Source organism: Coregonus clupeaformis, chromosome 29, assembly GCF_020615455.1.
Source record: "Coregonus clupeaformis isolate EN_2021a chromosome 29, ASM2061545v1, whole genome shotgun sequence".
Lineage (NCBI taxonomy): Eukaryota > Metazoa > Chordata > Actinopteri > Salmoniformes > Salmonidae > Coregonus > Coregonus clupeaformis.
The window spans coordinates 28,525,789-28,814,146 of NC_059220.1; the positions used below are offsets into that span (position 1 = coordinate 28,525,789).

The 288,358-nt window shown below is 43.1% G+C and overlaps 7 protein-coding genes and 1 pseudogene across 15 annotated transcripts; 2 read left to right on the forward strand and 6 right to left on the reverse strand.

Moving 5' to 3' along the window:
- Positions 1 to 5,438: 5,438 nt before the first annotated feature.
- On the reverse strand, positions 5,439 to 25,817 carry LOC121544995. Of its 2 annotated transcripts, none has more exons than XM_041855303.2 (6): positions 25,731 to 25,817; positions 16,202 to 17,699; positions 15,571 to 15,962; positions 14,565 to 14,665; positions 7,010 to 7,109; positions 5,439 to 6,902 (listed from the first exon to the last, which is right to left on the reverse strand). In XM_041855303.2, the coding sequence occupies exons 2-6, from the start codon at positions 17,636 to 17,638 to the stop codon at positions 6,773 to 6,775; spliced, it is 2,160 nt and encodes a 719-aa protein (XP_041711237.2). In that variant the 5' UTR covers positions 17,639 to 17,699; positions 25,731 to 25,817; the 3' UTR covers positions 5,439 to 6,772. The 2 variants fall into 2 exon arrangements, with proteins under 2 accessions (XP_041711237.2, XP_041711238.2); XM_041855304.2 differs by lacking the exon at positions 25,731 to 25,817 and adding an exon at positions 24,950 to 25,109.
- A 6,996-nt stretch (positions 25,818 to 32,813) lies between these two features.
- Positions 32,814 to 98,816, reverse strand: ldlrap1b (low density lipoprotein receptor adaptor protein 1b). 2 transcript variants are annotated; one of them, XM_041855306.1, is made up of 10 exons: positions 98,489 to 98,816; positions 61,997 to 62,139; positions 59,511 to 59,623; positions 57,843 to 57,957; positions 57,260 to 57,332; positions 46,165 to 46,260; positions 37,802 to 37,935; positions 36,968 to 37,002; positions 35,234 to 35,265; positions 32,814 to 34,271 (listed from the first exon to the last, which is right to left on the reverse strand). In XM_041855306.1, exons 1-10 carry the CDS (start codon positions 98,571 to 98,573, stop codon positions 34,225 to 34,227), a joined length of 873 nt encoding a protein of 290 aa, XP_041711240.1. In that variant the 5' UTR covers positions 98,574 to 98,816; the 3' UTR covers positions 32,814 to 34,224. The 2 variants fall into 2 exon arrangements, with proteins under 2 accessions (XP_041711240.1, XP_041711239.1); XM_041855305.1 differs by lacking the exon at positions 35,234 to 35,265.
- A 3,695-nt stretch (positions 98,817 to 102,511) lies between these two features.
- Positions 102,512 to 136,450, reverse strand: LOC121544997 (macoilin-2). 2 transcript variants are annotated; one of them, XM_041855307.2, is made up of 13 exons: positions 136,056 to 136,450; positions 135,519 to 135,687; positions 118,162 to 118,303; positions 117,667 to 117,793; positions 116,423 to 116,509; positions 113,308 to 113,431; positions 112,490 to 112,668; positions 111,816 to 112,347; positions 106,827 to 106,985; positions 105,443 to 105,625; positions 105,200 to 105,320; positions 104,865 to 105,039; positions 102,512 to 104,723 (listed from the first exon to the last, which is right to left on the reverse strand). In XM_041855307.2, the coding sequence occupies exons 2-13, from the start codon at positions 135,596 to 135,598 to the stop codon at positions 104,521 to 104,523; spliced, it is 2,112 nt and encodes a 703-aa protein (XP_041711241.1). In that variant the 5' UTR covers positions 135,599 to 135,687; positions 136,056 to 136,450; the 3' UTR covers positions 102,512 to 104,520. The 2 variants fall into 2 exon arrangements, with proteins under 2 accessions (XP_041711241.1, XP_041711242.1); XM_041855308.2 differs by lacking the exons at positions 116,423 to 116,509; positions 136,056 to 136,450 and having other exon boundaries at positions 135,519 to 135,812.
- An 11,730-nt stretch (positions 136,451 to 148,180) lies between these two features.
- On the forward strand, positions 148,181 to 155,914 carry LOC121544478 (annotated as a pseudogene).
- On the reverse strand, positions 155,589 to 161,734 carry LOC121544998 (transmembrane protein 50A). 2 transcript variants are annotated; one of them, XM_041855310.2, is made up of 7 exons: positions 161,620 to 161,734; positions 158,191 to 158,301; positions 157,981 to 158,093; positions 157,804 to 157,871; positions 156,733 to 156,825; positions 156,547 to 156,607; positions 155,589 to 156,429 (listed from the first exon to the last, which is right to left on the reverse strand). In XM_041855310.2, exons 2-7 carry the CDS (start codon positions 158,290 to 158,292, stop codon positions 156,384 to 156,386), a joined length of 483 nt encoding a protein of 160 aa, XP_041711244.1. In that variant the 5' UTR covers positions 158,293 to 158,301; positions 161,620 to 161,734; the 3' UTR covers positions 155,589 to 156,383. The 2 variants fall into 2 exon arrangements, with proteins under 2 accessions (XP_041711244.1, XP_041711243.1); XM_041855309.2 differs by lacking the exon at positions 161,620 to 161,734 and adding an exon at positions 160,044 to 160,221.
- A 753-nt stretch (positions 161,735 to 162,487) lies between these two features.
- On the reverse strand, positions 162,488 to 165,931 carry LOC121544385 (microsomal glutathione S-transferase 3). Its single transcript, XM_041854325.2, has 4 exons — positions 165,686 to 165,931; positions 164,956 to 165,078; positions 163,320 to 163,392; positions 162,488 to 162,936 (listed from the first exon to the last, which is right to left on the reverse strand). Exons 1-4 carry the CDS (start codon positions 165,809 to 165,811, stop codon positions 162,818 to 162,820), a joined length of 441 nt encoding a protein of 146 aa, XP_041710259.1. The 5' UTR covers positions 165,812 to 165,931; the 3' UTR covers positions 162,488 to 162,817.
- A 2,031-nt stretch (positions 165,932 to 167,962) lies between these two features.
- rsrp1 (arginine/serine-rich protein 1) lies at positions 167,963 to 171,277 on the forward strand. 5 transcript variants are annotated; one of them, XM_041855313.2, is made up of 5 exons: positions 167,963 to 168,231; positions 168,681 to 169,275; positions 169,385 to 170,026; positions 170,221 to 170,767; positions 170,900 to 171,277. In XM_041855313.2, exons 2-3 carry the CDS (start codon positions 168,681 to 168,683, stop codon positions 169,639 to 169,641), a joined length of 852 nt encoding a protein of 283 aa, XP_041711247.1. In that variant the 5' UTR covers positions 167,963 to 168,231; the 3' UTR covers positions 169,642 to 170,026; positions 170,221 to 170,767; positions 170,900 to 171,277. The 5 variants fall into 5 exon arrangements, with proteins under 5 accessions (XP_041711247.1, XP_041711246.1, XP_041711248.1 ...); XM_041855312.2 differs by having other exon boundaries at positions 170,246 to 170,767; XM_041855314.2 differs by having other exon boundaries at positions 170,249 to 170,767.
- Positions 171,278 to 179,394: 8,117 nt separating this feature from the next.
- On the reverse strand, positions 179,395 to 189,450 carry syf2 (SYF2 pre-mRNA-splicing factor). Its single transcript, XM_041855317.2, has 7 exons — positions 189,331 to 189,450; positions 188,837 to 188,932; positions 187,555 to 187,680; positions 186,626 to 186,743; positions 183,774 to 183,864; positions 183,160 to 183,258; positions 179,395 to 179,905 (listed from the first exon to the last, which is right to left on the reverse strand). The coding sequence occupies exons 1-7, from the start codon at positions 189,346 to 189,348 to the stop codon at positions 179,740 to 179,742; spliced, it is 714 nt and encodes a 237-aa protein (XP_041711251.1). The 5' UTR covers positions 189,349 to 189,450; the 3' UTR covers positions 179,395 to 179,739.
- Positions 189,451 to 288,358: the final 98,908 nt, after the last annotated feature.

A 288,358-nucleotide genomic window follows, 5' to 3' on the forward strand; every position in this document is an offset into this window, starting at 1 on the left:
GATAGAACATAGGCTTTCACCAAATTTACACTGGTTTCATGATTTTTTTTTTTCCTGCCGGTGGATTATCTCTTTTAGTAAAAAATATTTTGCTGATTAGTAGATTTGTCAACAAAAATGTTACTTTTAAAATATTTTAAGTGTATCCTTTCTCTTATCACCTAATTTTCTTAGTGAGCATTCAAGAGAGGAAAAAATGCATATAGCTTTTGTCAAGTCCTGTTTAGTTTATAGATTCACCTTTAAGAGGGGCCTGACTCATGGGCATGGACTGGCTAAACAGGCCTCTCCCATGTCAGCAATAACAGCCCTGAGTGGAGCAGTGGAGCGTCTCACACACCGGCAGGCCATGTAGCACCTGTCCACCTACACTCAACTTCCCAGCCACACTTAATGCAGGGTGACTTTAAAAGGTGATATATACACTACCAGTCAGAAGTTCTGACACACCTACTCATTCAAGGGTTTTTCTTTATTTTTACTATTTTCTACATTGTAGAATAATAGTGAAGACATCAAAACTATGAAATAACACAAATGGAATCATGTAGTAACCAAAAAAGTGTTATACAAATATATTTGAGATTTGAGATTCTTCAAATAGCCACCCTTTGCCTTGATGACAGCTTTGAACACCCTTGGCATTCTGTCAACCAGCTTCACCTGGAATGCTTTTCCAACAGTCTTGAAGGAGTTCCCACATATGCTGAGCATGATACTTTGGTGCTGATATGATATGTATTGCCATTATCACGATTCTATATGTATTGAGATTCGACTGTGATTTTATTGCGATTCGTTGTTTCAGACATATTGCTCACCATATGTCTGTTGCAGAGGGACAAAAGACAGCCATGAGTTTTGATCAGTCATGGAAATAAAAGTACTGAAAACAAATTGGCTCCATATTTGTTGCAGGTACAGCCAACTAGCGCAAATATAATATTGCGATAGTGAAAACGATACATCGTCAAAGATTATATCTCGATATGTAACTGTATTGATTTTTTCCCTCATCACTAATGAGCTCCATATGTTGGTTCTAAACTTTGACCCCTTTGATTCAGTCCCATATGACATCATCATTAGTTGTCAGCTTGACAGAAGGGCTTCTACTGACTCATCTTCAGCATGAGAGTCCATCCTCCCCACCCCATGTACAGTATCACAGACAGGTGTTGACATGCTGTATGAAGAGACTATGCTGTGGAGATTCTCAAATGGGTCAAACAACCTCCTCCACATCCCCATGAAGGGGACATTGCTGTGGTGAATTAGGTAATGTGTTTTAGGGCTGATTTTAAAAAAGCACTGTCTTTCCATTTAGTTTGATAGGATGGAATGGTAAAGGCCCAATTTGTTCCACGTTTTCCATTTAGTCTTTCCCTGCCACTTGGCTCATGGAGGCTGCAGTATGTTATGGTAAACATCTGTGGTCTGTCTGTAACCATTATGAGATGGTATAGGGGAAACATGCTAAGAGGAAAACTAGAATTTGATTTCAGATAACTTTTCTAAGGGATGGGCGAACGTAATGCTAAATAAAGAGCATGACAGATAAATGTGTACATACGTTTTCTCATCAGTTATGTGGTTTCTAGAAATGCTACATTCAAGTATTATTATTTGAGAAATGTGACAACCTTTTCACATTCTGTAAGAGTGTGGGGGTGGTATTGGTAACAGAAATGTGTCTTCAGGCAAAGGTTTGGAAGTCTCACGGGCAATGTAAATGACACTTTATTGGAGAGACTGAACATTTGTTCATGACACTTTGGTTTCAATGTATTTCTAACATTCCATGGTTGTCCTATTTAGTCTATATCCAATGTAAAACAATATTGTTAAATGTGAATATAGAGGAATAGAGAAAGGTAAATACTTGTCACATGCTACCTGCCCAATATGCACCGATCAACCGGATATTACCAAATGAATAAAACAATTCTCACAATAGCCATAAACACAGCCAATGGAGGAGGCAGGAAGGTAAAATATTTGTACAGTATTGACATTCTGTATTCTACTCTCATTAATTACTCCAGTTCTGTTATGACACTTCACATTGTGTCAGACTAGCCGTTACTGAACTGTCACTGTAAAACACATCAAACAGCCTTCCGCTACTCTCCACCTTCCTATCGCACCCAAGCACACACACACACACACACGTGTTGTGGACTTTGTCTTGCATTTCAAAGATAATGGAACAAAAAATAAATAGAAAACGCATGCTTTTTTGTTTGTATAATTTTTTACCAGATCTAATGTGTTATATTCTCCTACATTAATTTCACATTTCCACAAACTTCAAAGTGTTTCCTTTCATATGGTATCAAGAATATGCATATCCTTGCTTCAGGTCCTGAGCTACAGGCAGTTAGATTTGGGTATGTCATTTTAGGCGGAAATTGGAAAAAAAGGGTCAGATCCTTAAGAGGTTAATGAGAAAGGGTAGTAGAACTCGGCTTCCATTTCTCCAATAAGCAGTGATTCGTGCCAGGGACAAGAGCAGGCTTTAAGCAGAGATGGAGGAAAGAGAAAAAAAATGAGGGAGGGAGGGAGGGAGGGATAAAGGAGAAGGCCCACCTGATTGATTAATACAGACATATTGATGTTCGGAGGACAAACTTGCTGGCGAGGTCTCCAAACCTTGTTCTGCTGCATTACCCCATCAGCACTTCTCACAAAAGTTTCTGTGCTGAAGGTTGAAACCAGCTGTCCTTAAGATTGCCAGAACTGGTAGCTCATTGCAATCGATAGAAATCCGTTAACTCAGTAACGGATAATGATGATCATCTCCCTGGATGATTTCTTTGAACTGGGGCCTTGTCTGTCTGCAGTGTGCCAGCACCAAATCTCTCAATGGAACCCAAGCATTGCTTATTTCTCATTCACCTACCTCCTTGCAGTTCTTAAAATTTGCATTTTACTGTCCACATTAGATTGGGCAACTCTAAACTTTCTGTTACGCTGAGATTCATAGTCAGGGCCAAACATAATCAATACAGTGCTAAAGTCTTATTAAAAATTGCTTAAAGTTTTTCAATTAAGCGTACCATAACTTTTCATTATGGCAGACCATTTACCCTATGTTGCCAATATAAATACTTTTTTTTTTCCGGTTTCAATGATATTAATGCATTTAGGGCTAATGTACTGTAAAGCAAGTTGTTTTGTTGTGGTCCAACCATGCTTTGAAGAGCCTACGGTTGCAGTTCTGCATTGATGCATTATCATCTGCTTGACTAGCTAAGAGCAGCTCCCTGCAGTCGGAGGCTGGCTGTAAACATGACTGTTGCTGTGTTATTTTAATAAACATCAGAGGCTGTGTCCTAGACACATCAAAAGCTAACAGCCTTTTACTGTCACAGACAGGAGGGGGGCTTTGTGGAGGAGCTTAGCCTGACACTTGGCTCTCCGTCTCGAGTCTCAACATGCCCTCATGTCATAGGAGGGATACAGTAGGATTGATCAGTCATCCATGCAAGGAGGCCAACAGCATTCCATATAATTATATTTATATGGCCAACAGTTCTCTGTAACCTTGCCATATCTGAATTGGTTTCTTTGGATCAAAGTCCCTTGGGAGATAGAGGCTCTTTAAAGTTGTAAATAACTACTGTCAGAGATTTCCATACCCAGGCAGCCCAATACTGATATTTTTTTCACTAATTGGTCTTTTGACCAATCAGATCAGCTCTGAAAAAAATCTGATGTGAAAAGATCAGTATCAGATGGGCCTAATAGAGCCCAGCTAGAACTACTGAGGGGGAAACTTGCTTTTTCTTTATACTGTAAGAACATAACATTCCACTTAGGCCATGTAGTGGGAACCCACACTTTTTAGAATGCTGAATAATGATGTTTGCTTGCTTGGGAAGGTTGATTTGTTCTCCTCATAGGACGAAAAGCAGGGGATGGAACTTATGAGGTTTACTCTAATGATAATATCAGGCAACGAAAAAGAGAAAAACAATGTTATACTAAATGGTAGTTTTTTTCAGTCCATTTAGTTTTACTTTGGTTCTTTGTAATACAGCAAATGCATGTACAAAGAAGCATGGTTAAGAAAATATGAAATGCTTTATCAATGCCATCATATATATATATTCCATGTTTAATGTATACAAGTCATTGATTAAAGAGCAACTGCCCCTAAAAAAACAACTTCTCCTTTAGAAAACAGCCTATGATGCATCGATAAAAAAACATTTATTCTACTGTCAAAATTGACTAAAGTGTAAATAAGACAATTTTGGTCATAAAGTCAGTCTCGTCCAAAACAGAGTTTTGTGAGACTTGAGGTCGTGACTGCATCACAACGTAAATGAAGGTTGGGTTTGTTTCAATCCTGCCCACATGCCCACAGCTGGCAGCACACAATTAATCATCAATTCGGAGTGCAGCTGCATGCAACCCAATCGTATTGTCCGTGGTAAATTTGGGTTGACTTGGGATATAGCTATGGGGATAGTTAGGGACCATCAGTAAATTACACAATGTACATGGAACAATGTTAAAATTACAATAGCTCCAAATGTAAATTACTCAAACCAACTATAAATTGTATACATTTATATACAAATATTGAAAGCATTTGAGAAAACTAAAAAGGTGTGCAACATTAAAATATTGTATAATTTACATTGTGTAATTAATTGACGGTCTCTCACTAGCCCCGGAAATAGGTTATCCAAAGTCAAACCAATTTTGCCACAGTTGCACACCAGCCAGTTGAAGCTAATTGGCTAAATAATTTGGCTAACTCTTCCCACCTGCGAACACACGAGACACCCACATCAAACCGCACCCAGAAACCAACTCACGTTTGAATTCAGTCACGGCCGCTAGCATTTCTTAATTAATCAAATCTAAAACAAGGCCAAATCAGAAAGGGCAGTTTCCCTTTAATGAGGGATAGCATGGTTCTACGATTATGCACAAGGTTACACAATTTCTAAAATGCGGAATATGGTGTATGCTTACTTGTGTACGGTTAATAAATAAATAAAAAGTTCAATAATTGTTATTTTTTAGTTTGCTCCTTTTCTCACAGTTGGAGTCTAAATACTACAGTACCAATAGACCATGTCAAATATATTTATTTCACGATTCCAACAATGGTAATTGAGAGGGATGAACTTGAGCTTAGTATTCATATCCACATATACAGTAGGTAATTAAATCATATGCTATTTAAAGCCGTTAGCAATAAGCTTAAATCAGAGGTTGAATAGCGTATTATGATTATGAGAATCTAAAAGATAAAGTAAATTAGTAAGCGAGGTAGTTCATATTCAAATGGTCATAGGTAGGCTGCACTGCAATTCCGTTGTCTTTATTGTAAACTGCCAAAGTGCTCCATTTATTTTTTTTATTATAAATGAAACCTATCTATTCTATTAGCACCAGTGAGCCACATGCAATATCTCCTCAGTCACTGACTGCACTCATATGGTATTCTGACTGGGCTAGACATTCATCCTTGTAAAAAATTCACTCAACAGAGTTTCAGGCAACTGCTTTTAATGTGGAATCAGCAACCTGTGCGAAAAATGTGGAGAGACTCACAATGTCACAAAAAATCAATAGCCCACACATAACAGAACCCTACAAATCGGGTTTCTCACTCAATTCCCACACTAGATTATGTTTACCGATGTCTCTCCAACACAAGCATCAATACAGGGCCAATCCCAATCCGTATCGCTTCGCTGCACAGAACATAGATTATAAAGTAGAGAATTTTAAGAGTTTACCTAATCCATCTGACAAACTCTAACTCCCTTACTTCAGTTAGATTTCTTGTCTAACAAAGAAGGAACAAAAACTTCAATCAACCATAACATGACCTCAAATACTCAGGCATATGCTAATAAACAAATGACAGGCCATCAAAGGCAGCAAGTGAAGAGCATATGGAACTATACATATGGCATCACACTTTAGAAATGGGGTAGATCAGTAATGATTTGATTGTCCCTTCAAACTGTTCCAACTGAACCAAGGGGCTAATCAGAACAAAGTACTAACAACAAAGTGTTGGATGATTTGTTTGTACTTCAACAGTAAGAATGCAAAATGCATTAGGAAAGAAATTCAACTGCACAAATAAGTACTTAGGCAGGGAAATGTGCACAGCATTCAAAAAGCAGTTTTTTTAAACATCTATAAAAAAAGAAAAAAGAAGACTGTGCAAACAAGGTGCCTAGCACAAACTAAGAGCGACGGTACAAAAAGGAATAAGTGCAGCAATGGACCCATTAAATTAGGAAATGGTGATCAGAGACCTCCACATATGCAACTTCCTAAAAGGCAAGCAAAACGACTGGCTGTTATGTTATTTATTTTCCTTTTCTGTCATCAATGTTATGTTTATACTGGATGGTAAACTGAAAGGAACATAATTTAAATTCAAGTATAACAAAAAAATTGAATAATAACACAAAATCCACAATATTATTGTATCAGACAGAGCAAATTGAAAAACAAACAAATCTCTGGGCTTCAAGACACTTTAGCAATAAGCATATACAATCCTTAGCGAGGACAAATTAATGAATTTCACACAAACAAAAAACAATACGTTCAAAACATTGTTAAAAGATGAGCAGAAGTTTAGGATTAATTCAAGAGTTAACCGTTGTTCCAGGCTTACAATATAAGAGCTCAAATCTCAGACACCTAATGACCTGAGTGATGTAATTTGCCAAATTTAAAAGTGTACTGCCCTATACGTTCCTCTGGTAAGATGCTTTGTTGCTTGGGTTTAAAGAACTTGACTTCTCTCAAAGATCTGTGGGACCTTGGCAAAGCGGCGGTGGTTCCTGTAGTTCTGGTTCTGCCATTGGTCCAGAGTGTATTTCACTGAGTCATTTCCAAACCGTCTTTGGTAATTTCTGATAAACAAAAATTGGAGAGAAAAAAAAACTGAATTCTCCAATTAAGACTGAAATGTCCACTACAGAGGGCAGCAGTAGATAAACACACATGGAGATGCCTGTACCTGCGGGTGAGATCCGAGGGGTGCTGCCACTGCCTTCTGTTGGTGCCTGGTACCTGGTCGGCAACATGGTTCATCAGTTTCAGCAGCTCAGTCATCACCCCTGGAGACAAACCCATACAGGTAACACACACACACACACACCAAGCTGAACAAGTACTATGAAGAAGAAGAGGATACAGGACAGCAAGAATATACATCAATGGCACAAAAAATCAGGGAACTATCATGCCATTTGAGGGTCATTACGAGCGTCATTCAGAAATCTAGAACAAGTGGCTTCAGATAAAAGTGTCTACTAAATTACCATTATTACCACAAAATAGACAATTAAGAAAAAACCTAACCAGTCAGTGAGCAACTCCTAATAATTGTATTTCTGCAGTAAAAAAGTAAAACTATCAATTTAGAAAAAATCATACATCTGAAACTACAAGTCTGCTGTAACACGTGAAACTCACTTTATTGAACAATGTAATGTCATAGCTTGCTGAAAAACGGAAATCCAAGACAACTTCCTATTGAAGGTGATTCTCCTAGCCCCGACAGCTCTTACGTTGTGTTACGTGTGGTATACAGTGAGGGAAAAAAGTATTTGATCCCCTGCTGATCTTGTACATTTGCCCACTGACAAAGACATGATCAGTCTATAATTTTAATGGTAGGTTTACTTCAACAGTGAGAGACAGAATAACAACAAAAAAATCCAGAAAAACCCATGTCAAAAATTTTATAAATTGATTTGCATTTTAATGAGGGAAATAAGTATTTGACCCCTCTGCAAAACATTACTTAGTACTTGGTGGCAAAACCCTTGTTGGCAATCACAGAGGTCAGACGTTTCTTGTAGTTGGCCACCAGGTTTGCACACATCTCAGGAGGGATTTTGTCCCACTCCTCTTTGCAGATATTCTCCAAGTCATTAAGGTTTCGAGGCTGACGTTTGGCAACTCGAACCTTCAGCTCCCTCCACAGATTTTCTATGGGATTAAGGTCTGGAGACTGGCTAGGCCACTCCAGGACCTTAATGTGCTTCTTCTTGAGCCACTCCTTTGTTGCCTTGGCCGTGTGTTTTGGGTCATTGTCATGCTGGAATACCCATCCACGACCCATTTTCAATGCCCTGGCTGAGGGAAGGAGGTTCTCACCCAAGATTTGAAGGTACATGGCCCCGTACATTGTCCCTTTGATGCGGTGAAGTTGTCCTGTCCCCTTAGCAGAAAAACACCCCCAAAGCATAATGTTTCCACCTCCATGTTTGACGGTGGGGATGGTGTTCTTAGGGCCATAGGTAGCATTCCTCCTCCTCCAAACATGGCGAGTTGAGTTGATGCCAAAGAGCTCAATTTTGGTCTCATCTGACCACAACACTTTCACCCAGTTCTCCTCTGAATCATTCAGATGTTCATTGGCAAACTTCAGACGGGCATGTATATGTGCTTTCTTGAGCAGGGGGACCTTGTGGGCGCTGCAGGATTTCAGTCCTTCACGGCGTAGTGTGTTACCAATTGTTTTCTTGGTGACTATGGTCCCAGCTGCCTTGAGATCATTGACAAGATCCTCCCGTGTAGTTCTGGGCTGATTCCTCACCGTTCTCATGATCATTGCAACTCCACGAGGTGAGATCTTGCATGGAGCCCCAGGCCGAGGGAGATTGACAGTTCTTTTGTGTTTCTTCTATTTGTGAATAATCGCACCAACTGTTGTCACCTTCTCACCAAGCTGCTTGGCGATGGTCTTGTAGCCCATTCTAGCCTTGTGTAGGTCTACAGTCTTGTCCCTGACATCCTTGGAGAGCTCTTTGGTCTTGGCCATGGTGGAGAATTTGGAATCTGATTGATTGATTGCTTCTGTGGACAGGTGTCTTTTATACAGGTAACAAACTGAGATTAGGAGCACTCCCTTTAAGAGTGTGCTTCTAATCTCAGCTCGTTACCTGTCTAAAAAGACACCTGGGAGCCAGAAATCTTTCTGATTGAGAGGGGGTCAAATACTTATTTCCCTCATTAAAATGCAAATCAATTTATAACATTTTCGACATGCGTTTTTCTGAATTTTTTTGTTGTTATTCTGTCTCTCACTGTTCAAATAAACCTACCATTAAAATTATAGACTGATCATTTCTTTGTCAGTGGGCAAACGTACAAAATCAGCAGGGGATCAAATACTTTTTTCCCCTCACTGTATGGCGATGGCTAAAACACCTACACCAGCGAAAATATATTTTTTTCAGCTGGAAGATAATGCCCAGAGCTTACCCCATGATGTTGCACAACAATTTAAGTCAATAGGTTATAATATGATATACAGTGCCTTCGGAAAGTATTCAGAACCCTTGACTTTTTCCACATTTTGTTACGTTACAGCCTTATTCTAAAATGTATTAAATAAAACATTTTGCTCAGCAATCTACACACAATACCCCATAACACCCCATGACAACGTGAAATCAGGATTTTAGAAATGTTAGCAAATTTATAAAAGCTAAAAAACAGAAATACCTTATTTACATAAGTATTCAGACACTTTGCTATGAGACTCGAAATTGAGCTCAGGTGCATCCTGTTTCCATTGATCATCCTTGAGAGGTTTCTACAACTTGATTGGAGTCCACCTGTGGTAAATTCAATTGATTGGACATGATTTGGAAAGGCACACAACTGTCTATAAAAACGTCCCACAAGTGACAGTGCCAGTCAAAGCAAAAACCAAGACATTAGGTCGAAGGAATTGTCTGTAGAGCTCCAAGACAGGATTGTGTCGAGGCACAGATCTGGGGAAGAGTACCAAAAAATGTCTGCAGCATTGAAGGTCCCCAAGAACACAGTGGCCTCCATCATTCTTAAATGGGAGAAGTTTGGAACCAGCAAGACTCTTCCGAGAGCTGGCCGCCCGGCAAAACTGAGCAATCGGGGGAGAAAGGCCTTGGTCAGGGAGGTGACCAAGAACCTGATGGACACTGACAGAGCTCTACAGTTCCTCTGTAGAGATAGGAGAACCTTCCAGAAGGACAAACATCTCTGCAGCACTCCACCAATCAGGCCTTTATGGTAGAGTGGCCAGACGGAAGCCACTCCTCAGGAAAACGCACATGACAGCCCGCTTGGTTTGCCAAAAGGCACCTAAAGACTTGCAGACCATGAGAAACAAGATTCTCTGGTCTGATGAAACCAAGATTGAACTCTTTGGCCTGAATGCCAAGCGTCACATCTGGAGGAAACCTGGCACCATCCCTACGGTGAAGCATGGTGGTGGCAGCATCATGCTGAGGCAGGGACTGGGAGACTAGTCAGGATCGAGGGAAAGATGAATGGAGCAAAGTACAGAGAGATCCTTGATGAAAACCTGCTCCAGAGCGCTGAGGACCTTAGACTGGGGCCAAGTTTCACCTTCCAACAGGACAACGACCCTAAGCACACAGCCAAGACAATGCAGGAGTGGCTTCGGGACAAGTCTCTGCATGTCCTTGAGTGGCCCAGCCAGAGCACGGACTTGAACCCGATCGAGCATCTCTGGAGAGACCTAAAAATGGCTCTGCAGTGACGCTCCCCATCCAACCTGACAGAGTTTGAGAGGATCTGCAGAGAAGAATGGAAGAAACTCCCCAAATACAGATGTGCCAAGCTTGTAGTGTCATACCCAAGAAGACTTGAGGCAGCTGTCGCTGCGAAAGGTGCTTCAAAGTACTGAGTAAAGGGTCTGAATACTTACGTAAATGTGATATGTTTGTTTTTTTAAACATAAATTAGCAAGCATTTCTAAAAACCTGTTTTTTCTTTGTCATTATGGGGTATTGTGTGTAGATTGATGAGGGGAAAAAAATTTTTTTTAATCAATTTTAGAATAAGACTAACGTAACAAAATATGGAAAAAGTCAAGCTGTCTGAATACTTTCCGAAGGCACTGTATTTGGGCTTGAAGTGGAAAATCCGAAGTGGGAACTTTGTGGAAATCCATGTCAATGACGTGCAAGTTCTTTCTAACTTGCATGTCAGTTATAGGGCTGGCTTTAGTTAGTTTGGAACCACCTACCTACAAAACCTGTTAGAGCCAACATGTGTGGCCTCCTTACTTCCTGTTTACAACCTGTTGCTACTGTGGCTTACTGCGGTCTGCAATGCACTTTGACTGTTGCATCGGCTAATGCCGGTGAAAAGGTGAGTAAAAAAATTGCTATATTATTCTGATCAGTAGATGAAGTGGATAGGTGAAATGTTAACACATCTGGGACACTTCATTGTTTCTGGCGCTAGAGCAAGAGTGTAGCTAGCTAGCAAGTAGCAGTTGCTTGCTAACTATACACGTTTGGCTGGCTAGCTAGCTAGCTATAGCTAGCATAGCTAACTGTGTGGTAAAAGTAAATCCACATGAAGTTCATATATAGCTCCGTGAGTAAATCACTGCTCTACCAGTACTAACACTACCGTATTGCTTTAATTTTGTTACAAACCGCGAAGCTGTCACCAAAACTGCAAGATGTCTCTACAGTAATAAACCTAGCTGTCAAATGGAATGTGCTTGCGGGCCAATGTGATACATAATGATGCAAAGTAATACAGTTCAAGTTGTAAGGACAAATCATAATTATGTTTTAATTAGCTAGCTAGCTTGCTTTCAAGTTGAGAGATTGGGTGTATGTAGCTAGTGAAATTAATTAATCCACCAATTTTGCACTTCTATGTTTAGCAGAGTAACAATATGTCCTATTAAACAGGCACCAAATGTGAGAATGAATATTGTAGTTGCCTACATACCATTTTCTCTTAGGCTACCCATCCCAGCCCCCCTCTGCTCTGCATGGCCACAGAAGTGAAATCATGGCCAGACAGACACCTTCCTCGCCACGCAGAATGTTTTAGTGTCATTGTATGTCATTGTCAAGTTCATAGAATTTAGGCTATACATTGATCCATGACAGACAGAAAATGTGTATTAATTAACTCCACCTTTGTGTCTGTGTTTCAGGAGTCAGACAACAACAATTCAGCCTCACTGAAGTTTATCTAGAAAAATGCAGTGTACACATTAATTTGAGTAGCTTATTGTGAAGGTAGGATAGGTCACTCTAAATAACATCCTAACTCACACGCCCAGAAAGCTGAGAAAGAGGATTCTCTCTTCCAAAAAATGCACATCAGGTATTGGATTCTAGCTTGTAATATACTTATTCATGTTACCATACTGGAACTCATTGATTACTTTACATGTATAAGGAATGTACAGTACCAGTCAAAAGTTTGGACACACCTACTCATTCAAGGGTTTTTTCTTGATTTTTTACTATTTTCTACATTGTAGAATAATAGTGAAGACATCAAAACTATGAAATGTCATATGGAATCATGTAGCAATCAAAAAGTTGTTAAACAAATCAAACTATATTTTATATTTGAGATTCTTCAAATAGCCACCCTTTGCCTTGATGACAGCTTTGCACACTATTGGCATTCTCTCAACCAACTTCACCTGGTATGCTTTTCCAACAGTCTTGAAGGAGTTCCCACATATGCTGAGCACTTGGTGGCTGCTTTTCCTTCACTCTGTGGTCCGACTCATCCCAAACCATCTAAATTGGGTTGAGGTCGGGGGTTTGTGGAGGCCAGGTCATGTCATCTGATGCAGCACTCCATCAGTCTCCTTCTTTGAAAAATAGCCCTTACACAGCCTGGAGGTGTGTTGGGTCATTGTCCTCTTGAAAACAAATGATAGTCCCACTAAGCCCAAACCAGATGGGATGGCGTATCGCTGCAGAATGCTGTGGTAGCCATGCTGGTTAAGTGTGCCTTGAATTCTAAATAAATCACAGACAGTGTCACCAGCAAAGCACCCCACACCATCACACCTCCTCTTCCGTGCTTTACAGTGGGAAATACACATGCAGAGATCATCCGTTCACCCACACCGCTTCTCACAAAGACACAGCAGTTGGAACCAAAATTCTCAACTTTGGACTCAAGACCAAAGGCCAAATTTCCACTGGTCTAATGTCCATTGCTCGTGTTTCTTGGCCCAAGCCAGTCTCTTCATCTTATTGGTGTCCTTTAGTTGTGGTTTCTTTGCAGCAATTCGACCATGAAGGCCTGATTCACGCAGTCTCCTCTGAACAGCTGATGTTGAGATGTGTCTGTTACTTGAGGCTGGTAACTCTAATGAACATATCCTCTGCTGCAGAGGTAACTCAGGGTCTACCATTCTGGTTGAGACTGTGTGAATCAGGCCTTAATGGTCGAATTGCTGCAAAGAAACCACTACTAAAAGGACACCAATAAGAAGATACTTGCTTTGGCCAAGAAACACAAGCAATGGACATTAGACTGGTGGAAATCTGTCCTTTGGTCTGACGAGTCCAAATTTTAGATTTTTGGTTCCAACCGCCGTGTCTTTGTGAGACGCAGAGTAGGTGAACGGATGATCTCTGCATGTGTGGTTCCCACCGTGAAGCATGGAGGAGGAGGTGTGATGGTGTGGGGGTGCATTGCTGGTGACACTGTGTGATTTATTTAGAATTCAAGGCACACTTACCCATCATGGCTACCACAGCATTCTGCAGCGATATTCCATCCCATCTGGTTTGCGCTTAGCGGGACTATCATTTGTTTTCAACAGGACAATGACCCAACACACCTACAGGCTGTGTAAGGGCTATTTGACCAAGAAGGAGAGTGATGAGTGCTGCATCAGATGACCTGGCCTCCACAATCACCCGACCTCAACCCAATTGAGATGGTTTGGGATGAGTTGGACCGCAGTATGAAGGAAAAGCAGCCAACAAGTGCTCAGCATATGTGGGAACTCCTTCAAGACTGTTGGAAAAGCATTCCAGGTGAAGCTGGTTGAGAGAATGCCAAGAGTGTGCAAAGTTGTCATCAAGGCAAAGGGTGGCTACTTTGAAGAATCTAAAATATATTTTGATTTGTTTAACACTTTTGGTTATTACATGACTCCATATGACTTATTTCATAGTTTTAATGTCTTCACTATTATTCTACAATGTAGAAAATACTAAAAATAAAGAAAAACCCTTGAATGAGTAGGTGTGTCCAAACTTTTGACTGGTACTATATATATAAAAATAAGTGTCACTTTGCTTCTTGAAAGTCCTATATCTTGAAAAATGTACTGCTGACATGTAAAACATTTCGGGACTGTATTAACAGTGGACTAATGGAGAAAAAAAAAACGTCATTTTTGCACTGCACAGGTTTGAATGCAGCTTCAAGATTCATAGGTAGGTTAGGATTCAAGGTTATTAGGACTGGCATGAATTAAGTCTGACTCAGACTGGGATTTCACACACAGCCTTGCACATCATTACAGCCAACCACAGAAGATACACAACAACATAAGATAAGGACTTGGTGTGGAAATGGGGTAGGGTTTTGGGGCGATAAATAGACTTCAAGAGAATGAGAAATTAGGCTAAATAACTTATTTGTTAGGAAAACAAGAACATTTCACTAAATTCAGCAATTGAAGCACCAGGTTAGCACCAGGCCCCAAGCTTCCCAAATAATGAGACGCACCTCTTACCTTCTTCTGCACCAATGTTCTCTCTTACCTTCTTCTGCACCAATGTTCTCCCTTATGTGTCTGGTGACTGACTCCACATAGAGCCACTTCTCACGCTGCCAGTCCTCCTCCCGGTCATAGACCATTGGCCTGGAAAAGACATCCACCCTATTCAAACACTCAAGAAATCTATCCTGCTTCCTTCCATTCTCACAAGACCTCAGATCTGACTAAATTGAATAAGTAATGCTTTATTGATGCTTTGACCCTTCAAGTCATGCAAATTCATTGATTAAATAAAGATGTATTTGTGAAGTGGTTGAGCGGGAGAATAACCAGACTGGCTGTCTACATTCAGAGAACAAAAATAAACCAGTCTCTCTGGAAATAATACCAGTCAGCAGGGCCTGAAGCCAACATTTTGGTACACCAGCCACTGTGGCAGGTAGATTATAAAATCTACCAGCCAAAATATTTGTTGCTGCTAAAATTACAAAACACACAAAAAAACAGATGAGCATGCTTTGTAATGTTTCTATACCAATAACTGTATTACTGGTAAGAAGTAATGAGGTATATTGTTTAATTTAGTATTTTGTGACAGATCTTTTTACCAAAATATCACAGATGAGACAAAAATGTTCACCTGCCCCTTTCAGGCGGGAGGTTACCGTGGTGACGCGAGTCGACTTTCGTTGTGCGTAGCGCTTCTAAAAATGAATCTTTCACTCAGCCCTTCACGTGCGCACAGCCCCCAGCTAGGCAGTGTTGCTGCGCGAGGTGGGATAGGCTATAGGATTAATAGTTGATTTATTTTTGCTATAAATGTGATCATACTTCCCTATTTTTATTCATAAATGCAAGTGAAATGCTAGCACTGAGGAGCCCTGACCACCTGCCAACGTGGCCGGTGAAATAGATGTCTTACCCGCCAATGCCAAAATCTGCCCGCATTTGGCGGGTCTTAATTTTAGGTCCTGCCAGTCAGGGAGGAAAATCAGCAAATTGCTCCCTCTAGAGGAAATTTAGAAAACTTCAAGGACTCTGAAATGTACCTTGGTGCAGTTTTCTGGACAGGTCTTGTCTTGACTACTTTCTGGTCAGACGAAGTTGAAGCTGCGTGGACAGGTTTTATCTTCGTCACTTTCTGTTGCGGTGAAGGTTTCTGGACAGGTGTGGCCTTGATGGCATTCTGTTCTGGTGGTTTCAGGACAGTTGTGTTCTTGATAACGTTCTGCCCAGGCAAAGGTTTCTGAACAATTGTGTTCTTGATAATGTTCTGTCCAGGTGAAGGTTTCTGGACAGGTCTTGTTGTTGTCTTGACAACATTCTTCTCCGGAGAAGGTTTCTGCACAGACCTGGTCTCGGATCCTTTCTGCTCAGGCCGCGTTGAGGGTTTGCTGCTGCTATTCTGCTGCACGCTGGGAACCACCACCACTGACCTCACCTGGACACAGCAGAAAGGTCTTACAGCAATATGACCAGAGAAATCCACACAAGCACTATACAGTCACAACCAAATCTAAGCTATCCTAACAGTTGATGCAGGCTAAACAAATACATTTATAAATATGGATATATGGACACAAAATACAGGAAAACTATTTGTTAATGATGAAATATTATTATTTAAATCACACAACTACATTAAGAAAACCAAAAAGTGTCAGCGTTCCGTCCGCTTACCTGGACTTGGAGAGGCAAGGTGTTCTTGTAGCTGGTCTCCACGGTTACCTCTTCGGCCACGAGTGTGACCTGGCACTCCTGGACTGAAACAAGCCCACCTTCCCCCCCCTCCACCACGTTTCCCTCACAACCGGCATTGAACTCCACTGGGGCAATGTGACACACTGAGCACTCCAGTATCGGGGCTCCGATACTCCAATCTTCCCCTACTGTGCCCTCCAAGGCCTCATCTGCACCCTCCACTGGGACCAGAGGTGCCCCATATAACCCATAAGACACATCCTCCGAAGTGAAAGAGTAGTGCGGCTGACAAACCACAGCCTGGCCCCCATTGGGATCAGGGAAACCTGGGGGACATGGAGGCTCCCCCTCATCTGACACAGCCATCTGCAGCCTCTGCATCACCTCCCTCCCCCTAAACAAAGGGGTGGACGAAATGTGTGGCTGCAAGGGTGTCACAGCCTGAGACACGTCCTTTCCTGCTCTAAGTGCCTCAAGGTAGGACCTGGAGAAATAACCCTCATCGCTCACACCATCCTCTTCCTCCTGACAGTTTATCTCCTCATTGCCCTCTTTTTCCCTTTCTCCTTCCACCACCATCTCCTCTCCTTTTCCCTCTTCCCGCTCTCCTACCTCATATCCCTCCCCTGAAACCTGCTCCTGTGTTGGACTGTAAGCTAAGAAAGGCTTAGTTTGCTGGGTGTCGCTGTCACTGGGGTTCCGGGCGCGGTCCTCGACAAAGGCTTCAATGCCCTCATCGCTCCCCCTGTCTCTGTCAATGGGGCTCAGGCACATGATGTCATCCACGTCAAAGTCAAAAACAGGACCAAGGTCCATTGAGACGCTCTTAGGCTCATGGCTCAGGGTCTCAGACCAGGCCTCAGACTCGTTTGATACTGGGCCGCCTGGAGCCGCAGCACCACCCTGTCTACTTCCTGCTTCTCCTGCTTGGACACTCTGGATATGATCAGAGTTTGGCACACATATCACAGCTTCTGATGTACCTTTATCTTTGACTGTATTTTCAACACTAGATGGCACTTTTGGGGGGTCAGTAGTAGGGGAGACAGTGGCTACATCTGGAAGGGGGTTACATGAATCTACAACAGAAGCCAGATCTAGGGAGATGGCCTTAGGACTACAGGGCTTTTTGTATGGAGTCTCATACGTGTCATCAAGGCAGGAGTCATCCAAGCGCCTCTTGTGTCTTGTAGGGGCATTGTTGTTCACAATCTCTATTTTCAAGTTCCATAACGGATTGGACGAATTCCATGACTGGTTAGTGCTACTAGGACAAACCCTACAGTTTTCACAAGTTATCATTCTGGAATAAACAGAGAGTGGTCTCAAGTGCCCAAAACTCCTATTATCTCCGCTTGGTTTTTCGCTACTAAGCCTATGAAATATTGTTTTCAGAGGCTGGTTAGGCATCTCCATTGCCCCTGATACAGTGGTCAGCCAGCTGGGGCTAAACAGTTACCAGGATCAGGAACTCTTCCTAAGGGGACAAAAAATAAATATGACAAGTAAATACATCTACAACTATTTTGCTTCAATTCCCATTCAGACCCTCCCTGAGCTACTGTTCTGAAACAGGAAAGAATAACTAAGCACTTCTGGGTCACAGATTTTTGGAATCCTTCAGAATAAGAGTCCTGTCCTGTATACTTTGTAAATGACACTGAACAAAAATATAAAATGAAAAATGTAAAGTGTTGGTCCCATGTTTCATGAGCGGAAATGAAAGATTCCAGAAATGTTCCATACGCACAACATTTTTTTCTCTCAAATTGTGTGCACAAATGTATTTACATCCCTGTTAGTGAGCATTTCACCATTGCCAAGATAATCCATCCACCTGACAGGTGTGGCATATCAAGAAGCTGATTAAACACAGTGATCATTACGCAGCTGCACCTTGTCCTGGGGACAATAAAAGAACTCTAAAATGTGCAGTTTTGTCACACAACACATTGTCAGATGTCTCAAGTTTTGAGGGAGCACACAATTGGCATGCTGACTGCAGGAATATCCACCAGAGCTGTTGCCAGAGAATTAGGGCTGACCCCAATTGGTCGACTGGTTGATAGTTTGGTCATTAGGCTGTTGGTTCGACCAATATTGTTTTAGTTGAGCAGTAACATACATACACATACAGTACCAGTCAAAAGTTTGGACACACCTACTCATTCAAGGTTGTTATTTTTTTTTGGGACTATTTTCTACATTGTAGAATAATAGTGAAGACATATGAAACTATGAAATAACACATGGAATCATGTAGTGTTAAACAAATCAAAATATATTTTATATTTGAGGTTCTTCAAAGTAGCCACCCTTTGCCTTGATGACAACTTTGCACTCTTGTCATTCTCTCAACCAGCTTCACCTGGAATGCTTTTCCAACAGTCTTGAAGGAGTTCCCACATATGCTGAGCACTTGTTGGCTGCTTTTCCTTCACTCTGCGGTCCAACTCATCCCTAACCATCTCAATTGGGTTGATGTCGGGTGATTGTGGAGGCCAGGTCATCTGATGCAGAACTCCATCACTCTACTTGGTCAAATAGCCCTTACACAGCCTGAGGTGTGTTTTGGGTCATTGTCCTGTTGAAAAACAAATGATAGTCCCACTAAGCGCAAACCAGATGGGATGGCGTATCGCTGCAGAATGTTGTGGTAGCCATGCTGGTTAAGTGTGCCTTGAATTCTAAATAAATCACAAAACAGTGTCACCAGCAAAGCACCCCACACCTCCTCTTCCATGCTTCACAGTGGGATCATCCGTTCACCTACTCTGCGTCTCACAAAGACAAAGACACAGTGGTTGGAACCAAACATCTCAAATTTGGACTCATCAGACCAAAGGATTTCCACCGGTCTAATGTCCACTGCTCGTGTTTCTTGGCCCAAGCAAGTCTCTTCTTCTTATTGGTGTCCTTTAGTAGTGGTTTCTTTGCAGCAATTCGACAATGAAGGCCTGATTCACGCAGTCTCCTCTGAACAGTTGATGTTGAGATGTGTCTGTTACTTGAACTCTGTGAAGCATTTATTGAACTCTGGGTGCAATTTCTGAGGCTGGTAAATGAACTTATCCTCTGCAGCAGAAGTAACTTGGGGTCTTCCATTCCTGTGGCGGTCCTCATGAGAACCAGATTCATCATAGCGCTTGATGGTTTTTGTGACTGCACTTGAAGAAACTTAAAGTTTTTGAAATGTTCCAGATTGACTGACCTTCATGTCTTAATGTAATGATGGACTGTCATTTCTCTTTACTTATTTGAGCTGTTCTTGCCATAATATGGACTTGGTCTTTTACCAAATAGGGATATCTTCTGTATACCACAACCACCTTGTCACAACACAACTGATTGGCTCAAACGCATTAAGAAGGAAAGAAATTCCACAAATTAACTTTTAACAAGGCACACCAGTTAATTAAAATGCATTCCAGGTGACTACCTCATGAAGCTGGTTGAGAGAATGCCAAGAGTGTGCAAAGCTGTCATCAAGGCAAAGGGTGGCTACTTTGAAGAATCTCAAATATATTTTGATTTGTTTAACACTTTTTTTGGTTACTACATGATTCCATATATGTTATTTCATAGTTTTGATGTCTTCACTATTACTCTACAATGTAGAAAACAGTAAAAATAAAGAAAAACCCTTCAATGAGTAGGTGTGTTCAAACTTTTGACTGGTACTGTATATATTTTCTTAGCTAAACAGTTGGGGCAGACCTGAATGACGGGTCGCCATGAGGGGGATTTTTTAGTGAACTATGTGCTAAACAAAGTTAAATCACGGACGTCTCTGTTGCTAGGCAAGAACACATAATGGTTCCTTTCACTGGGCTTGTGTATGTGTGAAGTGGGGATCTGACCTAGGGTCGAATTGCTGGCTCTTACCTAATCCATGGCTGTCCTACCTTATCAGAGACTGAAACCAGACTGTTACCTAATGCATCTTTTCTCAAACAAAGTGCGGTGCCAGAGTTTAACAGAGTTTAACCTAGTCATGAGTAATTACAGCATGACGGGAGGGAAGAAGAGGAGTGGGTTTGTGTACGTTTGAGAGATTGAGTGTGGACCTGTCATGTCCAACAATCAATCTTTAGGTCAAGCCAGGGTGAGCCGGGGTTGAACAGAGTTTAAAACTGAACATGATTGCTTTTGCAAGAAAAGGGTGTGATTGATTGTCATTCAGTTTAGAAACAATATTATTACAGTCAAATTAAGCCGCTTTCATAGACGAAGGGAGTGGGCGGAGCGGTAGAGAGCAGGAAACTGAAGATAATGGTAGGAGAACCCAAGAGGGAGGGGTTTTGAGCTAGGAGGGATGTGAATGGGACTATATAGACGGGGAGCAGAGAGAGAGAAGGAAGGCTACTCTGCAGACCAGCCCGGCTTTGTTGAATTGTAATAAAGTGATTCTACAAAAACTGATTTTTAATAAAGTATAGTGATTATTTTCCACATCAGCCACTGGCTGGTACTGTTTATATTTAGGTGCAGGAGCTCCACAATACTTTTGAGCTAATACTCTATAAGAGGAACACGAGCTCAAGCAGTAGAACATTTGAGGTGCTGGTACTCAGCTCTGGTGAGCTTCTGCCCAAGTCAAGCGCTGCTTCTTATCCCTTGCGCAAATAGCCTACAGCTGTCTGTCCTGAGCTCACTGGCACGGGAAACTGAGGGCCCAGAATATTTTATACAATGTTGCAAGTTCGCTACTGCAAGCTTCGGGCCAGACCCAAGTTAATAGTTGATACAATGTTTCAAGTTTGTTGCAGACAGGCCATGCGTAGCCAATGTGATTTATAGGATATTTATTTTTATCAGGATATTTTCTACCTGAAGGCTGCAATGTTTTTATTTGTTGGCTTTATGTAGGCTATTTTTACATAGTTGGCAATAGAAGTATATTTTTAGGTTTGTATCATTTTCATTTGGATAGAACTTTGATTAACCACAGGACAATGCTTTTGAGATATGAAGACGTTATTATAAATTAAATGAAACTGTTTCACGAAAGTATGCATATGAAAGCCATAGCTGGCACGCAGATCGGTAGGAATTGTAAGATAATTGGTTAAAGAAAATTGATAAATAAGTAAGTATACCAGTTTCATTTAAGGACCAAAAAATTGACAGCCGTGCCATATAGACTACAAAAGAGTTGGAATCAGTACGTCAAAAAATCTCTTCCCATGACACATGGTTTATGAACTGATACACAAAATGACGCTGGATTCAAAACTTAGAATTTTTCAATTTAAATTATTATACAAAATTCTTGCAACCAATATAATTATTTATATGGGGGATACAACCCAGCTCTGCAGATTTTGCTGCGAAGAGACAGAATCATTAGATCATTTGTTTTGGTACTGTCCATATGTAGCTTGTTTTTGGTCACAGGTCCAGGAATGGCTGAATAACTGCAATATTTACCTGGACCTAACCCTGCAGATAGCACTACTGGGTGATCGATCAATAATATAATAATACTTTTAGCAAAAATATTTATTTCAATTTACAATCTGTAGGAACAATGAGAATAGAAAGGTTCAGAACTTTTGTGAAACATCACAGCACAGTTTTAAAATATATGGCAAATAGAAATCCAAAATGGATGGTGTTAAGAGATAGATGGGAGGGGTTGAACGGAGCTGAAGGTAGGGACTAATAACAAGATAACTAATGTAAAACATACTGTGTCCGTAAAACGTATATAGGTTATTGAAAGATATTGCAAATAGAAATCATACCGGATGGACATCAGAAATAGACAAGACCATCGCCAAGCAGCTTGGTGAGAAGGTGACAACAGTTGGTGCGATTATTCGCAAATGGAAGAAACACAAAAGAACGGTCAATCTCCCTCGGCCTGGGGCTCCATGCAAGATCTCACCTCGTGGAGTTGCAATGATCATGAGAACGGTGAGGAATTAGCCCAGAACTACACGGGATGATCTTGTCAATGATCTCAAGGCAGCTGGGACCATAGTCACCAAGAAAACAATTGGTAACACACTACGCCGTGAAGGACTGAAATCCTGCAGCGCCCGCAAGGTTCCCCTGCTCAAGAAAGCACATATACAGGGCCGTCTGAAGTTTGCCAATGAACATCTGAATGATTCAGAGGAGAACTGGGTGAAAGTGTTGTGGTCAGATGAGACCAAAATCGAGCTCTTTGGCATCACCTCAACTCGCCGTGTTTGGAGGAGGAGGATTGCTGCCTATGACCCGAAGAACACCATCCCCACCGTCAAACATGGAGGTGGAAACATGATGCTTTGGGGGTGTTTTTCTGCTAAGGGGACAGGACAAATTCACTGCATCAAAGGGACTATGGACGGGGCCATGTACCGTCAAATCTTGGGTGAGAACCTCCTTCCCTCAGCCAGGGCATTGAAAATGGGTCATGGATGGGTATTCCGGCATGACAATGACCCAAAACACACGGCCAAGGCAACAAAGGAGTGGCCCCAAAAGAAGCACATTAAGGTCCTGGAGTGGCCTAGCCAGTCTCCAGACCGTAATCCCATAGAAAATCTGTGGAGGGAGCTGAAGGTTTGAGTTGCCAAATGTCAGCCTCGAAACCTTAATGACTTGGAGAAGATCTGCAAAGAGGAGTTGGACAAAATCCCTCCTGAGATGTGTGCAAACCTGGTGGCCTACTACAAGAAATGTCTGACCTCTGTGATTGCAAACAAGGGTTTTGCCACCAAGTACTAAGTCATGTTTTGCAGAGGGGTCAAATACTTATTTCCCACATTAAAATGCAAATCAATGTATAACATTTTTGACATGTGTTTTTATGGATTGTTTTGTTGTTATTCTGTCTCTCACTGTTCAAATAAACCTACCATTAAAATTATAGACTGATCATTTCTTTGTCAGTGGGCAAACATACAAAATCAGCAGGGGATCAAATACTTTTTTCCCCTCACTGTAGTACACCATCATGCTTTTGGGAGGCATGTCTTTTCAGATTCCACAATGACTCTTTAGTTGTGGACACTACATCACCGCACTCCCTCTCGCTCTTGGTCCTCATCTTTGTAAGTCACCTTGATTTTGTACCTGTGTGTTTTGTCAGTTTCTTTATGAAAATATTATGAAAAAAGCCTTTTGGTAACTTGCTCCGCACTTCAGTCAAATTGGGCATGCACCACTCCTCGCTCTGCTCACATACTCTGGGCCCAGTCTGATGACCTGGAGCGTATTTACAAGAGTGCATGCCGCACCACACTCCAGTTATACAGAGGCACTTCAGACCCTGTCCTAGCCCAAGATGTAATCTTAAGGAGCCTAACGTTACCGTTAGCCTAAGGACCTTATGTTATTTTCAGAGGTAGACTGGCTTTGGCAGCCAAAACAGCCAAACACTCCATCTAAACGTGAATAGATTCTCAATTGAGAGAAGGTGATTGAAACATAAATCCCTCTGCTTTTATATCACAAATGCAAAATACACACTTACTATACACTGTTTTAAATCAGCGTTATCACAGTTGTAGCAACAGTATTTTTCAATGAAAACAGTTTCTGGCGGCCTTCTTCCGTTACACACAGGTGTTCGGAGCATGCTAGATAGCTAAATAGCAGAGGTGTATGGAGCGATTTCAGTGCCAACAGAAATTGCATTAGAATATTTGGAATGTTTTGTTTAAAGTACACATTGAATCATTGAGCTTGTATTTCATGATTTGCAACAGAATTGAATGAATATTATATTCAGTTTCAAAATTATATTTCAATCTAATTGAATACTCAAATTCTGTATTTTATATATTCCATTTCAATATGGTAGATATTGCATTAATTGTCTGTTCTCAAATTCAGTTATCTAAAATCGGACTCAAAACCAGAGAAAACATCCTGGTACTTTGCCAGCCAGGAAAGGTAGAGGAGAACAGAGAATAAAAACCACTCTGCGGTAAACAGAAGCTTTTGGCGGTTTCTGAAGCCAATGTGGCATGTTGAATTTATTTTCATCCTATGAATTTGGCTCTAGCGTTTGAACCGCTTTGGCTCTATAAACTATTATGAATACTGTAACGACCCGGTATTGTGTTCATGGGTGTGTTATTGTTCTCATGGGTGCTAGCAGGGGTTAAATATGCCAGGACATACGGAAAGGTTGGGGGGGGTATGATGGGTAATCCCGCGGGGTTTTGAAATGCATAAATAGAGGCTACTGTCTAATCGGGATCCTGATCTGCTCCTATGAGTCTGCCACTTAACTTTACATTGTGTATTTGTGTACATTCGGAATTTAGCGGCGTGGGCTGTGGCCTGAACAATAGCACACCTGGTGTCCGTCTCTTTTTCCTTTATGACCCAGCCCGGGTCATTACAATTGAAATGTAATTCTAAAACTAAATGCAACATTCATTCAATTCAGTTTCAAATCATGAAATACAAGTTCAATTCGTGAATACAATGATTCAATTTGTGCATTACAAATAAATAAAAAATATGGAATTCAAATGCAATTTCTGTTGGCTGTGAAATCGCTCCACACAGGTGGTCCTTCTGTCTTCCTTAAACACTCCCTGTAACATGGTTATGATATATGGCCATGTGGGAACTCTAACCCTATAAAGGTGTGTATCAATTTAATAGTTTTGACAATTATTAATTGCTGATATGAAACATAAGGTCCTTATGCTTCCAAAACCGTAACGCAAGCGATGCGTGTTTATGTTCAGACAGAGCGTCAGGGCTCTTAACAAAACTCACCGTTACAGAAGATGCCTTCCTCCAATTACTCTTATGTGTAATGGAACTGAGAGTCATGATCAAGGGCTAACCGTGTGCCTACCCCGGAGACAGACAACTCTAAACTGACTTCGCTGTCAGCCTCCTAAAATCTAAATTCAGAGACTGGCTACCCCCTGACAGAATCACAGTGACATGCAGGAAGAACGCAGACAAAACAAAATCTAGAACTGAACGGTACACTGTCACCAATCCATATTTATGCTAATTGCTTAATGAGTAAATTAGCTAGCTTTTAGTTACTGTTGATTGAAGTGTCTTGTTAAACATGCAGTTGGCTAACCTCACGTCACAAAATTACCATTATATTGTTTTTACTACTAGCTAGCGAGATATCTAACGTCGTTAGCTACCGTAGTTCGCTAGGAAATGCGATTCATTACGACACATCATTATCTCTCACACTAAAACATTTCACAGCCAGACTAGCTAGTTAGCATATTTCGTCTTATTCACTGTTATTTGAAGAGGTGACATGCTTCAATAATGATCTTGGCTAGGTATGTTTTACGTACAAAATTGTGAAAACAAGCGAACTGCATGCGCTAACGTTAGCTAGCTAGCTAACAGTTGACGAAAATGCTTAGCTAGCTAGTTAGCCCGGCGTCGCATACCCCTCCCCCACATCAGACATTTTTTTTATCGGTCCAACAAAAAAGTTTGGTAGTTGGTTCAGTTGTGTGGTTTGATAGTTCGTTGAATAACTAGCTAACTTAACGGTAGCTAATGTTCATAAACTCACCACTTGTATTTTTGTCAAATCAGCCACCGCACTGCCAAAAACACTTGTGGTAATTGGCGCCTCAATTTAGGAGGGTGCCTGCTTGTAGCTGAATGCTCAAGAAAGATCAATGAGTTCACGTGATATCTTCACGTTATAGGGTAAATTTGACAGATGGACCAGAAATCTATCATTATTTGGATACGATCTTATTTGTTTAATATGGCGTTGGCAAATCATATTTTTACCCACATATATCATGAGTTTATTTTCATGCTTAATACCAATGTCATGAGTTACTTGAATGTAACATTTACATTTACGTCATTTAGCAGACGCTCTTATCCAGAGCGACTTACAAATAGGTGCATTCACCTTATAGCCAGTGGGATAACCACTTTACAATGTTTTTTTGGGGGGTGGGTAAGGGGGGGTAGAAGGATTACTTTATCCTATCCCAGGTATTCCTTAAAGAGGTGGGGTTTCAAATGTCTCCGGAAGGTGGTGAGTGACTCCGCTGTCCTGGCGTCGTGAGGGAGCTTGTTCCACCATTGGGGTGCCAGAGAAGCGAACAGTTTTGACTGGGCTGAGCGGGAACTATGCTTCCGCAGAGGTAGGGGAGCCAGCAGGCCAGAGGTGGATGAACGCAATGCCCTCGTTTGGGTGTAGGGACTGATCAGAGCCTGAAGGTACGGAGGTGCCGTTCCCGTCACAGCTCCGTAGGCAAGCACCATGGTCTTGTAGCAGATGCGAGCTTCAACTGGAAGCCAGTGGAGTGTGCGGAGGAGCGGGGTGACGTGAGAGAACTTGGGAAGGTTGAACACCAGACGGGCTGCGGCATTCTGGATGAGTTGTAGGGGTTTAATGGCACAGGCAGGGAGCCCAGCCAACAGCGAGTTGCAGTAAACAACAGGTGGCTTATTATTTTAGAGTAAGCTGAGCTCTAATGTTTGTAATTGGTGCAGCAGTGAGGTGTGTGTGCTAGAGGTTGACACGTGAGCAGGACTCCCGCGTGTCCCACGCGATTCTGGCAGGAATGGGAGTCAAGTTCTAGGGTCAAGTTCGGGACAGGATGGTACAATATAGTTTTATATAATAAAAAAAAAAATGCAGGCCAAATATAGTTTACTTAATAAAAATCTATACAAAATAAATGGTTATTTTCCCCTTCCGTCGGCTCACTCTCGCGCCTCGCTCCAGTTGTAGCCAGTCACTACTTTACCTCAAATGCACGCGTAATGTCCAAAATTACACCTCTATTACCGCGTTCAAAACAACTGGGAACTCGGAAAAATACGAGGTTAAATAATGCGTCAGTGATCTTCAGATCGGAAAGTCGGAGCTCTAAAAAGAGGCCCGAGTTCCCGAGTTGGAATTCCGAGTTGGATGACAGTTCAAAACGATTTTTCCCAGTCGGAGCTCTTTTTCCCCCCCCGAGTTCCCAGTTGTTTTGAACGCGGCAATTATCCATGAGTTCATCCGGCTCTGGTAAATTCAACCGCTGCCTTCATTGACGAAATCTCGTAATGTTGTTATTAGCTGTGTACAGGCAACTGTCTCGTGAGCTCTGAGTAGCACAGCCAAACAGAGCAGTTGCTGTGGCTACTCACATGCAGAGCGGCTGTATCGCATTAGTGGAAACCAAGACTGTTCTCAGGGTATATCTGCGGGTTTTATGCGCAAATATATGAACTTGGTGTCCGTCAGGCGATGACATGTTTCGTGGTCCTCCCACTACGACTCGGGAAACCAGCAGTTTATTAGGCTACAGAGGAAATAAATTATGAACTTCACAGGGTGGTGAAAGTGCAACTTGATGAGCTTGATGCTCCTTTCCAATAAATATCGAGGGTCTTATTTTGGTGACATGACAATCGATAATTGCCTGCCGTTTGACAAATGTAAAATAATCTCGCTATTTTCTCCATAATAATTTCATAATGTAGGCCAGGGTCCTTCAATTCCGGTCCTGGAGGGCCGAAACACTTCTGTTTTTTATTTCTACCTGGTAGTGTTAGAAATAGCATAATTCAAATCTGGTATTGGAATAAGAGAAAACATAATCAAGAGATATTCAATCCAAGCTAAATTTATTATATGCAAAATGTATGTATGATAAGTATGTTGGTTCGTATACGGGCTCACTGAAATACCACACAGGGCAGACAGAGAACTAATCCATTGTTACAGGTTCTTCTTCAAATACTCTGACCGTTTTTAGTTCCCGCTCTCTACTGGCCAATCAGAGTAGAGACTGAGCGTGGTTTAGACTTACTCAGCCTATCCGTTGGCGCACGGGCTGGTCCCCACCCCTTGGCGCATCCCTGTTGCCAGGCATAAGTTTTTATCATAACAACCTGTGGAGTCAGCACCCAAAAGACACCATTCCACTGTACTACATTCAAGGACATTATATTATTATTATAAGGACGGTTCACAGACAACAAAGAGGCAGTGTTCGTATCTGTGAGAAATACAAGTCTTATCTATAAGAAATACAAGTTTTATCTCATCCTAGCCCCTAACGTTCCTCACATGAATCACAGCCTGTTAGGTGAAACAATTAATATCAGTACAGTACAGACCTTTTATGCTTTAATCATTAATGCATTCTTTCTAAGTTAGGCATCCCATCCATTTATGAGAATAATAAATCCCCACAGTAGTTAATTGCACTCACCTGGTGTCCCAGGTCTGAATTAGCCCCTGATTAGAAGGAGATGATGAAAAACAGAGGTGTTTCGGCCCTCCAGGACCGGAATTGAAGAACCCTGATGTAGGCTATACCCACACTGTATCTGCCAGTTGTTGGCTAGAGCGCAGGTGCCAATACAAGAGTGGGCACATTCGCTATATAACGCACATTTTTTTGTATGGAAACCCATTAAATTAGCATTTGTTATTCAGTACATGGGAATTTAACCGCCAAAGTTTTTTTATGTGCACAAGTCAACAAGTCAATTTGATGGAAACGATCTGGGGGGAAAATGTGCATATTTTATTTATGCAGATGTTCGAATATTCGCATGAAAATCTGTCGCCAATTGGATGGAAACCTAGCTACTGATACATACATTTTATTGAATTCAATGGGAGCACCATAAGTACCATCATACCAGAAATTATTTAAAGTAATTTCAAACTAACAAAAATGTCAGATATTAAAGGCTCAGGACAGTAAAAATTATGTTTTTCCTGTGTAACACTGTAAAAGTGTGACAAATGTTTTGTGTTATTTCCTGATAGCTGCTGGTTGAAAATACAATATACACAGGACCTTCTAGTGCCTCATTCAAGACAACCGAACGCTGCTTGCACCCGCCCACCCGACTAGAATCACTACTCTAGGCGGGTCTGACCTAGAGTATGTGGACAACTACAAATCCCAAGGTGTCTGGTTAGACTGTAAACTCTCCTTCCAGACTCACATTAAGCATCTCCAATCAAAAGTTAGATCTAGAATCGGGTTCCTATTTCGCAACAAAACCTCCTTCACTCATGCTGCCAAACATGCCCTCGTAAAACTGACTATCCTACCGATCCTTGACTTCGGCGATGTCATTTACAAAATAGCCTCCAACACTCTACTCAGCAAATTGGATATAGTCTATCACAGTGTCATCCGTTTTGTCTCCAAAGCCCCATATACTACCCACCACTGTGACCTGTACGCTCTTGTTGGCTGGTCCTCACTACATATTCATCGCCAAACCCACTGGCTCCAGGTCATCTATAAATCCCTTCTAGGCAAATCCCCGCCTTAGTTTAGCTCATTGGTCACCATAGCAACACCCACCCGTAGTCTGCGCTCCAGCAGGTATATCTCACTGGTCATCCCCAAAGCCAACACCTCCTTTGGCCGCCATTCCTTCCAGTTCTCTGCTGCCAATGACTGGAACGAACTGCAAAAATCTCTGAAGCTGGAGACTCTTATTTTCCTCACTAACTTTAGGCGTCAGTTGTCAGAGCAGTTTACCGATCACTGCACCTGTACACAGCCCATCTGTAATTAGCCCATCCAACTACCTCATCCCCATATTGTTATTTACATTGTTATTTATTTTGCTAATTTGCACCCCAGTATCTCTATTTGCACATCATCTTTTGCACATCTATCATTCCAGTGTTAATACGAAATTGTAACTATTTTGCACTATGGCCTATTTATTGCCTTACCTCCATAATTTACTACATTCGCACACACTGTATATATATTTTCTGTTGTATTTTTGACTTTATGTTTTGTTTACCCAATATGTAACTATGTGTTGTTGTTTTTATCGCACTGCTTTGCTTTATCTTGGCCAGGTCGCAGTTGTAAATGAGAACTTGTTCTCAACTGGCTTACCTGGTTAAATAAAGGTGAAATAAATAAAATATAAAAGTGGGAAATCGGATATTCCGACTAGGACATTTCCGACCTCTGATTTCTGTGCGTTCAAGCCGGTTCTACCTAATGCCCATATGTTATTCTTTGTATTTATTCTATCTTTCTCTTCTATTAAAGCCCGAAGCGCCATCAGAGGGCACTTTTATTACTTTGTTGGAAGAAAACGACAACAGGAATAATAGCGCCCTCTGCTGGCCCTTGGGGCTGCCTCTATTGCAGCCACTCGCAGGCCTACTGCTTACAGTCTACTGCAGTGACATTTTATTAAAGGATTAGGATACATCTGTATCATTCATATTTAATAAAACTGGCCTGTCATGATTACTGTCATTCTCTGACATGATACATGGACTAGCAATTCAAATTCATACATTTTAAAGCTAAAAACCAATGTCTCAAAATGTATGTCATCACTGAAACTGCCCTTAATTTCCCTTAGGAATGCAATAGCCTTCCAACTGGGATCTATCATTCCACAGGTACTGAAAAATTGGGACAGCATGGCGGGTCTTTCTGCAAATGGATGACCACACCTTTCAGGAGACATCTCTGAGTTACCCACACCCAGTTTGAAAACCTTATCATCCAACTGAAGCAGCAGGGACTCATTGAGCAGACCTTTCAACCTGGTCTCATAGGCTAGATGTAACATAGTAAATGTAAATCCAGAACACTCAAATTAGTATGATATGTTACCTTTGGGATGGTTACATAAGACAGAAGTTTAATTAAGGCAAAAATGAAAATAGGGCAGTTGGTTGGGGTGGATGGGTAGGTGTATAACGCGAACGTCTAGCAACCCAAAGGTTGCGTGTTCGAATCTCATCACAGACAATTTTAGCTAATTAGCAACTACTTACTACTTTTTAACTACTTTACAACTACTTAGCAAGTTAGCTAACCCTTCCCCTGAGCATGGTACTTTCAAAAATTAGGTCTACCTTTCCACCCCAGACAGTAGGCCTACCGACACAGAAAAATGTAAGCTTTAACTACTGGCTACTCTTCTTCTTGGCGTAACCAAATGAGAGAATGTCACAAGTGTTTCCCTAAAAGCTGTCTGGGTTTAAACATCTTCTATTGTACAGAAAGTGAATAGCTTAATCAATTGATAGTGACAGAATTAGATTACTTCCCAAGCAAAGTACATTTTTAGTCTCCTCAGCTATAGAAGGTTGTAACTCAGCCTCTGAATGTCAATGAAACAATAATATCACCATATGCATTGGAGTCACATCTTTCCCGGGTATTTTACAGCTTGTTTCTAGAATGATCTGCTCTTTTTTCTTTAATAAAAGGAAGGCCTATGGCATACCCTCTCATACCCCGTCAATTCGAGTCCTGGTTTTAACTTAAAAGCCCTTCACTGACATGGAGTTAGGCTATTTAAAGAGTGCATAATGGGTGGAGGAATTGGCCTACAAATCTATGTATATAGCAGCCTATAGGCCTAGCTCGTATTTCTTAAAAAGGAGGAAATAGGCTACAACACAAAGCCCTCTTGGTGTTAGTAAAGTCTAATTAAAATGAAGACGGTTTAAATGAATTATGTCTACTCGAATTTGCCTACTTTCAGAACCATGAGCTGTCCATTTCCGATTAATTGTGCCACGACTGCTGGTTCAAGTATCAGCACCACAATGCATGTAACTAGAATCTGGTTTATTGTGAGGTCAATAACTGATAAATACATAATAGAAAGAAACATATTGTTTTTATTAAAATCAATTGAGACCACACTAAATAGCCTATAGGCGCACTTGATATTGCATGCCCAGCAGAGAACCAGAGATGAGGGGCGGCATCGGGCACACGTCAATATATAGCCTAATATGCAACTAATTCTAAAATAAATATTGAAATGTCATCAATTACGTGATCCTTCCCTGGACTAGATTTTAAAAATACGAAACCCTTCTCTTGACTGAAATTGAAAAAGCATGACCCTCCCCCATGTACCGATTCTGTAAATTTCAATTAATCCCTTAGCTACTAGAATATCGAGGTAGCGAACTTCAGCTGGAAAATGCATTCATCATCACTTCATCATGCATAACTCTCACACTAACATTTTACAGCCCGACTAGCTAGCATATTTAATCTTATTCACTGTTATCGGAAGAGGTGACATGCTTCAAAAATGACCTTAGCTAGTTAGCATACTTTACCTTTTCACTAAGTTGTGTAAAAATAAGCGAAATGCTAAAGCTAGTTAGCTATCCCGTTAGCACTTCGCATCACGCTCCCCCACGTCAGAAAAATGTTTATCGATCTAACGCAAAAGTTTAATAGTTGGTTGTATGGTTTGAAAGTTTTTTGAATAACTAGCTGAACGGTGTCAAATGTAGCTTGCTAGCTAATGTTCATAACTCACCACTTTTGTCACATCAGCCGCTGCATGGCCCAAAAAACTATTTCGGGTCGTAGCAAGTGCATGCTCAAGAAAGGTCAATGAGTTCAATCACATTATGGATTTAGGGTAAATTTGACAAATGCACCAAAAATCTTTCATTTGGATACCATCGAATTTGTTTAATATGGCGTTGGCCAATTATCTTTTTACCCACAAATAACATGCTTAATGACAATGTTATGACTCATGAGTTACTTGAATGTAACCACAGGTGGCCTATGAGAGAAAGCTGAGCTGTAATATTTGTCATTGGTGCAGCAGTGTGAGGTGTGTGTACAGTAGATTTCATTAAAACAGCCTCTCACATTGATACATACATTTTATTGAATTCAATGGGAGTAACATAATACCAGAAATGATTTAAATACATTTCAAACTGTAAGAAAAATGTCAGGGACATTAACACTGAGACTTGACCTCAACTCAAACCCTCATACCCCAAAATTAAATGGCCAAACTGATGAGTAAACTATCAAAATCTTTATAAGCACAAACATGGTCATAGACAACATTAGTGGTATATGTATGAGTTTGATGTTATAACAATCCCTGACATGAAAGTATGTGCTTTGGAGAGGGATGAGTAGAGTGCAAAAATAGATCTCGCAATAGAATAAAAATAAGATTGTCATCTTTATACACACACAAACATACATATAACCCACACATTATATATGCAAGTCAATTTTGATCAAGCCTGTTTGCCCAATTATTAGAGCACAGAGGTGGTGATAGTCACCCGCACTCTTTATTCTTATATTTGGCATCATGGCTGGAGTTCAGCTGGTGGCTTTCAATCCATCACCAGTGAAGTTTCCCCTCCATCCACAGGTACATTAACATAGGGAACATAACAAACATGGCATTAGCCCCGACTCCACATCAAACACTGACCATAGATGTGTTAACCTGTTTTATCTATTATTTTCTGCCTCTAACGCTTAACTGCGCCTTCACCAAATGCTCAACAAGTGATAAATTATAGCTCCATTTCGATCAACTTATGTATACGGTAGATACATACTTAAATTTGGTATACACACACACACACACAGTACAAACATACCAGTAGATACATATACAGTGGGCAAATAGAAAAATAAAAAATTCATGCGCTGTTGAATGTAACAAACACCAGATGACTGCATGTTTAACATTTAATTAAAAGAAACAAATGGTTATATTGCTTTGGTATGAGTTCTAGAGGCTCTCCGCTCAGGTAGGTCTCACGTGATTGGTCAGTTAGACGCACCAACAGTCACATCACTCAAGATGGCGCCATTGAGTGGACTTTCAGGGAGAATCATGTACAAACTCCACGGCACTACTATTCTTTCACAAACATTTTTTTTTTTTTACATTTTAGTCATTTTAGCAGACGCTCTTATCCAGAGCAACTTACAGTTAGTGAGTGCATAATTATTTTTATTTTTCATACTGGCCCCCCGTGGGAATCAAACCAACAACCCTGGTGTTGCAAGCGCCATGCTCTACCAACTGAGCTACACGGGGCCCATACATCCCACAGTCACTGCCTCTCTATTGCTTTCACCCAAATCACTCTCCATCTTTCTCTCCCTCCCTCAACGCCTTGCTTCCGCAGTGGCTCCACCCTTAGAACCCAAACATATCGTCTTTTTCAGCGTTGTCTGCGTCCATTTTGTCCCAGTTAGTTGGGGACAGGCACTCTTCAGTGTTGAAGTCCTGAGGGTTTACCCCAATGTCCAGGACCTGGGGGTTAGTGCGAGACTCAGCGAGTCTAAATGGGGAGAAGGAAAGACATTTCACTTGTCACATTCATCAGGCAAAAGACACCAAATAACAGATGGGATGTGAACACTCAATACATTGAAATGAATGGAGATGTGGTAGCATTAACATTGAAAAGCATTGTGCAGTAATACAATTTAAATGGTCAAATGTGTGTATTGGCTTCTAGCACAAACATTATTGTTGAACATGACATTAAAGATACTATACACAAATGTGTCAAATTTGAGTAAGTGGAACTACGAATACTGTGTTGGTCTCGAGTTACAGTATCCAGACCTAAACAGTTGAGGCATGTTGTTTGAAATGATCAAACAGTGAGGTATGGTTATCTAAGTTAGACAATCACTTCACACGGCTACATCTCTCAGATCTGACACAAGACAATGTTTCAACACATGCCAGACTCTTTCAACACTTCACTGCTACCACAATAACACCACTTGGCTCACCATGTCATCACTCATTCAGTGATGTGGCAACAACGGTGAAATGGCTGATGATATAATGCAGAAAAACACAAAACACAAATCCGAGGCATGGACAAAATGAGAATAAATAACAATCAACACATTAGCAGAGAACCCTGCCTTACATACATACACAGCACAGCCTTCCCAGCCTCTGTGCACTTTGTTGGATCCTCTAGTCCAAACTTAAATCAGATGGGTACTTCTCGGTTTGAGCCCTTCGTTACCTCAGCATCGTCTCAACATAAGGGAAAGTCAATAGGACAGGGTTCCAAGCCGTGGTAATGGGAGGCTCCTACATCGAGATATGCAACTACATGGCAGTAATCTACACATCCACGCTCAGACAGATGGGCTGGGTGCGGTGAGGACAAGAGGGTGACTGAGGGGGTCACAGTTTGGATGAGGGTGGTGAATGTAGTGGTGGTGACTGGGGGAAGTAATGGGGGGACACTGCACATCCAATGGATGACATTATTACCTGAGTATGATTCAAAGCTATCCAGACTGCGGCTGAGGGGTGCAAAGGAAATGTAAAAGGTCAGACAGCTGTTAGAACCCCATACCAGTACTGAAAGATTAGAAAATCATGTCCCCTATAATCATAATGAGGAACTGCAGAGGATGTCCACCCATGCCCAAAGTTTGCAGTAACCTTTTATGCCAGAAGATTGTACTGTAATCCTTCTTGAGTTAGAGCAATGGCTCATCAGTCCAAGGTCAGAGCAGTATTGAGAAAAAGCCCTGGGCTCAACTTTGCTACATATCATTGTTTAGACTGTACAGGCAGAGGTTTACGTGACCATACAGCTGAATTTAAATCACTCACACCAATCACTCACGCAGAGAATGAAGGGAATAATGTCAACTCTGTATAGGTTTTAGAACTTGCACTAGTAAAACGCTAACATACAAGGATGGAGGGTTGACACTAAAACTGTTCTTTGCTTCAGAAGAAGTCCTGAAGGAGGAAAACCATTGTCTAAATTACATGCGTCCTTCGACTTCCAGAGTTCTGCTACCCCATTCTACCTCCCACAGCATGTTTGGAGGGACCGAAGCCCTACTGCCAATAAACTGCCTTTTACTGAAAGCTCTTTCCTCAAACTCAGAGGAAAAGTCTGACCTCATTCCACCCCATTCCCTAGGGAAAGTAAGGAAAGAACAAGCATTAGCAACAACAAAATATACCTGATTGTCCATACGAGTTTATAAATAGCCCAGTCTAGTGGAAGACTAAGGTCTCACAGACAGAAGCTCTTTTTCTGTCATCACTGGGTCTTTTTAGAAAATCCATACTAAAGAGCTTCTAGGAGCTTGTTTAAGTCCAATGACAGGCTGCCACTTCAAAGTCTGTGACCAGATGGCCCATCACTTCTCCACAGAGTCCCCACGTTAATCACAGCAGCAGACACCACAGCAGATATTAACGGCCTAGTGAGTAATTACTGTGTGTGCAGACAAATAATTATCTGATAACAGCGCTAGAATAGCCTCTTAAGGCTTGATTACCACGTCTATGAAGCAAACTGTCCCTACCTCCAGACAGACTGATAAACAGAGGAGGCCACTGTCAGTTTCAACTGAGAAAATGAAAAGAGTCCAGGGGGAAATTAAAGCACTGATAAGACTGGAATTAGACTCTTATTTTGTGGTAGACATTAGAAAACAAATAAACATATTGGGAATTGTGATTCAGCTCCCCAAACTCCACAGGAGGCCTCAACACCCTATCAGGACATGCCATTGAAACAAAATGGAGTCCTTTGAGCTCTGCATGAGTTGGGTTAGCTTAAAATGAGCCCTTGAGGAATCCCAGTCTGTGCAAAAGCGCAAGGAATACACTGAAGGACGTGCCCAGTCAACCTTGAACCTGCTAGTTGTGTGACCGAAAACCAATGCTCTTTATTTATCCTTCAACCACTACCATTGTTGTCTGCCAGCTTCAATCTAGCTCAACTTGAAAACGTACTGTTAAATCATTGCATGTGGGGGCCAAAAGAAAGAGAAGCTGAGAAAGCAGAAGATGACTAAGTGTGGTGGAGGCCAGTAAACTGAAGACACAGCCTGTTTCTTAGATATAAGTGCAGCGAGCTCCCAGCGGTGAGACAGAAGGAGGGAGTGGCAGCATTTATGAGACGAGCCCTAACCACCGGCTATTTCCAGAGCAGTGTGTGTACTGCAGAGAGAGACGAGGCACAGTAAAATCACCCACCTTGAGAACGCTTCATCCAGACCATCCTCAAGCTCCTACCAGAAAAAAAACACATAGACAAGGTCAGGGAAAGAAGACAATGTCAAAGTAATTTAAATACTGTAAAAAACAACATTTAGGAAAGGTTTACAGTAGGTAAACTACAGGAAGTGACCTCCAATAAAGATAATGGCATCACGAACGGCTCTTTTGGTTTTAAAGTAGCTTTAAATGGAAGCCTTGAGTTATGAGCAGCTAAAGTAAAACACACACCTCTATCCAAACTTTCTCTGCAATAAGTATATAATTGCAGATTAACAGCTTCACACCCTCCACTGCTATCGTGACCATCTGACAAGTATTGTTCTTTTCAATGCACCATTGTCCTGAGCTAAACTCAACCCACACATGTACAGTGTTTCCCAACCCTGGTCCTTGAGTACCCACTACAGTACACATTTTTATTGTAACTCTGGACAAGCACACCTGATTCAACTTGTCAACTAATCATCAAGCCCTCAATGAGTTGAATGAGGTGTGTTTGTCCAGAGCTACAATGACAATGTGTACTGTTGGGGGTACTGGAGGACCAGGGTTGGGAAACACTGCTCTAGTATAAAGACCCTGCCTTTGAATAAAGCATGTATGCTAGGAGCTATTGCCAATACTATATTGTTTCCATCTTACCCATACAGTATACTGTAGCTGTTCTGTGTCCATTTTATCTAACCCATACAGCTAGTTCTAGCAAAAAATATGCTCTCCAAGCCTTCGGTTTTCTCGTCCATAAAGCATTGCCCCTCTTATCAAGCCTGTGCAGCTACAGTAGTTATATTCTAGCCCCCATTCTCTTACCCATACAGTATTGTTGTTCTCTGTGGAGTGGTTGCACACCATGAAGGGGTCCGGCTCGCTCTCCTTTGTCCCCAAGTGGACCAGCGCCATGTTCGCCCCCTCTGCCAAGTCTAGAAGGTTCCCTGTGGCCACTTCTGTAAAACAATGAAAAGCAAACATACTTAATGAAACTCAGAGACCTATACAAACCTGACTTCTAAACAACAGACTTACAAAAAAAGTATTGCCTAAATGCCATTACAAGCTGTACACGTGAGACATCTACCAAGTAACTTATCGTAGCATACTTGTACTAATACCTATGTACACTTATGATCATCATATGCAAACATAACATTAACCGTTATCATACAAACAAAGGCCACACAGGAATCATTAGGACCAAGCCTTCCTTACTACCCCTCCTAATGTGTGTCATCAACATGCCCATCTGTGGTTTGTCACTTATTGTCTTATTGATAAGTGGGCATGGTATAACGTAGCTGTTTGATAGGGTTGGGAATCGTGTGCGTTTGTGCGCGTGTCTGTGCATTGATTGTCTGGTCAGACTAACTGGTGTCGGTCCCTTGAGAAGAGAAGGTCAAATCTCAGTGAGTTCTCTAAACCTGTCTCAAAAGTTGTACTTGGTTCTATTAAGCACCTCATATCCTTCTTCCTCTTCATCCTTAGAAGACCTTGGCCTTTTCTCAATTAGATTTGCTCAACTCCTGGGTCCTCTCTCCTCCATCCTCTCTGTCCTCCTTTTGAAAAAGGTCAAAGGTAATCGAGGAGAGGGAATGTGGACAGAAATGCGCTTGTTTGAAATGAGACTTTCTCCAATCGCGTGTCATCAGGCAAATTACAGGGTGGAATCCCAAAATAAATGTATAAAGTGATAAAAACAAATGTAGTTAGTTGTGCAATACATCTGATAGATAAAATGATAAGTAGCATATCATTTTTAAATGTTTGCATGCTTTGGAATGGGGCTACTTGTGGGGGCTTGGAGTGTGGCTGGGGTCTGGGCATCTGGCAGGCTTGCCCCAGGGAGTGAGCGGCAGACTGAGTCAGGAGTATCATTTTACAAATCAAAAATCTAATCAAATTGTATTGGTCACATACACATATTTAGCAGATGTTATTGCGGGTGTAGAGAAATGCTCCAACAGTGCAGTAGTATCTAACAATTCACAACAATACACACAAATCGAAAAATAAAAGAATGGAATGAAGAAATATAGAAATATTAGGACGAACAATGTCGGAGTGGCATTGACTAAAATATAGTAGAATAGAATACAGTATATACATATGAGATTAATAATGTTTACATACTGCTTTACTAAAGTGACTAGTGTTCCATTGTTAAAGTGGCCAGTTATTCCATGTCTATGTATATAGGGGGCAGCAGCCTCTAAGGTGCAGGGTTGAGTAACCGGGTGGTAGCCGGCTAGTGAGGGCTATTTAACAGACTGATGGCCTTGAGATGAAAGCTGTTTTTCGTCTCTCGGTCCCAGCTTTGATGCACCTGTACTGACCTCGCCTTCTGGATGATAGCGGGGTGAACAGGCCGTGGCTCGGGTGGTTGAAGTCCTTGAGGATATTTTTGGGCTTCCTTTGACATCGGGTGCTGTAGGTGTCCTGGAGGGCAAGCAGTGTGCCCCCGGTGATGCGTTGGGCAGACCGCACCACCCTCTGGGGAGACCTGCGGTAGCTGGCGGTGCAGTTGCCGTACCAGGCGGTGATACAACCCGACAGGATGCTCTCAATTGTGCATCTGTAAAAGTTTCTGAGGGTCTTAGGGGCCAAGCCGAATTTCTTCAGCCTCCTGAGGTTGAAGAGGCGCTGTTGCGCCTTCTTCACCACACTGTCTGTGTGGGTGGACCATTTCAGATTGTCAGTGATGTGTACGCCGAGGTACTTGAAGCTTTCCACCTTCTCCACTGCGGTCCTGTTGATGTGGATAGGCTCGTGCTCCCTCTGCTGTTTCCTGAAGTCCACGATCAGCTCCTTCATTTTGTTGACGTTGAGGGAGAGGTTATTTTCCTGGCACCACTCCTCCAGGGCCCTCACCTCCTCTCTGTAGGCTGTCATTGTTGCTAATCAGGCCTACTACTGTTGTGTCGTCTGCAAACTTGATGATTGAGTTGGAGGCGTGCATGGCCACGCAGGCATGGGTGAACAGGGAGTACAGGAGGGGGCTGAGCACGCACCCTTGTGGTGCCCCTGTGTTGAGGATCAGTGAAGTGGAGGTGTTGTTTCCTACCTTCACCACCTGGGGGCGGCCCGTCAGGAAGTCCAGGACCCAGTTGCACAGGGTGGGGTTCAGACCCAGGGCCCCGAGCTTAATGATGAGCTTGGAGGGTACTATGGTGTTGAAGGCTGCGTTATAGTCAATGAACAGCATTCTTACATAGGTATTCCTCTTGTCCAGATGGGATAGGGAAGTGTGCAGTGCAATGGCGATTGCATCATCTGTGTATTCATTGACTATTGCTGTTCATTGACTATTGGGGCGTTAAGCAAATTGAAGTGGGTCTAGGGTGTCAGGTGATATGATCCTTAACTAGCCTCTCAAAGCACTTCATGATGACAGAAGTGAGTGCTACGGGGCGATAGTAATTTAGTTCAGTTACCTTTGCTTTCTTGGGTACAGGAACAATGGTGTACATCCTGAAGCAAGTGGGGACAGCAGACTGGGATAGGGAGAGTTTGAATATGTCCGTAAACACTCCAGCCAGCTGGTCTGCGCATGCTCTGAGGACGTGGCTAGGGATGTCGTCTGGGCCGGCAGCCTTGCGAGGGTTAATACGATTAAATGTCTTACTCACGTCGGCCATGGAGAACGAGAGCCCACAGTCCTTGGTAGCGGGCCGCATTGGTGGCACTGTGTTATCCTCAAAGCGGGCGAAGAAGGTGTTTGGCTTGTCCGGGAGCAAGACGTCGGTGTCCACGACGTGGCTGGTTTTCACTTTGTAATCCGTGATTGTCTGTAGACCCTGCCACATACGTCTCGCGTCTGAGCCGTTGAATTGCGACTCCACTTTGTCTCTGTACTGACGTTTTGCCTGCTTGATTGCCTTACGGGGGGAATAACTACACTGTTTGTATTCAACCATATTCCCAGTCACCTTGCCATGGATAAAATGCTGTGGTTCGCGCTTTCAGTTTTGCGCGAATGCTGCCATCTATCCAAGTTTTTTTATAGTTTGGGTAGGTTTTAATAGTCACAGTGGGAACAACATCCCCTATACACTTCCTGATGAACTCAGTCACCGTGTCGGTGTATGCGTCAATGTTATTCTCAGAGGTTACCCGGAACATATCCCAGTCCGCGTGATCAAAACAATATTGAAGCATGGATTCCGATTGGTCAGACCAGCGTTGAATAGACCTTAGTACGGGTACCTCCTGTCTGAGTTTCTGCCTATAGGAAGGGAGGAGCAAAATGGAGTCGTGCGGGAGTAGCAGTGGTCCAGTGTTTTTCCAGAGTGAGTACTACTGTCAATGTGTTGATAGAACTTCGTTAGCGTTTTCCTCAAATTTGCTTTGTTAAAATCCACAGCTACAATAAATGCGGCCTCAGGATATGTGGTTTCCAGTTTGCATAAAGTCCAGTGTAGTTCCTTGAGGGCCGTCGTGGCATGAGGGGGAATATACATGGCTGTGACTATAACCGAAGAGAATTTTCTTGGGAGTTAATACGGTCGGCATTTGATTGTGAGGTATTCTAGGTCGGGTGAACAAAAGGACTTGAGTTTCTGTATGTTATCACAATCACACCATGAGTAGTTCATCATGAAACATACATCACCGCTTTTCTTCTTTCCAGAGAGTTCTTTATTCTTGTCTGTTCGGTGTACTGAGAACCCAGCTGGCTGTACAGTGCCTTGCAAAACTATTCATCCCCCTTGGCGTTTTTCCTATTTTGTTGCATTACAACCTGTAATTTAAATGGATTTTTATTTGGATTTCATGTCATGGACATACACAAAATAGTCCAAATTGGTGAATTGAAAAAAATTACTTGTTTCAAAAAAATGCATCTGTCCATAGGACCATTTTAAGCCATACATCCACATAGCTGGGCTTTATGGAAAAGTGGCCAGAAAAAAAGCCATTGCTTAAAGAAAAAAAATAAGCAAACACGTTTGGTGTTCGCCAAAAGGCATGTGGGAGACTCCCCAAACATATGGAAGAAGCTACTCTTGTCAGATGAGACTATAATTGAGCTTTTTGGCCATCAAGGAAAATGCTATGTCTGGCGCAAACCCAACACCTCATCACCCCAAGAACACCATCCCCACAGTGAAGCATGGTGGTGGCAGCATCATGCTGTGGGGATGTTTTTCCATTGACAGGGACTGGGAAACTGGTTGAATTGAATGAATGATGGATGGTGCTAAATACAGGGAAATTCTTGAGGGAAACCTGTTTCAGTCTTCCAGAGATTTGAGACTGGGATGGAGGTTCACCTTCCAGCAGGGCAATGACCCTAAGCATACTGCTAAAGCAACACTTGAGTGGTTTAAGGGGAAATATTTAAATGTCTTGGAATGGCCTAGTCAAATCCCAGATCTCAATCCAATTGAGAATCTGTGGTATGACTTAAAAGATTGCTGTACACCAGCGGAACCCATCCAACTTGAAGGAGCTGGAGCAGTTTTGCCTTGAAGAATTGGCAAAAATCCCAGTGGCTAGATGTGCCAAGCTTATAGAGACATACCCCAAGAAACTTGCAGCTGTAATTGCTGCAAAAGGTGGCTCTACAAAGTATTGACTTTGGGGGGGTGAATAGTTATGCACGCTCAAGTTCAGTTTTTTTGTCTTATGTCTTGTTTGAACAAAAATATTTTGCATCTTCAAAGTGGTAAGCATGTTGTGTAAATAAAATGATATAAACCCCCCAAAATCCATTTAAATTCCAGGTTGTAAGGCAACAAAATAGGAAAAATGCCAAGGGGGATGAATACTTTCGCTAACCACTGTATAGACGGGGACAGTATATCCCGAGAGAGCTATGATTCCGTGAAACAGAGTATGTTACAGTCCCTGATGTCCCTCTGGAAGGAGATCCTCGCCCTGAGCTCGTCTACTTTATTATCCAGAGACTGAACATTAGCGAGTAATATACTCGGAAGCGGTGGATGGTGTGCACGCCTCCTGAGTCGGACTAGAAGTCCACTCTGAATACCTCTTCTCCGCCGGCGGCGTCTTGGAGCAGCCTCTGGGATAACTTCAATTGCCCTGGGGGGTACAAACAAAGGACCCAATTCGGGAAAGTCGTATTCCTGATCATAATGCTGGTGAGTTACTGCCGCTCTGATATCCAAAAGTTATTTCTGGCTGTATGTAATAACACAAAAAACTTTCTGGGCTAATAATGTAAGAAATAACACACAAAAAAACAAAATACTGCAAAGTTGCTTAGGAGCTAGAATCAGCGCTCCCATGTCTGTCGGCGCCCTCAGGACTCTAAGAAACTACATCTCCAAGTAGACACAGGAGCATGTGCATACAGTCACACACACATTAGACGCACACACACTAGTTTGTGTGAAGAGCAGGAAACTATCAGAGAGGGAAGAGGGTCTCCAGCAACATTCCTTCCTGAGGCTCCCAGGAGGTGAATACTTAATGTAAGCACTTTGCATCTCTGTCAATACCACTTCATTATGGGTCTAACCCACACATCTCTCTATGTGAAACATAGCTCAAGTACTGCCAAAAATAAAGGGACTGGGCTGCAATCCCCTTACACCAAGCCACTCTGTTACAAAAATATAATTTCCAGGTCAAGGGTTTTCCTCTCCTCTCTAGAGAAGATCTATAAACCCCTGAACCCAAATGGCCCTGATCCTGTTGTGATCCAGTCCCAGCCCATGTTAACTGTGTCAGCTGAGGTTTAGAGGGATCCCACTCTGGATGGCTGGGGTCCAACTGGCCAGAAGACGGGGACGCGTGGCCATGCGGATGTTTTAAGGCTGCTCTGTATGTGTCACACAGTGACTGACCCCCATGATCCCCCCACAAAGGAGAGGAGAATAAGGAGAACTTGGTGTGCCAGAGGTACTGTCTGGTGTAGGGTGAGCGTCATTCTCTCTCAGGATCTGGAATGCAGCAGAAACCCCCTGGTTACTTTGTTGTTTTTTAGCAGACTGTATTACTTACCGTGTACTGATATTGTTGCATGTGGGACATATATTTAGGATACTGACCGGTTGCTAGGCAACAGTGTAACACGCGCGAGGGAACAGGGAGGACTCACGAAAACAACAAGCTATCAACGTTTGCTAATTCGTTGTTTCAAGCAGTTAAAAAAGTTGTGTAACTCGCTCACCAGTGAAAATAAAAGTAATAAATATGACGAACATTTAGTTGATCCACGATCACGGTGAGGACAGCGAGGGATTTGTAGGTTGTACTTTGTCGGACTGAGAGGATCAACTGTCATCAACAGGCTACTCTTTCCCTCTCTCAACCACTATACTGAGAGACAGCATTACCACGGTCGTGAGTTGCCATTGGTTGTGTTAAAAGAGAGAGGAGTTAATAGTTTGAGTGGTCCCATTTAAATTGAAGACCATGGCAAGCGGTACCAGAGCGCCAAGTCTAGGTCCAAGAGGCTTCTAAACAGCTTCTACCCCCAAGCAATAAGACTCCTGAACATCTAATCAAATGGCTACCCAGACTACTTGGTAGAGTATGGCCTTTGCAACGCCAGGGTTGTGGGGGCGATTCCAACGGGGGGCCAGTATGAAAATGTATGCACTCACTAACTGTAAGTCGCTCTGGATAAAAGTGTCTTCTAAATGACTAAAATGTAAAATGTAAAGGACACCAATAAGAAGAAGAGACCTGCTTGGGCCAAGAAACACGAGCAATGGACATTAGACCGGTGGAAATGTGGTCAAAATTTGAGATTATTGGTTCAATCTGCCGTGTCTTTGTGAGACGCGGTGTGGGTGAACGGATGATCTCCGCATGTGTAGTTCCCACCGTAAAACATGGAGGAGGTGTTATGGTGTGGGGGTGCTTTGCTGGTGACACTGTCTGTGATATATTTAGAATTCAAGGCCCACTTAACCAGCATGGCTACCACAGCATTCTGCTGCGATACGCCATCCCATCTGGTTTGGGCTTAGTGGGACTATCATTTGTTTTCAACAGGACAATGACCCAACACACCTCCAGGCTGTGTAAGGGCTATTTGACCAAGAAGGAGAGTGATGAGTGCTACATCAGATGACCTGGCCTCCACAATCCCCTGACCTCAACCCAATTGAGATGGTTTGGGATGAGTCGGACGGCAGAGTGAAGGAAAAGCAGCCAACAAGTTCTCAGCATATGTGGGAACTCCTTCAAGACTGTTGGAAAAGCATTCCAGGTGAAGCTGGTTGAGAGAATGCCAAGAGTGTGCAAAGCTGTCATCAAGGCAAAGGGTGGCTATTTGAAGAATCTCAAATATAAAATATATTTTGATTTGTTTAACACTTTTTTGGTTACTTCATGATTCCATATGTGTTATTTCATAGTTTTGATGTCTTCACTATTATTCTACAATGTAGGAAATAGTAAAAATAAAGAAAAACCCTGGAATGAGTAGGTGTGTCCAAACTTTCGACTGGTACTGTATATAACCCAATTGAAATTTACACACACACACACACACACACACACATACACTTTAGGGGTATATTCCCACTAAGTGGATGCTCTGCACTATTTTATTTATGGTTGGGCCCCCCCAGTCCACACACTCATTTTCACATACTGCCTGCTTACAGACCACATAGTTCATTATTGCCATACACCTAGATACTAGGTCCCAGCTGATATGAACTCAGGTCCCTCAGAAGAGAGGGCTACACAGCTCTTCAGGGTCTAAAGCTGCATATGCCTCACCAGCAGGATTTGAGGAAACGGTCACAGGGACTAGAATCTCTTGGCTTACAGAATTCCATGGACGAGGAACTGAATAGCCACAGAAAAATGTAGATCCCTCAAGCTTTTCAAACAAACAGTGTTTCCTGTTGTTGGACTCAAGTTTCCATGCCAGAGGTCACCTTTCTCCTTAACATTCCTCTGTGCAAAATATCTTTGAAAAACAAATAACTCAGAGACAAGATTCTGAGAAAAACAGATAACCATTAGTTCTCAAGGAAGTGTTGATCAAGCCAGTATCTTCAGAAGAACAAAGACAGTAACCAGCATGAGTGCGTGATGGTGGATTTAGGCTAAAATGTATTCCTAGACAAAGGAGACTCAACAAGCACCAGATTGAAATCATAATCTGCCCCAGGGCTATATGGATAGCTTGCCTTTTGAATACCATTCCATCCCTGAGGCCCTCAGGCAGAGAGACGTTAGGGTTGGTGACTCACCTCCTCCCTTCAGACTGCCCAGGCTGGCCAAGCTCTCTGACTGGCTACTACTGGCTCCTTCCCCATCCGACCCAGACTTCACGCGCTTCTCCTTGTCTGTGAAGGAGAGAGATAGAAAGACAGAGGGAAAAGAGAGAGACAATCGGCGAGAATATTCATGTCTAGCTGATCATTTACATTTTCGTCATTTAGCAGACGCTCTTATCCAGAGCGACTTACAAATTGGTGCATTCACCTTATAGCCAGTGGGATAACCACTTTACAATAAAAAAAAATTTGGGGGGGGGTTGGGGTAAGGGGGGGTAGAAGGATTACTTTATCCTATCCCAGGTATTCCTTAAAGAGGTGGGGTTTCAAGTGTCTCCGGAAGGTGGTGAGTGACTCCGCTGTCCTGGCGTCGTGAGGGAGCTTGTTCCACCATTGGGGTGCCAGAGCAATCATGTTTGTAATGTCTGCAAATCATTGTTTATCATTCTCAGCAGATATCGGGCACTTGACCAAACGACACTATGGGTGTGTTTGTAAATTCACTCTGGAGTGCCAGAGTGCACTCAGTCCGCTCTGGGCGTTGGTAAATTCAAAGCGTTGTCAGATTGTCCGTTGGTAAATTCCGAGCGTTTCGCTCTCGGAGCGTTCAGAGTGAAAACAGGACGCTCTGGCCGAGGAGTAGGGTTAATCCAAGTGTTCTAACCTCACAACGGCAGTCAAGCACTCAAGCCAACTGGCTAAAGTTGGCTAACTTGCTAGCTACTTCCAGACACAAATGAGAGAACCCCTCACTCTGACCATTTTACTAACCCTAGCAGAGCTGGTTAGGCTGTTTTCATGTTATCTAGAGCGTTGGTGACTAACTGTGCTGCTGTAAACAATTGAATTATGGGTTTTTTGGCCAACGTTTACTGACACTGGTCATATTCAACTGGTATTGCGCGTTCGTAAATTCATCAGTTATTCTGCACTCTGGCAACCTCAGACGAGAGTGCTCTGAAATCGGAGTAGATAGTCAGAGTGAATTTGCGAACGCACACTAATATTTAGACATGAGGGGTTGAAGATGCCACAAGGACCAAAAGCTTCTGTAGCGGCTACACTTAAACATGCCAGTCAGTGGCTTCTGGCCAGGAGATTTAAATAGAGTAGAACCAAACAGTGGTCAGGTCTGTAGCTTCAGGAACCAGTCAGTCAGGCAGTTCCTCCTCTGCCTTAATAAGAAGCATCTGGGTCACGTGGATAAAGCCTGTCTCCTCTCCTAACATTCTTACCTGCTGGGAGCAGGGCTTAGGTTGCAGCGTGAGGCACTGACCCAAACAGACAGAACTTTCCTGGGATTTCCTGGAGAATAATTCTCCTGAGTGGCGCAGTGGTCTAAGGCACTGCATCGCAGTGCTAACTGTGCCACTAGAGATCCTGGTTCGAATCCAGGCTCTGTCGCAGCCGGCCGCGACCGGGAGACTCATGGGCGGTGCACAATTGGCCCAGCGTCGTCCAGGGTAGGGGAGGGAATGGCCGGCAGGGATGTAGCTCAGTTGATAGAGCATGGTGTTTGCAACGCCAGGGTTGTGGGTTTGATTCCCATGGGGAATAATAAAAAATAATAAAAAAAATAAACACTATTCACTAACTGTAAGTCGCTCTGGATAAGAGCGTCTGCTAAATGACGTAAATGTAAATGTAAATAATAGTTTCTCTCTGAATTTCAGTTGGTCTACAGCAGTGTTCCCCAACTCCAGTCATCCAGTACCCCCAACACACATTTTTGTTGTAGCCCCGGACAAGCACACCTGATTCAACTCGTCAACTAATCATCAATCCATCAATGAGTTGAATCAGGTGAGTTTGTCTGGGGCTACAAACAAAAATGTGTGCTGCTGTTGGGGACTGGAGTTGGGGAAACACTGGTCTACAGTGTTCACAATAGGGGGTCTCTACATACACAAGTATTCACACACACAGTTGAAGTCGGAAGTTTACATACACTTAGGTTGGAGTCATTAAAACTAGTTTTTCAACCACTCCACAAATTTCTTGTTAACAAACTATAGTTTTGGCATGTCGGTTAGGACATCTACTTTGTGCATGACACAAGTCATTTTTCCAACAATTGTTTAGTGTCAGATTATTTCACTTATAATTCACTGTATCACAATTCCAGTGGGTCAGAAGTTTACATACACTAAGTTGACTGTGCCTTTAAACAGCTTGGAAAATTCCAGAAAATGATGTCATGGCTTTAGAAGCTTCTGATAGGCTAATTGACATCATTTGAGTCAATTGGAGGTGTACCTGTGGATGTATGTCAAGGCCTACCTTCAAACTCAGTGCCTCTTTGCTTGACATCATGGGAAAATCAAAAGAAATCAGCCAAGACCTCAGAAAAAGAATTGTAAACCTCCACAAGTCTGGTTCATCCTTGGGAGCAATTTCCAAATGCCTGAAGGTACCACGTTCATCTGTACAAACAATAGTACGCAAGTATAAACACCAAGGGACCACGCAGCCATCATACCGCTCAGGAAGGAGATGCGTTCTGTCTCCTAGAGATTAACGTACTTTGGTGCGAAAAGTGCATATCAATCCCAGAACAACAGCAAAGGACCTTGTGAAGATGCTGGAGGAAACAGGTACAAAAGTATCTATATCCACAGTAAAACAAGTCCTATATCGACATAACCTGAAAGGCCGCTCAGCAAAGAAGAAGCCAGCTCCAAAACCGCCATAAAAAAAGCCAGACTACGGTTTGCAACTGCACATGGGGACAAAGATCGTACTTTTTGGAGAAATGTCCTCTGGTCTGATGAAACAAAAATAGAACTGTTTGGCCATAATGACCATCGTTATGTTTGGAGGAAAAAGGGGGTGGCTTGCAACCCGAAGAACACCATCCCAACCGTGAAGCACGGTGGTGGCAGCATCATGCTGTGGGGTGCTTTGCTGCAGGAGGGACTGGTGCACTTCACAAAATAGATGGCATCATGAGGAAGGAAAATTATGTGGATATATTGAAGCAACATCTCAAGACATCAGTCAGGAAGTTAAAGCTTGGTCGCAAATGGGTCTTCCAAATGGACAATGAACCCAAGCATACTTCCAAAGTTGTGGCAAAATGGCTTAAGGACAACAAAGTCAAGGTATTGACTTCCCGAGTGGCGCAGTGGTCTAAGGCTGTGCCACTAGAGATCCTGGTTCGAATCCAGGCTCTGCTGTAGCCGGCCGCAACCGGGAGACCAATGGGGCGGCGCACAATTGGCCCAGCGTCGTCCAGGGTAGGGGAGGGAATGGCCGGCAGGGAGGTAGCTCAGTTGGTAGAGCATGGTGTTTGCAACGCCAGGGTTGTGGGTTCGTTTCCCACGGGGGGCCAGTATGAAAATAAAAAAGAATAATGTATGCACTAACTGTAAGTCGCTCTGGATAAGAGCGTCTGCTAAATGACGTAAAATGTAAATGTAAAAAAAAAATGTATTGGAGTGGCCATCACAAAGCCCTGACCTCAATCCTATAGAAAATGTGTGGGCAGAACTGAAAAGGCGTGTGCGAGCAAGGAGGCCTACAAACCTGACTCAGTTACACCAGCTCTGTCAGGAGGAATGGGCCAGAATTCACCCAACTTATTGTGGGAAGCTTGTGGAAGGCTACCCGAAACGTTTAACCCAAGTTAAACAATTTAAAAAGGCAATGCTACCAAATACTAATTGAGTATGTAAACTGGTCAATGACCTGAAGAGAGCTGGGACCACAGTCTCAAAGAAAACCATTAGTAACACACTACGCCGTCATGGATTAAAATCCTGCGGCGCACGCAAGGTCCCCCTGCTCAAGCCAGCGCATGTCCAGGCCCGTCTGAAGTTTGCCAATGACCATCTGGATGATCCAGAGGAGGAATGGGAGAAGGTCATGTGGTCTGATGAGACAAAAATAGAGCTTTTTGGTCTAAACTCCACTCGCCGTGTTTGGAGGAAGAAGAAGGATGAGTACAACCCCAAGAACACCATCCCAACCGTGAAGCATGGAGGTGGAAACATCATTCTTTGGGGATGCTTTTCTGCAAAGGGGACAGGGCGACTGCACCGTATTGAGGGGGAGGATGGATGGGGCCATGTATCGCAAGATCTTGGCCAACAACCTCCTTCCCTCAGTAAGAACATTGAAGATGGGTCGTGGCTGGGTCTTCCAGCATGACAACGACCCGAAACACACAGCCAGGGCAACTAAGGAGTGGCTCCGTAAGAAGCATCTCAAGGTCCTGGAGTGGCCTAGCCAGTCTTCAGACCTGAACCCAATAGAAAATCTTTGGAGGGAGCTGAAAGTCCGTATTGCCCAGCGACAGCCCCGAAACCTGAAGGATCTGGAGAAGGTCTGTATGGAGGAGTGGGCCAAAATCCCTGCTGCAGTGTGTGCAAACCTGGTCAAGACCTACAGGAAATGTATGATCTCTGTAATTGCAAACAAAGGTTTCTGTACCAAATATTAAGTTCTGCTTTTCTGATGTATCAAATACTTATGTCATGCAATAAAATGCAAATGTGATACTTAAAAATCATACAATGTAATTTTCTGGATTTTTGTTTTAGATTCCGTCTCTCACAGTTGAAGTGTACCTATGATAAAAATTACAGACCTCTACATGCTTTGTAGGTAGGAAAACCTGCAAAATCGGCAGTGTATCAAATACTTGTTCTCCCCACTGTGTGTGTAATATATATATATATATATATATATACTGCTCAAAAAAATTAAGGGAACACTTAAACAACACAATGTAACTCCAAGTCAATCACACTTCTGTGAAATCAAACTGTCCACTTAGGAAGCAACACTGATTGACAATAAATTTCACATGCTGTTGTGCAAACGGAATAGACAACAGGTGGAAATTATAGGCAATTAGCAAGACACCCCCAATAAAGAAGTGGTCCTGCAGGTGGTGACCACAGACCACTTCTCAGTTCCTATGCTTCCTGGCTGATGTTTTGGTCACTTTTGAATGCTGGTGGTGCTTTCACTCTAGTGGTAGTATGAGACAGAGTCTACAACCCACACAAGTGGCTCAGGTAGTGCAGCTCATCCAGGATGGCACATCAATGCGAGCTGTGGCAAGAAGGTTTGCTGTGTCTGTCAGCGTAGTGTCCAGAGCATGGAGGCGCTACCAGGAGACAGGCCAGTACATCAGGAGACGTGGAGGAGGCCGTAGGAGGGCAACAACCCAGCAACAACCCAACAATCCTGCCTTTGCGCAAGGAGGAGCAGGAGGAGCACTGCCAGAGCCCTGCAAAGTGACCTCCAGCAGGCCACAAATGTGCATGTGTCTGCTCAAACGGTCAGAAACAGACTCCATGAGGGTGGTATGAGGGCCCGACTTCCACAGGTGGGGGTTGTGCTTACAGCCCAACACCGTGCAGGACGTTTGGCATTTGCCAGAGAACACCAAGATTGGCAAATTCCCCACTGGCGCCCTGTGCTCTTCACAGATGAAAGCAGGTTCACACTGAGCACGTGACAGACGTGACAGAGTCTGGAGACGCCGTGGAGAATGTTCTGCTGCCTGCAACATCCTCCAGCATGACCGGTTTGGCGGTGGGTCAGTCATGGTGTGGGGTGGCATTTCTTTGGGGCCGCACAGCCCTCCATGTGCTCGCCAGAGGTAGCCTGACTGCCATTAGGTACCGAGATGAGATCCTCAGACCCCTTGTGAGACCATATGCTGGTGCGGTTGGCCCTGGGTTCCTCCTAATGCAAGACAATGCTAGACCTCATGTGGCTGGAGTGTGTCAGCAGTTCCTGCAAGAGGAAGGCATTGATGCTATGGACTGGTCCGCCCGTTCCCCAGACCTGAATTCAATTGAGCACATCTGGGACATCATGTCTCGCTCCATCCACCAACGCCACGTTGCACCACAGACTGTCCAGGAGTTGACGGATGCTTTAGTCCAGGTCTGGGAGGAGATCCCTCAGGAGACCATCCGCCACCTCATCAGGAGCATGCCCAGGCGTTGTAGGGAGGTCATACAGGCACGTGGAGGCCACACACACTACTGAGCCTCATTTTGACTTTTTTTAAGGACATTACATCAAAGTTGGATCAGCCTGTAGTGTGGTTTTCCACTAAAATTGAGGGTGACTCCAAATCCAGACCTCCATGGGTTGATAAATTTGATTTCCATTGATAATTTGTCTGATTTTGTTGTCAGCACATTCAACTATGTAAAGAAAAAAGTATTTAATAACATTATTTCATTCATTCAGATCTAGGATGTGTTGTTTAAGTGTTCCCTTTATTTTTTTGAGCAGTATATATATATACAGTGGGGGAAAAAAGTATTTAGTCAGCCAACAATTGTGCAAGTTCTCCCACTTAAAAAGATGAGAGAGGCCTGTAATTTTCATCATAGGTACACGTCAACTATGACAGACAAATTGAGAAAAAAAATCCAGAAAATCACATTGTAGGATTTTTTATGAATTTATTTGCAAATTATGGTGGAAAATAAGTATTTGGTCACCTACAAACAAGCAAGATTTCTGGCTCTCACAGACCTGTAACTTCTTCTTTAAGAGGCTCCTCTGTCCTCCACTCGTTACCTGTATTAATGGCACCTGTTTGAACTTGTTATCAGTATAAAAGACACCTGTCCACAACCTCAAACAGTCACACTCCAAACTCCACTATGGCCAAGACCAAAGAGCTGTCAAAGGACACCAGAAACAAAATTGTAGACCTGCAGAGCCTGGGAAGACTGAATCTGCAATAGGTAAGCAGCTTGGTTTGAAGAAATCAACTGTGGGAGCAATTATTAGAAAATGGAAGACATACAAGACCACTGATAATCTCCCTCGATCTGGGGCTCCACGCAAGATCTCACCCCGTGGGGTCAAAATGATCACAAGAACGGTGAGCAAAAATCCCAGAACCACACGGGGGGACCTAGTGAATGACCTGCAGAGAGCTGGGACCAAAGTAACAAAGCCTACCATCAGTAACACACTACGCCGCCAGGGACTCAAATCCTGCAGTGCAAGACGTGTCCCCCCTGCTTAAGCCAGTACATGTCCAGGCCCGTCTGAAGTTTGCAAGAGTGCATTTGGATGATCCAGAAGAGGATTGGGAGAATGTCATATGGTCAGATGAAACCAAAATAGAACTTTTTGGTAAAAACTCAACTCGTCGTGTTTGGAGGACAAAGAATGCTGAGTTGCATCCAAAGAACACCATACCTACTGTAGAAGCATGAGGGTGGAAACATCATGCTTTGGGGCTGTTTTTCTGCAAAGGGACCAGGACGACTGATCCGTGTAAAGGAAAGAATGAATGGGACCATGTATCGTGAGATTTTGGTGAAAACCTCCTTCCATCAGCAAGGGCATTGGAGATGAAACGTGGCTGGGTCTTTCCAGCATGACAATGATCCCAAACACACCGCCCGGGCAACGAAGGAGTGGCTTCTAAAGCATTTCAAGGTCCTGGAGTGGCCTAGCCAGTCTCCAGATCTCAACCCCCATAGAAAATCTTTGGAGGGAGTTGAAAGTCTGTGTTGCTAGCGACAGCCCCAAAACATTACTGCTCTAGAGAGAGATCTGCATGCAGGAATGGGCCAAAATACCAGCAACAGTGTGTGAAAACCTTGTGAAGACTTACAGAAAACGTTTGACCTGTGTCATTGCCAACAAAGGGTATATAACAAAGTATTGAGAAACTTTTGTTATTGACCAAATACTTATTTTCCACCATAATTTGCAAATAAATTCATAAAAAATCCTACAATGTGATTTTCTGGAATTTTTTTTCTCATTTTGTCTGTCATAGTTGACGTGTACCTATGATGAAAATTACAGGCCTCTCTCATCTTTTTAAGTGGGAGAACTTGCACAATTGGTGGCTGACTAAATACTTTTTTTCCCCACTGTATATATATATATATATATATATATTCTTTTTTTTAAAACTCAGTATCCACCATGCTTATGCATTGCATGCATGTTTTCATGCCCCTATAGTGAATGGTGAGGTTCTTGCTCAAGCATACATGCATACTTGTGATGCTCTCAAGCAAACCAAACACAGTATCTGTGCAGGTCTGATCATACTTCAAAGGCCTGGCTGCTGACCTACTGTAACTAATGCTTCCATTACCTTCTGTGGCGATTAAAAGCACATCTCAGCCTGTCCCTCAAGGGCATTGGTTACATTAAGTTCCTTTTATGACATCAAAAACATGCCGCCCCCCTCTCCTGTGATTCCCATTCCCCAGGACAGCTAAGGTGGCTGAGTGGTGGCTGGGTTCCAAACCATTCCCTGGGCGGCTGTGCCCTCTTTCCCCTCCGGTGGGAACACTGCACTGGATAACCCCCAGACAGGGTGTGAGAGAATGCCATCAGGCATTGAAACAACTCCAAACAATATTGAGAGTTCACACCGTCAATATCAAAGCTATACTAGCTAGTTGTGTCTACTGTAAATACACTTCAAATCATTACTTCTCATGCCTAGACATGAGAGGTTAAAGGATGTGATTCACAGATGCAGTTTAGAGAAATATGGTGGGGTTGTGTGGGGGTGGGAGTGTGAGTGTGTGGTTGGGGCAGAGGGAGGGATGCAGTGATGTACAGCAAAGAGACAACCACCCTGATGTTCTTACCCACAATCCTCCGGGGACATGTAACTCAAAGAGCAGACTAAGATTGTTAGTTCTCTCTCCTTCTGCCACAAGAGAACACGACTACTCCCTTTGATAGCTCCCCAAAGCCTCACTCCTTTCTATTCCATTCCACTCCTCCATTCTCCCTCATCAGCCACATTGTGTAGAACAAGACAAGACGCAGCCCAGAAAATCAGAGGGGATAGCACTCCTTATGAGTCTGTGTAAACTCTGACGAGGCACGAGGGCAGCAAGAGAGAGCGAGGGTGGGGGCAAGCCTGCATTCCTAATTTGCAGCTTTAATATTAATTTCTGAAATGCGGAGCGGAACACAGAAAAGGGGAAACGAAACAGCAAACACTCCACTGGCTTGATCTCTGGAAAATAATACAATAAAATGGAAATGCATCTGAATTAAAACACTATCAAAAGGCTCTGCAGTAAACAACCTTTTCCTGTCCAAAACCACAAAGAACGGGGGAGTAAATGAAAGGGTAGGAGGTGTAAAGGAATTAATCAATAACCTCTCCTTCACTCTCAGTGAGACTGGATCAGTGGCACAGGGACCCAGCTGTCACAGACAGGACTGAACTGCCATTGTCACAGACTCTCTCCTTCCTCCCCTCTCCCTCCTCCTCTCTCCCTTCTCTCTGACAGTGACAAACAGAAAGAGAGGGGAATGGGGGGAGGGTTTAGACAAGAAAAAGAAAGCAGAAACTTTACAAGGATCTAGGTGCCAGAGTAGATAGTCACAAATTACAAAAAAGATCTAGCAACAAAAAATAACTGTGCTTGTTGCAACTGAATCCTGATAATGAGGCATTATTTTGTATCAAACAAGAACAATGAACCACTGATTCGAAGGTCCTATGTTCAGAAGACAACACAGTTAGAGAGGAAGTGTTATATGGAGGATTGAAGAGGGAGAAATGTACTGACACCCACATGTATGGTATACCCCCAGGAGTTCTCATTTACATAGAAGTCAAACATGCAAAAAATGTTCTGCTGACCTGTGAGAACCATACATGGGTGTGTGACACCTCCTTCCTTACACAGCACTTTCAGTGTTTCATCCGTTTAGCCTGAGCGAGTACCCTAGGGGCTGGATATCGGTCTTTACATGCACACAGACTACTGTATGTGCTCAACAACAAAAAACGGTGTACTTAGTATATCATTAATTTACTAGATTATAAATATTTCCAGTCAGTTTTAAGGAGTAGACTTCATCATCTCTTTGGTGACTTCCAGCTCCCCCTTTTCTGCCTCATGTTCTCACAGTAAAAACACAGGAAACAGGGCAGATTGACAAGCCTTCCCACCTAGGCCTCACGCTACGACTCACTGAGCTCCTGTCAATATCCATATCAGCCTTTAACCAGCGTAATCTGCCCTAAATAAAGTTGGTTTACTGAACAAAACAAGGTTTCTCTTTCTGGACTGGTTGTTCCTACAGATTGACTGTTTTAATCAATGTGGATATTCCTGTTGGGGAGCTAACTGACAGGTGGGAGTGGCCTTGCGGAGATCCACTATTTCACATGCCTCTGAGGGGTCAGGGTCAAGGCCGGGGAGGACAGGGGAAATGTATGTTGCCACAGAGGAACTATGGTGAGATAGAGCAAACCCACTCCATCCTCACTCATTCAGCTGCTGTAGAGAACATCTACATGCAGTGCATGGGAACAGGAAGGAATTAAAGGGATACTGTGAGATTTCGAGATTTAGGTCGTTTTTCTACATACCCAGAGTCAGATGATCTAACTCATGGATACCATTTGTATGTCTCTGCATGCAGTTTGGAGATGATTGAAGTTAGCATATCGTTAGACTAGCACAATTGCTTGAAGTTCTCCAGGTACAGTAGCCAGCTCCTCTCAAAATCAAGGGAATAGTCCCAACTACTCCAAAGCTGGGTGAATGGTCATTTGGCCATTATGGCGTCTGTGAGCGCACGGGCAGCGCCTTTGAGATCGATACAATGTTGCGACCTCTATACATCTCTATGCGACAACGGGACAGAGAATGAGGAAGTGGATAGACTCTTGTTTCTTATGATTATCAGTAAAAGAAAAGAAAATGTATAAGACTAGAAATGACCAACCACCCAGCTTTGGAGTAGTTAGGTCTATTTCCTTGCTTTTGAGAGGACATGGCTATTGTACCGGGAGACTTCCAGCAATTGCACTAAGCTAACGATATGCTAACTTCAATCATCTCCAAACTGCTCGCAGAGACATACAAATGGTATCCATGAGTTCGTTTGACTCTGGGTAAGTAGAAAAAGAAGAAGTTTCCCTTTAAGTGTGTACTGAGAGAGAACAGAGGCCGAGAGGCAACAGGGTGAAATAATGAAAGAGTAGGGGGGAGGAAAGAGAGAGAGAGGAGGATAAGAACGGTTACACTCAAAAGAATGAGACATTCGTCACACTTCTCCAGTCATCCGAGGTGACCATGCGTACCTTCTTTGGCGGCCTGCCAGAACTCAAACGCCACTCTGAAGGCTTGGGCCACTGTTAACGTTACTGCCTGGGCCTGAGGGGAGAGAGAGGGAAGGGGGAGAGAGCGAGAGAGAGAGAGAGGGAAATAAGCCCAGTAAGTATGACATACAAGATGTTGGCTAAGTGTTAAGAGGGGAGAGGAAAACACATTGAAGACAGATAAGAGGATAACTAGAGACTAACAGAGGGAGGGGTCGCCGGCCTCCAGAGGAAACTCTTCAACTAACACTTGATGAGGGAACATTAACCCATGTGATGGTGTTGGTCCCTACTACTCAGTTCAACTTCTCCTCTTCCTTACTAGTTGTTTATGTAGCTGGGAGGAAGTGTGGCCTAGAGCTAAATTAGCAAGAGGAAGGAAAGAGAGGGAGTGGCACACTCATTCACAAAACCCCTCCTGGGAGGGATTCTATTTGGAAGAGGGGCCACAGGCACACACAAAAACAAACACACACACACAAAAACAAACACATACACACAAAAACAAACACATACACACAAAAACAAACACATACACACAAAAACAAAACACACACGGACTCACCACTTTCCTCTTGGTGCAGAGGTAGGCGTGGCACTCAAGGGTTTCGTTTTGTTGGCTCTGGGCGATGTAGGCAAACACTTTGTCGTGCATCTTGTCTGCTGTGCAGTAGGATATCCTGAGGAGGAGTCACAGGGACAAACTAGTTTTAATAAAAAGCTAAGAGTCCCTGCGGATTGGGCAGGGCTATCACGCAACTTCATCTTCACTAAGCCTTTAAGCCCACTACAATCAGATTTAGACTTAAATCTTTCATTTCCACATTAAATAAACCCATCACATTCCACATACACACACTGTAGCATGCAGGTGGAGAGCCAATCAAAAAATACAGGCTTTGAATTTTAACTTAAGGACATTCGTCTGTAGTTTGTCCCCAGTGTACCTCGGCTCCATTACTTTTAGCCATTAAGACTGTGATCCCTGCTGTGTCTGTCCGCTCAGCCCACCTAGACCTGTGGTGTTTTAGTATTATTGGATTGGACCTTGCCTCTTAACTACAGGTCTACTCTTTAACGTTGGAACATGCTCTGATCTGCGACATGACATCATAGGTGATGTCATCACCCCGAGACCTGATTGACAGGTGTGTAATGAATGACCGCCATCTGCCCTCCCTGTTCCTCTTCACACCAGCACCCTGCTGCTCAAACTCTGAACATCACTCTGCGGAGATCAAACGTCTAGTTAACTAATGACTCAGTGATATAAAAACTCAACGTGTGAAAAACATTTCTCTGCTATAAAAGCCAACAGCTGCACGGCGCGACATTGTGAGATTTACAACCGATGTTAAGAGTGAGAGCATTGTGAAATTGGGTGTCTAGGTAAATCCATTTCATTTACTGCTCATCCATCTTCTCTAGCAGATGCCTGGAGAGGAGGACCCCAGTGAATGACAACGTTTGCTTTAAATTGAACCAACACCATTACATTGAGTCACAGCTGGATAGTTAGTGTTGAAGATCACACAGCCTCTTCAGACTCAGACTCAGATGATTGTGATCTTGACCTCAATGTGCCAGCCCGTCCTCTGTTACTGTGAGAGAGTATTCCAACCCGCCCTCTGTTACTGTGAGAGAGTGATCCAACCTCTCCTCTGTTAAATGTGAGAATGATCCAACCCCTCCTCTGTTACTGTGAGAGAGTAATCCAACCCTCCTCGGTTACTGTGAGAGTGATCCAAGTTCTGGCCTTGATTCATTTCGAGATTGAGTGTTGGGAAGTCTCCACTTCTCATAAATGTGGAATGTTATACAAGCGATTCAAGTTTGGCCTAAGCAACAACAAGTCACACTCTGTTTTTGAAAGGTGAAATGAAGGGTGTGTGTGCTATCGCGCTGCCTGTTTGTAAGCCTTCACACCCCAGGTGAAAGCTCAGCTGTTGTTGTAGAGGCCTCCTGAGGGAGAGGACTGATGGAAAGCTCTATCCACCCCTCCACCCTTCTTCATCACCGCAAATCCCAACACTCTTAGTCTCAAAGTGATGGATGAGAGGGTTTGGAAGGGGAGGGGGATTCTGGAGGAAAACAACTTTTGTTTTATTGCAAGTTGAAAATTATACTTGGCCTGATAGAATTTGTCATTTGGGCGGCCCGCAGAGAATGTGTGCATCTTCTTCTCTGTCAGTGAGAACGTGAGAGAGAGAGAGAGAGAAAGAGAGAGACTAACCTGTAAATGGAGATGTTCTCGATCAGCTGGTTAGAGGCATAGTCATAGAGGATGATTCCTCGAGGGGACACTTTTAATGTCACTTTCTGGAGTTTCTTGCCGCTGGCTTTGGCCTTGAAGAAAGAAAAAGAGAGCAAGCGAGCGAGGCGGAATATGTTAATAATGATAATGCAATCAATGCTCATGCAATCTCAAACCTGTGTGACATTTGCCAGTGTGTAAGTATGTGCTAAAAGTACACATCTATAATGAACAAAAATATAAACGCAACATGCAACAATTTCAGTTAATATAAGGTTACAGTTCATATAAGGAAATCAGTCAATTGAAATAAATAAATTAGGCCCTAATCTATGGATTTTACATGACTGGGAATACAGATATGCATCTGTTGGTAACCCAAAAAGGTAGGGGCATGGATATCAGAAAACCAGTCAGTATCTGGTGTGACCACCATTTGCGTCATGCAGCGCGACACATCTTCACAGAGTTGATCAGGCTGTTGATTGTGGCCTGTGGAATGTTGTCCCACTCCTCTTCAATAGTTGTGCGAAGTTGCTGGATATTGGCGGGAACTGGAACACGCTGTCATACACGTTGATCCAGAGCATCCCAAACATGCTCAATGGGTGACATGTCTGGTGAGTATGCAGGCCATGGAAGAACTGGGACATTTTCCAGGAATTGTGTACAGATCCTTGCGACATGGGGCCGTGCATTATCATGCTGAAACATGAGGTGATGGCGGCAGATGAATGGCACGACAATGGGCCTCAGGATCTCATTACGGGATCTCTGTGCATTAAAATTGCCATAGATAAAATGCAATTGTGTTCATTGTCCATAGCTTATGCCTGCCCATACCATAACCCCACCACCACGGGGCACTCTGTTCACAACGTTGACAAACCGCTTGCCCACACGACGCCATACACGTGGTCTGCGGTTGTGATGCCAGTTGCACATATTGCAAAATTCTCCAAAATTACATTGGAGTTTGGCTTATGGTAGAGAAATTAACATTCAATTCTCTGGCAACAGCTCGTGGACATTCCTGCAGTCAGCATGCCAATTGCACGCTCCCTAAAAACTTGCGACATCTGTGGCATTGTGATGTGTGACAAAACTGCACATTTTAGAGTGGCCTTTTATTGTCCCCAGCACAAGGTGCACCTGTGTAATGATCATGCTGTTTAATCAACTTCTTGATATGCCACACCTGTCAGGTGGATGGATTATCTTGGCAAATGAGAAATGCTCACTAACAGGAATGTAAACAAATTTGTGCACAAAACTGGAGAGAAATAAGCTTTTTGTGCATATGGAACATTTCTGGGATCTTTTATTTCAGCTCATGAAACATGGGACCAACACTTTACATGTTGCGTTTATATTTTTGTTCAGTATAGATTGTCCATTTACACTTCAGCTACCTCCTCCTGTGCTGACACAGAACTCCTATTTGTAAGTCGCTCTGGATAAGAGCGTCTGCTAAATGACGCAAATGTAATGTAAATGTAGTCCAAAATGCAGCCTTCACACCAGCAGGCATTAATCAAAACTAGCCTAAACACACTTCCCTCTGAGAAACAAATGATTTAGACAACCCTGGGGGCAGATGAGGGCTTTCTAGCCACAATTGTATCATTATACCGGAGAAACAGATCTATTAGACAACTTCATACTACAGACCCCCTCAGCTGCCTGTCCCGTACTCACCCAAAGCAGAGCTAATGACACCCCTAACACACAGTCAAGACAAGCAGCTTGTAAGAGTTCTGGAACACACAAACACCACTCAGGAGATTAACAAATGACGAGACCGAGAGCCTTGGGCAGAGCAAGGAACAGAGTTTGGTACTGTATACACTCAGAAAGAACAGCAGAAGAAAGACTCAAAACTGTTATTAAGCCATTCTTTCTAAAACCCTGCTTTCAACCTGTAAATACAATAAGTACTGGGTCTAAAACAACAGTGCCTAATGTATCAATTGTCAGGGCCTTGTTAGTCTGGTCAGGGTGGCCACATAAAGAGCAGTGTCAATCACCTCTGAGACTCTGTCCTGTGTGCCCTGGGCCCAATATGCTCCCCCTAACTGAATTACTGTGGAGCTGCCAGATTTAATAACAATACACCTTCCTGTTACTGTATTTAATAACAACACACAGACGCATCACAACTAATCGCATCTGGGTTAAATGGCACCGTGAGCCTGGAGCACTGAGTGTTGCAGCAGGTTGGCTTTCATGAAGGCGACAACTTAATGGGAAAGTAAATGGGACCTTTTTATACTGTGGGGGGTACAGGTATTAAAATATATGGAATAGATCACAATCCACTGTGTTTGGGAAAGTTGTCAAAATAACCTTTAAAAAGGTCAGGGAATCTAGAAGGAGGTTTGTATTTTTGGAGGGATAGGGTGTAGAATGCCTGGGGGGGTGAGTGGCAATATAGAAGGTCAAGTGTGTGTGTGTGTGGTGCTGACCGTGGCCACAATCCTCTTGACAGCGGCTGCGGAGAGCTCCTCTCCTTTGGGCTGCTCCACCAGCGTGACGCCCAGGTACTTGAGCTGGAACACCATGCCCTCCAGCAGGGTCTCCCGCGTGTCTGTCCAGTTCTCTGGCAGCTCTATGGAGAGGAGAGAGGACACAGGTCAGAGGAGACTGGTACATGGGACATACAGGTGACAGGTCAGACAGATGGCCCAACATTCGTCAATCTACAACATAGCTGATAGTTTATGATAAAAGTTTCATAGGTTGTTTCATTTGCTTCACCAGTTTCTGTTTAAAACCCTACAAAGGCCATTGAACTGTACTATAATTTGTGTGACCTTTTCGTTAGATTGGGGGGGAAATAGTAGTAGAGAAGCGGACTGTCTAAAACCAAGGTTTATCATACAGCCTTTGGAAAGTCACCTTAAAATATGAGTGTCTGCCAAACCATTCATCTATCCAGACATTGGGCAAATACAGCAAGACAAGCTTGTGTCTTCTCCGTTTAATAACCTTATCAAAACAGTAAGAATCAGAGTATTCGGTCAAAAGGCTGTACAAAACATTAGGAACACCTGCTCTTTCCATGACAGACTGACCAGGTGAAAGCTATTATCCCTTATTGATTTCACTTGTTAAATCCACTTCAATCAGTGTAGATGAAGGGGAGGAAACAGGTAAAAAAGATACAGATTGAAGTGCCTTTGAACGGGGTATGGTAGTAGGTGCCAGGCGCACCGATTTAAGTGTCAAGAACTGCAACGCTGCTGGGTTTTTCATGCTCAACAGTTTCCCGTGTGTATGAAGAATGGTCCACCACCCAAAGGGCATCCAGCCAACTTGACAACTGTGGGAAGCATTGGAGTCAATATGGGCCAGCATTCCTGTGGAATGCTTTCGACACCTTGTAGAGTCCATGCCCTGGTGAATTGAGGCTGTTCTGAGGGCAAAAGTGGGTGCAACTCAATATTAGGAAGGTGTTCCTAATGTTTTGTACACTCTGCGTATACGGTAGCGGTTCTCTTCAAAAATAGATATTAGTGTTCCTTCCAAAGAGCATGGGTCCCGCTCCACTCTACATAACGATGACATTCAGTAAATCAAATATTATAACATTGTGAGATTAATAGGAGCCCTGCCGTTTCATTTCTTTAATATTTTATCTCCATAATGCGCTGTGAGCAGCTCAAGAGCGATTTCTCTCTCTCAGTCTCTGTATAACGCCAGATAGCCAGAGGCATTTAGTCACAGCACAGAACAACAGTTAGTTACAGCAGAGATGGAGCTGAGCAGAACACAGGACTACTAGTGCCCATACTCCCCCTCTCCCATGAGACCTCAGTCTCAGCCAAGGCCATGAGGGACCACAGCAATAGCCCAGCAATAGAGGGGCACACACACACCCTCTGGCTACACTACAGAATAGCTGTGCAGGACTTAACAGGCTTCGTATTCACAAAGTGCTTTTAAGAGCACCATGTTTAATTACACTTTGAATTAATGAGCAGTCTTACAGGCCTAGATCTGCAAGGCTGGATGGCACGCTGTAGCTAAACTAGCCCAATTCATGTTTCAGAGGCGAAAGAGGAATGACGAGGGTTGTTTTGCACAGATTTCATTATGACTTTTATCATACTGCACTTCCTTCCTCAAATCAGTAAACATGTAACATGAAAAAGATCTGTATCAGAATAGAAATGGAAGAAAATGACAGTTGATAGTTACACAGGAATTTGGAAGAGAAGAGATGATGTACAGTCGTGGTCAAAAGTTTTGAGAATGACACAAATATTAATTTTCAAAGTCTGCTGCCTCAGTTTTTATTATGACAATTTGCATATACTCCAGAATGTTATGAAGAGTGATCAGATGAATTGCAATTAATTGCAAAGTCCCTCTTTGCCATGAAAATGAACTTAATCCCAAAAAAACATTTCCACTGCATTTCAGCCCTGCCACAAAAGGACCAGCTGACATCATGTCAGTGATTCTCTCGTTAACACAGGTGAGTGTTGACGAGGACAAGGCTGGAGATCACTCTGTCATGCTGATTGAGTTAGAATAACAGACTGGAAGCTTTAAAAGGAGGGTGGTGCTTGAAATCATTGTTCTTCCTCTGTTAACCATGGTTACCTGCAAGGAAAAACGTGCCGTCATCATTGCTTTGCACAAAAAGGGATTCACAGGCAAGGATATTGCTGCTAGTAAGATTGCACCTAAATCAACGATTTATCGGATCATCAAGAACTTCAAGGAGAGAGGTTCAATTGTTGTGAAGAAGGCTTCAGGGCGCCCAAGAAAGTCCAGCAAGCGTCAGGACCGTCTCCTAAAGTTGATTCAGCTGCGGGATCGAGGCACCACCAGCGCAGAACTTGCTCAGGAATGGCAGCAGGCAGGTGTGAGTGCATCTGCACGCATAGTGAGGCGAAGACTTTTGGAGGATGGCCTGGTGTCAAGAAGGGCAGCGAGGAAGCCACTTCTCTCCAGGAAGAACATCAGGGACAGACTGATATTCTGCAAAAGGTACAGGGATTGGACTGCTGAGGACTGGGGTAAAGTCATTTTCTCTAATGAATCCCCTTTACGATTGTTAGGTGAGCGCTACCATCAGTCCTGTGTCATGCCAACAGTAAAGCATCCTGAGACCATTCATGTGTGGGGTTGCTTCTCAGCCAAGGGAGTGGGCACTCTCACACAGCCATGAATAAAGAATGGTACCAACACATCCTCCGAGAGCAACTTCTCCCAACCATCCATGAACAGTTTGGTGACGAACAATGCCTTTTCCAGCATGATGGAGCACCTTGCCATAAGGCAAAAGTGATAACTAAGTGGCTCGGGGAACAAAACATCGACATTTTGGGTCCATAGCCAGGAAACTCCCCAGACCTTAATCCCATTGAGAATTTGTGGTCAATCCTCAAATTCTGACAAACTCCAAGCATTGATTATGCAAGAATGGGCTGCCATCAGTCAGGATGTGGCCCAGAAGTTAATTGACAGCATGCCAGGGCGTATTGCAGAGGTCTTGAAAAAGAACTCTTTGCATAAACTAAATGTAATTGTCAATAAAAGCCTTTGACACTTATGGAATGCTTGTAATTATACTTCAGTATACCATAGTCACATCTGACAAAAATATCTAAAAACACTGAAGCAGCTAACTTTGTGAAGACCAATACTTGTGTCATTCTCAAAACTTTTGACCACGGCTGTACACACAGCTAGGATTTCAACAGCTAGGATCTCCAAGGACTGGGATGCCATTTGCTCCCAACACCTCATAAAACTTTTATTGACTTGTCGTTCTCTAAGGATCAGCATTCACAAGCACCAGGGTGCTCCATTCTGTCAGTTAGAGACAACCATGAGACATGGCCACCTGCCCCCTGGCCACGGCTGACCTCTTGGGGTCTCTCACAGTCAGTGATATTTCCTGTTGATCTTGAGGTCATCTGGACAGAGAATCCTGTCTTTACAGCTGCCATGTTCTTACAGAGCCATTCAGCCAACCGGAAAAGGTCACTAGGTTAAAATCATGGTCAGACCTTCAAAGGTAAACCCATGGATTGGAATCCATGTAGGCTATATTCATCACTGCAAAAGGTAAAAGGTTCAGATTCTTATGCTTTCACCCTATGGAGCCAAAGTCATATTCTACTAGGGCTGTCCCCGACTAAAAAAAATGTTGGTCGACCGAGAGTTGTCTGTTCTTTCGACCAATCGATTGGTCTAAATTTTAAAATGTGTATTTTTCCATATAAAGACAAATCCTAGATGTTTTAATCAAATCAACTATATGCACTGAGCTTGTCTGATGCTTTACGCGCATTGTTTGATGAAACAATTAAAAATACACACAAATGACTAGATGGACTGCAATTGATTTGATTGTGCCTGGCCGGGCTCAGACTTGCTGTGCTGTGTAAAATAAAAATAAAAATAAAATTAAACAAAAAATTAAAACAGCTAGTGACTAGCAACCGTTGTCGCTCTATCCTCCCTGCTGCAGTGACCACCACAGAGTTTATCGCGCTGTCCGTGTTGCTGAAGCTGCAACGTAATTACAGCCATTTTAGCACTTTGTGACATCTGCAGATAATAAATAAATACATTTGATTGATTGATTTCTGACAAAAGTTCTGTTACCAAAATCCCTCATTTATTTAGGAAAAACATTCCCTTAACCCTTGCTCTCTTTACGTGTATGCATCACACGCACATGACCAATAGGGCCTGACCTATAGCATATCATAATCACGTCAATAAATTGGTTAACAAACTCCGAACACCGTAACAGAAAAATGGATGCAGAGGATGTGACAAACTCGAAATGGGGGAATGTTTACTGGTTGCTCAGGAGGTAAAGGGGAATTCAGATGTGTGGAATATATTTGACTACTTGTGGAAAATACTGGATATGAAGAAAAAGAAGGTAAGTAGCAAGTGCTGCGTGCAAATGATGTGTGCCAAACAGGTGCTGTTAGATTACTATATCATTTTTCTGACCGTTTGGAACAAGATGTAAACACTAAATAAATTATAAGTGTACCTGAAAGTCTGTTGTAATGTTTTTTTTAAAATTGTAATTATTAAAATTATTAATATTAAATTAAACGCTAATTATTCAAGGGTAACTTTGTTAATTAAAAACTAAAATGCTTGATTGCATTTCAAATCATGAATGTCTCGTATGCTGTGTGATGACATGAACGAATGAATGATTGATTGATACAGTAGCCTATATAAGTATTGAAAAATAGGCCTAAGATATGGTATTAAGACTAAACAGGATGCACTCTTAGGCCTACAGCTCAATAGTGGTTATACAAGTCTGCTATACTAAGCCTACTAATGATAATGACATTACTTATTATAATGATGATCATAATAATGGTAATATCAACAATAAGGAGAACAAGAAAAACAAGGGTTATTATTATTTTTATAAATATAATTTCTCTGACAATTTGGAACATTGTAAACAACACTAAATTAATTATAAGTAATACCAGAGAGGCTGTTCTAAAGCTTTTATTACAGCATAGCAAAGATAAAAAGACAAATTTGTTAAATTGTTTATCCGACATGTTGTGGTTGCATGAGACTTGGTGCGCACGCAATCAGTAGGCTATTAAACAAACACTCAAACTGGCAGGATCGGTCTTATTTCTGTAGATATACAGTGAGGGAAAAAAGTATTTGATCCCCTGCTGATTTTGTACGTTTGCCCACTGACAAAGAAATTATCAGTCTATAATTTTAATGGTAGGTTTATTTGAACAGTGAGAGACAGATTAACAACAACAAAATCCAGAAAAACGCATGTCAAAAATGTTATAAATTGATTTGCATTTTAATGAGGGAAATAAGTATTTGACCCCCTCTCAATCAGAAAGATTTCTGGCTCCCAGGTGTCTTTTATACAGGTAATGAGCTGAGATTAGGAGCACACTCTTAAAGGGAGTGCTCCTAATCTCAGCTTGTTACCTGTATAAAAGACACCTGTCCACAGAAGCAATCAATCAATCAGATTCCAAACTCTCCACCATGGCCAAGACCAAAGAGCTCTCCAAGGATGTCAGGGACAAGATTGTAGACCTAAACAAGGCTGGAATGGGCTACAAGACCATCGCCAAGCAGCTTGGTGAGAAGGTGACAACAGTTGGTGCGATTATTCGCAAATGAAGAAACACAAAAGAACTGTCAATCTCCCGCGGCCTGGGGCTCCATGCAAGATCTCACCTCGTGGAGTTGCAATGATCATGAGAACGGTGAGGAATCAGCCCAGAACTACACGGGAGGATCTTGTCAATGATCTCAAGGCAGCTGGGACCATAGTCACTAAGAAAACAATTGGTAACACACTACGCCGTGAACGACTGAAATCCTGCAGCGCCCACAAGGTCCCCCCTGCTCAAGAAAGCACATATACATGCCCGTCTGAAGTTTGCCAATGAACATCTGAATGATTCATAGGAGAACTGGGTGAAAGTGTTGTGGTCAGATGAGACCAAAATGGAGCTCTTTGGCATCAACTCAACTCGCCGTGTTTGGAGGAGGAGGAATGCTGCCTATGACCCCAAGAACACCATCCCCACTGTCAAACATGGAGGTGGAAACATTATGCTTTGGGGGGGGGGTTCTGCTAAGGGGACAGGACAACTTCACTGCATCAAAGGGACGATGGACGGGGCCATGTACCGTCAAATCTTGGGTGAGAACCTCCTTCCCTCAGCCAGGGCATTGAAAATGGGTCGTGGATGGGTATTCCAGCATGACAATGACCCAAAACACACTGCCAAGGCAACAAAGGAGTGGCTCAAGAAGAAGCACATTAAGGTCCTGGAGTTGCCTAGCCAGTCTCCAGACCTTAATCCCATAGAGAATCTGTGGAGGGAGCTGAAGGTTCGAGTTGCCAAACGTTAGCCTCGAAACCTTAATGACTTGGAGAAGATCTGCAAAGAGGAGTGGGACAAAATCCCTCCTGAGATGTGCGCAAACCTGGTGGCCAACTACAAGAAACGTCTGACCTCTGTGATTGCCAACAAGGGTTTTGCCACCAAGTACTAAGTCATGTTTTGCAGAGGGGTCAAATACTTATTTCCCTCATTAAAATGCAAATCAACTTATAACATTTTTGACATGCGTTTTTCTGGATTTTTTTGTTGTTATTTTGTCTCTCACTGTTCAAATAAACCTACCATTAAAATTATAGACTGATAATTTCTTTGTCAGTGGGCAAACGTACAAAATCAGCAGGGGATCAAATACTTTTTTCCCCTCATTGTATATGGATGATTTATAAAGCCAGGCACATTTAACAGTTATGTTATTGATTATAGCCCTAATTAAGTTGGGGTTTCCACTCTCCTCACTTTTCTTAAGACAATTAGGGCAAGGGCTGTTTTCTCGTCTCCTAACTCCGCTGCTGCCTCCGCCGCATTGTTCTCAAAACCAATATGCTGGGTAACTTTGCTAGGAAAAGGTGCCAATTCAACAGCACACTGATGTTTCAGACCCGCGGACAGCAACCGCTATCAAACAAGGGAGAAAGCACATTTGTTATAAAATAATATTTGTATTAATGTTGCACCATTATACTTAACCATATACAATTTCAGTAGCATGTCTTAGATTCAAGGACTGTGTCTTGTACACCATGGAAAATTTTTATTTTATTTGCTACTGCTCGACTAAAGAAATCTTGGGTCGACCAACAGCCTATCGACCAAACAATTGACCAGTCGACTAAATGGGGTCAGCCCTATATTCTACCAATGTAAAATGCCTAAAGGTCTAGCTTGCTACTTTGTGAAATATTCCATATTCTCAGAACACCGTCAAGGTAATGCCAGTTTTACTTGCGTTTCAGAGCCAATAGCTTCCCATCTGTGACCACACGCACTCAAGGTCACTGGTTTGAAAAGTGCAACAACGTGACATTCCTTTAAAACTTATCAAAATGTGAGCGTAAATCTTCAAATGTACAGTACACCCTGTTCTGAATGTGGGGGAGGAGTAGAAACTAGAAACTAACATTTTCAAAAAGGCAATCTATAATTCCCATCTCTTTAGTCCCCCACCCTTGGCGACCAGCCCTCAGTAAACACAGGCTTCGTCCTTTCCAACCTCCTCCATATCTCAATTTTATGCTAACCTAAACCCATCATAAACCCTGCCTTTGCAGTCCAGCTAACCGTAACCAGGGCTTCTAAGTGACTGAGGTTTAATGGTCTGTAATTGTCTTAATGTGAACCTACACTTACCTATTAGGAGAGTCTGGTGAACGCCCATGATTGAGGTCAAGGGCCCACAACCACTCGGGCTGGTGAATGTGAATCTGACTGTGGGCCCTCCACTGATCTGACAATACACTAGGAACATAAAGAGACTTTATGTTCCTAGACTTTACCGCATGAAACCACTAAAAGCTAATTATGCTCCCTTATTAGGTTGCTAAGCAGACGGATATGGCCATTGTGGGAGTGTAGCTTTCAGTTTTACAAGCAGAGGTATAGTCACTTAGGCTCATTAGGGTATATAGGTGAAATGTCAGTCGAGTCTCATACATTCTGATAGGAATTTGATAGCTGATATTTGAACTTTAATGGTGGCAGGTATCCTAGCGGTTAAGAGCGTTGTGTCAGTAACCGAAAGGTCACTGGTTCCAATCCCAGAGCCGACTAGGTTAAAAAAAATCTGTCGATGTGCCCTTGAGCAAGGCACTTAACACTAATTGCTATTGTAAGTCGATCTGGATAAGAGCATCTGCTATCTGACTAAAATGTAAATGTTATTTTATACAGAAGGCGATGTTTTCAAGATAGGTAAAGCTATATTACAATGATGCATTGATCCGACCACAAGGGTCCTAAAAGCTATGGTACCTGAAAGGGCATCAAGCAGTCTGAAATTACAAATCCTCCTAAATAATTTTTCCACCAGCTGTTTCTTCCTACTCAGGCAGCTGTCATGTCAGACCAATGAAACCATGCAATGAAGACTCAACCAGTAGAGGCTCAGTTAAGACCTTAGGGGCATTTCTTCAATTTTTTCATCTCCACACACGTGCGCTGTGTGTATCACTAAGACCAATTCCTAGTAGAGGCCATGGGGTTGACCAACAGTTCACTCTCCATACAGAACCTCAGTGTAATCCTTTTCTCATGGTCTCCCCCCCTCTCTCAGAACCATACACTTACATGGCTCTGCTCTTTCTCCAACGCTCTTCCCCTCACACTCTCTCCCTACTTCTTATAGAAAACTGCAAGAGATAGTCAACTATTTATCAAAATTATGTACCACAAAAATAAATAAATGTTATGGAGTAATGGAGGGGCAATTCTCCAAGTGTGCCAATTACTCCTGAAATAGCTACATTAAAGTACATCTACCCTTTGAAGCCAAACTCAATGTTCATGAGAGCGGGGTAGTGAGGGAGCCGGTGCTATTTTTATACACCAGCCTATACTCAAGAGAGCTGCTTTATATGGATAATAATCCCTTTCCATATTGGACCAGAGTGTCACATTCTCATTCTCCTCTCGCTCCCAGCAGAGGCGGTGGTGATTAGTGCACACTTCAAAAGGCTGCATACGCTGTCTGGTCAGCAGCGCTGCCTGTAAATGAACAGATCGCTGGGCACTGGAACACTGCTACATGCTGGGAGGCCCAGGCTATTTGGCAGCCACACAGAGGACCACAGCTGCTCCCAGAGCAGGGGCAATGAGTACGGTCGACTCGGCCCGTGATCTTCAAAGCCAAGCCTAGATAATGAAACGGTAGATGTCGGCGTGTGTGTATTGGGGCTGCTTTCAGGCACTGGTGGGGTAGGGGTCTACTTCTGCTCCCATGGGACGACATTAAGAACAGGCCACATCACACCTTAGTCTACATACACACACACACACACACACACACACAAGACCAAGGTGATGGGGGCTTGATTAACAACAGGCCTTGACTTACACCAAGGCCAGCCGCTGCACAGTGCACGCACAGGACTTGACCGAGGCATGTTCACTCTGCATGGGAAATGGACAGAATGGAGGAAAACCCTGTGAACAGGCAAAACAGAAAGATAATACATTCCCCTAAAGCAACCCACATACACTCCTGAGTGCAAGGTGGAAAAATCTGCCATTCTGCCCTTGAGCAAGGCAGTTAACCCCCAACAACAACTGCTCCACATGCGCCAATGGCGCGGACGTCGATTAAGGCAGCCCACTGCTCTGATTCAGAGGGGTTGGGTTAAATGCGGAAGACACATTTCAGTTGAATGCATTCAGTTGTGCAACTGACTAGGTATCCCCTTTTTCCCTTCCCAAAGAGTCAGTCTACACTGCATGTACAAAACATTAAGAACACCTTCCTAATATTGAATTGCACCTCCCCCCTTTTGCCCTCAGAACAGCCTCAATTCGTCTGGGCATGGACTTTACAAGATGTCGAAAGCATTCCACAGGGATGCTGGCCCATGCTGGGTCAAGTTGGCTGGATGTCCTTTGGGTAGTAGACCATTTTTCATACACACAGGAAACTGTTGAGCGTGAAAAACCCAGCAGCGTTGCAGTTCTTGACACTCAAACCGGTGCGCCTGGCACCTACTACCATACCCCGTTCAAAGGCACTTACATATTTTGTCTTGCCCATTCACCCTCAATGGCACACATACACAACCCATGTCTCAATTGTATCAAGGCTTAAAAATCCTGTCTCCTCCCCTTCATCTACACTGATTGAAGTGGACTTAACAACAAACATCAATAAGGGATCATAGCTTTCACCTGGCTTCACCTGGTCAGTCTATGTCATAGAAAGTTAATGTTTTGTACACTAAGTGCATGTCATAGCTGTTAGAAGAGTGAACTAATTCCAGAGTGTCTCCCGTCACAGCAGAAATAGAGCTTGTCTGGTACCTGGATCGTGGGGAAGATGGTGGTGTTTTGGCAGCAGTGAGATAAAACCAGTGAATGGCTCTGAATACATTTACATTTAAGTCATTTAGCAGACGCTCTTATCCAGAGCAACTTACAGTTAGTGAGTGCATACATTATTTTAATGTTTTTATTTTATTTTTCATACTGGCCCCCCATGGCAAACAAACCCACAACCCTGGCGTTGCAAACACCATGCTCTATCAACTGAGCTACATCCCTGCCGGCCATTCCCTCCCCTACCCTGGACGACGCTGGGCCAATTGTGCGCCGCCCCATGGGTCTCCTGGTCGCGGCCGGCTACGACAGAGCCTGGATTCGAACCAGGATCTCTAGTGGCACAGCTAGCACTGCAATGCATTGCCTTAGACCACTGCGCCACTCGGGACAACAGATTTGTGCCAGTGGCTGCAAACGGTCTCCTGGATTACCGGTAGGCCTGTGTGTCAGTCAGTGGTTGATTGACAGTGTATGGAAATTCCACCCATCTGAGATCTCTACATCTCGCAGTACTAGTGGGAAGCATTAATGATCAGTGCCTTTAGCCGCCTTTTGAGCTTCTGTACCTGTAACACACATTTTAATGTGGGACCGGAGAACATGGCAGAGATCCAGTGTTTACAACATGAGCTCAGATTAATCTGCAGCAGCACTGACACCGTCTGCCAATCCGCCTCCCAGTTCAGTCAGGTCATTTTTCCTCACATCGCTTCTGACCTCAGCTACACGTACCACAGAGACTCCAAATGCACTGCTTCTGAACATCAATAAACAGCATGGAGACCCTGGGTTCATCCAAACACACAGCGGCCGTTCCCTCCCTTGTAGCATTGACCAATGGGCGTTAGGAGTTCAGAGGATCACTGCCATACTCATATAGTGGAAACTCAGCCTGCCTTACAGTTAAGAAAATGTAGCCACAATTATATTAAAATTAAGAGAAAATTGAAGAATACCAAATGTAGTATGGCACAGAGACCATCAACCTCTCCTGACGCAAAGAGTGCAGTGGAGATGGCAATATTTTTTTTTTACAGGGGGATTGGCATCAAAGGGACTGTAGGCTTGACACCATGGAGAGGAGAGACGGTGGCAGTAGATAAGCAGACATCGCAGGGTGCTGTGCCAACAGAGGAAATAAGGCTGGAGATTTTGAGACAGGGAGAAAAAGGGTCACGTCAGATCACTGCCGTCTCCATCAACAACCTGTAGTTACAGCAGATAAAGAGGACAGGAATCCAGCCCTCTAGTCTCAGCATAGGCTACCCACTGCCCTGGAACTAGAGAGGAGAGGGTGAGAAAGGGGTGCGGGAGGGGGAAATACTATAGCCATCAGGCCTCCGGCATTGCCATCAGCCATTGAGGAAATGCTTCCTTTGAAATCAATTAAAGCTGCAATACTGCCCATGTTGCGCTCAAAACGTTGCGTCCCATCCAATGGCAGTGTCCAAGCTCAAGAATCGCCAAAGCTCACGTCTCGATGGTTGATGCGCGCGTTCATTCCATGTGAATTTCAATCACGAGAAATAAAGTTCATTTTGGTTACATATGGCCTCCACTATACACCACTGGTTATTGTACTTATGATTATGAAGTCAAGAACCTACTAGCTAGAAGGAAATCAATGTAAACAAAAGTAACTTGTATAATTAGAGAATAATTTAGTACAACCACTAGCAACAATTTAATGAGTAGTTGTGAAAAACTGGACAAAAGCTATTGCCTTACACATAATTGATGAATATGATACAGTAGGGTAAAATAGAATAAAGACGCTCTTCTCAGCTGTCATAACAATGAGCGCTGTGTAGCAGGTAGAACTTCACACGGCTGAGATCCTTTTAACGCGTAAATTCGGATAGCCATGTTTGCTCGCCCGCATGTTGGTGCTAGCAAGCAGGCTAGATAGTGCTAGGTATCAACAGTCAATCCAGTAGGGTCTGGAAACTACAGTGAGCTTAAATTGGTCAATCACAACGCGATGTCGCGGAGTATTTGAATAAAGTTCCGCTTATTCCAACTATTGTCCTGCCCTGTTCACGTCCCTCGCCCATACTCGCGTCGCTCAACTGTCCCCCGCCAACTTTGCATCTTTTACTGAAAATGAATGGGCTTCCGTTGTTTCATCGCCCCCAACGTGCTATGTTGATATCGTGTGACACCATGCTGACGACAAAAGCAATGCGACGCAAAGTGTTAGACAATGAGAGAGAGAAAAAAAAGACAGATAGAGGGAGGCACACACACTCTCAGCCAGGAGGAGACCTAACACAGCTAGTCTGACAAGCCATTACACGTTATTCAGATACAGTGCACTCGGAAAGGATTCAAACCACTTTACTTTTTCTACATTTTGTTACAGCCTTATTCTAAAATTGATGAAATTGTTTCCCCCCCCCCTCAATCTACACACAATACCCCATAATGACGAAGCAAAAACAGGTTTTTAGACATTTTTGCAAATGTAAAAAATAATAATTGAAATATCACAATTACATAAGTACTCATACCCTTTACTCAGTACTTTGTTGAAGCACCTTTGGCAGCGATTACATCCTCAAGTCTTCTTGGGTTTGACGCTACAAGCTTGGCACACCTGTATTTGGGTAGTTTCTCCCATTCTTCTCTGCAGATCCTCTCAAGCTTGGTCAGGTTGGATGGGGAGCGTCGCTGCACAGCTATTTTCAGGTCTTTCCAGAGGATTGTTCGATTGGGTTCAAGTCCGGGCTCTGGCTGGGCCACTCAAGGACATTCAGAGACTTGTCCCAAAGCCACTCCTGCGTTGTCTACGCTGTGTGCTTAGGGTCGTTGTCCTGTTGGAAGGTGACCCTTCGCCCCAATCTGAGCACTCTGGAGCAGGTTTTCATCAAGGATCTCTGTACTTTGCTCCGTTCATCTTTCCCTCGATCCTGACTAGTCTCCCAGTCCCTGCCGCTGAAAAACATCCCCACAACATGATGCTGACACCACCATGCTTCACCGTAGGTATGGTGCCAGCTTTCCTCCAGACGTGACGCTTGGCATTCAGGCCAAAAATAGTTCAATCTTGGTTTAATTAGACCAGATAATCTTGTTTCTCATGGTCTGGGAGTCCTTTAGGTGCCTTTTGGCAAACTCCAAGCGGGCTGTCATGTGCCTATTACTGAGGAGTGGCTTCCGTCTGGCCACTCTACCATAAAGGCCTGATCGGTGGAGTGCTGCAGAGATGGTTGTCCTTCTGGAAGGTTCTCCAATCTCTACAGAGGAAATCTGGAGCTCTGTCAGAATGACCATCAGGTTCTTGGTCACCTCCCTGACCAAGGCCCTTCTCCCCCGATTGCTCAGTTTGGCCGGGCGGCCAGCTCTATGAAGAGTCTTGGTGGTTCCAAACCTCTTCCATTTAAGAATGGAGGCCACTGTGTTCTTGGGGACCTTCAATGCTGCAGACATGTTTTGGTACCCTTCCCCAGATCTGTGACTCGACACAATCCTGTCTCGGAGCTTTACAGACATTTCCTTCGATCTCATAGCTTGGTTTTTGCTCGGACATGCACAGTCAACTGTGGGACCTTTATATGGACAGGTTTGTGCCTTTCCAAATCATGTCCATTCAATTGAATTTACCACAGGTGGACTCCAAGTTGTAGAAACATCTGAAGGATGATCAATGGAAACAGGATGCACCGGAGCTCAATTTTGAGTCTCATAGCAAAGGGTTTGAATACTTATGTAAATAAGGTATCTGTTTTTTATCTGTTATCAATTTGCACACATTTCTAAACACCTGATTTCACTTTGTCATTATGGGGTATTGTGTGTAGATTGATGAGGAATTTTATTTATTTCATCCATTTCAGAATAAGGCTATTACGTAACAAAATGTGGAAAAAGTCAAGGGGTCTGACTACTTTCCGAATGCACTGTATGTGGGACATGCAGCAGTCTATAAATCACTGTGGAAATGGGCAGCGGCTCTCAGCGAATGCAGCCCAAGACAGCAATAGTGAGGCTCAGAGCAAGTGAAGGACATAGAGACAATGAAAAAACAAAATCATGGCTGTGTATTTCCATGGTGTGACAGCCTAGGATGTTTTTTATCATTTCTATTTTAGTGTACGCTGTCCCCCCATAAGAACATTAACAAAAGAAAAGATAAATAAAAACAAACCCGCCCCTCTCAGAGATCAACCTACTCTACACAACACCATGTAGGCTATGTGGTGACAAGGCGGATCAGGTTACTATGTCTTTAGTGAGTGTAGCAGAGTGCTGGCTGACGTGGGTTAACCCACTCACCTTACACATGGGCAGAGACAGACAGGGCACCTAAAGTAGCCTCTCTCTTAAGTACTCTAGTATCATTGCAACAGCAACGCCAAAATCAAGTCACTGTAAAGCCACACAGACATGAGTTAAACTATTAAAAAATCACAGTCAATAATAGTTAGTTACACAGCAGCCTGCCATCAGAGGCCTTCCTCCTTCCATTGGCAGGCTGGCTGAATGACTTATGCTTGCTGTACTCTGCTCTGCTGCTCCAGTTTACATACAAACACAAACAAAAAACTTTCAGGTCAATTAACAAGCCCTGCATCTCCAGCAAGTCAAGCCTGCTGTATCAACAGTTTTGCCTTTGTAGAGCCTGAAAAAGCTTCCAACAGTTGAGAGCTCCCTGCATAGTGTCGTGTTGAGCAGAGCTGAATGCTGCCTGCCTGGTTGAAGCTGAATGAATGACCCTGCACAGAGTTACTTGTCCATGCAGTAACTAAGCACTCTGATCCCCAACAGAATGCAGGCCTGTCAAAGAGGCATTGTTTAGACTAGAACAAGTCTAACGCTCAGCTCTGCCCACCTGCATACCACCTACTCACACCACATGGAAAAAAGAGTGGATTTATTTCCTCTACTTATTGCACTCATATAAATGTAAATACATGCACACTCTCTCTCTCTCTGACGTACAGTCACATACAGAACTTCAATTGTCGGCTGGTGGGGTTTCAATTTCATGGCTTGCCCTGGGATGTGTATATTGAAGATGGCAGTCTCCTCAGGCTGCAAATATTTTTTGGAGGGCTCAATTAGCTGTTGAAGAAGCAGCAGCTATTCTTCCTGGGTTCCACACAAAAAATTGAACATGACAAAATACAGAACACTAATGGACAGGAACAGCAAAACAAAGAACACTAAGAACTCGACGACTAAAGAACAATACAACACAACACATTTTCAAAAAATAAGACAGCCGTACCAGACAAAAATGTCTACATTGTGGGCAATTTCGTAGTTCATAAGCGATTGTCGGACGTCTTGGCTCGTTCAGTGTGACAAGGTCTGCCGATTAAGAACCACTATGTGTGGTCGTAGGCTCCGATAAAGTTCTGACAGTGTCGGATGTTTTTTGCCTTTATTGTGTAGTGTGGCTGGTTTTACGAGCCGATCCCGGTGACTGACCAATAGGAACACGGCCGTTATGCACACAATAATACGATTATTTTGAATAGTCCGATTAATATAATAGTTCAATTTAAACGTTTACAAGATGTGCAAGAAGAACGATTTCCCTAATAATCTATTTTACGTGACATCTGAAATCAGGCTACCTGATGGGATTTTGATAAATGCACAAAATTGCCAATCAAAATAAATGTTTTACCACAGCGACCATGTTATTTTGAGGAAGCCTATTTGATTTTGAGTTCAGACATATAAAGTTTGTAAGTGAAAACTATGCATACTTCCAGTTTTTCCCGAACTCGCTTCACTCGCACATAAGAATAGAGACGCTTGCGCTGCTGGTGCTGGCCCATGAGCAGATCAGATACAGTTGAAGTCGGAGGTTTACATACATTTAGGTTGGAGTCATTAAAGCTTGTTTTTCAACCACTCCACACATTTCTTGTTAACAAACTATAGTTTTGGCAAGTTAGTTAGGACATCTACTTTGTGCATGACAAGTAATTTTTCCAACAATTGTTTACAGACCGATTATTTCACTTATAATTCACTGTATCACAATTCCAGTGGGTCAGAAGTTTACATAGACTAAGTTGACTGTGCCATTAAACAGCTTGGAAAATTCCAGAAAATGTAGAAGCTTCTGATAGGCTAATTGACATCATTTGAGTCAATTGGAGGTGTACCTGTGGATGTATTTCAAGGCCTACCTTCAAACTCAGTGCCTCTTTGCTTGACATCATGGGGAAATCAGCCAAGACCTCAGAAAAAAAATTCTAGACCTCCCAAAGTCTGGTTCATCCTTGGGAGCAATTTCCAAACGCCTGAAGGTACCACGTTCATCTGTACAAACAATAGTATAAACACCATGGGACCACGCAGCTGTCATACTGCTCAGGAAGGAGACGTGTTCTGTCTCCTAGAGATGAACGTACTTTGGTGTGAAAAGTGCAAATCAATCCCAGAACAACAGCAAAATACCTTATGAAGATGCTGGAGGAAACAGGTACAAAAGTATCTATGTCCACAGTAAAACGAGTCCTATATCGACATAACCTGAAAGGCCGCTCAGCAAGGAAGAAGCCACTGCTCCAAAACCGCCATAAAAAAGCCAGACTGCGTTTTGCAACTGCACATGGGGACAAAGATCGTATTTTTTTGAGAAATGTCCTCTGGTCTGATGAAACAAAAATAGAACTGTTTGGCCATAATGACCATCGTTATGTTTGGAGGAAAAAGGGGGTCTTGCAAGCCAAAGAACACCATCCCAACCTTGAAGCACAGGGGTGGCAGCATCATGTTGTGGGGGTGCTTTGCTGCAGGAGGGACTGGTGCACTTCACAAAATAGATGGCATCATGAGGAAGGAAAATTATGTGGATATATTGAAGCAACATCTCAAGACATCAGTCAGGAAGTTAAAGCTTGGTCACAAATAGGCCTTCCAAATGGACAATGACCCCAAAGCATACTTCCAAAGTTGTGGCACAATGGCTTAAGGACAACAAAGTCAAGGTATTGGAGTGGCCATCACAAAGCCCTGACCTCAATCCTATAGAAAATGTGTGGGCAGAACTGAAAAAGCGTGTGCGAGCAAAGAGACCTACAAACCTGACTAAGTTACACCAGCTCTGTCAGGAGGAATGGGCCAAAATTCACCCAACTTATTGTGGGAAGCTTGTGGAAGGCTACCCGAAACGTTTGACCCAAGTTAAACAATTTAAAGGCAATGCTACCATATACTAATTGAGTGTATGTGAACTTCTGACCCACTGGGAATGTGATGAAAGAAATAAAAGCTGAAATAAATAATTCTCTACTATTATTCTGACATTTCACATTCTTAAAATAAAGTGGTGATCCTAACTGACCTAAAACAGGGAATTTTTACTAGGATTAAATGTCAGGAATTGTGAAAAACTGAGTTTAAATGTATTTGGCTAAGGTGTATGTAAACTTCAGACTTCAACTGTACACCGCTGCAGTTGACGTAGCCAATTGCAGAATGTGACGACAAAACTGAAGCTAATCGTACAATCTGGCCAGGTTGATATAAAGATTTTAATTTGGTAATGTCGCACAGTGTAACGTGATAAATCTTAAGACTGAATCCGAAGTACAGATTTTTAAAAACTGATTTTATTGCTTGCCGAATTACCGGAGGTGAAGAGAATTCCATGTAGTCATTGCTCTACACCAGTGGTCACCAAACGGTCGACTGATCGATCTCCAAGGCATTCCTACTAGATTGCAAAACATTTCTATAAAAAAACTCAACAATAAAGCTTTGAATTCCTACTTTTTCTGTCTCACGCTGTTGGCAGTAGGTGCACTTGTTTCAGCTGCCCTGCGCGCTGGGTAGGCAAAGTGTTCCCATTTAGAACCATTTAATGTGTCTGACGGTAGAACTCTGCCTACCCAGCAGTCCAGAGAACAAATCAAGTGCACCTACAGGCCTACCGCTGGCCAATCAGATAGCTCAGATCACAGTGTCTGCACAGTTTCCTCAGACTGTAAAAAGAAGCCTATAGCGCACCGCAAAGTTGACACAGATTTCAAAATGTTTAAAACCATGTCTAGAGAGAGACTCCACGAATACAGCAAAGTGCTGCTGTTTTTATGAGTAAATTCATGTTTAAGTTGTTATTCAGCACTGTCAATGCTTTGTTCAACACTTAAGCCATAAAATGCGCGTTCTCCCTACATCCAGTCACGCTACAACCAGCACTGCAGATGTGATGGAGTATAGTAAAGTGTTTCGATAAGCTTGCATTGTTATTATTAGCGGCTTGTCTCTTTATATACCGAGTAATATTTCACTTTATCTGGACATCGGATTAACAACATGAATTGGTACATGAGGCAGAAATAATGCAGTGTGACTTGAGCTTCACAATCAGCTGGAAGACTCCTCTTTTCCTCACCGCTGCCCTCTCCCTCCCCTCAGACTGACCATCAGATGCAGGCCATCAGTCCAGTAAAATAAAATACAAGCAAATTATGCTCACTCAGCTGTGCCTCACAAGTAATATAACAAATTATATATTACTAGTGTGATCATATATACTACATGGCCAAATGTATGTGGACACCTGCTGGTCGAAAATCTCATTCCAAAATCATGGCCATTAATATGCCTCCACTCTTCTGGGAAGGTTTCCACTAGATGTTGGAACATTGCTGCAGGGACTTGTTCAGCCACAAGGTTGGCATTGATGTTGGGCGATTATGCCTGGCTCGAAGTCCGCGTTCCAATTCATCCCAAAGGTGTTCAATGGGGTTGAGGTCAGGCTCTGTGCAGGCCAGTAAAGTTCTTCCACACCGATCGACAAACAATTTCTGTATAGACCTTGCTTTGTGCACAGGGGCATTGTCATGCTGAAACAGGAAAGGGCCTTCCCCAAACCTTTGCCACAAAGTAGGAAGCACAGAATCGTCTAGAATGTAATTGTATGCTGTAGCGTTAAGATTTCCCTTCACTGGAACTAACGGGCCTAGCTCAAACCATTAAAAAAAACAATAAAAAAATACAAAATAGACCATTATTCCTCCTCCACCAAACTTTACAGTTCTATGCATTCGGGCAGGTAGCGTCCTCCTGGCATCCGCCAAACCCAGATTTGTCCGTCGTACTGCCAGATGGTGAAGCTTGATTCATCACTCCAGAGAATGCGTTTCCACTGCTCCGGAGTCCAATGGCAGCTAGCTTTACACCACTCCAGCCAGGGTCTTTCACGTGCCTTTTTGCAAACGCCAAGTGTGCCGTCATGTTCCTTTTTTATCAGGTGTGGCTTCTGTCTGGCCACTCTCCCATAAAACCAAGATTAGTGAAGTGCTGTAGAGACTGTTGTCCTTCTGGCAGGTTCTCCCATCTCAGCCAAGGAAGCTGTAGTTCTGTCAGAGTATTCATTGGGTTCTTGGTCACATACCCTGACCAACGTCCTTCTTTCCCAGTTGCTCAGTTCCAACAGGACAACGACCCCCAGCTCTAGACAGAGCTGGCCAATGATGGAGACCACTATGTTCTTGAAAACTTTAATTACTCTAGAAATTGTTTTATATCCTTTCCCAGATACAGTGCATTCGTAAAGTATTCAGACCCACTGGGTTTTTCCACACTGTTACGTTACAGCCTTATTCTAAAATTGATTAAATTATTTTTTCCCCCCTAAATCTACACACAATAACCCATAATGAGAAAGCGAAAACAGCTTTTTATAAGTTTTTGCAAATGTATAAAAAATTAAAAACTGAAATACCTTATAAGTATTCAAACCCTTTGCTATGAGACTTGAAATTGAGCTCAGGTGCATCCTGTTTCCATTGATCATCCTTGAGATGTTTCTACAACTTGGGAGTTCACCTGTGGTAAATTCAATTGATTGGACATTATTTGGAAAGGCACACACCTGTCTATATAAGGTCCCACAGTTGACAGTGCATGTCAGAGCAAAAACCAAGACATGAGGTCGAAGGAATTGTCCGTAGAGCTCCGAGACAGGAGTGTCAAGGCACAGGTCTGGGGAAGGGTACCAAAAAATGTCTGCAGCATTGAAGGTCCCCAAGAACACAGTGTCCTCAATCATTCTTAAATGGAAGAAGTTTGGAACCACCAATACTCTTCCTAGAGTTGGCCGCCTGGCCAAACCAAACAATCAGGGGAGAAGGGCCTTGGTCAGGGAGGTGACCAAGAACCTGACGGTCACTCGGACAGAGCTCCAGAGTTCCTCTGTGGAGATGGGAGAACCTTCCAGAAGGACAACCATCTCTGCAGCACTCCACCAATCAGGCCTTTATGGTAGAGCGGCCAGATGGAAGCCACACCTCAGTAAAAGGCACGAGAGCCCACTTGGAGTTTGCCACAAAAGGAATCTAAAGGACTGACCATGAGAAACAAAATTCTCTGGTCTGATGAAAACAAGATTGAACTCTTTGGCCGGAACGCCAAGGATCACGTCAGGAGGAAACCTGCCACCATCCCTACGGTGAAGCATGGTGGTGGCTGTATCATGCTGTGGGGATGTTTTTCAGCAGCAGGGACTGGGAGACTAGTCAAGATCGGGGGAAAGATGAACGGAGCAAAGTACAGAGATCCTTGATGAAAATCTGCTCCAGAGCACTCAGGACCTCAGACTGGGGCGAAGATTCACCTTCCAACAGGACAACGACCCTAAGCACACAGCCAAGACAACGCAGAAGTGGCTTCGGGACAAGTCTCTGAATGTCCTTGAGTGTCCCAGCCAGAGCCCGGACTTGAACCTGACTGAACATCTCTGGAGACCTGAAAATAGCTGTGCAGCGACACTCCCCATCCAACCTGACCGAGCTTGACAGGAGTTGCAGAGAGAAATGGGAGAAACTCCCCAAATTCAGGTGTGCCAAGCTTGTAGCGTCAAACCCAAGAGTAACGTCAAACCCAAGAAGACTTGAGACTGTAATCGCTGCCAAAGGCTCTTCAACAAAGTACTGAGTACTTATGTAAATGTAATATCAGTTGTCTGTTTTTTATACATTTGCAAACATTTCCAAAAACCTGTTTTTGCTTTGTCATTATGGGGTTAAACTATTTCATCAATTTTAGAATAAGGCTGTAATGTAACAAAATGTTGAAAAAGTAAAGGGCTCTGAATACTTTCCCAATGTCTCATCACAATTCTATCTTGGAGATCTACGGACAGTTCCTTGGACTTCATGGTATAGTTTCTGCTCTGACATGCACTGTCAACTGTGGGACCTTATATAGACCGGTGTGTTTCTTTCAAAATCATGTCCAAACAATTTAATTGGCCACAGGTGGACTCCAATCAAGTTCTAGTGACATCTCAAGGATGAGCAAAGGAAATTGGATGCACCTGTTAGTTTTTCCATTTTCAATAAATTTGCTACAATTTCTAAAAATATGTTTTCACTTTGTCATTATGGCGTATTGTGTGTAGATGGGTGGAAAAAAATATACTTAATCAATTTTGAATTCAGGCTGTAACACAACAAAATGTGTAATACGTCAAGGGGTATGAATGCTTTCCACCTATCACTATGCTGAACTCATTTGTACTGCTGTTGGATGGAGCAGTGTCTGATTTAAGGGCTCATCTGACCTATCCAGCTTCTCTCACCTCACCTCCTGGTGAAGAGTCATTTGAAAAAGGCATGTTCCAGCGATATTAGATTCCAACCAGGGCACTTAGTGCTCATAGAAGAACCTGCAGACTCGGACCTGGAGAAAGCTCTGGGGAGCAGGGGAGATTCACACATGGTGAGGGAAGAGGAGACTGTCGCCTCACCTGTTTTTACACGTAAAAGAGTGATATAAACCACAAGATAAATTATTTACTTCACATATTCTTGACCCAGTAGTGGGTAAGTAGACCTATTTGTCAAGTTATGCATTTGAACTCAGTCAACCCCATCTTGTGCTACAGTTACTAGCCTACTAGCCCCTGTCCAGAGCAGCACCTGGCACCAGCTCCTCACAGAGACAGAGAGAGAGGAGTGGCTGCTGTGGGGGCGGTGACCTGAAATGAGGCTTTGTGAGAAAGGCAGGGGACCGTATGGAAAGGGCGAGGAGACTGGAGAGGAAGGAGATGTGCCGTGACAGACTTCCTCTGCCTGGTACACACTGATCCACTGTTGCTGCTACATGACTGCTGTCGTCAACTCAGCTACTGTGGGTAGAGGAGAGATGTTTCCATTTTGTTCCACACACACAAACATGGATCTATACTGAACAAAAATATAAAAACGCAACATGTAAAGTGTTGGTCCCATGTTTCATGAGCTGAAATAAAAGATCCCCGAAATGTTCCATTCACACAAAAAGCTTATTTCTCTCAAATTATGTTCATACATTTGTTCACGTCCATGCTAGTAAGCATTTCTCCTTTGCTAAGATAATCCAGCCCCCTACCTTGTCACAACCCCCTACCTTGTCACAACACAACTGATTGGCTCAAACACATTAAGAAGGAAAGAAATTCCACAACTTAACTTTTAACAAGGCACACCTGTTAATTGAAATGCATTCCAGGTGACTACCTCATGAAGCTGGTTGAGAGAATGCCAAGAGTGTGCAAAGCTGTCATCAAGGCAAAGGGTGGCTACTTTGAAGAATCTTAAATCTCAAATATATTTTGATTTGTTTAACACTTTTTTTAGTTACTACATGACTCCATATGTGTTATTTCATAGTTTTGATGTTTTCACTATTATTCTACAATGTAGAACATTGTAAAAATAAAGAAAAACCCTTGAATGAGTTGGTGTCTAAACTTTTGACTGGTACTGTACATTAAAATAAATAATCTAAAAATGTCTTATCAAACACAAACTTGGTTACACATGTGTCCTTCACTAAAAAAGTTGCAAAAATATAAATAAATTGAACTATTTACCAATGGCATTCGTGTTCGTTTTACATCCCAGGTGTAGATGATTAGATTTCACTTTCACCATAGCTTGTGCATGTCCTGATAGTCTTTGAAGCAGTCCCTCTCTGCCAGAAAACAAAAAGCGAACTGGCATTTCGGACAGATCTGGCATTTTACCCTGTGTTTTGTGCAATGCTTGCAGTTCTTCCTTTTGTCTTTTGGTATGTGTGTTGGATAGTGTTGTTCACCTTGAGTGAGGGGGGGGGGGGGTCTTGTGATGGTTGTGAGGTTGCTTTGGCCCCCATTTCAGCCATTTCCAACACCAGCTGCTCTCAGAAGGCCAACTGGGAGAGATGGGTTTGACCTTTTGCTTTGGCCATCTGCCTATGGAGAATGAAAGCATTTACTGTAGCAACGTCCACAAAGTGGTGAAAAAAATAGTATTATACCACTTCCTGGTCTTGTGGAGGACCTGGTAGTAGCCTATCAGAGCATCAGATAGGTCGACACCCCCCATGCTGGCATTGTAGTCCTTCACAGAAACAGGGACATTCTTCCTCACCCATGCCCCATTGGCATTTTTCACCCTCCTTGAGACATGGTCGATATTGAATGCCTTATGCTGTGTGGTGAGCATTGTTACTTCCCTAGGGTCCTTCCATTTCACAAAAAGCAGCTTGTTAGTCCTGATCCAACGTATGGTCCCCCTCTCCGCTGTCTTTGTCATGTGGTTTACCTTGGTCTTCGGGAAACGGATTATGTTAGGACGAATGGTGCCACAAGCCCCTATTTTATTTTTCAAGAGGTCTATGAAAAGCATGGGACTAGTATAAAAATGGTCCACAAAGAGCTTGTACCCACTGCCAATAAGGGGAAGTCCATCAGCTGCATGACAGTCATAACTAAGGCCCTTCCCAGTGGGGTTATCGCCTTGCCTTCATAGATGATGAAGTTCCACGTGTAGGCAGAGGCTGAATCGGCTAGCACAAAGAGCTTGTAGCCCCATTTGGTCTGCTTATTTTTCATATATTGCTTCAAGCCAATTCAAGCGCAACCATGCGCTCACCTATAGATAGATAATGAACAGGCTGGAAAGTACGTTTTGCATGCCTCCACCGTGTCATGATAAAGTGGCTTGACTCTTGCAAGACGATCATACCCTGCAGTCCCCTTCTTCTGGACATTCTCCTGATCCTTTTGTGGGTCACTCATGTGAAGAGTACGGTTGATTGCCAAGAATCGGTTTTCACTCATGATGGAGGTGGGGAACTCGAACCGATAGAGTGGGGACTTGCTCCAGTTGTCAACTAGTCTTGATACCTTTACCAGTCCCATGTAAATCACCAAGGAAATGTAATTGAGCATGTCACCCATGGTGACAGGTTTCCAGGACATCTTCCTTCCCCCCTGCTGCTTCTTGTCCCCATACTTGTTGGTATGACTAATTAGTGTTCCCAGTACAGAGGTGGTAAGTCGCTCTGGATAAGAGCGTCTGCTAAATGACTAAAATGTAAATGTAAAATGTGGTAAAGTAGAGCTGAAACAGCTGTAAGGGGGTGTATGTTTTATCACTAACCAACTGTGGGCTTTCAGGTCGTTGTGGTTTCAACCTAAATTGTTCTGGCTCCTCATCATCTTCAAGGACCGTATGCCACCTGTCCTCAGTTTCATCTCCCTCTGTTGTGCTGCTTCCACTGCCTCTCCCTCTTCTCTGTTGAGGCCTAGATCTCCTCCCTGCCCCCACACCTCCAGATGAACTTGCAGAGAGTGGAGTGGTGCCAGGGCCTGCAGTGGGGGTGGTTGAAGAGGAGTCGTGTCTTTGCGGAGTGGTGTATGTAGAACCATCAGACGGTGTGATTGAAACTGCAGTGGGGGTGGTTGAAGAGGAGTGGGACCTTTGTCGAGTGGTGGATGTAGAACCATCAGATGGGGTGATTGACATAGCAGTGGGGGGTGAAGACCTTCACCGGCAGGGGCGCTTGCTGGGGAGGGGTGGCTCCCAAACGTCATCATCCAAATCCTCTGCATCCTCCACTGATGAATAAAATAAAGGGATAAATTGTTGTAAGACACACAGAATTACAGTTGACTCAAATTGACAAAACAACATTAGTGTAAAGTAAAAACACCAAGCCTAAACTTTTCTCTGTACAGTGACTCACATAGAAGGTGTGAAACACACAAAATGCAAACAGTAACACTTTGGAGACAAATGCAGAGGTTTGAACCACAAATAAACAATGGCCATGAGAGTTTAGTGGCCTCTCCAAAGTTACAAGGATGAAACTTAGAACAGCAAACTAATATGAAACATAGACAATAACTACTTTGGAATTATAGAACATTGAAATTACTTGTTACATAGGCCTATGTAAACTAAATCCAAAGCACAAAAAGCAGACAACTTATAAAAAATGAAATACATATAGTAAATTAGCTATATAAAGTCATGAAAATAATTTACTCACAGATCTAAAAGTGGATCCAATCCTTCTAGAAAGCAATCTTCGTCGGCCGAGTCGAAATACTTGTTGTCCAAACCGCTCCCCTGATCCGAGTCCGACTCCAGTACTTTATTCAAAGCTTCTATGGTCGGTAAGTAGCCCGTGTAGCTCAGTTGGTAGAGCATGGCGCTTGCAACGCCAGGGTTGTGGGTTCGATTCCCACGGGGGGCCAGTATGAAAATTTATGGATAAGCGCGTCTGCTAAATGACTAAAATGTAAATATATACTTATTCATAGCTGCCTTCTTTTTAGGTTCCTGTTCGATATTCTTAGTTTTTCCCTATTGTTTTTTTGTGTTGAGAAGCCATCTTTTATGCTAAAGTGATTAAATTAAAGTGATGAAATCTGTTTACAATGTAATGTAGCGTGCTCGGTGCGTCTCGTCTCTGAGCCAGGTAGCAATAGTTTGCATTACGCATAAAAGGTTCTAGGCCTTGTGTTGTCCCACCCAGATCAACTGCATATCCCTGGAAAGCTTATCTGATTGGCTACAAGACTGTCAAGGTGCCATAGTAGCCAATCCCCTGTGTAATGGATGCCTATAGTGTATAAACAGGTATTTTTGATGCGCAAAGATAGTCACTCGGTGGACAATAGGCTAGATTTGTTCCTACCAACCTAAGGATTAATTTGAGACCCCCCATGTAGCTATAGCTCAAACACAGACCAAATCGAAGCTTACCTTGTAAGATGTTTGCTGTTTGGTTTAAACGTTGTGTAAAATAAACATTTTGACTCTCGGGGCTGGTGATCAATAACGGTAGGTCACAGGCAGACAAATAAGATATCCTCATGATCTGTGGAGTCCCAGCTTTCGGTGTGTATCAACGCATTCAGTGTTTATTTAGTTTATGCTTCACAACGCTAACCGGAACGTAGGTAGCAGCCATCTTGAAATGAGGTCATCGGCTCGGCCTGCCCTTATAAATTCGTATGCCCATATATGGTAGTAAGTCACACCAAAGATTTGAAGGCACCGATCAATAGCCAAGATACTCAGCTTTCCGCAGAGAGAGACACCATGTTTTTGCAGATAGGGGCTACCGTTCTCATACCAGACTGAATTTAAGAAAAAAATCTAATTGGGTCCCCAAATATGGGGACTTTACATTTAAGAGGTTAAAACTACTAAAACCAGATATAAAAGTATGTCGAAAATATAATTTAGCTATATATTTTAATAAGATCTTTGAGAACTAACAACCACCAGAATAAAAAATAGACAGGTAGAATCACAAAAATGAATGGCATGGGACCGCCATTGATTTTGTTATAATGTTTCAGTCAATCAGATAGCATAAGAACACTGCATAACCCATGGCAAAAATGTATAGCATTGCAGGAAATTTGCTTTAAAACAGCAACATTGTCTCGGTGGCCAAGAGGACATCTAAAAATTTTGGTCAGAGACTGTGCCATTGGCCACGCCCACAAACGTGCAGAGAGCCTGGAACACAAGCTACATGTTTTCACCAACTCCTGCCTCAGACAAATCTTGTGCATATGGTGGCCTGAGTGGATCTCTAATATAGACCTGTGGAAGAAAAACAACCAGAGCACCATCCAAGAGCGGAAGTGGAGATGGGTTGGTCACACGGTCCGGAGAGGCCCGGAGAACATTGCAAAACATGCCCTGGATTGGACAATGACCTGGCGCAGGTGTCTAGATGCAGAAAGCAACCCAAGACCTGCAATGTTGTAAAACTTTAGTACAGGTCCCATGTTCCTTCGAGAATCAAGAGGATAAAGTAAGTTAAGCAGTGCACTTAGTGTCCTGATGTCAATGTTTTGTTTCTCCTGAATTGCCCTTCATAACATATTGACTATCGTCTGGGGCCATCTATCTATCTGTGTTCTTTTCCTGCCCAATAATAATAATCCAGCTGTGTTCACAAACTCTGCCAAATCAGGTGAAAACTATGAACTAAAAAATACCATCCAACTTGAGAGCGGATTCTGCCAAAAATGATCATGCTTTCTGAAATTAATTACAGCCTGTATAAAATAATATTCTGGCAACAGCAGCAGTTACAGGCTTACACATGGCGCAGGAGAAAGTACTAGATTGTTACATGACACAGTAGGTATCAGCGTTTGATTTGGTGTGCGTCCAAAACTATTCCAGCTGACTGGAGGAAGGGATTTACAGATCAGATAAGAGTCTAATCGCTGGCCTGTAAATCCCAACAGTGAGACACGTGCCGTGCGGCACTGATGTACCACTGGGAGAGGGAAAGTGAAGAAGAGGAGGGGGAGGAGGAGGAGGGGAACTGTCCCAGCCGTTAGGGATTAAACCAGTGGTCAGCTAGGGCCTGTGCTACTAACATGTGCTCAAAGAATGAGCTCATCGTTGGTTATGTAGACTATAAAACAGTTACAGAAAGCATCACAGGGCTGTCCAGGCATGGGTCATCATGAGTAGGGCCAGTGATCAAGTGATCTAACGAGGAATACCTCCAGGACCTAGTCATGAGGCCTAGGGTGTGTTATTGCTGCAGCCTCAGCACTCAAAACAAATAGAATACTTCCTATGGCAATATCAGAACGTGAGTGCAGCAACGTCTTACCCCCTAGGCAAAGCTACCAGAGGTCAATAGAGAATGTTCCTTCCAGTCTGAGCCAGTCTTACCTCAATTGCGTGCACGTCCACCACCACTGTATAGGAGGACAAATAATATGTGCAGCATCAGCAGCACGACTTTCCTTAGTAACCTGCCTGTCTGCCAAAAACCCTTTGAGAGATTCCTCAGATTGCCTTTATGGCCCTGCTGACAGGTTTGACAACAGAAATTGCATTAAGGGCTAGACAGTGATGATGGGTTAATCTGCATAGTCCAGAGGCTCACGTTGAGTAATGATGCATATGTAGCACATGGGGATGTGTGAAACTTACTCCTCAGCCTGAAGTGTCCCTACTTGCTCCAACGAATAGCTAGTTTTTCGCGTGGCGCCGACTGGTAAGACGCTCCAGGAGGTCGGTCACGTGTGCTAGCAAGGTAGAGGTCCCAAGTTCGCACCAGGTATGGGCCAAATCGGGAGGAAGTGGTACTCGCTAAGCAAGCAGCGTGACGTCCTTTACACATACAGCCCTTCGCACATTGTTCTTAGATTCATTGTCAGCCCTCAGAACAGAGAATGAGAGATGTGGAGAGAGAGAGGTAGATAAATAAAGTCCCAGTTCCACAGCTGGGACAGCTCGTCTAGGAGGCTATGTAAATAAACCCTTACTTTAATGGGATTTGTAGGCCTTCAATTTGCTGTAAATAGCCTCAGGTGTCTTGTATTTAGGCAGCAGAGACCCCATAAACAATGCACTGGCTTTCAGAGCGCCGGAAGCCAAACCATCTACTGTATCTCCCGAGTGGCGCAGTGGTCGTAGGCGCTGTGCCACTAGAGATCCTGGTTCGAATCCAGGCTCTGTCGTAGCCGGCCGTGACCGGGAGACCCATGGGGCGGCGCACAATTGGCCCAGCGTCGTCCAGGGTAGGGGAGGGAATGGCCGGCAGGGATGTAGCTCAGTTGGTAGAGCATGGCATTTGCAACGCCAGGGTTGTGGGTTCGATTCCCACGGGGGGCCAGTATGAAAAATACAAATGTATGCATTAACTGTAAGTCGCTCTGGATAAGAGCGTCTGCTAAAAGACAAAAATTTAAATGTAAAATGTATAGCCTAAAACTTGCTTAACCATGCTGGTATAACAAGCTGACAGAACGGATTCGACATTTCCCTAACCTTTGGAATCCACCGTCGAACATACACACAAATAATAATAATAATATATACACACATATATATTTGGGCTCCCGAGTGGCGCAGCGGTCTAAGGCACTGCATCTCAATGCTTGAGGCGTCACTACAGACCCACTGGTTCGATTCCAGGCTGTATCACAACCGGCCGTGATTGGGAGTCCCATAGGGCGGCGCACAATTGGCCCAGCGTCGTCCGGGTTTGGCCGGTGTAGGCCGTCATTGTAAATAAGAATTAGTTCTTAACTGACTTGCCTAGTTAAATAAAGGTTAAATAAAATATATATTTTATTTAACCTTTATTTAACTAGGCAAGTCAGTTAAGAACTAATTCTTATTTACAATGACGGCCTACACCGGCCAAACCCGGACGACGCATATACATATACATACACACATGTTGTAAATGTACTGTTTTACAGGGTCAGCCATAGTAGTACAGCACTCCTGGAGCAAATTAGGGTTAAGTACCTTACTCAAGGGCACAGACAGATTTTTCACCTTGTCGGCTCGGGTATTCAAACCAGCGACCTTTCGGTTACTGGCCCAACGCTCTAACCACTTGGCTACCTGCTCTTCAAAGACAATAACAAACAGAAAACGAATTAACAAACAGAGTGACTCATCCCTGTGTGGGATAAGCCAATCTGAAAATAAAAACAGTGACAAAGCATGATCGTGCAGTCCCATCCACACACACACAGTGCATGTGTGGCTCCATACGCAAGCAGACTCCAGAGATACTGGAGATGTAACAGGGCTATAAGTCACTGGGGACTTTACAACTCCATAAAGGAATCCTGCTGGAAGCAATCTCCATTACAACCTGGCAGTGCAGGGGACACAATTCCACTGCACTGGCCAGAGGCAGACACACAAACTGGCCAGGACAGAGCAGAGGAAACTACAGCTCTAGTACACTAGTATATGGACACCCCTTCAAATTAGTGGATTCGGCTATTTCAGCCACACCCATTGCTGACAGATGTATAAAATCGAGCACACAGCCATGCAATCTCCATAGACAAACATTGGCAGTAGAACGGCCTTACTTTCAACATGGCACCGTCTTAGGATGCCACCTTTCCAACAAGTCAGTTCGTCAAATTGCTGCCCCGGGCAACTGTAAGTGCTGTTATTGTAAAGTGAAAATATCTAGGAAAAACAACGGCTCAGCCACAAAGTGGTAGGCCACACAAGCTCACAGAACGAGACCGCTGTGTGCTGAAGCGTGTAGCGCGTAAAAATAGTCTGTCCTCGGTTGCAACACTCACTACCGAGTTCCAAACTGCCTCTGGAAGCAACGTCAACACCTGAACTGTTCGTCGGGAGCTTCATGAAATGGGTTCCCATGGCTGAGCAGCTGCACATAAGCCTAAGATCACCATGCGCAATGCCAAGCATCGGCTGGAGTTGTGTAAAGCTTGCCGCTATTGAACTCTGGAGCAGTGGAAACGCATTCTCTGGAGTGATGAATCACACTTCACCATCTGGCAGTCCGACGGACGAATCTGAGTTTGGCGGAAGCCAGGAGAACGCTACCTGCCCCAATGCATAGTGCCAACTGTAAAGTTTGGTGGAGGAGGAATAATGGTCTGGGGCTGTTTTTTCATGGTTCGAGCTAGGTTCCAGTGAAGGGAAATCTTAACACTACAGTATACAATGACATTCTAGACGATTCTGTGCTTCCAACTTTGTGGCAACAGTTTGGGGAAGGCCCGTTCCCGTTTCAGCATGACAATACCCCCGTGCACAAAGCGAGGTCCGTAGAGAAATGGTTTGTCGAGATCGGTGTGGAAGTACTTGACTGGCCTGCACAGAGCCCTGACCTCAACCCTATCGAACACCTTTGGGATGAATTGGAACGCTGACTGCGAGCCACGCCTAATCGCCCAACATCAGTGCTCGAGCTCACAAATGCTTGTGGCTGAATGACAGCAAGTCCCCGCAGCAATGTTCCAACATCTAGTGGAAAGCCTTCCTGGAAGAGTGGATGGAGGCTGTTATAGCAGCAAATGGGGGACCAAACTCCATATTAATGCCCATAATTTTGGAATGAGATCTTCAACAAACTTTTGGCCATGTAGTGTATTTTATGTCAGTTTTAGAAGATAGTCACTGTACTAGTAGTAGGGCACCAAAAGTAGAGCCTACAGACCTTTACTCCTCTATGGCTATATATTCTGGTCACACAGGCCACAATAACCAGTTGGCCACGCTCTTCAACATAACACCATGATCATGATGTTTCAGCAACCGCAACCACCAGAAAAAACACCATCATGGTAGGTAAATGAACACATTTAGCCATTGAGCCAAATGGTTTTTGCGCCTCACCTTGACCTCCGGTTACATTCACTTGAGGCTTTCCCTAGGCATCCATCTGTGCATGTCCTGGATCAACTGGTCAAGCTTCTAAATCCAGTCTTTCCAGTGTAGGAAGGGCTCCAGGGAGGTAGCAGTGACAGGTCCTAGGCCAGCACTTAGGCACTGTGTCTGAAGCGCAGACAGAGTCATACAGACATAAAATAGAAAGAAAAGAAACCAAATGTGTTGGCCTGAAAAGAGGCTAATGGTTGATGTCAAAGATCATTTTTCTGACAAACGAAAGCAATTCAGACACATGGTGAGCTGTGCAGTGTAAGCCTTTGTCAGCAGCACTTTCAAAATCATGAGAGCTGTTTGAAGTCAGCAGGAAATGACATAGGTGTCACGTTTTATTCTATGCTGAAGTCAGGCAGGGGATGGAAAACAGAAGAGACAATTGACTTGTGGTTTTAGAGGATGTTATCTTGACTGTGCAATCTATGACGAAATGTGCTATTATTATAAATTACATTCTCCAAAATTGTTACAGAGATTGGAATTGTTTTTAGACCACATTTTTATTATTTGTGACTATGAATGCCTTGAATTATGCTCAATGTGCTACTGTGTGGTTAATGGTTTTTGTGACATTATACAAAAGCCACTTACAGTCATGTGCGCATACATTTTTACGTATGGGTGGTCCCAGGGATCGAACCCACTACCCTGGCGTTACAAGTTCCATGCTCTACCAATTGAGCTCCAGAGGACCACAAAAGGACTGAATGGGGGGGGGGGATGCTCTGTGCATGGATGCCAAAAGAAAATAGGCATGCATCTACATGGCCAAGCCCAAAGCATGAGCGCCAAGAGTTACGTCATATGGGATTCTAACGAAAACATTCTATCTAGCATACATGTAGGGGTGGAGGACACGAACATTTAATCCAGGAGCGTTTGGACTGGTAGGTGCTTTGCATGGACTCCAGACATCTCAATAACAACGCCCTGAATACTTATGTTGTGGTCTCAGCATTGAAAGCAGCATGCATCACTTGCACACAACGAAACAAACTGTCTTGCAGCAGTGGTTCTGTTTCCTGTTATGACAAGCTGAAACAAGATGCTTTCTATCAACAGCTGATGGCAGCTACCTGTGCACTCTGATCTAGCCATGCTGTATTGAAATAACCACATAGAAACAAGAGGCAATTATAATGAGTGTTTCAGCGTTATGACCATAAGGACTACCCGACCTTGCGGGTGAGAGGAAATGCAGGTCTAAACAAGAGGCCATCACAGGCCAGGGCCCACATGACATGCGTGTCAAGAGGTCAAGAGAAAATTTGAAGATGCAACGTTGCCATAAATCTGTAACCATGGGCATTATCACCTTCCACGTGTCGTCCCTGCCATGAGAGATCGGGGACAGGGAGCAGGCCTCTAGAAAGCATCTCTATTCCCCCCCAGAGAAAGTGGACCAAAACAAAGAATTGATGGCTCAGCATGGTGACAAGTCTGCCAACTACCCCATTGTCTAGGAAGGAAGGCGAAACAAGGGAGGGGGGGGGTGTTCCCTCTGTGAAACCAAACAAAAAGGTATAGAAGCAGCTATGCCTCTCTTTGACAAACCATACTACAGTAGTGTGATCATATGCACCCGCCTGGGTGACTGCGCATCGCCAACATTGCATTGCTGTCTGACAACCCACTGAAGCTTGAGATGAAAAGTCATTGTTAGAATCCTGCAGCTTTGATCAACACTGGGAGCAATATTTAAATGTTGACCCGTAATTTACTTACTTTATTGTGTACAAAAATAATGTATATATACACACAGTGCATTCGGAAAGTATTCAGACCCCTTGACTTTTTCCACATTTTGTTACGTTACAGCCTTATTCTAAAATGGAATGCTTTTTTTTTTATCCCCTCTTCACGCTACACACTATACCCTAATAATGACAAAGCAAAAACAGGTTTATAGAGTTTTTTTGCAAATGTATTAAAAATATAAATAAACTTAAATAACACAAGTATTCAGACCCTTTACTCAGTACTTTGTTGAAGCACCTTTGGCAGCGATTACAGCCTTGAGTCTTCTTGGTTATGATGCTACAAGCTTGGCACACCTGTATTTGGGGAGTTTCTCCCATTCTTCTCTGCAGATCCTCTTAAGCTCGGTCAGGTTGGATGGGGAGCGTCTCTGCACGGCTATTTTCAGGTCTCTCCAGAGATGTTAGAGCGGGTTCAAGTCCAGGCTCTGGCTGGGCCACTCAAGGACATTCAGAGACTTGTCCCGAAGCCACTCCTGCGTTGTCTTGGCTGTGTGCTTATGGTCGTTGTCCTGTTGGAAGGTGAACCTTCGCCCCAGTCTGAGGTCCTGAGCAGGTTTTCATCAAGGACCTCTTTGTACTTTGCTCTGTTCACCTTTCCCTCGATCCTGACTAGTCTCCCAGTCCCTGCCGCTGAAAAACATCCCCACAGCATGATGCTGCCACCACCATGCTTCACCGTAGGGATGGTGCCAGGTTTCCTCCAGACGTGACGCTTGGCATTCCAGCCAAAGAGTTCAATCTTGGTTTCATCAGACCAGAGAATCTTGTTTCTCATGGTCTGAGTCCTTTAGGTGCCTTTTGGCAAACTCCAAGCGGGCTGTCGTGCCTTTTACTGAGGAGTGGCTTCCGTCTGGCCACTATCATAAAGGCCTGATTGGTGGAGTGCTGCAGAAATTGGGACCTTCAATGCTGCAGAAATGTGTTGGTGCCCTTTCCCAGATCTGTGCCTCAACACAATCCTGTCTCAGAGCGCTACGGACAATTCCTTCGACATCATGGCTTGGTTTTTGCTCTGACATTCACTGTCAACTGTGGGAACTTATATAGACAGGTGTGTGCCTTTCCAAATCATGTCCAATCAATCGAATTTACCACAGGTGGACTCCAATCAAGTTGTAGAAACATCTCAAGGATGATCAATGGAAACAGGAGGCAACTGAGCTCATAGCAAAGGGTCTGAATACTTATGTAAACAAGGTATGTTTTTTTTAAACTTGTAATAAATGTGCAAAATTTTCCAAAAAACTGTTTTTGCTTTGTCATTATGGGGTATTGTATGTAGATTCATGAGGGAAAATGTAAATTAATCAATTTTAGAATAATGCTGTAATGTAACAAAATGTGGAAAAAGTCAAGGGGTCTGAATACTTTCCGAATGCACTATATATATATATATATATATATATATATATATATATATATATATATATATATATATATATATATATATATGAATCCCCCGCCCCCCTTATGGACCTCACTAAAACCCTGGTTACAGCCCTGATGGATAGACTGAAAATCAAGATGATTCGTCTAATAAAATAATTAGTAATTCTTCCAGCCAATTTACCAAGTGTTGATCCTATGTGTTTAAAAGATGTCGCTTTGGTTGGTGTGTTTTCAGGTTACGTAATGTTATCCAAAACTGAAACTAAATCGAGCCCCCTTTAAGACCCCCACCACCACGCACACATATATTTAGCACATAGCAACAGTGTGTTGCCAGGTTTGTATTCAGTCATTGTCGCGGTGCTCTTCTCGCTCTCATACCTTTCAAGCCCTAAAATTGCTCGAGTTCCAAAACCGAAGTTAATGTAGCAGGTTTGCACAGCGCACCAGCGCGATAACAGGTACCCCCTGCTGATTCCAAGATTACTCCACGATCGAGACCAGTCTAAAATATCAGAACTATGCATGCTAGTTCCACGGTGACGTGGCGGAATAGACGTTTTTCACGTCTGTGAAAAAGATACTTCGCTAGCTAGTTACCTACCATTACATAAACCGAAAGAAAAGAAACTCATCAAAATGAGTTACATGCACACAATAATGCGATTATTGTGGATAGTCAGATTAATATAACAGTTCGATTAAAACGTGTACAGTCAGATACATTCAGTTGTTCCGAACTCACTTCACTCGCGCTATATAGGGATGCTCGCTCGGTTGGTGCAAGCACATGCGCAGATCAAATACACCGCTGGAACGCCGATTGATTAAGGTGTTTACATGTCCTAATTATTCTAAAGATTGCTCAGAAAACCAGGTGTTTTAATCAGCGTATGTTTACTTCGATTTTGACTTTACGCCGATTAAGATAAACTGAGTAAGGTGTTTACATGACTATTGCATAATCTGCCTACTGCCATAATCAGTTGAATATCGAATTATTAGTGTTTCGAAGTCAGATATTGAGCTTGCTAGTTAGTTACTACCAAATAGTATCGTAACACCCGTACACAAAGTTGGCATGCATGACCACTTTGGCAACGCATTTGACTGTCTGTCTGTCAGATTCTGACACCAAGCCAACACCGGAGACACGCTTCCTGACGAAAAAATTGTCACGTTTAAACACATTTCCTAGCAAATGATCAATTGGCAGTCACGGAAAACGGCAATGTATGAAATACATTCAGTCGTCTAACTGTTAGCTACGACTTCCACTTTCAAGAAGGTACTTAACTTTACAGAGGGGGGATACAGGAAACGGAGTAGTATATAGCTAGGTCGACCCTAGGTAAATAGCATTATTAGTAGCTACATAGAAAAGACTAGTCATCAGCCATTTTCGCTAACCTTTTATCCACATGCTAGCTAGTCAACTCGCTTCCAATACTTACTTTTATGTCTGCCTACACCCCATGACTGTTTAGCGAGACTGGGGCTCCGAATTATTGCCCTTCCAGCCGACTTCAAAGCGTCCATATCGTAATCCAAAATTGGGGCAAAGAGCCCAACAAGCTTCGGTTCTTGTCTCTCGAAGCACTTGGCTAGGTTTGTCACACACACACTCTCTCTCCCAAACTTTCCCAGCTGTTTTTTGTCTCCTACTTCAGAGACAGCCCAGAATCAATGAATTATCATGTTCGTCCCCACTCTGGGCGGTGTTATATGTAAATTAACCAGATAATTTATCTGACGTGAATTTGTGGAATCGCACGAGCGAGGTCGTTGCCCTCGTGGTTTGCGCAGGCGCTACGTTCACTGTGACTGAAATGTATACATCTAAAATAATATTCCTAGTTATTCTTTTGAACAGCATATTTTGTCAAAATATCAACAAATTAATTTAGGGAGAAATATATAAATGTATGTGTTTTCATGGCTTAATATAATTTGCATAACCTACTTGTGGTTAAATAATTAGGTTATGTGCATGATGAATATGTAGACTAGATTAATGAATTTCCAGTTGCTTTATATTCTTTTGTTATCCATTATATTTATTTATTAAAGACTGAATTGACATGACTCCTGTCATGGAGAAAGATCATAGATGGGCTACAATATTTGTCATCAAGAGATGATGTGCACTGCACAGGTGATGGATTTCCTCTCAAGTTACACATTCATTTGATACATATTTCAAATCTTTAGATTTTCTCTCAAGTTAGACATTTACTTCATATACATTTCAACCCGAGTCCCCCTTCCTCCCCCTGTGTAACCCAAGCCCCATTCTGCCTCAAGTGCCTGACAGGCAGCCCATCATAAATGGAAAGACAACTGCTGGGGAAAAAACAGTCAAGCCAGTTCCTCAGGGCAGTGTCAGTGGGCCTCTGCTCCATCACCATAGACCCCAGCTCATCTCAGCTGGTCCCTCTAGATTACTCTGTCCCTCCCTGGCATGCTCTGGGTGACATGTTCACCTGTCTGGAGGCAGAGCTATGTGGATAGGACTCATGAGTGTCACATTCACTCATTCAGCTCCTTCCCAGGCCATAACAAAAGCTCTTTCTTCTTCCCTAGATTCATGAAGGAAAGGTGACTGTTTTTCCTCAATATAAATATTTAAAGGTTGGTTCTAGTTGAATCTGAATAATGAAACTGAGTCCCACACATGAGTATATGATGACTGTTTCCATTTTTATAATATCTTTCATAAACCAACATCCATAATGGCGACGCCAGGACAGCGGAGTCACTGACCACCTTCTGGAGACACTTGAAACCCTACCTCTTTAAGGAATACCTGGAATAGTCTAACAGTAATCCTTCTACCCCCCCAGTGGTGGTTGTCCCACTGGCTATCCTATGTTGAATGCACCAATTTGTAAGTCGCTCTGGATAAGAGCGTCTGCTAACTGACTTAAATGTAAATGTAAATAACATCCTTACGTTGTACCTCTGCACAAGGTGCACTTTCCACATTGGATTTCCTTGAGTTTAAATCATCAGTCATCGCCTATTCACATTGTGCACTCAGAGGTTTGGAATTAAAAAAAATTGCCACTTCCATATTTCTAGGGGAGATGACAGGCTACAGATAAGAGTGCTACAATGTATTGTTTTCCCAAGTGCATAAGCATAGCTGGGTTACATACAGTACAAATGACAAAGAGCCCATTTGACATGAATCAGATGCTACAGATCAGTGAGCAAAGCTTTACCTTGTATGAGCAATAAAACTAGCATCTAATACCAAGGGTCTCTGATCACTCTGGTGATGACTAAACCAAATCAAAACCCAGATTCAATAGATATGTCTCTTGCAATAACACATACATCTCCTTCAGATGTACAGTTTCATGATTTGCACTTATAGCCATACTTTGAAGAAAGACTGGAATTTTCTAAAAGTTATAGGTACTGCCAATAAATCTGTCAGCTCCACTGAGACCCTGTTCAAAGTTTGAGCATAGCAGAAACACCTAGCAAAAAGATTAAAGGAATTCATATTTTTCAGAATCAATGAATTTAGCAGTGATGGAAAGAGAGAAACACAGTGGACCAGGACAGGTTCAGGTGAGTAGGTAGGCAGTCACTGAAGGCAGATATTTGATATAAGATGCTAATGCAGCCAAATCTAGCTCTGCTGGCAGGGGGAACTGTAAAATATAATTATTAATGTATAATGGCATTCATGTATAATGAATGTAGTTACTACTTAACTATAATTAATACACATGTTTGTTTAATAGATTCAGTTTGACAGTATAACTCTTGGCCATTGTCTTAATCTGTTGTAAGCAGCAAGTCTATCCACAAGAGTACTGGTTGTCCCCTCATGAAGAAATAGACCTACCCCACGTTATTCACACCAATGGCCTCTACTATTTCACATCATTGGCAGCACAGTAGATAATATCAATTTAATTGTTTCACATTGCTCTCATTTCCAAAGGCAACATTTTATGACCAGAGCAACCGAGTGTATTTTTAATCTGGTAATTTCTTCTTTGACATATGTTTACATCATTTAGCAGACGCTCTTATCCAGAGCGACTTACAGGAGTGTTAAGTGCCTAGCTCAAGGGCACATCGACAGATTTTTCACCTAGTTGGCTCGGGGATTAGAACCAGCGACCTTTTGGTTACTGGCACAACGCTCTTAACCATTAAGCTACCTGCTGCCCCAAATGTTTATTAGGTAGGCAGAGCGAAAGAGAGAAAATGTAATGCTGTCATTCCTCAACTTTATTTCCACGGTCTGGCCATAGCAGACAAAATAATCTAAACAAATCAAAATGCTGAGACTAAATTTACATTGCATTATGGCTTCATGCTGTTTACTGCATACTTTGCCAGATTCAGATTGCTTGAAAGACCCATTATAATCTACTGTATGTCAAATCCGAATGGTAGATGTGCCAAATGGAGATGTTAACTTGGAACAAGTGCTATAAAGCACTCATGATTAAATATGACATGCAATTAATTCTTAGAATTCTGCAGTTTTATGCCTGATAAGGTTCCTCTAAATGTGAGGTGGCCAAATATGCATGGATTTGAGGCCTCTATGCCTTGCAGTGTGGAATTCCCATGCAAATCAGGTGTATAGAAACAGCCGCAACAATACTCCCATAAACTAGATCCATGTGTTTGTCAATGAAAGTATTTGCATATAAAGCATGCGAGGGAACTCTTTGTAAAGTGCTTTAATGAATAATGTTAAAAGGGTTAATTGAGAGTATCATTTTGAAGAACCTGAAATGCAATGCACCCGATACTTGCCACACAATCTTGTTTTCTACCATTGGAAGACTGTCCCTGGCAAAGCTATTCCCTTATATTTTCCCCAATGCATATGAATTATCATAATGAAAATATGCAGCCAGCACATAATTTGTTTCCATTTACAGTTCCATCACTTAGAAATCGTTGGCCTTGAGGTCATTCTAGTTCTAAAGCCTAATCTAGCCTCATCCATTTCTCTGTGGCTCTCAGACAGCCAAAGATGTGGATAGAGAATACATAGAGGGTTCAGTGACAGAAGAAGAAAAAAAGGCACAGTGGGTTTAAGTGCTCAGACTGGTCTGGGGATTAAGGCCATCAATATATTATCCTTGCGCCCTCCACCAATTACCTTCTTAGGTCTACCAGGCCTGGCTAAACAGCCTATTGCACAGAGGCAGCTAGTTTATTAGCTGTGATTTAATGTGATTTGATTTAATCTCGGATGAGATTGTTTTTTTTACAAAGACACACTGATGCACGTTTAAGATAGACAAACCACGCAGCTGAACATGAGTGAGCAGAGGTTACAGAGGCTTTGTAAAGCTAAAGAGATGGACATTGCCTCCTAGTGGGGGTGAGATTACAGTAACATTTAATTGCCCTTTCAGACGTCACAGATCACTCTACTGCCTGTTGATGTTTAAGTATTACGTCATAAAGGACAAGAAAATAAACTCCCAATTGAGAAAATTTGCAAGAAAAGAATTTATTCCTTGTAAACCTCAAAGAGCGAGAGCGCCGCCAAGGTCAGACCTGGGGAGAAACAGAGCAGTGACTGCGGGCATAGAAAACAAAAAACTTTTTATACTTTCAACATCAGTTGAGCCAATGACACGCAGCACTGAGCAAAAAGTTTTCCCATATACAGTTGGTCATAACCACACACACAAAATGACCATTTCAGATGACTGCAAAACCATGTCAGACTCAAGCTATTCCTCCCAGCAGGATATAACAATACCAAAAAGAGTAAGGAAAAAAACTGTATACTGTTCTTAACAGGCAGTTGCCAATACTGTAACATTCACAAAAATAAAACATTTCCTAGTCCCTTACTTTCAACTACGTAAACAGTCTACTACAAACAGGTGAACAGTTTTCCCACCTGCTTGACATACTTCAGTCAAGTCACTAAGAGGAGGACATTTGTCAAACACGTCAGCCAATGTATTTGCAGTACATTCCTGGATAGCACATATTACTAGAAAACAAGCAATCGTTTCTTGGCACATGGGCTGAAGTTGAGTATTCGGCAATAAAAGGAGCCCGATGAAGAATTTTCTATGCAAAATTCAGTGGAAATAAATTCTGTCTCTTGTTTGGCATTTCCAGAGCCTTGGTTCTTGTATACATTGCACAAAATCCATCTCAACAGTTTTCCCTGTCAAACAGCTTTTTTTCAACAGTGCAATTGAAGTCAAATCAATAAAAACATAAGTAGGGACAATATTTAAACCAACAGAAACAGAGTTTACAGCAGAGAGATGTGTTATAGTTGGATGCAGGGGAGAGGCCATGCTGGGAGCTTGGGACCTGTTTGCAGTAGACTTCGTAGTGGCTAACATTACCATATCAACGCACTGTAAAGGAATAACATGACTATGCTAAAACAGACTAATTGGCCATATCGTCAGAACTGTTGAGCAAGTAGATAGGCTATCTGTTCTGAACCTAAGGTTAGGGTCCGGGTTAGGGGTAAAACTGTATTTGTGGTTGGAAAGCCCTGTACTTCAGCCATTTCTAGCATAGCCAGATACTGACTTCCACCACTGAGGCCCTGTCTCAAGGCACTGTGATCATGACAATTTGTGAGACTATTCTGGGTTTAAAGAGAAGGCATATTATACATTAACTTCTCAATACTGTCTTTGCTTAACACTCTTTTGGACAGGATCGTGGAAATTAGGGGGCTTTGAGGGAAATAAATGTAATTTTGCAGTTGATACTCAACATTCAGGGGTTGTTGAGGATGGTTTACTTTGACCTCTTGTTAATAAAACAAATAATGTCTTGGTACAGCTCTGTTCTCATCTCAAAGTGATTTTTCCAACTTTTTGTGAAACAAGTGAAAAAGGAGAGACACAATCCACTTTTTAACATAACAAAACCAATACCACGAAACCCAAGAACAGCCAATGGATGATTCAATTTGGTCTCTGATATTCACAACTGAAAAATAATATTGACAAAACAGGGCTAGAGTCCATGCCAACGTTGCTCTACATTCCTTTGGGCATACTGATGGTACCTTCTTACCTTAAAAATAAACTGATATCTGCGCTCAGCGATCAGAATTTATTACATAGAAATAAGGGTGAGCACTCCTGCTAGCAGAGATCCACATCCCAGCTCTAAAATAAATAAAATCAACGGAATTACCCAATCCCAAGGCCAGAGACCAAGTAACTGGTAACAGGTGTAGTAAAGGGGGGGAACTGAAACACCCTAGATAAGATACACACCCAATTCTGTGAGGTTTCACTAGACATTTACAAGAAGAAAAATAACTGGGAATTCCTAGTCGACATGAGATGTCCCATAAAGTCTTTTTTTTGTTTTAACTACAACAAATACAGTCACACAATACAACATTCTTCGGACTCCCCAAACAAAAACAAAAAAGTTCTCAGCCGCAGACATGACAAGCAGATCTGGAGGTGGGCTTGAAAAAAACAGAAGAGGATGGAGGGTGCATTCACTTTTTGAGGGGCTGGTAGACAGAGGCATTGGGGTCCAGGCCAGAGGGACTGGTGTCCATGAACTTGGAGGAGTAGTGGGGGGCCACAGGAGTCATGTTGCTGCTGTCAGCTGTGTAGGAGATGCTGGGCATGACTGCCATCACCTCGGCTATCTTCTGCTTCAGGTCCTTGATCTCCTGGTCCTTCTGCAGGATCTGACCTAAGAGAGACAGACGCACCCAGCAAGAAACTTTCAGATTAGACATTCATGTCATGCAATCTATTCTACATCAATCACATTCAGTAGGAGATAGGTGAGACTAAAGCAGTATTGCAGAAGGGACCAAGGCTGAACACTGACCTTGTGCGATCTCCAGCTGTCTTTTAGCGTCTCCCAGTGCTGAGAACAGGTCCAGTTTGATGCGGGTCTCTGCAGACAGGCTGTTCTCCAGGTGCTGGGTCTTATCCTGCATGGCCGACAGCGCTGACATCAGCACTTCTGTGTCCTTCTCATTCTCCTTATACTTGTGGAGCTCCTGAGAGAGGGAAAGAACATCAGTACAAGTGGCATTGTCTGTGTGCCAGTGTACAGCAGGTGTGCATGAGTCAACATGTGTTCATTTAACAAAAAATGTTCTTGACATCAAAAGTCTCCAACAAAACATACCCGAGTCTTAACTTAACAGTGATCCTCACCTGCACTGTCATCTCCAGCTCTCGGATCTGGTCTTCTTTGAGCTTGATGTCCATGGTCAGCTTCTTACACTCAGTCTCCAGATCCGTGATCCGCCTCCTCAGCGTATCTGTGCACTCCCCCCTGTGGAGCAGACAGAGAGAGGGGGATCGCACATATACTAACAGCAGGGAATAGCTTGAAACTGGCTAACAACAACAACTGATAGCTGATAATGTATTTAAGGGGAACTCTGGAGCCTTTACCTGGATGCTGCTGCTAGTGCGACGGCTCTAGCTGTGGTGGCCTCCTCCAGTTTTTTGCGTTTCTTCTCGTCTGAAAGCTGTTTCTCTGCGTTGGTGCGGGCCTCCTGCTCAACCTTCAGCCTCTTCTCTAGTTGGCCCACGGCCTGCTTGTCCTTCTGCTTGGCCTGGACAGCGTTATGGAGCCTGCACACACACAGCAGCCACAGACCATGCAGCACCACGTGAGCCAGCAGCCAGTGGGACTCCATCCCACCCCAGGGTGTGTGTGTCTCTATGTGAGAACAATAGTGCTAAAACCTAGCCATGTTCATGAGTGTAAGTAACCACTGAGTCTATGCATTGTGGAGTATGGTCAGTTAGATGACAGAATGGCTGGTCAGTTTGGTAACCAAGCCAACGGCCCACCCATTTCTCAGTACTTCAGTAATCCTTAGCCTAGCATAATCCAACAGAGTCTCCACCAACAGACAGAACAAATGAGTGAATCAGGCTCTGATGAGATTGAATAGGAATCAGCTGGTCATTAGGGGTAGGCTGGGAGGACCTACTTGTCACCTCCCCTTTAATTGCATCACATGTTTAACTGGCCATAACAACTGAGTTTGTGTCTGTATGTAGATAACTGCCATATTAGGGTGGTCCTCACTTCCGAAGCTGTATCACATTAGTGGATACTCACACTGCTCTCAGGGCAGGTCTGCCGGTTTTGACGAGCAGAAGTGACTTTTTATAGCAGGTTAGGATAATTAACATGGCAGGTTAGGAGAATTAAGTTAAGATTAGGAAAAGGGTTAGCTAAAATGCTAGAATTGTCCCCGACGTGACTCGAAAATACCTAGCTACAACCAAGCCTGCCCTGAGAACAGTCTTGGTTTTCACTAATGCGATCCTGCGCCTAGGACACCCAGGAATTATTTTGGTCAATAATGACTGTTAATTGGACAATTAAAGCAGCCAGATGCATAAGTGCTACCTCTGCTCCAGTCTGGACTGCTGTGATATGAAGCCTGCACTGAGAGGAGCAGTAGACTCGATCCTAATCTGTAAAATCCACTATTTTTATGATTTAACAAAATCCATCCTGTCAGTCCTCCCCCACTCCTGAATGTCTTAGCACAGAGTTATCCCTCCATTTCAAACTAGCTCTTCCTGACCCTGGACAAAGGCATTTTGACAAGGGCATTCCAAGCTAAATCCAGTGTTTTGAGTCTCCTGAGCTTACATGAAAAAAGCTGTATGATAACCCTTTGGTCCCAGCTAGGTCCCCCTGAGTTTTTCCTGACTACGTGACCTGACAAGGAAAAGCTCCTGGTCCTGGTCCTGGTCCTAGTCCCAGCAGGTGATCAGATCCAGTCATGCATGACCTTTGACCTGTGCCACTCACTTGTTCTGCAGCAGCTCGTTCTCTTGGCGCAGCTGGCCCAGCTCAGAGCGGATGGAGCGCTCAGCGCTGCTCAGGGAGCCGATCTGACTGCGCAGGTCCTGCTCCACCTGTCTGCTGGCCTGCAGGTCTGCCTTCAACTTCTTCACATCCTGCTCCAGCCTGCAGGGTTGGAAGGTGGAATGAAATAAATGGAGAAGGAGGGGATGATGAGGAAGAGTGAAGCGGACGGGAGGGGGAGGAGAGAGACAATTTGATGAAGATACGATAAGATGTACTATATTAGTCCATATGAGATGGAAATGTCTTCTGCTTTTCCCCCCCAACCCCTCTGACACACACACACTATATACAGAAGTATGTGGACACCCCTTCAAATTAGTGGCTTCAGCTATTTCAGCCACACCTGTTGCTGAAAGGTGTATAAAACTGAGAACAGCCATGCAATCTCCATAGACAAATATTGTCAGTAGAATTGCCTTACTGAAGAGCTCAGTGACTTTCAACATGGCACCGTCATAGGATGGCCACTTTTCCAACTAGTCAGTTTGTCACATTTCTGCCCAGCTAGAGCTGCCCAGGTCAACTGTAAGTGCTGTTATTGTGAAGTGGAAACATCTAGGAGCAACAACGGCTCAGCAGCAAAGTGGTAGACCACACAAGCTCACAGAATGGGACCGCCGAGTGCTGAATCGCGTAGGGCGTAAAAATCGTCCTGTCCTCGGTTACAACACTCACTACCTAGTTCCAAACTGCCTCTGGAAGCAACATCAGCACAAGAACTGTTCATCGTGAGCTTCACAAGCCTAAGATCACCATGAGCAATGCCAAGCATCGGCTGGAGTGGTGTAAAGCTCACCGTCATTGGACTCTGGACCAGTGGAAACACGTTCTCTGGGAGTGATGAATCACGCTCCACCATCTGGCAATCCGATGGACGAATCTGGGTTTGGCAGATGCCAGGTGAACGCTACCTGCCCCAATGCATAGTGCCAACTGTAACGTTTGGTGGAGGAAGAATAATGGTCTGGGGCTGTTTTTCCATGGTTCGGGCTAGGCCCCTTAGTTCCAGTGAAGGGAAATCTTAACGCTACAGCATACAATGACATTCTAGACAATTCTGTGCTTCCAACTCTCTGGCAACAGTTTTGGGAAGGCCCTTTCCTGTTTCAGCATGACAATGCCCACAGCGAGGTCCATACAGAAATGGTTTGTCGAGATCGGTGTGGAAGAACTTCACTGCCCTGCACAAAGCCCTGACCTCAACCCCATCAAACACCTTTGGGATGAATTGGAACGCAGACTGCGAGCCAGGCCTAATCGCCCAACATCAGTGCCCGACCTCACTAATGCTCGTGGCTGAATGGAAGCAAGTCCCCACAGCAATGTTCCAACATCTAGTGGAAAGCCTTCCCAGAAGAGTGGAGGCAGTTATTATTATTATTATTATTATTATTATTATTATAATGCCACTTAGCAGACGCTTTTATCCAAAGCGACTTAGTCATGAGTGCATACATTTTATGTTATAGCAGCAAAGGGGGGACCAACTCCATATTAATGCCGATGATTTTGGAATGAGATGTTCGAGCAGGTGTCCACATACTTTTGGTCATGTAGTGTATATACACAAACACACATTAGGTTGGAAAGGCTGGAGCAGAGGGCTTCTGCAGTGCAGCACCCAATGAGCAGTTTAGGGGGGATACGTTCCTTGCTCAAGGGAACATCGGCAGTAGGCGGCACCTGAGACATTGCCCGCTTCTCTAACCTCGAGGCTACTGCCGTCCGGTACATGATGTTTCTGCATAGTGCATATAGTAGCTTTGGATCATCCACAGTTCTTGGTTTCATCTGCTCATAAGACTTTGTTTCAGAAGGGCATTCTTTGTACTGCATAGCTAATTTCTAACCTGTCTTTTCTGTTCTGCTGCTGCTGAGTGGTTTTGGCATTTGGCTGTGACTGAAACCTGTTGTTCTGCTGTCAAAGCCTCCTGCTGATGGTAGATTGTGGCTGTTGGCCATTTGTTTTTCTTGGCCAAAAAGATCATTGCCGATTGATAGTCACCGGTGGTTTTTCTTTTTCATGATGTTCCAAATTGTTGTTTTAACTGTAACCGTTTTCTTTACTACGGTTCTTGCTTTAAGTTGTCTCATCTTTCACCTTCAAAATGGCTTGCTTTTCTTTTATGTACAGTTCTTTGGTCTGTTTACTTTTGCCTTTGGAGTCAGAAGTTCTTTAAACAAAGGCTAAAAGACTAGACATCCACAGCTTTGTTATCATTATGTGTACAATCAATGCAAAAAGCAACAACTCACCAATAAGAAACACCTGCTAGCCAAGTGTCTATTCAGCCATATTTGTATACGGCAAAAACACAATGTACCAATAATTTAAGCCAGGGAAGCCACTAGTCAGAGTGTGGCAAATGCAGGGCACATATTACCCTGAACACCATGACAACTTGCCACACCAGATTTGACTTTCGTCTTACATTTCCACCCACACCACTGTGTCTGTAGCTGACCTACAGCACTACCATACACCCAGCTGAACAACTACAGACACAAACAGGCTGACACAGCCATACCAAACTCAAGGTTCTCATTTTCAGCCAGCATCTTTTTGTGGCAAACCATAGATTGTAACAGTCCAAGTTTCTCCCACCCCAGCCCACACAGTGGAAACAGCTCTACTTAACGCTTATCTATCTGGAGCCTGCACTGCAGCAGGGTCAGTTTGAGGTGTCAGGGACTGCCTCCAAACTCACATGAGGGGAAGCATCCCATGCAGCCATCATGTACGAGCAAGTTACTGACATTCAGCATGCTTCGGCTAGGTGAACCAAACGAGTGTGCTCGCAAACTCCCTTAAAAGACCTTCGCTTGAAAAACAAGAAAAAAAACAGTAATAGTACAATAGTATTTTTCAAGTTAAAACATTTGCATGAAAACTAATGGATTAGTCTCTCGTTGAACACTTCATTGAAGAATCCCTACTGTTGACCAATCACCGGCGAAGGGGCGTAGACTTCGGCTACCAACTTCGGCTTGCCTTGAGAAAAAATGTAATGTGCACAAACAACTGAAAAAACCCTTGCCGAAGACCAAAACATCACAAAATGTCATAATACAGTTGAAATCGGAAGTTTACATACACCTTAGCCAAATACATTTAAACTCAGTTTTTCACAATTCCTGACATTTAATCCTAGTAAAAATGCCGTCTTAGGTCAGTTAGGATCACCACTTTATTTTAAGAATGTGAAATGTCAGAATAATAGTAGAGAGTGATTTATTTCAGCTTTTATTTCTTTCATCACATTGCCTTTGGGTCAGAAGTTTACATACACTCAATTAGTATTTGGTAGCATTGCCTTTAAATTGTTTAACTTGGGTCAAACGTTTCGGGTAGCCTTCCACAAGCTTCCCACAATAAGTTGGGTGAATTTTGGCCCATTCCTCCTGACAGAGCTGGTGTAACTGAGTCAGGTTTGTAGGCCTCCTTGCTCGCACACGCTTTTTCAGTTCTGCCCACACATTTTCTATAGGATGGAGGTCAGGGCTTTGTTGTCTTACCTTGACTTTGTTGTCCTTAAGCCAACTTTGGAAGTATGCTTGGGGTCATTGTCCATTTGGAAGACCCATTTGCGACCAAGCTTTAACTTCCTGACTGATGTCTTGAGATGTTGCTTCAATATATCCACATAATTTTCCTTCCTCATGATGCCATCTATTTTGTGAAATGCACCAGTCCCTCCTGCAGCAAAGCACCCCACAGCATGATGCTGCCACCTCCGTGCTTCACGGTTGGGATGGTGTTCTTCGGCTTGCAAGCTACCCCCCTTTTTCTTCCAAACATAATGATGGTCATTATGGCCAAACTGTTATTTTTGTTTCATCAGACCAGAGGACATTTCTCCAAAAAGTAAGATCTTTGTCCCCATGTGCAGTTGCAAGCCGTAGTCTGGCTTTTTTATGGCGGTTTTGGAGCAGTGGCTTCTTCCTTGCCGAGCGGCCTTTCAGGTAATGTCGATATAGGACTCGTTTTACTGTGGCTATAGATACTTTTGTACCTGTTTCCTCCAGCATCTTCACAAGGTCCTTTGCTGTTGTTCTGGGATTGATTTGCACTTTTCGCACCAAAGTACGTTCATCTCTAGGAAACAGAACGCGTCTCCTTCCTGAGCGGTATGATGGCTGCGTGTTTATACTTGCGTACTATTGTTTGTACAGATGAACGTGGTACCTTCAGGCGTTTGGAAATTGCTCCCAAGGATGAACCAGACTTGTGGAGGTCTACTATTTTTTTTCTGAAGTCTTGGCTGATTTCTTTTGATTTTCCCATGATGTCAAGCAAAGAGGCACTGAGTTTGAAGGTAGGCCTTGAAATACATCCACAGACTCAAATGATGTAAATTAGCCTAAGCTTCTAAAGCCATGACATTATTTCCCAAGCTGTTTAAAGGCACAGTCAACATAGTGTATGTAAACTTCTGACCCACTGGAATTGTGATACAGTGAATTATAAGTGAAATAATCTGTCTGTAAACAATTGTTGGAAAAATTACTTGTGTCATGCACAAAGTAGATGTCCTAACCGACTTGCCAAAACTATAGTTTGTTAACAAGAAATTTGTGGAGTGGTTGAAAAACGAGTTTTAATGACTCCAACCTAAGTGTATGTAAACTTCCGACTTCAACTGTATATGCACGAACTGTTCCGGCCGGGAAGCATGCAGACGCCTTAATGAGTGAGTGTGTGTATGTGGCCTCAAGCAAGCACAGCTGTTTGTGTATGGATGCATGTGTTCTCGCTACTGTACTAGTGCCGTAGGCTTCTCTAATGGGTGTGTGTTAAACTCGCTTAACCTGGTGCATGTGCTGTACATACTGTGCTGTGTACATAATATGTGCTCTTATCGTAAGAGCACCTTCAGCCTGCTCAACCAGGTGCATACAGTATGTGCATCTGCATATAAGTGCTCTTACCGTACGTGCGCCTCAGGCTTGCTCAGCTGATTGTTGGGGATGCAGTTGTCCGTTGGGTCCCTGTGGGAGCCCGCTGCTGGACCCTTCCCCACTGCACACTTCTGCTTCTTCCCCGAGGAAGAAGGGGCTGACAAGGGGACGCTGCCATTGGTGGCGCTGTGTCCGCGGGGCGAGGAGTTAATTGCGGTGTTGCCACTAGCGTTCTTGTAGTTTTTTGAGGAGGAGGATGAGGAGGAGGAGCAGGAGGAAGAGGAGTTATCCTCCTTTAGCAGCAGGTTTTCTGTGCTGCCCACCAGTTCTATGGTCAGTCTCTTGTTGTTCATATGGTTCTCCATGTACTCCATCTCCTGGAGTTTAGAGTCTACCGATGATGGCAGGATGCTGTTGTGTTGTTTTTTGGCCTCGCGGCCCTCTTTCCCTTTTTCTCTGTACTCCAGCTCCGGCAGCGGTGCTGGCGTCTTTTTACTGGCGAGTGCGCCATTCTGTGAGACTGGGGCGGAGTCCACATCGGATATCCCTTTAGCTGCTGCAGCTGAATGGAGGGTGAAAGTAAGAAAGGAGAGAGATTAAATACATATTTATTAGGAGTCGGACAATCGCTTGGATCATCACTTGAACCACATCCTTTTCTATGGTATCTGGAGCATCTGTTGCAAGGCATGCGTGCATCTCACCTTCCTCTGCCTCCCTCTCTTGTTTCTGTAGCATCTGTTGCTCTGGGGGCAGGGCCTGCTGCAGGAGCTGCATGTAGAACTCATTCTCCTTCTGCACCTCCTTCTGCTTTCTTAAGCGCATCTTATAGCTGACGTAGCTCTTGAAGCCAAAGCCCAGCGTCACCACCGGGTAGCCAATGCTACAGAGAGATAGATCAAGAACAAAGTTCAGACAACTCATCCTGCCTGATGTATCCCCAAGACAAACTGGTTCACAAGTTGAGACAAGCATAGGTACTATGAAAAAAAAGCCTTGAGATGAACATCACTGTCGTAAGTAAAGCTAGAGGAATTACAGGCCCTAATATCCTGCATTACTACATAGCATGTATTATGCGCTGTAATTGAGCTGTTATCTAAATCCACTTAGAGGTCTTTAAGAGTACTTAGATTATAAATGGAGGTCTTTCCCACCCAACAGGGGTGTATGACTTTACAGATCTGGGGCAGAAATATTTCTTAAACCCTCTCTTAGAAGATGTATGATTTTTCATAATTCTACAGATTGAATGAAACCAGCACGTTATCTCGTTCTCTTTTTGGAGAGTGGAGTCTGAGGGGATATCCAGCAGTCATTACTTGTGCATTATGCCTAACAAGCAGAAATATTGGTTTTCTGAGAGTGAAATGGGGCAGAACAATCCCATCCCTTTCTTGGCCTGTGGGTCTGAGAAGGCTTCTTCCTCCCAGATAGTCTACACCCAGACCTGCCTTCAGAGCATGAATGAAACAAATACCAAAATATTGTTTTTGGGTGGGGATTTCCTTTAACAACTTACCAATGTGCAGCAAATGGGCGACACAAGTCGACATGGAAGTTCTTCAGGTCTTTGAATCTGATGGCTGCCTCTATGTACACAAATAGTATCCAAAGAGACACTGTGGGGAGACAGACCCCTCTCTCTGTGAAAGCAAAACAAGGTGTGAGAACAGGAAAGAGACTACTGGTCATGATAACCACACAACTACATGCATCAAGATACAGTGCCTTCAGAATATATTCACACCCCTTGACTTTTTCCACATTTTGTTGTGTTACAGCCAGAATTTAAAATGGTCACTGGCCTACACACAATACCCCATAATGTCAAAGTGGAATATGGTTTTATAAATGTTTACAAATTAATAAAAAAGCTGAAATGTCTTGAGTCAATAAGTATTCAACCCCTTTGTTATGGGAAGCCTAAATAAGTTCAGGAGTAATCCATTGCTTAACAAGCCACAAAAGTTGCATGGAATAACTGTTTGCAATAATAGTGTTCACATGATTTTTGAATGACTACCTCATCTCTGCTACTCTATACCCCACACATACAGTGCATTTGGAAAGTATTCAGACCCCTTGACCATTTCCACATTTTGTTACGTTACAGCCTTATTCTAAAATGGATTAAAATCGGGGGGTTCTCAGCAGTCTACACACACACACACACACACACACACAACACCCCATAATGACAAAGCATTTTTTTTTTTTTTTGCAAATGTATTAAAAATCAAAAACTGAAATATCATATTTACATAAGTATTCAGACCCTTTACTTAGTACTTTGTTGAAGCACCTTTGGCAGCGATTACAACCTCAAGTCTTCTTGGGTATGACGCTATAAGCTTGGCACACCTGTATTTGGGGAGTTTCTCCCATTCTTCTCTGCAGATCCTCTCAAGCTCTGTCAGGTTGGATGGGGAGCGTCACTGCACAGCTATTTTCAGGTCTCTCCAGAGATGTTCGATCAGGTTCAAGTCCGGGCTCTGGCTGGGCCACTCAAGGACATTCAGAGACTTGTCCCAAAGCCACTCCTGCGTTGTCTACGCTGTGTGCTTAGGGTCGTTGTCCTGTTGGAAGGTGACCCTTCGCCCCAATCTGAGCACTCTGGAGCAGGTTTTCATCAAGGATCTCTGTACTTTGCTCCGTTCATCTTTCCCTCGATCCTGACTAGTCTCCCAGTCCCTGCAGCTGAAAAACATCCCCACACTATGATGCTGCCACCCCCATGCTTCACCGTAGGGATGGTGCCAGGTTTCCTCCAGATGTGACGCTTGGCATTCAGGACAAAGAGTTCAATCTTGGTTTCATCAGACCAGAGAATCTTGTTTGTCATGGTCTGAGAGTCCTTTAGGTGCCTTTTGGCAAACTCCAAGCGGGTTGTCATGTGCCTTTTACTGAGGGGTGGCTTCCGTCTGGCCACTACCATAAAGGCCTGATTGGTGGAGTGCTGCAGAGATAGTTGTCCTTCTGGAAAGTTCTCCCATCTCCACAGAGGAACTCTGGAGCTCTGTCAGAGTGACCATCGGGTTCTTGGTCACCTCCCTGACCAAGGCCCTTCTCCCCCGATTGCTCAGTTTGGTCTTGGTGGTTTCAAACTTCTTCCATTTAAGAAAGATGGAGGCCACTGTGTTCTTGGGAACCTTAAATGCTGCAGAAATTTTTTGGTACCCTTCCCCAGATCTGTGCCTCGACACAATCCTGTCTCGGAGCTCTACGGACAACTCCTTCGACCTCATGGCTTGGTTTTTGCTCTGACATACACTGTCAACTGTGAGACCTTATATTAGACAGGTGTGCCACTTTTCAAATCATGTCCAACCAATCAAGTTGTAGAAACATCCCAAGGATGATCAATGGAAACAAGATGCACCTGAGCTCAATTTCGAGTCTCATAGCAAAGGGTCTGAATACTTATGTAAATAAGGTATTTCTGAGTTTTATTTTTAATACATTTGCTAACATTTCTAAAAACCTGTTTTTGCTTTGTCATTATGGGGTATTGTGTGTAGATTGATGAGGAAACACATGTATTTAATACATTTTAGAATGAGGCTGCAACGTAACAAAATGTGGAAAAAGTGAAGGGGTCTGAATACTTTCCGAATGCACTGTACAATTATCTGTAAGGTCCCTCAGTCGAGCAGTGAATTTCAAACACAGATTCAACCACATAGACCAGGGAGGTTTTCCCAATGTCTCACAAAGTAGGGCACCTATCAGTAGATGGGTAAAAAAAAAATATGCAGACATTGAATATCCCTTTGAGCATGGTGAAGTTATTAACACTTTGGATGCTGTATCGATACACACGTTCACTACAAAGATACAGGCGTCCTTTCTAACTCAGTTGCCTGAGAGAAGGGAAACATGAGGACAATGGTGACATTAAAACAGTTAGAGTTTAATGGCTGTGATAGGAGAAAACTGAGGATGGATGAACAACATTGTAGTTACTCCACAATACTAACCTAATTGACAGAGTGATTGTTAAGGACTGGGGAGGTTAAAAAAAACAAAAACAAAAAAAAAATCCTAGATGAAAACCTGGTTCAGTCTGCTTTCCACCAGACACTGGGAGATGAATTCACCTTTCAGCAGGACAATAACCTAAAACACAAGGCCAAATCTACATTGAAGTTGCTTACCAAGAAGACAGTAAATGTTCCTGAATGGCCGAGTTACAGTTTTGACTTAAATCTGCTTGAAAATCTATGGCCAGACCTGATAACGGTTGTCTAGAAATGATCAACAACCAATTTGACAGCGCTTGAAGAATAAAAAGGCTAATGTTGCACAATCCAGGTGTGGAAAGACTTACTCAGAAAGACTCACAGCTGTAATCGCTGCCAAAGGTGATTCTAACATGTGTTGAATACTTATCAAATCAAGATACAGCTATTAGCGTTTTATTTATCATATTATTATTTTTACATATCTTAGAATTTCTTCCACTTTGACAGAGTATTTTGTGTAGATCATAAAAATAAAATGACAAATCCATTTTAATCTCACTTTGTAACACAACAAAATGTGGGAAAAGTCAAGGAGTGTGAATACTTTCTGAAGGCACGGTACATGGTCATGATAACCACACGTCCACATGAAAAATATCCATGCAGACCTACTTCCTCCAAATATGAAACAAGGTTTTACACTGTGGTCAGCGAAGCAGCCCCCCACAAGAACATCACAACAGCAACAGGGTAGATCAGCTTTTGAGTGACAAGTACAAAGTGAGACACAGACACACACAAAAGGACAGCTTTTCAGTGAGGCATACAACAAAACAAAGAGCTCTCCAGAGCTAACATGACTCAATGTGTGATTGTTGGCTGAGACAGCAAGACAGCCATGTCTGGTCCCTCATAGTACGTTCAAACAACAAACTGGCTTTCTGGCAAAGTCCCAGGCCATCTATAATTACATCAGCAGCAGGACAAACAGAATCAATGGATAGAGCATAGATAGCCCCTGTCCATTGTCTCCTAGGCAGAAATACCCACAAGCACATTCACCAACACAGGGTAGGGAATAATGAATGTGTATTAAAGATGCACTATGCAGAAATTGCTCCGCCATTTCCTGGCTGCAAAAACAAAACATCTGTTTATGTGACAAAAAGGAAGTATAGTGTAGAGAATCATTGTACCATCTAAACCGCTATGAAATATTGTATTTTCAACTGTTTGAAGCTGGTGTACAAAACAGAAAGTAAAAGACGCAAAAACTAAACTTAACAGGAAGCATAGAAATGGCACACAGAACAGATTTGCAGCTTCTTAGCCTTGCTTTCAATGAGAATGACAGATCTATAACACACATTTCTATGTGAATGTGGTGGGTCGCCCAAAAAGTTACACATTGCAGCTTTAATACTCCAGTGACAAAATAATTAATTATTTCTCAATTATGCTTCAAGATTCAAATGTCAAATATAGGTAATTAATCCTTCCTCCAAATTACCCTTCTATAGACACAATTTCATGGAAAACCCAAAATTCATGGTCTTTTTTTGTTCTAGTATCTTGAGGAATCACCCTCCTGTGAAACTCCTGTCACCAGTTCCATTTCTTTACAGCTAGGCTTAAATGGTGCAATACAGGGATCATACTAAAGGAGGTTGGTGGCACCTTAATTGGGGAGGACGGGCTTGTAGCAATGGCTGGAGCGGAATTTGTGGAATGGTACCAAATACATCAAACACATGGTTTCCATGTGTTTGATGCCATTCCATTTAATCCATTCCAGCCATTGTTATGAGCCGTCCTCTCTTCAGCAGCCTCCACTGGATCATAACCACACACTAATTCACTGTAATCGATAAGGTATTTTCCTTGTTAAAAGGCAGGTGAATAGGACGAGGGCTTACCTGTGTGCCACACATACTGCACCCACACGTAGGTACTGGCAGCAAAGAACAGCCATTGTACGGGGATGAAGAGCAGGCATATGATGTCGGAGGTAAATGCCACACACACAAAGAACACTGAAAACGCCTGGAAGAGTGGAGACGCGAGTGGGGTTAGTAGGTGCTCTGCGAAAAGGCAGAAAAACACATTGCTACAAACAACCAGAGAGATGTGGGTCACATATTATCCACATCACCATTTTCATTGCTTGATGATTACATTGGCAATTAAATGCAACAACAAATCTGCAAAAGACATCAAAGCCCAATCAATGACTTAGTAGAGTCACCTCTAGAGAATTGGGGGGGAATAACATTATGTAAATATTTTGAAAAACATAGCGGCACTAGTGCAGGGCTCAGATCTTGTTCTGTGGAGGCTCCATAGGCCTGCTCTCCTCGTCTATACCACAGATCGGTCAGGCCAACTCAGGACACAGCCAGACAAACACTCACCAGCCCCTGGTATCTGAAGGAGTCGTACACACTTCTGATGAACAGCCAGAAGGGCCACAGGTACTCAAACCTGAACTCGAGCACAAAGTCTGCCAGTAGCACCAGTGCCCACACCACCAGGAACTTCAGGTACAGGAAGGTACTGGAGAAGAGAGAAATGTATGAGTTTTAACGTGTCCAACGCCACAACCAGCCACAGACTGTTCTCTATGCTACCGTCAGGCAAGCGGTACCAGAGCATCAGGTATTAGACCAACAGGCCCAGAGACAGCATCCATCTCTAAGCAATTAGACGGTTAGCTAATCAATAGCAACTCAGACTGTATGGACTATCTGCAGACTCTACCTGCACTGGCTATATGCACTTAAACACAAACACAAAACACACACACACACCGCTGCTACCTTTTTTAAAACTCTTAGTATTATACATCCTGATGCCTAGTTACTTTACCTCTGCCTACATGTACACATCTACCTCTATTACCACACATCCCTTCACATTGATATGGTAATCCTTGTATATATAGCTTCATTCTTGTGTGTTTTATAGGGCTGACCCCATTTAGTTGACTGGTCGATTGTTTGGTCGATAGGCTGTTAGTCGACCAAGATTTCTTTAGTCAAGCAGTATCCCCCCCAACAAAATAATGTGTCCATGGTGTACAAGACACCTGTCTGATTAAAGCCGGTCTGAGTGGACTAATCCATTGTGGAGGCCGTGGGGATGGCACTGTCCATCACTCAAAATCCCAGTTTTCACTGGCACTTAAAATTAGGGCAAATTAGGGCCAAATTCGAGCTGGCTCTAATGGAATTCTCAAATTTGAGCTGGGCCAAGGGAAACCCGGGCCAACGCAGCCCAGGTAGTCAATTAGAATTGGGGCTGGTGACGCCGTTACTATGCAACCCCCAAGCTGATCACTGCTGGATGCTGACACAACGTTAGCTAGCTCGTCTGGGCTTGTTGCTGTTAGCTAACAAATGGACAAGCAGTACTGCAGTAGTCAGACATGACACGAATTACCACCATAGCTGGATCCTAACGTCAGCAAGCTAAATACATGGCTCTGAGTCTGGCTGGCACTGGCAGGAGTATGGGGTAACGTTAGTTACAGCATGGTGAGGGCGAATTAAATAGCTAGCAATATCAGCAAAGCCAGCTGCAGTCACATATTGGATACCTAGCAACATTGCATAATTTCTCATTTCTGGGGGCAGTGGAAATGCAATTTGAGCTAGCCCACCAAGGCCAGCCCAACCTGGGTTGACTTCAAAGTGCCAATGGAAATGGGGCTTAAGACATATGCTGCTGAAATTGTATACGGTTATATTACATTAGAACAATGGTGCAACACTAATAAAAATTATATTATTTTATAACAAATGTGCTTTCACCCGCATTGGATAGCGGTCGCTGTCCGCGGTTCTGAAACATCAGTGTGCTGTTGAATTGGCGCCTTTTCCTAGACCATGTTGCTATGTGCATGAAAGCAAAGTTACCCAGCATATTGGTGTTGAGAACAATGCGGCGGAGGCAGCAGTGGAGTTACGAGATGAGAAAACAGCCCTTGCCTTCATTGTCTAAGAAAAGTGATGAGAGGAAACCAACTTAAATTAGGTCTATAGTCAACAGCCTAACTGTTAAATGTGCCTGGCTTCGATCGCGGGCTGTATCACAACCAACAATTGGCCCAGCGTCGTCCAGGTTAGGGGAGGGTTTGGCCAGGGGAGCTTTACTTTGCTCATCGCGCTCTAGCGACTCCTTGTGGCGGGCCGGGCACCTGCAGGCTGACCTCGGTCGTCAGTTGAACGGTGTTTCCTCCGACACATTGGTGCGGCTGGCTTCCAGGTTAAGCGGGCGGGTGTTAAGAAGCGCGGTTTGGCGGGTCATGTTTCGGAGGACACATGACTCACCCTTCGTCTCCCGAGCCCGTTGGGGAGTTGCAGCGATGAGACAAGATCGAAATTGGGGAGAAAAAGGGGGTAAATAATATCTAGCTTTAGAAATGACAGATCCTGCTTGTGTTGCCTGTTTGATTGTTTGTTTAATAGCCTACTGATTACGTGAGCACCAAGCCTCACGCAACATGTTGGATAAACAATTCCACAAAATCAGCTGTTTTCATGTTTGTTATGCTGTAAAAGGCTTTACACTTTATTCGTTAGAACAGCCTCTCTGGTATTACTTATACATTTATTTAGTGTTGTTTACACGGTTCCAAATTGTCCGAAAAATAACCCTCCTTTTTCTTGGTCTCCTTAGTTATTTTTATCATCATCCTCCTCCTCCTCCTCCTCATTATAATAAGTAATGTACTTATCATTAGTAGGCTTAGTATATCAGCCTTGTATAACCACCATCGAGCTGTAGGCCTAAGAGCGCATCCTGTTCAGTCTTAATACCATATCTTAGGCCTATATTTCAATACTTATATAGGCTACTGTATTATTCATTTGTTCATGTCATCACACAGCATACGAGTCATTCATGATTTGAAATGCAATCAAGCATTTTAGTTATAAAATAACAAAGCAAACTTTGAATAATTAGCGTAAACAATAAATAAACAGTTCCATAAAATCGGCAATTGCATTCACAAATGCATGCGACTGTTTTTAGTCTTTGCTGTAATAAAAGGTCCCCCCCCCCTACAAAAAGAAAACAGACTCTCTGGTACGCTTATTTTTTATTTAGTGTTGTTTACATTGTTCCAAATGGTCAGAAATATTATATTGTAATCTAACAGCACCGGTTCGGCACACATAATATGCACGCAGCGCTTCTTCTCCAGTATTTTCCACAACTAGTCAAATTTATTCCACACATCTGACTTCCCCTTTAACTCCTGAGCAACCAAACATTCCCCCGTTTCGAGTTTATTTGTCACATCATCTGCATCCATTTTGCTGTCACGTGTTACAGTGTGTTACAACCAATTTATTAATGTGATTATGACATGCTATAGGTCAGGCCCTATTGTTCACGTGCATGCGATGCATACATGTGTCACTTAAAAGAGAGCAAGGGTTGAGGGAATAGGGAATGTTTTTCCTAAACAAATTAGGGATTTCGGTAACATAACTTTTCAGAGGGGAAATGGCTGTAATTATTTTGCAGGTTCAGCAACACGGACAGCTCGATAAACACTGTTGATGCTCTGCGGTGGAGGCTGCAGCAGGGAGGAGAGAGAGACAACGGGTGCTAGTCACACAGTCACTCTGTCATTTTTTTAACACAGCGCAGCAAGTCTGAGCCCGGCACAATCAAATTACGGTTGGACTCACTCTAGTCATTTGTGTGTCTTAATTATTTCATCAAACAGTGCACTTAAAGTATCAGACAAGCTTAGAGCAGACAGCCACGCTCAAGGTCCTAAACGATATTATAACCGCGATCGATAATAGACAGTACTGTGCAGCCGTTTTCATTGACCTGGCCAAGGCTTTCGACTCTGTTAACCACCGCATTCTTATTGGCAGACTAAATAGCCTTGGTTTCTCAAATGACTGCCTCGCCTGGTTCACCAACTACTTCTCAGATAGAGTTCAATGTGTCAAATCGGAGGGCCTGTTGTCTGGACCTATGGCAGTCTCTATGGGGGTGCCACAGGGTTCAATTCTTGGGCTGACTCTTTTCTCTGTGTATATCAATGACGTCGCTCTTGCTGCTGGTGACTCTCAGATCCACCTCTACGCAGACGACACCATTTTGTATACATCTGGCCCTTCATTGGACACTGTGTTAACAAACCTCCAAACGAGCTTCAATGCCATACAACACTCCTTCAGTAGCCTCCAACTGCTCTTAAACACTAGTAAAACTAAATGCATTCTCTTCAACCGAACGCTGCTTGCACCCGCCCACCCGACTAGAATCACTACTCTCGACGGGTCTGACCTAGAGTATGTGGACAACTACAAATATCTAGGTGTCTGGTTAGACTGTAAACTCTCCTTCCAGACTCACATTAAGAATCTCCAATCCAAAGTTAAATCTAGAATCCGTTTCCTATTTCGCAACAAAGCCTCCTTCACTCATGCTGCCAAACATGCCCTCGTAAAACTGACTATCCTACCGATCCTTGACTTCGGCGATGTCATTTACAAAATAGCCTCCAACACTCTACTCAGCAAATTGGATGTAGTCTATCACAGTGCCATCCGTTTTGTCTCCAAAGCCCCATATACTACCCACCACTGTGACCTGTACGCTCTTGTTGGCTGGTCCTCACTACATATTCGTCGCCAAACCCACTGGCTCCAGGCCATCTATAAATCACTGCTAGGCAAATCCCGCCTTATCTTAGCTCATTGGTCACCATAGCAACACCCACCCGTAGTCTGCGCTCCAGCAGGTATATCTCACTGGTCATCCCCAAAGCCAACACCTCCTTTGGCCGCCATTCCTTCCAGTTCTCTGCTGCCAATGACTGGAACAAATTGCAAAAATCTCTGAAGCTGGAGACACTTATCTCCCTCACTAACTTTAAGCATCAGTTGTCAGAGCACCTTACCGATCACTGCACCTGTACACAGCCCATCTGAAATTAGCCCGCCCAACTACCTCATCCCTATATTGTTATTTATTTTGCTCATTTGTACCCCAGTATCTCTATTTGCACATCATCTCTTGCACATCTATCATTCCAGTGTTAATACTAATTGTAATTATTTTGCACTATAGCCTATTTATTGCCTTACCTCCATAACTTGCTACATTTGCACACACTGTATATATATGTATTTCTGTTGTATTTTTGACTTTGTTTTGTTTTACCCCATATGTAACTCTGTGTTGTTGTTTTTATCGCACTGCTTTGCTTTATCTTGGCCAGGTCGCAGTTGTAAATGAGAACTTGTTCTCAACTGGTTTACCTGGTTAAATAAAGGTGAAATAAAAAAAATAAAAAAAATATATAGTTGATTTGATTAAAACACATTAGTATGTGTCTATATATGGAGAAGAAGAAAAAAGTTTAAACATTGACCAATCGAAAACAAAAATAATAATTGTCGGGGACAGCCCTAGTGTTTTATTTCTCATGTTGACATTTTTCTTATTTAATTCTGCATTGTTGGTTAAGGGCTTGTAAGTAAGCATTTCACTGTAAAGGTCTACACCTGTTGTATTCGGCACATGTGACAAATAAAATGTGATTGGATTTGAACCATCTTTCAATAAGACTAGATTGTGTAAAGGTGTGGGATCTAAAAAGTACCTGCTCAAAAACCAAGGGATTAGCTACTCAACAGATTACTAGCTGCAGGTGTCACGCGCTTTCCGTCACAGACGGATGCAGACTAAGCTTTTTTATGTAACTAGTGTAGACCTAAATATCATTTGTAGTTTACAACATCAGACAGACATGAGAATTGAGAAGACAATAAGAAGTTTTAAAATCAGTAAGACAGTCAATCTTTTTAGCTAGAACAGTTAAAGGGATAGTTCACCCACGTTACAAAATTACACATTGGTTTCCTTACCATGTAAGCATTTTTCACGCATCATGTCCAAATCATCTATAAATAGGGTGTCCACCCACTCTGCCCAGTGGGTGAAAACTCGCCTTGGTGAAGAAATGTCACTTCCTTATGTTACATTTTAGCAAGGCAAATATGATTCTTTATGTTCTGAATCATTCAGTAGGGTATTTCTCGAACATATCATTAACATGTCTAAAAAGTCGGATTTCATAACCTAATACATCCAATAATAAGCACCGAGCTCTGTTGACAGAGCCTGCAAAGTTGTTTCCACGGGTTGCAAAAAGCCTAATTAATATTAAACGAACTGGATTAAATGTAAAAGGGTTTGAAAATGTAAAAAACTTGTGGTACGCTCAGTGCTCCGTTTACATTTCACAGAGCAACGATTGTTTTTGTGAGAAATCTTCTAAAAACAGGAATTTCGCATTAATATAAAAAGCGTATATTAAAATACATGTCATGTCTCAAAAAAATCTATTTTATTTCTATATTGTTTTATGTCCTCTGGATTCGAGAAGAAAGATGAGTTCAATGGTGAGCCTGTCAGTTGGCCTTAATTCTCGCAATGCTATTTCCCAGATTCTTTACCACTTTTTCTCTGGCCTAATTTTGGCCATCCTACATTGGTAAAAACACTTTTGAACAGATCATTATAGAGACATGAGGTTTGGACCATTGGTTTTCTTATAGGAGTATCTACACAATTAACATTATTTTACCCATTGGTCAAAAGATGAGTATTTGATTGGACACCCTACTATAAGTGCCTTTGTTGAGTCTCAAAATCAATTTGAGATACTTTCGTATGATTTGGACTAGGGCTCTCCTTGACAGAAAAAAATATTGGTCGACCGAAAGTCGCATGTTCTTAATTTTAACTTGTCTTTTTCCATATATAGCCACAACTTATGTATGTGAGCTTGTCTGATGCATTAAGCTTACGGTTTGATGAAATAAGACAAATGCCTCAAGAGGGCTGGCTTTCACAAATTCTGCTATTACTCTCCTGAAGTTGCCGGTAATAGGCTACACGAGGAGTCGGCAACGTTTCTCATGTAGAATGCCAATTTATCTTATAATTTCTACAGATCTGCGTGCCAGTTATGGGTTTCTATCTCTAAATCATTGTCATATGGTTAATAAAAATTCTATCCAAATCTAAATGATCAACCTAAAAAGTAACTTCTATTGCCAACTATGTAAAAATTGCCTACATAAAGCCAACAAAAAAAACATTGCAGCCTGCAGAAAATATCCTGATAAAAATAAATATCCTATAAATCACATTGGCTACACATGGCCAGTGGCGACCAACCATTCAGGGCAGGTGCACCTGTTTTGAGCCCCACCAGTTTAGCTAAAAAAATATAATAACACAATTTTATTTTTTGCATGTTCTTTTGGCATTAATACGTGTCACATACCAATTTGCAAACAATGCAAACTGCAGCCAGCGGAAAATACGGAGCGTAGGGGTTGGTAATGTTCTCTAGTTGCGGCGTGATTGGCTATGTGTTCTGTCACTCATGGGGACACTACGTCACCGCAAAATCTACGGGTAGAGCTAAAATATTCAAGCCCCTTGGGTGCTGCCATAGAGTTACATTAGCAGTGCCCATTCAAGAAGGCTCAAGGTCATTGGCCACAGATAAAATGACGTCAAATCACGTTATATCTATCGTAGCTTTGATTGGACTGATCAAACTTTCAAAATCTTAGCTAGCAGTCATCATCATGAATCAAGTCGACAATCTACTGGCAAATATTTTTCAATCCTTGTCATATGAAGAGAAATTATAGACAAAACATATCGGTGCTCATCGGCCATTGAACATAAACATCACACAACAAGTTGAAAATCGCATATTCAACAATGAGTGGTTTGGAAGGAATCAGTGGCTAACTGCAAGCAATCACAAGCCTGCTATTCAGTGGAGTGGGTGTGTGGTCCAAGTCTGGGTTTAAGGGTCTCTTTTCCATGCTTAAAAAGGATAAACATTCAACATTGGCCATGCTGTCAATCTAGCACGACTTCTGCCGTGCTCAAAACAACTGGAAAATCTGTGGGGAAAAAATGAGCTCCGACTGGGAAAAAACTCAACTCGGAATGTCAACTCGGAATTCCAAGTCGGGAACTCGGCCCTCTTTCTAGAGCTCCGAACTGATGATCACTCATCATGATTCGACCTTGTTCCCCCCACCCCATGTTGTGTAGTAAGCTGTTAGTAGCCCATGTGCCTCACCCTAATAATTTGGTCCCTTTTCCCCTCATAATTTAGCCTACTGTTCTGACTTGGTGGTGCACATATAGCCTACAGCCTGTTTTAGAGAAATGTCAAATGTTGTAAGAACGGCCCATATTCTGAATTCTGTCGCTGTACATTTCAAAAGTGCTTAACAAAGTTATATTGACTACGTCTGTCCTAGCTTGCTCATTCATGTCTTAATCGAAATTAAGGATTGCCTCTTATCCGCTCGTCGTCCCCTTATGCCATAATTTGTACATCTCAATTGTACATCTTAATTTTGGCATGGTTACCTGCCTACAATACCCACTGTAGTGTGCGTAGGTCGCAAGCCCATAGTAAATCAATACAGCTAACTTGCTAGGTACTACTGTTAGCTAGCCACAAATAATTGTTAGCTAGCTACCAACAAATAATTGACATCTACATTGGTTTTAGGTCATTTTTGCCTGTTATACTATCTGGATAGCTACATTCTTAACATTCACATATATATATAGCTGATAATTATGAAGTAAAACATTTGCTTTGTGTATATATTTTTTAGGCTCCATTGTTGCCATTGTCCTGGCTGGAAGAAGGTTCAGTGAATGGGGAGATGCATCATGAGGTAATACAGTACGGGGAGTTCGAGTGCTTCTCAAATGTAATGTTTTATGCATTCTCCACACTCTCGTCCTCACAAGAACATACTCAAGAGAATGTCCTCGGAGAATACACTTTGAGCATGAGAGTGTGGAGCATGGTAGTATGCATATTGAGAAACATCCAATGATGAGGACATCCCCTCAAGTGGGTACAAGGAACAATATTACTATTATTGCTGTGTATTGGACTTTGTTATTATTATATTGCCTGTGGTCCAGGATATTAACACAATGATGACACCACGCCAATTAATGAACAATGGACAATATATTGAGGCGTCACATGGACTGGGGGTGCAGCACACTGAATCCCTACATGGGCAAAATATGGTAATATAAGTTGGAAAGCTATCCCCTACATTTTTTTTTTTTTTGCTACTGATAAGGAGAGATGGCCAGTTTCATATGGGCTACTACACAATTGCTTTTGTTATTTTTCTTCCTGTTGATTTCTTGGACATACCCGCTTTTATTATACATTTACATTTTAGTCATTTAGCAGACGCTCTTATCCAGAGCGACTTACAGTTAGTGAGTGCATACATTATTTTTTATTTTATACTGGCCCCCCGTGGGAATCGAACCCACAACCCTGGCGTTGCAAATGCCATGCTCTACCAACTGAGCTACATCCCTGCCAGCCATTCCCTCCCCTACCCTGGACGACGCTGGGCCAATTGTGCGCCGCCCATGGGTCTCCCGGTCACGGCCGGCTACGACAGAGCCTGGATTCGAACCAGGATCTCTAGTGGCACAGCTAGCACTGTGATGCAGTGCCTTAGACCACTGCGCCACTCGGGAGACACAAGTACGGAGCACTTAAATGCCTACAGCTGCAATTATAAGTGGAACTGACAGCGTTTTAGCAACATGAAATCATATAAATATCTGTTCATATACACACACCCAGGAAGTATGACGCCTTCTGACAAGCGAGCACTTATTATGGTAATTTTCACATTTTTATACTTTCATAGAATGTTCAGGAATGACAGAGGTATGTGAACATTCTATAGCAATATATAAATAAATTGGAAAGCGGCCGTACGTTTGGACCATTAAATAGACACTGCATTAAATAAAACCGAATAAAAACGTGTCAGTCTTGTCCAGGACCGGACGCTACACAGACCGGTGTGCCATAGCCAATCAGAGCTACAGTAGGCCTATATGCAAATAAGCCATTTGACACACGAGCCTGCAATCATTCACTTTGAACTAGACTGTGTTTACAGGCAATAGCAACAGCGCGACTTTAGACCATTAGAAAGCATTCGCCAAAAAAAACACCTGAATGGTTTTCTGCAAATATGTAAATACCACCGGAGTCCTCTTACATTTGGGAACTTCACGGTCCTATTGATCAAACAACCATGAGCAGGTAGGCTCTCTTTCCCTCCCTCCCCAAGATCAACAACTAATGTTAGCCAGAGAGAGATGAGTAAAAATCTAACGAGGCAAGAGTAGATGACCCCTCTCAAACTTTTTCAGCTTGTAGTTGGCTGTCACAATTGCACTGATAAACGATGGGGAATAGTAGCCTGTTTGCCCTTCTGCAGCTTGCCTGCCATTGCATGCTTTTCCCAACCCAAGTTGACAAGTGAATGGGAACTGCCTGCCCCCCCATTTGATTGATGCCAAATACATTTGATTGACAACTAAGAGATATGCATGCTAGCTAGCAAAGCAATTCACATTTCTTGCTAGCTAACCAAATGACACCAACATCTCTAGCTGTAGCCACCAAAAAAACAATATGAGGGGAAAACGTCAGTCACTCACCCACTCGTCCAATGACATGACATCCTACCAACAGCTAGCTAACTAGCGTTAGGCTCTGTGTTTTTAGCATGCTAAATACAAAATGGGCCTCAGGAACAAAAATATAAAACGCAACCTGTAAAGTGTTGGTCCCATGTTTCATGAGCTGAAATAAAAGTTCCCAGAAATTGTCAATTTGCACAAAAATCGTATTTCTCAAATCGTTGTGAACAGAGTGCCCAATGGTGGCGGTAGGGTTATGGTATGGCAGGCATAAGCTACGGACAACAAACACAATTGCATTTTATCTATGGCAATTTGAAAGCACAGAGATACCGTAACGAGATCCTGAGGCCCATTGTCATGCCATTCATCCGCCACCATCGCCTCATGTTTCAGCATGATAATGCACGGCCCCACGTCGCAAGGATCTGTACACAATTCCTGGAAGCTGAAAATGTCCCAGTTCTTCCATGGCCTGCATACTCACCAGACATGTCACCCACTGAGCACGTTTGGGATGCTCTGGATCGACATGTACGACAGCGTGTTCCAGTTCCCGCCAATATCCAGCAACTTCGCACAGCCATTGAAGTGGGACAACATTCCACAATCAACAGCCTGATCAATTATATGCGAAGGAGATGTCGCGCTGCAGCTGTCTAGGCCCCTTGCTTTTTTCAATCTTTACTAACGACATGCCACTAGCTTTGAGTAAAGCCAGTGTGTCTATGTATGCGGATGACTCAACACTATACATGTCAGCTACTACAGCAACTGAAATGATTGCAACACCTAACAAAGAGCTGCAGTTAGTTTCAGAATGGGTGGCAAGGAATAAGCTAGACCTAAATATTTCTAAAACTAAAAGCATTGTATTTGGGACAAATCATTCACTAAACCCTAAACCTCAACTAAATCTTGTAATAAATAATGTGGAAATTGAGCAAGTTGAGGTGACTAACATGCTTAGAGCAACCCTGGATTGTAAACTGTCATGGTCAAAACATGTTGATACAACAATAGCTAAGATGGGTAGAAGTCTGTCCATAATAAAGCACTGCTCTGCCTTCTTAACAACACTATCAACAAGGCAGGTCCTACAGGCTCTAGGTTTTGTAGCACCGGGACTACTGTTCAATCGTGTGGTCAGGTGCCACAAAGAGGGACTTAGGAAAATTACAATTGGCTCAGAACAGGGCAGCACGGCTGGTACTTAAATGTACAGAGAGCTAACATTAATAATATGCATGTCAATCTCTCACGGCTCAAAGTGGAGGAGAGATTGACTTAATCACTACTTGTTTCTGTAAGAAGTGTAGACAAGCTCAATGCACCGAGCTGTCTGTTTAAACTACTAGCACACAGCTCGGACACACATGCATACCCCACAAGACGTGCTACCAGAGGTCTCTTCACAATCCCCAAGTCCAGAACAGACTATGGGAGGCGCACAGTACTACATAGAGCAATGACTACATGGAACTCTATTCCACATCAGGTAACTGATGCAAGCAGTAGAATGAGATTTTAAAAAACAGATAAAAATACACCTTATGGAAGAGCAGGGACTATGAAGAGACACATAGGTACAGACACACGCACTCTACACACACACATACATTGTAATATTGTTGTATGGTGGTATTATACATTTTGTTTTGTAGCTATGTAGTGGTGTAATGTTATATGATGTACTGTTTTATATTTTGTTTTGTGTGTGATGTAAGTGCCTTAATGGGTTTGGACCCCAGGAAGAATAGCTGCCGCATTAGCAGCAGCTAATGGGGATCCCTAATAAATACGCCAATATTTCACAATAATGCCTTGCGATCTGGAGGGTGGCCTTTTGTATTACCCCAATGGTCCAAATGTGGAATCCGTACCCCTGCCGATATCATGGATAGCATGGGTGTGAGAACCTTCCAAGATTTGAAAGACATTACATGGCAACTCCTTTTTTCTATATTTACAACTTAAGTTAGCTATGCTGGCTTATGGAGTCCCATGGGAAACCCAACTACCAAACCACCCAATGATGGGATTTATAAATAAATTATCTGGGCTCCCGAAAGGACTGATCTCTATGATATATAAACAACTTTTGGAAAGCGCATATTCTGAGCTAGCCATTAAAGAAAGTATGGTCCACAGATCTAAGTGAATCTGAACAATCCTTTAATTGGAACAGAATATGGAAAGATATGACCTTGGCATCCCGTAATCCGAACCATCATCTTATACATTTTAAGTTTGTTCACAGACTGTATTTAACACCAAGGAAACGTTTTACAATGAAATTGGCCCCAACTCCCAACTGTTCACTGTGTCCCCTAAATTAGGTAGGCACATTATTTCATATGATGTGGGAGTGCACTGCAGTTAAATCATTCTGGGACAAATTTAGAAAATTCATTTCGAAGTGCATGAATGTAAATATGCAATGCTTTGCATCTACTATGTTACTTAACGATGATCGCTCCTTGAATCTCTCAATTAATCAGAGACGATTACTGCATGCAGGCAGCACTGCTGCAAAAATGATGTTGGCTCTTAGATGGCAATTACCTCACTCTCTCCCAATTTGCCAGTGGATACAGTTACTATTAGAAGTTATAACGTTAGAATTATCAACAGCAAGAATGAATGTGCTAGTCAAGGAACAAATGAGGCCTGGACAAATATACTTGACTTTGTAAAGAATAATCTCAGCTATAGCCTAACACATAGGTTTTTTTATTTGTATGTGTTGGGCTTCAGCTGAGATTATTATTTACAGTTACAGAGCTTAATGGCTGTGATAGGAGTAAACTGAGGAGAGAGAGAGAGAGCGAGAAAGAAAACTGAGGAGAGAGAGACTTCAGAAAGTATTCACACCCCTTGACATTTTGTTGTTACAGCCGGAATTTAAAATTGATTAAATTGAGATTTTTTTTGTCACTGGCTTACACACCCCATAATGTCAAAGCGGAATTATGTTTTCGAAATTTTTACAAATTAATGAAAAATGAAAAGATGAAATGTCTTGGGTCAATAAGTACTCAACCCCTTTGTTATGGCAAGCCTAAATAAGTTCAGGTGTAAAATTGTGCTTAAAAAGTCACAAATTGCATAGACTCGCTGTGTGCAATAATAGTGTTTAACATGATTTTTGAATGACTACCTCATCTCTGTACCCCACACATCTGTAAGGTCTCTCAGTCGAGCAGTACATTTCAAACACAGATTCAACCACAAAGATCAGGGAGGTTTTCCAATGCCTCACAAAGGGCACCTATTGGTATATGGGTAAAAAAAAAAAAAGGACATTTAATATCCCTTTGAGCATGGTGAAGTTATTAATTACACTTTGGATGGTGTATCAATACACCCAGTCACTACAAAGATACAGGCGTCCTTCCTAACTCAGTTGCCGGAGAGTTAGGAAACCAATGGTGACTTTAAAACAGTTAGAGTTTAATGGCTTTGATAGGAGAAAACTGAGGATGGATTAACATTGTAGTTACACCACAATTAAAGATGTTAACCTTTTACCGGTCATGCTTATCGGTCTATAGGTTAATTTCCATAATGTTGTGGAATTAAATTACCATGTGTTTTTGTTAGTCGTCATGCATCTTATTTATCACACGCACACAGCACACAGAGCCTAGTTTGAGGAGAGGAGTAGCTCCTCAAAAAGCCTGTAGGCTACTAGAGTGAAACCTGCTTTTGTAAACTCAGTCATTGCGCAATCAACTCAGGATTAAAAAGTGCCTCCCATTCCCCATTCGGGTGCATTGGCTTTAGCCTGCCTACCGTTGACTATCAGCGCATCACCCACCACTTTGCAATGTTAGCTTGAGGCAGTATAATTGTTCAAATAATGAGGCATGTCTTACCTTGCTTCAAAGTAGCTTTGTGAAAATCCAGCCATAGAAACGTGGAGGCAATTATTTTATAAAGACTTCCTCATGCCATTAACCAGCATTTCTCTCCTGTTCTATTGGTTTTAATATCAACTTTCTTTCGTTGTCCAGATGCCAAAAGCATAATCCTAGTCATTATCAACCATTCATAGCTGTCGCTATTAGATTCCCCTCTAAGTTTCTACGTGAGATTTTCATCTCTGTCACATATGGAACCACTTGCATTAGGTGCGCTGTTTAGAACGGTGTTTTCCGCAAATTGCATTTTGGCAAATGTTTGAAAATAATGTTTTATTAGCTGCTTCATTACAGAAGTGCATGTTCAATAATGTCCTTGTAGGCATGCATAGTACCAGAGAGGAAGAGGCGAAGCGAGAGGTTTCACTCTCGCCAAAATCTGTCCAAAATAAGCCCAATGCATTTCTATCTGCTTATTTTGGGCCTAAGCTTATCGGCTGCCTTCCCACCTTGGGATGACTCCCATTGCTAGGGCAGAAACATAAGCATCTCGTCATTATATACAGATCACTGATAGTATTTTCTGTTGGTCATGTCATTTTACTGTTTGAAAAAATGTTTACCGGTTAATGAGGGTCAGTTAGTAGGCAGCAAAATGTACCTACATTTGCATCCCTATTCCAGAATACTAACCTAATTGACAGAGTGAAAAGGAAGAAGCCTGTACAGAATAAAAATATTCCAAAACAACCTGTTTGCAACAAGGCACTAAAGTAATACTGCAAAAAATGTGGCAAAGCAACTAACTTTTTGTCCAGAATACAAAGTGCTATGTTTGTGGCAAATCCAATACAACACGTTACTGAGTACCACTCTCCATATTTTCAAGCATAGTGGTGGCTGCATCATGTTATGGGTGTGCTTGTAATCATTAAGGACTGGGGAGTTTTTCAGGATAAAAAAAGAAACGGAACTAAGCACGGGCTGGTTCAGTCTGCTTTCCACCAGACACAGATGAATTCACTATTCAGCAGGACAATAACCTAAAGGCCAAATCTACACTGTAGTTGCTTACCATGAAGACAGTGAATGTTTCTGAGTGGCTGAGTTACTGTTTTGACTTAAATCTACTTGAAGATCTATGGCAAGACCTGAAAATATCTAACTTTAAGCATCAGTTGACAGAGCAGCTTACCGATCACTGCACCTGTACACAGCCCATCTGTAATTAGCCCACCCAACTACCTCATCCCCATATTGTTATTTATTTTGCACCCCAGTATCTCTATTTGCACATCATCTTCTGCACATCTATCACTCCAGTGTTAATACTAAATTGTAATTATTTTGCACTGTCCTATTTATTGCCTTACCTCCATAACTTACTACATTTGCACACACTGTATATAGATTTTCTATTGTGTTATTGACGGTACGTTTTGTTTATTCCATATGTAACTGTGTTGTTGTTGTTTTTAAATCGCACTGCTTTGCTTTATCTTGGCCAGGTCGCAGTTGTAAATGAGAACTTGTTCTCAACTGGCTTACCTGGTTAAATAAAGGTGAAATTAAAAATAAATTTAAAAAATGGTTATCTAGCAATGATCAACAGCCAATTTGACAGCGCTTGTAAAATGTTGAAAATGATAAATGGGCAAATGTTGCACAATCCAGGTGTGGAAAGCTCTTAGGGACTTCCCCAGAAAGACTAAACAGCTGTAATCGCTGCCAAAGATCATTCTACAAAGTATAGACTCAGGGGTGTGAATACTTATGTAAAATGAGATCTTTTTGCATTTCATTTTCAATAAATGTGCAAACATTTTTACAAACAAGTTTTCACTTTGTCATTATGGGGTATTGTGTGTAGATGGATGAGAAAAATACATATTTAATCCATTTTTAATTCAGGCTGTAACAACAAAATGTGGAATAAGTCAAGGGGTATGAATACTTTCTGAAGGCACGGTGTGTGTGTGTGATATATCCCACACACACACACAGATTGTACAAAACATTAGGAACAGTTTCCTAATATTGTGTTGCACCCCCTTTTGACCTCAGCACAGCCTTAATTCGTTGGGGCATGGTCTCTACAAGGTGTCGAAAGCGTTCCACTGGTATGCTGGTCCATATTGACTCCAATTCTTCCCACAGTTGTGTCAAGTTGGCTGGATGTCCTTTGGGTGGTGGACCATTCTTGATACACACGGGAAAATGTTAAGCGTGAAAAACCCAGCAGCGTTGCAGTTCTTGACACACTCAAACCGGTGCGCCTGGCACCTACTACCATACTCCGTTCAAAGGTACTTAAATATTTTGACTTGCCCATCTGAATGGCACACATACACAATCCATGTCTCAATGATCTCAAGGCTTAAAAATAATTGTTTAATCTGCCTCTACCCCTTAATCTACACTGATTGAAGTGGATTTAACAAGTGACCTCAACAAAGGATCATAGCTTTCACCTGGATTCACCTGGTCAGTCTATATCATGGAAAGAAAAGGTGTTCACGTTTTGTACATTCAGTGTATATATTTTTTACTCTGTAATATAATCATAAGGATGTTTTTTATTTGTGAGTGGCAGCCCACAGGTGAATATGAAGTGATTATATAATAATATGAATTTGTATATTATACCTGTAACCCCCCATGAAAAAAAATACAAAATAAATAACAATTGTCACAAACAAAGGAAACCTTAATTTAGTAATTTGGGTGAATTATCCCTTTAATGTACATCGACATTTTTGCTGTCTGAATTACAATGAGTGTTATCTGAATGACAGGGTGCAATGCAGGCAAGGTTTGTTTGACCAACTGAGTTGGTAAATAAGCTACAAAAGGGTGGTTAACTGCTGCTAACTGTTCCATAAGTACCCAGCCAAGCTAGGAGGCTAAATAACGCTGCTGCCTCCAGTTGTAGTTAGTTAAAGTTACCTAGCTAGCTAACTACTTCAGACAGTAATATGGGATAAATATCATTATTTGAGATGCCTAATTGAAGCAGGTGTGTTAAAGCCATGCTATGGCTTGGGGCCTATCCCTGGCTAATAGCCTAACGACGTTACACCAGAGAATTTATACCATTACATTTAGCTAGTTAGCCAGTTATGCTATGCTATTCTATCCACAACATAGCTAGTTAGCTAACTAACTACTTGTTCCCTAGCGGATTTACTTGACTGAGAGTGTCAGTGTGACATTTTACATTAGGAGAGACACAGTAGCTAACGTTAGCTAGCTAGATGCTAGTTGACAACCCAACCCTGCAATTAAGGAGTCTTAGAAGCAAGTCCCCTTATAGCAGTGAGAACCCACCACTAGTAGCCTTCATATACCTGCCGTATATACCCTCGGTGATTCGGTTCCGTTTTAACGGCCGTCTGAGTTTGCTGCAGTCCGCATTGCGCCGCTTCATCCTCCTCCCCTTCGGTTTGGCTTTTGAATTCCTACTGTAATCTTATCCAGTTTTCTTGCGTGAGCGGACAAAGACAATAAATGAAGTCCCTGTGAAATATAACACTCTTATTATTTTTTCTACTGGAAACAAAGAAATAAATAAAATACTATTCAAGAACCTCCTCTTTTCTCAAAGCGCAGGCTAGCGCTATAATTTACGTCTGTCAGGTTGTGAGACAGTCGGTTTATCCAATCACTTTATTTGCCAACGTCTTTCATTTTTTGATTGAGGCAAAGATGAGCCATTTATATTGCTCGTGTCCACCAGATAGGGACGGCAAACAGCACCTCAAGCTTGAGTCTCGCCATTCGACCAATTATATTATTTGTGGACAAATCAGGTATTGCTGATTGACCTATCGGTTAGCCCTGGGGCGGGCTTTCTTCCTACGGTGGAACCAATGAACACTCCGTACCGTGACGATGAACGAGAGACGCAGGCAAGCTTGTTGGCCATGATTTGTGTAGGCCTCAGGGGTGTAGTGCTGCCGGAGCTCCCTCCCTTTTATTTTTTTGAGAATACACGGAGCTGTTAAAACTATTTCTGGCAAATGTATTCCGATAAATTCTAAATAAATTATATTTAATTACCACTAAAATGCCATTAAAAACGATAGAATGAAAAAACAAATAAATATATATAGCAGCCTAGAGGTAGGTAAATGGTGGTTTCTTCCATGTCTGCTCTCTGGCGCGGTAGCGAGAATGATGATGAACTATAGATGGGTTAGCTGACAACGTCACAAAAACGATGCGCGCGCTTCAATGGGGCCGCAGTGCATGTGTTGTTGTGTTTCTGGATGGCCAGATAGCTAGCAACAATGACAAGAAACTACCATGTGGGGAATCGTGACTCGTGAGTGACTCATTTCAGTTAGTTTCATTTGTTCTTGATACTATGTCTTGTTTGGAGGTGTTTTGACTGATTTCATATACATTCTAAAATTCGCTAGCTAGCAAACCAACAACTGTAACAACACATTTGAGAGACAAGTGCTCATTGTGCAAATGTATTTATGTTTTAATTAAAGATTGGAGACGAAATATAGTTTACATGTTGTCAACAATCTAAGCCAACCCCTGTCTGTTTTGACCCATAGTTGCGCACACATCGGTTTTGTTGCTAAACAACCAAACTATCTATAGGATACGTGTGTGCAGTGCTGAGGCCCGTTGGAGGCTTGACCACTTTGGCCAATCAGAACATCTAAATCTAAATTCACAGTGTGTCTGCCTTGATGTTAATAAAACTACACGGACCACCCCCTCTTGCGAAGTGAACCCAGAACGATATGTGACCACTTGGTTACTGAGACACCATTCTGAGGACACCCAAACCAGAGTGGCCACCGCAAACCCAAAGGAACCTGACCCTCTTTGGATGTTGCTGTAGCCATGCTTGGGATATTTAGCTTACATTGGTTGAGTTGAGACGCAGGGCCCGTTCTATCTTGGTATGTCAGGGTTGGCAATTGGAAATGTGAATTGGGCCAACTTGGCGATAATAATGCATTTAGGTTATAGTTTATTGAGATGCATGAATACACCACATCAAAAGCTTGATTTAATGCCTGTTTTAAAACGAATTTCATGCAATTCTACTTAGAAATGATTTATGATCACTACTTGGTCAATTGATTTGATAGCATGTTTAATCTATTCAAATAAATTATATGAATTGATAGTTCACCTCTGTTTTCTTTTATTCTATAATAGGGTATACTGTAGCCATGTGTTCAAGCTAATCAAATCAAAGTTTATTTATGATACAGTGTGTGTGGTACACAATACAATAAAAGGCCTACTCGCAATAAATCTCTCCTCGCAAACAGTGCAATGATATTAAGCTATAGTGCATTCGGAAAGTATTCAGACCACATGACTTTTTCCACATTTTGTTACTTTAAAATATATAATTGTTTTATGATACAGCGCGTGTGTGCTACACAATACAATAAAAGGCCTACTTGCAATACATCTCTCCTTGCAAACAGTGCAATAATATTAAGCTACAGTGCATTCGGAAAGTATTCAGACCCCTTGACTTTTTCCACATTTAGTTACTTGAAAATATATTATTTATATTATTTAAAAATAATCCTCATCAATCTACACACAATACCTAATAACGACAAAGCAAAAACAGGTTTTTAGAAATGTTAGCAAATGTATTAAAAATACAAAACTGAAATATGACATTTACTTAAGTATTCAGACCATTTACTCAGTACTGCTGGGACCAAAGTAACAAAGCCTACCTTCAGTAACACACTACGCCGCCAGGGACTCAAATCCTGCAGTGCCAGACGTGTCCCCCTGCTTAAGCCAGTACATGTCCAGGCCCGTCTGAAGTTTGCTAGAGTGCATTTGGATGATCCAGAAGAGGATTGGGAGAATGTCATATGGTCAGATGAAACCAAAATATAACTTTTTGGTAAAAACTCAACTCGTCGTGTTTGGAGGACAAAGAATGCTGAGTTGCATCCAAAGAACACCATACCTGCTGTGAAGCATGGGGGTGGAAACATCATGCTTTGGGGCTGTTTTTCTGCAAAGGGACCAGGACGACTGATCCGTGTAAAGGAAAGAATGAATGGGGCCATGTATCGTGAGATTTTGAGTGAAAACCTCCTTCCATCAGCAAGGGCATTGAAGATGAAACGTGGCTGGGTCTTTCAGCATGACAATGATCCCAAACACACCGCCCGGGCAACGAAGGAGTGGCTTCGTAAGAAGCATTTCAAGGTCCTGGAGTGGCCTAGCCAGTCTCGAGATCTAAACCCCATAGAAAATCTTTGGAGGGAGTTGAAAGTCCGTGTTGCCCAGCGACAGCCCCAAAACATCACTGCTCTAGAGGAGATCTGCATGGAGGAATGGGCCAAAATACCAGGAACAGTGTGTGAAAACCTTGTGAAGACTTACAGGAAACGTTTGACCTGTGTCTTTGCCAACAAAGATAAACTTTTGTTATTGACCAAATACTTATTTTCCACCATAATTTGCAAATACATTCATTAAAAATCCTACAATGTGATTTTCTGGATTTTTTTTTCTCATTTTGTCAGTCATAGTTGACATGTACCTTTGATAAAAATTACAGGCCTCTCTCATCTTTTTAAGTGGGAGAACTTGCACAATTGGTGGCTGACTAAATACTTTTTTCCCCCACTGTAATGATACATTTGCATTTTATATATACAGAACCAAATATAATACCATATCATAGTAGGGCTATAACGTTACACCAGAAACACCTCCTCATTTCTACTGAGATTTTAGGATGGTTAGCTGAATAGTCAAAAAACAATTCTCATGCGCCAAAACTCAACAGAGATCGCCACTAGGCAGGATCTACACTGAGTGTACAAAACATTATGAGCTTTTTCCATGACATAGACTGACCAGGTGAATTCAGGTGAGAGCTATGATCCGTTATTGATGTCACTTTTTAAATCCACTTCAGTCAGTGTATATGAAGGGGTGGAGACAGGTTAAAGAAGGATTTTTAAGCCTTGAGACAATTGAGACATGGATTGTGTATGTTTGCCATTCAGATGCAGTGGCGTGTATTCATGGTGCCAAGGGAAGCCAGGCTTCCCCAATTATTTGCAAATAATTTTAAAAATATATATTAAATCATTTATCTTTCGTCTCTCTCTGTGTTTTCATAATTTTCCTTCAATTCGTAAGTGGCTGAATCTCACCGGAGAAATCATCTGATCGAGGGAAACAGCGCCACTCTGTCTCAGTATATGTAGCACATGCATCTGATGCTGTTTGGTTCAAAACAGTATAACATGTTGCCGCGGTAGCATTTGATTGATTGCCAGCAAGCATTGATAATTTTTTTAATATTTTGCCAATCAGCGTTGAGCTGAGCTCAACTGTGGGTTGTCCTGGTGCAGTAAAACGCCCTCCAAGGGAGGCTAAGCAAAATGTCATTTTCAGAAAAATATGTCTGTTTCTGGTTTGCTTGTGTTGATGTCCTGCAGTAGCTAGCTTGCTAAATCGGCCCTTTCCTAAGCCAGGGATGGAGATGGGGATTTGGACTTGTGGTTTTGACTTAATTCTCTATACAGGCCAATGATTATGACAGTGATTCTGATCTAACCATAAATGAATATGTTGTGCCACTGGCCTGAGATGATTGAAGTGCAATATGTAGCCTAGTAGGCTCACGTTAACTAACTGGCTAGCTAACTCAGCTGATTTATTGTTGCCCATGCGAGGAAGTTAGGCTAGCAAGCATTTTAGCTAGGTAGCCTATTACAACAAAAACTAAAAGTGTACTACTGTATGACAGAGCCATAGACCGTTTTGCCAAAATGAAAGAGAGGAGGATGGCATTGGCGTTCAACTAGTCTACAAAAATGTTTGCGCACACACACACAAACAGAAATCAGTGCCATGGGCAGCTACATGATATTTAGCAACATTGATTGGAATAAATTGTTTTTGGTATCTTTGAATTTATTTTTCAGTGTATTAAACTAAGCATATATAGCCTTGTTAATTTGATTATGTTTAAAAGTTTAAGTTGAAATGGTGCTGGAATAGTGGAGGCAGTGCTCCTGTTGTCTTTGTGCTGACTTGCGGTAACTCCGTTGTTCTAAATCAGTAGTTGTTTACTAAAACTGTCAAATTCATTAACTTGCTTGACCATGCTGCAGGTGATATAACTGTTTGTTACATGCAATATTTACTTTGTGGACTTCACCAGACAGATGTTGCTCTCCGGTTTTGTGATGAAACAAATGTGTAGTTGAATTTATTACGCCACTGTGTGACTGCAACGCAATATTAGGAAGGTGTTCTTAATTCTTTGTACACTCAGTGTATGCTTTGATTGAAACAAAATATAAGAAAGGCTAACAGTTTGTTGAACCCCCTAGTGTCGATGCCGCGCCCCCGAGGAAATCTATTTAGCATAACACTAAAATTCCCATAACAATCTGTCAGTTTAAGCTAGAGATATCCGTTTTTTTGCAAGGTGACAGAGCTAGAGCGGTGTTTGTCAGACCATGAGACATCCTGAAAATCGGTCTTCTAACAAAATCGGCTGAAGTCGGTACAGCCGATCTGCTAACTTCTGTCTGTAGCGTCTGAACAGGTTGGGCTACACACTAATATGACCCCTCTGTGGAAAGGTGGGACTCTCACGTACATGTCGGTTGATTTGCTCTAGGACGCCCCCAGGCCTCAAAAGACTCATCTGAAGGTCCCCCAGTACCAGTTGAGAAATTTTTTTATCGAAGTATACAGTTGGAGTTGGAAGTTCACATACACCTTAGCCAAATACATTTAAACTCTGTTTTTCACAATTCCTGACATTTAATCCTAGTAAAAATGCCCTGTCTTAGGTCAGTTAGGATCACCACTTTATTTTAAGAATGTGAAATGTCAGAATAATAGTAGAGAGTGATTTATTTCAGCTTTTATTTCTTTCATCACATTCCCAGTGGGTCAGAAGTTTACATACACTCAATTAGTATTTGGTAGCATTGCCTTTAAATGGTTTAACTTAGGTCAAATGTTTGGGTAGCCTTCCACAAGCTTCCCACAATAAGTTGGGTGAATTTTTGGCCCATTCCTCCTGACAGAGCTGGTGTAAATGAGTCAGGATTGTAGGCCTCCTTGCTCGCACACGCTTTTTCAGTTCTGGCCACACATTTTCAATAGGATTGAGGTCAGGGCTTTGTGATGGCCACTCCAATACCTTGACTTTGTTGTCCTTAAGCCATTTTGCCACAACTTTGGAAGTATGCTTGGGGTCATTGTCCATTTGGAAGACCCACTTGCGACCAGCTTAACTTCCTGACTGATGTCTTGAGATGTTGCTTCAATATATCCACATAATTTTCCTTCCTCATGATGCAATCTATTTTGTGAAGTGCACCAGACCCTCCTGCAGCAAAGCACCCCCACAGCATGATGCTGCCACCCCCGTGCTTCACGGTTGGGATGGTGTTCTTCGGCTTGCAAGGACCCCCTTTTTCTTCCAAACATAACGATGGTCATTATGGCCAAACAGTTATATTTTTGTTTCATCAGACCAGAGGACATTTCTCCAAAAAGTACAATCTTTGTCCCCATGTACAGTTGCAAATTGTAGTCTGGCCTTTTGTAGGCGGTTTGGAGCAGTGGCTTCTTCCTTGCTGAGCGGTCTTTCAGGTTATGTCGATATAGGACTTGTTTTACTGTGGATATAGATACTTTTGTACCTGTTTCCTCCAGCATCTTCACAAGGTCCTTTGCTGTTGTTCTGGGATTGATTTGCACTTTTCGCACCAAAGTACATTCATATTTTAGTCATTTAGCAGACGCTCTTATCCAGAGCGACTTACAGAAGGAAGGCCTTGAAATACATCCACGGGTACACCTCCAATTGACTCAAATGATGTTAATTAGCCTATCAGAAGCTTCTAAAGCCATGACATAATTTTCTGGAATTTTCCAAGCTGTTTAAAGGCACAGTCAACTTAGTCTATGTAAACTTCTGACCCACTGGAATTGTGATACAGTGAATTATAAGTGAAATAATCTGTCTGTAAACAATTGTTGGAAGAATTACTTGTGTCATGCACAAAGTAGATGTCCTAACCGATTTGCCAAAACTATAGTTTGTTAACAAGAATATTGTGGAGTGGTTGAAAAACGAGTTTTAATGACTCCAACCTAAGTGTATGTAAACTTCTGACTTCAACTGTATATGGAGACTGTTTAGTGCCAAAAATAAGGGGTTAAATACATGGAGAAAAAAAAGAAACTGGTTTCCTTATCTTTCTTATATCTCTCATATATACAGTGGGGGGGAAAAAGTATTTAGTCAGTCACCAATTGTGCATGTTCTCCCACTTAAAAAGATGAGAGAGGCCTGTAATTTTCATCATAGGTGCACGTCAACTATGACAGACAAAATGAGATTTTTTTATCCAGAAAATCACATTGTAGGATTTTTAATGAATTTATTTGCAAATTATGGTGGAAAATAAGTATTTGGTCAATAACAAAAGTTTCTCAATACTTTGTTATATACCCTTTGTTGGCAATGACACAGGTCAAACGTTTTCTGTAAGTCTTCACAAGGTTTTCACACACTGTTGCTGGTATTTTGGCCGATTCCTCCATCCAGATCTTGCATGGAGCCCCAGATCGAGGGAGATTATCAGTGGTCTTGTATGTCTTCCATTTCCTAATAATTGCTCCCACAGTTGATTTCTTCAAACCAAGCTGCTTACCTATTGCAGATTCAGTCTTCACAGCCTGGTGCAGGTCTACAATTTTGTTTCTGGTGTCCTTTGACAGCTCTTTGGTCTTGGCCATAGTGGAGTTTGGAGTGTGACTGTTTGAGGTTGTGGACAGGTGTCTTTTATACTGATAACAAGTTCAAACAGGTGCCATTAATACAGGTAACGAGTGGAGGACAGAGGAGCCTCTTAAAGAAGAAGTTACAGGTCTGTGAGAGCCAGAAATCTTGCTTGTTTGTAGGTGACCAAATACTTATTTTCCACCATAATTTGCAAATAAATTCATTAAAAATCCTACAATGTGATTTTCTGGATTTTTTTTCCTCAATTTGTCTGTCATAGTTGACGTGTATCTATGATGAAAATTACAGGCCTCTCTCATCTTTTTAAGTGGGAGAACTTGAACAATTGGTGGCTGACTAAATACTTTTTTCCCCCACTGTAGGACAGACACTTCAGAACAAACTTTCTTTAGACAGTTTTGGGGGACTATCTGTTGTTCCATGAAGTGAATCTGTTATTCAATGCGTTTGTACGGGCTAATAGCAGTACAATATTTGTTATATATATATTTTTGATACTTCAAGGGGTCTTAAAATTCTAAATCAAATAGCTAAATGGTCCTTGGTATGACCTTTAAAAAAAATCCTTATAGCTTAGTAGAACCCCCTCCCCCGGCTTAGACAGGGCTTAGACTCTGGTTTACACCATCTGCTCTAATTCGCTCACAAAACAGTAATTCAAGAAGATCTAAATGTATATTCCCATGAAACTGATTGAGATCAATCTAATGATTGGCATGGAGATGCAGTTAGGACGTTTCATCAGTAAAACGTCAATAATTATCATTAACGATTGACGGTGATGAGGGCCTATTTTGAAATGAGGTAGCCTATGCCTAACTTGGTGTTTGAGGGTATAAAAATATAAAATGTTCTTGAAACAATATGTGTGGGCAGAGACAGACGTTGCAATTAGAGGATGCATTTTATGCATATTTTATAATGATATTGGCTACATCTGTCGGTACAAACTTTTATTGAGGAAATTATGACGTAATTTACATTTCATTATTTTGCGCTCCCTCACCTAAAACATTAGCACTACACCACTGGTAGGCCTACAGTTGATCAAATGATATTTCATGTGACATGCACTCTGTAAATCAGTGGTTCCCAACCAGGGTACTAGGACCCCTGGGGGTACTTGGCCTATCCACAGGGGGTACTTGAAAAGACTCATGAGACCATGGGCCTACTGGTAAAATGCACATGAGGGGGTACTTCAGGGGTACTCCGGGCAGAGTAAAATTCAGTTGGTGGTGCATTAACCGAAAAAGGTTGAGAACCACTGCTGGAAATGATCATCCAATGAAAGAGAATGATTTTAACAATTGGAATTGGTATATCTATGGTGCAGTGCACTTTGTCGAATTATTAAATAAAAAATGAGTTTTTTTTTTTCATGATCTGAATAGCAAAAGTTATCCTATATCAGTACTCATAGTCTTGGATACCTTGTGAATATGGGCCCAGAAGTATGCAGCATATGAAGAGGATAGGTGAAGTGATAGTAAATAACCCAGTTATCAGTAGAAGGCTAAAAAGGAAGCATGGAATTCAATGACTATGAGGTTAAAGTGCAGAATGTCAGCTTTAATTTGAGGGTATTTGTATCCATATCGGGTGAACAGTTTAGAAATTACAGCACTTTTTGTACATAGTGCGCCCATTTTAGGGGACCAAAAGTATTGGGACAAATTCACTTATGTGTATTAAAGTAGTCAAATGTTTAGTATTTGGTCCCATATTCCTAGCATGCAATGATTACATCAAGCTTGTGAATAGAATATGTTTCTAAACACTTCTACATTAATGTGGATGCTACCATGATTAGGGATAGTCCTGAATGAATCGTGAATAATGATGAGTGAGAAAGTTACAGGCGCACAAATATCATACCCCCAAGACATGCTAACCTCTCACCATTACAATAAGGTTAGCATGTTTTGGGGGGTATGATATTAATGTAGAAGTGTTTAGAAACATATTCTATTCTTATTTACAATAAGAGTGACTCCAAAATGATGCAATACATTATTTACCATTCATTTCTTTTGGGCACAAAATCATCTGAAACACAACCAAATCAAACAGAATATGCATCCAACAAGTTTGTAGAGTCACACGATTGATGTAATCATTGTGTTCTAGGAATATGGGACCAAATACTAAATGTTTGACTACTTTAATACACACAGTGCCTTCAGAAAGTATTCATACCCCTTGACTTATTCCAAATATTGTTGTCGCACTCCTGAGTCAATACTTTGTAGAAGCACCTTTGGCAGCGATTACAGCTGTGAATCTTTCTGGGTTAGTCTCTCAGAGCTTTCCACACATGGAATGTGCAACATGTGCCCATTTTTCTTTTCAAAATTCTTAAAGCTCTTTCAAATTAGTTGTTGATCATTGCTAGACAACCATTTTCAGGTCTTGCCATCGATTTTCAAGTAGATTTAAGTCAAAACTGTAACTCGGCCACTCACTGTCTTCTTGGTAAGCACCTCCAGTGTCGTTTTTGCCTTGTGTTTTAGGTTATTGTCTTTCTAAAAGGTGAAATCATCTCCCTGTGCTTAGCTCCATCTCGTTTATTTTATCCTGAAAAAACCCCCAGTCCTTAATGATTACAAGCATACCCATAACATGATGCAGCCACCACTATGCTTGGAAATATGGAGAGTGGTACTCAGTAATGTGTTCAAACATAACACTTTGTATTCCGGACAAAAAGTTAATTGCTTAACCACATTCTTTTTGCAGTTTTACTTTAGTGCCTTGTTGCAAACAGGATGCATGTTTTAGAATAGTTGTATTCTGTACAGGCTTCCTTCTATCCACTCTGTCAATTAGGTTAGTATTGTGAAGTAACTACAATGTTGTTGATCCATCCTCAGTTTTCTCCTATCACAGCCTTTAAACTCTGTAACTGTTTTAAAGTCACTGTTGGCCTCATGGTGAAATCCCTGAGCGGTTTCCTTCCTCTCCGGCAACTGAGTTAGGAAGGACGCCTGTATCTTTGATGCGACTGGGTGTATTTATACACCATCCAAAGTGTAATTAATAACTTCACCATGCTCAAAGGGATATTCAATGTCTGCTTTATTTTACCCATCTACCAATAGGTGCCCTTCTTTGTGAGGCATTGGAAAACCTCCCCTGGTCTTTGTGGTTGAATCTGTGTTTGAAATTCACTGCTTGACTGAGGGACCTTACAGATAATTGTATGTGTGGGGTACAGAGATTAGGTAGTCATTAAAAAAACTTGTTAAACACTATTATTGCACACAAAGTCCATGTGAGTTATTGTTAAGCACATTTTTACTCCTGAATTTATTTAGGCTTGCCATAATAAAGGGGTTGAATACTTATTGACTCAAGACATTTCAGCTTATCATTTTTAATTAATTTGTAAACATTTCAAAAAACATCATTCCACTTTTACATTATGGGGTATTGTGTGTAAACCAGTGACAAAAAAAAATCTAAATGTAAACTATTTTAAATTCAGGCTGTAACACAACAAAATGTGGAAAAAGTCAAAGGGTGTGAATATTTTCTTCAGGCACTGTATAAGTGAATTTGTCCCAGTAGTTTTGGTCCCCTAAAATGGGGGACCATGTATAAAAAGTGCTGTAATTTCTAAACGGTTCACATGAAAATACCTTCAGATTAAAGCTGACTGTCGGCACTTTAACCTCATAGTCTTGTTGTATCATTTTAAATCCAATGTGCTGGATTACAGAGCCAAAACAAAACAAAAATGTAAATGTCCCAATACTTTTGGAGCTCACTGTATATACTGGAAAAAAAAGACGCAAGAGAGCTTTCCTGGTGTTGCAAAGGATAAAAGACCTGGCTTGGGAACCAAGGACTTGCAGATTGTCAACATATGAATTGTAAAAAATAATATGGTTAGGTTTTTATGATTAAATGCTGTTCAAATGTCCTATGAATGAAATGAAATGCCATGTGTGTCTGCTGTATATCACCTTGTAGTGGGCCTACAATCCTCAAATGGGAATAGCCATTCAATCTGGATGTAATCCGATCTGCTTTCTTATGCTTTAAGGAACTAGAAATGTTCATGCTGAGAATCTTGAGGTATTAGGTCAACTTAAATGTAACATTTTCTAAATGTTCTTGAAATGTTATGAGGACCACCAAGACAAGGTAAAATGCACCAATGTGTCGGAGGAAACACCGTTCTACTGACAACCGAAGTCAGCCTGCAGGCACCCGACCTGCCACAAGGAGTCGCTAGAGCGCGATGAGCCAAGTAAAGCCCCCCTGGCCAAACCCTCCCCTAACCTGGACAATGTTGGGCCAATTGTGCGCCGCCCTATGGGACTCCCGGTCGCGGCCAGTTGTGACACAGCCTGGGATTGAACCACTCAGGAGGCCCTCTCAACATTCTTATAACATTAAGGGAATGTCCTGTGCAAACCTAACTTAAACATTGTATGAATGTCATCACAACTGAGCATATTCTGTGTTTTGGGAACCTATCTCTTGTAATGTACACACGTTGTTCCCACAACCTAATTACATAATCTGTGAACCTTTAAATAACTCAGAAAGGCTGTTCTGTCAACATTCTTGCATCATCAAAGCAATTTATTGTGCACCCTGACACAAACATTATTTGAATGTCAGCACAACTGGACAGTTTTAGTGTTTTGGGAACCTTTCTCTTGTCATATCCCCACACTGTTCCCACAACCTATAGAAATGTTTTAGGAACTTTTTAAGAACATAAAAAATATGTTCTGGGAACATTCTTGTAACATCAGGTGAATGTTTTTTGCAACCTAAAATAAACGTATAATCATTCACACAACTGGACAATCTGCATTGTCCCCACAATGTTCCCACCAGACTGTTCCCACGACCTAATAAAACATTCTGGAAACCTTTTAAATAACAGACAAAATGTGTTCTGGGAATGTTCTTGCAACAAACATTGTATAATCATCAGCACAACTGGACAGTTTTTGTGTTATGAGAACATTTGCCACAGCCTAACGAATGTTCTGGGAACTTTCACAGCACCAATTTTGGTTTGCTGGGAACAGTTTTAGAAATTTAAGGAGTACATTCCAAGCATATTTCATTTAAAACATTTTTTTGTATAACATTTTTTGGGGGGATGTTATCATCCTAATGTTAGATAAAACCCTAACTAGAGCTTAATGAGAATGTTCTGTGAATATTCCCGGTTTGCTTGGTTCTCACATGGCTAGCTTCATTGTGTACAGTTACAGTGGTCAGTGATACACAAACTTTGTGTGGGGCAACAAAAAACGTTGTGTGGTGCAACACAAAACAATGCAACTCTATTTATTCCCTTATAAGGAAATAGGTGCTTATTGGGCAGGCTATAGGCTCTCAGGCTCACAAGATTAGTGATACACAATGTGTTTCCCATATTTCCTTTCCCTTCTGTGACATGTTATCTTTCCTCACAGAATTCCAGGATGTTAACGCTATGGTGATTCTGAGTTTTGGCTTTCTGGCCACATTGCTGGTGCGGTGCAGCTTTAGTGGCTCAGGATTTACCCTCCAAATATGGATGGCCCAAAAACCTGCAGCGGCGTCGACATTTACAAAGATGACTTGTAAACATAAACAGAATAAAACAGAGGGTCCCCACCCCAGGCAATACCCCGGGCAAAGTAGCTGCGCTTCCTCGCCAACGGGACATTCTGGTTGCGCGTAGAAAGGGTTGCGCGGCGCAGCAGAAACAATTGTTTTGGCACCATTTGGTCATTTGTAGTTAGACACGCCAATGGCTCCCCAATACGCACCGAGTCTCTGCTATTTTTCCTGCATTCGGGATTCATCCTAGTATTTCTTTTTTATGTTTACATTGAACAAAATTTAGAAACTAAACAATATGCATTCACCAAGTATTACTAAGGTGAGTTGCAGAACAATTCTAATGTGCTGTTTTGGAGAAGTGGTGGACAGGAGTAGAATTCAAGAGAAATAATACTTTTTATGAAACAAAACAAATGTCTTAATAAAACATGCTTTTGGGATATCTTTGTTTTTAAGGTGCAATCTGCGTTTCAAACAACAACAAACGGTCTTCCAATACTGTTTTGGTAAACAGCTGAGTGATGGGGCTGGAGAAATTTAACCACTCTCCAATTCATAGACAGCGCAATTTTTTTATTTATTTTTATTTATTTCACCTTTATTTAACCAGGTAAGCCAGTTGAGAACAAGTTCTCATTTACAACTGCGACCTGGCCAAGATAAAGCAAAGCAGTGCGATAAAAACAACAACACAGAGTTGCATATGGGGTAAAAAAAACATAAGGTCATAAAATACAACAGAAAATATATATACAGTGTGTGCAAATGTAGCAAGTTATAGAGGTAAGGCAATAAATAGGCTATAGTGCAAAATAATTACAATTAGTATTAACACTGGAATGCTAGAGAAAGGAGTGCAAATAGAGATACTGGGGTGCAAAAGAGCAAAATAAATAACAATATAGGGATGAGGTAGTTGGGTGGGCTAATTTCAGATGGGCTGTGTACAGGTGCAGTGATCGGTAAGGTGCTCTGACAACTGATGCTTAAAGATAGTGAGGGAGATAAGAGTCTCCAGCTTCAGAGATTTTTGCAATTCGTTCCAGTCATTGGCAGCAGAGAACTGGAAGGAATGGCGGCCAAAGGAGGTGATGGCTTTGGGGATGACCAGTGAGATATACCTGCTGGAACGCATACTATGGTTGGGTGTTGCTATGGTGACCAATGAGCTAAAATAAGGCAAGGATTTGCCTTGAAGAGATTTATAGATGACCTGGAGCCAGTGGTTTTGGCGACGAATATGTAGTGAGGGCCAGCCAACGAGAGCGTACAGGTCACAATGGTGGGTAGTATATGGGGCTTTGGTGACAAAACGGATGGCACTGTGATAGACTACATCCAATTTGCTGAGTAGAGTGTTGGAAGCTATTTTGTAAATGACATCGCCGAAGTCAAGGATCGGTAGGATAGTCAGTTTTACGAGGGCATGTTTAGCAGCATGAGTGAAGGAGGCTTTGTTGCAAAATAGGACGCCGATTCTAGATTTAACTTTGGATTGGAGATGCTTAATGTGAGTCTGGAAGAAGAGTTTACGGTCTAACCAGACACCTAGGTATTTGTAGTTGTCCACATATTCTAAATCAGACCCGCCGAGAGTAGTGATTCTAGTTGGGCGGGCGGGTGCAAGCAGCGTTCAATTGAAGAGCATGCATTTAGTTTTACTAGCGTTTAAGAGCAGTTGGAGTCCACGGAAAGAGTGTTGTATGGCATTGAAGCTTGAGGTTTGTTAACACAGTGTCCAATGAAGGGCCAGATGTATACAAAATGGTGTCGTCTGCGTAGAGGTGGATCTGAGAGTCACCAGCAGCAAGAGCGACATCATTGATATACACAGAGAATAGAGTCGGCCCGAGAATTGAACCCTGTGGCACCCCATAGAGACTGCCAGAGGTCCAGACAACAGGCCCTCCGATTTGACACATTGAACTCTATCTGAGAAGTAGTTGGTGAACCAGGCGAGGCAGTCATTTGAGAAACCAAGGCTATTTAGTCTGCCAATAAGAATGCTGTGATTGACAGAGTCAAAAGCCTTGGCCAGGTCGATAAAGACGGCTGCACAGTACTGTCTTTTATCGATCGCGGTTATTATATCGTTTAGGACCTTGAGTGTGGCTGAGGTGCACCCATGACCAGCTCGGAAACAAGATTGCATAGCGGAGAAGGTACGGTGGGATTCGATATGGTCGGTGATCTGTTTGTTAACTTCGCTTTCAAATACATTCGAAAGGCAGGGCAGGATGGATATAGGTCTGTAACAGTTTGGATCTAGAGTGTCACCCCCTTTGAAGAGGGGGATGACCGCGGCAGCTTTCCAATCTCTGGGGATCTCAGATGATACGAAAGAGAGGTTGAACAGGCTAGTAATAGGGGTTGCAACAATTTTGGCGGCTAATTTTAGAAAGAAAGGGTCCAGATTGTCTAGCCCAGCTGATTTGTAGGGGTCCAGATTTTGCAAATCTTTCAGGACATCAGTTATCTGAATTTGGGTGAAGGAGAATTGGGGGGGAGGCATGGGCAAGTTGCAGCGGAGGGTGCAGAGCTGGTGGCCAGGGTAGGGGTAGCCAGGTGGAAAGCATTGCCAGCCGTAGCAAAATGCTTATTGAAATTCTCGATTATCGTAGATTTATCAGTGTTGACAGTGTTTCCTAGCCTCAGTGCAATGGGTAGCTGGGAGGAGGTGCTCTTATTCTCCATGGACTTTACAGTGTCCCAAAAGTTTTTGGAGTTAGTGCTATAGGATGCAAATTTCTGTTTGAAAAAGCTATTGTGTATATTGGTTCCTTACTTCCCTGAAAAGTTGCATATCGCGGGGGCTGCTCGATGCTAATGCAGTACGCCACAGGATGTTTTTGTGCTGGTCAAGGGCAGTCAAGTCTGGGGTGAACCAGGGGCTATATCTGTTCTTAGTTCAGAATTTTTTGAATGGGGCATGCTTATTTAAGATGGAGAGGAAAGCACTTTTGAAGAACATCCAGGCATCCTCTACTGACGGAATGAGGTCAATATCCATCCAGGATACCCGGGCCAGGTCAATTAGAAAGGCCTGCTCGCTAAAGTGTTTTAGGGAGCATTTGACAGTGATGAGGGGACGCAGGCAATGAGGCAGTGATCGCTGAGATCCCGGTTGAAGACAGCAGAGGTGTATTTAAAGGGTAAATTAGTCAGGATGATATCTATGAGGGTGCCCATGTTTACAGATTTAGGGTTGTACCTGGTAGGTTCCTTGATAATTTGTGTGAGATTGAGGGCATCTAGTTTAGATTGTAGGACGCCCGGGGTGTTAAGCATATCCCAGTTTAGGTCACCAAGCAGTACGAACTCTGAGGATAGATGGGGGGCAAGCAATTCACATATGGTGTCCAGGGCACAACTGGGGGCTGAGGGGGATCTGTAGCAAGCGGCAACAGTGAGAGACTTATTTCTGGAATGGTGGATTTTTAGAAGTAGAAGCTCAAACTGTTTGGGCAGACCTGGATAGTATGATAGAGCTCTGCAGGCTATCTCTACAGTAGATTGCAACTCCGCCCCCTTTGGCAGTTCTATCTAGACGGAAAATGTTGTAATTCGGGATGGACATTTCTGAATTTTTGGTGGCCTTCCTAAGCCAGGATTCAGACACTGCTAGAACATCAGGTTTGGCAGAGTGTGCTAACGCAGTGAATTACTCAAACTTGGGGAGGAGGCTTCTGATGTTGACATGCAAGAATCCAAGGCTGTTACGGTTACAGAAGTCAACAAATGATAGCTCCTGGGGAATAGTAGTGATACTGGGGGCTACAGGGCCTGGGTTAACCTCTACATCACCAGAGGAACAGAGGAGGAATATAATAAGGATACGGCTAAAGGCTTTAAGAACTGGTCTTCTAGTGCGTTGGGTACAGAGAAGAGGGGCAGATTTCCGGGCGTTGTAGAATTGATTCAGGGCATTATGTACAGACAAGGATATGGAAGGATATGTTCAGTGGAGGTACACCTAAGCATTGGGTAACGATGAAAGAGGTAGCATCACTGGAGGTACCGATTGAGCCGGTCTCCGCGTGTATGGGGGGTGGGACAAAGGAGCTCTCTGAGGCTGGTTGAGCGGGACTGGAGGTTCTACAGTGAAATAGTACAATAAGAACTATCCCAAACAGCAATAGGCTAGGCATATTGACATGGGAGAGAGGCATAACGCAATCACAGGTGTTATTCGAGAGGGCTAAGACAACAACTGGTAATGGCGACGAAAGATTGGGCTGAGGCTAAACAGATAAACAGGATAGGGTACCGTGTGTAAAGGAACAGTCCAGCAGGCATCAGCTGTGTAGCTGAGTGATCATAAGGTAAGACAGTTGAAAGCTCATCCCACTGGGCCCAGACGTCAATTCAACATCTATTCCACATTGGTTCAATATAATTTCATTGAAATAATGTGGAAACAATATTGATTCAACCAGTGTGTGCCCAGTGGGATGAGGAATTTATAAGTTATATTCTTCAAGAATTAATGGGTATAGTTTTGCATCACAGATTCCCACTTCATCAATAGGATGTGTGTACCTTTTTATTGAAATTTGTCCAAATGTAGTTATGAGAGAGACACAGAGAGACACAGAGAGAGAGAGTAGAGCAACAGACAGGATGGGGAGGGGCTACCAACGCTGGTTAGAAGTGAAAAGTGCTTTCTCTGGCTTGGCCAACGAGGTTGCAGGTGGACTTGTTGAGGCGGGTAAAGCCTCCCCACATAATGGCTAGCTGCATTGTACACAGTTTCAGTGGTCAGTAATACACAAACTTTGTGTGGGGCAACAAGACAATTCAGCTCTATTTATCCACATAAGGCATTAGGGGCTTATTGGGCAGGCTATAGGCTCACAAGACTAGTGATACAGAATCTGTTTCCCCTATTTCCTTTCCCTTCTGTGACATATTATGTGTCCTCTCTTTCCAGGATGTTAACATTACGGTGATTCTGGGTTTTGGCTTTCTGGCCACGTTCCTGGTGCGGTACAGCTTCAGTGGCACAGGATTTACCCTCCTGGTGGCAGCCATGGCTGTCCAGTGGGCAGTTATCCTGTACGGTGTTGAGTCTTTGTATCACAGATGAAAGATCTAGATAAATATTTTTAAAAATGTAAAAAAATTAAAATATAAATATGAGAAGGTCAATAAATAAATCAAAGTTGTGGTGTATGGGAAAGACAGGCATATTTTAGATGGTGTCTATCTTTCTATTCATCTGGCATTGAGGCATCGTGTAATTGGATCTAAACTAAACTTCAGATTTCGTGGGAGATGGACTCATCTGAACATTAGATCAATTTTGAGATTTGAAAACATTACCTAAAGCTCCCAGATTTTTTTACCTGCCAATTTGATTATTGTTAAAATGTCTATATTCATGTATTGTTATCTGTTGAAAGCAGATATCATAGATATTGAACCCCTTTTCTGTGTTTGGACCAGCTTGGTTGTTGCAGAGATGTGCACAGCATTCTCCCTCATTGCTATAGGTGCTGTCCTTGGGAAGACCAATCCTGTCCATCTCCTTCTTATTGCCCTGCTGAGGTCTCAGGGTTTGTGCTCAATGACATTCCTAAAAGTAAGCCTACAGCTGATAAAATGATGTGTTTTTAGACTGGATACTGATGGTCAGGTGTCTGATGTTTACACACAGGTGCGGTTTTTGAATACCATCATGCTGCTCCACATCTTTGGGGCCTTCTTTGGACTGATGTCATGGGTCGTGTACCGACGAGGATCCGAGCAACAGCATGAGAAAAATAAAATTGACCGTTCTCTGTAATGGGCAAGTATAACGATTGGTTTTGCTTCTTCACTGACATCAACCTTGGGATCCCGATACATTAAGGCAGTGTTTCCCAAACTCAGTCCTCGGAACCCCAAGGGGTGTATGTTTTGGTTTTTGCACGAACACTACACAGCTGATTCAAATGATCAAAGCTTGATGATTAGTTGATTATTTGAGTCAGCTGTGTAGTGCTAGGGCAACAAACAAAAACGTGCACCCCTTGGGTTCCCGAGGACTGAGTTTGGGAAACCCTGCATTAAGATATTGATAAACAAAATGTATTAATTGCCCATAGGCTTTCTAAATGTTTTTGCAAACTGTCTCTATCTTATAAGAATAATATGAAAAGCCCTTTTCTCATATTACTACTTTGTCTTCCAGCCCCTCATGCTGTTTGCGTTTGAGTGCCATGACACCTGCGGAGTCCTTAGTGTCCATGGTCTGCCTGAAATCCTGGGGTGGATGGTTCCACTTATCTTACAGATCGCTGACTCTGATCTTTCATCGTAGGTGGTATTAAAATAACCTAGGTTTACAGGATCTGAAGGGAATAAAATAGCATTGGGGACACTTAAATTATCGCTGCATTTGATAGGGCATTACATAATCACTCTAGTTGTACACATTCATGTGGGGTGTCCTTTGAATTAGGTTATGCATCTTTTCAAGGGCTGTCCGATTTGTCATCTCAGGCACCTGGGAGTTTCTACAGTACATATGTGTTATTGGACTCACTAGAGGATTGTGGGTTTAACCACAAACCTGTTCATTCTTGCTCAGGTTTTCAGAAATTGAATTTCTGGAGGCCACCACAGGACAAGAAATGCTTTGATGACCAGGCTTTCTGGTAGGTAAGTAATCAATGATGAGTGAAATGCTCTGTTTGTATCAAACAATTGTTTTTAAAAACCCATGCAGTTTTATAATCAAGCAATAGATTTGTGCCTCTAAAGTTATGCTGTCTCTAACCAAAATCATTATTTTGCAGTTTCCCCCCCCTATCATTGCAAAATGGAGAGGTTGGAAGATAAAAAGGAGATGAAAAGGTCTCGAGATGCAATGCATCATTTCAACCATACAATATTCCCATGAATCTTTCAAAACAAAAATGTTTGTTATTTCTTAGTATGTGAAAACTGCACTGTAATATGCCATTGTGATTGTTTTGTGTGAGTCAAACTTCAAATATTAGCCAAGAGAACAGAGAAATTGAACTGAGAGCTGTGCATAAAGACTCATCTCACACTTGTGTGTTGTACATTTTCTATTTAATGCTGCCATAGTTGTTCAGGTTCAAAAAAGTTATCACGGTTTGGTTATTATACAAGTACTGTAAATGTATAAGCATTGCAGTCAAATACATAGTCAAAGAACCAGATGGGGGTCAGAGCATCAAAACCTTGAGGAATCAAATCCCACCTTTAAACTACAGCTTGAGTTACGGACCTTCAGATTATGGTTCAGTAGATTGGCTCAATTACAGACCCCACATCTTGACAATAGAAAAGACAAATGGCTCACATTCAAGGTTAAATTCTTATTATCAGTAAATGTATAGTAAGAAAATAGGCTACTTACAAGACTAACTCTCCCATAGATATGTGTCCTCCCCCCCGGATGTATGTCCTCATCAGAAAGCAAAATATTTGAAAACATATTAGTGCACAAATGTGTATTGTAAAAACAAATCTGCTCATTTATTCTGTTTTGTAAGGTTTCCAAGATAAATAATGGAAGGTGGGCAATTATTGTAACAGAATGTCTCCACACATTTGGAGTGAAAAGACACCTAGATCCCATTACAAGAATTCAAAAGAAAAGAACATTGGATTAAAAGATGATAAATTGCAAATTATGCTTTAGTAAAATGTACATTTGTACAGCAACAACAAACCTACTTGTAAATTAAACAAGTTAATCTAAAAAGCAAAATAAAAGTCATTATATAATGTGTATATTTTCTAATGCTTGAAAGACAGTAGTGTTTTGACAGACTGGAGCATACACTACTGTCTCATACAACAAGAGAACAGTAGACAGAAACCATTACTGCCACAAGTCTTCAGTGCGTCCAAACTTAAACACCAAGCCCCTGGAGGAAAAGAGTGGGGGTTAATTTAGAGAAAATAATCATCGTAGACATGATTTTATAGATAACAGAAAATACAATTTACTTAAGGTCAAACAAAGAAAACTTAAGAATACTTACCCAAAGAAAATGAATGCATTTTGGAAGAAAACAGCAATACCAGGATACACAACAGGTTTCTCTGTAAACATAAAAAAATACCTTTATAATTATTTATGTTTTGCACAATGACTGCTCAATGTCGATGAGCTATTTGTTTGGGGTACATAACAATAAGCACATGCTGAGTGGGCATGCTGGACTTACTGGGCACTACGAAGCCTCCAAACAGGATCCACATGGAAGCAATGAGAGAGCCGAACGCCAGCATGAAGCCAATGAAGAGCCACACACGACCTCCTGCAATCAGTGATACAAAGAGGTGGGAGGGATTCATTAGGGTCTGAAGCGCTATCTTTTATTTCAACTGTATGTGGGTGGGTGTATACGGTGCCTTGCAAAAGTATTCATCCCCCTTAGCGTTTTTCCTATTTTGTTGCATTACAACCTGTAATTTAAATTGATTTTTATTTGGATTTCATGTAATGGACATACACAAAATAGTCGAAATTGGTGAAGTGAAATGAAAAAAATAACTTGTTTCAAAAAATTCTAAAAAATAAATAATGGAAAAGTGGTGCTGAATAGTACACAGTGAATGGAATAGTACACAGTGTTGTACGAAATCTTCAGTTTCTTGGCAATTTCTCGCATGGAATAGCATTCATTTCTCAGAAGAAGAATAGACTGACGAGTTTCAGAAGAAAGTTATTTGTTTCTGGCCATTTTGAGCCTGTAATCGAACCCACAATTGCTGATGCTCCAGATACTCAACTAGTCTCAAGAAGGCCAGTTTTATTGCTTCTTTAATCAGCACAACAGTTTTCAGCTGTGCTAACATAATTGCAAAAGGGTTTTCTAATGATCAATTAGCCTTTTAAAACGATAAACTTAGATTAGCAAACACAACGTGCCATTTGACTAGTTATGCACGCTCAAGTTCTGTTTTTTTGTCTTATTTCTTGTTTGTTTCACATAAAAAAAATAGCATCTTCAAAGTGGTAGGCATGTTGTGTAAATCAAATGATACAAACCCTCAAAAAATCCATTTTAATTCCAGGTTATAACGCAACAAAATAGGAAAAAATGCCAAGGGGGGTGAATACTTTCGCAAGCCACTGTATCTCTCTGTGTGTATTCTTACAGTAAGAAGTCAAAAACTGGGCCACAAAAGTCTCCCAAAACACAGAATTAGGTCAATAATTTTACTGCAGAGGTCAAAATAATACAAGCTGCATTTAAGGCCAAATCCTAATTTCCATTCTCTCATACACATACCTGTCTGCCCAATGCAACCTTCACTGTAGCTGTCCCCTCTCACCTGGCCATTCGAGACAGCATTGATCCTAGATGGGTACCAAAGGCAAAAGGAAGATTTGAACAGACTGAGTTCCTGAATTAAAATGGGACTGACCCCAACCCTGGTAGACACATTCACAACACAGCATGACTTACATGAGAAAAGCCACAGTAGCGATGACTCCACAAGTGTGATAGGCGTGATGGAAGGTCGCCTCATCTGGATATTTAACAGCTGCATCAATGATTATCCACCAACCAGTGAAAAACTGCAAGAATATGGATTAAGATTTAGGCAATATGCCACCACCTTTTTCACTTTCAGTGATCTAAAGTTGGCAAATGTTATAGTAGAGTAGAACCTACCAGGACTCCAGCACCTATAGATGCAATAGTGTTTCGCCTCTCTCCCCAGTCCACATTGCACTCGCAGTCTCCGCACCGGATGCTTTCCAAAAACCCTGACATGGTTCTGAGCTGAAAAGTGAAGGGAAAAGGAGCTGGGTTAAAGAGTAAAAGACACATGCAGGAATTGAGTTGACTATTACAGCTAGGTAGCTAATTAAAGTTCATGTATAATGCATGCACAATGAATAAATTAACTTTTTCAATCAAACCCAACAAAATATCCTAAACTCTGATCAAGCTACTGCTAAAATGTTGCACAGATACTAGTTTGTGAGATGACAGATGCCAGGCACCCACTCTATGCATACAGAGTAAAGGTCTTCAAAACAAATAAAATCCCAATAAAATAATGAAAAGGTTTCAGAGAGGATAAATCAACTAAAAGGATCACACGTTGGACCCATTCCGAAATCTATTCGTGGCTTTCCCACCCGACCAGATATGAATAAAAAATTAACGGAGACCTTTTCCCAATGGACCTGAGGACAGTCAGACCCGATCCAAAAAGGCCTGTGGAAAAACAGTCCCAAACAGACCCGTGCCGGTTCGGATCCGAAGACCAGTTCAGATCCGAGAGTAGAAGGAAACCTCAGACGGCACTATCAATAACATGTCCTTAAACTGCCAATAACACATTACAAAAAACTATTTGTGACGTTTCGATGCGTAGCAAATTCAAAACTTTATAGCCTATTGTTTTATTGGTTTTTACTTTCCTAAAACAAAAATGGTCTACCTTACGGTTCAGCTCTCCGAGATTTGAGCGCTAAATGCATCCGGGCATTGCATGCATACAGGCCTATCGGCCTAGGCATCCACTGTATGATACTAATATTTAAAATATAAATATAAAGGAAGAGAAGCTTAGGCCTAGCCATAGAGAAAGATAAGGCATGCCAGCGCCATGTTCCCGACACCAACATGCATTCTTTATCCTTGTCAGATAGGCTACTACTGCTATACAGATATAGGCGTACATTAGGAGGCTAATTCGTAAATGTTCCATCATAATGTTTTATAAAGATAAGCATTATATTGTTAGATTAAAGGAGTAACTCTGGTAGGCCTAAAACATTCTTCCTCACCTCAAGTTCAACTGTCAGAGTCAGTTGGAGCGCCAGTGTGCACTGCCTTCATAGGCCTGCAGTAGCCTAGCTAAACCTAATAATATCCATACCACACCTTCACAAAAGTTTCTTAGCTTTATTAGGGTAATATCAAAAGTAAGTAAAGCCATTGATTATAGGGAAAATACACAGGTTATTATATTGCGGCATTAAATTAAGTTTTGCATCTCGCCCTCTTTGCTTTTTATTGTTTAAGTGCAAGTAACCCTATAGTAGGCCTACCTGTAATTATATTATATTGCGGCAAAAACATTACAGTTGGAACTTAATTTGGCCAAAGAAAATGGCTCAACAGAAACAAACAAAACACTTGTTGCATATTTTAAAGAACTGGTTTAAACCTTCAAACGTTTTGAACAGGCTAGGCCTATAATTGCATCAATTACCAAAGAAGGCAAGTTCCAACTGTATGCCTACCCAACAAATGACAGAAATAGGATAATTATATTAATTTCACAACAGGCCTACTTTTAACTTATCTTTAAATTAAATTAAAAAAGACAGTTCGAACTTAATTTAGCCAGCGAAAATGTCAAAACAAAATGAAACAACTATTTTTGCATATTTAAATAACTGGTTTAGGTGTGTAAATAGGCCTAAAATAATAATGGCATACTATTATTATAATAATAATAATAATAATAAATAACGAATATAAATAAAAGTTAGAACATTGCATCAAACCTGAATAGCGAGTTGCACACAGTACATTTGGCCACACAGACGTTCTCCTCATCTTTGTCCACTACAATATTAAAACTTGTCCCCTTTTCACTATACTCTTATCCTCTAACTTGTATTTTACTTCAATGCCTCCATATTCGCAATCAACAGTAGCCTAGGCCAAGGCTCCTTTCACTTGCTCCCCCTCTCTCTTCACCAGCAGGCCACGTGAAGTGAGTGGCAGGAACCAGTTTCAGCTGGACTTAAGTTTTACTTTTATTGAGTTTCAATTGGCTGACACAGATAGCAAGCTTGCTCAGTTCTCATCACCTCCACAAATTAAATTAACAGAGGAAGGATCCAAATCGGGTCCAGTCGGTAAATCCATTTTACCTAGACCAGTGCTAATTATATCAGACCCGACTCAGATCCGAGACAAAAATCTAAATGTAGGACTCAGACCCGCTCCCGGGTCGTTTCTCGGAATTCCGGGTCTGTTGGACCCTTGAAGACCTATAATAGAGAAATAGTAATGGCGTCTTTTTGTAGGCACCAACTCCGCCATGGTTCGTTGGACCAAGCCTATGGAGAAAATGAATGGCGTTTTTGGATAAACGCCCAAAATAAGGTCTGCGGTAAACACAGGTTTAGGAGATCTTATACGTTTTGTTCTACGAGATAATATTCATCAGCTAACGTCACTTTGTGTGTATTTTGAAGAATGTATGTACTTTATAAAAGCATATAAAGGCTTCATAATTCATAAAGGACATGTTAACTTACTGCTGTTATCTCAGATAACAAAACGTATAAGATCTCCTAAGCCTGTGTTAACCTCGGACCTTATTTTCGGCGTTTATTCCAAAACCCTATTCTTTCGCCATTCATTTTTCTCATAGGGATGGCTGAACGAACCAGAGACAACTCGTTTCCGGGTTTTAGGACTACAAGCAGAGTAGTATACCGCATAGTTTCATGGGACATGTAGTCTAGCTATATTTACAACAAGTATCCAACAGCTTTGAACTGCGACAGAGGAAACGATTGTTAAATTGGCAAGCGTCTGCTATCGGTCCTTGGTATTTGGATTCCTCGGGACGTCCCAACTCTGAGGTTAGGGTTTAGGAAGAGACGTCCCAAGGATCCCGCCTCAGTATACCTGCGCTTTCAGTGCTAAGGATTCACCTATTTAAACACCCCATACTTGCTTTTTACCCCTATCCGTATGTGTTAAGTCAGTTCGATCTGAGTTAACGAAGAACAATGGTGATGCTCTCAAGCGCATAAGCCCTCAAACAAAAGAATCAACAACCACCCGAACAAACGTATTTGTCAGGAATCACACTGATTATGATAACTTACGTGTATATATATCGATAGCTAATTATTGTTTAAAATAAATCGATACTGCGCCATCCCCATGTGTGAGTTTGATCGCAGTCCATTGTTCAAAGCATTTGGGAGCACCAGCCATTCCTTGAAGGATCCTTCGTGTTGGACGCACCGCACGACCCAGTAGCTCAAAATGCAACAATATCTCAACGGCAATAACAAACATTAGAAATGATGCTGTCACCTAATATTCAGAGTTAATTACCTTTTCTTTTTGGTGTTCGTTATGGACCCCCTAGACTCCGTTTATTAGCCTACTTTGCTTCTGAGAGAGCTGAGCCACGCGCCTGCTCAGTTCAACGCCTCTTTGATGTTGGAGACGCCAATGGCAGCATCAGTTCCGCATTTGTGTAGATCGGCACAGTACAGTACTCACCATAGACTGTTCCATGTGCATCAATTCACTAGATTAAATACCATACTTAAATAATACGTACGTTTTAATTGCAATATTTTATAATAATAGCATTTTGAAAAGAGAATTTATGGAGCTGTGTGAAGTCAGGAGAATCACTATGGGCCAGTGGTCATACAGTGTAAACTACTGTACCCATTCACTGTCTGCATCTCACTGGCATAGTAGGTGGGAAACCATTGGTTGGAGGATTGTTTCATGACCTAGTTTGAGAAGTTTGATGTGCATTTGTCCCAATTTACATGAGACAGTCACATGAGAGATTACAAGTGTCATATGACTTGTCTTCTATTCTTCTTTATTCCTCTACCCCCTTTGGAAAAATATACAGTCCCAGTCAAAAGTTTGGACACACCTACTCATTCAAGAATGCCAAGCGTGTGCAAAGCTGTCATCAAGGCAAAGGGTGGCTATTTGAAGAATCTCAAATATAACATATTTTGATTTGTTTAACACTTGTTTGGTTACTACATGATTCCATATGTGTTATTTCATAGTTTTGATGTCTTCACTATTATTCTACAATTTGGAAAATAGTAAAAATAAAGAAAAACCCTTGAATGAGTAGGTGTTCTAAAACGATTACTGGTACTGTATATCATGACTAGAGCGTCAGAATGTATAGCATGCTTGAATATGATATAAATAACTTTTCTGACAATGTTTACATTCATCTTTATTAACATCATGTTGACAGTACATGGGAATGGAAGGTTAAAATAAATGCCTGATAATCGTATAAAAAAGACAAATCACAATCAATGGTCCTTACAGTATCAACTAACAAAACTAAATTGTATTGCAGTAACACATAGGCCTATAGTTGTTTTCACATTGGTAAGATCACAGCAATTAAAGAATATCATAATTGAAAAGAATATCATATTGTTCAGCTACATGATATCGTAGCTGTTTGAATAACAGGCACAAGCCACTGTAAGAGATACACTTAGTAGAAAGGGTAAATATGGAATGTAAACCAGCTGGCTCAAAATATTTCAGGCAATTGCAAGATTCTAAGCAGCTGCAAAGCCACTGAGATGGAGAGAATGATGACTCCAAAATACCCAATGTACCCATAGGCACCCTTCATTCTCTTGGCTGGATCTGAGGAGGAAAGAGACTTATTCGAGTTTAAAGCGGTTTATAAAATGCTGATTAAGAGTGTGATTCTTCCAATTATGATATCATACCATTTTGCAGAATGAGGGGATATTTCAGCAATCAAACTTTTTGCATTACATTTTCATAAAATACAGCTGTAGTACTTTTCATAATGGTATACCATTGTTTGCAATAACAATAACATTCAAATATGGCTGAAATACTTAGTAAAGTTGCTAAAAAAGCATATCAACTCTAGAGGGAGTGCCTTGGGAGTCCAACCGTTTTCACTCATGCCCTGTGACTCGGAAACTGTCTCAAAAGTAATAAACAAAGAGAGGTGTTGATGTCATGATGTGCAATCTCATTACAAGAGATTGTCTTACCTCCAGTGTAGTAACCCCAGGCATAGGAGAACCTGCTGGTGACCCAGATGGCTCCCAGCACAGTTGCAGAAGTCTGAGAGGTGGGGGGATGAGTGATTGGGTAACAGAAGAAGGGGAAACACAGAGTGAGGGAAGTAGGACAGAGAGCAATAGTCAGTAAACTGTCAAATTGAGAAGATGCTGAATCGCCAGTGAGATGTGGCCCTTATTGGTATGTGCTGTTGTTGGGTGTGTAAAGAGGACAGATCAATGCAACACAGAAAGGGCTGTCAATTATCATCCAGAGGACATGGTATGCCACTCCCACAGCCACGTTGGTTACTTATGTGTATAGACATTATGGACAGTATATGAATGGAAAAGGTGTGTACAGCAGTAGTTATATAGGATGAGCCATGGCTAGAATACAGCATATACATATGAAGTGGGTAAAACAGTATGTAAACATTATTCAAGTGACCAGTGTACAATGACTATGTATATAGGGCAGCAGTCTCTAAGGTGCAGGGCAGGGTAATGGGCCGAGGCCGGCTAGTGGTGACTATTTAACAGTCTGATGCCCTGGAGATGGAAGCTGTTTTTCAGTCTCTCTGTCCCAGCTTCGATGCACCTGTACTGTCTCCGCCTTCTAGATGGTAGCGGGGTGATCAGGCCGTGGCTCGGGTGGCTGAGGTCCTTGATGATCTTCTTGGCCTTCCACGCTCTGGAGAGCACTGCGGTTGCGGAAGGTGCAATTGCCGTACCTGGCAGTAATAGAGCCTGACAGGATGCTCTCAATGGAGCATCTGTAGACATTTGTGAGGGTTTTAGGGGCCAAGACAAATGTCTTCAGCTTCCTGAGGTTGAAGAGGCACTGTTGCACCTTCTTCACCACACTGTCTGTGTGGATGGACCATTTCAGGTTGTCCGTGATGTGCCAGCCGAGGAACTTGAAGCTTTTCACCCTCTCGACTGCGACCCCGTCGACATGGATGGGGTCCACAATCAGCTCCTTTCGTTTTGTTGACGTTGAGGGAGAGTTTATTTTCCTGGCACCACTCCGCCAGTTCCCTCACCTCCTCCCTGTAGGTTGTCTCATCGTTGTTGGTAATCAGGCCTACCACTTTTGTATCATCGCAAACTTGATGATTGAGTTGGAGACATGCGTGGCCACGCAGTCATGGGTGAACAGGGAGGGAATACATAATAATAAAAGGTAATATATTTTTTAAAAGTTAAATGCCAAATCTTTATGACTAGGCCCACAGAGATCCTATTGAATTAATTGGGATTCTGCGTGTAATTTGATGATTAAGCACGTGCACACATAGGAGGTCCCGTACTGGGAAGAAATTACATCTACTTTCACCCCTGCTTATTATCAGAAAATGTCACTGTAGTGATAAACCTTCCATTAGAAGCAGTAATATCTATCAGTATTTACACAGGAATAAGGTCAATAGTGCACTGTGTGTGAGTTGACAAAATAATTATATTCAACTAGGTAGAGATGCTCTGTGAGGCATTAGCATGCAAAATGTGAGACACGTTTCTGAAAGTGTATGTGAAAGAGCCAGTCATAAAATGCAAAAAGAACCAATGTGTGTGGCAGTGTAAGTGATGTAACCTGGTAATGTTGGTTAATGTGGATACGTACTGGATAGACAAGAGCTGCAATGGTCTGGAACACAAGCCACTGAGGGTACACCTCTAGTGTGTTCTGGTGGGCCCTCTGGATGCAGTTGAACACCTGCTCCTTGTCACTGTACATGGTAGGGTACTGCCCAGGGGAGGAGAAAAAAAGACAGTGAGATGTACCATATTTTCTCTAAGCTCCTTTCTGTACCAGCAATTAGGGATAGCATAGTAGATGTGTACCACAACTGCATAATCATCGTTAGGATCAAGTTGTGGTGCATTAGGGCCAGGTTCTTAAAGACAAGATTCCTAATATTTGACATAAGGGGAAACAAATTAACATATAGCTATACCACATGCATCATTTACATTTTAAGTCATTTAGCAGACGCTCTTATCCAGGGCGATTTACAGGAGCAATTAGGGTTAAGTGCCTTGCTCAAGGGCACATCGACAGATTTTTCACCTAGTCAGCTCGGGGATTAGAACCAGCGACCTTTCGGTTACTGGCACAACGCTCTTAAGTACATAGCACCATTCAAGTCTAGTCATGTCTAGCCAAGGCAAGAAGTGACTGACTGACATTGCATGAAGCTCCCAATTAGAGCATGATTGGAATTCGTTTACGTAAACTCGGATCAGAAGGCTATGTTCCAGACGGATTACTGGGCGAAAATATACGTATCTAACACTGCAGCGCAGTTATTCAATTTTTGCATCATCACTTGACAGTAACATTATTTACTTACCTTCACATCGTATTTCTTTCTGGCAGCTCCAACCTTAACACCGAGATAAGTCAACATGATCCAGCTGTAAAAGTATGTAAATATGACATATCCGAAGCTTGAAGGCACCAACTCTAGAATTTCCATTGCAAAATAATACAGTAAAATCCCAACTAATTTTTTATTAGCGAATAACCTCCGTGTGTAAACCGCGTTTCCGTGCAAGTCCGAACTACAGAACGTTCTTCTTCTGTGGGTTTTATGGCGAACTACATCCAAAAGTTGTATTGCCGCCACCAACTGGACGGTTTGAAACCAACAACAACCAAAATCCATACTTAATAGTGATTCTAACAATCCACCGTAATAAAAATAGTACATTGCCTAAACAAACAAAACTCCCACTTCCTCCTTCTTTTAGTTCTCCATATCTCCCTTCTCGGGCTCTAGGACTTGAGAAGGTGGTACGGCTTTTGCTAATATTCCATGTAACTCCTTTGCTGTGAAATCTTTCAGCCCCAAGAACCGCTCCGCCGCAATCACAATGATTTCAATCTTCCTAGATATTTTCTCCACCTTGGCAGTGCCATTTATCACCATTGCGATAAAGGCCACAAAGTCCACCTTTTTAACCTTTAAAATGTCAGGATCCTCTTGGTGTAAATGTCAGGCCTATCCACTACCATGGACTCTTCTGGTGCAACATTCAAACCCTCAACCCTTTTCACAGCTTCTGCATATGAAATACTCTGTACAACCCTGACTTTGGCCACCTTGTTATCTTTTACCCTTGTGGGGCATTCAGAAGACGTGGCTTCATGATTCCCACCGCAATTACATGTCACATTTTCTTCACCTTTATAACACATAATATGATATTTTCCACATCTTGTACATCTCGGCTTCTCCCTTCTGCAAACACTTTCTACATGACAAAAAAGCTTTAAAATGTTCAAACTGCATTGTTCTTTGGATAAATGCTCTAACTCTGTAGTTAATATACCCTAACCGCACTTCATTAGGGGAGAGCTCCATTTCAAAAAACAAAAGAACAGAAACTCTTCACTTTTCCCCTATTCACCACTCGATTCATCCAACGTGCTTCAATCACTCCAGGAATATTTTTCCTCTTCCTAATCAACTTCCCATGAAACGCCAGATATAACCCCCTTAACGGGTGCCCTGTTCCGAAGCGACACACGAAACACTTCAAACTTATCAACTCGATTAAGACACAACGCACGTTCCTTCTGATCCGCAGAATCACAAAAAAATCAACCCAGCACTCTCCACCAGTTTGGATAACTCAAATGGTTTTTTCTTCAAGATTGGTACTCTGCTCAGCTGCTCCTTATTAACAAACCGTACTCCTACAAGATACGAAGGGTCATTATCATCACTGTACCCTACTTTGCTCCGTTTTCCATTCTTTTGAACAATACTCCAATTCTCCTTGATTCATTTACATTTACGTCATTTAGCAGACGCTCTTATCCAGAGCGACGTACAAATTGGTGCATTCACCTTATAGCCAGTGGGATAACCACTTTACAATATGTTTTTTTTTGGGGGGGTGGGGTAAGGGGGGGTAGAAGGATTACTTTATCCTATCCCAGGTATTCCTTAAAGAGGTGGGGTTTCAAGTGTCTCCGGAAGGAGGTGAGTGACTCTACCGCCATTGTATTCAGATTCCAATTCATAATCCGCTTCCGCCAATTTCCGTGAATCTGTTTCGTCTCGGAACTACAGAACACGGAAATGTCCGATTTGTTAAGTGGTTGAACGCGGCACGCCTATAACTACAACCAGTTAGCAAGTCGGACATTTCCGAATTTCCTAGTTCCGACTAGTATGTAAACGCAGCATAAATATAGTTCGTTTACGATGAAGTTACATATTATGCTGTTCTCTCGCGATATATTATTTTCTCGCGTTGTGTTTAGTACATTTACATTTCATTTTAGTCATTTAGCAGACGCTCTTATCCAGAGCGACTTATAGGAGCAATTAGGGTTAAGTGCCTTGCTCAAGGGACAGTCTACGGAGTCATACTGCTTGTATGGTTTGCTTGCCAGTAAACTCAGCCCAAACAATGTCTATGTTTTAATGCAACTCCGGTGTATCGAAGATACACTTTGGTTGTAAACCACATAGCACTGGGAACGACTTTCTGATTTAATAATAAACTGTCCAGCTCGCTGTCCTGTGGAAAGAACATAGAATATGCGCAGTGTCTGTAGCAAACTGAACCTCGTGAACAAGCGGAATGTTTTGAAGGGGAGGGGTTGGAATTTTCCAGAGCGACACTCGATGACGTAGGCTCTTGGCATTTTGTGTGGCTAGTAGCAGATTTATTTCAGCAGTTGATACTAAACTAGCTAGTTTAAAACCCGACGTTTTCATCTAAGTTGAATATTTTGCAAGGTTTCTCTCCGAATATTATATTGAAACATTTACATTTAATCTCGAAATTGATTGAATTTCATTACATTATCTAGTTTACTAGCAGAATCGGATTCCTAGCGCCGCGGCCGAGTCGACTGACGTACGTTAGCTAGCATTATACAGTAAGTAATGCGGTTAAGCTACAATTAGACTATACAATACTGTAAAGACCATATTCAGTAATTGTCATCATAGGAAGTTTACAACAACGTCTAGTTAACTACTAGCTAGCTAATTCTTGTTCGAAGCACTGCTAGTTTAGTAGCAAGACACAGTGGTAGCTATAGCTAACGTTAGTGCTTCCTATCTGGAATTTTCCACCGTGACGGACTAGCTAGGCCTACTCGCAACAGTTGTCAGTATAGTTACGCAATTTTTGTACGAGGTGTATCAAGTCATAGTTATGCCATTTCAGACTGACCCTATTAAAAAACATTGAGACAAGTTACACAAGACGCATGTTTATCGTAACTAGATATCTAACAATTTTACACCATTTTGTTTCTGTTTAATAGGCCAACTCCTTCCAAAATAGGTAGTTATTTACTTTTATTGTATGTTTTTATTATAGATGCACACCAAGAAGACCGAAGGGAAGGATTCACATGCTGAAATGGCCCAGGCCCCTCTGAATGAAGGGATAAGCTTGATCTTTGACCAGGATGCCCAATCCAGCTCTGCCTCTTCCCCTCCCCATTCTCGTTACCCCTCTAGAAGTAGTCATAACAGTAGCCATTCCTCTGGCTCTAGACGACAAGTTAAACGAAATGATGCTTGTAGGGGACGTCACAGGTCCAGATCATCCCACTCCTCCAACGGCAGCCCTCGGACCCGTCCCAGGTCCCGATCACACCCGCGCTGCCACAGAGCCTCCTCCAGCTCACGTTGCTGCCGTCAACACCGACAGGCCCACGGACATAGGCGCCACTGCTCACCACCGCGCTGTTACAGGGCCCACTCTCGCTCCTACAGCCCCTCTTCTTCCCCAGACAGGTCACACCGTCTGAGCCACAGGTCCCGCTCCAGGTCAGCCAGCCGGAGGAGGGTTTCTGTGGGCAGGTACAAGTGCAGGTTTTCTGGATCACCCTACAGAAGCCACAAGACCTACACGAGCCGCTCCAGATCCAGATCTTCAGGATGCTCAGTTGTCAGCCTCAGGATAGAGGGTAAGGCTTATATTTATATCTATACTTTTCATTTTGCTAGGAGTTAATGGATTTAAAAGCATTAGACCTCTTTGTGTTAATGTAAATATGTCCTGTTTTCTTTCCTCAGAAAAGGGGGAACTCCTCAGGACTGCGAAAGCCAATGCCACCCAGGCACTGGGGGTGGAGCAGCTGGACCTTTCTGAGAGTGTGAAGCCCGTCCTGGAGGAGCAGCAAGTGAAAACCAGACCAGCCACACCAGAACCAGAGGAACGGGTGAGACCAGAGCCACTCCCTCAAAAGAGTCTATCACAGGTGGGTGTTCAGGGAGATTTGATCATGTTGAACATACCGTCTGTGAACATGACACACACAGAAGAAGCCTAGCAATTGAAATTGCTCATAGTTCAGCTGTTGACATTATAACCGCACTACCTAGGCCATTTTAAACCACAGTTTGGAGGTATTTCCCTCCCATTTAGTCTGAACTTCAGGTCTTCTGATTCTGTCTTCTGTGAAACTGCTTGTCTGTTAACCTTGCACCCATCAGAGAACACACATGCTCTGTTTGTTTGTATTTATTCCTGTTTTTGTAGATCACATGACAGTGGTCTTCACTCCATGGCCCCTTGGATTAGGAGAATAAGAGGGCAGTCATGTGACTTGGGTGATGTCATTGCGTTTGCGTGAAAAGGTTATCAGATGAATCTTGTCATGCTCACAATGCCAATACAAGTCCAGTAGCAGGGATGGATTGTTTTGTCCAGCAATGGTACACTTAAATTATCTCACTGACTTCATGGCTTACCAATTCAGTTTGTAATGTCCCAATTCATCACCTATGCTACTTTCTCTCACGTAGATGGATAGATACAATTCACAATTAAAACATACTGTTATACTGACAATACTCCACGTTGATACAAATACATTTTTAGAACTCTGAATATGTGTGTTTGCTTACAGTTGAAATGAGAACATTGTTATTTAGCAGAGTCTCCCTCCCACTCTCTGAAGAAGCACAGGCGTTTGGACTGCGTTATAGTGACTATTCCTGACGAGAACTTTAAACAGATGGCCACCTCCCTCCGTCCGTATGCCAAAGATAAGTTGGTGGTATACAAGTGGTGTTCTGGATGGGGTTTGGAAAACTGCATCATCATCATGCCACTCAGACAAGGGATTTTTCTTCCTATAGTTTTTTGTTTATGCTTAAAGCTACCCTTGTGAAAATCATGTAATGAACAGATGCATAGCTTTGACATCAATGAGGGGTGCATGGGAACTGCAGTTTGTTGAAGCTATAGACCAAGTGCGCAATTGCTCATCTGGGAGACTGTATTGATTGTTGTGTGTTGACAGTGAGACCAGAAAACAGCTGATCTGATTTTTACTAAACTCTAAAATAATATTTGTTTACTCTTTGCAGCAGAGCAGTGACAAAGAGCCTGAGGAGGATGCACCAACCCCTAATATGTCTCCCAAGAAAAAGATGATCTCATTCAGTATTCATGTAAGTGATGCAAGTATTTAGTTTAGCAGAAAACATGTATTTAAAAATGCCTCGAATTTTCCTTGACGTATTGGGCACCACACTTAAATTGTATTGGATTCTAATGTGATTCTCTTTAATTTGTTCACACAGAATTCAGTGGCCAAGCCCACAGCCATTGTTGCTTCCACCACATCAAAGGTAACACCCAGAGTGGAGAACTACACAACGAGCAGGAACCCGTTTGGTCACTGGGTCCCAGTCAGAAAAATGGTCCAATCCTCCTTTTCTCGCACTTCGTGCAAACATTAACTCTCCACATCTTGCTAATGTGTCAGAGTGCATGGACAATGTAAATACTGTATATAATTTGTACATGGGGGTTTGGGCGATCTGATTTTATGGTAGATTATTTATTTCAGATTTAAAGTGAATTAAGTGGTTAGAACAGAATATTTCAGGTGGGGTTACTTTTTTTGTGGTGTCTAATGCTGATTAGGGAGTCAATAAAGACACTTACTTGAAATGTAATTCCTTGTTCATTGACTTTACTGTGTCCCCTCAGTCATTACTAGTATGGGAATTACTTTAAAATGTTGTGACGTTAGTCCCACGGGCAAAACATTTTAGTGGTCCCTTTCTTGGCGGTGGAGAGAGATTTGCAGCTCTGAAGCACATTTTCCCATGGGGTAGAGAGCATTTTGCAGTTTTAAAATGTATTTAATGCGATTCAACTCATTTTGCTGGAGAGAACTTGGAAGTTTTAAAGATAATTCCCTGCAGTTCTACACATTTTGCAATGGGATGGTGAACTTTTAGCAGTTTTAAAGCTCAACTGAAGGCAAATAATTTATTTGATAGAAAATTGCTTATGTGGCATCGATATTAGTCAAACATTTATTCTAGTGTCAAAATTGACTACAAAGTGTAAGTATCATCATTTTGGTCAAAGTCAGTGGTCCAAAACAGTTTTGTAATTGAGTTCGTCATGACTTGATGGTTTGGTTTTGATTTGGACAATTCTCACTTGCCCACTAACACTGGATACACAGCTGCGGTGACTGCGCTCTATCCAATACTACCTCAGAACACACACAGATCGGAGGAAGCGACACTGGCTTTGTTCCTATAGTGTATCATGGGGGACAAACATCAGTAACTGCCACATCGAACCACACCCTCAAGACTGAAATCTCGTTTTTCATAATGCGCAACAGAGAAACAGATTTGGTGCGTTCAGTCGCTCTTTAAAGCTAATTTCCTGCAATTCTGCACATTTTGCCATGACATATTTACATTTTAGTCATTTAGCAGACGCTCTTATCCTGAGCGACTTACAGTTAGTGAGTGCATACATTATTCAGTGGGGAGAACAAGTATTTGAAACACTGCCGATTTTGCAGGTTTTCCTACTTACAAAGCATGTAGAGGTCTGTAATTTTTATCATAGGTACACCTCAACTGTGAGAGACGGAATCTAAAACAAAAATCCAGAAAATCACATTGTATGATTTTTAAGTAATTAATTTGCATTTTATTGCATGACATAAGTATTTGATACATCAGAAAAGCAGAACTTAATATTTCGTACAGAAACCTTTGTTTGCAATTACAGAGATCATACGTTTCCTGTAGGTCTTGACCAGGTTTGCACACCCTGCAGCAGGGATTTTGACCTCCAGGTCCTTCAGGTTTCGGGGCTGTTGCTGGGCAATACAGACTTTCAGCTCCCTCCAAATATTTTCTATTTGGTTCAGGTCTGGAGACTGGCTAGGCCACTCCAGGACCTTAAGATGCTTCTTACGGAGCCACTCCTTAGTTGCCCTGGCTGTGTGTTTCGGGTCTTTGTCATGCTGGAAGACCCAGCCACGACCCATCTTCAATGCTCTTACTGAGGGAAGGAGGTTGTTGGCCAAGATCTCGCGATACATGGCCCCATCCATCCTCCCCTCAATACGGTGCAGTCGTCCTGTCCCCTTTGCAGAAAAGCATCCCCAAAGAATGATGTTTCCACCTCCATGCTTCACGGTTGGGATGGTGTTCTTGGGGTTGTACTCATCCTTCTTCTTCCTCCAAACATGGCGAGTGGAGTTTAGACCAAAAAGCTATATTTTTGTCTCATCAGACCACATGACCTTCTCCCATTCCACCTCTGGATCATCCAGATGGTCATTGGCAAACTTCAGACGGGCCTGGACATGCGCTGGCTTGAGCAGGGGGACCTTGCGTGCGCTGCAGGATTTTAATCCATGACAGCGTAGTGTGTTACTAATGGTTTTCTTTGAGACTGTGGTCCCAGCTCTCTTCAGGTCATTGACCAGGTCCTGCCGTGTAGTTCTGGGCTGATCCCTCACCTTCCTCATGATCATTGATGCCCCACGAGGTGAGATCTTGCATGGAGCCCCAGACCGAGGGTGATTGACCGTCATCTTGAACTTCTTCCATTTTCTAATAATTGCGCCAACAGTTGTTGCCTTCTCACCAAGCTGCTTGCCTATTGTCCTGTAGCCCATCCCAGCCTTGTGCAGGTCTACAATTTTATCCCTGATGTCCTTACACATCTCTCTGGTCTTGGCCATTGTGGAGAGGTTGGAGTCTGTTTGATTGAGTGTGTGGACAGGTGTCTTTTATACAGGTAACGAGTTCAAACAGGTGCAGTTAATACAGGTAATGAGTGGAGAACAGGAGGGCTTCTTAAAGAAAAACTAACAAGTCTGTGAGAGCCGGAATTCTTAGTGGTTGGTAGGTGATCAAATACTTATGTCATGCAATAAAATGCAAATTAATTACTTAAAAATCATACAATGTGATTTTCTGGATTTTTGTTTTAGATTCCGTCTCTCACAGTTGAAGTGTACCTATGATAAAAATTACAGACTTCTACATGCTTTGTAAGTAGGAAAACCTGCAAAATCGGCAGTGTATCAAATACTTGTTCTCCCCACTGTATATATATTTTTTCATACTGGCCCTCCGTGGGAATCGAACCCACAACCCTGGCGTTGCAAGCGCCAAGCTCTACCAACTGAGCTACATATATCTGAGTGAGTGAATAACAAAATCAATGGGTGCCCCCTGGAGGTCAGGGCCACTGGGCATGTGCCCGGTCAGGAATTTGGCCATGATTACTGCAAGGTTTAGGTAGCTGGCTAGACTAACCTAGCAGTCAATAAAATGTTAGCTGACATGGGGTAATTGAGAGTCTGTCAGTGACAGAAATAACAAGAGGAAATTGCTGATGCACTACCAAATTTCGAAATTGCACGTTGTGTATTCTACTATCCTAACTAACAGTAAGGTGAGACCAATGATGTATATAAACCGTGGATTGCTGATGCGATTTATTGGCCAATGAGAGGCTTTGAAGCCACTGGTCGGCCATATTGGCATTCAGAAAAGCAGTCCTCCACACAGGAATAAATGGAATTCTACTGTATTTCATTTAATTGTACAGTGGGGAAAAAAAGTATTTAGTCAGCCACCAATTGTGCAAGTTCTCCCACTTAAAAAGATGAGAGAGGCCTGTAATTTTCATCATAGGTACACGTCAACTATGACGGACAAATTGAGAAAAAAAAATCCAGAAAATCACATTGTAGGATTTTTAATGAATTTATTTGCAAATTATGGTGGAAAATAAGTATTTGGTCACCTACAAACAAGCAGGATTTCTGTCTCTCACAGACCTGTAACTTCTTCTTTAAGAGGCTCCTCTGTCCTCCACTCGTTACCTGTATTAATGGCACCTGTTTGAACTTGTTATCAGTATAAAAGACACCTGTCCACAACCTCAAACAGTCACACTCCAAACTCCACTATGGCCAAGACCAAAGAGCTGTCAAAGGACACCAGAAACAAAATTGTAGACCTGCACCAGGCTGGGAAGACTGAATCTGCAATAGGTAAGCAGCTTGGTTTGAAGAAATCAACTGTGGGAGCAATTATTAGGAAATGGAAGACATACAAGACCACTGATAATCTCTCTCGATCTGGGGCTCGACGCAAGATCTCACCCCGTGGGGTCAAAATGATCACAAGAACGGTGAGCAAAAATCCCAGAACCACACAGGGGGACCTAGTGAATGACCTGCAGAGAGCTGGGACCAAAGTAACAAAGCCTACCATCAGTAACACACTACGCCGCCAGGGACTCAAATCCTGCAGTGCCAGACGTGTCCCCCTGCTTAAGCCAGTACATGTCCAGGCCCGTCTGAAGTTTGCTAGAGTGCATTTGGATGATCCAGAAGAGGATTGGGAGAATGTCATATGGTCAGATGAAACCAAAATAGAACTTTTTGGTAAAAACTCAACTCGTCGTGTTTGAAGGACAAAGAATGCTGAGTTGCATCCAAAGAACACCATACCTACTGTGAAGCATGGGGGTGGAAACATCATGCTTTGGGGCTGTTTTTCTGCAAAGGGACCAGGACGATTGATCCGTGTAAAGGAAAGAATGAATGGGGCCATGTATCGTGAGATTTTGAGTGAAAACCTCCTTCCATCAGCAAGGGCATTGAAGATGAAACGTGGCTGGGTCTTTCAGCATGACAATAATCCCAAACACACCGCGCGGGCAACGAAGGAGTGGCTTCGTAAGAAGCATTTCAAGGTCCTGGAGTGGCCTAGCCAGTCTCCAGATCTCAACCCCATAGAAAATCTTTGGAGGGAGTTGAAAGTCTGTGTTGCCCAGCAACAGCCCCAAAACATCACTGCTCTAGAGGAGATCTGCATGGAGGAATGGGCCAAAATACCAGCAACCGTGTGTGAAAACCTTGTGAAGACTTACAGAAAACGTTTGACCTGTGTCATTGCCAACAAAGGGTATATAACAAAGTATTGAGAAACTTTTGTTATTGACCAAATACTTATTTTCCACCATAATTTGCAAATAAATTCATAAAAAATCCTACAATGTGATTTTCTGGATTATTTTTTCTCAATTTGTCTGTCATAGTTGACGTATACCTATGATGAAAATTACAGGCCTCTCTCATCTTTTTAAGTGGGAGAACTTGCACAATTGGTGGCTGACTAAATACTTTTTTCCCCCACTGTATTTACTGTACATTTAATTATTTTTGTTGTTGTAGTAGAGATGATAACATTAGTAATTTAAAATAATTATACTTTTATTATACTTTTTTTGAATATTCGTTAATTTTTTATTTGTATGTTTAGGTCACATAATATAATTTTAAAGTATGCATTAAGGCAGGGGTGTCAAACTCATTCCATGTAGTATAGTGTCTGTGGGCTTTTGGTTTTTCCTTTCAATTAAGACCTAGACAACCATGTGAGGGGAGTTCTTTACTAATTAGTGACCTTAATTAATCAAGTACAGTGGAATGAGTTTGACTCGTGCATTAAGGTGTCTAATAGAATAAACGTGGCAAAAAGAAATATAGGCCTTAATAAATGCATTTCTATAGCTTCCAAAAATTTTTTTACAATGGTGGGGTAGTGCCAAGAAGGAGGTGCAGTGACTTCAAAACAGCGCCACCTGTCAGTCATCTAGTGTTTATATAAATCATTGGTTGAGACCCTGTCTGACTTCCTTAGGGTTGGGGGCCCTAAGTGGCTTATGCCTAGAAATGGCACTGGATGTGTGCATACTGCAATATGAAACCATTTTAAAGTATAGCAGAATCAAATCAAGGTTTCCTACAGTGTCTTGATGTGCTGCGGCTGTTATATTAGTAGGCTGTACTGCAAATGTTGACCACATAGTGTCATGGTTGCACCACTGAAGAGTGCTGCAGAACTTGTGATTCCTAAACACTTTAAGAAATGTGTGACACTGACAAAGCTAGTTTAGCGGTGGAATGGTTTTTCAAGAGATGAGTGACACTGACAACTAGTTTAGTGATGGACTTGCTTTTGGTGGTTAAGCTACAATTAGCAGTAGAAACGATAACAAAGCGCATCCCCACCCTTGTTTCGGTAAAAAGCTGAGGGACGGGGCTGGAGAAATGTACCACTCTCAAATTAATAGACCGAGCAATGGCTGCAAGGACTGACCATCCATGGTATCAAAATGATAGTTTTAAACATATTTTTAGGCTGTACAGTATTTGTTTACATTTACTTTGTTTACAAACATTGGAGTAAAACAAGCTTATATTTTGAGTTCTGATGGGGTACGACAGTTGAACTAAGCTCATGAGGCATTTATAAGTTATATTCTTCAAGAGTCAATGGGTACATGTCATTCATTTATAAGTAAAAAAAAAAATTGATGTAGCAATTGCTGATTGCCCCTTTAAAGCCAAGCTAATTTAAGTAATTGATTGGGGGACAATGGCTATGTTAGTGATTTGAGGTCTGAATTAGACCCCCTGTAAAAAAAAATAAAGAACTGCATAGCTTAGCTTGTCATATCTTCTACCTGCATACCCTCAGCAGGCGAGCAACATGGCCACCTCATGTTTAGTGGTTTTAATTGATGATTTACTTAGGCTCAGATTTCATAGTGTAATAAACTTGACATACATCATCCAGAAGTCACAGCCATACTTAAGCACAGTGTTTGTGAAGGTGGTTTTGGCAAGTGGCAAGTGAGCTGAAAACTCTTTGTTCAATTAGAGAACTCAGATGTGTGCCAAATGTCTGTGCTTTTTTGAACATGTTCTCTCCTGAGTTACCTGATCTAACCCAAAGTGTCATTATGGCTTGTGAAAGTGGCTAGCAGTCAGATACTTCCCTTCAGATGCATCTTACCTGAGACTCAGGAAGCCTATTATTATGACAAGATCTTGGCGTATGTGTAAAATTAACTTATTCATTTACCAACAACTGTGATTTCAAATGTTTATCAATCGATGCGAGAGTAATAAATTAAACCACAATCCCAGGTTTAAATCTGATATTCCCATGTCATGCCACACAATCAAATATCTCACACTGTTGAATACAGTACATCCTTAGCAACAGTCTTCATGTCTCTATGAAATGCAAGTATGATCACATTCACCACATCTTTGATGTCAATATCAATGCCATTGAGAATTGTCTCAAACAGATCACAATAATGTTTTATTTCATCAGATGGGGAGGAGGAAAAGCAGATCTGCCTTGTCATCCTTGTGTGTCTAGAGGTTTCATCACACACAATGATTTTCTTATATCATTACTTTTATAAGCATTCATTTCTGCATCACTAGCAAGCGCTCAGGCAGGAGTAATGTAATCAGTCACACCTCAGGCCAGATTTTCTCCGTCCTGTCTTCTTACATGACATGAGAGTATTTTCCTCTCCTCTGCTTGTATGATTTGGCCACAAGGGAGATGCAGTCTCTAAATCAGGAACATTCTGGCAATAACACAGAAGAGTCTTGACACATCTTTAGGAGAGAAAAAACCTAGTGTTTACAGCAGGGCATAAAGGATTCCATTGTGTGTGGAACACAGAACGCCTTTTCAGTTTGGCTTGAGAAAAATGCTACAAGTCACCCCTCGCAGGCAAACATTATTTGATGTTAAATTTTCTCTCCTAATACCAGGGATACCAAGCATCTATTTGGGTGAATCACATGAATTAGATTTTCATTAACAATTGAGTTATCTATCACTGTGTAACAGGTTTCCAATTTATACAAGCTCTCATCTAATTAATCTCCAAAGAGAATTTCCAACAGCCATTTGGCTAACCTGTCACATTCTCTTCTCATTGTACTGAGGGAAAAGTTATTTCATGTGGTCTCTGATGGAAAGACATGAAACGGTAGCCCTGTTGGTCAATGCCTGCCCATAAGGCAAATGATTGTGGATAGGCCCAATAGTGAACAGGGAGAGGAAATATCTATAAATTAATGGTGCTGCCCATTTAAGAACGCTAAAGAAGATAACTGCCAAAGTTGTCCCTCCATGAGGCAAAATGTCAAAGCATCCTCATCGTCATATAATCTAAACTGTAAGCTGATCATTCATGTTTCTTTCCTTTATATCATCTTCAGCCAATATCCTCAGGCTGATCAGACAAACCCTCACCTGAGAACCAAACAAGGTCCCAACAACTCTGCAAAGTAGAATCAAATATCAGATGTGATTTGTATACCCCCCACACTCCGTCCTCATCTACCAGGAAATCATAAACAACTTGTCACTATTTTCTTGCACGCTAGCCTTTGAAACCCCACTTCCCCATCTAATTTATATACCCCATGAGGCTTATTCAGAACACATTCATTAATGCAGATGAAACATTACTCAGATGTCTGATTCAAATTAGGATAAGGATCCAATTCCATTTAATGTGTATGTAGGACCCCCACATCGTGTTTTCTATTAACCCATAGAGGGCGCATTGATACAGAATATGAGAGAAAATTAACCAGGGGGATGGGTGAGGATAGCATGGGAATCTGTTTACGGTCTTTGATCTCATCTTAGGTCACAAGCCTCTCCTAGCTCATATCATTCTGCTTGGAGGCAGTCGGCTTAACAGAGATGTGGGCGATAACGATTAAATTGCTTTTTTTTTTTTTATCTCCTCGTGCACTAACACATTCTTCTGCTGGCATAACTGAAACACACTATAGCCTTAAGGAGAATAAGTGTTTTATTCTCACGCTCATGACAAGCCCCCCCATCCAACCCAGACCGCATGCAACAAACCAAGGGCAATACTTACAAATCTGCTAGATAACAAAAAAGTTTAAGATGTTTTATTTAAAGAAAATGCATGGTCATACATACGAACACTGACAGAAAGGCAGGAATAGCATTAGAAGATCATTCAGGTTGCACTTAAGAGTTTAACATTTCCACTGATCAAAAGCATTATAGTAACAATACAGAAAAACATTTAAATATAAAATGCCTCTAAAGAAATTTCAGCGTCAAAATACAAACTTCATCCTAGATACGTAAGCATAGGGACCAACTGAAACTGAGTTTATGTACATAACCAGTCCTGTAACCATAGTGAATAATTATGGGCTTCAGTTGCAACATGGCAGAGGAAATGAAAGTGTCCATTAGAATGACCAGTCCAGTTAGACTGCTGTGCCTCTCTCCAGATTCTGCTTGATCTCGGCTGTGTATTTGCCATAGAACCGCTCTGCCTTCTTGTTGAACTTGGCGTTCCTCTCGTTGATGTAGTCGATGTCTGCGTCATCGTTGTAGGCCCTACGCCGGCTGTATTTGGCCCGCTTCTCGATCCTGTGAAGAACAGCAAAGGATCAGTGTCAAGAAACCAAAAGGACCACACACACAACTTACAAACCAAAAGGACAACAATCATAGTAGAAAAACCTAATTCAGTTACTTAAAATCCAATCTCTCCAGAACAACTCACCATCACACAAAAGCAACGATCCCTAAACGATCATATGCCAAAGCACCAATGAACAACCTTCTACTCGAACACACAGGCACATACAGAGTCAATCTGCTAACTCACAGCCTTTACATAGTGTCTTCTAAACAGAGATGTGCGTCATGCCCTGGCAGCTTCTGCCACGTCTGATCTCTCACAGGACCATCACTAACACAAGGCCTCCCAAATATAGCTGGACGAAGAGAGAGGAGAGAATGAGTAAGGGCTAATGTAACCCAGGGACACTAGGGCAAGGAATATGCTGGTCAGGTGCGTGGGACATGAGGACTTGACCTCAGGGGTTAAAGCAAGAACAAACAAAACTTAAGTCGATTTCAGATCGACTGTCTGGGGCCAAGTTTACCTCCCCTTTCATGTAAGAAAGTCATGACCATCATGCTTTTAGGGAAAGAGGATAATTTTGTACATGTATTAAACAGTATGACTTCGACCAGTTCCAGTCTCCTTGCTTAGGTGGCCCGTGGTCCTCCCCAGGATAATTTTTATGTAGAAGGACTGAGAAGCTCAGTTCTGGTGATTTCTTAAAAGGACATTCTACTCCAAAATGAAATAAAATAAAATGACACCATCTAAAATATAATTTCCACCTCCAGAAATGAGCCCAATAACATATTGGAAAAATTATGTTAACATATTGGACCATGCATATAGCCCATAAGCATCATCACCTGTATCCTGACTGATGCAGCATAGTGGATATAAAATTGACATAGGCTGAAGCATGGGGGTTGTCCATCTGCAGTTACCCCATTGGACACAACATCCTGATTGTTATAATTATGAATAATTATTTGATGACAAATAAATAATAATTATTCGATTTTTTTTATTTATTCTATTACAAAGTATGTCATTGCACTTATAAGATGCCATTGTCCCTTTAAGAGCTCTGTTGTTGCACAGCTGCGCCTAAACCATACTTGAAACTCATTTATAAATCGATGCCACTCGTGCAATAGACGGGTTAGATGACAACGCACGCTTCAATGGGGCAGAAGGCCTGTGTTTTGATTCTGGATGGCAGCTTCTTGTCATTGTTGCTAGCTATGTTGGGAATCGTAGGTGGCTCGTTTCAGCTAGTTTTATCTTGTTCTTGATACCATGTAATGTTTTGATGTGTTTTGACTGATGTCATGTCTATGCTAATATGGTAAAAATTCACAAGCTAACCAACAACTGTAACAATGTAGTTGGGAGACAAAAAGTGCTCATTGTGCAAATGTATTTATGTTTTCAATAAATATGTTGTCAACAATCTAAACCAACCCTGTCTGTTTTGCCCCATAGTTGTGCACGCGTCGGTTTTGTTGCTAAACAACCAACCCGTCTATTGAAGGAATAAAGAAAAAAACGTGGTAGCAATGGAAAACTGGGACCCCCTCGTTTTTAACAAAAGCCAAAACTGCTTTCAAAATATATTTGCCAAAACTGCTTTCAAAAGTGTTTTCCCGCGATTGCATTAAGAATTGTTGTGCATTGACTGCTTGTCAGAATACGTTTCCGTCTCTATACATCTCTCGCAACTTGAATGCGCCTCGAAATGAATATTTATCTCGCATAGAACACACATCAACAAGCCGACTAGGTAAATAGGTAAACTATTCTAATATGGGGTTGTCTGATTTCGTTTTTAATATCATTACATGGCAAAAATAGTAGCAATGGAAAGTTGCATCCTGAGTGATAAAGTATAGCCTTTGAAGCAGCTACAGTAGGCTACACACTGCTGTTTGAGTTGAGCGCAGTGGTGGTGTGCATTATATAATATTGTTAGGGACTACTCCCTTCATCAGAGTGTCTGCAACAATCATGCATGTCAGTTCAGTGCACATATTTCGTAGAACAGACATGCTTCTGTATTAGGCTATGTCATCTCTAGTGCTGAGCGATTAGTGCTTTTTGAGGTAGGTTCAGTTTGATTACTAAAAAAATAATCATGGTTTTTTATTTCCAATTTTTTTATACATTAAATGCAGTATGCTTTAGGTGGGTTGAATGCTGTAGCACAGAATAAAACAATAAATGTCCCATGATGGTAGTGACTGCCCATTAATGCTTATCACTTGTTAACCATAATTTATTCACATGACTTTATTATTTCATTCCAAGTCATCATCTCATCTCTATAGAGCTGCTGTCTGACAAAATCACAATTTTAGTAGTTCTTCAAAGTAATTAAGGCATACTTTTATGACTGCTGAATACCAACTATCAATCACTTAGATCATGCATTCTCTCAGTCTCCTTGTCTGCGCCTCACAGACCAGACCAGTTTAAGCGGGCACGCAATGAATTATGGTCATTGTAGTTAATTACCATGTTTTCTGCACTAAACTATGTAGAATATTGGCCTGTTGGAAACTATAACTCCCTACTACATTGCACAGTACAGGCTTGATTTGATTTATCTCTACAGAAACTGCACATCGAGCTCTCAGGAAAGACAAAAAAATTACAAAATGGAATTCATATAGTTGAACCGATGTCAGTCAATTAGTTATTTTAAACAACTATCTCCAAATCCATGAGCTCTCCAGAACCCACAACAGAAATCCATTGCAGTGATGGAGAACCTTAACCCCTGTGACCTTAGCTGGTACGGAAGGTCTAGTGTGCAGCTTGACTGGTCTATTCCATGGCCATTCTTTCAAAAGGCATGCAATGCATTAGTGAATTGGGCAAATGCATTCTTCTGACAGCCTGTCTGGCCAACTTAACACCATTCATGCAGATGCAACAGAAGCTGTGGTAATCTAAGGGCTGAGAATCAGAGATGAGAGCTCATTAACTAGGCCACACTCCCAGTCTACCACTAAGATAGAAAGACAAGAGTTTTCCAGCACCTCCTCAGCGGGTGATACAGTAAGAGCCTGATCAGCCAGCCCCATCAGGCTCTTAACACTGGGGCTCATTCAGTAGGTATTATATATGCCGCAGGTTTCATGCACGCAAAGGTCTGCCTGTCCCATTCACGAAGGGCTCTCACTCATTCCACGAATAGACCTTGTTTTGGACTCCAGTGCGTTGAATGGGAGGACAGACGGGGATAGGATCTCTCAGTCTCTGTTACGCTTACTGTTTCTCCACATCCTCCACCATGCGGTCGATGCCCTCCTTGGATGGGACGTGGGTCCCATGGATCAGACTGTTGGATGTGGGGTGGAAGTCCTCACCGCTGTGAGACAGAACAGGAGAGTCAGTTAACATAATAGGCATTATAATGATTCTCCTCAACGCCATCCATCTCTCCAAACTGAATACCAGTCATCTCTATGACTAGGAACATTATTCTTTAGTGTACTGCCCCCTTCACAGCTCCACATGTGGCAGCCATTAAGGGGAAAAACCTGTGGGTACTGAACTCATCTTTGGCTGATCAAGAAAGCCCACCATAACTATAACCATACCGTTCCTCTTGAGCGTTTGCCTCACATTGACGCTTTCAAGACATTAAATGATTATGTGAGTCTGTGGCTATGTCTAAACTAACCCAGGAGCAGGAGAGGGGCACACTGATCTGTGAAAACTGTGATGGCAGCATCAATTATCTAAAATAACTAAAAGCTTAAGTCTGACGAAATAAAACATGTCATGCTACTCATTTTATGGGGGAAATACGGTCTCTCTGAAACACTCAGTAATGGAAAAGGAAGAGAGCGAAAGGAGTTTTATGAAGAGGCTCCGACTCACCACTGCTCTCTCTGCCTCTCGTAGCTGTCCATGTCTGGTTTGATCTGCTTGGTGAGGCGCTGGTACTGTCGCAGCTGGGCCTCTGCGTAACCTGCGGGCCAATGGCAGCAAACAAGAGAGGTTATAATTACCGGAACTAACGACAAGCAGGCGCAAAGCCCTGCGACAAAACCTGCGTCTGGTTAAGGGAGATGAGGCCCTTTCAAGCCCCTCTGGTGATAATTTTCTCCCCAGAGGTTTAATTCAGAGACGTTTTGATGCAACAGATGGCAGCCATATTCGGGGAACACAGCGATCATTTTTGGCAGATTAAATTGGAGGCAGTTAAAAATTATTTATCCCAAGGGGTCTTTACACGCACCCAGAATTCCTCTGTACAGGGCTGCACTGTGGTGGAGTGACTGTACCACCTCCAGTAGCCCTCTCCCGCAATTTAATTTCTGCTGCCTTAAAGACTGGTCTTTGTGGAGCTGAGGAGGTCTTTACAAACAACCATGCTCTACAGCACCACAGTAAACAGTCACTCTTTCCCACTTGTTTCCCCAGGTGTAAATCTTATTTTAGGTGATAGCCTGATAAAAAAAACTGATTGAGGATGTACAGCAAAACATACTGGTAGGTGTTCTCCAAGCCCCCGATTGAATGGTCCTCAGCTAAAGAGGAGGGCCTGAGCTCTTCCTGACCATGTGAGTTGACCAGAAAAACTCTGGGACCTAATTATTGCATACACACACACAGTACCAGTCAAAGGTTTGGACACACCTACTCATTCAAGGGTTTTTCTTTATTTTTACTATTTTTCTACATTGTAGAATAATAGTGAAGTCTTCAAAACTATGAAATAACACATATGGAATCATGTAGTAACCAAAAAAGTGTTAAACAAATCAAAATAGATTTTATATCTTATATTCTTCAAATAGCCACCCTTTGCCTTGATGACAGCTTTGCACACTCTTGGCATTCTCTCAACCAGCTTCACCTGGAATGCTTTTCCAACAGTCTTGAAGGAGTTCCCACATATGCTGAGCACTTGTTGGCTGCTTTTCCTTCACTCTGCGGTCCAACTCATCCCAAACCATCTCAATTGGGTTGAGGTCAGGTGATTGTGGAGGCCAGGTCATCTGATGGAGCACTCCATCACTCTACTTCTTGGTCAAATAGCCCTTACACCGCCTGGAGGTGTGTTGGGTCATTGTCCTGTTGAAAAACAAATGATAGTCCCATTAAGCACAAACAAGATGGGTTGACGTATTGCTGCAGAATGCTGTAGTAGCCATGCTGGTTAAGTGTGCCTTGAATTCTAAATAAAATCACCAGCAAAGCACCCCCACACCATCACACCTCCTCCTCCATGTTTCACGGTGGGAACCACACATGCAGAGATCATCCGCTCTCTGCGTCTCACAAAGACACGGCGGTTGGAACCAGAAATCTCAAATTTGGACTCATCAGACCAAAGGACAGATTTCCACCGGTCTAATGTCCATTGCTCATGTTTCTTGGCCCAAGCAAGTCTTCTTCTTATTGGTGTCCTTTAGTTGTGGTTTCTTTGCAACAATTCGACCATGAAGGCCTGATTCATGCAGTTTCCTCAGAACAGTTGATGTTGAGATGCGTCTGTTACTTGAACTCTGTGAAGCATTTATTTGGGCTGCAATTTCTGAGGCTGGTAACTCTAATGAACTTATCCTCTGTAGCAGAGGTAACTCTGGGTCTTCCTTTCCTGTGGCGGTCCTCATGAGAGCCAGTTTCATCATAACGCTTGATGGTTTTTGCGACTGTACTTGAAGAAACTTTCAAAGTTCTTGAAATGTTCCAGATTGACTGACCTTCATGTCTTAAAGAAATTATGGACTGTCGTTTCTCTTTGCTTATTTGAGCTGTTTTTGGACTTGGTCTTTTACCAAATAGGGCTATCTTCTGTATACAACCCCTATCGTCACAACAACTGATTGGCCCAAATGCATTAAGAAGGAAAGAAATTCCACAAATTAACTTTTAACAAGGCACACCTGTTAATTGAAATGCATTCCAGGTGACTACCTCATGAAGCTGGTTGAGAAAATGGCAAGAGTGTGCAAAGCTGTCATCAAGGTAAAGGGTGACTACTTTGAAGAATCTAAAATCTAAAATATATTTTGATTTGTTTAACACTTTTTTGGTTACTATATGATGAATTGGGAGCCAGGCCCAGCCAATCAGAATGAGTTTTTCCCCACAAAAGGGATTTATTACAGACAGAAATACACACAGGTGAAGAAACTGGATGTGGAGGTCCTGGGCTGGCGTGGTTACACATGCTCTTCGGTTGTGAGGCCGGTTGGACGTACTGACAAATTCTCTAAAACAACATTGGAGGCAGTTTATGGTAGAGAAATTAACATTTAATTATCTGCCAACAGCTCTGGTGGACATTCCTGCAGTCAGCATGCCAATTGCACATTCCCTCAAAACTTGAGACATCTGCGTCATTGTGTTGTGTAAGACAATGTCCCCAGCACAAGGTGCACCTGTGTAATAGATCATGCTGTTTAATCAGCTTCTTGATATGCCACACTGGTCAGGTGCATGGATTATCTTAGCAAAGGAGAAAAGCTCACTAACAGGGATGTAAACACATTTGTGGGCAAAACTTAGAGAAATAAGCTTTTCATGCGTATGGAAACTGTCATGGATTTCTTTTTTTGCTCATGAAACATGGGACAAACACTTTACATGTTGCGTTTATATTTTTGTTCAGTATAATATATAATAGCCTATAAATAGGGACCAGTTTTTCTTGTTCAGGAAAACTGACCAGCTGAGGGATGGAAGTCCTGTTCACTCAGTAAAGGAGTCCTATCTCTCACCTGAGAATCCTGGGTCAGGGTTCTTCTTCTTCTTCTTTCGCTCCCACCGCTCAGCATCCTCAGCACTGATCTCCAGCAGTTTCACCCTGTCATAGTCCTCCCCTTTGGCCGCACACTCCTGAAATCACACAGAAACACACCAAGTCACTAAACAGCAACAGAGTACATACAATTACTAGATAACTTATAACATTACTTATCTATTATCCTAAGGTACACAATTTGCAGTTGACTTCTCACATCTTTTTGACCAGCCAACAAAAAAACATCAGCTTACACATGACTGTTCATCCAACAAAGCAGTCTCTATGATAATAATTATTTCACCTTAGCTCTGCCACTGTATATAGTCATTACTATATTAACATTACATTCCTCAACGCAAGATAAAATGCGCACATTTTCATTTCCCTATTAGAATCAGGAAGTTTCGACTTCCTGTGTATTTGTCTGCTCATAGTGAACCACAAGGTCCAGCATTCACAGTGAATGCACAAAAGGGCCAGAGCAGGAAGCTCCACCCCACACCGAGCTGTAGTCTTTTAGAGACTGGAAAGAAATGTGTTCCCTTGTACATCTAGCAATTAATCAGCCGATAGGAACATCGCTGAAAGACGTCCAATGGCTCTATCGAACAAGGACAACCATATCCACATGCCGACAAACATATAGTAGCTTCGCGAAATGCCACAAGGCAGGACTACAGTCATTTTTAGATCTTGTCCACCAAGTCAATACACCGGATGCAGTCATCGGGTGTACCGTTCGACGCGCGAAGCCCAGACCTGCCTTCTTTGTGGCCAATTATGTGTGAAACCCATCTCACTGACCTAGAAATGCCTCAGACACGATCAAAACAGAGTCACCCTGGGTGAAATTTCCCTTTATGCATAGCAGTTAATTATGTCCATTGATAAAGAGGTCGCTACCTTTTTCTTTTCATCGGTCATGAGTTCCCACTCCAGACGGGCTTTCTTAGCCTCCCAGTTAGTTGGCAGCTTCAGTCTCTTGTCCTCCTCCACAACCTCCTTGTGATTGAGCTTGCGTGCTTCATTCTGCAACGGATACCATAAAATACATCAATTCCAGAACTTGAATACAAAGAACACAGATCCAAGATATACCATATAAACTCAAGCTACTTACATTTACATTTACATTTTAGTCATTTAGCAGACGCTCTTATCCAGAGCGACTTACAGTTAGTGAATACATATTTTTTTTTATACTGGCCCCCCGTGGGAATTGAACCCACAACCCTGGCGTTGCAAACACCATGCTCTATCAACTGAGCTACATCCCTGCCGGCCATTCCCTCCCCTACCCTGGACGACGCTGGGCCAATTGTGCGCCGCCCATGAGTCTCCCGGTCGCGGCCGGCTGCGACAGAGCCTGGATTCGAACCAGGATCTCTAGTGGCACAGTTAGCACTGCGATGCAGTGCCTTAGACCACTGCGCCACTCAGGAGTCCACACAGGAGTCCTACTTGTGAGCTCAAATGAGGGTACGCTACTAAGATGTTACTAACCCATTCATAGACGCTAACTATCTTTAGTACCCATTGACAATAGTATGTTCTGGCCGGGGAAGTTTTGTGATGAGCACTGATGCTCGTTCTGAACGTTAAAACGCATCGCTTGGGGTACGATTTTGGAAACATAAGGAACATATCTGTGAGAAATATTTTTCAAAAAAAAAAAAAGGTTAAACTACAACAAAACTTTATAGGGTTCCCACATGTCCATGTTACAGCGCTTGTTAGTTTGCTTGCTAGTCCGAATGTTGCATATCGCGTTCAGCCAATCAGGTTGCAGCAGTCTTTTTTCACCCCTGGTCTGATTGGCTGAACGCCATACTAAACATCCGGGACTAGCATTAGCCACTATAGCACTGTTGTGTCATAAAGAAAGTATGCATATTTTCTCCTGCCATTAAATCGAGTTATGGAGGAAATCGACGCATTTGCAGCCTGAATGGAGAATGTTTTATGTACGAACCGGTCCACGGGGGATAAGTGTATAGCCAGCTGCATAAATTCCCTTTGGTTTTTGCTTTGGACGGTAAGATGAAATGACTCAACATAGCCTTCTGCTGGCTTTTGGGCTGGAGCCTTAGTCTATAAGGAGTAACGTTAGGCTCATTTTGTCCATTATTGGGCTAAGACGTTAATAGAAGGTGTCTGAAATAGGAGAACCTTTGAACAAACTCACCCTTTTGAAATGCAGTTCCCGGAATTTTCGTAGTCTCTCCTCTCTCTTCTGAGATGCAGCACTTTCGGTCGGCTCATAACTGACCGACGCAGATCCCTATGGAAAATCGCATAAACATTAGTTAGCTAACATAAGTAATGTTGGATCCATGCTGTACAATGGCAAGACACAGCAAGGTAACGCTAGCTAAGTTACTTATCATGCTAATCCATAATACAAACACATCAGTGGCTAAAAGCAAATCGAAAGATACATATATAGCTAAGAGGGATAAAGGGAATGGTCTGAAATGCTAGCAAGTTAGCTACGTAAGGCTGTTGGCGCTAGCCATGAGACTGTAAACAAAGTCATTAGAATTACTGATATGGGTTCTGCATTGGGTACACTAATATATTTAAAATGTCAGTTTGATTTTCAGTAACTGTATATCTTAGTCAAAACTAATGAAACCCCCCTTTTTATTATTTCAGGATATAATTCGTCAAAACACCAACCTCAGAGCAGGACGCCATCGTGGAGCAGGCAGTCAGGAAGTCTTCACCCTGAATGTCGGATGTTACGCAATGAACGGAACAGGACCGTCATCATAGAAATTCTGTCAACTCAATCAAAGATGTCATATTATTTAGCTTATTTAGATTTTGTTTAAAGAGATGCGAGGGGGGGGGTCAATTGGCTACTATTTTGTCATGGTGTCAATAACATATTCAGGAATTCATTGATAGGTGGATAAAAAAATGTCAACATGTTTTCAAGTGATCCTTTCCCCTAATTGAATAGCCCACAACTCCAACCACAGATGTGCACATATCTTTGATAGGTTTACTAGTTAATTATCTCCGGTAAGATACTTACCCTGAGCTGAGCTTTTTTAAAATGTTCTGTAAGAATTGAGGATCAAAGAACAACTCATTGGATATGATTCAACCATATATGCATCAGCAACCACAGCTAATGAAGTCACTGAAACCCTTAACAAAGAGTTGCAGTCTGTTTTGGAATGGGTGGCCAGTAATAAACTGGTCCTGAACATCTCTAAAACTAAGAGCATTGTATTTGTACAAATCATTCCCTAAGTTCTAGACCTCAGCTGAATCTGGTAATGAATGGTGTGGCTGTTGAACAAGTTGAGGAGACTAAATTACTTGGTGTTACCTTAGATTATAAACTGTCATGGTCAAAACATATAGATTCAATGGTTGTAAAGATGGGGAGAGGTATGTCCATAATTAAAAGATGCTCTGCTTTTATGACACCGCACTCCAAAAAGTCTTATCTTGATTATTGTCCAGTCGTGTGGTCGAGTGCTGCAAGGAAAGACCTAGTTAAGCTGCAGCTGGCCCAGAACAGAGCGGCAGGTCTTGCTCTTCATTGTAATCAGAGGCTAATATAAATACTATGTATGCCAGTCTCGCTTGGCTAATAGTTGAGGAGAGACTGACTGCATCACTTCTTATTTTTATAGAAACATTAATGTGTTGAAAATTCCAAATTGTTTGCATAGTCAATTACACAGAGCTCTGACACTCACACTTACCCCACTAGACATTTACATTTTTACATTTTAGTCATTTAGCAGACGCTCTTATCCAGAGCGACTTACAGTTTAGTGAGTGCATACATTTTTCATACTGCCCCCCTGTGGGAATCAAACCCACAACCCTGGCGTTGCAAACCCCATGCTCTACCAACTGAGCTACACGGGACCACCAGGAGTCTTTTCACAGTCCCCAAATCCAGAGCAAATTCAAGAAAGCGTACAGTATTATATTGAGACATTATTGCATGGAACTTCCTTCCATCTCATATTGCTCAAATGAACAGCAAACCTGGTTTCAAAAAACAGATAAAGCAACACCTCACGGCACAACTCCTCACCCCTATTTGACCTAGATAGTTTGTGTGTATGTATTGATATGTAGGCTACGTGTGCCATTTTAAAATTGATGTAGTTCAGTCCTTGAGCTGTTCTTGTCTATTAATGTTCTGTATTATGCTTCATGTTTTGTGTGGACCCCAGGAAGAGTAGCTGCTGCTTTCGCAACAGCTAATGGGGACCCTAATAAAATACCAAATACCACTATAGCAAATTGTGTCATTCTGGTGAGCCAAATCTTTTATTGTGACACTATGACAAAAGTAATTGCTTTGCATCTTGCATTTCATAATAACGTCTTTGTATTGAAATTATAACCAGACTTTTACTTTTTTCTCTTGATGTTTAATCAAACAAAATATTGGAAATAAGCATCACTCACGCATAGTGTGATTACAGATATGACTGGAAGTAATAGAGTAGAAAGTATGAAAGATCAGACATCAGTTTTCCATGTAAAGTCAGATGTCAGATTTCCACACTGACAGAGACCAGAGTCCAGAGACAATGGCAGTGACTGTTGATTTGTTTGAAGTCTCAGTTGTTATACTCTTTCACTGCACAGAAAGGGAACCTTTTGCCAATTAACAATGCATCTGTTTTTTTTTGCAAATTCAATACAGTATACAGTAGGCTTAGGTCTGAATATATGTACAGTGCCTTGCAAAAGTATTCATCCCCCTTGGCGTTTTTCCTATTTTGTTGCATTACAACCTGTAATTTAAATTGATTTTTATTTGGATTTCATGTCATGGACATACACAAAATAGTCCAAATTGGTGAAGTAAAATGAAAAAAAGAACTTGTTAAAAAAAATTATAGAAAATAAATTATGGAAAAGTGGTGCGTGCATGTCACACCCTGGCTATGGGACTCTAGTTGTTGAGCCAGGGTGTGTTTGTTCTATGTGGTGTGTTTCTATGTTGGGGGTTCTGGTTTGTTGTTTTCTATGTTTGCCTTAGTGACTCCCAATCAGAGGCAACGAGTGTCAGCTGTTCGTTGGTTGTCTCTGATTGGGAGCCATATTTAAACTGTCTGTTTTTCATTCGGGTTTGTGGGATTTTGTTCCGTTAAGGTTTGTGTTGTGTATAACTTCAGGACGTCACGCATCGTTGTTTATTGTTTTTGTGTCGTGTTCAGTACAAATAAAGTATGTACGCTTATTACGCTGCGCCTTGGTCCGCTTCCTGTAACGATCGTGACAGAAAATCCCACCAAGATGTGACCAAGCAGCGTGTCCAGGAGCCATCTCCAGGGAGATCCCTAACAGATCTCCTTCGCCTCCTCGACTGGGTCAAGCCGAGTGAGGAGGAGAAGGGCTTGACCTTGTGGCAGAAGGGCGAAAGGCTGGCGAGGGACATGGAGACCTGGTCCACGGGTAGGGGAGACGCCCAGAAATTTTTTAGGGGGGGGCTAACGCCGTGGACGACGGGCCAGCAGGAGACCGCGGCAGAGCGGCCCAGCGGATTGGCAGAGGAGGACGCCAGGTTACGGGAGTCACTGGTCACCAGGGGGAAGGAGGTTGTAGAGGCACGGCGAGAGGTACTGGCGTGTGTTGCCAGTCCGGTCCGGCCTGTTCCTGATCCCCACGTAGGGCCAGTGGTGTGTGTTCCCAGTACGGTCCGGCCTGTTCCTGCCACTCGCACCAAGTCAGTGGTGCGCGTCGTCAGCCCGGTCCGGCCCATTCCTGCTCCCCGCACCAAGTCAGTGGTGCGCGTCGTCAGCCCGGTCCGGCCCGTTCCTGCTCCCCGCACCAAGTCGGTGGTGCGCGTCGTCGGCCCGTTCCTGCTCCCCGCGCCAGGTCGGTGGTGCGTTTCGTCAGCCCGGCTCGGCCCGTTCCTGCTCCCCGCACCAAGTCAGGGGTGCGCTTCGACAGCCCGGCTCGGCCCGCTCCTGCTCCCCACACCAAGCCAGTGGTGTGCGTCGTCAGTCCGGCACGGCCCGTGCCTGTTCCCCGCACCAAGTCAGGGGTGCGCTTCGACAGCCCAGCTCGGCCCGCTCCTGCTCCCCACACCAAGCCAGTGGTGTGCGTCATCAGTCCGGCACGGCCCATGCCTGTTCCACCGGTGGCTGGTCCGGCACCGGTCAGAGGCTTCACGTCGGAGCTAGAGCAATCCGCTCCACCAGTGTTCAGTCCAGCTCCGGCCAGCAGGGCCAGACCGGACCAGGGGTACTTTGGGGGGTTAGAGAAGGAGTGGGGGTCAAGCCCGGAGCCAGAACCGCCGCCGAGGAGGTATGCCCACCCAGCCCTCCCCTGTTTTGCTCTTTTTGAGGCGCGGTCGCAGTCCGCGCCTTTTGGGGGGGGGTACTGTCACACCCTGGCTATGGGACTCTAGTTGTTGAGCCAGGGTGTGTTTGTTCTATGTGGTGTGTTTCTATGTTGGGGGTTCTGGTTTGTTGTTTTCTATGTTTGCCTTAGTGACTCCCAATCAGAGGCAACGAGTGTCAGCTGTTCGTTGGTTGTCTCTGATTGGGAGCCATATTTAAACTGTCTGTTTTTCATTCGGGTTTGTGGGATTTTGTTCCGTTAAGGTTTGTGTTGTGTATAACTTCAGGACGTCACGCATCGTTGTTTATTGTTTTTGTGTCGTGTTCAGTACAAATAAAGTATGTACGCTTATTACGCTGCGCCTTGGTCCGCTTCCTGTAACGATCGTGACAGTGCATATGTATTCAACCCCTTTGCTATGATGCCCCTAAATAAGATCGGGTGCAACCAATTACCTTCAGAAGTCACATAATTAGTTAAATAAAGTCCACCTGTGTGCAATCTAAGTGTCACATGATCTGTCACATGATCTCAGTATATATACACCTGTTCTGAAAGGCCCCAGAGTCCGCAACACCACTAAGCAAGGGGCACCACCAAGCAAGTGGCACCATGAAGACCAAGGAGCTCTCCAAACAGGTCAGGGACAAAGTTGTGGAGAAGTACAGATCAGGGTTGGGTAATAAAAATATATCAGAAACTTTGAACATCCCACGGAGCACCATTAAATCCATTATTAAAAAATTGAAATAATATGTCACCACAACAAACCTGCCAAGAGAGAGCCGCCCACCAAAACTCACGGACCAGGCAAGGAGGCAACAAAGTGACCAAAGATAACCCTGAAGGAGCTGCAAAGCTCCACAGCGGAGATTGGAGTATCTGTCCATAGGACCACTTTAAGCCGTACACTCCACAGAGCTGGGCTTTACGGAAAAAAATAAGCAAACACGTTTGGTGTTCACCAAAAGGCATGTGGGAGACTCCCCAAACATATGGAAGAAGGTACTCTGGTCAGATGAGACTAAAATTGAGCTTTTTGGCCATCAAGGAAAACGCTATGTCTAGCGCAAACCCAACACCTCTCATCACCCCGAGAACACCATCCCCACAGTGAAGCATGGTGGTGGCAGCATCATGCTGTGGGGATGATTTTCATCGGCAGGGACTGGGAAACTGGTCAGAATTGAAGGAATGATGGATGGCGCTAAATACAGGGAAATTCTTGAGGGAAACCTGTTTCAGTCTTCCAGAGATTTGAGACTGGGATGGAGGTTCACCTTCCAGCAGGGCAATGACCCTAAGCATACTGCTAAAGCAACACTTGAGTGGTTTAAGGGGAAACATTTAAACGTCTTGGAATGGCCTAGTCAAAGCCCAGACCTCAATCCAATTGAGAATCTGTGGTATGACTTAAAGATTGCTGTACACCAGCGGAACCCATCCAACTTGAAGGAGCTGGAGCAGTTTTGCCTTGAAGAATGGGGGGGAAGTCATGCACGCTCAAATTTTCAGTTTTTTTGTCTTATTTCCTGTTTTTTTCAGACAAAAAACAATATTTTGCATCTTCAAAGTGGTAGGCATGTTGTGTAAATCAGATGATACAACCCCCCAAAAATCCATTTTAATTCCAGGTTGTAAGGCAACAAAATAGGAAAAATGCCAAGGGGTGTGAATAGTTTCGCAAGCCACTGTATTAAATATGATTTTAAGATCTGATCGTAAGACAGAAGTAAACCCTTTTCAACTGCAACTTTAGCATGTTTGACTTGCCAGAATGGATGTATTCACTATTTGATTGCATTATACTAATAGAGCTCTTTTGGAGGATGTAATTAAGTGGAGTTTATAGTCTTAGATTAAAGCATCCTAGATCACAGGCAATGTTAATGGAGTGATGCATTTTCACTGCGAACCAGATGGGAGCACATCACAGCGAAGCAAAACAACACTAATGTAATGGGCAGGGCCCTGCCATTGCAGGAAATAAAAAAGTGCTTGAAAAAAGCAATAGCAACGGAACACAAAATGGTGGCTTAGAGAACATTCATTTTGACATAGTGAAGGAGAGAGTAATCTGACAGGCTAGTAGGATTTGTTCTTTTGACTCCATGTTTTCATCATACTCTGGCAAATGATGATATGCGTGTGAGCATCTGCGCTTTTGAATATGAGCGTGTGGCATGTCCTCTTTGTTGTTACTCAAAAGCAATACATCTCTCTAGTGTCATTCATCTTTCCAGATTTTGACACATATACACTACCGGTCAAAAGTTTTAGAACACCTACTCATTCAAGGGTTTTTCTTTATTTTTACTATTTTCTACATTGTAGAATAATAGTGAAGACATCAAAACTATGAAATAACACATATGCAATCATGTAATAACCAAAAAAGCGTTAAACAAATCAAAATATATTTTATATTTGAGATTCTTCAAATAACCACTCTTTGCCTTGATGACAGCTTTGCACACTCTTGGCATTCTCTCAACCAGCTTCATGAGGTAGTCACCTGGAATGCATTTCAATCAACATGTGTGCCTTCTTAAAATTCAATTTGTGGAATTTATTTCCTTCTTAATGCGTTTAAGCCAATCAGTTGTGTTGTGACAAGGTGGAGGGTGGGGGTGGGAACGACAGTCCATCATTACTTTAAGACATGAAGGTCAGTCATGTGGAACATTTCAAGAACTTTGAAAGTTTCTTCAAGTGCAGGTTCAAAAACCATCAAGCGCTATGATGAAACTGGCTCTCATGAGGACTGCCACAGGAATGGAAGACCCAGAGTTACCTCTGCTGCAGAGGATAAGTTCATTGGAGTTACCAGCCTCAGAAATTGCAGCCCAAATAAATGCTTCACAGATTTCAAGTAACAAACACATCTCAACATCAACTGTTCTGAGGAGACTGTGTGAATCAGGCCTTCATGGTCGAATTGCTGCAAAGAAACCACTACTAAAGGACACCAATAAGAAGAAGAGACTTGCTTGGGCCAAGAAACACGAGAAATGTCATTAGACCGGTAGATATTTGTCCTTTGGAGTCCAAATTTGAGATTTTTGGTTCCAACCGCCGTGTCTTTGCGAGACGCGGTGTGGGTGAACGGATGATCTCAGCGTGTGTATTTCCCACCATAAAGCATGCAGTAGGAGGTGTTATGGTGTGGGGGTGCTTTGCTGGTGACACTGTCTGTGATTTATTTAGAATTCAAGGCACACTTAACCAGCATGGCTACCACAGCATTCTGCAGCGATACGCCATCCCATCTGGTTTGGGCTTAGTGAGACTATCATTTGTCAATGAACAAACACACCTTCAGGCTGTGTAAGGGCTATTTGACCAAGAAGGAGAGTGATGGAGTGCTACATCAGATGACCTGGCCTCCACAATCACCCGATCTCAACCAAATTGAGATGGTTTGGGATGAGTCGGACCACAGTGAAGGAAAAGCAGCCAACAAGTGCTTAGCAAATGTGGGAACTCCTTCAAGACTGTTGGAAAAGCATTCCAGGTGAATCTGGTTGAGAGAAGGTTGCCAAGAGTGTGCAAAGCTGTCATCAAGGCAAAGGGTGGCTATTTGAAGAATCTCAAATATAAAATATATTTTGATTTGTTTAACACTTTTTTGGTTACTACATGATTCCATATGCGTTATTTCATAGTTTTGATGTCTTCACTATTATTCTGCAATGTAGAACAAATAAAGAAAAACCCTTGAATGAGTAGGTGTTCTAAAACTTTGACCGGTAGTGTATATTCTCAGTTGTACATCATCCACATACTCACACAGGCACGCACACACACTCACGACATGTTAACCAATAACTTCCTTCAGGAGTTCACCATTACAAATAACCTGAAGCGGTGAACACCCCAAATCAATGGAAGAAAGAGAGAGAGTCCTGCCATGTTCCAATGTTTTGGATTGCTTCTCCTCCAGCCCTTCTTGAATCAATGACCATCTCATCCAGAGCTGTAAAGGCTGATTAAAGCTGCACAATGAAGACCATTACTCTAATCACACTGTTTGGAGATCAGCTTTAGAGAAGACACAATTACTCCAGGAGCCAAGAGGACACCCATATTGTGTTTACTCCAAGTGTCCATCTGGACAAAAAGCAAGTTGACGCATACTGGGCATTGCAGTTACCAGGCACGCCACCTCGAATAGGCATGGGTTAGGGTGGACAAAGATGGCTTATTCTAGAACCACCAGTGTGAGTCATTTCTATGGGCATACAGGAGAATAGGGCCCAGCAGGGTTCAAATTGGCTTTAAATTAGGAACCCTGGCTGGCCCTGGGCCCCACAGCATACAATAGAGAGAATCAGCAGTTCTGTCACTGCCTGTTATAGGATTTTGAGCCCCCATTACAGTAGGAGATGGGACGACCATGGGTGTGGGCCACCCAAAAAATGCTGAACCACCACTCTTCAATATTAACTTTTCCAGTCAGGTAAATCAGGCCTGAAATAGGGTAATGTGATATGTGCAAATACATTATGCTACAGGGGCACGTTTATGAAAATGTCATATGGCTTCAGAGTACTTTAGAATCTTTCCTCATACATTAAAATGCACTTGAAATTGGTCCAATTTGCTATCCACAACTGCTTTACAGTGCATTCAGAAAGTATTCAGACCCCTTCCCCTTTTCCACATTTTGTTACATTACACACAATACCCCATAATGACAAAGTGAACACAGGTTTTTAGAAATGATTGCAAATGTATTAAAAATTAAAAACAGATACCTTATTTACATAAGTATTCAGACCCTTTGCTACGAGACTTGAAATTGAGCTCAGGTGCATCCTGTTTACATTGATCATTCTTGAGCTGTTTCTACATCTTTATTGGAGTCCACCTGTGGTAAATTCAATTGATTGGACATGATTTGGAAAGGCACACACCTGTCTATATAAGGTCCCACAGTTGACAGTGCATGTTAGAGCAAAAACCAAGCCATGAGGTTGAAGGAATTGTCCTTAGAGCTCCGAGACAGGATTGTGTCGAGGCACAGATCTGGGGAAGGGTACCAAAAAATGTCTGCAGCATTGAAGGTCCCCAAGAACACAGTGGCCTCCATCATTCTTAAATGGAAGAAGTTTGGAACCACCAAGACTCTTCCAAGTGCTGGCTGCCCGGCCAAACTGAGCAATCAGGGGAGAAGGGCATTTGTCAGGGAGGTGACCAAGAACCCAATGGTCACTCTGACAGAGCTCCAGAGTTCCTCTGTGGAGATGGGAGAACCTTCCAGAAGGACAACCATCTCTGCAGCACTGCACCAATCAGGCCTTTATGGCAGAGTGGCCATACGGAAGCCACTCCTCAGTAAAGGGCACATGACAGCCCGCTTGGAGTTTGCCAAAAGGCACCTAAAGGACTCTCAGACCATGAGAAACCAAATTCTCTGGTCTGATGAAACCAAGATTGAACTCTTTGACCGGAATGCCAAGCGTCACGTCTGGAGGAAACCTGGCACCATCCCTACGGTGAAGCACGGTGGTGGCAGCATCATGCTGTGGGGATGTTTTTCTGCTGCAGGGACTGGGAAACCAGTCAGGATCGAGGGAAAGATGAACGGAGCAAAGTACAGAGAGATCCTTGATGAAAACCTGCTCCAGAGCACTCAGGACCTCACACTGAGGCGAAGGTTCACCTTCCAACAGGACAACGACCCTAAGCATACAGACAAGACAACGCAGGAGTGGCTTCGGGACAAGTTTCTGAATGTCCTTGAGTGGCCCAGCCAGAGCCCGGACTTGAATACGATCGAACATCTCCGGAGAGACCTGAAAATAGCTGTGCAGCAATGCTCCCATCCAACCTGACAGAGCTTGAGGGGATCTGCAGAGAAGAATGGGAGAAACTCCCCAAATACTGGTGTGCCAAGCTTGTAGCGTCATACCCAAGAAGACTTGAGGCTGTAATCGCTGCCAAAGGTGCTTCAACAAAGTATTGAGTAAGGGTCTGAATACAAAAATGTCTAAAAACCTGTTTTTGCTTTGTCATTATGGGGTATTGTGTGTAGATTGATGAGGACATAAAAAAAAAAGGGGTCTACTTTCCGAATGCACTGTATGTTTTTTATATGGGGAAATGCATTTGGCTTGTGTTATCTTCCTTTAATAACCCACCCCCTGTTCCTCTACCCCAGTGATATCGCTCTGGGGGCAGGGCCTCTCTGCATGAGCAGCTGCCTCACATCTGTAACTTAATATAAACATCATGTCCAATAAAATCATTCCATTTCCTTAATTTCTATTCCTGTCATTTCCGCACTAAATGAAAAGTTATTAATTCTGTGCCAACACAAACACGCTCCTCCAATATGAGGAGCTACTCCTGAAGCTGCATCACCCCGACTACAGGGTGCTGTCACTGGGACTACAGGGCGCTGTCACTGGGACTACAGGGCGCTGTCACTGGGACTACAGGGTGCTGTCACTGGGCTGGAAACCCCACATGTAGGGGAACAAGGTTTTGGCCCCCACCCTCCCTGTGTGTGTGTGTGAAGGGGTGGGGTGGGGGGGGTGGGGGGGGGCAGTTGGGAGGCCATGGTGCCGCATATTTTAATGGCACACGAAATGGCGTCTTGTTTTCCATCCACTCCAAATCCACCACTGAAGCCAGTAAAACCATGACAGGCGCAACCACTCATTTTGTCTCTCTCTCTCCCTCTCTTGTTCTTTCACTGCTTCTCAGTATGTTCAACACATGCCTTTAATGACCGCCCTGCCGTTTTTCTCTCTCCAGCCCAGTACCTCTCTCTTTTTTTCAAAACATTTTTTTCACTCACTTCTTTCACACACTCTGACTGTCTGTGTTCCTCCCATGCCTGGGCCCTGGTGGTGGCCAGCCTGGTGGCATCCTGCCTGGAGTCCTGCCTGGTGGCCACCCTGTGCCTGTAAATCCAGAGGTGATAAAGCAACTCTCCTTATCGCCTTGCCCTTACACGTGCTGTGAGAAAATCACATACCCTCACACTATCATACAGAGCCTTCGGAAAGGGTTCAGACCCCTTGACTTTCTCTAAATGTTGTTAGGTGACAGCCTTATTCTAAAATTGATTAAAAAAAAAAATTCCCCTCATCAATCTACACACAATACCCCATAATGACAAAGCAAAAACGGGTTTGTAGAAATGTTTGTTAATTTATATAAATAAAAAATGAAATATCATATTTACATAAGTATTCAGACCCCTTACTCAGTACCTTGGACATTCACTCAAGGACATTCAGAGACTTGTCCCGAAGCCACTCCTGCGTTATCTTGGCTGTGTGCTTAGGTTCGTTGTACCGTTGGAAGGTGAACCTTCGCCCCAGTCTGAGGTCCTGAGCACTCGGAGCAGGTTTTCATCAAGGATCTCTCTGTACTTTGCTCCGTTCATTTTGCCTCGATCCTGACTAGTCTCCCAGTCCCTGCCGCTGAAAAACATCCCCACAGCATGATGCTGACACCACCATGCTTCACCGTAGGGATGGTGCCAGGTTTCCTCCAGACGTGACACTTGGCATTCAGGCCAAAGAGTTCAATCTTGGTTTAATTAGACAAGAGAATCTTGTTTCTCATGGTCTGAGAGTCTTTAGGTGCCTTTTGGCAAACTCCAAGCAGGCTGTCATGTGCCTTTTACTGAGGAGTGGCTTCCGTCTGGCCACTCTATCATAAAGACCTGATTGGTGGAGTGCTGCAGAGATGGTTGTCCTTCTGGAAGGTTCTCCCATCTCCACAGAGGAACTCAGGAGCTCTGAGAGTGACCATCGGGTTCTTGGTCACCTCCCTGACCAAGGCCCTTCTCCCCGATTGCTTAGTTTGGCCGGGCAGCGAGCTCTAGGAAGAGTCTTGGTGGTTCCAAACGTCTTCCATTTAAGAATGATGGAGGCCACTGTGTTCTTGGTGACCTTCAATGCTTCAGAAATGTTTTGGTACCCTTCCCCAGGTCTGTGCCTCGACACAATCCTGTCTCGGAGCTCTACGGACAATTCCTTCGACCTCATGGCTTGGTTTTTGCTCTGACATGCACTGTCAACTGTGGGACCTTATATAGACAGGTGTGTGCCTTTCCAAATCATGTCCAATCAATTGAATTTACCACAGGTGGACTCCAATCAAGTTGTAGAAACATCTCAAGGATAATCAATGGAAACACGATGCACGTGAGCCCAATTTTTAGTATTATTTAATCCATTTTAGAATAAGGCTGTAATGTAACAAAATGTGGAAAAAAGGAAGCGATCTGAATACTTTCCGAATGCACTGTACTTCACAAACAGAATTATCAACTGAAATCAGCTCTTACAGGACGTCATTATCAACTCTAGCAGTTTTAATGTGTCCCATTGATTTCACAGCTCCCACTGCCTTCAGACATATTCAAAGAGCACCGATGAATGGAGGCTGCACATGGATACATAGCTGACTCTCCTTGTAAAATGTGTCACAAGTTTGTATCTTTGTATCTGCATACGTACATGGTGATGAATGCTTGACACAATTAATTACAGTCAAAACCTACACTATCCCTCACATTATGTATGTATGATTGGACATGGAAATGACCGTTCTGATTCTTCTTGAAGCATTTTATTATCCATGAGTGGAAAAGGATTTACTGTGCGATATAAGAGGATTTAGAGAGTGATACATAAATATGAATGTATGCACTCAAATACCACTGGTTTTGTAATCAATGCTCTTTCTGCACCACACACAATTAACCTCCCAATTAAGGCCCATTATGGATGTTCCACTAGAAAGGTCCACAGAGCAGCACCACAGGCTCATCATTGTGGGTAAACAGATGTCTCCTGTGCTGTTATCTAAAGGAACTGAGACTAATCCACAAACGTTATGATCATAATTACTGAACAAAATTAAAGTGAGAGAGCAGCTTATATTGAGGACAGCAATAAAGTTTGAGTATTTCCAGTAAATGGACTTTGAGAGTTATAAGTGTTTGGGAGATATATCCTTCCAAAGGAGGAAATTATGGGTACTGTGCTCACTGTAATTGTTGACCTCAGCGAGTGGGCATTTGTTTTTCCTGTTGTGATATTGGCCCTGGTGGGTGGGTGGGGGGGGGATGCCTATGACCAGAAGAGGGCGACAAATAACACCATTTATGAGTAACAATAAGTAATGGGATAAATACAGAGTTGATATCACACAAGGTGAAAAACAATGCCTATCGTGACTCCCTTTTAAAGGGCAAATGTCAAGAAATACAAGTATACCATAAATAAGCCCCCAAAATCCACTTTTATGTTTCAAACTCATCAAAGCTTAACCACGGATAATTCTGTAGGCTCTGCACTGATAAAAGCAATAAACTAAACACACAAGTTCAATAAGGATGTCCCCCGTTGGCGTGGCCAAAAGTGTCATGCATTTCCACAGCTCAGTTCCCATCCTACTTCCCCACAACCTTAATTAGATAGTAGAGTTCTCACTTGGCCACACAATGGATGGCTGCATAGGGACCTGGCCTTGCCAACATCCCCTGGATATACAGCTTTGTGGGGAAAAGTCCTTCCTATCTGTCCCTTGGTCAATGCAGCAAATCAGGCCCAACATCAAACCAACAGACCGTGGAAAACACACAAACCAGCTTCCTCCCATCAGATATTTTGGAACACTAACAAACCCCTTTACACGTAAATACCAAATCAGTCTATTTATCTCCCGTTCACACCACCACCAATGATCTAATATAAAATCTGGTGATGTACAAGCTACTGCCAGGGTGCTTCTTTGATGTTTAAGTGGCAAATTAGATCTTTCTTTGAGAACAACGGTATCAATTATTGACTGAGTTTTTCACACGTTGAGGAGGCTCATGACCACTTGTTTAATGTGCAACAAGCAGCCGCCCCTCTGAACTCTTGTCTTTGATGACATCCAAATGTTACCATTCATGTGGGGCAGGACAGGGGGAACAATGACTGATATCCCAGAGTAACTGACCTGGTCTGTTGAACTGTCTCACCTCTCTGAGCACTCCCATGATGTAGAGGTTGTGGATTCAGTGTGTGCATGTATGAGGTGTTTCCTCTACAGTGGGTTATAATCCAGCCCTTTAGGGAGAGCTCACAGAGCGCTACGTAAAGTAGTCTGTGTGTATTCATTCATACTCCTGATACATGAGGGGAAAGCGCCAGCAAAGAATGTGAGAGAGAGAGAGAGAATGAGAGAGAAGGAGAGAGGGAAAACTGTGTAAACAGGGTGTAGAAACCAGATATCCCCCAATCACAAGGTAATATAGGAAGAGAATGTGTTTAGCAGAGTCCTTTAAAGCCTAAGGCCTCAGAGGGAGAGGCTTGTGTTGGGCATAGGGGTATTCTTTACTATGGAGGTGCGTGCTCCATGTTCTAACTAGTGGGCTGGCTAGACTCTCCCCAGACCAGACTGGGAGTGAATAATGGGCTGGGGTGTTTCCAGACTCACATCCCCTTGTGAGCCCAGTCCAGCTCTTATGATGAAGTTACAGGGAGAGTAAGTGAACTAAAGAGAGAGAGGTGCTCATCTCCTCTTGCTGCTGAAGGTAATTTCAGATCATATTGCAGTGGAAGCTAAACTGACAGAGGAAGAATCTATCGGATTCAGCTCAGAGATCACAATATTATTGAGCCTTGTTTATAGACACATTCAGGATGTTTGGGAGCATCATTTATGTACATGTGTCAGCTTTCTGTGTAGAGCTTCAGTGTTCTGAGAACAGGGCCTAAAGCAGGCCACTCAGCCCATCTATCTTTACACAGTGACCCCTAAATCTCACTACATCCTGCACAGTGATGGTTGTATGGACTGAATCAGTCTGGTCTGTGTCCTTATCTGGAGAAACAAACTGCAGATGTGGAGTATACTATTTATCCTGCTGGGGGTGGGGATGTGGAGACTGATACAAATTAGATTGTCTCTCTGGCACAAGCCTCAACAGAAAATAGCAATCTGCCCTTCCCTCTCTTGTCATTTATTACACCCCCATGGCTTTTCCCCCTGTGGTTAACTGGTTCTTGACTCTCTCCTCCTCTGCTACGCCATCCCTATTATAAGACCATCACCACTGCTTGCAAAGTTATGGCGCATGATGTCACTTCCTCCTGTTCATGGTGGTTTAGGCTTTGCCAGCGATGGCTGTGACAATTTGTGCCCTTCTGGCAAGCCTGGTTTCTGCCAACCTGGCATCCAGCCACTACAGCCCAGCCCTCTGCACCCCAACCCAACCCACCACCATGCCCACTGCATAAACTATTACAGTCCACAAAGGAACCCACGTCCCAATGATTTCCATTTCAGAGGGCAGCTTTATACCGTATGTCCGAAATTATGTATGGCCAGTGTCAGTTAATTGCTGTTCCTCCTCCTCTCTCCTCCTACCTTTCATCCTACGTCTCCTCCTCCTTCCCTCTAATTTAGTCCAGGACTTTGTAGTTGTGTTGCGAGGCGGAGCAGGGCAGGGCAAGCGCTCTGCGGGCCTGTGGTGGGTGATGGATGGCTTCTGGAGAGGAAATGCAGCACTGGCGATGAGAGAATGTGGAAATGTACAGATGGCACGCGGCCCGCTTGGCCCGGCCCACTCTGGGTTCTGTTAAAACAGCCTTTCTTCCTGTGCCGGGGGAGGGTGGACACAGGGCTGGGATCAAACAGTGCAGAGGCAATGAGGGGTGCTGCTGGTGAGGGGGTAAATTGAGTGGACAGTTTTAAATCAGATCAGATTAATCATGCCAGAACCCCCCCCCCCTCCATTCCATTCTCCTGTGCTCTCTCTCTCTCTCTCTCTCTCTCTCTCTCTCTCTCTCTCTCTCTCTGTCTCTGTCTCTCTCTCTGTCTCTCTATATGTGGATTTCCACCCACTGGCTCAGTGCTCAGCTCTCTGCTTGGACAGGGTTATTGAAGTCATTAATGTTCTATTTCTAAAGATGTCAGCTGCTGTGTTTCATTTCCTCCCATGATATGAATCCCATTAATGACATACGTTTTGATTGTCATTAAACACCACCCTACACAATGTGCTCCTGTGAGCCTGCAGATGATATAGCAAGTGCAGGAGGGATCCAGAAATAGTGTTTTCAATATCCTGTATTATCTAAAGTTGGGGTTTACGCTTGTGGCCGATGTTGGTACATGATGCACATCTCTGGGATGGAGAGAGGATACAGATGCCCTTGTTGTCTTCAGTAGTGTGTTATTATACAGGCCTCCCAGCCATGGCTGTGGCTTCTGGGTTGGAAACCAAACCCCAGAAAGGTGGTAAAACTGGGAGAAACCGCCAGCCTCTCAGTGGGTCAGATACCGGAATCAGGAGAACACAGTGATGATTTGGAGGTTAGAGTCCGATCGCTTCCTTATGTGACGATCCCACTCTGAACACGGTCACCTTCCACCCACGCCTGGAGAGAGAGCGAGGGAGGTACAGGGAGGGAGGAATGAGGGAGAGGGAGGGAGGGGCGGAGGGAGGGACAGAGAGAAAGAGGGAGAGGATTGAGTCGAGAGGATGAGATGGGAGAGAGAATGCACATCTCAGTTCTACAGAGGGCACAGTCCCAAAATGATGGCATGAAATGGCATGGCAGAAATTGAATGGCATGAAATCAATTTTCATGAAATGGTTTGAACGTAATTTGAGTTATGAAGAGTTGGGTCACATGAGAATGGGTATCTCTATTTCTTGTATGAAATACAGTTGGATAAGGGAGGAACTAGAAATGAAAAGGAATAATTGTGTATTGAGTATATATCCTCTCCTGAGTATAATCAAGGATCTTGAAAGTACATACAGTATTTTAGAAGTACATGGTGCATTTCAAATTGTATTGTAATAGTATTGAATTGAGCTGTAACATTTTCAGAACATTTATCCACAGTTGTATTCCCTCCCTCCTTCATTAAACATTTTATGTTCTACATTTCTAAACATTTAGACAGAAATAAGAGACGTCAAAGTACAGCTCTGCAGTAAATAACATTCTTGCATGACAGAAATGTCAGTGTCTGTCAATGATCTAAACCAGACATTGTTTGGGAGATTTCTAACTTTACCTCTGAAATTCAACCATGTTTGAAAACCTACCATATTTCCAAGATAAATACATAGATATATAATCAATGTAATTTTTGTCTTATTCTGCTATGTTACTCTTACCCTCCTCTATTTTCAGTCTTCTTTACAGTTGAATGCAGTTGGTTTATTGGCCCTGCCTTCACTGTTCTGTGGCAGTGGGGCCTTGCCAGTCATCGTGGTTACTATAAAAACGAATCATTTCAATTTCCTTATATCTTATTTCATTCATTTACTTTAATCACAGTCTATGGGAGGCGCCAATGTTTCCCCATGAGTGGCGTCTGTTAAAGAGAGCAGAAACGCAGAGAGGTCCTTTTGAGCTTGCATCAGGGCAAGACATGCATACTATACTGCATTTAATGACTGCACTGGAGCTCAAGCGATTAGGGCTCATCTCAAAAGATCTCAATGCCCTTTTGATGTTCGGATCCTACAAATTAAATAATGAGGAAGAAAAAATATATCACATCTGGTTTAGATTTTTTTTAAATAACGGACTGGCTTTCAAAACTGATAGGGGGTGAAAATGGCTTGATCTGAGAACTGCGAACTGAGTGAGTGAGAGAGATGAGAGAGAGACAGAGAGACAGAGAAATCAAATCAAATTTTATTTGCGACATGTGCCAAATACAACCTTACAGTGAAATGCTTACTTACAAGCCCTTGACCAACAATGCAGTTTTAAGAAAGAAATAGAAAAAAGTTAAGTAAAAAATAGATAAGTAAAAAATTAAAATAGCAAATAATTAAAGAGCAGCAGTAAAATAAAATAACAGTAGGGAGGCTATATACAGGGGGTACCGGTACAGAGTCAATGTGCGGGGGCACCGGTTAGTCGAGGTAATTGAGGTAATATGTACATGTGGTTAGAGTTAAAGTGACTATGCATACAGTGAGGAAAAAAAGTATTTGATCCCCTGCTGATTTTGTAAATTTGCCAACTGACAAAGACATGATCAGTCTATAATTTTAATGGTAGATTTATTTGAACAGTGAGAGACAGAATAACAACAACAAAAATCCAGAAAAACGCATGTCAAAAATGTTATAAATTGATTTGCATTTTAATGAGGGAAATAAGTATTTGACCCCTCTGCAAAACATTACTTAGTACTTGGTGGCAAAACCCTTGTTGGCAATCACAGAGGTCAGACGTTTCTTGTAGTTGGCCACCAGGTTTGCACACATCTCAGGAGGGATTTTGTCCCACTCCTCTTTGCAGATCTTCTCCAAGTCATTAAGGTTTCGAGCCTGATGTTTGGCAACTCGAACCTTCAGCTCCCTCCACAGATTTTCTATGGGATTAAGGTCTGGAGACTGGCGAGGCCACTCCAGGACCTTAATGTGCTTCGTCTTGAGCCACTCCTTTGTTGCCTTGGCCGTGTGTTTTGGGTCATTGTCATGCTGGAATACCCATCCACAACCCATTTTCAATGCCCTGGCTGAGGGAAGGAGGTTCTCACTCAAGATTTGATAGTACATTGCGCCGTCCATCGTCCCTTTGATGCGGTGAAGTTGTCCTGTCCCCTTAGCAGAAAAACACCCCCAAAGCATAATGTTTCTACCTCCGTGTTTGACGGTGGGGATGGTGTTCTTGGTGTCATAGGCAGCATTCCTCCTCCTCCAAACACGGCGAGTTGAGTTGATGCCAAAGAGCTCGATTTTGGTCTCATCTGACCACAACACTTTCACCCAGTTCTCCTCTGAATCATTCAGATGTTCATTGGCAAACTTCAGACGACCCTGTATATGTGCTTTCTTGAGCAGGGGGACCTTGCGGGCGCTGCAGGATTTCAGTCCTTCACGGCGTAGTGTGTTACCAATTGTTTTCTTGGTGACTATGGTCCCAGCTGCCTTGAGATCATTGACAAGATCCTCCCGTGTAGTTCTGGGCTGATTCCTCACCGTTCTCATGATCATTGCAACTCCACGAGGTGAGATCTTGCATGGAGCCCCAGGCCGAGGGAGATTGACCAACTGTTGTCACCTTCTCACCAAGCTGCTTGGCGATGGTCTTGTAGCCCATTCCAGCCTTGTGTAGTTCTACAAATTGTCCCTGACATCCTCTGAGAGCTCTTTGGTCTTGGCCATGGTGGAGAGTTTGGAATCTGATTGATTGATTGCTTCTGTGGACAGGTGTCTTTTATACAGGTAACAAACTGAGATTAGGAGCACTCCCTTTAAGAGTGTGCTCCTAATCTCAGCTCGCTACCTGTATAAAAGACACCTGGGAGCCAGAAGTCTTTCTGATTGAGAGGGGGTCAAATACTTATTTCCCTCATTAAAATGCAAATCAATTTATAACATTTTTGACATGCGTTTTTCTGGATTTTTTTGTTATTCTGTCTCTCACTGTTCAAATAAACCTACCAATAAAATTATAGACTGATCATGTCTTTGTCAGTGGGCAAACGTACAAAATCAGCAGGGGATCAAATACTTTTTTCCCTTACTGTAGATAATAAGCAGAGTAGCAGTGGCGTAAAAGAGGGGGGCAATGCAAATAGTGGGGGGCAATGCAAATAGTCCGGGTAGCCATGATTAGCTGTTCAGGAGTCTTATGGCTTGGGGGTAGAAGCTGTTAAGAAGCCTTTTGGACCTAGACTTGGCGCTCCGGTACCGCTTGCTGTGCGGTAGCAGAGAGAACAGTCTATGACTAGGGTGGCTGGAGTCTTTGACCATTTTTAGGGCCTTCCTCTGACACCGCCTGGTATAGAGGTCCTGGATGGCAGAAAGCTTGGCCCCAGTGACGTACAACTGGGCCGTACGCACTACCCTCTGTAGTGCCTTGCGGTCAGAGGCCGAGCAGTTGCCATACCAGGCGGTGATGCAATCAGTCACGATGCTCTCGATGGTGCAGCTGTAGAAATTTTTGAGGATCTGAGGACCCATGCCAAATCTTTTCAGTCTCCTTAGGGGGAATAGGCATTGTCGTGCCCTCTTCACCACTGTCTTGGTGTGTTTGGACCATGATAGTTTGTTGGTGATGTGGACACCAAGGAACTTGAAGCTCTCAACCTGTTCCACTACAGCCCTGTCGATGAGAATGCTCAGTCCTCTTTTTTTCCCTGTAGTCCACAATCATCTCCTTTGTCTTGATCACGTTGAGGGAGAGGTTGTTATCCTGGAACCACACGGCCAGGTCTCTGACCTCCTTCCTATGGAAGAGGAAAGTGGAAGGAGGAGAAAGTAAGGAACTTGTCTGTCGGCCTTGCATTAAAGAACATAATTGGTTAAGGAAAACTGTGATAAATAAAAAAGTATATCAGTTTCATTTAAGGACCAAAGGATTGACAGCCGTCCCATATAGATTGCAAAATAGTTGGGAAGAGATTTTTGACGTACCGATCCCATGACATAGTGTTTATGAACTGATACGCAAAACGACACCGGATTCAAAACTTAGAATCTTTCAATTTAAATTATTATATAAAATCCTTGCTACCAATACAATGTTATTTATATGGGGGATACAATCTTCCCAGCTCTGCAGAATTTGCTGCGAAGAGACAGAATCATTAGATTTGTTTTGGTACTGTCCATTTGTAGCTTGTTTTTGGACACAGGTCCAGGAATGGCTAAAGGATTTCAATATTTACCTGGAGCTAACCCTGCAGATAGCACTACTGGGTGATCTGAAAAGTCATAGTCAATCGATCAATAACATAATAATACTATTAGCAAAAATGTTTATTTTCAATTCACAATCTGTAGAAACTGTCAGGACCCGGTGCGAGAAACAGTCACTAATAATTGTCAGAACCCAGAAGATGAGGCAGACACAGCAGTACTAGAGATGGTGGTTTAATAAAGAACAAAATCCTCAGGCAAAGAAACTAAATCCACAATGTCCAAAAATAAAGCCAAGAGGCACAAAGAGGAAAACCTCCAAAAAACAAAAGAAACTCCACAAAGTGGTCAAAAACAGCAGGGAAAATCCAACCAGAGAAATATCCATATAAAACAAGGCTAGGGCTGGGGCTGGGTGCTAACTTACAAACACTGAGCAAGGAACTGAGGAACACACAGGGTTTAAATACTAACAAGGGAATGACCTACAGGTGCAAACAATAATTAGAGCAAGAAAAAACAAAAGGTACAAAAAAGGTGCAATGGGGACATCTAGTGACCAAAACCCGAACATTCATGGCCAAAACCTGACAGAATCCCCTCCCTAGGAACGGCTCCTGACGTTCCTACCAGCCTTCTCAGGGTGGAGGGCCCTGAACTGACGAATGAGGTCAGGGTCCAGTATGTCCTTGGCAGGAACCCAGGAGCGCTCCTCGGGACCGTAGCCTTCCCAGTCCACCAGATACTGCCAGGACCGCTGCACCCGGGCGGGAATCCAGTATCCGGTGGACGGTATAAGCCGACTGGCCACCGATGACACGGGCGGAGGGGGAGGTCTGCCTGCCGGAATAAGGGGAGAAAAAACAACAGGTTTTAATAAAGAAATGTGAAATGTTGGATTGATCTTAAGGGATCTGGGTAAGTGCAGGCGAAAGTAACGGGATTGACTCTCCTGGCAATCTTAAAGGGACCGATGAACCTCTGGGACAGCTTGCGAGACTCCACCCGTAGCGGTAGGTTCTTAGTTGAGAGCCATACTCTCTGGCCGGGGTACAGGGTAGGACCGGGACGGCGACCTCTGTTGGCTTGTCGTTGGTACTGCTGAGAGGAACGCAGAGAAGATTAAGACGTGCCTTCTTCCACGTAAGCCGACAGCGTCTGATGAACCTCGAGGCTGAAGGCACTCTGACTTCTGCCTCCTGGTCCGGGAACAATAGAGGTGCATAGCCAAACTGACACTCATGCGGGGACATACCAGTGGAGGAGGAGCACAAGGTGTTGTGCGCGTACTCGGCCCAAACAATGAAGGATGACCAAGTGGACGGGTTGTTGGAAACCATGCATCTGAGGGTGGTTTCCAGCTCCTGATTCATCCTCTCAGTTTGGCCATTGGACTCGGATGGTACCCGGAAGATAAACTGGCCGTGGCCCCCTATGAGTTGGCAGAAGGCCTTCCAAAACCTTGAGGCGAACTGGGGACCTCTGTCGGAAACCATATCTTGCGGGATCCCAAAGACTCGGAACACATGGTTAATCACCAACTCAGCTGTTTCCTTGGCAGAAGGTAATTTGGTCAAAGGAACAAACCTGGCCGCCTTAGAAAACCTGTCGATGATGACTAGGATCGTAGTATTACCATGGGACGGAGGAAGGCCAGTAATAAAGTCCAATGAGATATGGGACCAGGGTCGGTGGGGAATAGATAGAGGGTGAAGGAGTCCTTGAGGGCGAAGGTGAGAAGATTTGCCCTGACAGCACACGGAACAGGCCTTGATGAAAGTGGCAATGTCTTCCTTCATGGTGGGCCACCAGAACTTACGCTGGATGAACTCCAAGGTGCGGCCTATGCCCGGGTGACAGGTGAGGCGAGAGGGTGCCCCCCACCGAAGGACTTGGGACCTTGCTGCCTTGGGAACAAACAACCGATTAGCAGGACCTCCACCAGGGCCCGGTTCGATGGCTTGAGCTTGTTTCACGGTATCCTCCACTTGCCACGAGATCGGAGCCACGATCTTAGCGGCCGGAAGGACAGTCATGTCAGTATCTTCTCGAATGGCAGGAGAGTAGATTCGTGACAAGGCGTCCGGTTTGAGATTCTTCGACCCGGGTCTATAGGTGAGGATAAACTGAAATCGGCTGAAGAAAAGAGACCATCGAGCCTGTCTGGCGTTCAACCGCTTCGCCTGCTGGATATACTCCAGATTATTGTGGTCCGTAAGCACTTGAAACGGTTGAGAAGCCCCCTCGAGCCAGTGTCTCCATTCCTTCAATGCCATCTTAACCGCTAGGAGTTCACGGTCCCCCACATCGTAATTCCTCTCGGCCGGGGTAAGCCGGTGAGAGAAGAAGGCGCAAGGATGAAGCTTCTTGTCTTCACCCCTCTGAGACAGGACAGCTCCAACCCCAACCTCTGATGCGTCTACCTCCACCACAAAAGGTTCCTCCGCCGTTGGTAGTGTCAGGATGGGAGCAGAGAGGATGCGCTGCTTGAGTCCTTGGAAGGCCGTCTCAGCTTCTCTTCCCCACAGAAACCTTGTGTTGCCACCCTTGGTTACCGCCGAGAGAGGGGCTGCCACCGAGCTGAAGTTCTTGATGAACTTGCGGTAAAAGTTGGTGAAGCCCAGGAAACGTTGAACTTCCTTAACGGACTTGGGGGTGGGCCAATCCGCTACCGCCTCTACCTTCTTGGGGTCCATCTGGACTCGTCCGGGTTCCACTATAAATCCCAGGAATTGTACTCGAGAGGAATGGAATTCACACTTCTCCGGCTTAACGTACAAATGGCTGTCTAGGAGGCGTTTGAGCACTTGTCTGACATGCTTAGTGTGTTCTTGAAGGGAGCTCGAAAAGATGAGGATGTCATCCAAGTACACAAACACGAAGATGTTAAGCATATCCCTAAGCACATCGTTTATGAGCGCTTGGAACACAGCCGGAGCGTTGGTCAGGCCGAAGGGCATCACCGAGTATTCGTAGTGACCAGTAGGCGTGTTGAAAGCGGTCTTCCACTCGTCCCCGGGTTTGATCCGCACCAGATGGTATGCGTTCCGCAGGTCAAGCTTAGTGAAGACAACTGCTTCCTGGAGCAGCTCAAAGGCTGTGGCCATAAGAGGTAGCGGGTAGCGGTTACGGACGGTTATGGCATTGAGTCCCCGGTAGTCGATGCAAGGTCGTAATCCGCCGTCTTTCTTGGCCACAAAGAAAAACCCTGCTCCCGCCGGCGAGGTAGATGGACGCATGAGGCCTGCTGTCAGAGCGTCCTTGATGTAGGTATCCATAGCAGCTCGTTCGGGAGGAGAAAGGGAAAAGATCCGACCCCTGGGAGGGCAGGTCCCTGGCAACAGGTCGATGGTGCAATCGTAAGGTCTATGGGGTGGTAGTTTGGTGGCCCTCTGTTTGCTAAATACCAGTTTGAGGTCATGGTAACACTCGGGAACTCGGGACAAGTCGATGGATTCTAGAGACTCGGAAGGAGAACTCTGGGAACTCGGGAAGATACAAGTGGCTTGGCACGTGGGACCCCACTGCTTGATAGTGCCCACAGACCAGTCGATGTGAGGGTTATGGCTGTGAAGCCAGGGATAGCCAAGGACGAGAGGAAACTCGGAACAGGCGATCAGATGAAAGTTCATCACTTCCTTGTGTTGGGAAACTGAAAGTCGTAAGGGGGTAGTGGCACGAGTGACAAGTCCAGATCCCAAAGGACTTCTATCCAACGTAGTAACCCTTATGGGGTCACTTAGAGGTTCAGAAGGAACGCCATTCTCCTTCGCCCAGATCCCATCCATGAAGTTACCTGCGGCTCCAGAGTCTACCAAGGCTTGAAGAGAAACCTCGTGGTCGTCCCAGGAAAGGGTAACAGGAATGAGCAGGCGGGAGTTGGATAGATGGGAGGAGGAGTTATGTTTCCCGTTACAGTCCTCCCAGGCCTGCACGGGAGAGTGCTTCCCCTGGAGCCCGGGACACGTGGAGCGGAAATGGCCCGGTTTGCCGCAATATAGACAGCATCGCTCCCTCATTCGGCGATCTCTCTCAGCCTGGGAGATGCGTCCAACCTGCATGGGTTCTGGTGGAGCCAGCGAGGATAAAGGTGGAGACTCGGAGTTGGAACCGATAGGAACTAGGGTGAGCGGTCTATGGTTTTGTTCTCTCTCTCTCAGACGCTGGTCTATGCGTGAAGCCAACTTGATAAGGGACTCGAGGTTGTCCGGTGGTTCCCGAGTGGCCAGTTCATCTTGGATGGTGTCAGAAAGGCCCTTCAAAAAACACACTGTGAGCGCCTCGTCGTTCCAGCCACTTGCTGCTGCCACAGTGCGGAACTGGATGGCATAGTCCGTCACGCTGCGCCGACCTTGGCGGAGAATCAGGAGCTGTTTGGCTGAGTCAGGGCCGTTGGTAGGACCTTGAAACACTCGCTTGAATTCTTCAGCAAAGGTAGAGTAGCTGGCACAGCAGGGACTTTGGGCATCCCACACAGCAGTAGCCCAGGCTAGAGCCTTTTCCGACAGCAGGGTGATGATATATGCTATCTTGGACCGGTCGGTGGGAAACGCACGATGGTTGCAGCTCAAAGGAGAGAGAACATTGGGTGAAAAACCCCTTACAAACACTTGGGTCCCCTGAGAACCGTTGAGGAGGCGGCAGACGAGGTTCCGCCAGGGGATTAACTGCCAGGAGCCCTTGAATCGGATGAACTGGAGCAGAAGCGGTTGCCGGGGAAAGTCGATCCGAAATCTGCTTTATGGAAGTCAGCATCTCTGACAGAAGTTGAGAATGTCTAGCCATTAAGGCCTCTTGCTGAACCAGAGCAGCTTCGTGGCGTTGGACAGTCCCCTCCTGGTGGGACAGCATGGAAAAAAAAATCCTGGGTACTGGCTGCCTCTGGGTTCATAATAATGGCTCAGTGTTTCTGTCAGGACCCGGTGCGAGAAACAGTCACTAATAATTGTCAGAACCCAGAAGATGAGGCAGACACAGCAGTACTAGAGATGGTGGTTTAATAAAGAACAAAATCCTCAGGCAAAGAAACTAAATCCACAATGTCCAAAAAATAAAGCCAAGAGGCACAAAGAGGAAAACCTCCAAAAACAAAGAAACTCCACAAAGTGGTAAAAAATCCCACCAGAGAAATATCCATATAACACAAGGCTTGGGCTGGGGCTGGGTGCTAACTTACAAACACTGAGCAAGGAACTGAGGAACACACAGGGTTTAAATACTAACAAGGGAATGACCTACAGGTGCAAACAATAATTAGATCAAGAAAAAACAAAAGGTACAAAAAAGGTGCAATGGGGACATCTAGTGACCAAAACCCGAACATTCATGGCCAAAACCTGACAGAAACAATGAGAATAGAAAGGTTCAGAATTTTTGTAAGACATCACAGTACAGTTGAAATATATATGGCAAATAGAAATCCTATATGGATGGTGTTAAAAGATAGATGGGAGGTGTTGAATGGAATTGAAGGATGTGACTAATAACAACTAACAACAAACAATAACAAGATAACTAATAATGTAGGTACGCTGTGTCCATAATAAGTGTATGGGTTGTAGGTTGGGAGCTTTTGTGAAGGAGCACAGTTAGAAAGATATGGCATATAGAAGCAAACCGGATGGACATCATGAAAATGATCGGAGAGGTTGAGAGTAGAAGAAGTTCAGGAGAAAGGACAAACAAAATGTAATTATTGTAAAATTGACTGTGTCCATAAAATGTAGATAGTGGGTATGGGCTGGAAGTAGAGGCCTAGGCGTTGTTATTCACTAGTTTACTCCAAGTGGGGAAAGGGTGGCGGGGTTGGAAAGTAATAAAGGGGAATATATATATATATATTTTAAAGGATATGTATGTGTATGTATGTATGTATGTGGGTGTGTATGTGTGTGTGTATGCATGTATATGTGTATGTGTGTATGTGTATGTGTATATATATATACAGTGGGGGAAAAAAGTATTTAGTCAGCCACCAATTGTGCAAGTTCTCCCACTTAAAAAGATGAGAGAGGCCTGTAATTTTCATCATAGGTACACATCAACTATGACAGACAAATTTAGATTTTTTTTCTCCAGAAAATCACATTGTAGGATTTTTTATGAATTTATTTGCAAATTATGGTGGAAAATAAGTATTTGGTCACCTACAAACAAGCAAGATTTCTGGCTCTCACAGACCTGTAACTTCTTCTTTAAGAGGCTCCTCTGTCCTCCACTCGTTACCTGTATTAATGGCACCTGTTTGAACTTGTTATCAGTATAAAAGACATCTGTCCACAACCTCAAACAGTCACACTCCAAATTCAACTATGTCCAAGACCAAAGAGCTGCCAAAGGACACCAGAAACAACATTGTAGACCTGCACCAGGCTGGGAAGACTGAATCTGCAATAGGTAAGCAGCTTGGTTTTAAGAAATCAACTGTGGGAGCAATTATTAGGAAATGGAAGACATACAAGACCACTGATAATCTCCCTCGATCTGGGGCTCCACGCAAGATCTCACCCCGTGGGGTCAAAATGATCACAAGAACGGTGAGCAAAAATCCCAGAACCACACGGGGGGACCTAGTGAATGACCTGCAGAGAGCTGGGACCAAAGTAACAAAGCCTACCATCAGTAACACACTACGCCGCCAGGGACTCAAATCCTGCAGTGCCAGACGTGTCCCCCCTGCTTAAGCCAGTACATGTCCAGGCCCGTCTGAAGTTTGCTAGAGTGCATTCTGATGATCCAGAAGAGGATTGGGAGAATGTCATATGGTCAGATGAAACCAAAATATAACTTTTTGGTAAAAACTCAACTCGTCGTGTTTGGAGGACAAAGAATGCTGAGTTGCATCCAAAGAACACCATACCTACTGTGAAGCATGGGGGGTGGAAACATCATGCTTTGGGGCTGTTTTTCTGCAAAGGGACCAGGACGACTGATCCGTGTAAAGGAAAGAATGAATGGGGCCATGTATCGTGAGATTTTGAGTGAAAACCTCCTTCCATCAGCAAGGGCATTGAAGATGAAACGTGGCTGGGTCTTTCAGCATGACAATGATCCCAAACACACCGCCCGGGCAACGAAGGAGTGGCTTCGTAGAAGCATTTCAAGGTCCTGGAGTGGCCTAGCCAGTCTCCAGATCTCAACCCCATAGAAAATCTTTGGAGGGAGTTGAAAGTCCGTGTTGCCCAGCGACAGCCCCAAAACATCACTGCTCTAGAGGAGATCTGCATGGAGGAATGGGCCAAAATACCAGCAACAGTGTGTGTAAACCTTGTGAAGACTTACAGAAAATGTTTGACCTGTGTCATTGCCAACAAAGGGTATATAACAAAGTATTGAGAAACTTTTGTTATTGACCAAATACTTATTTTCCACCATAATTTGCAAATAAATTCATAAAAAATCCTACAATGTGATTTTCTGGATTTTCTTTCTCATTTTGTCTGTCATAGTTGACGTGTACCTATGATGAAAATGACAGGCCTCTCTGATCTTTTTAAGTGGGAGAACTTGCACAATTGGTGGCTGACTAAAAACTTTTCCCCCCCACTCTATATATATATGTATATGTATGTATGTGTGTATGTATATATATATATATAAAACATGGGGGATTGGAAGTGATGCAGACAATTACATTGATGGAAGTTACAATCTATCTGCAATATTAAGCTGATCTACCCCCCCGGATCTGTTGAGGTGGTATGCAAATTGGAGTGGGTCTAGGGTTTCTGGGATAATGGTGTTGATGTGAGCCATGACCAGCCTTTCAAAGCACTTCATGGCTACAGACGTGAGTGCTACGGGTCGGTAGTCATTTAGGCAGGTTATCTTAGTGTTCTTGGGCACAGGGACTACGTGGTCTGCTTGAAACATGTTGGTATTACAGACTCAGTCAGGGACAGGTTGAAAATGTCAGTGAAGACACTTGCCAGTTGGTCAGCGCATGCTCGGAGTACACGTCCTGGTAATCCGTCTGGCCCTGCGGCCTTGTGAATGTTGACCTGCTTAAAAGTCTTATTCACATTGGCTACGGAGAGCGTGATCATATAGTCATCCGGAACAGCTGATGCTCTCATGCATGCTTCAGTGTTGCTTGCCTCGAAGTGAGCATAGAAGTGATTTAGCTCGTCTGGTAGGCTCGTGTCACTGGGCAGCTCGCGGCTGTGGTTCTCTTTGTAGTCTGTAATAGTTTTCAAGCCCTGCCACATCCGACGAGCGTCAGAGCCGGTGTAGTACGATTCAATCTTAGTCCGGTATTGACTCTTTGCCTATTTGATGGTTTGTCGGAGGGCATAGCGGGATTTCTTATAAGCGTCCGGGTTAGAGTCCCGCTCCTTGAAAGCGGCAGCTCTACCCTTTACCTCAGTGTGGATGTTGCCTGTAATCCATGGCTTCTGGTTGGGGTATGTACGTACGGTCACTGTGGGGACGACGTCATCGATGCACTTATTGATGAAGCCAGTGACTGATGTGGTGTACTCCTCAATGCTATCGGAAGAATCCCAGTACATATTCCAGTCTGTGCAAGCAAAACAGTCCTGTAGCTTAGCATCTGCGTCATCTGACCACTTTCTTATTTACAGAGTCACTGGTGCTTCCTGCTTTAGTTTTAGCAGGAATCAGGAGGATAGAGTTATGGTCAGATTTGCCAAATGGAGGGCGAGTGAGAGCTTTGTACGTGTCTCTGTGTGTGGAGTAAAGGTGGTCTAGAGTTTTTTTTCCTCTGGTTGCACATTTAACATGCTGGTAGAAGTTAGGTAGAACGGATTTAAGTTTCCCTGCATTAAAGTCCCCGGCCACTAGGAGCGCTGCTTCTGGATGAGTGTTTTCCTGTTTACTTATGGCCTTATATAGCTCATTGAGTGCAATCTTAGTGCCAGCATCGGTTTGTTGTGGTAAATAGACAGCTATGAAAAATATAGATGAAAACTCTGGGTAAATAGTGTGGTCTACAGCTTATCATGAGATACCCTACCTCAGGCAAGCAAAACCTTGAGACTTCCTTAGTATTACATTTTATGGACCAGCTGTTGTTTACAAATATACACAGACCGCCACCCCTTGTCTTACCGGAGTCAGCCGTTCTATCTTGCCGATGTAGCGTATATCCCGCCAGCTGTATGTTATCCATGTCGTCATTCTGCCACGACTCGGTGAAACATAAGATATTACAGTTTTTAATGTCCCGTAGGTAGGATAACCTCGATCTTAAGTCGTCCAATTTATTTTCAAATGATTGAACATTGGCTAATAGGATAGATGGAAAGGCAGTTTACTCACTCGCCGTCGGATCCTTACAAGGCACCCCGACCTACTTCCACGATATCGCTGTCTCTTTCTCATGCGAATGATGTGGATTTGGGCCTTGTCGAGTGTCTGTAGAATATCCTTCGCGTCCGACTCGATGAATAATTTTATTCTGTCCAATACGAGGTGAGTAATCGCTGTCCTGATATCCAGAAGCTCTTTTTGGTCGTAAGAGACAGTGGCAGAAACATTATGTACAAAATAAATTACAAATAACGCGAAAAAACACACGTAATATTATAATTGGTTAGAGGGCTGTAAAACGGCAGCCATCTTCTCCGGCGCCATCTTCCAGAGAGAGGGCATTAAGAAGTGGTGGAGTGGCAAACCAAGGCCATGACTAGTAGTCCTGTAGGATGGCTGAGTGGAGGCAGCAGCAGGCCAGTGAATGATTATGAGCTCTGTCTGGGAAATTAATTATCAACGATTCAGACAGGAAACTAGAACCAGAGCTCAGGACTGCTTTCATGTCTCATTTCATTTTCCAAGAGAAACCTCATTTTTCTTTATTTATTATTTTCATACAAGCTCACTAACTTCATCAATACTGTGTCCATCAAAGAAGGGGAAAAGCCCATCCATCATCTAATATTTTGGAATGGTCTTTAAAGATGTGACAGGATTTTGTTGAAATATTGTTTATATATAGTATGTATTGTTGGTGATGGAGGTGAGCGAAAACAATCTTTCCCCCTGTCATGCAGAATGACAGAGAAACAAGTCCTGTTGCTCACACTTGGAGGCGTAACAGTAATGACCTGAGGGACTGGGGGAGAGGGGGAGAAGTGGACACAAGTGTTTTATGATCTGGTACCACAGTGAACAAAGCAAGTAATCGGCAGACACAGAGGAGCAGGTAGTTTCACTTAACCCCTGTTCAGGACCGACTGCTGCCTTAACTGGAAGCACATGGCTCAGTGTACATTAGAGAGGCAGCTTCGCCTGCTGCCGCCGGCTCCACCCTCAGCAGATCCATCTCTCTCAGAGCCGACAGGGGGCCTCTGGCCACACCACCACAGAGAGAGGAGGGGGGGGGCTTCCATTAGGCTTCCACACAGCCTAATGGAAGATGACAGGTTGGCTAACCCTAAAACTCACTCTGTTGCCCCACTGTATCATGGTAGAGAAGCCAGGGTAATGTCACTGTGTTATCCTACAGTAGCTAATGCTCTCCTCCTGGATGCTCTGTAGACACTCAAGTTACAGCAGCCAGCCGGCCACACAGCAAGTAATACACAAAGACTTGAGAAAGTCACAACCTTGGTTTGTTTGAGGGGTACCTGTACTATCAAATGGAGCAGGAAGCATTTACTGGATATCTGTGGGTTGTGGCTTTCGCTTTCTCCCATTAGTGTTTGGTGTTGTTAGCATGCCGATTGGCCTACGGTAAATGCTCGTCGTTGGTTGGCCACTCTGGAAGGCACTGTGGCAACAGAAACCCCTAAGATGGTGTAGACCTGGCCGTGTGGTGCCAGGACAACAACCTCTCCCTCAACGTGATCAAGACTAAGGAGATGATTGTGGACTACAGGAAAAAGAAGAGGACCGAGCACGCCCCCATTCTCAACGACGGGGCTGTAGTGGAGCAGGTTGAGAGATTCAAGGTCCTTGGTGTCCACATCACCAACAAACTAACATGGTCCAAGCACACCAAGACAGTCATGAAGAGGGCACGACAAAACCTATTCCCCCTAAGGAGACTGAAAAGATTTCAAAGTTCTACAGCTGCACCATCAAGAGCATCCTGACTGGTGCATCACTGCCTATCTGGCAAGCATCTGGGGAGCTGCCTTACTCCGCCAGACTGTTCTCTCTCTCACCAGCGCCAAGACTCAGAGCTTCTAAAACTTCTACCCCCAAGCCATAAGACTCCTGAACATCTAATCAAATGGCTACCCAGACTATTTGCATTGCCCCCCCCTTACGCTGCTGCTACTCTCTGTTTATTATATATGCATAGTCACTTTAATAACTCTACCTACATGTACATTTTACCTCAATTACCTCGACTAACCGGTGCCCCCTCACATTGACTCGGTACCGGTACCCCCTGTATATAGCCTCGCTATTGTTATTTTTACTGCTGCTCTTTTTAAAATATATTTTAGATAGATATTATATATTCAGACAGATTGTAACTTCCATCAATGTAATTGTCTGCATCACTTCCAATCCCCCATATGTTTTTTTCTCGCAAATATATATATATATATACATACACACATATATATATATATACACTGCTCAAAAAAATTAAGGGAACACTAAAATAACACATCCTAGATCTGAATGAATGAAATAATCTTATTAAATACTTTTTTCTTTACATAGTTGAATGTGCTGACAACAAAATCACACAAAAATTATCAATGGAAATCAAATTTATCACCCCATGGAGGTCTGGATTTGGAGTCACCCTCAAAATTAAAGTGGAAAACCACACTACAGGCTGATCCAACTTTGATGTAATGTCCTTAAAACAAGTCAAAATGAGGCTCAGTAGTGTGTGTGGCCTCCACGTGCCTGTATGACCTCCCTACAACGCCAGGGCATGCTCCTGATGAGGTGGCGGATGGTCTCCTGAGGGATCTCCTCCCAGACCTGGACTAAAGCATCTAAAGCCAACTCCTGGTCTGTGGTGCAACGTGGCGTTGGTGGATGGAGCGAGACATGATGTCCCAGATGTGCTCAATTGGATTCAGGTCTGGGGAACGGGCGGGCCAGTCCATAGCATCAATGCCTTCCTCTTGCAGGAACTGCTGACACAATTGTCTTGCATTATGAGGAACCCAGGGCCAACCGCACCAGCATATGGTCTCACAAGGGGTCTGAGGATCTCATCTCGGTACCTAATGGCAGTCTGGCTACCTCTGACGAGCACATGGAGGGCTGTGCGGCCCCCCAAAGAAATGCCACCCCACACCATGACTGACCCACCGCCAAACCGGTCATGCTGGAGGATGTTGCAGGCAGCAGAACGTTCTCCACAGCGTCTCCAGACTCTGTCACGCCTGTCATGAGCTCAGTGTGAACCTGCTTTCATCTGTGAAGAGCACAGGGCGCCAGTGGCGAATTTGCCAATCTTGGTGTTCCTGCACGGTGATGGGCTGTAAGCACAACCCCCACCTGTGGACGTTGGGCCCTCATACCACCCTCATGGAGTCTGTTTCTGACCGTTTGAGCAGACACATGCACATTTGTGGCCTGCTGGAGGTCATTTTGCAGGGCTCTGGCAGTGCTCATCCTGCTCCTACTTGCACAAAGGCGGAGGTAGCGGTCCTGCTGCTGGGTTGTTGCCCTCCTACGGCCTCCTCCACGTCTCCTGATGTACTGGCCTGTCTCCTGGTAGCGCCTCCATGCTCTGGACACTACGCTGACAGACACAGCAAACCTTCTTGCCACAGCTCGCATTGATGTGCCATCCTGGATGAGCTGCACTACCTGAGCCACTTGTGTGGGTTGTAGACTCCGTCTCATGCTACCACTAGAGTGAAAGCACCGCCAGCATTCAAAAGTGACCAAAACATCAGCCAGGATGCATAGGAACTGAGAAGTGGTCTGTGGTCACCACCTGCAAAACCAGTCCTTTATTGGGGGTGTCTTGCTAATTGCCTATCATTTCCACCTATTGGACAGTTTGATTTCACAGAAGTGTGATTGACTTGGAGTTACATTGTGTTGTTTAAGTGTTCCTTTTATTTTTTTGAGCAGTGTATATACATACACACATACACATATACAGTGGGGAGAACAAGTATTTGATACACTGCCGATTTTGCAGGTTTTCCTACTTACAAAGCATGTAGAGGTCTGTAATTTTTATCATGGGTACACTTCAACAGTGAGAGACGGAATTGTAAACAAAAATCCAGAAAATCACATTGTATGATTTTTAAGTAATTAATTTGCATTTTATTGCATGACATAAGTATTTGATCACCTACCAACCAGTAAGAATTCCGGCTCTCACAGACCTGTTAGCCCTCCTGTTCTCCACTCATTACCTGTATTAACTGCACCTGTTTGAACTCGTTACCTGTATAAAAGACACCTGTCCACACACTCAATCAAACAGACTCCAACCTCTCCACAATGGCCAAGACCAGTGAGCTGTGTAAGGACATCAGGGATAAAATTGTAGACCTGCACAAGGCTGGGATGGGCTACTGGACAATAGGCAAGCAGCTTGGTGAGAAGGCAACAACTGTTGGCGCAATTATTAGAAAATGGAAGAAGTTCAAGATGACGGTCAATCACCCTCGGTCTGGAGCTCCATGCAAGATCTCACCTCGTGGGGCATCAATGATCATGAGGAAGGTGAGGGATCAGCCCAGAACTACACGGCAGGACCTGGTCAATGACCTGAAGAGAGCTGGGACCACAGTCTCAAAGAAAACCATTTGTAACACACTACGCTGTCATGGATTAAAATCCTGCAGCGCACGCAAGGTCCCCCTGCTCAAGCCAGCGCATGTCCAGGCCCGTCTGAAGTTTGCCAATGACCATCTGGATGATCCAGATGGTCTGATGAGACAAAAATAGAGCTTTTTGATCTAAACTCCACTCGCCGTGTTTGGAGGAAGAAGAAGGATGAGTACAACCCCAAGACCACCATCCCAACCGTGAAACATGGAGGTCAACTAGCCAGTGCCCCCGCACATTGACTCTGCACCGGTACCCCTCTGTATATATAGCCTCCCTACTGTTATTTTATTTTACTTCTGCTCTTTTTTTCATTTTTTGTTAAAAATAAATGCACTATTGGTTAAGGGCTGTAAGTAAGCATTTCACTGTAATGTCTGCACCTGTTGTATTCGGCGCATGTGACCAATACAATTTGATTTGATTTGATTTGGAAGCATCATTCTTAGGGGATGCTTTTCTGCAAAGGGGACAGGACGACTGCACCGTATTGAGGGGAGGATGGATGGGGCCATGTATCGCAGATCTTGGCCAACAACCTCTTCCAGCATGACAACGACCCGAAACACACAGCCAGGGCAACTAAGGAGTGGCTCCGTAAAAAGCATCTCAAGGTCCTGGAGTGGCCTAGCCAGTCTCCAGACCTGAACCCAATAGAAAATGTTTGGAGGGAGCTTAAAGTCCGTATTGCCCAGCGACAGCCCCGAAACCTGAAGGAACTGGAGAAGGTCTGTATGGAGGAGTGGGCCAAAATCCCTGCTGCAGTGTGTGCAAACTTGGTCAAGACCTACAGGAAACATATGATCTCTGTAATTGCAAACAAAGGTTTCTGTACCAAATATTAAGTTCTGCTTTTCTGATGTATCAAATACTTACAGTGGGGAAAAAAAGTATTTAGTCAGCCACCAATTGTGCAAGTTCTCCCACTTAAAAAGATGAGAGAGGCCTGTAATTTTCATCATAGGTACACGTCAACTATGACAGACAAATTGAGAAAAAAAATCCAGAAAATCACATTGTAGGATTTTTAATGAATTTATTTGCAAATTATGGTGGAAAATAAGTATTTGGTCACCTACAAACAAGCAAGATTTCTGGCTCTCACAGACCTGTAACTTCTTCTTTAAGAGGCTCCTCTGTCCTCCACTCGTTACCTGTATTAATGGCACCTGTTTGAACTTGTTATCAGTATAAAAGACACCTGTCCACAACCTCAAACAGTCACACTCCAAACTCCACTATGGCCAAGACCAAAGAGCTGTCAAAGGACACCAGAAACAAAATTGTAGACCTGCACCAGGCTGGGAAGACTGAATCTGCAATAGGTAAGCAGCTTGGTTTGAAGAAATCAACTGTGGGAGCAATTATTAGGAAATGGAAGACATACAAGACCACTGATAATCTCCCTCGATCTGGGGCTCCATGCAAGATCTCACCCTGTGGGGTCAAAATGATCACAAGAACGGTGAGCAAAAATTCTAGAACCACACGGGGGGACCTAGTGAATGACCTGCAGAGAGCTGGGACCAAAGTAACAAAGCCTACCATCAGTAACACACTACGCCACCAGGGACTCAAATCCTGCAGTGCCATACGTGTCCCCCTGCTTAAGCCAGTACATGTGCAGGCCCGTCTGAAGTTTGCTAGAGTGCATTTGAATGATCCAGAAGAGGATTGGGAGAATGTCATATGGTCAGATGAAACCAAAATATAACTTTTTGGTAAAAACTCAACTCGTCGTGTTTGGAGGACAAAGAATGCTGAGTTGCATCCAAAGAACACCATACCTACTGTGAAGCATGGGGGTGGAAACATCATGCTTTGGGGCTGTTTTTCTGCAAAGGGACCAGGACGACTATTCCGTGTAAAGGAAAGAATGAATGGGGCCATATATTGTGAGATTTTGAGTGAAAACCTCCTTCCATCAGCAAGGGCATTGAAGATGAAACGTGGCTGGGTCTTTCAGCATGACAATGATCCCAAACACACCGCCCGGGCAACGAAGGAGTGGCTTCGTAAGAAGCATTTCAAGGTCCTGGAGTGGCCTAGCCAGTCTCCAGATCTCAACCCCATAGAAAATCTTTGGAGGGAGTTGAAAGTCCGTGTTGCCAAGCGACAGCCCCAAAACATCACTGCTCTAGAGGAGATCTGCATGGAGGAATGGGCCAAAATACCAGCAACAGTGTGTGAAAACCTTGTGAAGACTTATAGAAAATGTTTGACCTGTGTCATTGCCAACAAAGGGTATATAACAAAGTATTGAGAAACTTTTGTTATTGACCAAATACTTATTTTCCACCATAATCTGCAAATAAATTCATTAAAAATCCTACAATGTGATTTTCTGGATTTTTTTTCTCGCATTTTGTCTGTGATAGTTGACATGTACCTATGATGAAAATTACAGGCCTCTCTCATCTTTTTAAGTGGGAGAACTTGCACAATTGGTGGCTGACTAAATACTTTTTTCCCCACTGTATGTCATGCAATAAAATGCAAATTAATTACTTAAAAATCATACACTGTGATTTTCTGGATTTTTGTTTTAGATTCCGTCTCTCACAGTTGAAGTGTACCTATGATACAAATTACAGACCTCTACATGCTTTGTAAGTAGGAAACCCTGCAAAATCGTCAGTGTATCAAATACTTGTTCTCCCCACTGTATATACATACAGGTATACACACATACACATACACATATACACATACATACACACACATACACACACATACAGTATATATACATACATACATACATACATACATACATACATACATACATACATACATACATACATACATACAGTGAGGGAAAAACGTATTTGATCCCCTGCTGATTTTGTACGTTTGCCCACTGATAAAGAAATGATCAGTCTATAATTTTAATGGTAGGTTTATTTGAACAGTGAGAGACAGAATAACAGCAATACAATCCAGAAAAATGCATGCGAAAAATGTTATAAATTGATTTGCATTTTAATGAGGGAAATAAGTATTTGACCCCCTCTCAATCAGAAAGATTTCTGGCTCCCAGGTGTCTTTTATACAGGTAACGAGCTGAGATTAGGAGCACACTCTTAAATGGAGTTCTCCTAATCTCAGTTTGTTACCTGTATAAAAGACACCTGTCCACAGAAGTAATCAATCAATCAGATTCCAAACTCTCCACCATGGCCAAGACCAAAGAGCTCTCCAAGGATGTCAGGGACAAGATTGTAGACCTACACAAGGCTGGAATGGGCTACAAGACCATCGCCAAGCAGCTTGGTGAGAAGGTGACAACAGTTGGTGCTATTATTCGCAAATGGAAGAAACACAAAAGACCTGTCAATCTCCCTCGGCCTGGGGCTCACCTTGTGGAGTTGCAATGATCATGAGAACGGTGAGGAATCAGCCCAGAACTACACGGGAGGATCTTGTCAATGATCTCAAGGCAGCTGGGACCATAGTCACCAAGAAAACAATTGGTAACACACTACGCCGTAAAGGACTGAAATCCTGCAGCGCCCGCAAGGTCCCCCTGCTCAAAAAAGCACATATACAGGGCTGTCTGAAGTTTGCCAATGAACATCTGAATGATTCAGAGGAGAACTGGGTGAAAGTGTTGTGGTCAGATGAGACCAAAATCAAGCTCTTTGGCATCAACTCAACTCGCCGTGTTTGGAGGAGGAGGAAAGCTGCCTAAGACCCCAAGAACACCATCCCCACCGTCAAACATGGAGGTGGAAACATTATGCTTTGGGGGTGTTTTTCTGCTAAGGGGACAAGACAACTTCACCGCATCAAAGGGACGATGGACGGGGCCATGTACCGTCAAATCTTGGGTGAGAACCTCCTTCCCTCAGCCAGGGCATTAAAAATGGGTCGTGGATGGGTATTCCAGCATGACAATGACCCAAAATACACGGCCAAGGCAACAAAGGAGTGGCTCAAGAAGAAGCACATTAACGTCCTGGAGTGGCCTAGCCAGTCTCCAGACCTTATTCCCATAGAAAATCTGTGGAGGGAGCTGAAGGTTCGAGTTGCCAAACATCAGGCTCGAAACCTTAATGACTTGGAGAAGATCTGCAAAGAGATGTGTGCAAACCTGGTGGCCAACTACAAGAAACTTCTGACCTCTGTGATTGCCAACAAGGGTTTTGCCACCAAGTACTAAGTCATGTTTTGCAGAGGGGTCAAATACTTATTTTCCTCATTAAAATGCAAATCAATTAATAACATTTTTTACATGCGTTTTTCTGGATTTTTTTGTTGTTATTCTGTCTCTCACTGTTCAAATAAACCTACCATTAAAATTATAGACTGATCATGTCTTTGTCAGTGTGCAAATGTACAAAATCAGCAGGGGATCAAATACTTTCCCCCTCACTGTATATACAGTGGGGGAAAAAAGTATTTAGTCAGCCACCAATTGTGCAAGATCTCCCACTTAAAAAGATGAGAGAGGCCTGTAATTTTCATCATAGGTACACGTCAACTATGACAGACAAATTGAGGAGAAAAAATCCCGAAAATCACATTGTAGGATTTTTAATGAATTTATTTGCAAATTATGGTGGAAAATAAGTATTTGGTCAATAACAAAAGTTTCTCAATACTTTGTTATATACCCTTTGTTGGCAATGACACAGGTCAAACGTTTTCTGTAAGTCCTCACAAGGTTTTCACACACTGTTGCTGGTATTTTGGCCCATTCCTCCATGCAGATTCCCCACTGTACATACATCCATACACACACACATATCCTTTTAAAAATTATATTTCCCTTCATTACTTTCCAACCCCACCACCCCTTCCCCAATTAGAGTAAACTAGTGAACAACAACGCTTAGGCCTCTGCTTCCAGCCCATACATACTATATACATTTTATAAACACAGTCAAATTCTACAATAATTATATTTTTGTTTGTTTTTACTCCCGAACTTCCTCCAATCATTTTCATGATGTCCATCTGTTTTGCTTCTATATGCCATATGTTTCTAACTGTGCTATTTCACAAAAGCTCTCAACCTATAACCTATATACTTATTATGGACACAGTATGCTTTACATTAGTTATCTTGTTGTTATTAGTTGTTGTTATTAGTCCCATCCTTCAGCTCCATTCAACACCTCCCATCTATCTCTTAACACCATCCATATTGGATTTCTATTTGCCATATATTTTTTAACTGTACTGTGATGTTTTACAAAAGTTCTGAACCTTTCTATTCTCATTGTTTCTACAGATCGTAAATTGAAAATAAACATTTTTGCTAAAAGTTACTGCTGCTCTTTAATTATTTGTTACTTTTATTTTGTATTATTTTATATTGTATTTTTTTGTGATTTTGGGGGGTATTCTTTCTTAAAACTGCATTGTTGGTTAAGGGCTTGTAAGTAAGCATTTCACTGTAAGGTCTACACCTGTTGTATTTGGCGCATGTGACAAATAAAATGTGATTCGATTTGATTTGATGGACAAGGTGTGTGTGTATGTGTGTGTGTGTGTGTGTGTGTGTGTGTGTGTGTGTGTGTGTGTGTGTATGGGGAGGGTCAGGATCAGTGGCAGTAACCACCATCCATCTGAGGCCTATAGCTGGCTGGTCAGTTTAACTCCTTCTCTGTTCCAGTATCAGGTTCCTCCATGTGGTTCCACTTAAACCGCCAGGGCTTCGGCTACAATCTGTCTATTGTTGGCTGGGCCACAGATAGGCAGGCAGGCCACAGCTGGGGTGAGGAGGACCTAGACCAGGGATGGGCAACTTTGATGGGGATGGGGGCCACAAAAAATCTGAACTGATCATCGCGGGTCTGCGTACCCACATCCATACCCACACATGCAGTCAGAGCTGGCCTTAACCTTTTGGAAAATGTTGCAGTTTTTAAGCAAGTTTGCTGCAATTCTACTAATTTTTCCATGGGGTGGAGAGAAAAATGTGCAGTTTTACAGCTAATTTCCTGCAATTCTACATATTTTGCCATAGGGTGGAGAGAAATGTAAGATCTTTTAAAAACATGATATCAGAGTGAGAGTGACTAACAAAATCAATGGGGGCCCCCCGGTCGCTAATTAATTGGTCCACAGGCCTACAAAAGGGGGTGCCGGCCGCCAGTTGCCAATTCCTGACTTAGACACAGGCACTGGCTAAATGACTGGGGCACAGTACTCCTGTCCTGATAACATGAGACACTTCATTGTAAAAATCTGCTCAGAGGGAAAGCCTATCACATTAGCCCATAGATTTTCACAGTTACTCTTCAATTGACTTGTTCGCCTAGTTAAATTAAAGTCCCAGCTAGAGCATTTATTGTGAAGAAAGATACACTGACAATTTGGTTATCAGCATGAATTCTATGTCACTGTTAACGACAAGGCAAAAGGCAAATCCCTCCTGCACCATTTACAGTGGGCCTGTATCACTGTATTCTTATTGATGTGTCCTGACTGCCATTCTCCAATATAGCAGGATAAATCTGATCCCTGCATGTCAACCTTCACAAAAATGAAAATAAAATAACTAAAATACTATTGTTTTTTATCATGGATAGTTTTCTTTAATGCACTGACTGTTCTTGGCTGTATATGTATATTTTTTAATATATAAAATGAATTAAATCAAATTAATCCATCTCTGTTCAGTCTGTCATTGTGTGTCATCCTGTTACCATTCTGGAAATCCCTTTGTAGGATTTTTAATGAATTTATTAGCAAATGATAGTGGAAAATAAGTATTTGGTCAATAACAAAAGTTTCTCAATACTTTGTTATATACCCTTTGTTGGCAATGACACAGGTCAAACGTTTTCTGTAAGTCTTCACAAGGTTTTCACACACTGTTGCTGGTATTTTGGCCCATTCCTCCATGCAGATCTCCTCTAGAGCAGTTATGTTTTGGGGCTGTCGCTGGGCAACACGGACCTTCAACTGCCTCCAAAGATTTTCTATGGGGTTGAGATCTGGAGACTGGCTAGGCCACTCCAGGACCTTGAAATGCTTCTTACGAAGCCACTCCTTCGTTGCCCGGGCGGTGTGTTTGGGATCATTGTAATGCTGAAAGACCCAGCCACGTTTCATCTTCAATGCCCTTGCTGATGGAAGGAGGTTTTCATTCAAAATCTCACGATACAGTACCCCATTCATTCTTTCCTTTACACGGATCAGTCGTCCTGGTCCCTTTGCAGAAAAACAGCCCCAAAGCATGATGTTTCCACCCCCATGCTTCACAGTAGGTATGGTGTTCTTTGGATGCAACTCAGCATTCTTTGTCCTCCAAACACGACGAGTTGAGTTTTTACCAAAAAGTTCTATTTTGGTTTCATCTGACCATATGACATTCTCCCAATCCTCTTCTGGATCATCCAAATGCACTCTAGCAAACTTCAGATGGGCCTGGACATGTACTGGCTTAAGCAGGGGGGACACGTCTGGCACTGCAGGATTTGAGTCCCTGGTGGCGTAGTGTGTTACTGATGGTAGGCTTTGTTACTTTGGTCCCAGCTCTCTGCAGGTCATTCACTAGGTCCCCCCGTGTGGTTCTGGGATTTTTGCTCACCGTTCTTGTGATCATTTTGACCCCACAGGGTGAGATCTTGCGTGGAGCCCCAGATCGAGGGAGATTATCAGTGGTCTTGTATGTCTTCCATTTCCTAATAATTGCTCCCACAGTTAATTTCTTCAAACCAAGCTGCTTACCTATTGCAGATTCAGTCTTCCCAGCCTGGTGCAGGTCTACAATTTTGTTTCTGGTGTCCTTTGACAGCTCTTTGGTCTTGGCCATAGTGGAGTTTGAAGTGTGACTGTTTGAGGTTGTGGACAGGTGTCTTTTATACTGATAACAAGTTCAAACAGGTGCCATTAATACAGGTAACGAGTGGAGGACAGAGGAGCCTCTTAAAGAAGAAGTTACAGGTCTGTGAGAGCCAGAAATCTTGCTTGTTTGTAGGTGACCAAATACTTATTCTCCACCATAATTTGCAAATAAATTCATTAAAAATCCTACAATGTGATTTTCTCAATTGTTTTTCCTCAATTTGTCTGTCATAGTTGACGTGTACCTATGATGAAAATTACAGGCTTCTCTCATCTTTTTAAGTGGGAGAACTTGCACAATTGGTGGCTGACTAAAAACTTTTTTCCCCCACTGTATCTGATGCTTCCTGGTCCAAAAGAGTATGACATTGTTGCCGCCCGTAGCATTGAATGCAAAGGAAGCCAGCGAGCATTTAGCCTCCCTTGATAAAAATAAAGAAAAAATAATAGGCTAAACTAAGTGAGCGCAACTGTGAATGGTCCTGAGGCACCAAAAACAAGTGTAAAGGGAAGTCAGTTTGGATTTGGCATCACTCCAATCACATCGCACCGAGAGCCAAATGTCACTGACATAAACTCATTGTGTTGTTGTCCTCCGGTGGCTAGCTAGCTAGCTAAAATTAAACCTTTCCTAAATTAGCCATGGATGTGGACTTGGGGTTTTACTTAATTCTCCGTACTAGCCAATGATTATAACGGATATTCTAATCCAACCATAAATTCATACATTGTGCCCCTCGCCTGAGAGGATGGAAGTTCAATATGTAGCTAGATGTCGAAGGCTAATGTTAACTAGCTAACGTACCCATGAAAGGAAGTTAGGCTAGCGAGCAAGCTTTTTAGCCAGGTAGCCTAGGACAACAAAAAATGAAAGCATGTACTGTATGACAGAGTGGTACACCATTTCTTCAACATGAAAGAGAGGAGGATGGCATTGGCATTTCTCTACAAGTAGGATGAGTCAACATGTTTTTACTACTTGCACGAACGCGCACACACACACAGAAATCAGAACCATGCATGGACAGCCACATCATATTTAGCTTACGTTGATTGGAATAAATTGTTTTTGGTATCTTTTAGTTGTCACTGTATTAGACTAAGCATAGATGATTTGATGATGTTGAAATGTTGAAGTTGAAATGGTCCTGGAATAGTGGAGGCAGTTCCTGTTTTCTTTGCGACTTGCAGTAACTCTCCGTGGTTCTAAATCAATAGTTGTTTAGTGAAAATGTCGGGAAAATGAACTTGCTTGACCATGCTGTAGGTCATGTAACTGTTTGTTACATGCAATATGCTTTGTGGACATCAGCAGACAGAGTTTGCTCTCCGGTTTTGTGATGAAACAAATATTTGTTGAATTTATTCTGCCACTGTGTCTTCTTATTGTCTTGGCCTGAGGCCTACATATGACGGTCGGAAGGCATACGAACTAACAGATTATAGAGCAAAATTATCACAACACATACACTACCAGTCTAAAGCTTGGACACACCTACTCATTCAAGGGTTTTGCTTTATTTTTAATGTTTTTACATTGTAGAATAATAGTGAAGACATCAAAACTATGAAATAACACATATGGAATCACGTAGTAACCAAAAAAGTGTTAAACAAATCAAAATATATTTGAATATTTGAGATTCTTCAAATAGCCATCCATTGCCTTGATGACAGCTTTGCGCACTCTTGGCATTCTCTCAACCAGCTTCATGAGGTAGTCACCTGGAATGCATTTCAATTAACAGGTGTGCCTTCTTAAATGTTAATTTGTGGAATTTATTTCCTTCTTGGGGGGGGGAGGGGGGGTTATACAGAAGATAGCCCTATTTTGTAAAAGACCAAGTCCATATTATGGCAAGAACAGCTCAAATAAGTCCATCGTTACTTTAAGACATGAAGGTCAATCAATACAGACAATTTCAAGAACTTTAAAAGTTTCTTCAAGTGCAGTCGCAAAAACCATCAAGCGCTATAATGAAACTGGCTCTCATGAGGACCGCCACAGGAATGGAAGACCCAGAGTTACCTCTGTCGCAGCCGGCCGCGACCGGGAGACTCATGGGCGGCGCACAATTGGCCCAGCGTCGTCCAGGGTAGGGGAGGGAATGGCCGGCAGGGATGTAGCTCAGTTGATAGAGCATGGCGTTTGCAATGCCAGGGTTGTGGGTTCGATTCCCACGGGGGGCCAGTATAAAAAAAGATGTATTCACTAACTGTAAGTCGCTCTGGATAAGAGCGTCTGCTAAATGACTAAAATGTAAATGTAAATAAGTTCATTAGAATTACCAGCCTCAGAAATTGCAGCCAAATAAATGCTTCACAGAGTTCAAGTAACAGACACATCTCAACATCAACTGTTCAGAGGGGACTGTGTGAATCAGGCCTTCATGGTCGAATTGCTGCAAAGAAACCACTTCTAAAGGACACCAATAAGAAGAAGAGACCTGCTTGGGCCAAGAAACACGAGCATTAGACAGGTGGAAATTTGTCCTTTGGTCTGGAATCCAAATTTGAGATTTTTGGTTCACACCGCCGCGTCTTTGTGAGACACGGTGTGGGTGAACGGATTATCTCTGCATGTGTAGTTCCCACCATAAAGCATAGAGGAGGAGGAGGTGTTATGGTGTGGGGGTGCTTTGCTGGTGACACTGTCTGTGATTTATTTAGAATTCAAGGCACACTTAACCAGCACGGCTACCACAGCATTCTGCAGCGATACGCCATCCCATCTGGTTTGCGCTTAATGGGACTATCATTTGTTTTTCAAAAGGACAATGACTCAACACACCTCCAGGCTGTGTAAGGGCTATTTTACCAAGAAGGAGAGTGATGGAGTGTTGCATCAGATGACCTGGCCTCCACAATCCCCCGACCTCAACCCAATTGAGATGGTTTGGGATGAGTCGGACGGCAGAGTGAAGGAAAAGCAGCCAACAAGTGCTCAGCATATGTGGGAACACCTTCAAGACTGTTGGAAAAGCATTCCAGCTGAAGCTGGTTGAGAGAATGCCAAGAGTGTGCAAAGCTGTCATCAAGGCAAAGGGTGGCTATTTGAAAAATCTAAAATATATTTTGATTTGTTAAACACTTTTTTGGTTACTACATGATTCCATATGTGTTATTTCATAGTCTTGATGTCTTAACTATTATTGTACAATGTAAAAAATTGTGAAAATAAAGAAAAACCCTTGAATGAGTAGGTGTGTCCAAACTTTTGACTGGTACTGTAGTTTGTAATATTCATTTTTTTTCTGGCTTGGCTTCCCCAGTGATTTTACCCACGCACCGCTATTGGCTTTCTGCCAAAGCACTACAATCCTGCAAGATAATTTTAAAAAAATCTCAAAAAATGGAATTATACATAGGCCTACGTACATGAAGAGGAAAATAATATTCCAGGACTCACTCATATCCTTAAGGAGATCTGAGATCTCATTTTAATTGGAGTACATAATTCATTTACTCACTATCCAGTTCATTATCTTTATTGATTTCTCCTATTATCTATTTTGGTACTAGCAAACATCCATGAAGGTGATTGTAACTTTACACTATTTTTTACTACCCCAGACGGTCACACCATACAGGAGGCCATCATTGTTAATCATACTTCCTCCAGAGTGCCCCTGTGTGAGGTACAGAAGAATAAACACATCTATTTAATGTGATGGGCCTACATTAAGAAGTAAAAACAATAGCTTGTATGCCTATAGTACTAATCACATTATTCAGTTATCAACTTTTCATTTGATAAAGTAATGATAACAGCTTATAAAGGTTGGTCGATTGACTTTTACTGTAAATGTAATTTGATAAATTAGTCACCACTGTTATTTTTTGGGCAGAAAATGATATGTAGCTAGGCAGGGAATTGTAAGTGTGTGAATTGAAATCAATCTTACATGGCTGGCGTTTATCGTCCCTGGACCTACTACACAGAATTGCATTTGAATCTTGATCTCAGCATCTGTTGTGGGGTTACACTCAGTGACTTGGAGGTCTCTTGATTTTGAACACTGCAGTTTCTCTGGCTTTGTACCATCTGTGGAGTTCGATGAGAAAATTATATAATACCTGCAAATAGCTTCTTGTGCATCACTCAACTCTGTGTGTAATTCACCTTCTGTGTATGTCCAGCCTGCAATTCTCACATTTTCCTTCAACTCAGGTGTCTTGCATGTAGAGGGAGGAAGGCGAATGGTAGTGAACTGAGGGTATACCTTACGCAGCTTCAGCAGCATGATGTCATGAGTGACTTGTTTTTTTATATAATGGCATATGTTTTTATCAGGAATCTCGACCTCTTCTGGTTAAGGTGTTCCACCTGGATGTGCACCCAGTATCGCTGGCATTGTACTAAAGGAAGACGTATAAAGAGACAGTTTCAAATCACACACTGACCAATGAGCTTTACGTATTTTAATCAATGAAACTCTATTGGCTGCTTATTTTGTGTAAGTAGATCAGCTCATTTGAAATCTGATGTAAGTATATTTGCATTATATTTGAGTACAACTTCGGATATGAAATGATGTCCTTTTCAGTATGAGTATGGGTTGAGTGGCTCAAAAGGATCCCAAGGCATGAATATAATGTAGGGAATCATTGTAAAGAAAAATATTTCTTGATGTAATTGGAAAGTTGTAACCTACAGCAACTTCTACTTAAATTCAGAATAACAAACCGTAAGCACTTTACATTGCAGCACGGAATAAAGTGGTAATACCATGGTAATAGTATGGTAAAAAGTTCTAGTTACTCACCATGAGGACATTATTTTTGCCCAGATACCCCTACATGTCTGTAATTATAGTATTTTTCAGGGTAATACACCATACTGTATATAACAATACAATAACAATATGGTAATTGCTGTTGGAAGTAGGGGTTTGAGGATGGAAAAGGAGATCCCTGTTACCATTACTGTTCTCCAGTGGTGTGTCGGCTGGCTGTTACCATTACTGTTCTCCAGTGGTGTGTCGGCTGGCTGTTAACATTACTGTTCTCCAGTGGTGTGTCGGCTGGCTGTTACCATTACTGTTCTCCAGTGACGTGGCGGCTGGCTGTTACCATTACTGTTCTCCAGTGGTGTGTCGGCTGGCTGTTAACATTACTGTTCTCCAGTGGTGTGTCGGCTGGCTGTTACCATTACTGTTCTCCAGTGGTGTGTCGGCTGGCTGTTACCATTACTGTTCTCCAGTGGTGTGTCGGCTGGCTGTTAACATTACTGTTCTCCAGTGGTGTGTCGGCTGGCTGTTACCATTACTGTTCTCCAGTGGTGTGTCGGCTGGCTGTTACCATTACTGTTCTCCAGTGACGTGGCGGCTGGCTGAGCATGATAGGAGAGAGACGGTTGATGAAGGGGTTATCCCTTTGCATTGTCTGGTGATTTGGTAATGCCACTTTCACTCAAAAGAATATGCTGAGAAGAATTATCACAACAGCAAGAAAGGTACTTGGAGTCAGACAGACAGGCTTGGATAAGAGCTTTAAGGTTAGGGCCCTCAGCAAAGCCCAGAAAATATTTTCTGACCCAAGCCATCCCCATGAATTTGATCTACTCCCATCAGGGCACAGGTAGACATCAGCTTGCAGGAAAACCTAGACTATCATATGTGCCATGTGTGATATCCTGTATTTTAATGTCTCTGCCCACTCATCAAGACCAGCAGGCTTGTCTTCATACTGTATATACTGATGACTTTATATCATCATAGTGAATACATTTTCTAATGTGTATATTTTCTTGTCCCTTTTAAACATGGTTGAAACTTGTACATGATACTGCAAATAAAGTTTCACTACAGGTACAATAAAGTCAGTAAAGTAAAATAAATTACTTGTAAGGTGGTATGACACATTTTAAAAGCTACATAGCCTGCTCTGATTAGCCCATCATCACAGTTACTCATAAATTGACTTGCTTGCCTAGTAAAGCAGATAAAAGTCCCAGCTAAGATGTAGCATTCATTGTGAAGAAAGACTGCACTGACCATTACGTTATCAGCATGAATACTATCTCACGCTTTAACGGCAGGCAAAGGGCCAATTCAAATTCTGATATGCTCGGGAGAAGTACATCTGAATGAGAGCAAGTCAAATGAGCAACAAAAATGATCATAACTTATAGAATCATAAATATATTCAGAAAATGGCATGCACTTTTTGTCCCTTTGAAACGGATGGCCTACTCCCTCTTGCCTCCAGGTCCCTCCTGCACCACTTACTGTGGGCCTGTATCACTGTATTCTTATTGATGAGACCTGACAGCCATTCTCCAAAATAGCAGGAGAAATCTGATCCCTGCACGTCACCCTTCACAAAAATGAAAATACAATAACTACTTCTAGGTTTCACTCTGTGCCTCTGCCAGTCTTAATTTCCTCCTTCCAGTCATGCAATATGATAATTTTCTTATTTGGAAGAAATATCAATTCCTCAACCGAGACACATAATCATTGTGGAGGAAAGGAGAAGCTACCTGTGTAATGTGCTTAGCATAAATTAACCTGGTTAGCCGCAGGCACTGTTTGAAAATGAGAGAGTGCTGATGGTCAAAATCAATTTCCCTATGTCCAAATTACTCCCTCTCTGGCTTAGGATTTCGCCTAAATAGCCAAACCTTAAAACACTGATACTAATTTCATCATATTAGAGCCCCAATCATATAGTTCAAGTTATTGTTAATGCTATTTGCTTTATTTATTGACGTACTGAGAAAGCTCTAGGGCAGGGCATTATAGAGATCTGTTACTTCCCCTGCTGTGTGTATGTGTGTGTGTGTGTGTGTGTGTGTGTGTGTGTGTGTGTGTGTGTGTGTGTGTGTGTGTGTGTGTGTGGTGTACATAGATCACAGGAAGCTGCTGAGGGGAGGACAGCTCATAATAATGGAAACCATATGTTTGATGAGTTCAATTCCATTCCATTAATTCCGTTCCAGCCATTACTATGAGCCCATCCTCCCCAATTAAGGTGCCACCAACCTCCGGTGACATACAGTGCCCTCCGTAATTATTGGGACGTGAATACATTTTTATTATTTTGGCTCTATACTCCAGGAGTTTGGATTTTAAATCAAACAATGACTATGAGGTTAAAGTGCAGACTGTCATAGTCCCCCCATTTTAGGGGAGCAAAAGTATTGGGACAAATTCACTTATATGTGTATTAAAGTGGTAAAAAGTTAAGTATTTAGTCCCACATTCATAGCACACAATGACTACATCAAGCTTGTAACTCTACAAATTAGTTGGATGCATTTTCTGTTTGTTTTGGTTGTGTTTCAGATTATTTTGTGCCCAATAGAAATGAATGGTAAATAATGTATTGTGTCATTTTGGAGTCACTTTTATTGTAAATAAGAATAGAAAGTAAAATGTTTCTAAACACTTCTACATGAATGTGGATGCTACCATGATTATGGATAATCCTGAATGAATCGTGAATAATGATGAGTGAGAAAGTTAGATGCACAAATATCCTACCCCTAAGACATTAATACACAAACAGTATAAGTGAATTTGTCCCAATGCTTTTGCTCCCCTAAAATGGTGGACTATCTACAAAAAGTGCTGTAATTTCTAAACGGTTCACCTGATATGGATGAAAATACCCTCAAATTAAAGCTGACAGTCTGCACTTTAACCTCATAGTCATTGCTTGATTTCAAATCCAAACTTTTGAAGAATAGCGCCAAAATAAGAAATAAATGCTTTACTGTCCCAATAATTACGGAGGGCACTGTAGATGTCTGTTTTTCTGTTGTGTATACGGAAGAAAACAAGGAGTCAAACAATAGAAGCAGACAATATGCAGTGTGTGTGTGCATTACCCCATAATAGCATATAGTAGTGTCATTACAGATGGCTTATCACGTATTTGACATCACCAAATTAATAACACTTCCCAGTTGACTTTTATGCAGACGGTGTGTTTACTGGGTGAAAGTAGTACCTTTACATCTTACCGTACTCAAGATGTAAAGACAGGCACTGTGTGTGTGTGTGTGTGTGTGTGTGTGTGTGTGTGTGTGTGTGTGTGTGTGTGTGTGTGTGTGTGTGTGTGTGTCAGGCTGTGTGTGTATATGTCAGGCTATAGATCTGTGGAGTCTAGGCTCGGTTGGCCTGTGGCCGCGGGTGGACCACCTGGGCAAGCCACATCATAAACAACAGCCGTGTGTCAGCCCTGCCTGTATCGACATTACCATGCAGCAGGCCTCTCAGGCTCAACCTTCACTGAGGCTTTATCTCTCCTGAGTCCTGACCTTCTGCATGAGGCGAGAGCAAATGTTATAGGATTGCAAAAATGTAGGATTGCACTCTATGGAACACCACATTTAAGGGGGAGGATACAGTGGATGAAAACTGATGGAAAAAAAGGACCAGTGAGACAAAGAGAACCAGAAGTGCACCAGATGTGTTGCATTTATCTTATTTGGGTGTATGTTCTATTATGAGTGATACATGCATGTCAAGATGGCTGCTCCCTAAATTCCTGCCACATCTAATAACCCCCCATCCTATTCCCTGGACTTGGGGCTCGACATTACATAGTTGGTGCAGATATGATTTATCTGTTTAGCTCTTTCTCCTGCAGCGCAGGTCAGCCTAATAACCTTTGTCAGCTCTTTAGGCGTGAAGAAGGTATATTGTAACCATTTGGGCAGAAACGAGCAGGCTTTCCCGATATTGACTCAAACACAATGAGGGGAGAAGGAGGGGCAGCGTGGAATAAAGTGACACTAATGGAGCATTGATGACAAAACAAGCCGCGCACGGGGACCACTTTCTAGCGATTTTCATTCTTAATACCGTCGCCTCGGGTTTCAACATGTCTTGAGTTGGTGCAGCGGCCCTCGTCCGGTGGATCTACCCGGGGATTAGGATTTCCTCACAAGGAAATGGTCACGTGATTTACTGTTGCTGGAGAGGCGCTACAGGTGCCAGCCCGCGAGGAGGGAGGTATAAGATGACTAAAAACACAGCTCTTTGGAACCACACCGCGTTCCTCGTCCTGGTCCGGAATTGGCTCTATCGTGACTGGGCTGGAAGGCTGGAACGTCACCCTATACTTTGAAAACACACTTTGATGGCAATTAAATATTAATGGCGGAATTATACACTGAAAGCTGTATCCCTGTTACATGGAACATACAAATCGCTCCAATCAGTGAGGTAACTGAAATAGAAACAGAACGGTTGTACAAAAATTACTTGTCATCATTGATATAATTACTATTAATACAACAAATATAGAGGAGTAAGAGGAAAATAATATAACAACTGTACGATTACGACAATTTATCTGTATTACTATACAAAAAAGGAACAGCTAATATGCATGTGTTTATTGTTTCATTCATGCCATCATGCATGCATGACCTTGAGAAGGACCTATCTTAAAGAATGCTCATATGTAGGGGTCAACGCCAGGGTCAGGGTGTCAACCTCCTATATCAAACTTTCACATCTGGAGTGGTACTGGTCCAAAGTGAGAAAGTAGGCAATGTGAATTAAAGAATAGCTGGGCGTAATAGTGAATCTATTTCTGATGGCTCCAAACCTTTTCGAACTTTAGCTTGAAAAGCATTTGGGCTAATGCACAGAAAGTATGTCACTAGCTAGGTTTCTTTCCAATTAGCAACAGATTTTCATGCAAATATTCTAAAATCCCACCAGAGATGTGTTTTCATCAAATTGACTTGTTGCAGATACAAGGCTGTGCGTGATGACGTAGTGTCACGTTCGTTTAAGGACGGGTCAGACCAAGGCGCAGCGTGAAATGCGTACATGTTTATTTAGACTCATAAACACACGACAAAACAACAAACCAACGAAACGTGAAGTCCTAAGGCTACACACAAAACAAGCCTCCACACGGAACAAGATCCCACAACTAGAGTGCCGATAGGCTGCCTAAGTATGCTCCCCAATCAGAGACAACGAGCGACAGCTGTCTCTGATTGGGAATCACACCCGGCCAAACATAGACATACCCAACCTAGAAAGAAACATAGAAAACACTACATAGAACAGCACACCCTGACTCAACATACAGAGTCCCATAAGTCAGGGCGTGACAGTACCCCCCCCCAAAGGTGCGGACTCCGACCGCACCAACCTGACATATCAGGGAAGGGTCCGGGTGGGCATTCCGCCTCGGAGGCGGATCCAGCTCCGGGCGTGACGACTACATTCTCTCAGCCTCCCCATTACGCCCCTGGTCTGGTCTGGACCTCGGCGCGCTGCTTCCCCTCTCCTTCCTCCCACGATGTACCAAGCCCTGTCTGGACCCTGGTGTGGGAGACCCCGAACCTGGAGAGGGGCTGACGTCTGGGTCTGGACTGGAGTCCCTGACCGGAGCTGGACTGGGCACCGGTGGAGCGGACTGCTCTGGCTCCGGACTGGAGCCGCTGACCGGAGCTGGATTGGGCACCGGTGGAGCGGACTGCTCTGGCTCTGGACTGGAGCTGCTGACCGGAGCTGGACTAGACCCCGGTAGAGCGGACTGCTCTGGTTCCGGAGTGGATCCGCTGACCGGAGCTGGACTTGGCACCGGTGGAGCGGACTGCTCTGGCTCCGGAGTGGAGCCGCTGACCGGAGCTGGACTAGGCACCGGTGGAGTGGACTGCTCTAGCTCCGGAGTGGAGCAGCTGACCGGAGCTGGACTAGGCACCGGTGGAACGGACTGCTCTAGCTCCGGAGTAGAGCAGCTGACCGGAGCTGGATCAGGCACCGGTGGAGTGGACTGCTCTGGCACCGGAGTGGAGCAGCTGACCGGTGCCGGACCAGGCACCGGTGGAACAGGCACGGGCCGTGCCGGACTGGACACACGCACCACTGGTCTGGTGCGAGGAGCAGGCACGGGCCGGACCGGACTAGGAACACGCACCACTAGCTTGGTGCGAGGAGCAGGAACGGGCCGGGCTGGACTGGCGACACGCACCACTGGCTTGATGCGAGGAGCAGGAACAGGCCGGGCCGGACTGGGAACACGCACCACTGCCTTGGTGCGAGGAGCAGGAACGGGCTGGTCCGGACTGGTGACACGCACCACTGGCTTGGTGCGAGGAGCAGGAACGGGCCGGGCCGGACTGGGAACATGCACCACTGGCATGGTGCAAGGAACAGGAACGGGCCTTACCGGGCTGGTGAGGCACACTGGTGACACAGTGCGTAGAACCGGAGCAGGATATACTGTACCGTGAAGGCGTACTGGAGGTCTGGAGTGTACAGCTGGAACAACCCGTCCTGGCTGGATGCCCACTCTCGCACGACACGTGCGGGGCGCTGGCACAGGACGCACTGGGCTGTGAACGCACACTAGCGACACAGTGCGTGGGACTGGCGCAGGATATACTGGACCTTGAAGGCGCACTGGAGACCAGGAGCATTGAGCCGGCACAACCCGTCCTGGCTGGATGCCCACTTTCGCACGACACGTGCGGGGCGCTGCCACAGGACGCACTGGGCTGTGGATGCGCACCAGCTCCTCTCTCCTTTTCTCCACTACTTCCTTCTCCCTTTTAGCTTCCTGTAGCGCCTCCCGCTGAACGGAATACTCCTGCTCCCTCTGAGCTAACAGCTCCCGTAACGTGTTGGCCTCCTCTCTCAGACCCTCGATCCGCAGGTCTTGGAGGACCTCTAGAATCGTGGCCTCCTCCTCTCTCGTCAGCCCTTTCACGGCCTCCTGCTGCCTCGTCGTCCACCCAGTGAGCCCCCCCCAAAACATTTCTTGGGGCTGCTTCTCGGGCTTCCTCCTCGGCCGGCGCCTTCTGTGTTGCCGTTGCTCCTCTCTAAACCGGGCCTCCACTGTCTCCTCCCAAGGACGGCGATCCATCCCAGCCTGAATCTCCTCCCATGTCCAGGATCCCTTTCCGTCCAGGATCTCCTCCCATGTCCAGGATGTCTGCTCCTGGGCATGCTGCTTGGTCCATTTTTGGTGGGATCTTCTGTCACGTTCGTTTAAGGACGGGTCAGACCAAGGCGCAGCGTGAAATGCGTACATGTTTATTTACACTCATAAACACACGACAAAACAACAAACCAACGAAACGTGAAGTCCTAAGGCTACACACAAAACAAGCCTCCACACGGAACAAGATCCCACAACTAGAGTGCCGATAGGCTGCCTAAGTATGATCCCCAATCAGAGACAACGAGCGACAGCTGTCTCTGATTGGGAATCACACCCGGCCAAACATAGACATACCCAACCTAGAAAGAAACATAGAAAACACTACATAGAACAGCACACCCTGACTCAACATACAGAGTCCCATAAATCAGGGCGTGACACGTAGTGCACATAAAAATACCTTTTGCAAATAAATTCACATGTACCGAATAAAAAATACAAGTTAAATGGGTTTCCATCGCAATGTCAACTCTACTGATGGTTTTCTCACAAAAAGAATTGCGATATATAGCGAGTGTGCCCGCTCTGGTCTTGGCACGTGCACTCTAGCCAACAGCTAGCAGATACAGGTATAGCTTACATGATGAGATTATTATGGACAAAAGAGAGAGATTATTTTTATTTGTCAAACGGCAGTCAAGCATAGATGATTATGTCACCAGAATAAGACCCTCAATATTTATTGGAAAGGAGCATCAAGCTCATTCCGTGCACTTTCACCACCCTGTGAAGTTCATCATAATTTATTTAATCTGTAGCCTAATAAACTGCATGCTTTCCTGACGAGTCATAGAGGGAGGACCACACAACATATCATCACGTGACTCAAAGTTTACTTCAATATTGTTATTATATCAAGATTTGAGCATAATTGGCATTTTGTTTTGTCAACAGTTGGAAAGTTTACAGACAAATCTTCTGTTTCCATCAGGCCTGTTATGACATTTTTTATCCGACATGTACTTTACTCGCATAACAAGGTTGGATGGAAACATTTCAACTCTCTTTCACCCTCCCTAAAAATACAGGCCAACTCAGCCACAGCTTAATGAATGAATTAAGATTAAATAGACAAGGAAAAATAAAAGAGACAAAGCAGATCCCCTGGACTCCTAATAGACTGGCTGACATTCAACACTGTTCAATAAAAAACATTATCTGGAAGTTTTTTTGGGAAGGAAGACAACGTGTCTGAATTACAGGTACAGATGCATAGCCACGGGAAGTAGGGGTGCTGAGGGTGCTACTGTAGCACCCTCACATTTTTGGGGGAAAAATGTTTTCCTACAAAAGTAGTGCACTGGGCCTTTACTAGTCCTGTATTAGCGGACAGATATATCCGTCTGTTTTCTGCACTCCCCCAATGGCGAAAAGAATCACAGCATCCCCATGCCCAAATATCTTCCCGCGGCCCTGTCCAGTTGAGTTCCTTATGTTCCACAAAACAAACACGGTTCCGAAAACATATTCTTGTTGTTTTGTCTTATCCCGGAAACATCTGGATAGCGGTTTTGCTTAAATACTCTGTGTTAGTCTTGGTGATGGCGCTCTGCATGGGATAAATTCATTACCAGAGAGAAAGAGAGAGAGAGAGAGAGAGAGAGAGAGAGAGAGAGAGAGAGAGAGAGAGAGAGAGAGACTGTCTCCTCACTATGATTAATTCCCCAGTGAAACAGTGTGATAATCATTGTCTCGTCAGATCATGCCACGGATGAGTCTTTATCTCCCAGATCAGCCCAGCATCAGACGAGGAGGAGGAGGAGTGTTGGAGGGAGATGCATAAAGAGCAGTCTGAGACAGAGAGACTTTAATTGCAGCAGTATTGTTTAATAAAGACAGCTATTTGTCTGCATTCCTTTCTTGCTGTTCACTGGGTACACTTCCCGGCTGAGAGGAATGCCAGCCTGGGCGACAGCGTTACGTGTGGGCACCATGCTAACACATTCCGTTCCTCTAATCTGCCAACACACAGACAGCCCTGTGCCAAATCATATGATATGTGTGTGTTCTCGTGTATTTATATTCTTCAAACTGAGTGAAGAATGACTGTATATAGAATTGTGTGTGTGTGTGCTTGTGTGTTAACAGCTGGCAGGCCTGACTGTGGTCCTCCTGTGTACACAGAAGTGAAGGTATTCTGGCTGAGGTTACTAGGATGGTGGGGGGATACTGACCTGAATGGGGCATTTATAGGAGACAGTTAAAAATACCCCCAAGCTGGGCTAGTGGGGCTGTTTCAGCTAATGCCATCTGACTGGAGCCAACCTAACTAGCTCGCCGCACTCATTTCACATGAACCACTTATTTCAGGCCTGATCTGGGCTGTTGCCTGCAACAACAAACCTGATGTAAGATAAAGGTTAACCAAATGTATGAGATGAGAGAGGAAAATCCTCCCACACAAGACGACTTCTGGGTTCACTATGGTTACAGACTAAACCGTTTGTTATTCATAACTAAATAACACTCTATATGATGCAGCAATGTTGCTCAATGACAGAGAATTACCCTCACACCATCCTCATTTACCAGTAAAGTTGCTGCTACGATAGAGAACTATGAGCTACTAAACTGACATTTGAGTTACACTGCGGAGTTAATAATTACCTTATTGCGGAACCCATAACCAAATATTGTACAAGCACGCACAATTCAATATAACTTTTACAAAACATGAAATTGCCTATTAACTTGTCGACAGCAGAGTCCATGCCCGTCTTCAAAAAACATTTGAAACCATACCTCTTCAAAGAGTATCTTAAATAATCTCACAACACCCCACCTCGGACCCCTTGCTCACGCCCGACCCCCCCCAAACGAGTGTGCTCGCATGCTCCCTAAAAAAAAGATTGCTTGAAAAACGGAAAAAAAGCGGCAATATTACCCTGTAACCAGTGGGGACCCATCATTCAGGGCAGTTGGGGCAGAGCCCCACCTGTTTTGAGCCCCACCTGTTTTGAACCCCGCCTGTTTAGCAAAAAAATTGAATACATACAATTCCAGTCAACAGTTTGTATACACCTACTCATTCCAGTGTTTTTCTTTATTTGTATTTAATATTATATTTAAACAAATCAAAATATATTTCAAATAGCCACACTTTGCCTTGATGACAGCTTTGCACACTCTTGGCATTCTCTCAACCAGCTTCATGAGGTAGTCACCTGGAATGCATTTCAATTAAAAATATATTTCCTTCTTAATGTGTTTGAGCCAATCAGTTGTGTTGTGACAAGGTAGGGGAGTCTTATGGCTTGGGGGTAGAAGCTGTTAAGAAGCCTTTTTGACCTAGACTTGGTGCTTCGGTACCGCTTGCCGTGCGGTAGCAGAGAGAACAGTCTATGACTAGAGTGGCTGGAGTCTTTGACAATTTTTAGGGCCTTCCTCTGACACCGCCTGGTATAGAGGTCCTGGATAGCAGGTAGCTTGCCTCCAGTGATGTACTGGGCCGTATGCACTACCCTCTGTAGTGCCTTGCGGTCAAAGGCCGAGCAGTTGCCATACCAGGCGGTGATGCAACCAGTCAGGATGCTCTCGATGGTGCAGCTGTAGGGCCTTCCTCTGACACCGCCTGGTATAGAGGTCCTGGATAGCAGGTAGCTTGCCTCCAGTGATGTACTGGGCCGTATGCACTACCCTCTGTAGTGCCTTGCGGTCAAAGGCCGAGCAGTTGCCATACCAGGCGGTGATGCAACCAGTCAGGATGCTCTCGATGGTGCAGCTGTAGATACCCATGCCAAATCTTTTCAGTCTCCTGAGGGGGAATAGGCTTTGTCGTGCCCTCTTCATGACTGTCTTGGTGTGTTTGGACCATGCTAGTTTGTTGGTGATGTGGACAACAAGGAACTTGAAGCTCTCAACTTGTTCCACTACAGCCCCGTCGATGAGAATGGGGGCGTGCTCAGTCCTCTTTTTTCCCCCTGTAGTCCACAATCATCTCCTTTGTCTTGATCACGTTGATGGAGAGGTTGTTATCCTGGCACCACATGGCCAGGTCTCTGACCTCCTTCCTATAGGCTGTCTCATCGTTGTCGGTGATCAGGCCTACCACTGTTGTGTCGTCGGCGAACTTTATGATGGTGTTGGAGTCGTGCCTGGCCATGCAGTCATGGGTGAACAGGGAGTACAGGAGGGGCCCCCGTGTTGAGGATCATCGTGGCAGATGTGTTGTTACCTACCCTTACCACTTTGGGGCAGCCTGTCAGGAAGTCCAGGATCCAGTTGCAGAGGGAGGTGTTTAGTCCCAGGGTCCTTAGCTTAGTGATGAGCTTTGAGGGCACTATGGTGTTGAACGCTGAGCTGTAGTCAATGAATAGCATTCTCACGTAGGTGTTCCTCTTGTCCAGGTGGGAAAGGGCAGTGTGGAGTTCAATAGAGATTGCATCATCTGTGGATCTGTTGAGGCGGTATGCAAATTGGAGTGGGTCTAGGGTTTCTGGGATGATGGTGTTGATGTGAGCCATGACCAGCCTTTCAAAGCACTTCATGGCTACAGACGTGAGTGCTACGGGTCGGTAGTCATTTAGGCAGGTTATCTTAGTGTCCTTGGGCACCTCCAGGCTTTGTAAGGGCTATTTTACCAAGAAGGAGAGTGATGGAGTGCTGCATCAGATGACCTGGCCTCCACAATCCCCCGACCTCAATGAAATTGAAATTATTTGGGATGAGTCGGACCGCAGAGTGAAGGAAAAGCAGCTAACAAGTGCTCAGCATATGTGGGAACTCCTTTAAGACTGTTGGAAAAGCATTCCAGGTGAAGCTGGTTGAGAGAATGCCAAGAGTATGCAAAGATGTCATCAAGGCAAAGGGTGGCTACTTTGAAGAATCTCAAATATAAAATATATACAGTGGGGAAAAAAAGTATTTAGTCAGCCACAAATTGTGCAAGTTCTCCCACTTAAAAAGATGAGAGAGGCCTGTAATTTTCATCATAGGTACATGTCAACTATGACAGACAAAATGAGAATTTTTTTTCCAGAAAATCACATTGTAGGATTTTTAATGAATTTATTTGCAAATTATGGTGGAAAATAAGCATTTGGTCAATAACAAAAGTTTCTCAATACTTTGTTATATACCCTTTGTTGGCAATGACACAGGTCAAACGTTTTCTGTAAGTCTTCACAAGGTTTTCACACACTGTTGCTGGTATTTTGGCCCATTCCTCCATGCAGATCTCCTCTAGAGCAGTGATGTTTTGGGGCTGTCGCTGGGCAACACGGACTTTCAACTCCCTCCAAAGATTTTCTATGGGGTTGAGATCTGGAGACTGGCTAGGCCACTCCAGGACCTTGAAATGCTTCTTACGAAGCCACTCCTTCGTTGCCCGGGCGGTGTGTTTGGGATCATTGTCATGCTGAAAGACCCAGCCACGTTTAATCTTCAATGCCCTTGCTGATGGAAGGAGGTTTTCACTCAAAATCTCACGATACATGGCCCCATTCATTCTTTCCTTTACACGGATCAGTTGTCCTGGTCCCTTTGCAGAAAAACAGCCCCAAAGCATGATGTTTCCACCCCCATGCTTCACAGTAGGTATGGTGTTCTTTGGATGCAACTCAGCATTCTTTGTCCTCCAAACACGACGAGTTGAGTTTTTACCAAAAAGTTATATTTTGGTTTCATCTGACCATATGACATTCTCCCAATCCTCTTCTGGATCATCCAAATGCACTCTAGCAAACTTCAGATAGGCCTGGACATGTACTGGCTTAAACAGGGGGGCACGTCTGGCACTGCAGGATTTGAGTCCCTGGCGGCGTAGTGTGTTACTGATGGTAGGCTTTGTTACTTTGGTCCCAGCTCTCTGCAGGTCATTCACTAGGTCCCCCGTGTGGTTCTAGGATTTTTGCTCACCGTTCTTGTGATCATTTTGACCCCACGGGGTGAGATCTTGCGTGGAGCCCCAGATCGAGGGAGATTATCAGTGGTCTTGTATGTCTTCCATTTCCTAATAATTGCTCCCACAGTTGATTTCTTCAAACCAAGCTGCTTACCTATTGCAGATTCAGTCTTCAAAGCCTGGTGCAGGTCTACAATTTTGTTTCTGGTGTCCTTTGACAGCTCTTTGGTCTTGGCCATAGTGGAGTTTGGAGTGTGACTGTTTGAGGTTGTGGACAGGTGTCTTTTATACTGAAAACAAGTTCAAACAGGTGCCATTAATACAGGTAATGAGTGGAGGACAGAGGAGCCTCTTAAAGAAGAAGTTACAGGTCTGTGAGAGCCAGAAATCTTGCTTGTTTGTAGGTGACCAAATACTTATTTTCCACCATAATTTGCAAATAAATTCATAAAAAATCCTACAATGTGATTTTCTGGATTTTTTTCCCTCAATTTGTCCGTCATAGTTGACGTGTACCTATGATGAAAATTACAGGCCTCTCTCACCTTTTTAAGTGGGAGAACTTGCACAATTGGTGGCTGACTAAATACTTTTTTCCCCCACTGTATGTTTAACACTGTTTTGGTTACTACATGATTCCATATGTGTTATTTCATAGTTTTGATGTCTTCACTATTATTATACAATGTAAGAAATAGTCAAAAGAAAAAGAAAACCTGTCAAGGAGCGGGATACTAATCCGGACACTCATAAGAAATCCCGCTATGCCCTCAGACGAACCATCAAACAGGCAAAGCGTCAATACAGGACTAAGATTGAATCCTACTACACCGGCTCTGATGCACGTCGGATGTAGCAGGGCTTGCAAACTATTACGGACTACAATGGGAAACCCAGCCGCGAGCTGCCCAGTGATGCGAGCCTACCAGACTAGCGAAATGCCTTTAATGCTCGCTTTGAGGCAAGCAACACTGAAGCATATATGAGAGCAGCAGCTGTTCCGGATGACTGTGTGATCACGCTCTCTGTAGCCGCTGTGAGCAAGACCTTTAAACAGGTCAACATTCACAAGGCTGCGGGGCCAGACGGATTACTAGGACGTGTACTCAGAGCATGCGCGGACCAACTGGCAAGTGTCTTCACTGACATTTTCAACCTCTCCCTGACCGAGTCTGTAATACCTACATGTTTCAAGCAGACCACCATAGTCCCTGTGCCCAAGAAAGTGAAGGTAACCTGCCTAAATGACTACCACCCCGTAGCACTCATGTCAGTAGCCATCAAGGGCTTTGAAATGCTGATCATCACTCACATCAACACCATCATCCCGGAAACCCTAGACCCACTCCAATTCGCATACCTCCCCAACAGATCCACAGATGACGCAATCTCAATCGCACTCCACACTACCCTTTCCCACCTGGACAAAAGGAACACCTACGTGAGAATGCTGTTCATTGACTACAGCTCAGCGTTCAACACCAGAGTGCCCACAAAGCTCATCACTAAGCTAAGGACCCTGGGACTAAACACCTCCCTCTGCAACTGGATCCTGGACTTCCTGACGGGCCGCCCCCAGGTGGTAAGGGTAGGCAACAACACATCTGCTACGCTGATCCTCAACACTGGGGCCCCTCAGGGGTGCGTGCTTAGTCCCCTCCTGTACTCCCTGTTCACACACAACTGCGTGGCTAAGCACGATTCCAACACCATCATTAAGTTTGCTGATGACACAACAGTAGTAGGCCTGATCACCGACAACGATGAGCCAGCCTATAGGGAGTGGTGCCAGGACAACAACCTCTCCCTCTATGTGAGCAAGACAACGGAGCTGATTGTGGACTACAGGAAAAGGAGGGCCGAACAGGCCCCCATTAACATCGACAGGGCAGTAGTGGAGCGGGTTGAGAGCTTCAAGTTCTTTGGTGTCCACATCACCAATGACCTATCATGGTCCAAACACACCAAGACAGTTGTGAAGAGGGCACGACAACACCTTTCCCCCTCAGGAGACTGAAAAGATTTGGCATGGTTCCCCAGATCCTCAAAAAGTTATACAGCTGCACCCTCGAGAGCATCCTGACTGGTTGCATCACCGCCTGGTATGGCAACTGCTCATAAAGCGCTACAGAGGATTGTGCGTACGGCCCAGTACATCACTGGGGCCAAGCTTCCTGCCATCCAGGACCTATATACTAGGCGGTATCATAGGAAGGCCCAAAAAATGGTCAAAGACTCCAGTCACCCAAGTCATAGACTGTTCTCTCTGCTACCGCATGGCAAGCAGTACCGGAGCGCCAAGTCTAGGTCCAAAAGGCTCCTTAACAGCTTCTACCCCCAAGCCATAAGACAGCTGAACACTTAATCAAATGGCCACTCTGACTATTTACATTGACCCCCCCCCTTTGTTTTTACACTGCTGCTACTCGCTGTTTATTATCTCTGCATAGTCACTTTACCCCTACCTACATGTAGAAATTACCTCGACTAACCTGTACCCCCTACATTGATTCGGTACAGGTACCCCCTGTATATAGTCTCGTTATTGAAATGTTATTGTGTACATTTTTATTTTATTTTTTACTTTAGTTTATTTAGTAAATATTTACTTAACTCTATTTTTTGAATTGCATTGTTGGTTAAGGGCTTGTAAGTAAGCGTTTCACGGTAATCGGCGCATGTGACAAATACAATTTCATTTGATTTGATGGATGTATGCACTCGTGGTTTTCTCCATACCCTAGTCCTCCCATCAGCGTGAAACAGTAGGAACCGGGATTCATCAAGCAATGTTTTTCAATTCTCCAGTGTCCAGTGTTTTCGTTCCATAGCCCTCTGCAACTGCAAGTTTTTTTTGAAAAAAGTGGAACTCTGTAAGTTCGTCGGCTGCCATACCCCATTCATATCAAGGTATGACGAGTTGTGCATTATTTTTTGGTTATTTGGGCACCAATATTGAACTGGACTGTCAGTTGAATAACTGTAGCCCGTCTGTTGCTCTGCACAATTTGTGCCAGCCTCCTTTGTCCTCTTTCATCAATAACCTGTTTTTGACCACTGGCCTCCCATTGGCTGGATGTCCTTTGGGTGGTGGACCATTCTTGATACACACAGGAAACTGTTCAGCATGAAAAACCCAGCAGCGTTGCAGTTCTTGACACACTCAAACCGCTGCGCCTGGCACCTACTACCATACCCCGTTCAAAGGCACTTTTGTCTTGCCCATTCACCCTCAATGGCACACATACACAATCCATGTCTCAATTATCTCAAGGCTTAAAAATCATTCTTTAACCTGTCTCCTCCCCTTCATCTACACTGATTTGAAGTGGATTTAACAAGTGACATCAATAAGGGATCATAGCTTTCACCTGGATTCACCTGGTCAGTCTATGTCACGGAAAGAGCATGTTAATGTTTTGTACACTCAGTGTATATTGCTTTGTAATAATGTACAATCGGTGTGTCGCTTCATTGGTCTGGGCTATTGTTTGTTTGAATTCAAGACCATATTGATCTCAGTTTGTCAGTGTCAGAGTAGCCACTCATTCCGGTCATTTATGGTATTAAAAAAGATTCAGCTAATATCTTCTGTCATGTAAATGACGTAAAATTCCATGAAATTAGTTTTTTAAATGCCAATTTTTAGGGACCCTGCTAAAAATGTGTGGAAGTCCTAAAAATGCCTCTGCTCAACTGTAGCCTATGCCACATCACAAATGTTATTATGGCTTTATTATAACGTGTTTTTTTCCCAACAGTACATTTACCACGCATCGAATTGCATCTTGGTCAACGGATTTGTTTACAGAAAATGATGGTTTGCCGGGAAGGGGGGGGGTTCAACTACAGGATTGAACAGTGCTTTGTTTGCTGCTGTTGATTGCTGTTGCCTCATAGATGCCTGTGCATACAGGACCTTGAGCCTGTCCTGTAAATGAGTCAAAACAGTCTGCTGCTTTGCAAACATCAGAGGCCCCAGGTCAGCAGGGTTCACATCTGGGTCAATGGGTAGTTTCATGGTTCTTCCTGTCATCAACTCATACAGGCTGATTCCTGTGTCTCTGGAGCAGGGGTTCTCAAACTTGTTTGGGCCAGGGACCCTTTTTGTGATAACAAATTAATCAGGGACCCCCTCATAATCAGAACACAACTCGAATGAGATAGAAATCGCATACAAGGAGTTTTACTATGACTTCGGCAGTGCAAACCAAGCCTTGGGCTCTGGGAAGGAACATTTTAAATGGCCGCCTCTTGGAATCAGAGAGAACATTTTGCAGTTTTCAAGCTAATTTCTAGCAGTTCTACACATCTTTCCATGAGGCGGAGAGATTTTTTGTTGCAGCAGCTTTTTAAGCTAATATACTGCAATTCTACAAACTTTGCAGCTTTAAAACAAAATGTCAGTGCATTGTTGTGTTACAGCCCAGTGGTGTGTCATGGATGCCAAGGGAAGCCTGGCATCCCCAAAAAATTTACCAAGAATAAAACATATAAAATAATTGATTTTGTCTCAGTGTGTTTCATAATTTTCCTTCAATTCACAAGAGGCTGAATATAGTGAGGGAAAAAAGTATTTGATCCCCTGCTGATTTCGTATGTTTGCCCACTGACAAAGAAATGATCAGTCTATAATTTTAATGGTAGGTTTATTTGAACAGTGAGAGACAGAATAACAAAAAAATAATCCAGAAAAACGCATGTAAAAAATGTTCTAAATCAATAGTTCTTTAGTAGTCCGAAAATGGCGGAAACATTAACTTGATTGACCATGCTGTAGGTCATGTAACTGTTTGTTACGTGCAATATGCTTTTTGGACTCCACCGGACAGATGTTGCTCTCTGGTTTTGTGACAAAGGTGTGGTTGAATTTATTCTGCCACTGTCTTCTTATTGTCTAGGCCTTAGGCACAATACAACACAACACTAAACAATACATTAATTGCACTATAACGGTGACAAACTGTGCCCACAAACTGTTAGGGCCTACATAAAGCTGTCCCAACAGCAGAGTCCCAACAGCAGTCCCAGCACCTTACCACTGTTACACCTGGCTATTAGCGGAGCCTTGTCTGGCAGCCTCATTTACTGCCTTTTAAAAAAACATAGCTGATATAGCTGACTTGCTTAAACAAATGTGGTTTCTACTGACAATTGAGATGTACAAACTATGGGGACGACAAGCGGATAAGAGCCAATCCGTAATTTCGATTAAGACATTAATGAGCGAGCTAGAACGGACGTAGTCAATATAACTATTTGTTCAGCACTTTTGAAATGTACAGTGACAGAATTCAGAACATGGGCCGTTCTTACAGTGTTCTCCCAGTACACCAAGTCAGAACCGTAGGATAAATAAAGGGGGCATATAAGCAGACAATGAAAGCTCTTACAATATTTGATAATTACATTTCTCTAAAACAGGTTATAGGCTACATGTGCACCACCAAGTCAGAACAGTAGGCGAAATTAAGAGGGGAAAATATACCAAATTATTAGGGTGAGGCACATGGGCTACTAACAGCTTACAACACAACATACACTTAGTATTACTTTCTTAGCTACAGTATACATATCTCCCTGGAATTTTACATCATTTATGCAGCAGAGTACAATACATTTTTGGACCCACCTTGTTGTGCTGTGCTCACTTGAACAGGAAGGTGGCGCGGCAGTCCTTCGTGGGCAGATTTTGTCATCAAACTTTGTCATCAAAGCCGGCATTCTCTGGATGTATGGTGCTTTCAAGACAACTGGGAAAGAGGCTCGAGTTCCCGACTTACAATTCCAAGTTGGATGACTGTTCAAAACGTATTTTCCCAGACAGAGCTAATTTTTTCCTGAGTTCCCAGTTGTCTTGAACTCATTGAAGTCAGATTTCCCAGTTCTGAGTTAACAGTTGTTTTGAGCGTGGCAGAAATCATGCTGGATTGACATCATGGCCAATTTTAATGTTTGTCATTTTAAGCTTGGAAAAGAGACCCTTAAACCCTGAATTGGGACCACACACCCACTCCACTGAATAGCAGGCTAGTGATTGATATGAAACTGATATGTGACACGTATTAATGCCAAAATAACATGCAAAACAGGATACCCCACCTGCCCTGAATGACGTGTCGCCACTGATATCACGGTGGCAAGGCAAATGAACTAACAGCTTATCGAGCAAACAATATAAATTATCACAACGCATAGGTTGTAATATGTCTTTTTTTTCCTGGCTTGGCTTCCCCAGTGATTTTACCCACACATCACTACTGTTACAGCCTGAATTTAAAATTGATTTAATTGAGATTGTTTGTCACTGGCCAACACACATACCCCATAATGTCAAAGTGTAATTATGTTTTTCTAAAATTGTACAAATTAATTAAAAATGAAAAGCTGAAATGTCTGGAGTCAATAAGTATTCAACCCCTTTGTTATGGCAAGCCTAAATAAGTTCAGGAGTAAACATTTGCTTAACAAGTCAAATAATAAGTTGTATGGACTCACTCCATGTGCAATAATAGTGTTTAACATTATTTTTTAATGACTAGCTCATCTCTGTACCCAACACATACAATTATCTGTAAGGTCTGTCAGTCGAACAATGAATTTCAAACAGATTCAACCACAAAGAGCAGGGAGGTTTTCCAATGCCTTGTAAAGAAGGGCACCTAATGGTAGAAGGGAGAAAAAAAAAGACATTGAATATCCCTTTGAGCATGGTGAAGTTATTAATTACACTTTGGATGGTGTATAAATATACCAAGTCGCAACAAAGATACATGCGTCCTTCCTAACTCAGTTGCCGGAGAGGAAGGAAACCACTCAGGGATTTCACCATGAGGCCAATGGTGACCAGTTGTGGTGCATGGGTAAAATTAGGTTAGTGGAGGAGTGACGGAGAGAGTTCTGGGCATATTTGGCCTATGGCAAGAACACCGACCACTCCCACAGCCGGTCCTGGCAGTAGGACCGCAGGAACCTACCCACATCCTGATTTACCCGTTCCACCTGCCCATTAGACTAGGGGTGGAAACCAGAGGTCAGGCTGACTGAGACCCCCAGACGTTCCATGAATGCCTTCCAGACCTTGGATGTGAACTGGGGACCCTGGTCAGACACTATGTCCTCTGGTACACCGTAGTGCCGGAAGACATGTGTAAACAGGGCCTCCGCAGTATGCAGGGCCGTGGGGAGACCGGGCAGAGGAAGGAGGTGGCAGGCCTTGGAAAAACGGTCCAGAACGACCAGGATGGTGGTGTTACCTTGAGAGAGGGGAAGATCGGTAAGGAAATCATCACTCAGGTGAAACCATGGTTGTTGTGGAACTGGTAAAGGCTGTAACTTACCCGCTGGGAGGTGCCTAGGTGCCTTACTCTGGGCGCACACTGAGCAGGAGGAGACATACACCCTCACGTCCTTAGCCAAGGTAGGCCACCAGTACTTTCCGGTCAGGCAGCGCACTGTACGACCGATACCTGGGTGCGTTTTAGCTGCCAACTTTACGTTATTTTCCTTTTTTCCATCGCAACTTTTTTCCCTTATTCAACTTTTTCACTCCGGACGCTTCATCTGGACATGGTTCATCAACATCTTCAACAGCCGAAGCTAAGTAGTAACATTAACATGATGTCTTCTAATTGCAGTCGCTGTACTCATAATATACAGGAGAATTCTCGCCTTACGGCGAGAATAGCTGTGCTACAAGCCCAGCTTCAGACGCAATCGTTAGGCAAGAGTAATATCAGTGTAGGAAAGGAAGAAACAGCGTCTGTGCCACCAGCAAGTACAGACAGTAACGTTAGTATAAATCCCCCGCACAGTCCCCGCAGCCGGACAACTTTCTCATGGCTTCTGGAGGGAAATACTGTTGGAATGCTCAACCGGTGTCGCTCATTCAGCCGACAGAAACCTTCAACCGGTTTTCCCCATTATGTAGCGAGTCGGAGTCTGAGTCTGAGTCTTCTCTAGTCTCTACTCCTCCCGTTACGGGGTCTGAGACTCCGAAGGCTCCACCATTAGCTCTGACAAATTGAAAACCCTAGTCATTGGCGACTCCATTACCCGCAGTATTAGACTTAAAACGAATCACCCAGCGATCATACACTGTTTACCAGGGGGCAGGGCTACCGACGTTAAGGCTAATCTAAAGATGGTGCTGGCTAAAGCTAAAACTGGCGAGTGTAGAGAGTATAGAGATATTGTTATCCACGTCGGCACCAACGATGTTAGGATGAAACAGTCAGAGGTCACCAAGTGCAACATAGCTTCAGCGTGTAAATCAGCTAGAAAGATGTGTCGGCATCGAGTAATTGTCTCTGGCCCCCTCCCAGTTAGGGGAAGTGGCCGAGCTCTACAGCAGAGTCTCAGCACTCAATCGCTGGTTGAAAACTGTTTTCTGCCCCTCCCAAAAGATAACATTTGTGGATAATTGGCCCTCTTTCTGGGACTCACCCACAAACAGGATCAAGCCTGACCTGCTGAGGAGTGACGGACTCCATCCTAGCTGGAGGGGTGCTCTCCTCTTATCTACCAACATAGATAGGGCTCTAACTCCTCTAGCCCCACAGTGAAATAGGGTGCAGGCCAGGCAGCAGGCTGTTAGCCAACCTGCCAGCTTAGTGGAGTCTGCCAATAGCATAGTCAGTGTAGTCAGCTCAGCCATACCCATTGAGACTGTGTCTGTGCCTCGACCTAGGTTGGGCAAAACTAAACATGGTGGTGTTCACCCTAGCAATCTTATTAGGATAAAGACCTCCTCCATTCCTGCCATTATTGAAAGAGATCGTGATACCTCACATCTCAAAATAGGGTTACTTAATGTTAGATCCCTCACTTCAAAGGCAGTCATAGTCAATGAACTAATCACTGATCATAATCTTGATGTGATTGGCCTGACTGAAACATGGCTTAAGCCTGATGAATTTGCTGTGTTAAATGAGGCCTCACCTCCTGGTTACACTAGTGACCATATTCCCCGTGCATCCCGCAAAGGCGGAGGTGTTGCTAACATTTACGATAGCAAATTTCAATTTACAAAAAAAAAAATGACGTTTTCATCTTTCGAGCTTCTAGTCATGAAATCTATGCAGCCTACTCAATCACTTTTTATAGCTACTGTTTACAGGCCTCCTGGGCCATATACAGCGTTCCTCTCTGAGTTTCCTGAATTCCTATCAGACCTTGTAGTCATAGCAGATCATATTCTAATTTTTGGTGATTTTAATATTCACATGGAGAAGTCCACAGACCCACTCCAAAAGTCTTTCGGAGCCATTATCGACTCAGTGGGTTTTGTCCAACATGTCTCTGGACCTACTCACTGCCACAGTCATACTCTGGACCTAGTTTTGTCCCATGGAATAAATGTTGTAGATCTTAATGTTTTTCCACAAAATCCTGGACTATCGGACCACCATTTTATTACGTTTGCAATCGCAACAAATAATCTGCTCAGACCCCAACCAAGGAGCATCAAAAGTCGTGCTATAAATTCTCAGACAACACAAAAATTCATTGATGCCCTTCCAGACTCCTTCTGCCTACCCAAGGACGTCAGAGGACAAAAATCAGTTAACCACTTAACTGAGGAACTCAATTTAACCTTGCGCAATACCCTAGATGCAGTTGCACCCCTAAAAACGAAAAACATTTGTCATAAGAAACTAGCTCCCTGGTATACAGAAAATACCCGAGCTTTGAAGCAAGCTTCCAGGAAATTGGAACGGAAATGGCGCCACACCAAACTGGAAGTCTTCCGACTAGCTTGGAAAGACAGTACCGTGCAGTACCGAAGAGCCCTCACTGCTGCTCGATCATCCTACTTTTCCAAATTAATCGAGGAAAATAAGAACAATCCAAAATTTCTTTTTGATACTGTTGCAAAGCTAACTAAAAAGCAGCATTCCCCAGAGAGGATGGTTTTCACTTCAGCAGTGATAAATTCATGAACTTCTTTGAGGAAAAGATCATGACCATTAGAAAGCAAATTACGGACTCCTCTTTGAATCTGCGTATTCCTCCAGGGCTTAGCTGTCCTGGATCTGCACAGCTCTGCGAGGGCCTGGGATCGGGAGAGACACTTAAGTGTTTTAGTACTATATCTCTTGACACAATGATGAAAATAATCATGGCCTCTAAACCTTCAAGCTGCATACTGGATCCTATTCCTACTAAACTGCTGAAGGAGCTGCTTCCTGTGCTTGGCCCTCCTATGTTGAACATAATAAACAGCTCTCTATCCACCGGATGTGTACCAAACTCACTAAAAGTGGCAGTGATAAAGCCTCTCTTGAAAAAGCCAAACCTTGACCCGGAAAATATAAAAAACTATCGGCCTATATCGAATCTTCCATTCCTCTCAAAAATTTTAGAAAAAGCTGTTGCGCAGCAACTCACTGCCTTTCTGAAGACAAACAATGTATACGAAATGCTTCAGTCTGGTTTTAGACCCCATCATAGCACTGAGACTGCACTTGTGAAGGTGGTAAATGACCTTTTAATGGCGTCAGACCGAGGCTCTGCATCTGTCCTCGTGCTACTAGACCTTAGTGCTGCCTTTGACACCATCGATCACCACATTCTTTTGGAGAGACTGGAAACCCAAATTGGTCTACACGGACAAGTTCTGGCCTGGTTTAGATCCTACCTGTCGGAAAGATATCAGTTTGTCTCTGTGAATGGTCTGTCCTCCGACAAATCAACTGTACATTTCGGTGTTCCTCAAGGTTCCGTTTTAGGACCACTATTGTTTTCACTATATATTTTACCTCTTGGGGATGTTATTCGAAAACATAATGTTAACTTTCACTGCTATGCGGATGACACACAGCTGTACATTTCAATGAAGCATGGTGAAGCCCCAAAATTGCCCTCGCTAGAAGCCTGTGTTTCAGACATAAGGAAGTGGATGGCTGAAAACTTTTTACTTTTAAACTCGGACAAAACAGAGATGCTTGTTCTAGGTCCCAAGAAACAAAGAGATCTTCTGTTAAATCTGACAATTAATCTTGATGGTTGTAAAGTCGTCTCAAATAAAACTGTGAAGGACCTAGGCGTTACTCTTGACCCTGATCTCTCTTTTGACGAACATATCAAGACTGTTTCAAGGACAGCTTTTTTCCATCTACGTAACATTGCAAAAATCAGAAATTTTCTGTCCAAAATGATGCAGAAAAATTGATCCATGCATTTGTTACTTCTAGATTGGACTACTGCAATGCTCTATTTTCCGCTACCCGGATAAAGCACTAAATAAACTTCAGTTAGTGCTAAATACGGCTGCTAGAATCCTGACTAGAACCAAGAAATTTGATCATATTACTCCAGTGCTAGCTTCCCTACACTGGCTTCCTGTTAAGGCAAGGGCTGATTTCAAGGTTTTACTGTTAACCTATAAAGCGTTACATGGGCTTGCTCCTACCTATCTTTCCGAGTTGGTCCTGCCGTACATACCAATACGTACGCTACGGTCACAAGACGCAGGCCTCCTAATTGTCCCTAGAATTTCTAAGCAAACAGCGGGAGGCAGGGCTTTCTCCTATAGATCTCCATTTTTATGGAACAGTCTGCCTACCCATGTGAGAGACGCAGACTCGGTCTCAACCTTTAAGTCTTTACTGAAGACTTATCTCTTCAGTAGGTCATATGATTGAGTGTAGTCTGGCCCAGGAGTGTGAAGGTGAACGGAAAGGCTGGAGCAACGAACAGCCCTTGCTGTCTCTGCCAGGCCGGTTCCCCTCTCCACTGGGGTTCTCTGCCTCTAACCCTGTTGCAGGGGCTGAGTCACTGGCTTGCTGGTGCTCTTTCATGCCGTCCCTGGGAGGGTGCGTCACTTGAGTGGGTTGAGTTACTGACGTGATCTTCCTGTCTGGGTTGGCGCCCCCCTTGGTTTGTGCTGTGGTGGAGACCTCTGTGGGCTATACTCGGCCTTGTCTCAGGATTGTAAGTTGGTGGTTGGGGATATCCCTCTAGTGGTGCGGGGCTGTGCTTTGGCGGAGTGGGTGGGGTTATATCCTTCCTGTTTGGCCCTGTCCGGGGTTTCTTCGGATGGGGCCACAGTGTCTCGGACCGCTCCTGTCTCAGCCTCCAGTATTTATGCTGCAGTAGTTTATGTGTCGGGGGGCTGGGGTTAGTTGGTTATACCTGGAGTACTTCTCCTGTCTTATCCAGTGTCCTGTGTGAATTTAAGTATGCTCTCTCTAATTCTCTCGTTCTCTCTTTCTCTCTGAGAACCTGAGCCCTAGGACCATACGTCAGGACTACCGGGCATGATGACACCTTGCTGTCCCCAGTCCGCCTGGCCTTGCTGCTATTCCAGTTTCAACTGTTCTGCCTGCGGCTACGAAACCCCTACCTGTCCCAGACCTGCTGTTTTCAACTCTAAATGATCGGCTATGAAAAGCCAACTGAGAGACCTGAGCCCTAGGACCATACGTCGGGACTACCGGCCGTGGTGACTCCTTGCTGTCCCCAGTCCGCCTGGCCTTGCTGCTATTCCAGTTTAAACTGTTCTGCCTGCGTGTTATGGAACCCCTACCTGTCCCAGACCTGCTGTTTTAAACTCTAATGATCGGCTATGAAAAGCCAACTGAGATTTATTCCTGATTATTATTTGACCATGCTTGTCACTTATGAACATTTTTGAACATCTTGGCATGGTTCTGTTATAATCTCCACCCGGCACAGCCAGAAGAGGACTGGCCACCCCTCATAGCCTGGTTCCTCTCTAGGTTTCTTCCTAGGTTTTGCCTTTCTAGGGAGTTTTTCCTAGCCACCGTGCTTCTACACCTGCATTACTAGCTGTTTGGGGTTTTAGGCTGGGTTTCTGTACAGCACTTCGAGATATTAGCTGATGTAAGAAGGGCTATATAAAATAAAATTGATTGATTGATTGATTGGGTGACCAGGGGGACGTGTGTGCCCAGTAGATCAGACGGTCACGGACAAGAGCAGGCACGTACTGCAGCCCAGCTGGAAACTGAGGTGGAGATGACTCTGTGCGTAACGTCTGCTCTATATCCGCGTCCATCGCCCATACTACCGGCGCCACAATGCAGGAGGCCGGGAGTATGGGGGTGTTGTCTCTGGGCCTCTCCTCTGTGTCATACAGTGTGCGTCTGCCTTCACGTTCTTCGTACCCGGGATGTATGATAGTGTGAAATCAAACTGGGTGAAGAATAGGGCCCACCTGGCCTGGCGAGGATTCAGCCTCCTCGCTGTCCGGATGTACTCCAGGTTACGGTGGTCCGTCCAGATGAGGAAAGGGTGTTTCGCCCCTTCAAGCCAATGCCTCCACACGGTCAGGGCTCGGACAACAGCCAACAGCTCCCGATCACAAACGTCGTAGTTCTGCTCCGCCGGGCTGAGCTTCTTGGAGAAGAAGGCACAGGGGTGGAGCATGGGTGGCGTGCACAAGCGTTGAGATAGGACAGTGCCTATCCCTACCTCGGACGCATCCACCTCCACTATGAACTGTAATGATGGATAGGGGTGGGCCAGTACCGGGGCTGAGGTGAACAGACCCCTCAAGTTACTGAAGACCTTGTCAGCCTCAGCAGAACAGCGGAGCCGGGACGGCCCACCCTTCAACAAAGATGTAATGGGAGCTGCGACCTTGTCAAAGCCCCGGAGAAACCTCCGATAGTAGGTGGCAAAGCCAATAAAGCGCTGCACCTCCTTAACCGTGGTTGGAGTCGGCCAATTACGCACGCCTGAAATGCGATCTCCCTCCATCTCCACACCTGAGGTGGTAATGCGGTATCCGAGGAAGGAGATGGACTGCTGGAAAACAGACACTTTTCTGTCTTGGCATGAATGTCATGTTCCAACAGTCGGACCAGCCCTTTGCGAACCAGGGACACATGCTCGGCGCGCGTAGTGGAATTCACCAGAATGTCATCGATGTAGACCACTACACCGCGACCAAGCATGTCCCGAAACACCTCGTTCACAAAGGACTGGAAGAAAGATGGAGCATTCATCAACCTGTTCGGCATCACCAGGTATTCATAATGCCCTGTGGTTGTGCTGAATGCTGTCCTCCACTCATCTCCCTCTTGGACACGCACCAGGTTGTACGCACTCCGGAGATCTAATTTGGTGAAGAAGCGCGCCCCATGCATTGACTCGATCACTGAAGGAATGAGGTGGAGAGGATAACTGAATCGTATCGTCTCCTTGTTCAGTGATCGATAATCAATGCAAGGGCGCAGACCGCCATCTTTCTTCTTCACAAAAAATTAACTTGAGGAGGCGGGCGAAGTGGAGGGACGTATAAACCCCTAGCGCAGGGACTCAATGACATATGTTTCCATAGCCTCCGTTTCAGCCTGTGACAGGGGATATACATGACTCCTGGGAGGCACAGCGTCTACCCGGAGGTTCATTGCGCAATCCCCCGCCCGATGAGCTGGTAACTTGGTCGCCTGCATTTTAGAAAACGCGTGTGCCAAATCGAGGTATTCGGGGGGAATGCGCATGGTGGAGGTACTGTCTGGACTTTCCACCGTGGTTGCACCAACGGAAACACCGAGACACCTACCCTGACACTCTCGCAACCACCCCGTGAGAACCCTCTGCGGCCATGAGAAGGTGGGGTTGTGGAGTGCTAACCAAGGAATACCTAATACAACAGGGAAAGCAGGAGACTCAATGAAAAAAAAAATGACTTGCTTGCGATGAGTCTTGTGGGTAACCAGAGTGACTGGGGTTGTAACTTCCCTAACAAACCCGGACCCTAATGGTCGACTGTCAAGTGCTCTGATAGGGAGTCGAATGGATAGGGGAACCAATGAAATGCCTAGAATGTGTGAGAATGACCTGTCCATAAAGTTTCCAGCTGCGCCTGAATTGACTAGCGCCTTACACTGGGGAACTACAATGTAATCAGGAAAGTGGATGGGTAGGGTACATTGCGCAGCAGAGGGCTCTGAACAAATGTGGGTGTTCGATACCTGGGGTGACGCGAGAGTGGCCTGCCTGCCGCCTCCAGACCCAAAAGAGCGCTGTCGTCCTCCGCTCTCTCGAATTGCCGCTCCACCCAGCTCCATCAGCTCGTGATCCGAGTTGTGCGGGTTGGAACGGGCAGACCCCCTCCAGGACGTCCTCTTGCCGCCAGCAAGTTGTCCAAGCGGATGGCCATGTCCATCAGTTGCGTGAAGGACAACATGGTCGATGAGGGGCCGCTCGTTCCACCCGGACCCAGCTGCTAGAGTCCGGAACTCCAAGGCGAAGTCCTGCACGGCCCTCGTCCCCTGCCTCAGGTAGACCAGCCGCTCACCCGCCTCTCGACACTCGGGCGGGTGATCGAAGACAGCCCGAAAGAGGCGAGCGAACTCCTCGTATTGTACAACGCTGCTCCTCCTTCGTTCCAGACCGCTTTGGCGCACTCCATATATGGATCCCTCTGGGTGCTGGGGTGTGGGTAGCTGGATCTGGTTGCCCAGCTAGTCTCGACAGATCGGGTCCTCTCCTCTCCAGGCGTTGGATGACCTGGAGAACCCGATCCATCGCTTCTCCCAAGCTGGCTAGCATTGTTGAATGCCCCTGGACCCGTGCCACGACTCCAGGCATGCACTCCTCTCCCACTGACTCCATAGCGGGCGGGTGATTCTGTGATGCGTGATTTGAAGGAGTCAGGCGCAGAAGGGTAAATCACAGCGTTAACCAGTCCAGCACAAAACAGGCGCACTGGAACAAACAGGCACACAGGGAAAATACCCCGGCAATACAAAATACACTGAGCTCAACCGAGCTACTATCTCCTCACAATAAACAATCACCCACAAGTACAAGGGGGCAGAGGGAACACTTATACATGTACTAATGAGGGGATATGAACCAGGTGTGTGTAATAGACAAGACAAAACAAATGGAATGATGAGATATGGAGCGGCAGTGGCTAGAAGGCCGGTGACGACGAACGCCGAAGCCTGCCCGAACAAGGAGAGGAGGCAGCTTCGGAGGAAGTTGTGACATCCATACTGCATCAGATAAATGGGCTACGCATACTGAGTCAGAGGGGTGCTGTTTCCCTTGCTCTGGTGATTTCTCTGGTGAGATTCAACAACTTGCGAATTTACGGAAAATTATGAAAACACAGAGAGACTAAAAATATTATATATATATATATATATATATATATATTTTTTAATCAAATATTTGGGGAAGCCTGGCTTCCCTAGGCATCCATGAATACACACCACTAATGGTGACTTTAAAACAGTTAGAGTTCAATGGCTGTGATAGCAGAAAACTGAGGATGGATCAACAACATAGTTACTCCAAAATACTAACCTAATTGACAGAGTGAAAAGAACGAAGCCTATACAGAAAAATACCCCAAAACATGCATCCTGTTTACAACAAGCCACTAAAGTAATACTGCAAAAAATGTGGCAAAGCAATTAACCTTTTGTCCTGAATACAAAGTGTTATGTTTGGGGCAAATCCAATGTAACATATTACTGAGTACCACTCTCCATGTCACGCCTATTCCCAATCCCCCTCTCCAGCACTCGACGTCGCCGGTCTACTAACCACTGGTCCTGGCACCATCATTACGCGCAACTGCTCCTCATCACTACGCACACCCGGACCTCATCATCACCTTGATTACTCTCCCTTTATTTAGCCCTCAGTAGCCTCAGTCGCCAGGCAGTATTGGTTTTGTCTCGTTCAGTATGATTCTCCTGTTTTGTTTATCTGCCTATTATTACTATTAAACTTACCTTCTGCACCTGCTTCCTGACTCCCAGCATATATGTAACACTCCATATTTTCAAGCATAGTGGTGGCTGAGTCATGTTATTGGTATGCGCGCAATCGTTAAGGACTGGGAAGTTTTTCAGGATTAAAAAAAATAACGGGATGGAGCTAAGCACAGGCAAAATCCTAGAGGAAAACCTGGTTCAGTCTGCTTCCACCAGACACTGGGAATAATCAAGGTGATGATGAGGTCCGGGTATGAAAATGTATGCACTCACTAACTGTAAGTCGCTCTAGATAAGAGCGTCTGCTAAATGACTAAAATATAAAATGTAATGAATTCACCTTTCAGCAGGACAATAACCTAAAACACAAGGCGAAATCTACACTGAAGTTGCTTACCAAGTATATAGTGCATGTTCCGGAGTGGCCGAGTTAAAGTTTTGACTTAAATCTACTTCAGAATCTATGGCAAGACCTGAAAATGGTTGTTTAGCAATGATCAACAACCAATTTGACAGAGCTTGAAGAACGTAGAAAAGAATAATGGGCAACTGTTGCACAATCCAGGTGTGGAAAGCTCTTGTCAGTGTTTGAAGTGGATGTGGTGTTGGAGTCAGGCGCAGGACACAGAAGCTTAGTCCAACAGACTTTACTAGTCAGAAATATGACAATACAAAAAGAACGGGCCTCAAGCAACGGAGGCGAGCGATATGCAAACAGTGCGTAAAACACGAAATATAAGCGATGCGCAAACAGTGCGTCAATACACTTAAATACACCAGAGCAAAATCCAAAACCCCAACGGACAGGCGGACAACAACACACAACTACAAACAAAACCAAAGGAAACGTATAGGTGACATAATCAATAAGTGATAAGACACAGGTGCACCAAACAGACAAAACCAAACAAACATAGAGAACATCAAACGGTAGCAGCTAGTACTCCGGGGACGACGAACGCCGAAGCCTGCCCGAACAAGGAGGAGGAGCAGTCTCGGCGGAATTCGTGACAGCTCTTAGAGACTTACCCAGAAAGACTCACAGCTGTAAACACTGCCAAAGGTGCTTCTACAAAGTATTGACTCAGGAGTGTGAATACTAATGTAAATGTGATATTTATGTATTTATTTCATTTTCAATACATTTGCAAACATTTCTAAAAATACATTTGAACTGTCATTATGGGGTGCTGTGTGTAGATGGGTGAGAAGAAAATCAATTTAATTCAGGCTGTAACACAAAATGTGGAATAAGTCAAGGGGTATGAATACTTTCTGAAGGCAATGTATATTTTGAGATCCGGCTGCGGACCCGCTGCAGTACTTCGTCTGCAGACCCCACTTTGAGAACCCCTGCTCTGGAGAGTGTGCATCTCATACCCATCAACACTGTGGGGAGAGCATCTATCCACTGACCTTTGTGCTGTGCAATCTGTCTGGATAACAATTTCTTTAAAAAATGATTCCATGTGCCAATATATTTTTTAACTGTGCTGTGATGTTTCACATAAATTCAGAACAGTTTTTTCTTTTTTAACCCCTTTCCCCCGCAATTGTGATATCTAATTGGTAGTTACAGTCTTGTCCCATTGCTGTAACTCCCGTACGGACTCGGGAGAGGCAAAGGTCGAGAGCCATTCATCCTCCGAAACAAGACCCTGCCAAGCCGCACTGCTTCTTGACACACTGCTCACTTAACCCGCAAGCCAGCCGCACCAATGTGTCAGCGTGCATGGGCCCGGCCCGCCACAGGAGTCGCTAGAGCGCGATGGGACAAGGACATCCCGGCCGGCCAAACCCTCCCCTAACCCGGACGACGCTGGGCCAATTGTGCACCGCCTCATGGGTCTCCCGGTCATGGCCGGCTGCGACACAGCCCAGGATCGAACCCGGATCTGTAGTGACTCCTGAAGCACTGCGATACAGTACCTTGTAATGACCGATGTCTTTTCCAAATACACGATCCCAACCCGAGATCAGAGTGCCAGAGCAGTAGCCCAAGCGCTGGCAACAAACTGTTTTTATGTATTTGGCGTTCCCCTCCAGATTAATTCTGACCCGGGAAGAAGCTTAGAAAGCAAGCTTATTAAACATTTATGCAGCATGTACGGTTTCACCAAAACCAGATGAACCCTACAGGCCACAGGGAAATGGCCAATGTGAACGATTTAACAGAACCCTTCACGATCTGCTCCGTACTCTCCCGCTGGAGAAGAATAAATAATGGACGGCACACTTCTCACCGGTACTGTTTGCATACAACACGTCAGAACACCAATCCACAGGATACTCTCTGAATGCTCTTATGTTTGGACAGAAACCAGGGTTTCCCGTTGACACCCTGCTGGGGACAGCGGGCCAAACGGATCTGGTAACTGCTGATGAATGGACCACAAACCACTGAAGGACGTTAACCCAGGTGTAACAGGGAGCCAGGCAATGCCTCCAATCGCCAACAGAACGCAGAGCCAGAGACCACAACCTTAAGGTGAGAGCAGAGAACTGGCAGCAGGGTCAGTTGGTATATCGTTGTGATCATAGAATTGCCATAAAACTACTTTTACAATTGACTATGCTTACTATAAATAATAACAACCATCACCACTCCCGTCCTCCCAGATCATGCCAACCGACTGACTGAATTGACAGCCAACCATTTATACTAGAGGCCATGCACTTAATTAACAATAAGGAACACCTATTCTAACAGGCCATGAGGCTGCATTCAAGAGCTCATGCCTGTTATTGTAACATTGGTATACTCAGGAGGTGCCCTGATTTAATACCCCTGGTGTAGATAAACTACAACTTGTTTACCTCATTTGGCTGGTGCCACGTTGTCTAGGTCTCACCCATCCTCACCAGTCTCACCCATCACTTGAAAAATTGCGGCTCAACCAATCAGAGAGTAGCCATGTGCCTCACCCCTGCCCAGGCCCTGAGCATGCAGGGCCTCTGGGTTGTGATTGGACAGCCAGCCCAGCCTATGGTCATACAAGGGTATAAGTAATTCTCTGTTGTTTTCTTTCCCAGTGTGATTCCTTGTGAGAGTGTGGTTTGATTTATGGCTTTGGGGTGCGTGAAAGAATGTAAGTTTGTTATTTGTTCTTATTGCTGTTATTGTTGCATTGTGTGCTAGCATAGCTGGTGTTGCTAAGTTTCTCATCTTATTACTATTGTGTTATTACTCATATTTTGTCTGCAACAATAAGTCAGTATTTCCTATGATCTATTATTTATCCATTTCTTGCCGTATTACTGTGTAATGCCATGAAACATTCTCTACTCGGATACAGTCCTTGTTATTGCCTGTTACTATGTAATAGCCTGCCATTCACTGTTGCAGTGTATTTACACAGTCCCTTTGCTCTCCTTGTTATTGTTACAGCCTACTGCTATTGTCCTATTCATTATCATCCATTCATAGTATTAGTATTCTATTCAGTGAAACTCTTCCTCCGTTAATATAAACATTACATGTGTATTTTATTCATTGTAGTTATCATAATAATAATAATAATATGCCATTTAGCAGACGCTTTTATCCAAAGCGACTTACAGTCATGTGTGCATACATTTCTACGTATGGGTGGTCCCGGGGATCGAACCCACTACCCTGGCGGTACAAGCGCCATGCTCTACCAATTGAGCTACAGAGGACCACATATCTTCATTCCATGTTTCTATTCTGTTTTAGACCATTCCCATTGGCATATCATGTCAATAAAGTCCTCTCTTAAGAATACTTTGGAGGTTGCCTTGTCCCTCTAATAGGAGATAGGTGTCAGAAAGCCACAGGCCAGCTTATTATGGTGGTTCTACCTCACACCCAGCACCTCTATCTGAACCCTGCTTATGTCTGTATTTCTAATGGTGTCATTCGGCAGAGAGGTATACTATCATGTTCATCAAAGATGCCAAGATCTACGTTCCCTTACTGGTGTTCATCAGCGTCTTTGTGGAGAAGGGGCAGTCGGAGTTATCACAACAAAATGTGCAAAATATTATTGAAGACATAATACACAAAAGGTGGGTAACATATAAAGTGATTTACATTATTTTATGTTTGCATGTTGATTCATGTAGTGCCAACACAGTAATTTACTGTAAAGTACACATTGCCTTTGCCAAATGCTGTGATGGTGATAATAACCATACTGCCTATCCAGGTTCGACCATAGAAAGTTGCAGGACATTATCAAGGAAAAGAACAAAGGCAGAAGGCAACAAATGGCCAAGTAAGATCATTTTAGTTTGTTTCTACTTTTAGCAACCATGAGCTTCTATCATAATCCGACATTGCTTTTTACAATGACTTTTCTTGTGGCTGAACAGTCTGTTATCCTCTTATTGTGCACTCTGCAATGTAACTCCATGGTTTAACCAACCCTACCTAGTATTAGGAATTCTGCATGGATCTACATTTATCGCTTTTGGGTCTTTTTTGCTGATGTGACAATTACTCTAAACTTTATTATAACAGACAACATTATTCTCAATCTTTTGAGCGGATACTTTAAAGAATGATTATTGAATATAACATAACCCTATTATAACCCAAACTATAAGGTTGTTTTATTTAATTTTTCAGGTTTTTAGTTGTAATTTGAGTCTTTATAAAAACAATTTATAGTGTAGCTTCAAAATATGTTTTAAACGATCTTGGTTGGACTGTCAAGTCCTTGCAATTGGCATTGACCCATCTTTCAATTCCCCAGCCCCATCCCTCAGCTAGCTTTATAGAAAACTAAGTGGTGCTGTTTGGCTGAAACGTATATTCAGTATTATGTCTTAAATGCTCATTTTAAATGTTTCCATTTCGACCACTTGATTTACTGTATGTATGTTTGGGTTTCTAATACAGGGGCGGCCAGTTCACAATTGCACTCAGTCTTACAAAAGATGAATGTGACAATGGGAAGATGGAGAGAAGCAACGTTGACTTTCAAAAGGTTGTGGAAGACATGGCAAATGGTGTTGTGTTCAACAGTGGTGGGGTCACTGCAGCTATTCCTCTATTCACATATATACAGGATGCTGTAGCAGCTCAAAAAGAAGAGGTTCATTCAGAATATCGCGTACTGAATGAACTGAAATCCAATTTTAACAAAGCTTCTGATAAAGTGTGTTTGATACTCTACACACACAACAGTCCTTGTAGGGAGTCATGCCTAGAAGGCAAAGTTGCAAACATCATCCAACCACTGAATGATGTTTTCAGAAAAGTAGACAACGGTTATAAGGCAGTAGTCTTCGACCATATTTATCGTGATGACAAAATGCAAACTAGAGAGAGAGTTTTTAATTCCCTGAAAAAAATTCCTGTGAAAACTTATTGCTGCTACTATAACACTGTTTTTGGCTGTGCATTGCTTGACCATAACAAACGTGCCAACGATCAAGAATGTCTGTCTGAGATGGATGAGGGTAGTCAAAGTAGTGACGATGATAAACCCTTGAGGAAAAAGCCCAAGAACAATTAATAAAGAGCACAATAGATTTGTTCTATTGTTACAAAAAACACAACATTCATACAAATGTTTGGCTGTCATCACTCGTCACTGAATTGGGATGCTAATGTTAGCAGTACATGAATGTTGATTGTAATCATTTAGTTGTTTAATCGTTTCAATGTGCTTTCTGTCTTCTGAATATTGGTAAACATTATGAAACAGTATAATGTAGTGTTTCATTTTAAACTATTTCTGTCTGATGCCAGTAGAAAGATGTTAGTATGTTGTTTATTATACTGTATAAGGCTGTTTCCACCTGCTTATGATAACATTACTGTGATCTAAAACTTTATGACGTGTGGGAGTTATTTGCTGTTATTAAACCATTCTCTCTTGGATGTAATGAAGGATGTTGTTTGTGATGAAGTGTTTTTATGTTCAGTCTCGAGTAGAAGCCCATTAACTTGAGACACCTTTATAGCAGTGGTCTGTGAAAGCGTTCTCTGAAATGGACAGGGGTAACAGGAATGATACATGTTTACTAGACAGGAGCTGCTCGTCATGCATCATTCCAGCTCATAGTTCATATTCAGTCCATAAAAAGTTTAGTTGTCGAGGGGCTGAATGGTCACGTTCCCAGTTTTCACACTCTGTTATAATTGATGCATCTGGAGTATGCTTTTTAGTCACTGAGTGACAGCTGGGCCAGACAGGGCCGGCTCCAGGCATAAGGGACATATGCAGTTGCTTAGGGCCCCAGGCAGCTTTTTAAAATGTGTAGGTACTCAGTCGGCGTCTCAACTTAATGTTCTCGCTTAGGGCCCCCAAAAGGCTAGAGCTGGCCCTGGGGCCAGAGATTCATTTTGATTGGTTATTCACCTTCAGGAAACGGTCAAAGCATCAACAAACCTATGGCAGACATATGGCTAGCTACAAAAAGAACACAAATTATTTTATTTTTACACCTACGTTTATTTCTTTCCGATTATTTAAATTTGGGAAATAAATGGAAATATTGAAGATGTGCAGAATAAAAGGATAATAGGGTTAATAATAGAGTTAAAACTATATGTCAAAGAAAATGTATGGGAACACAAACTGCCTCATCAAAACTATTTGGCACTATTGCCTTATTTACTGGTTTCATATATACTGGTTTAATTCAACCTTTATTATTCTAAGGACTGATTCAGGTTTATAAATGGGCATACATTAAAAACCATAAACTACACCTCTCCACTGCCGCCAGCAGAGCTACAGTATATGACCATGCATATGATCAACACATTTGGGTGATGTTCAAGTGGGTTGAATAAGTGAGAAGTGAAGCTTCAGGAAAAAAAGGAACCCTGTGTCTATCTATTTATGAGGAGAGTTTGGTTGACAAAATATAGAAGAGAATGTGTGTTTTTCTGCTAAATTGAATCATGTCCCCCTCAGAAGGCTGCACAATTGAACGAGTCAAAATTCACCCAAGGCTGAAAAACAGCAATAGAACGTTGGCTAAGTTGGAACACTAGCGCGAGCCCATAGCAAATTAATTGAATAGAACGTTCGCAGAGCTTATTTTGACTGGAATGATGCTTAGAATTCCATTTAGCCTAAATGACACAAAAAATTTATCCCTTTTCATATTACCACTACAATCTGTTCTTAGGACGAAACAAAAATAATAATAACGTGTGTAGAAGGTAAACATCCGCACCTCGATGGTGTCCACTTATATCTGCGTAATGAGGAAGTAGGGAAAAAATAAAACTTCTGACTATTTCTGGTCTAGTGATCGGTGACAACCGAGCTCGCTGCCCAGACTTACATAATTACAAAGAGGAGATTCTCCTGATTAAAATGGTGTCTGACTTGAAAAAATCAACATATACACATTGCGAGATATTTTGCGAAATAGACAGACATGCCTGCAGTTGAAGTCGGAAGGTTACATACACCTTAGCCAAAGTACATTTAAACTCTGTTTTTCACAATTCCTGACATTTAATCCTAGTAAAAATTCCCTGTTTTAGGTCAGTTAGGATCACAACTGTGATAGGTGATTTGAAGGAGTCAGGCGCAGGAGGGTAAATCACAGAATACAGAGTTTATTCCGGAATACAGAGTTACGCAGAAATTTGTCAAAACAGTCCAGTGCGCAAAACAGGCACACTGGAACCAAACAGTCACACAAGGAAAATATACACCGGCAATACAAAATACACGGAGCTCAACCGAGCTACACTCTCCTCACAATAAACAAAAACCCACAAGGACAAGGGGTCAGAGGGAACACTTATACACATACTAATGAGGGGATATTAACCAGGTGTGTGTAATAAACAAGACAAATGGAATGATGAGAAGGGGAGCGGCAGTGGCTAGAAGGCCGGTGACGTTGAACGCCGAAGCCTGCCCGAACCAGGAGAGGAGGCAGCTTCGGAGGAAGTCGTGACAGTACCCCTGCCCCTTGACACGCAGCTCCAGCAGCACCGGCCAGGAGGACGCGGAGCAGGGCGAGCCGGATGGCGATGGTGGAAATGCCGCAACATGGAGGGATCGAGGATATCCCTCACCAGGACCCAGCACCGCTCCTCCGGACCGTACCCCTCCCACTCCACGAGGTACTGAAGGCCCCCCACCCGATGCCTTGAATCCAGGATGGAACGGACGGAGTACGCCGGGGCCCCCTCGATGTCCAGAGGAGGCGGAGGGACCTCCCGCACCTCAGCCACCACCGGCCTGAGGAGAGACACATGGAACGAGGGGTTAATACGATAATCTGGTGGAAGTAATAACCTATAGGTAACCTCGTTTATCCTCCTCAGGACTTTGAACGGCCCCACAAACCATGGGCTCAGCTTCCGGCAGGGCAGGTGGAGGGGCAGATTCCGGGTCGAGAGCCAGACCCGATCACCTGGTACGAAGACCGGGGCCTCACTGCGGTGGCGGTCAGCGTTGGCCTTCTGACGACGCACAGCGCATTGGAGGTGGACGTGAGCAGCGTTCGACGTCTCCTCCGTGCGCCGAAACCAGTCATCCACCGCAGGAGCCTCGGTCTGGCTCTGGTGCCACGGTGCCAGAACTGGTTGGTAACCTAAAACACATTGGAATGGCATTAGGTTAGTGTAGGAGTGACGGAGAGAGTTCTGGGCATATTCGGCCCATGGCAAGAACACCGACCACTCCCCCGGCCAGTCCTGGCAGTAGGACTGCAGGAACCTACCCACATCCTGATTCACCCGTTCCACCTGCCCATTAGACTTGGGGTGGAAACCAGTGGTCAGGCTGACCGAGCCCCCCAGACGTTCCATGAACATTTCCAGATCTTGGATGTGAACTGGGGACCCCAGTCAGACACTATGTCCTCTGGTACCCCGTAGTGCCGGAAGACGTGTGTAAACAGGGCCTCCGCAGTCTGCAGGGCTGTGGGGAGACCGGGCAGAGGAAGGAGGCAGCAGGCTTTGAAAAAGTGGTCCACAACAACCAGGATGGTGGTGTTACCTTGAGAGAGGGGAAGATCAGTACGGAAATCAATACTCAGGTGAGACCATGGCCGTTGTAAAGGCTGTAACTTAGGTGCCTAGGTGCCTTACTCTGGGCGCACACCGAGCAGGAGGAGACATACACCCTCACGTCCTTAGCCAAGGTAGGCCACCAGTACTTTCCGGTCAGGCAGCGCACTGTACGACCGATACCTGGGTGACCAGAGGAGGGGGACGTGTGTGCCCAGTAGATCAGACGGTCACGGACAAGAGCAGGCACGTACTGCAGCCCAGCTGGAAACTGAGGTGGAGATGGCTCTGTGCGTAACGTCTGATTTATATCCGCGTCCATCGCTCATACTACCGGCGCCACAATGCAGGAGGCCGGGAGTATGGGGTTGTTGTCTCTGGGCCTCTCCTCTGTGTCGTACAGCCGTGACAGTGCGTCTGCCTTCACGTTCTTCGTACCCGGGATGTATGATAGCGTAAAATCAAACTGGGTGAAGAATAGGGCCCACCTTGTTTGAAGAATTTGATTTGTGTTCAGTAAGAATCGTTCTAAAAAAAACCCGACGAGATTATTTGATGTGAGTACATAGGAGTTTCTAACGTTCTATATGGAGTATGTGGCGATGTGAAAATAGGATGAATGTTATGTGCGTAATCGATTACTAGACAGGTGATATTGTAATAATTTGAATAAAATGTATGTATTAACTTGCTCACACAAGCGTTGACGTACGTCAGGGGTGGTAAATAATAAATACACACACAACCCACCTAAAATAATTCAACTATAGAATGACACACTTCTTTGAAGGGTTTGAATTACCTCTGACCTCTGTCCTGACTTTCTAGTGTGATTTGATCACCCACACTGGAAAACCGAGTGACATAGGATGATGAGTTTAAGGTAATTTATTCTACCGAGCTGAGGGTCATTTATAATACTGATAATTATGAAGAAGTTTATAATTTGGCAATAGTTATATACAGTTGAAGTCGGAAGCTTACATACACCTTAGCCAAATACATTTAAACTCAGTTTTTCACAATTCCTGACATTTAATCCTAGTAAAAATTCCCTGTTTTAGGTCAGTTAGGATCACCACTTTATTTTAAGAATGTGAATGTCAGAATAATTGTAGAGAGAAATATTTACTTCAGCTTTTATTTCTTTCATCACATTCCCAGTGGGTCAGAAGTTTACATACACTCAATTAGTATTTGGTAGCATTGCCTTTAAATTGTTTAACTTGGGTCAAATGTTTCGGGAAGCCTTCCACAAGCTTCCCACAAAAAGTTGGGTGAATTTTGGCCCATTCCTCCTGACAGAGCTGGTGTAACTGAGTCAGGTCTGTAGGCCTCCTTGCTCACACACGCTTTTTCAGTTCTGGCCACAAATTTTCTATAGGATTGAGGTCAGGGCTTTGTGATGGCCACTCCAATACCTTGACGTTGTTGTCCTTAAGCCATTTTGCCACAACTTTGGAAATATGCTTGGGGTCATTGTCCATTTGGAAGACCCATTTGCGACCAAGCTTTAACTTCCTGACTGATGTCTTGAGATGTTGCTTCAATATATCCACATAATTTTCCATCCTCATGATGCCATCTATTTTGTGAAGTGCACCAGTCCCTCCTGCAGCAAAGCACCCCCACAGCATGATGCTGCCACCCCCGTGCTTCACGGTTGGGATGGTGTACTTCGGCTTGCAAGCTATCCCCTTTTTCCTCCAAACATAACGATGGTCATTATGGCCAAACAGTTCTATTTTTGTTTCATCAGACCAGAGGACATTTCTCCAAAAAGTACGATCTTTGTCCCCATGTGCAGTTGCAAACTGTAGTCTGAATTGTTTATGGCGGTTTTGGAGCAGTAGCTTCTTCCTTGCTGAGCGGCCTTTTAGGTTAGGTCGATATAGGACTCATTTTACTGTGGATATAGATACTTTTGTACCTGTTTCCTCCAGCATCTTCACAAGGTCCTTTGCTGTTGTTCTGGGATTGATTTGCACTTTTTCGCACCAAAGTAGGTTAAACTCTAGGAGACAGAACACGTCTCCTTCCTGAGCGGTATGACGGCTGCGTGGTCCCATGGTGTTTATACTTGCGTACTATTGTTTGTACAGATGAACATGGTACCTTCAGGCATTTGGAAATTGCTCCCAAGGATGAACCAGACTTATGGTGGTCTACTATTCTTTCTCTGAGGTCTTGACTGATTTCTTTTGATTTTCCCATGATGTCAAGCAAAGAGGCACTGGGTTTGAAGGTAGGCCTTGAAATACATCCACAGGTACACCTCCAATTAACTCAAATTATGTCAATAAGCCTATCAGAAGCTTCTAAAGCCATGACATCATTTTCTGGAATTTTTCAAGCAGTTTAATGGCACAGTCAACTTAGTGTATGTAAACTTCTGACCCACTGGAATTGTGATACAGTGAATTATAAGTGAAATAATCTGTCTGTAAACAATTGTTGTAAAAATTACTTGTGTCATGCACAAAGTTGATGTCCTAACCGACTTGCCAAATCTATAGTTTGTTAACAAAAAATGTGTGGAGTGGTTGAAAAACTTGTTTTAATGACTTCAACCTAAGTGTATGTAAATGTCCGACATCAACTGTATATGATTTGGACCATAATAAGGTCAGGGTAAGAGAATTAGTCCTGAATGAGGAACACTTGGCGCTAGTCAATTTTCATCTTACTTGAATTACTTTAGGGGATACAATTGAGTTAAGGTATTATCAAAAGTTGTAATTTTAATGTCATTTATTATTTTGGTTTAAAAGGCTATGTTGTTGTTTTGTTTTTGAACGCATGAATCACGATGTGAGTCATGTGTCCAAAAGGGGGAAGTACTGATCGAATTAGGTTTTTTGGTAAATATGCAAATTGTATCAAGAATATGAGCAGTAGAAATTAATGTGTTATGAGTTAGATTACATTTTTTAGGTGAAAATGTATTTTTGATATAAGGCAGGATGTAGAGGGGGCCTGTCTATAAAACTAGTGACCTACAACAAGCTGCAAGAATGTGCACTTCGTAATCAAGGCTTCTACTGACTGATATGAAGACAGGGTATAGTAGCATATGGTATCGCACCTAACAATGTTGCTAAGACTTTCTTCCCAAAGGGTGAAGGCTTCTCTGCCAAACCTAGCAGGAAAATCTGGGCATTGTATGCACATGGGAGACTGGCAGTAAAGGATTAAAGAAGTCAGAGATGGACAAAACCTAGGTGGGGAGGTCAGTACTAGGTGTTGCTGGCTACCTTGATGGAGGGGAAAGTAGCAGAGACAGATACCTAGATCTATGTGTCCCACTGTAGGAGTGTTCAAACCCAGAGGAGGAAGATGGCGTCGCCACTGCGGAGCATTGTTTTCTTTTGTGTCTATGTCTGTGTGTCTTTGCAGCAGGGACTCTCAACTTCCCTATTGGTACGCTGCAAGAAGGACGCACTCCACAGAGCGATGTTGATAAATGGAGAAGGACTCTGCATGATCCTAGACCCTAGGGAAGGAAGAAGGGTCAGATCCAAAAGGACCATACATCGTCACCCAGTCTACACCAATGGATGTATGGATAGAGGGGAGATCGACCTGGTATCATCTAAACCACTGCAACAGACTACTAAGAGGACACTGACGATCTAGAGATGAGGGAGCTGAGGATGCTGAAGCTGACAAGGATCAGGTGATGGGAGACGATGGCAAGGGGAATGCTACTGATGAGCTACGTGTTCTGGCTGATTCCCTTGGCGGAGGGACAGACCTACAGACCTCCAAGAACTTAAAGATCTTCCAGAATTTCAAGAATCACCTGACTGTCACTTCATTCACTTCTCTGTATTTGGAGGGTTTACATAACAGAAGTTGGGAAGTATATTAGAAATTGGTATTAAGAATAATTGGTAAAACATAATAATTTGTCATATAGTCAATGCTTATATGGTTTCTTGGATTAGAAATGAAATCAACTAAACTGTTATGTTCTGTCTTCTATGGAGGTAAATACAGATGGTGTCTTGATGCATAGCAGGGATAATTTGGCCTAGAATGGTGTGAACCTTAAAATGAAACAACCTCTAAACTGGCTGAAGAGGCGTTGAAGACGTTCCTTTAAATCACCACTTCTACCTGCAACCGGTGTACAACAGCCAATCGAAGATATCAACTGATTTTCTCATGTTTTTATATCGAGAGAGTGTGACATGAGTCCACCATTGAGTGAGAATGGAGAAAGATCGGTTCAACTACAACATTTCTCATTTTGTTGGTATAATGGTTGGCAAATGGACAAGACAATGGGGTGTAGATTTGGTGGTGAATCTGATGAGACATTGAAGTTGGGACATTGTCATGGGCAATGCATTTTGAACTATGAAGCTGTCTGAAGAACATAATGAAGAGACGCCAGAAGATTTAAGTGCCGGAGAAAGAAGGAGTTGGATAAAAAATGTGGATTTATCTAAATTTGCTAATTTGGGTAGGAGGCATATACACTGATAAATTAATAGTATTAAGAATGCATTGAGATAATAATCTGTATTTATTTTCAGAAGGAGGAAGGTCATAATAGAATTATGGATATTTATACTGTATGTTAATATAAGTGTACACTCTGACAGTTGTAATGGGTGCTAAAGTTGAGGGTTTTAATTTTGAGTGATAGGACCAATGTGAATCACTACGAATTGTCATTCTACATTTGGTTGAGTTAAGTGATTTGGTTTTGGTTATAATTTATAAGATGACTGAGTGATTTAAGTAAATCATTAGTATAACTATTTTCAGCATGCAGGGTATTCTTTTTGTTTCTTTTTCTTCTTTTTTTTAATAGTTTTTTAAATCTTTTTTGATAAAAAGAGAATATATATATATATATTTTTTTTTTTTGGGGGGGGTAGATCAGCTTAATATTGCAGATAGATTGTAACTTCCATCAATGTAATTGTCTGCATCACTTCCAATCCCCCATGTTTTTAATATATATATTCCCCTTTATTACTTTTCAACACCGCCATCCTTTCCCTACTTGGGATAAATTAGTGAACAACAATGCTTAGGCCTCTACTTCCAGCTTATACTTACTATCTACATTTTATGGACACAGTCAATTTTACAGTAATTCTATTTTATTTGTTTTTGCTCCTGAACTACTTCTACTCTCAACCTCTCCGATCATTTTCATGATGTCCATCCGGTTTGCTTCTATATGCCATATCTTTCTAACTGTGCTCTTTCCCAAAAGCTCCCAACATACAACCTATATACTTATTATGGACACAGTATGCTTAAAAAAAAAAAATGATATGCCATTTAGCAGACGCTTTTATCCAAAGCGACTTACAGTCATGCGTGCATAATTTTTTTTTTTGTGTATGGTAGTTATCTTGTTATTATTTGTTGTTAGTTGTTATTAGTCCCATCCTTCAACTCCATTCAACACCTCCCATCTATCTCTTAACACCATCCATATAGGATTTCTATTTGCCATATATATTTCAACTGTACTGTGATGTTTTACAAAAGTTCTGAACCTTTCTATTCTCATTGTTTCTACAGATTGTGAATTAAAAATAAACATTTTTGCTAAAAGTATTATTATATTATTGATCGATTGACTATGACTTTTCAGATCACCCAGTAATGCTATCTGCAAGGTTAGCTCCAGGTAAATATTGCAATCCTTTAGCCATTCCTGGACCTGTGTCCAAAAACAAGCTACAAATGGACAGAACCAAAACAAATGATCTAATGATTCTGTCTCTTCACAGCAAAATCTGCAGAGCTGGGAAGATTGTATCCCCCATATAAATAACATTCTATTGGTAGCAAGAATTTTATATAATAATTTATATTGAAAGATTCTAATTTTTGAATCCGGTGTCGTTTTGCGTGTCAGTTCATAAACACTATGCCATGGGATCGGTACGTCAAAAATCTCTTCCCAACTATTTTGCAATCTATATGGGACGGCTGTCAATCCTTTGGTCCTTAAATGAAACTGATATACTTTTTTATTTATCACAGTTTTCCTTAACCAATTATGTTCTTAAATGCAAGGCCGACAGACAAGTTCCTTACTTTCTCCCCCTTCCACTTTCCTCTTCCATTTTTGCGGTAAGGCTGCAATTATTTGGTTGTAATTTTGGGTAGAGCAGACATTTCCATATGTTTTTGTTAGCTGCATGTGCGACATAACTCCACCAGTCCTACTGATGATATCATTTACAAAGATTATACCTTTTTTTAACATTTTGTCAAAAAATAAAGGTTTTTTGTCAATTAGTATATTTGAATTTAACCACAATATTAGTTGCATTATTTGTTCTGTCGTTTCTGGAGGATTAAATTGAAATTGCAACCAACTTTCGATGGCTTGTTTTAGAAATAGTGATATTTGGGAGATTATTTCCTTTTCAAATAACTGAAAATGAGTGGTTGTAATCTGAATAAAGGGAAAAAGGCCATTCTTGAACATTGGGTGAGACAATCTTACTAATTTGCTTGAGAACCAGTTCGGATTTAAGTATAACTTTGTATGACTGAAGCTTTTAGTGATAGGTCTAATGCTTTAATATTTAATAATTTCTGTCCTCCGAATTCATATTCATTATATAAATAGGCCCGTTTAATTTTGTCTGGCTTGCCGTTCCAAATCAAATGGAATATTTTTTTATTATATAATTTCAAAAACTTTTCGCTAGGCGTAGGCAAGACCATAAGCAAATAGATAAACTGGGATAATACTAAAGAGTTAATCAGGGTGATTTTTCCACAAATTGACAGGTATTTACCTTTCCATGGTAGCAAGATCTTATCTATTTTTGGTAACTTTCCTTTTTTTTTTTTTTTGAAGTGAGATCATTTATTTCCTTTGGGATATGTATTCCGAGTATATCCACATCAGACCATTTTATTGGTAAACTACATGGTAATGTAACCTTTTTATTTTTTAGTGATCCAATACGTAATATAGTACATTTGTCAAAATTTGGTTGTAATCCAGAGAGGTTAGAAAATGTATCTAGATCCTCTATGAGGCTGTGGAGGGATTCTAGTTGTGGATTTAAAAGAAAACATTAATCATCAGCGTACAATGACACCTTTGTTTTTAAACCCTGGATTTCTAATCCTCTGATATTATTATTGGATCTGATTTTAATAGCTAACATCTCGATGGCCACAATAAATAGATATGCCGATAGTGGACATGCAGGGTATTCTTTGTACAATTGAGATAACTGTCTTATATAGATATTGTGGTTAAAACAGTGATACATTATGGTAATGTCTTAGGATACACTTATATGATTTATTTCGAGTAGACATTTTTGAATCTTACTGTTTGAAACATGTAAGTTAATGTGAGGATTGTGACTGATATCATGAACATGTTGATTATTAAGTTACCGTATTCACATATTAGTCACTATATACATTTGAAGTACTGGGTGGTATTGATAGGGTTGTTTAGAGTGGTACATACAGTGAGGGAAAAAAGTATTTGATCCCCTGCTGATTTTGTACGTTTGCCAACTGACAAAGAAATGATCAGTCAATAATGTTAATGGTAGGTTTATTTGAACAGTGAGAGACAGAATAACAACAATAGAATCCAGAGAAACGCATGTCAAAATTTTTATAAATTGATTTGCATTTTAATGAGGGAAATACGTATTTGACCCCCTCTCAATCAGAAAGATTTCTGGCTCCCAGGTGTCTTTTATACAGGTAATGAGCTGAGATTAGGAGCACACTCTTAAAGGGAGTGCTCCTAATCTCAGTTTTTTACCTGTATAAAAGACACCTGTCCACAGAAGCAATCAATCAATCAGATTCCAAACTCTCCACCATGGCCAAGACCAAAGAGCTCTCCAAGGATGTCAGGGACAAGATAGTAGACCTACACAAGGCTGGAATGGGCTACAAGACCATCGCCAAGCAGCTTGGTGAGAAGGTGACAACAGTTGGTGCAATTATTCGCAAATGGAAGAAACACAAAATAACTGTCAATCTCCCTCGGCCTGGGGCTCCATGCAAGATCTCACCTCGTGGAGTTGCAATGATCATGAGAAAGGTGAGGAATCAGCCCAGAACTACACGGGAGGATCTTGTCAATGATCTCAAGGCAGCTGGGACCATAGTCACCAAGAAAACAATTGGTAACACACTACGCCGTGAAGGACTGAAATCCTGCAGCGCCCGCAAGGTCCCCCTGCTCAAGAAAGCACATATACAGGGTCGTCTGAAGTTTGCCAATGAACATCTGAATGATTCAGAGGAGAACTGGGTGAAAGTGTTGTGGTCAGATGAGACCAAAATCGAGCTCTTTGGCATCAACTCAACTCGCCGTGTTTGGAGGAGGAGGAATGCTGCCTATGACACCAAGAACACCATCCCCACCGTCAAACACGGAGGTAGAAACATTATGCTTTGGGGGTGTTTTTCTGCTAAGGGGACAGGACAACTTCACCGCATCAAAGGGACGATGGACGGCGCAATGTACTATCAAATCTTGAGTGAGAACCTCCTTCCCTCAGCCAGGGCATTGAAAATGGGTTGTGGATGGGTATTCCAGCATGACAATGACCCAAAACACACGGCCAAGGCAACAAAGGAGTGGCTCAAGACGAAGCACATTAAGGTCCTGGAGTGGCCTCGCCAGTCTCCAGACCTTAATCCCATAGAAAATCTGTGGAGGGAGCTGAAGGTTCGAGTTGCCAAACATCAGGCTCGAAACCTTAATGACTTGGAGAAGATCTGCAAAGAGGAGTGGGACAAAATCCCTCCTGAGATGTGTGCAAACCTGGTGGCCAACTACAAGAAACGTCTGACCTCTGTGATTGCCAAGAAGGGTTTTGCCACCAAGTACTAAGTCATGTTTTGCAGAGGGGTCAAATACTTATTTCCCTCATTAAAATGCAAATCAATTTATAACATTTTTGACATGCGTTTTTTCTGGATTTTTTTGTTGTTATTCTGTCTCTCACTGTTCAAATAAACCTACCATTAAAATGATAGACTGATCATGTCTTTGTCAGTGTGCAAATGTACAAAATCAGTTCTTCTGTATTTGTGACATAGGAATGTTTATGATATTTCCATCTGATCTGACTTTGGTTGAATTCCTCAAGCCTAACTAGTTCAGGGCTGTACTGATTTAACAGGGACTGAAACCAGAGTGTTATCCTGTGTATCTCTCCTCAGGCATATTAGGGGAACAGAGTCAGGGTTGAACAGAGATGAACATTGAACTTATTAACAGTCATGGGTTTTCAAGCAATTGGGTCTGAAATGTTACTCATTGAACAATATACAATTGATAATTGCATAGCATTGGATGCTATTATGGTAGATAAAGGGGGAATGTATGCGATTATAGAGGGAGAATCATGTTGTACATAATTGCCATCAGAATAGGAAGGTCTTGGGAATTTAACTAAAGCTATGGGAAATATTAGAGACATACAGGAAGGTATTAAGAGTATGAATAGAGATAAAAGGATTGTGGGAGAATATGGTAATTTGAATCTGTTGAAGTCTTTTCAAGGTTTTTAGTGATCATTCACTAGGAACATGGATGGCAAGACTGAAGTTATTTTTATTGGGATATATTCATTTGAATATATTATAATTTCCATGTAACTTACAAATTGTCATGAATCAAGGTATTTTCTGGATTTCATTTGTATGTTTGGTTTGTTTGGTTCAATTAATGTTATATTAATGGAATTCTTCTTGCAACAACAAAAAGAAAGAAAATGAGGGATTGTTATAATGACTTGTGATACAAGATTCATTAATGTATGTAAAACTCATAAGCTGCATGTAGGAGAGGGAACAAGGACACGCCATGTGTTATAGAGGTCACTTGTGAGGGACAGAAGGTTTGCGTGCCAAGATATTTTGGGGGCCACTTGTGCTAATCTTAAAAGGTGTATGTGATGGAATGGCCTGGCTAGGGTGACACAATACCAAGTATGGGGATGCTATTGTGGTTGATGAGTGACACTCAATGATGGTTGGCAGATGTTGGAAGAAGCAGCTCGGAGAGCATTATATAAACTGAGAGATTTTGTATGGAAGTCATTCAGATGGCAGGAGGCTACGTCCGTACCGCCTGTCATTGAATCCATTATTGTAACCATTAAATAATGACTGAATCAACTCCCCATATGAGTGTTGACTACTCTCTTGCATCATTAACTTCTCGATACCAGAAACTCATCATAACATCTCCCTCTCGGACACGCACCAGGTTGTATGCACTCCGGAGATCTAATTTTGTGAAGAACCGCTCCCCATGGATTGACTCGACACAAATGGAATGAGGGGTAGAGGATAACTAAATCGTATTGTCCCTTTGTTCAGTGATCGGTAATCAATGCAAGGGCGCAGACCGCCGTCTTTCTTCTTCACAAAAAATAAACTTGAGGAGGCGGGTGAAGTGGAGGGACGTATAAACCCCTGGTGCAGGGACTCAGAGACGTATGTCTCCATAGCCTCCGTTTCAGCCTGTGACAGGGGATACACATGACTCCTGGGAGGCACAGCGTCTACCTGGAGGTTTATCGCACAATCCCCCGCCCGAATGAGGTGGTAATTTGGTCGCCTTCGTTTTGGAAAACACGTGCGCCAAATCGAGGTATTCGGGGGGACTGCGCACAGTGGAGGTACTGTCTGGACTTTCCAACGTGGTTGCACCAACGGAAACACCAAGACACCTACCCTGACACTCTCGCGACCACCCCGTGAGAACCCTCTGTGACCATGAAAAGGTGGGGTTGTGGAGTGCTAACCAGGGAATACCTAACACAACAGGGAAAGCAGGAGACTCAATAATAAAAAAAAAAGTGACTTCCTTGCGATGAGTCTTGTGTGTAACCATAGTTTATTGGTACTGTAACCTCCCTAATGAACCCGGACCCTAATGGTCGACTGTCAAGTGCTCTGATGGGGAGTTGAATGGATAGGGGAACCAATGTAATGCCTAGACTGTGTGAAAATGACCTGTCCATAAAGTTCCCAGCTGCGCCTGAATCAACCAGTGCCTTACACTGAACGCTGACGACATCGTTCAGTGAAATGTCCTCTTGTGCCACCAGAGTGACACTGGCGCTGTCGTCCTCCGCTCTCCCGGATCGCCGCTCCGCCCAGCTCCATCAACTCATGATACGAGTCGGGTGGGGTTGGAACGAGCAGGCCCCTTCCAGGACGTCCTCTGGCCGCCAGCAGGTTGTCCAAACGGATGGCCATGTCCACCAGTTGAGTGAAGGACAACATGATGTCCCGGCAGGCTAGCTCCCTTCGTACGTCCTCCCGTAGATGGCACCGGAAGCGGTCGATGAGGGCCCGCTCGTTCCACCCGGAACCAGCTGCTAGAGTCCGGAACTCCAGGGCAAAGTCTTGCGCGGTCCTCGTCCCCTGCCTCAGGTGGACCAGCCGCTCGCCCGCTTTTTGACCCTTGGGCGGGTGATCGAAGACAGCCCGAAAGAGGCGAGCGAACTCCCCGTAGTTGTCCAACGCGGCTCCTCCTTCATTCCAGACCGCGTTGGCCCACTCCAGGGCTTTCCCCGAGAGGCAGGAGACGAGGGCGGACACCTTCTACCGCTCCGATGGGGCCGAGCTGATGCTGGAATAGTAGAACTCCAGTTGGAGGAGGAATCCCTGGCAGAGAGCAGCTGTCCCGTCGAAATCCTGTGGTCGGGATATATGGATCCCTCTGAGTGCTGGAGTGTGGGTGGCTGGATCCGGTCACCCAGCTGGTCCTGACAGATTGGGTCCTCTCCCGATCCATCCATGGCTAGCATCGTCAAATTCTCTTGGACCCGTGCCACGACTCCAGGCATGCGCTCCTCTCCTGCTGACTCCATGTCGGGTGGGTGATTCTGTGATGGGTGATTTGAAGGAGTCAGGTGCAGGAGGGTAAATCACAGAATACAGAGTTTCAGTGCGCAAAATAGGGGCACTGGAACCAAACAGGCACACGGGGAAAATATACCCCGGCAATACAAAATACATGGAGCTCAACCAAGCTACACTCTCCTCACAATAAACAATCATCCACAAGGACAAGGGGGCAGAGGGAACACTTATACACGTACTAATGAGGGGATTTGAACCAGGTGTGTGTAATAAAGAAGACAAAACAAATGGAATGATGAGAAGGGGAGCGGCAGCGGCTAGAAGGCCGGTGACGACGAATGCCGAAGCCTGCCCGAACCAGGAGAGGAGGCAGCTTCGGAGGAGGTCGTGACAACCACTTCATTTTAAGAATGTGAAATGTCAGAATAATTGTAGAGAGAATCATTTCTTTCAGCTTTTATTTCTTTCATCACATTCCCAGTGGGTCAGAGGTTTACATACACTCAATTAGTATTTGGTAGCATTGCCTTTAAATTGTTTAACTTGGGTCAAACGTTTCGGGTAGCCTTCCACAAGCTTCCCACAATAAGTTGGGTGAATTTTGGCCCATTCCTCCTGACAGAGCTGGTGTAACTGAGTCAGGTTTGTAGGCCTCCTTGCTTGCACACGCTTTTTCAGTTCTGCCCACAAATGTCCTATAGGATTGAGGTCAGGGCTTTGTGATGGCTACTCCAATACCTTTACTTTGTTGTCCTTAAGCCATTTTGCCACAACTTTGGAAGTATGCTTGGGGTCATTGTCCATTTGGAAGACCCATTTGCGACCAAGCTTTAACTTCCTGACTGATGTCTTGATATGTTGCTTCAATATATCCACATAATTTTCCTTCCACATTATGCCATCTATTTTGTGAAGTGCACCAGTCCCTCCAGCAGCAAAGCAACCCCACAGCATGATGCTGCCACCCCCGTACTTCACGGTTGGGATGGTGTTCTTCGGCTTGCAAGGTCCCCTTTTTCCTCCAAACATAACGATGGTCATTATGGCCAAACAGTTCTATTTTTGTTTCAACAGACCAGAGGACATTTCTCCAAAAAGTACGATATTTGTCCCCATGTGCAGTTGCAAACCGTAGTCTGGCTTTTTTATGGCAGTTTTGGAGCAGTGGCTTCTTCCTTGCTGAGCGCCTTTCAGGTTATGTCGATATAGGACTCATATATGGATATAGATACTTTTGTACCTGTTTCCTCTAGCATCTTCACAAGGTCCTTTGCTGTTGTTCTGGGATTGATTTGCACTTTTCGCACCAAAGTAATCTCTAGGAGATAGAACGCGTCTCCTTCCTGAGCGATATGATGGCTGCGTGGTCCCATGGTGTTTATACCATGGGAAATTGCTCCCAAGGATGAACCAGACTTGTGGAGGTCTACAATTTTTCTTTATGAGGTCTTGGCTGATCATTTTCCCATGATGTCAAGAAAAGAGGCACTGAGTTTGATGGTAGGCCTTGAAATACATCCACAGGTACACCTCCAACTGACTCAAATGATGTCAATTAGCCTATTAGAAGCTTCTAAAGCCATGACATCATTTCCTGAATTTTCCAAGCTGTTTAAAGGCACAGTCTACTTATTGTATGCAAACTTCTGACCCACTGGAATTGTGATTTTATATTTTTTATTTGTTTTATTTCACCTTTATTTAACCAGGTAAGCCAGTTGAGAACAAGTTCTCATTTACAACTGCGACCTGGCCAAGATAAAGCGAAGCAGTGCGATAAAAACAACAACACAGAGTTACATATGGGGTAAAACAAAACATAATTCAAAAAAATACAACAGAAAATATATATACAGTGTGTACAAATGTAGCAAGTTATGGAGGTAAGGCAATAAATAGGCTATAGTGCAAAATAATTACAATTAGTATTAACACTGGAA

Coding starts and splice junctions, on each gene's coding strand:
- ldlrap1b (XM_041855305.1), bottom strand. CDS start 98,573: ATGGACGCTTTGAAGTCGGCTGGAAGGGCAATAATTCGGAGCCCCAGT. Junction 57,958..59,510: donor GAGAACATCTCCATTTACAG/GTTAGTCTCTCT, acceptor ACTCCTCCTCAG/GATATCCTACTGCACAGCAG. Junction 57,333..57,842: donor TCTGCACCAAGAGGAAAGTG/GTGAGTCCGTGT, acceptor CTCTCCCCTCAG/GCCCAGGCAGTAACGTTAAC.
- rsrp1 (XM_041855311.2), top strand. CDS start 168,681: ATGCACACCAAGAAGACCGAAGGGAAGGATTCACATGCTGAAATGGCC. Junction 169,276..169,384: donor TGTCAGCCTCAGGATAGAGG/GTAAGGCTTATA, acceptor TTCTTTCCTCAG/AAAAGGGGGAACTCCTCAGG.
- LOC121544998 (XM_041855309.2), bottom strand. CDS start 160,070: ATGTACTGTGTGCAACTCGCTATTCAG. Junction 157,872..157,980: donor GCTACTGTGGCTTTTCTCAT/GTAAGTCATGCT, acceptor GTACCCATCTAG/GATCAATGCTGTCTCGAATG. Junction 156,608..156,732: donor TGGAGGCTTCGTAGTGCCCA/GTAAGTCCAGCA, acceptor TTATGTTTACAG/AGAAACCTGTTGTGTATCCT.
- LOC121544997 (XM_041855307.2), bottom strand. CDS start 135,598: ATGAAGCGGCGCAATGCGGACTGCAGCAAACTCAGACGGCCGTTAAAA. Junction 113,432..116,422: donor TTGTTTCATATTTGGAGGAA/GTAGGTCTGCAT, acceptor TTGCTTTCACAG/AGAGAGGGGTCTGTCTCCCC. Junction 105,040..105,199: donor AGCTGGAGATGACAGTGCAG/GTGAGGATCACT, acceptor TCCCTCTCTCAG/GAGCTCCACAAGTATAAGGA.
- LOC121544385 (XM_041854325.2), bottom strand. CDS start 165,811: ATGGAAATTCTAGAGTTGGTGCCTTCAAGCTTCGGATATGTCATATTT. Junction 165,079..165,685: donor GAAAGAAATACGATGTGAAG/GTAAGTAAATAA, acceptor TCCCCTGGGCAG/TACCCTACCATGTACAGTGA. Junction 162,937..163,319: donor CTGGGGTTACTACACTGGAG/GTAAGACAATCT, acceptor TTTCCTCCTCAG/ATCCAGCCAAGAGAATGAAG.
- LOC121544995 (XM_041855303.2), bottom strand. CDS start 17,638: ATGGAGATGCCTAACCAGCCTCTGAAAACAATATTTCATAGGCTTAGT. Junction 15,963..16,201: donor CCTTGCCTCTCCAAGTCCAG/GTAAGCGGACGG, acceptor TGCTGTGTCCAG/GTGAGGTCAGTGGTGGTGGT. Junction 6,903..7,009: donor CCCTCGGATCTCACCCGCAG/GTACAGGCATCT, acceptor TTTGTTTATCAG/AAATTACCAAAGACGGTTTG.
- syf2 (XM_041855317.2), bottom strand. Junction 186,744..187,554: donor TGACCGATGAAAAGAAAAAG/GTAGCGACCTCT, acceptor GTGTGATTTCAG/GAGTGTGCGGCCAAAGGGGA. Junction 183,865..186,625: donor CCCTGACCCAGGATTCTCAG/GTGAGAGATAGG, acceptor ATTGGCCCGCAG/GTTACGCAGAGGCCCAGCTG.